This window comes from Epinephelus fuscoguttatus, linkage group LG14 (genome assembly GCF_011397635.1).
Source record: "Epinephelus fuscoguttatus linkage group LG14, E.fuscoguttatus.final_Chr_v1".
In the NCBI taxonomy this organism is placed as follows: domain Eukaryota; kingdom Metazoa; phylum Chordata; class Actinopteri; order Perciformes; family Serranidae; genus Epinephelus; species Epinephelus fuscoguttatus.
Genome location: NC_064765.1, coordinates 13,368,563 through 13,611,531, shown reverse-complemented (window position 1 = coordinate 13,611,531; position 242,969 = coordinate 13,368,563). Strand labels below are relative to the sequence as shown.

The 242,969-nt window shown below is 41.8% G+C and overlaps 11 protein-coding genes and 11 gene segments (V, D, J or C); 14 read left to right on the top strand and 8 right to left on the bottom strand.

Moving 5' to 3' along the window:
• Positions 1–161: 161 nt before the first annotated feature.
• LOC125900729 (immunoglobulin kappa variable 1-6-like) lies at positions 162–851 on the top strand. The segment is given in 2 exon segments: positions 162–228; positions 402–851. Coding segments are annotated over 2 exon segments (363 nt in total).
• Positions 852–5,441: 4,590 nt separating this feature from the next.
• On the top strand, positions 5,442–6,119 carry LOC125900724 (Ig kappa chain V-III region VH-like). The segment is given in 2 exon segments: positions 5,442–5,680; positions 5,773–6,119. Coding segments are annotated over 2 exon segments (399 nt in total).
• A 1,906-nt stretch (positions 6,120–8,025) lies between these two features.
• Positions 8,026–8,497, top strand: LOC125901242 (Ig kappa chain V region 3381-like). The segment is given in 2 exon segments: positions 8,026–8,074; positions 8,190–8,497. Coding segments are annotated over 2 exon segments (357 nt in total).
• Positions 8,498–9,170: 673 nt separating this feature from the next.
• Positions 9,171–9,836, top strand: LOC125900725 (Ig kappa chain V region K16-167-like). The segment is given in 2 exon segments: positions 9,171–9,412; positions 9,505–9,836. Coding segments are annotated over 2 exon segments (384 nt in total).
• A 10,637-nt stretch (positions 9,837–20,473) lies between these two features.
• LOC125900723 (Ig kappa chain V region 4135-like) lies at positions 20,474–21,096 on the top strand. The segment is given in 2 exon segments: positions 20,474–20,642; positions 20,735–21,096. Coding segments are annotated over 2 exon segments (399 nt in total).
• An 11,145-nt stretch (positions 21,097–32,241) lies between these two features.
• Positions 32,242–33,780, bottom strand: LOC125900730 (Ig lambda-1 chain C region-like). The segment is given in 2 exon segments: positions 32,242–32,822; positions 33,728–33,780. A coding segment is annotated over 1 exon segment (312 nt).
• Positions 33,781–39,348: 5,568 nt separating this feature from the next.
• LOC125900727 (Ig kappa chain V-III region PC 2154-like) lies at positions 39,349–39,923 on the top strand. The segment is given in 2 exon segments: positions 39,349–39,508; positions 39,601–39,923. Coding segments are annotated over 2 exon segments (375 nt in total).
• Positions 39,924–42,074: 2,151 nt separating this feature from the next.
• slc1a8b (solute carrier family 1 member 8b) lies at positions 42,075–55,276 on the top strand. The gene is made up of 11 exons (XM_049596799.1): positions 42,075–42,239; positions 43,566–43,675; positions 44,965–45,180; positions 49,727–49,769; positions 49,897–50,110; positions 51,432–51,531; positions 52,200–52,433; positions 52,584–52,778; positions 52,858–52,992; positions 53,082–53,229; positions 54,498–55,276. Exons 1-11 carry the CDS (start codon positions 42,075–42,077, stop codon positions 54,642–54,644), a joined length of 1,707 nt encoding a protein of 568 aa, XP_049452756.1. The 3' UTR covers positions 54,645–55,276.
• Positions 55,277–59,174: 3,898 nt separating this feature from the next.
• Positions 59,175–67,284, bottom strand: elavl1a (ELAV like RNA binding protein 1a). Of its 3 annotated transcripts, none has more exons than XM_049595912.1 (7): positions 67,132–67,284; positions 64,739–64,798; positions 62,675–62,867; positions 62,078–62,181; positions 61,335–61,497; positions 61,003–61,228; positions 59,175–60,837 (listed from the first exon to the last, which is right to left on the bottom strand). In XM_049595912.1, the coding sequence occupies exons 2-7, from the start codon at positions 64,772–64,774 to the stop codon at positions 60,513–60,515; spliced, it is 1,047 nt and encodes a 348-aa protein (XP_049451869.1). In that variant the 5' UTR covers positions 64,775–64,798; positions 67,132–67,284; the 3' UTR covers positions 59,175–60,512. The 3 variants fall into 3 exon arrangements, with proteins under 3 accessions (XP_049451869.1, XP_049451870.1, XP_049451871.1); XM_049595913.1 differs by having other exon boundaries at positions 61,344–61,497; XM_049595914.1 differs by having other exon boundaries at positions 61,344–61,497; positions 62,675–62,855.
• Positions 67,285–69,511: 2,227 nt separating this feature from the next.
• On the bottom strand, positions 69,512–74,339 carry tspan37 (tetraspanin 37). Its single transcript, XM_049595916.1, has 7 exons — positions 74,093–74,339; positions 72,210–72,401; positions 72,056–72,130; positions 71,845–71,943; positions 71,332–71,484; positions 71,137–71,220; positions 69,512–69,950 (listed from the first exon to the last, which is right to left on the bottom strand). Exons 1-7 carry the CDS (start codon positions 74,153–74,155, stop codon positions 69,873–69,875), a joined length of 744 nt encoding a protein of 247 aa, XP_049451873.1. The 5' UTR covers positions 74,156–74,339; the 3' UTR covers positions 69,512–69,872.
• A 1,028-nt stretch (positions 74,340–75,367) lies between these two features.
• LOC125900728 (Ig kappa chain V region 4135-like) lies at positions 75,368–75,990 on the bottom strand. The segment is given in 2 exon segments: positions 75,368–75,690; positions 75,783–75,990. Coding segments are annotated over 2 exon segments (375 nt in total).
• Positions 75,991–75,994: 4 nt separating this feature from the next.
• Positions 75,995–79,856, top strand: LOC125901240 (Ig lambda-3 chain C region-like). The segment is given in 2 exon segments: positions 75,995–75,998; positions 79,168–79,856. Coding segments are annotated over 2 exon segments (421 nt in total).
• Positions 79,857–85,598: 5,742 nt separating this feature from the next.
• On the bottom strand, positions 85,599–90,625 carry LOC125900726 (Ig kappa chain V-III region PC 2154-like). The segment is given in 2 exon segments: positions 85,599–85,921; positions 90,521–90,625. Coding segments are annotated over 2 exon segments (375 nt in total).
• On the top strand, positions 86,090–92,799 carry LOC125900731 (Ig lambda-1 chain C region-like). The segment is given in 2 exon segments: positions 86,090–86,354; positions 92,219–92,799. A coding segment is annotated over 1 exon segment (312 nt).
• A 9,541-nt stretch (positions 92,800–102,340) lies between these two features.
• LOC125900720 (serine/threonine-protein kinase PAK 2-like) lies at positions 102,341–122,113 on the bottom strand. 5 transcript variants are annotated; one of them, XM_049595907.1, is made up of 16 exons: positions 121,867–122,113; positions 120,027–120,177; positions 112,258–112,448; positions 112,054–112,160; positions 110,519–110,666; positions 110,414–110,430; positions 110,188–110,301; positions 109,949–110,072; positions 109,782–109,845; positions 109,592–109,640; positions 107,575–107,687; positions 107,340–107,457; positions 107,085–107,184; positions 106,794–106,990; positions 105,852–105,989; positions 102,341–105,391 (listed from the first exon to the last, which is right to left on the bottom strand). In XM_049595907.1, exons 3-16 carry the CDS (start codon positions 112,430–112,432, stop codon positions 105,305–105,307), a joined length of 1,551 nt encoding a protein of 516 aa, XP_049451864.1. In that variant the 5' UTR covers positions 112,433–112,448; positions 120,027–120,177; positions 121,867–122,113; the 3' UTR covers positions 102,341–105,304. The 5 variants fall into 5 exon arrangements, with proteins under 5 accessions (XP_049451864.1, XP_049451865.1, XP_049451867.1 ...); XM_049595908.1 differs by lacking the exon at positions 120,027–120,177; XM_049595910.1 differs by lacking the exons at positions 120,027–120,177; positions 121,867–122,113 and adding an exon at positions 116,738–116,881.
• A 5,170-nt stretch (positions 122,114–127,283) lies between these two features.
• hltf (helicase-like transcription factor) lies at positions 127,284–145,477 on the top strand. Of its 2 annotated transcripts, XM_049596486.1 has the most exons (26): positions 127,284–127,410; positions 127,822–128,021; positions 131,072–131,238; positions 131,533–131,675; positions 131,826–131,908; positions 131,995–132,126; positions 133,112–133,183; positions 133,376–133,567; positions 133,792–133,866; positions 135,040–135,100; positions 135,212–135,278; positions 135,434–135,501; positions 135,628–135,675; positions 135,819–135,929; positions 136,022–136,113; positions 136,404–136,547; positions 137,381–137,513; positions 137,876–138,011; positions 139,620–139,799; positions 139,962–140,077; positions 140,807–140,988; positions 141,155–141,274; positions 141,757–141,869; positions 142,859–143,039; positions 143,451–143,531; positions 144,747–145,477. In XM_049596486.1, exons 2-26 carry the CDS (start codon positions 127,827–127,829, stop codon positions 144,888–144,890), a joined length of 3,036 nt encoding a protein of 1,011 aa, XP_049452443.1. In that variant the 5' UTR covers positions 127,284–127,410; positions 127,822–127,826; the 3' UTR covers positions 144,891–145,477. The 2 variants fall into 2 exon arrangements, with proteins under 2 accessions (XP_049452443.1, XP_049452444.1); XM_049596487.1 differs by lacking the exon at positions 131,995–132,126.
• Positions 145,478–146,360: 883 nt separating this feature from the next.
• Positions 146,361–159,088, bottom strand: LOC125901015 (glycogenin-1-like). Of its 2 annotated transcripts, none has more exons than XM_049596359.1 (7): positions 158,947–159,088; positions 154,289–154,427; positions 154,018–154,192; positions 153,631–153,793; positions 152,019–152,145; positions 150,449–150,680; positions 146,361–148,329 (listed from the first exon to the last, which is right to left on the bottom strand). In XM_049596359.1, exons 1-7 carry the CDS (start codon positions 159,086–159,088, stop codon positions 148,162–148,164), a joined length of 1,146 nt encoding a protein of 381 aa, XP_049452316.1. In that variant the 3' UTR covers positions 146,361–148,161. The 2 variants fall into 2 exon arrangements, with proteins under 2 accessions (XP_049452316.1, XP_049452317.1); XM_049596360.1 differs by having other exon boundaries at positions 154,289–154,424; positions 158,947–159,078.
• Positions 159,089–164,018: 4,930 nt separating this feature from the next.
• pls1 (plastin 1 (I isoform)) lies at positions 164,019–176,148 on the top strand. Of its 2 annotated transcripts, none has more exons than XM_049597020.1 (16): positions 164,019–164,229; positions 164,624–164,714; positions 168,169–168,329; positions 168,419–168,548; positions 168,691–168,823; positions 168,906–168,987; positions 169,773–169,938; positions 171,029–171,171; positions 171,260–171,355; positions 171,648–171,858; positions 172,156–172,234; positions 174,673–174,787; positions 174,884–175,017; positions 175,130–175,253; positions 175,338–175,471; positions 175,574–176,148. In XM_049597020.1, the coding sequence occupies exons 1-16, from the start codon at positions 164,221–164,223 to the stop codon at positions 175,710–175,712; spliced, it is 1,947 nt and encodes a 648-aa protein (XP_049452977.1). In that variant the 5' UTR covers positions 164,019–164,220; the 3' UTR covers positions 175,713–176,148. The 2 variants fall into 2 exon arrangements, with proteins under 2 accessions (XP_049452977.1, XP_049452978.1); XM_049597021.1 differs by having other exon boundaries at positions 164,024–164,226; positions 175,574–176,147.
• A 1,521-nt stretch (positions 176,149–177,669) lies between these two features.
• atr (ATR serine/threonine kinase) lies at positions 177,670–200,360 on the top strand. Its single transcript, XM_049596895.1, has 48 exons — positions 177,670–177,847; positions 178,014–178,105; positions 179,722–179,874; positions 180,022–180,935; positions 181,055–181,197; positions 182,858–183,028; positions 183,201–183,364; positions 183,473–183,625; positions 183,747–183,945; positions 184,062–184,318; positions 184,488–184,684; positions 184,878–184,978; positions 185,180–185,351; positions 185,749–185,904; positions 186,005–186,199; positions 186,570–186,665; positions 186,828–186,917; positions 187,570–187,665; positions 187,849–187,979; positions 188,167–188,310; positions 188,515–188,608; positions 189,252–189,377; positions 189,530–189,736; positions 189,858–189,971; positions 190,085–190,200; positions 190,348–190,468; positions 190,812–190,949; positions 191,041–191,200; positions 191,355–191,521; positions 192,977–193,141; positions 193,320–193,411; positions 193,553–193,644; positions 193,770–193,947; positions 194,029–194,214; positions 194,408–194,567; positions 194,771–194,950; positions 195,286–195,428; positions 195,555–195,652; positions 195,834–196,063; positions 196,416–196,550; positions 196,929–197,129; positions 197,353–197,496; positions 198,421–198,571; positions 198,650–198,806; positions 199,010–199,163; positions 199,336–199,487; positions 199,689–199,794; positions 199,923–200,360. Exons 1-48 carry the CDS (start codon positions 177,795–177,797, stop codon positions 200,094–200,096), a joined length of 7,818 nt encoding a protein of 2,605 aa, XP_049452852.1. The 5' UTR covers positions 177,670–177,794; the 3' UTR covers positions 200,097–200,360.
• A 614-nt stretch (positions 200,361–200,974) lies between these two features.
• On the top strand, positions 200,975–211,018 carry LOC125901381 (endophilin-B1-like). Its single transcript, XM_049597063.1, has 10 exons — positions 200,975–201,591; positions 201,760–201,901; positions 204,046–204,174; positions 205,292–205,425; positions 206,762–206,854; positions 206,975–207,058; positions 207,165–207,188; positions 207,412–207,501; positions 207,901–208,001; positions 209,296–211,018. Exons 1-10 carry the CDS (start codon positions 201,535–201,537, stop codon positions 209,900–209,902), a joined length of 1,461 nt encoding a protein of 486 aa, XP_049453020.1. The 5' UTR covers positions 200,975–201,534; the 3' UTR covers positions 209,903–211,018.
• A 954-nt stretch (positions 211,019–211,972) lies between these two features.
• On the top strand, positions 211,973–224,552 carry LOC125900795 (pentraxin-related protein PTX3-like). Of its 3 annotated transcripts, XM_049596021.1 has the most exons (5): positions 212,511–212,523; positions 212,738–212,798; positions 213,772–213,868; positions 214,118–214,218; positions 223,875–224,552. In XM_049596021.1, the coding sequence occupies exons 3-5, from the start codon at positions 213,834–213,836 to the stop codon at positions 224,495–224,497; spliced, it is 759 nt and encodes a 252-aa protein (XP_049451978.1). In that variant the 5' UTR covers positions 212,511–212,523; positions 212,738–212,798; positions 213,772–213,833; the 3' UTR covers positions 224,498–224,552. The 3 variants fall into 3 exon arrangements, with proteins under 3 accessions (XP_049451977.1, XP_049451978.1, XP_049451979.1); XM_049596020.1 differs by lacking the exons at positions 212,511–212,523; positions 212,738–212,798 and adding an exon at positions 211,973–212,253 and having other exon boundaries at positions 213,756–213,868; XM_049596022.1 differs by lacking the exons at positions 212,511–212,523; positions 212,738–212,798; positions 213,772–213,868; positions 214,118–214,218 and adding an exon at positions 221,507–222,022.
• Positions 224,553–228,240: 3,688 nt separating this feature from the next.
• On the bottom strand, positions 228,241–234,655 carry slc35g2a (solute carrier family 35 member G2a). The gene is made up of 2 exons (XM_049595941.1): positions 234,323–234,655; positions 228,241–229,810 (listed from the first exon to the last, which is right to left on the bottom strand). Exon 2 carries the CDS (start codon positions 229,782–229,784, stop codon positions 228,423–228,425), a length of 1,362 nt encoding a protein of 453 aa, XP_049451898.1. The 5' UTR covers positions 229,785–229,810; positions 234,323–234,655; the 3' UTR covers positions 228,241–228,422.
• Positions 234,656–242,969: the final 8,314 nt, after the last annotated feature.

The window sequence follows — 242,969 nt, the reverse complement described above, 5'->3', positions numbered from 1 at the left end:
AGCTGATGTAACTGTGCTGCTGACTGATTATTGTCTCTCCTCACACAAACACACAGCTATTTGTTTGACTATGAAGGTGTTTTGAATGACTGCTGTGCGTCACTGCTCCTGCACCAGTTTAAGATGAACCACTGAGACAAGTGTGTGCAGTCTCTCTGACGGTGAGATCAATCATTATGATGATGGTACTGACTCTGCTGCTGACCATGTCGGTGTTGGGACTTCAAGGTAAGAAGTGGTGTGTCTCTTTAATGACCTGTTTACTTTTATATATTGGGGGCTTTGAAACTTTGAGTTAAATGTATAATCATTTCTATACTTACATTTGGAAATCATTGTACTTTACCTCACACTGTTATTGCTTTTGTAATGTATTGAAACTTTTCTTTTCTAATTTCCAGGATCAGGTGCCAGTCCATCTGTAACTCAATCTCCTGTGTCAAAGTCTGTCAGTGTGGGAGAGACGGTGTCTCTGAGCTGTACAGTCAGTACAGGAGTTGATGATGACCTCAGTTGGTACCTGCAGAAACCCGGACAACCTCCCAAACTGCTGTTTTACAAAATAAGCAGCCGGCAGACTGGTACTCCGAGTCGTTTCAGCAGCAGTGGATCTGAACCTGACTTCACTTTGACCATCAGTGGAGTTCAGGCTGAAGATGCAGCAGTTTATTACTGTATGAGTGTCCATCGTGGCCCAGTGTTCACACAGTGATTTATGGTGGTACAAAAACCTCCCTCAGTCAGACTGCAGAGACACTGAGCTGTTACAGCAGGAAGCGACTGCAGCTGCTGAAGAGGAAGAGACTCTGACACAGACCACTGAACACAGAGCTGACAGTAACCTCACCAAGCACACACTACATATTCACACTAGCATGTTGGCACATTTTATATTTTCACATTCCTCTTTTATCACATGTCAATAACATCCACATCTGAAAGACAGCTAGCAGGACTCATTGATTTTATTTTGTGTCATGCACACTTACATGTGCCCAGCCCTCATGGGTTTACAAGACACCATTATAAAATGACGTTGCAGTAACAATCCAAAGTACATGTTGTTTAACTCCTCAGTACAGAAACAGCATACTCTGCCTTCTATCCCAGGCCTGGCAAAGAAATTCACTAAAAGGTTCCCCTTCTGAAACAAATTCAAAATGTTTCCTCATCGTCTGACCAACAGAAATCAACATAGTTAGAGGTCATTTTACTGAAAAGCACATTCCTTATGTCTTCATATACAGGACAGTAAAACAAGACGTGAACCTCATTCCCAGCTTCACCTAAATGACACAACAAACAAATTCTGTCCTCCTCTGGGGTGGCGTTAAACCTTCCAGTCTCTAAGGCTAATGGTGACGTTCCTGAGTGCAACTGTGCACACAGGGATCTTTGCCTCTTGTTTAGACTCACGTAAGGTTCCACACTGCAGCTATTCTTTATTACAGAAATGTTGATTGATGTGTGTTGTCCTTATAAATGAAAATAAAATAATAGTTGTATTGTACATATCAATATAACACTGACAGAGGTAATTCTGCTTTTGTTGATGCTTCTAAACTTTGACATGAATAAGGTTGAATGAAGGACTCTTCTTTGTATTGGAGCATTTCAACATTGTGATGTTGCTACTTTTACTGAAATAAAGGAACTAAAAGGCTTCTGTAACTCTCCTTTTGTGGTGATTTCACTTTAATCAGTGAGAGGTCTTGTCCTTGGACACTGTTTTCTCTGTCTGTGTGTTGTGCTGGGTTGCAGGTGACCCAGGGGTGCAGCCATGCTAACAGCCCTAATTGTAGATGTGTGACACCTGCTGTGATTACCTGAGTTTCAAAGCCCCTCCTCCTCCTCCTCCTCCTCCTCCTCCTCCTCTTCCACCCAGCATCACTGAGCTTCTCTCCCAGCCAGCTGTCTACAGGAGCAGAGTCTCCTCTCATGACTTTGATTGCTTTTATTTTCCCTCAGCTTCTTCTTCCACTTCATCATGGACCTGTTCCAGTTTGAACTGACTGCTCTCACTTTAATATAATGGAGGCAAAGGGACACATTTTGCTGGTGACTGCAGACGTGCTCCTGCCGTCAGTCCAGAACCTCCTGCATCTGGTTTTGGACCTTGCCTCTCCTGACATATCATTCTATGTGTGAAAATTTAATGTCAGGATCCATGTAAGACTGTCTGACTGGACCATTATGCCAATTGTACGTGGAAACAGCGTCACCATCTGGCTGCTCACCAAGTAACCATGTTGCATTTGTGGGCCACGAGACCAGGACACAAGTGACTGTTAAAGAAGGATCACTTCATATCAAGCACAACATGTCAGGTCCTGTGCAAGATGTAGGCCGACTCCTCTGAAACAGCAGAGAGATGAGGAACAGAGAGTCAAAAGTTTCTCCATGTTCTTCATCAGTCCACAGGGAGATGTAGCTTCTACTTCCTCCACCTCATCTCTCCCTCTCTGTTTCACATGGACAGGTGTGCCCAGATGTGTTTTGCATGACTTTAATGCATCACTGCTCCTCACAGTTTTAAGTTCTCATGTCACAGAGAGTCTGAACTGTTTTCATGCACTCATACTGAAAACTGCATCAGGATGATGTTGACAATAACTCTGCTTGTCATGTTGGGTTTTCTGAGTCAGGGTGAGAGGTTCTGAAAATGTGTCTGACATTGTGGCTTTGATTAATGTCTAATTTATGATATTCTAAACTGCTGATACTCAAGGTTTATATTTCATTTCTCATTTCAGAGTCTTCTGCCAACAATTTTCTGACTCAGACTGACAAATCCAAGTCTGTTAGTCTTGGAGGGACTGTGACCATCAGCGCCACAGGGAGTTCAGATATTGGTGCTGATCTCAGTTGGTACCTTCAGAAACCTGGACAGGCTCCCAAACTTCTTATATACCTTGTATCAAATCGCTTCTCTGGAACTCCGTCTCGATTCAGTGGCAGTAGATCTGGTTCTCACTACACTTTAACCATCAGTGACTTTAAGGCTGAAGATGTTGGAGATTATTACTGTCTGGGTGCTCATGATGATGATACATTCACACAGTGATTTGTGGTCGTACAAAAACCTCCTTCAGTTTGACTGAAGTGAAAACGGCCTGCTGCAGGTGCAGAGGGTTGGTGAAGAGACTGTGATGAGGATAACTGGTCCAGTGAACACAACACAAGAGTCATCAGGCAGAACCACAATGAATGTAAATAAAACTGAAACAGACTCACAGACGCTCTTCCATATACAGTTTGAAACTGTAAACTAAACCAATAGCTATATGAAATAATCTAATATAACAACAGTCCAAAAAGATACATAATTGTCTCATCTAAAAAACTTCCTTGTGTCCTATCAGGCACAGTGTATTCTCACATGACACTGAGATGATCAAGAAGGTATTTGTCATAATGAATATATGATAAAAGAAACACAAAGACACTGACTCATTATAATCCACAGTTTTATTTAATGATGGTTTAATGTTCATGCCACATTTGTGATGAATGAATAGTTTGTGTTGGAGTGAAACTAATAACATTCAGTTGAAGTTGAAAAGTAATGAAGATAAAGAAGAATATGCAGAAGATGAGTATTAGAAAGCAACATGCAGACTAAAACACTGAGCAGAGAGCTGTGAAAGTGCAGAAAGATGTGAAGAGAGGAGATGTGTAGCTTCATGAAGATGTGTATGAAAGAAGCAGCATCATTTCCAGACAGGAAGTGTTGCTGAAGCTCTACTCTGAGCAGCGGTCAGGGTCCAGGCTTTGAGTGACAGGGCTCTGTCCATTCAGACTGGCCTCACAGCTCACTGAGCCCGCCTTCCTCCACTGGTCTGCAGAGAGGCTGAGGGTGCTGCTCCAGCTGTAGTGGCCGTCCCTCCCCAGGACCTCCAGGCTGTGTGACACCCCTGAGGAGCTGCTGCTGCTGCCCCCCACCTTCCAGCCCAGCCTCCAGGCTGCGGGGAAGCCCCCGCTGGCCACACACACCAGTGTGGCACTGTCCTGCTGCAGCTCCTCTCTGGAGGGGGGGAGGACGCTCAGGGTGGGCCGCACCACACCCACTGGAGGAGACAGAGAGGGGGGAGGAGAGGGGGGAGAAAAGACAAAGGAATGAGAGTGAAGGCTTGGTAATAAAGAAAAATCACATTCTGCTCATTTCTTACATTTGATCAAATCAAACAGAATAACTTGTGCTGCTGTTGCACTCATAAATCACTCAGTATCAGACCATCAGCCACATGATTCAAGTGAGACTAAAAAGCTTGATTGATAATGATTATTGATGACATCTTCATATGTGTTTCATAATGTGTGACAGTGAATAACTCGTCCCTGTGATGATTTTCTTCTGTTGAAAGTGACAGAGCTGAAACACTCATGTGAATACAGTTAAAACCTTTGTCATCTGTCTCTTTCACTTCCTTTTCACTACATGGAAAATGACTGAACCGTGAACACAAAGATAAACTGCATTTACTGAGAAAAACATCTTTGTGTTTAACAGAATCCACATCAGATGAAAATTCAATTTTTAGACATATATCTTCCAAATTAATGAATAAAAAAAAAATTAGTTGTGGTTATTTTTAGCGATCAAGGTCTGACTTGAACAACTGTTACTTTTAAACATTTTTTAAGAGATAACAATTCAATATTACTATGAAAAAGATAAGAAAATTGTTATTTTGTTTTTTCTTTTTAAATGTAAATAAATAAAATGCTGAGATAATTTTGGTTTCTTCAATTTCTAATCAGATTGATCAAATAATAAAAAATATCACTGACAAATAAATACTGAGTTTTTTCAGAGTATCATTCAATACTTGAAAATAGTTCTATCGGCTATATATTGAATTAAATGAAATAAAATCTCTGGTACTTACAGTCAACGACGAGTTTGGTTCCTCCACCAAAAGTGAGCCACAGTGATACAAACTCATTAAGTGGCCGTACAAAAACCTCCTGCACTGTGAACAAGCATCTATCCACTGAAAATACTCTCTGATTTTTATAATTACACAGAAACAATTCATTTTTAATGAATCTACAAAACTTTTTTTATGACATGGAATGAAAATATTGCACAAATAAAGATTATTTCTTGAGTTTTTCTTTACTTTTCTACACCTGACAGAGAAATGATTACAGTCTGTTTGTAAAAAAAAAAGTCATTTTTCTTCACAGTTTTATATCAGTTAATACATGGTCAAATACCCATGATGCATTTTAAATAATAATGATTTCAAACTAATATTAAAATGAATATAAACATATAATTTATCTGCATTAAACCCTGTGAGTAAATGAAAGGCAGACAAACAGACATATCATACCAAGCACAGTGAACACAAAGTTCTCCTTAAATCCTCAACTGCACTTGTAATATAAATCTTTTCTTCTTTTCCATTAAGATGATAGATGGTGTAAATCCAAGCAGTATTCCTCCTGATTTTGTGTCCCACGTTGCCTTGAGTCTGTTGAGAGCAGAGAAATGATTTCCATAGAGAGGAGGCTTTGCATGGTCAGCTGATCCTCCAGTGAAGTGAGAAGGTTTATAGTCCTGTGAGTTCAACACTGCAGGACTCAGATGTGTCAGTCAACACAGCAGAAAGCACAAGCACCATGACTCTCATCACCATCCTCATGTGGACGCTGGCCTGCTGCTGTTTCACAGGTTCATTGACTCAGCAACATTTCAAAGATGATGTGCTGCCTTTTCTCTCATTGATTTCTGCTGATAAATGAATGATTTGTTTTTGTCTGCAGGATGCAGCGCTCAGGTGACTGTGACTCAGCCTCCAGTGGTGACATTTGCTCCAGGATCCACTGTCACTCTCACCTGTAAGACCAGCCAAGCTGTTGGCACAGTTTATGATTCTGGATATAGTTTGCGTGAAGCTATGTACTGGTACCAACAGAAATCTGGACAGACTCCAAAGCTCCTAATATATTTTGTGAGCACACGTGAATCAGGAACACCAGCTCGGTTTAGTGGCAGTGGAAGCAGCTCTGACTTCACTTTGACCATCAGTGGAGTTCAGACTGAAGATGCAGCAGTTTATTACTGTCAGAGTGCACACTACATCAACAGTGCTTGGGTGTTCACACAGTGATTTATCGCCGTACAAAAACCTCCCTCAGTCAGACTGCAGAGACACTGAGCTGTTACAGCAGGAAGCGACTGCAGCTGCTGAAGAGGAAGAGACTCTGACACAGACCACTGAACACAGAGCTGACAGTAACCTCACCAAGCACACACTACACACTAACACTGATATATTAATGAAAAAGATTCTTATAAATGTAATCACACTACATGATGCTCTTTTAACAATTACTGTCCATTTTACACAGACAGTAGTACAATTACAATTCATAAGATACCTGCAACTTTAGCTACTTTAACTAAGCTTTATATTCACCATATGATATGAGAGTGGTATTGATTCTGATGGAAGAAAAAAGGTGTAGCACACTCTGGCTCCATATGCATTTCTCTTTGACAGGAAGTATTCCATTTTCTCATGACCTCCATCATTGGATTGAGAAGGTAACAATCACTGCAAGAGGAGGTCATTTGGATGTTTTACTTTCCAGGAGGGAACATGATTGGATCCACTGTCTAAGAACTCTGTTACCCAAATGGACTGATTATGAATTATGACTTGAAATGTTTTCTGTATGTTCCTCGACTTACTGGATATTTAGATAAAGTTGTTTCTGACGTTCAGTTAGAGCTGATGTCTAAACTTTTGCCATTTGTGTTTTAGAAATCGACTTAATACTTGTGTATTTTAACATTTTTAAATGTAGTGTAGCTAAAAAACTGTTTTGTTCAAAGGGTTTGATTTGTTGAGGGCCTCTTGATTGTTTTGTGCTCAACCTAATGGTGTCACATGATGATCTAATCACTGTCAGCTGTGTGTCCAGGGTGTGACCTATATAACCAATCAGTGTGCTTGTGTGTGAGTGTGATTGTTGGTCTTGAGAAAGCCTGAGAGCTGAAGTGTCATCTGAATGAAAGACAAATGCATATGGAGCCAGAGTGTGTGACACTTGTTTTCAAGCTGCAGGTCTTCTACCAGTGATCAGAACCTCACTACAACCTTTGGTGTGCGTTACGTTTCATCTTTATGTTGTGATGTTGATCTTTTAATTTATTTCTCATCAAGAAATTGAATGAGCCTATTTCCCAAATTGTTGTTGTTTTTTCTCCTCACTGAAACTTATCTTTTTATCAACAGCATTGTTGTTAGAATATTTATCTTAAAACAGATTTTATCAGCAACCAGATGAAACAGAAACACATTCATTTAGAGGCTGTCTCAACAACAAGTTGTCTCAACAAGTCATCAACTTCAAAAAGACACAAAATGACCACAAAGAAAGACAAAATGACCACAGAGACACAAATCAACCGCAAAGAGTCATAAAATTCCCCTAAAGACTACAACAAGGAGCATAATGGCCACAGGGAGACACAAATCAACCTCAAAGACACAACACAACCTTGACGAGACACCAAACAACCACAAAGAGACAAAAGACAGCCAAAAAGTGGCACAAAACAACTTCAAAGAGACAGAAATCAACCATAAAAAGAAAACTGCTTTAAAAAGAAAAATCCACAAAGTCTGCCAGAATGACTGAGAAGCGATAAAACTAAAAGACTTTGAGGATCTTGCTCGTTTACATGAGGGCTGGGGGACCTTACATGTCTCTATTCAGGTCCCCATTAACTTATAATCCATCCATGATGTGACACAAATGAATTTACATTCTCCTATTTTGACACAAGAGGGCAGTATTCATCTTTATGTGGCAGAAACACAGACAACTCTCACAGGTGTGTGTGTGTGTGTGTGTGTGTGTGTGTGTGTGTGTGTGTGTTCACCCACAGACATTATAATTTGAATATCTGTTGTGCTTCACTGCACATCGGCAGTTTTTAAGGTGCCAAGTCTTGAGCAAAGTAAAACATCATTTTATTATTTTCTCACACACACATACACACTCATAATGAAGATGTTGCTGGTGTTCCTGCTGATACTGACAGTCCACATTCAGGGTGAGATGCTGCTTTGACTGATTCAAAGTGCACTAACCAACTATATGTATAGCTGATACAGAGTTAGTTTTATATTGTATATTGCACACAGTGTCATTGTTTTATGTTCTTGCAGGATCGTCGGCCAGTCCAACTGTGACTCAGTCTCCTGTGTCAAAGTCTGTCAGTGTGGGAGAGACGGTGTCTCTGAGCTGTACAGCCAGTACAGGAGTGGATGATGACCGCAGTTGGTACCTGCAGAAACCTGGACAACCTCCCAAACTGCTGTTTTACAAAACAAGCAGCCGTCAGTCCGGCACTCCGAGTCGTTTCAGCAGCAGTGGATCTGAACCTGACTTCACTCTGACCATCAGTGGATTCCAGGCTGAAGATGCAGCAGATTACTACTGTATGGGAGAGTATGTGGGTCAGCGCACACAGTGATATAGAGCCGTACCTAACCAAACCTAACCTGACAGAAACTCCCTGAAGTTCCCTCCCCAGTCAAAGGGGAAGTGAAACTCACATCATCATGCCCCTGACACTCAGGTTTTGTTCCCTTTAACAGCTCCAGACGTTCAATTATGAACACAGTCTTCCTCACTTTGAAAAAAGCATGTAGCCTGTTACATTTTGTCACTGAGGAGAGATTTGCCTTTGTTGTTGCTGTGATTCAGCACAATATGTTGTGTCTACTCTGGTGTGTAAACAGGGAAGTGAATCAAATTGAATCAAATACTGTCTGTTGATATTATGTTCAGTGTGGATCCATTTGCCAACAGGGGGCACCATACACCTATTCATGAGATGTGAGACAGAACGGGGTAAAAAAAAAAAAAAGGGTTTTAGATGAGATCTGAATGACCGCAAGATGATGAACTGTCACTCCACCTCACCTTTACTTTTTCTGTTTCACATTGACAGGTGTGTAGATTTACAAACTCAGAACTTAAATATATAATTTCTCTCCATTAAACCCTGTGAGTAAATGAAAGGCAGACAAACAGACATATCATACCAAGCACAGTGAACACAAACTTATCCTCAAATCCTCAACTGCACTTGTAATATAAATCTTTTTTTCTTTTCCATTAAGATGATAGATGGTGTAAATCCAAGCAGTATTCCTCCTGATTTTGTGTCCCACGTTGCCTTGAGTCTGTTGAGAGCAGAGAAATGATTTCCATAGAGAGGAGGCTTTGCATGGTCAGCTGATCCTCCAGTGAAGTGAGAAGGTTTATAGTCCTGTGAGTTCAACACTGCAGGACTCAGATGTGTCAGTCAACACAGCAGAAAGCACAAGCACCATGACTCTCATCACCATCCTCATGTGGACGCTGGCCTGCTGCTGTTTCACAGGTTCATTCACTCAGCAACATTTCAAAGATGATGTGCTGCCTTTTCTCTCATTGATTTCTGCTGATAAATGAATGATTTGTTTTTGTCTGCAGGATGCAGCGCTCAGGTGACTGTGACTCAGCCTCCAGTGGTGACATCTGCTCCAGGATCCACTGTCACTCTCACCTGTAAGACCAGCAGAGCTGTTTATTCAGATAGCTGGGGAGGTCGGATGTCCTGGTACCAACAGAAATCTGGACAGCCTCCAAAGCTCCTAATATATTTGGTGAGCACACGTGAATCAGGAACACCAGCTCGGTTTAGTGGCAGTGGAAGCAGCTCTGACTTCACTTTGACCATCAGTGGAGTTCAGACTGAAGATGCAGCAGTTTATTACTGTCAGAGTGCACACATCATCAACAGTGCTGATGTGTTCACACAGTGATTTGTCGTCGTACAAAAACCTCCCTCAGTCAGACTGCAGAGACACTGAGCTGTTACAGCAGGAAGCGACTGCAGCTGCTGAAGAGGAAGAGACTCTGACACAGACCACTGAACACAGAGCTGACAGTAACCTCACCAAGCACACACTACATATTCACATTAATACACTGGCATATTTCATATATTTTTATACACTTTCATTCTTATCCCATTTGAAAAAGTTATGACAACTTACATTCCATGATGTTCATTTTCTACAGACAGTAGTTTTATTGAAATGTATGTAACCAAAAATCCAAACACACATAAGAAATACATCCAACATTTAACAGGCGACCTGTTTCCCTCTGCCTCCAGGCTGTGTCCTGAGCTCAGCTAACTGGCTACTGGCTTTAGCTTCATGTTTCTATACAATATGGCAGTGGTATTAAGTTTGATCAAGTATTTAAAGAATCAGTTTGGAACTGTTCTTTTGAGCTTCATCAGGTAAACACCAGTCAACAGTGAGAGTGAAAACACTGCCAGAGACTTTGATAGATTACACACAGTATTTAATGAAGGCTCGACTGAGGAGAATCACAGTTGAACATACAGAGTGTAACACAGAGTCTGCTGTCCAGAGTTTCTGAGGGTGTCCTTGTTTAAACCTTGTTCATCACCCCAACAATTTTCCCTAAAGAGTCACAACATGTTCCAAAATAAGGTTATTCTGTACCAGTGTATGAACGTGTGAAGATTCTGTTTTTAAAATTGACCTGATTTTAAACAAACAGGTCTGCTCACCTTGCTTGCTCTAAATCACCTCACCTGTCTCCCTGGTCATGCAGTTACGCATGTATAAGAAGAGACTCTACTGAGTCTGGGGCACAGGGCAATCTTTCTTCCTCCTAACTTTGGGAGCTATGGCAAGAGAGCCAGCCAATGCCCCCTTATCTGGGCAGCTGTGCACCCTCCATCAGAGTTGGGAGACCAAGAGTGAAACATAACTACAGCAGAGGTGGAGCAGCCTGACCTCGAGGCCTCCTTCAGGCCTGATACTGATCTGACTGTGACTTTAGGCCCAACTGTCTCCCACGACCTTCACTGACCAAGACTGAGGGTTTCAATACAGCACAAACACCTTCACAAACAGCAGCACAGTTATTAAGAACAGACTCACATCTTCATGCTGAGCTGGCAAGGCAAGGCAAGTTTATTTGTAGAGCACAATTCGTACACAAAGTAATTCAAAGTGCTTTACAGAACAAGAAAATGCATTAAAATCACAATACAAAATAAAAACATAAATAATCATTATAAAATGAACTTTAAAAGAGAAGAGTGCAGATAAGATCCTTTCAGTCATATGCACAGTGAAATAGAGCTGTTTTGAGCCTAGATTTGAACATTGTCAGAGTAGAGGCCTGTCTCACATCTTCAGAAAGACTGTTCCAGATTTTAGCTGCGTAAAACTGGAATCCTGATTCCCCATGTTTAGTCCTGACTCTGGGCACCAGCAGGAGGCCGGTCCCTGAGGTCCTCAGAGTCCGAGATGGTTCATATGGCACTAACATGTCAGAGATGTACTTTGGTGCTAGGCCGTGGAGAGATTTGTACACAAGCAGAGCTGCTTTAAAGTCTATTCTCTGAGCCACAGGAAGCCAGTGTAGAGACCTGAGCACAGGACTAATGTGCTTGTACTTCCTGGTTCTGGTCAGGACCCGAGCAGCAGCATTCTGGATGTACTGCAGCTGTCTTACGGCCCGTTTGGAGAGGCCAGTGAGCAGGCCGTTACAGTAGTCTAACCTACTAGAGACAAATGCATGGATAAGTCTCTCCAAGTCAGGTTTAGACACTATACCGTTGATTTTGGCAATGTTTTTTAGACGGTAAAACGCTGCTGATGTTATTGATTTGATGTGGCTGTTAAAATTCAAGTCTGAGTCCATGATTACTCCGAGATTTCTAACCTGATTTGTAGGTTTTGGAGAGAGAGACTGGAGGTGACTGCTGACACTTTCTCTTTGTTTCTGTGGACCAAATACAATGACTTCAGTCTTGTCTGAATTTAGCGGGAGAAAGTTGTTTTGCATCCACACACTGACCTGTTGGATGCAGTTGCACACATTGTCCTCCATTTTCCATCAATGTTGCTCTCTTCACCTCTCATTGAAACTCATCCTTGTATCAACACAACTGTTGTTACAATATTTATCTTCTCATTCAAACAGATTATTACCACAAAACAACAACCCACGTTGCACACCAAACAAACAAACTGCAATTTATCACTCAACATTTTAATCCTTTATTTAAGGAGGAAACACGTCTTGATGTTGATGTGAAGTTTGGTGAAAAAGATGAGGTAGTTGGGATAAACAGCTGAGTCACTCAGCAGATTCTAAATGAAATACACTATATATCTATTTATCTATCTATCTATTTATTTTGAGCCCTCTTCTTCAAGAGCACCTGCATTTTTTTCTTGAGTTTTTGGACAATAACAATCGGTCCTTGAGCACACCACTACCTCTCTTCTCAGTTTGAACTTTGTTAGACCCAGAGGGTGGGTCTTTTTAGTGGAGTAGCTCTGCTTTACACAGCGTTTTTGAAGGACTGTTTTTCACCATGCCGGACAACAATGCCTTTTCCTACTCAAGGGAGCAAGGGAACGACATAATAGTGTCTGACTCTCTCTTAAATGACACAGATACCCCCGTTTACTCACCAAGTGACCTGAACGAACAATATGACACATTGAGGAAACTGATGGGACAAGACATTAAACTACATTGGCATATAGTATCACTCTCTGACTATTGGAGAGAAGCAATCATCCCACGAGGCTTACGTTTGAGCAAGTTCCCAGCCTTTGGAAAGGAGAATGCTGTATTTAAAGAGAAGTGGGAATCCATTCTTAACAAATGCTCCATGGATTTAATGTTGCTGCTCATAGAGGAAGGCAAGAAACAGAGGGAGGAGTTGAAAATTCAACTTGAGACTTTAAAGGCCTTCCTGTCTGCTTCCAATACTGAACAACGGAAATTAAAAGCTGATCTACACAAGTTGGAAAATACAGTGAAACAAACCAAACTTCGCAAGCTCAGGAGGGATGAAGATGACTGCAGCCGAGGAGATGTGTACCGCTGGCAAAGACGAATGACAAGAGCTCATACCCATGCGCAATCCCTACACCGCAGGAGCAGATCTGTATCCTTCAACCTGACCAGCAGTGATGAAGAACCCAATTATGTCCACACTGTGTCCAACACATCAGCAACCAGCAGCAGTTTTTTGGAAGAGGAATGGCCACCAATTTCCAGACTACCTCCAAGAAACGGAAAACCCGCAGAGGAAGAAAGACCAAGAAGAGGGCGCCCTCAATGGCGGGGAGCACGCAGACAGGGTCTGAGAAGCCAGACATCAAAGACCCACCATGTGCAGTAGTTAATCTGTCCCAAGTTGAGCTGACACCTGCCCAAGTACAAGTTCTCTCCAAAGGTTTGTCCTTTTCCCCCACATACAAATCAGACCTTTTTGAGACTGAAATTGATCTTTTTCGCTTCTATAGAAGTTTACACCTAAAAACATGGTACTCTTTAGGACAAAAACACAATGTGACATACACACAGGCCACAAATGGGAGCACACCAGCCTTCAAACCTGAGTCCACATTTACGCCTTTAAGTACTAATCCCACCCTTTTGACATACATTAAGAAAGTTGCTTACGAAATACAGGAACTCTTCAATAGCCCAACAACAGCCACGAAGCATAATCTGTCCCCCCATGAACGTGATGCTTTGAAAGAACTGAGTGACAACAAGGACATCATAAGAAAACCAGCAGACAAGGGGGGCGCAGTAGTTGTCTTGGACTATAACAAATATTTGAATGAAGCCCACCGTCAACTGAAATCTCCTAATTACTATCAAGAACTCTCTTTTAACCCTTTATCTAGCATGAAATGTGACCTCACAGCCTTGTTAAACACAGCCAAAGATGCGGGCTGGATCAATGAAAGTGAGTATGGTTCTCTTATGTGTGAACACCCCAGAATGCCTGCATTTTACATGTTACCAAAGATCCACAAAGAGCCAAAAGACAATCCCCCCGGCAGACTCATCGTATCAGCCAATGGCTCTTTGACTGAACCAGCCTCTCAATATATTGATTATTTTTTGAAACCATTTGTACATGATCTTCCATCTTATGTACAAGATACAGCACATGTTTTGAATAGACTATCAGAAACTGATGAAGTCAAAGATATTTTTCTAGTAACTCTTGATGTAGAATCCTTATATACTAATATTGTACATTCAGAGGGCATACGTGCCAGTGAATATTATTTATCTCGCAGGGAGGAAACTATTCCCCCGACTGTTTTCCTTTTGGAACTCATGGAGTGGATCCTCAACAACAATGTGTTCTTATTTCAAGATAAAGTATTTAAACAATGTAAAGGCACTAGCATGGGGGCCAGCTTTGCTCCTGAATATGCATGTTTGTTTTTGGGCCTTTGGGAGGAGGAGTTTATTTATAATCCTCAGAAGAATGTTTTCTTTGACAACATCAAATTCTACTGTCGATACATTGATGATATTTACTTACATTTTTCAGGTCATGAAACTGAATTACAATCCTTTCATGAATTTTTAAACTCAACTAATGAGAACATAAGACTAAACATGGAATATTCTAAGACAAAAATTGATTTCTTGGGTCTTACTATCTATAAAGGTGGTGAAGACAGTTTACACACTACCTTATTTCGCAAACAAACCGATCATAATTCTCTTCTTCATTACCATTCATTTCATCCCCCACATCAAAAAAAGAACATCCCTTATGGACAGTTTCAAAGAGTCAGGAGGATTTGTGACTCTGACCCTGATTTTTAGAAACAGACAGAAGATCTATCTAAACGATTCAGGGAAAGGTCCTAGAGGCCACATGTCATCACTGCTGCTTTGGAAAAAGTTAGGCATGTTAACCGTAGCAATTTATTGCAAAAATCACACAAACGAACGAGAAACCCCTCTAATTTGTTTTTTGTCACTCGTTATGGCACTAAAGCTCAAGAAATCAAACGGATCATTAATTCAAACTGGTCTATATTAAAAAGTGATGTGAATTTGAGAACCATTTTCCCTGAACCACCCGTCATATCCTATAAACAAGCTCCCACTATTAAAGATACATTGGTACGCAGTTATCGACCAGCACGCAGGGAGGATATGTGGCTAAAAAAAACCTCAGGTACATTTAAATGTCTTATTAATACATGTAACCACTGTTGGAATGTTATTCAAACAAAGACATTTACGGATCTGAAAACAGGAAGAAAGTCCAATCAGACAGATTTTATTAATTGCAACACCACATTTGTTGTATATCGTCTAACATGTCCATGTAATTGTTTTTATGTAGGACGCACCAAGAGACGTCTTAAGGACAGACTGTCAGAGCACAAATATGCAATCAGAACACAGAATGAGGACTATCCCATGGCTAAACACTTTAAAGAGGTACATGCTACTAATGATTCCTTATTGAGGATAGAAGGTTTGGAATCCATTAAGGACTCCATCAGAGGTGGTAACCGCCTACAGAGACTCCTCCAAAGGGAGACTTTGTGGATTTTTAAACTAGATGCCATGACTTATCCTGGCTTAAATGAGGAGATTGACTATAGACCTTTTTTTATAAATGTTAAATGCTGCAATCTGGAATGATATTACTGTCAGAAGCTTAGAGGGCTGACAGATTATTTGTGGTTTTTTGAAATGTGTTAAATTTACTAATTGATCAGTTTGGTCGGTTTGGCTGTTTTTGTGTGGTTGCTTTATTTTGTATCTTGTTTTTTTGTCTTTTTCTCTGGGACTGATATGACCCCTTGTCCTATTTTAACCATCTGTATTTCCTCAACAGAAGTGGAGAGTCTGGTATCACTGCTCTGATTGTTAATTTGACTTGAGTTCTATCACCTGTGTCCACTCACCAATCAGGACCCTGACACTCCCAGTTGAGCCTATAAATAGGCCTGCTTTGAACATCATGTCTCCATTTGTAACCCTGATGAAGACCCAAGAGGTCGAAACTGCTCGTTTTTTTTTAAGTGTCTTTGTACAAGCCATAATAAAATAAAGGCTTTTTAATGAAGTAATTAAGCTACCTTTTTTCTTTCCCTGCTCCATGCAAGAGTGCCTGAAGTTTGTTTTTTGTCTTTGCTATATATCTATCTTCCCATTATCCTAAATGTAACACCTTGTTCTGGATAATAAGAATGACATAAATGCAATTAATGAAGAAAATCAAAGTCAATCAGTAACAGGTCATGGTGAGTTCAGTGTTGGTCCAGTTTGCCAGCAGGGGGCGATGTAGATCTGTTAATGAGGACAAAGTCATGTGAGACGATGAAGAAATAAAAAGAAGAATGTTTCAAAGAAGACACGTTGCCTTGAGTCTGTTGAGAGCAGAGAAATGATTTCCATAGAGAGGAGGCTTTGCATGGTCAGCTGATCCTCCAGTGAAGTGAGAAGGTTTATAGTCCTGTGAGTTCAACACTGCAGGACTCAGATGTGTCAGTCAACACAGCAGAAAGCACAAGCACCATGACTCTCATCACCATCCTCATGTGGACGCTGGCCTGCTGCTGTTTCACAGGTTCATTGACTCAGCAACATTTCAAAGATGATGTGCTGCCTTTTCTCTCATTGATTTCTGCTGATAAATGAATGATTTGTTTTTGTCTGCAGGATGCAGCGCTCAGGTGACTGTGACTCAGCCTCCAGTGGTGACATTTACTCCAGGATCCACTGTCACTCTCACCTGTAAGACCAGCCAAGCTGTTTACAGAGATAGTAATGGAGATTGGATGCACTGGTATCAACAGAAATCTGGACAGCCTCCAAAGCTCCTAATAAAATTTGTGAGCACACGTGAATCAGGAACACCAGCTCGGTTTAGTGGCAGTGGAAGCAGCTCTGACTTCACTTTGACCATCAGTGGAGTTCAGACTGAAGATGCAGCAGTTTATTACTGTCAGAGTGAACACAACATAAACAGTGCTTGGGTGTTCACACAGTGATTTGTCGTCGTACAAAAACCTCCCTCAGTCAGACTGCAGAGACACTGAGCTGTTACAGCAGGAAGCGACTGCAGCTGCTGAAGAGGAAGAGACTCTGACACAGACCACTGAACACAGAGCTGACAGTAACCTCACCAAGCACACACTACATATTTACAGTAATTCATTGTCACATATTATATGTTCTTGTGAACTTTTGTTTCTATTCCATGTCAAAAATGTATGAACCAGCATCATGTTATGTCCATTTTACACAGACAGTAGTACAGTTAGGTTCGGTTAGGTTCACTTTCTTGTCATTCTTATGCAGGTACATAAAATCTAAATACTGTTTCATAAGTTAAAAACACTTTAAGAGAGAATTACAATTCATAAGACACCTGCAACTTTAGCTACTTTAACTAAGCTTTATATTCACCATATGATATGAGAGTGGTATTGATTCTGATGGAAGAAAAAAGGTGTAGCACACTCTGGCTCCATATGCATTTCTCTTTGACAGGAAGTATTCCATTTTCTCATGACCTCCATCATTGGATTGAGAAGGTAACAATCCCTGCAAGAGGAGGTCATTTGGATGTTTTACTTTCCAGGAGGGAATATGATTGGATCCACTGTCTAAGAACTCTGTTACCCAAATGGACTGATTTTGAATTATGACTTGAAATGTTTTCTGTATGTTCCTCGACTTACTGGATATTTAGATAAAGTTGTTGATGACGTTCAGTTAGAGCTGATGTCTAAACTTTTGCCATTTGTGTTTTAGAAATCAACTTAATACTTGTGTATTTTAACATTTTTAAATGTAGTGTAGCTAAAAAACTGTTTTGTTCAAAGGGTTTGATTTGTTGAGGGCCTCTTGATTGTTTTGTGCTCAACCTAATGGTGTCACATGATGATCTAATCACTGTCAGCTGTGTGTCCAGGGTGTGACCTATATAACCAATCAGTGTGCTTGTGTGTGAGTGTGATTGTTGGTCTTGAGAAAGCCTGAGAGCTGAAGTGTCATCTGAATGAAAGAGAAATGCATATGGAGCCAGAGTGTGTGACACTTGTTTTCAACCTGCAGGTCTTCTACCAGTGATCAGAACCTCACTACAACCTTTGGTGTACGTTATGTTTCATCTTTATGTTGTGATGTTGATCTTTTAATTTATTTCTCATCAAGAAATTGAATGAGCCTATTTCCCAAATTGTTGTTGTTTTTTCTCCTCACTGAAACTTATCTTTTTATCAACAGCATTGTTGTTAGAATATTTATCTTAAAACAGATTTTATCAGCAACCAGATGAAACAGAAACACATTCATTTAGAGGCTGTCTCAACAACAAGTTGTCTCAACAAGTCATCAACTTCAAAAAGACACAAAATGACCACAAAGAAAGACAAAATGACCACAGAGACACAAATCAACCTCAAAGAGTCGTAAAATACCCATAAAGACTACAACAAGGAGCATAATGGCCACAGGGAGACACAAAACAGCCACAAAGAGTTGTAAAACAACCATAATGGCTACAAAAAGATGAATAATGACCACAAAGAGACACAAATCAACCTCAAAGACACAACACAACCTCGACGAGACACCAAACAACCACAAAGAGACAAAAGACAGCCAAAAAGTGACACAAGACAACTTCAAAGAGAAACAAAATGACCAGAAAGAAAGACAACAGGACCACAAAGAGACACAGATCAACTTCAAACAGTCATAAAACATCCATAATGACTATAACAAGAGAAATAATGATCACAAGGACACACAAAACAGCCACAAAATGACATATATCAACCTCAGATGTGTAAGATATCCACAATGACTACGACAAGATGAATAATGACCACAAGACGACACAAAACAACTTCAAAGAGAGACAAAATGACCACAGAGAGACAACACGAGCTCGAAGATACACAAGACTTTAGAAAAGAGAAAAGAGACGTAAAATGACAATGGAGGAATACAACAGGACCACAAAGAGACTCCAAACAGCTACAAAGAGACACAAAATGACCACAGAGACACAGATTAATCTCAGGGAGTTGTAAAACAACCATGATGACTACAAAAAGATGAATAATGACCACCAGGAGACACAAAATGACCTTGAAGAGACACAAATCAACCATAAAAAGAAAACTGCTTTAAAAAGAAAAATCCACAAAGTCTGCCAGAATGACTGAGAAGAGATAAAACTACAAGACTTTGAGGATCCTGCTCCTTTACATGAGGGCTGGGGGACCTTTTACATGTCTCTATTCAGATCCCCATTAACATATAATCCATCCATGATGTGACACAAATGAATTTACATTCTCCTATTTTGACACAAGAGGGCAGTATTCATCTGTATGTGGCAGAAACACAGACAACTCTCACGTTTTATATTGTATATTGCACACAGTGTCATTGTTTTATGTTCTTGCAGGATCGACGGCCAGTCCAACTGTGACTCAGTCTCCTGTGTCAAAGTCTGTCAGTGTGGGAGAGACGGTGTCTCTGAGCTGTACAGCCAGTACAGGAGTGGATGGTGACCTCAGTTGGTACCTGCAGAAACCTGGACAACCTCCCAAACTGCTGTTTTACAAAACAAGCAGCCGTCAGTCCGGCACTCCGAGTCGTTTCAGCAGCAGTGGATCTGAACCTGACTTCACACTGACCATCAGTGGATTCCAGGCTGAAGATGCAGCAGATTACTACTGTATGGGAGAGTATGTGGATCAGTACACACAGTGATACAGAGCCGTACAAAAACCTCCCTCAAATTAGACTGCATACAGATTGCTGTGCTGCAGCTGTGACTTATTGCAGGAGATTTGCACCACTGCTCACCTGAACATAGCACCCCAAACCTAACCTGACAGAAACTCCCTGAAGTTCCCTCCCAGTCAAAGGGGAAGTGAAACTCACATCGTCATGCCCCTGACACTCAGGTTTTGTTCCCTTTAAAAGCTCCAGACGTTCAATTATGAACACAGTCTTCCTCACTTTGAAAAAAGCATGTAGCATGTTACATTTTGTCACTGAGGAGAGATTTGCCTTTGTTGTTGCTGTGATTCAGCACAATATGTTGTGTCTACTCTGGTGTGTAAACAGGGAAGTGAATCAAATACTGTCTGTTGATATTATGTTCAGTGTGGATCCATTTGCCAACAGGGGGCACCATACACCTATTCATGAGACGTGAGACAGAACGAGGTAAAAAAAAAAAAGGCTTTTAGATGAGATCTGAATGACCGCAGGATGATGAACTGTCACTCCGCCTCACCTTTACTTTTTCTGTTTAACATTGACAGGTGTGTAGATTTACAAACTCAGAATTTAAACATATAATTTATCTCCATTAAACCCTGTGAGTAAATGAAAGGCAGACAAACAGACATATCATAGCAAGCACAGTGAACACAAAGTTCTCCTTAAATCCTCAACTGCACTTGTAATATAAATCTTTTCTTCTTTTCCATTAAGATGATAGATGGTGTAAATCCAAGCAGTATTCCTCCTGATTTTGTGTCCCACGTTGCCTTGAGTCTGTTGAGAGCAGAGAAATGATTTCCATAGAGAGGAGGCTTTGCATGGTCAGCTGATCCTCCAGTGAAGTGAGAAGGTTTATAGTCCTGTGAGTTCAACACTGCAGGACTCAGATGTGTCAGTCAACACAGCAGAAAGCACAAGCACCATGACTCTCATCACCATCCTCATGTGGACGCTGGCCTGCTGCTGTTTCACAGGTTCATTGACTCAGCAACATTTCAAAGATGATGTGCTGCCTTTTCTCTCATTGATTTCTGCTGATAAATGAATGATTTGTTTTTGTCTGCAGGATGCAGCGCTCAGGTGACTGTGACTCAGCCTCCAGTGGTGACATCTGCTCCAGGATCCACTGTCACTCTCACCTGTAAGACCAGCCGAGCTGTTGACACAGTTTATGATTCCGATAGTAATGAGCATGAAGCTATGTCCTGGTATCAACAGAAATCTGGACAGCCTCCAAAGCTCCTGATAAGTGAAGTGAGCACACGTGAATCAGGAACACCAGCTCGGTTTAGTGGCAGTGGAAGCAGCTCTGACTTCACTTTGACCATCAGTGGAGTTCAGACTGAAGATGCAGCAGTTTATTACTGTCAGAGTCTCCACATCACCAACAGTGCTTTGGTGTTCACGCAGTGATTAGTCGTCGTACAAAAACCTCCCTCAGTCAGACTGCAGAGACACTGAGCTGTTACAGCAGGAAGCGACTGCAGCTGCTGAAGAGGAAGAGACTCTGACACAGACCACTGAACACAGAGCTGACAGTAACCTCACCAAGCACACACTACATATCCGTGCTTCTACAATCAAAGTATTATTAGCAGTATTATTTTCATTAATATTAATATTTTATAATTTGGGTTGTTTTTCACTCTAAGTGCAGAATATCCTGATTTTTTTCATTTCTACTCTTCACCTGAATCCAACCATCCCAGTGCCAATGACAACTTTGCTCTCAATTCTGCTCCACAAATATTTGGTCTTGACTCTCAGACCATATTATCTACATGAGCTACTGGGTGTCCTTGTGTCTCTGCCGAAACTTATAAGTGTCAGTAGAATATTCTTATCGACTCTATCTTTAGATGGTCCTATACATTTTCAGTTTCTCGTCTGTTGTTATCCTGCTCTTAGTTTGCCTGAATGTAGTTGCTGCTGTTGTTTATTAAATAGTGATGATGTTAAGATGATGAAGGAGACTCCGCTGACACCGTCTTGCTTGTATATAGAAATGGTTTATTACAAGAAGTACAGCATCATATCAAGTGGCTAGGATGCCTGTGAGAGAGTTCGAAGCCAATATGAACTGCTCTGAAAAACAGCCCCAAAAACCCTGCTTATATAGACTTGGTGGTGTTTGTGAAATGTGAGACAAAGTCAAACAGACGACAGAGAGATATTCTGGTTGGACTTCACCAAACTTTGACCTGGGCCATAAATACCTTCTTGACCCTGACCATATATACTTTAGACCCTAGGCCCCTTACTGGTCATCTATCCCAAAGCTTCAGAATAGATCTTAATATACTACACTGCTTCTCCAGTACTTTCCAAAACACACACAATTTTAAAAAACTGTAAAAAATGATAAATAAATACAGTCTTATTTTAATCATACCACTGTATAAAGAGTTTGTACCATACAACATGATCATTTGACTATCATATTACCAGAATATCTTGTCATGTCTTTGCATTACTATCTTCAAATAACAACTCTTTGTCTTTTTGCACACAGAATAATGTAAACATGTTCATGTCAGTGCTGTTTTGAATTTGTCTTAATCTGCCCCCAGTTTGAGTCTCTACTCTGCTGTAGCCAAGAACAGCTGATATGTTTGGTCCTGCTCCTCACTGCTGCAGGATCAGTTGTTTCTTAACCTTTGACTTGTGCACCACTTCCACAAACATGTTGTATTGTCCTCCTCTAACAGATGGTGACAAACTAACTCCATGCAGTGAGGATTAAACTCTTTTCTCTGTCGCTGACTGGTTACAGTTTAACGGAACTCAAATTAAATAAAACGACACTATGACGTAAACAATCATATGAAGAAAGTGAGTCAACTTTATAAACAAACCAACATAAAATAATTGAAGAATTTTTAAAAAGTTCCTTCTTATCATGAATTACTGTTTATTCTAATGATTTAATATTGTACACTTTGAGTTCCACACAGCTGTTTATTATGATCCATACAGAATCATTTAAGAATACAGCAGCTCCACTGATATGAGGCAAACTGTGTTTTATAATGTGATCAGTCACTGATGTATTACATTCATTCTGCTGTACGGTGCACAACAAGTTCAACACTATATGAGAGAAGTATAATAAAACTTTGTAAAATGTTCCTGATAATATAATGGTGCCTGGTTGTGTAAAGAACAATAATAAAACACTACCAGAAATGTTTGTGTGAATGTGCAGTGAGACCAGATTTGACGTGCAGCTGATGTAACTGTGCTGCTGACTGATTATTGTCTCTCCTCACACAAACACACAGCTATTTGTTTGACTATGAAGGTGTTTTGAATGACTGCTGTGCGTCACTGCTCCTGCACCAGTTTAAGATGAACCACTGAGACAAGTGTGTGCAGTCTCTCTGACGGTGAGATCAATCATTATGATGATGGTACTGACTCTGTTGCTGACCATGTCAGTGTTGGGACTTCGAGGTAAGAAGTGGTGTGTCTCTTTAATGACCTGTTTACTTTTATATATTGGGGGCTTTGAAACTTTGAGTTAAATGTATAATCATTTCTATACTTATATTTGGAAATGATTGTACTTTACCTCACACTGTTATTGCTTTTGTAATGTATTCAAACTTTTCTAATTTCCAGGATCAGGTGCCAGTACAACTGTAACTCAATCTCCTGTGTCAAAGTCTGTCAGTGTGGGAGAGACGGTGTCTCTGAGCTGTACAGCCAGTACAGGAGTTGATGATGACCTCAGTTGGTACCTGCAGAAACCCGGACAACCTCCCAAACTGCTGTTTTACAAAATAAGCAGCCGGCAGACTGGTACTCCGAGTCGTTTCAGCAGCAGTGGATCTGAACACACATCCAAAGTACATGTTATTTAACTCCTCAGTACAGAAACAGCATACTCTGCCTTCTATCCCACGTCTGGCATTGAAATTCACTAAAAGGTTCCCCCTCTTAAACAAATCCAAAATGTTACCTCATCATCTAACCAAAAGAAATCAACATAGTTAGAGGTAATTTTATTGAAAAGCACATTCCTTATGTCTTCATATACAGGACAGTAAATCAAGATGTGAACCTCATTCCCAGCTTCACCTAAATGACACAACAAATAAATTCTGTCCTCCTCTGGGGTGGCGTTAAACCTTCCAGTCTCTAAGGCTAATGGTGACGTTCCTGAGTGCAACTGTGCACACAGGGATCTTTGTCTCTTGTTTAGACTCACGTAAGGTTCCACACTGCAGCTATTCTTTATGAGACAATAAGTTGGTAGTTTTGGTTTATACCATATGTCAACAGAGCATTTTTCTTTAAACACGAGAAACATCTCACTCCTAATCTCCTGAATATCACAGACTAACCTGTCCCTGAAAATAAATGACAAGCTGTTCAAATGAAATAATGACTTTAACTCGTCAGCTGAGGGATGACAGTGGGAGGTGTCTAATTAAAAATCTTTTTAGTGAGTCTCTGATCCGACATCTTCACAAGTCTATTCCAAAGCTGAAGCATTTGACATTTGTACCTGATGTTTGGAGGTTCCCATCCCATATTTTGACTTTGAAGTAAATGTATGGACGCCCAGGAAAGATCGACTCGCTCTATAATGCATTGTGTTACAACTTGTGTGTCTCCAGTCACGGGCTAGATTTTCTAAAGCCTGACAACAGAGCCAAGCTGAGGTGCAGAAGTCTAGTTTTCTCTGAGTCCATTTGAATTACAGTGTGCTCAGAGGTTATGGGATGTTTGCCCAGTGATGCCAAAAAACCTGCTGACCATAGTTTAATGATCAAACATAATGACTATTGTGTTTTATCTGTGTTTAATTTCCGTTGCTGCTCTGCATGTCTGAGTGTAATGCTAATCTGTGTGTTGCTGCTTCGTGTTGCTTACATGTCTGTTTGTTGGTGTTGTGTTATTGTGTTGTAGTGATGCTCTGCTGTTGCTTGTTGCTTTGCATGGCTTCTGTTCTGCCTTGACAGTTTCTACCTGCTGTAGTCCAGGCTGTCTTTATGTCTTTGTCCTGTGAATTTCATCCTTTTATTGGCTTTAAAACATCTTGCCATAGGACTGCAGATGAAAATTAGCTCGCTGGCTAACACTGGCACATTTACAGAAATGTTGATTGATGTGTGTTGTCCTTATACATAAAAATAGAATAAAATAATAATTGTATTGTACATATCAATATAACACTGACAGAGGTAATTCTGCTTTTGTTGATGCTTCTAAACTTTGACATGAATAAGGTTGAATGAAGGACTCTTCTTTGTATTGGAGCATTTCAACATTGTGATGTTGCTACTTTTACTGAAATAAAGGAACTAAAAGGCTTCTGTAACTCTCCTTTTGTGGTGATTTCACTTTAATCAGTGAGAGGTCTTGTCCTTGGACACTGTTTTCTCTGTCTGTGTGTTGTGCTGGGTTGCAGGTGACCCAGGGGTGCAACCCTGCTAACAGCCCTAATTGCTGATGCGTGGCACCTGCTGTGATTACCTGAGTTTCAAAGCCCCTCCTCCTCCTCCTCCTCCTCCTCCTCCTCCTCCTCCTCCTCCTCCACCCAGCATCACTGAGCTTCTCTCCCAGCCAGCTGTCTACAGGAGCAGAGTCTCCTCTCATCACTTTGATTGCTTTTATTTTCCCTCAGCTTCTTCTTCCACTTCATCATGGACCTGTTCCAGTTTGAACTGACTGCTCTCACTTTAATATAATGGAGGCAAAGGGACACATTTTGCTGGTGACTGCAGACGTGCTCCTGCCGTCAGTCCTGAACCTCCTGCATCTGGTTTTGGACCTTGCCTCTCCTGACGTATCATTCTGTGTGTGAGAATTTAGTGTCAGGATCCATGTAAGAGACTAAGCACGTTTAAATGCGCACAATAATCAGATCACTGGGAATAATCAGGTAATGGTAATAATCCGATTTGACGCGTTTACATGCACTTCAATAATCTGATAATCAGAAAAACCTGGTTTACATGATTCAGTCCTTCAGTTGGATTTCTCCCCAAGTACATGACATAAAACTTAAACTTCCTGTTACAGTAGGTACTCATATCCTTGAAAAAGCTCAAAAAGTACACGTCATATATTTGCAAAATAAAGCACTCATCATGCTGACAGTTTATATTCTTACAGTACTGTTTGTTTTTATGATTGACAAATACATGTGAGAGCATTCTAATGTGTAGTTTATCAGTATGGAGCCAATTTTACATACTTTGGGTAGATTCGTAGTAAAAGTACTGCAAAGTGCAATATGCAAGTGTATTGTATATAAACTTGTCACACAAAGTGCATAACATATAAGTAAGATAAAATAAAGTGACAATTTAAACACTGAGAATATAAAAATATGTTATTTTATGTAAAATCTTTATCTGAAAGGAAACAAAAGATTAACGTAGTGGAGTAGAAAGTACAATATTTCCTTCTAAAATGTAGTGGCGTGGGAGTATAAAATAGCAAAACCCAAAAGAAACCAGATTAAAGGGTATACATGCACTGAATAATCTGAGTACTGGGGGAAAAGCTAGGTGTGTTTATCTGATTTCTCATAATCAGATAATGGCTTTTATCTGATAAAGCCTATCGGATTATACTGTTTACATGACCACTTGAATAATCAGGTAACTCAGAAATCAGATAATGATCGGTTTATTAGTGTGCATGTAAACACGCTCAGTGTCTGACTGGACCATTTTGCCAATTGGACGTGGAAACAGCATCACCATCTGGCTGCTCACCTTGGGCCATATGACTGAGACCATTTGGGGCTGGGACATCACCAAGCACAACCAGTAGACACAAGTGAATGTTAAAGAAGCATCAGTTCATATCATGCACAACATGTCAGGTCCTGTGCAAGATGTAGGCCTACTCCTCTGAAACAGCAGAGAGATGAGGAACAGAGAGTCAAAAGTTTCTCCATGTTCTTCATCAGTCCACAGGGAGATGTAGCCTCTACTTACTTGACTGAAGTGAAAACGGCCTGCTGCAGGTGCAGAGGGTTGGTGAAGAGACTGTGATGAGGATAACTGGTCCAGTGAACACAACACAAGAGTCATCAAGCAGAACCACAATGAATGTAAATCAAAGTGAAACAGACTCACATACGCTCTTCCATATACAGTTTGAAACTTATATTCTTGTCACTTCATTCAGTCTCTTTATGAGGAAGCTGGGAAAGTTACATTAATGTTTGAATATGCCACTGATATTTGAAAAATGTTTAACAGTGGCTCTATAGCCACATAAAAACATCTAATCTCAGAGTCCAAAAGGAAATATAGATTTTCATTTAATTACACATGTCAAAGATCCACCTGATTTCATACTATACTATTATTACACTATATACTATTATAGTGTCACAAAGTAATAAAAATACAGCCATCTTCTGTTCTAACAGGTATAGTATGATATCAGTTATGATCTTGCAATGATCAAGAAGGTATTTGTCATAATGAATATATGATAAAAGAAACACAAAGACACTGACTCATTATAATCCACAGTTTTATTTAATGATGGTTTAATGTTCATGCCACATTTGTGATGAATGAATAGTTTGTGTTGGAGTGAAACTAATAACATTCAGTCAAAGTTGAAAAGTAATGAAGATAAAGGAGAATATGCAGAAGATGAGTATTAGAAAGCAACATGCAGACTAAAACACTGAGCAGAGAGCTGTGAAAGTGCAGAAAGATGTGAAGAGAGGAGATGTGTAGCTTCATGAAGATGTGTATGAAAGAAGCAGCATCATTTCCAGACAGGAAGTGTTGCTGAAGCTCTACTCTGAGCAGCGGTCAGGGTCCAGGCTTTGAGTGACAGGGCTCTGTCCATTCAGACTGGCCTCACAGCTCACTGAGCCCGCCTTCCTCCACTGGTCTGCAGAGAGGCTGAGGGTGCTGCTCCAGCTGTAGTGGCCGTCCCTCCCCAGGACCTCCAGGCTGTGTGACACCCCTGAGGAGCTGCTGCTGCCCCCCACCTTCCAGCCCAGCCTCCAGGCTGAGGGGAAGCCCCCGCTGGCCACACACACCAGTGTGGCACTGTCCTGCTGCAGCTCCTCTCTGGAGGGGGGGAGGACGCTCAGGGTGGGCCGCACCACACCCACTGGAGGAGACAGAGAGGGGGGAGGAGAGAGGGGAGAAAAGACAAAGGAATGAGAGTGAAGGCTTGGTGATAAAGAAAAATCACATCCTGCTCATTTCTTACATTTGATCAAATCAAACAGAATAACTTGTGCTGCTGTTGCACTCATAAATCACTCAGTATCAGACCATCAGCCACATGATTCAAGTGAGACTAAAAAGCTTGATTGATAATGATTATTGATGACATCTTCATATGTGTTTCATAATGTGTGACAGTGAATAACTCGTCCCTGTGATGATTTTCTTCTGTTGAAACTGACAGAGCTGAAACACTCATGTGAATACAGTTCAAACCTTTGTCATCTGTCTCTTTCACTTCCTTTTCACTACATGGAAAATGAATGAACCGTGAACACAAAGATAAACTGCATTTACTGAGAAAAACATCTTTGTGTTCAACAGAATCCACATCAGATTATAATTCATTTTTAGAAATATAATTTCCAAATTAATGAATAAAAACAAAAAGTACTTACGAATTTCTTTTGAGCGTTCAAGGTCGCATTTGAACAGCTGTCACTTTTAAACATTTTTAAATGAAGAGAAATTCAATATTACCATGAAAAAGATAAGAAAATTGGTATTTTGTGTTTTTTTCCTTTTTAAATTTAACTAAAGAAAATGTTGATATAATTTTGGTTTCTACAATTTCTCAACAGATTGATCAAATAACAAAAAAATATCATCATCATACAAAGAATGTATTTAATCAGAGTATCATTCAATACTTGAACATAGCTCTATCGGCTATATATTGAATTAAATGAAATAAAATCTCTGGTACTTACAGTCAACGACGAGTTTGGTTCCTCCACCAAAAGTGTACCACAGTGATACAAACTCATTAAGTGGCCGTACAAAAACCTCCTGCACTGTGAACAAGCATCTATCCACTGAAAATACTCTCTGATTTTTATAATTACACAGAAACAATTAAACTTTACTGAATCTACAAAGCATTTGTTATGACATGGAATGAAAATATTGTATAAATAAAGATTATTTCTTGAGTTTTTCTTTACTTTTCTACACCTGACAGAGAAATGATTACAGTCTGTTTGTAAAAAAAAAGTCATTTTTCTTCACAGTTTTATATCAGTTAATACATGGTCAAATACCCATGATGCATTTTAAATAATAATGATTTCAAACTAATATTAAAATGAATATAAACATATAATTTCTCTCCATTAAACCCTGTGAGTAAATGAAAGGCAGACAAACAGACATATCATACCAAGCACAGTGAACACAAACTTGTCCTTAAATCCTCAACTGCACTTGTAATATAAATCTTTTCTTCTTTTCCATTAAGATGATAGATGGTGTAAATCAGTATTCCTCCTGATTTTGTGTCCCACGTTGCCTTGAGTGTGTTGAGAGCAGAGAAATGATTTCCATAGAGAGGAGGCTTTGCATGGTCAGCTGATCCTCCAGTGAAGTGAGAAGGTTTATAGTCCTGTGAGTTCAACACTGCAGGACTCAGATGTGTCAGTCAACACAGCAGAAAGCACAAGCACCATGACTCTCATCACCATCCTCATGTGGACGCTGGCCTGCTGCTGTTTCACAGGTTCATTCACTCAGCAACATTTCAAAGATGATGTGCTGCCTTTTCTCTCATTGATTTCTGCTGATAAATGAATGATTTGTTTTTGTCTGCAGGATGCAGCGCTCAGGTGACTGTGACTCAGCCTCCAGTGGTGACATTTACTCCAGGATCCACTGTCACTCTCACCTGTAAGACCAGCCGAGCTGTTTACAGAGATAGTAGTGGAGATCAGATGCACTGGTATCTACAGAAATCTGGACAGACTCCAAAGCTCCTGATAAGATATGCGAGCACACGTGAATCAGGAACACCAGCTCGGTTTAGTGGCAGTGGAAGCAGCTCTGACTTCACTTTGACCATCAGTGGAGTTCAGACTGAAGATGCAGCAGTTTATTACTGTCAGAGTTACCACTACATCAACAGTGCTGATGTGTTCACACAGTGATTTGTCGTCGTACAAAAACCTCCCTCAGTCAGACTGCAGAGACACTGAGCTGTTACAGCAGGAAGCGACTGCAGCTGCTGAAGAGGAAGAGACTCTGACACAGACCACTGAACACAGAGCTGACAGTAACCTCACCAAGCACACACTACACACTAACACTGATATATTAATGAAAAAGATTCTTATAAATGTAATCACACTACATGATGCTCTTTTCACAATTACTGTCAAAAGTTGAGAGAAAGGTTGCCTGATCACGTCCAACAAAACCTGTTGTTAATGTGTGTTTTTAAACCTGATATAATCATGTGATCTTTCCTCACAGAACTCATTAACTGATGTTCAATACAAGGAGTTCCACTGTTACAACCTGCTGCACTACTGGGGTAAGTTGTGACAATAAGAATGAAAAATTAAAGATAACACAATGACAAAAACTACACATGAAAACTGACACATACAATAATAAGCAATTCCTCCTACAGTCTAACTGGCTAACACGTACCTGTCAGATGCTTCATACCTCATGTGGAGTGCAATGAGGACATTTTGACTGCTGTGATCCCCCACACAGGGCAGCTGTGTTGATCCTCTTTCTCTCAGGTTTTGTAGTTTCTTGCAGTGTCTGCTCAGTGTCACATGGCAGACAGAGGATTATTTGGGGACAGACGTTAACGTGTTTCCCTGCCTCACCTCATCTGATGCTGATTTTAGTACATGTACATCTTCTGTTACAGTTAACAAGGGTGAACACAGACTCAGAAAGAGAGTGGTGAAAATGGGGTTTTATTGCCAGGATAATGAATGTGGCTGTGGAGGGAAATCCAGGGGATGGAAGCTGATGGCAGGGAAACAACACAAGACTGGAGGTTTGGCTGGCTGGGAGAGTGGCAGAGGGTCAAACAGGCAGGCAGGCAGGAGGTGATCCTATGATGGAGGAAAACACAGGGTAAGTATCCACTAAAAAAATACACAAGCAAAAGTCTAAGTTGACTTGACAGTTCAACAGAGGTCTGAAGCATGACTGTACCACACTGGTAGACATAATGACATGGTGAGGACTGGAGAGGAGAGCCAGTGTTTTATACTGCAGGGTTGATTACTGGATGGTTCTCAGGTGAGCAGCAGGGAGCAGGTGAGTTGCATGAATGTAATCAGGAAGCCAGGAGAGTGAGGGAGTTGCCACGCCCACAGCACAGACACACAGAGAGACAGACAGGGGGAGGGGAAACAGAGGACAAGGAAAAACACAGGGAAACTAGTGACACAGCCAGGACCGTGACATCTTCACACAACTATGACATTTCACATGTCAGCTCAGGAAGGAAGTGGTCTTCCAATAAAAATGTATTATGACTCATAGGTCATCCTTCTTGGTGGAAGTGCTGCTGCTACAACCATCCCTGGTTTCCCCTTGGTGTCCTTTACCACTGGACCATCTTCAGCACCGATCAACACAAAGAACCAGAGAGAGAATAAAGATGAGTCTGAAGCTGCTGCAGACTTCATCTTCATCTTCATCAACCTGCAGAGAAACAAAGTTTACAGCAGGGGTGTCAAACTCATTTTAGTTCATGGGCCACATACAGACACATTTGAGATTAACATGCTGATCATGAAAAGAGCCAAAGGCCAAATACAAAATCAATCTCATGTCAATATGAAGTTGTTGTGAGCCTGGACAGCCAGCAGAGGGCAGCCTGCATCTATTTATGAGCACAAAGACCTTTGAGAAACTTTTCAAAGACAGAAACAGCAGAGAGATGAGGAACAGAGAGTCAAAAGTTTCTCCATGTTCTTCATCAGTCCACAGGGAGATGTAGCCTCTACTGACTTGACTGAAGTGAAAACGGCCTGCTGCAGGTGCAGAGGGTTGGTGAAGAGACTGTGATGAGGATAACTGGTCCAGTGAACACAACACAAGAGTCATCAAGCAGAACCACAATGAATGTAAATAAAAGTGAAACAGACTCACAGACGCTCTTCCATATACAGTTTGAAACTTATATTCTTGTCACTTCATTCAGTCTCTTTATGAGGAAGCTGGGAAAGTTCCATTCTGGTTGGACTCACTGATATCAAAACATATTTAACAGTGTCTCTACTGACAGCTGCACAAAACATTCATCTTATTTAGAAATATAAAATATGTTTCAACACCACATTACGTTGTGTTCACATTTACTGTTGCTTGATCACATATTTGAACCACAAATGTTTGTGAGGTTTTGTTGATGATAAAAAATGTATTCTTTTTTATATCACTATATAATTTTGAGTTCCTTACAAATACAAAGACAAAATAATGATATTTATATTTACATGATGAATCCAAAGCTTTTCATTTCCCACAGAGAGGAGTATCAGATGAAGTTATGAAAGCATTTAATTTCTTTCTGCTCTTCATGAGATTAAAGACCAAAGACTTGATGAAGTTATTTATCAGTGAAAGCTTTATTAGCAAAAACATCAGTCATCAACATGACAGTTATGAAGCACACTCACATCTAGCTGCTGAGCTCCACACATTACTCTCTAAGTTGTTGTTGTCCAACACTTTACAGCAGTGTTGTTCTCTGTCACACAAAGCTTTAGTTTCCTCTACAAACATTCAAACTCAGATTGATCAGAGCAGCAGGTGTGTTCCTCCTGCTCCCCCCACACACAGCTCCTGTCCTGGGCTTCAGCCAGTCCCTCTAGCCCTCACACTGGCTCCTGCGGAGGGACTGGATCTGGCTGTGGCCTTGATGGAGGACCTTGCAGGAGTACAGCTCTCCTAACATCCAGCGCTCCTGGCTCAGGCTCAGGGTGCTGCTGCTGCTGTAGCGTCCGCTCTTCTCCTCCTCTGAGCTGCTCAGGACCCCCTCTGTCACCTCTGTACCGTCCACCTCCCAGCTCACCACGGCTCCCTGAGGAGAGTAGCCAGTCAGCAGGCAGGCCAGCGTGGCCGAGCCCCCAGAGAGCTGCTCAGAGGAGGGGGGAAGCAGAGAGACTGAGGGCCTGACCATGGGGCCAGCTGGAGGGGAGAGCAGAGACACACAAGGAGCAGATTAACTTCCACTGTAGGACAGACAGCTCAACATGACACAGTTATGATACATGACAGAGGTTAACACTGCTGTGGATCAGCTGTGTGCACCATACTGTGATCAGACAGAGGAGAGGAGCTGAGACATGACAGGAAATGAGGCTTTGACTAATAAAACTAAATTAGAAAACTTGATGTCATTTTGGCTTCGAAAGTAATAAATCTTCATCTGTGGCACTCATCAAAAATATCTACATCATAGACAATATATTGCAACGTTAATTATGTGTACATGGAATTTAAATCTTAATAACTGTGAATGATTTTTCTTTTGTATCAGCTTTATAATGTGTGACAGTAAATAACTTTGTGGTGGAACAAAATGTAACATCTGTGTCCAGTTAAAGACTTTGTCATCTGTCTGTTTCACTTCCTTTTCACCACTTTAAACTAACGAACTGTGAACACAAACCACAGCTTAACTGTATGTACATATAAACTCAATTATATGTTTAAACATCATATTAGATTTCATTTTAACAACTGTGTGAATGTAAAATCCCAAAATAAAAAAACACATTAATTTACTGAGCAGTAAAATGTCCCTCAGACAAGTTGAGCAGCCACATTTGGTTTGACACAAGTTAAATTGAAAACCAAATAAGAAATTCAAGTTTTGTGACGTAAATTTAACCATAAAATTATCTCTAATACAACAAGAATATTTATCTTTGCAGATTTTTTTTCATAACTGTGATATCAATCAAGCTCAATGAATCACACAAAATATATAAAAAATAAAATAATCATAATAATTTCATAATTTATGGCATTTCTTAAGCAAAATTTGGTCTAATATTTATTTGTAGAAATTATAAATCTCTGGTACTTACAGTGAACGATGAGTTTGGTTCCTCCACCAAAAGTCCACCACAGTGATACAAACTCATTAAGTGGCCGTACAAAAACCTCCTGCACTGTGAACAAGCATCTATCCACTGAAAATACTCTCTGATTTTTATAATTACACAGAAACAATTAAACTTTACTGAATCTATAAAGCTTCTTTAATGACATGGAATGAAAATATTGTATAAATAAAGATTATTTCTTGAGTTTTTCTTTACTTTTCTACACCTGACAGAGAAATGATTACAGTCTGTTTGTAAAAAAAGTCATTTTTCTTCACAGTTTTATATCAGTTAATACATGGTCAAATACCCATGATGCATTTTAAATAATAATGATTTGCAACTAATATTAAAATGAATATAAACATATAATTTATCTCCATTAAACCCTGTGAGTAAATGAAAGGCAGACAAACAGACATATCATAGCAAGCACAGTGAACACAAACTTGTCCTTAAATCCTCAACTGCACTTGTAATATAAATCTTTTCTTCTTTTCCATTAAGATGATAGATGGTGTAAATCCAAGCAGTATTCCTCCTGATTTTGTGTCCCACGTTGCCTTGAGTCTGTTGAGAGCAGAGAAATGATTTCCATAGAGAGGAGGCTTTGCATGGTCAGCTGATCCTCCAGTGAAGTGAGAAGGTTTATAGTCCTGTGAGTTCAACACTGCAGGACTCAGATGTGTCAGTCAACACAGCAGAAAGCACAAGCACCATGACTCTCATCACCATCCTCATCTGGACACTGGCCTGCTGCTGTTTCACAGGTTCATTCACTCAGCAACATTTCAAAGATGATGTGCTGCCTTTTCTCTCATTGATTTCTGCTGATAAATGAATGATTTGTTTTTGTCTGCAGGATGCAGCGCTCAGGTGACTGTGACTCAGCCTCCAGTGGTGACATTTACTCCAGGATCCACTGTCACTCTCACCTGTAAGACCAGCCAAGCTGTTTACAGACACTCTAGTTATGGAGATTATATGTTCTGGTATCAACAGAAATCTGGACAGCCTCCAAAGCTCCTAATAAAATATGTGAGCACACGTGAATCAGGAACACCAGCTCGGTTTAGTGGCAGTGGAAGCAGCTCTGACTTCACTTTGACCATCAGTGGAGTTCAGACTGAAGATGCAGCAGTTTATTACTGTCAGAGTTACCACAGTGGTGGTGTGTTCACACAGTGATTTGTCGTCGTACAAAAACCTCCCTCAGTCAGACTGCAGAGACACTGAGCTGTTACAGCAGGAAGCGACTGCAGCTGCTGAAGAGGAAGAGACTCTGACACAGACCACTGAACACAGAGCTGACAGTAACCTCACCAAGCCCAAACCTTATTGTTATCTCTGTTTCTCTTTTTAAAGTATATTTTTTCCATTCTTAGGTTGGAGCAGGAACTTATTTTCTCATTTCCCAGTTCTTGGTGCTTCATTATCTTTTGTTTATATCCCATTTCAGAAAATCTAGATGTTTCTCCTCTGATCAACCTATCCCAAAGCCAGGCAAAAGTTTGCTCTCATTTCTCTCACTTCTCATTTATCAGTTTTGCTGCTGACTCTTAATCCATCATGTTTAGATGAGCTACAGAGTATTCTTGTATCTTGGCCCTTAAGCATGAACTGTGATATAATTGTGTCGGTTTCAAGAAGCTTTGATCTTTCAGGGACTGTTATCCCTTTAAATGTGCCAACTTAAACTGAAGCATGCAGATGATCCATTAAAAAGCCTTGATAAGGCAGGTTTACTGTATAATATGTCACATGCAGATGAAGGTCACATGATCAGCCCCTCTATCACCTGCAGAGTCAGTGGAACAGCCTGCACACTAAGACACTGCAGATGATGGAAAGTGATGACAAAAGGAGCCAAAGATGCTCGTCAAGCCAGCTGGCTTAACTCACCTGGGCTCATATGGACTCACCTGTTCTCTGTTCAGTCCTCTGTTGATGCTGAACATTTGGAAATCAACAAGCTGAAATAGACTCAGTGATCCTGCAGAGTCCTGACAGCTCAGCTGGAAGAGACAGAACTTTACAGTCTGAGTAAGATTTTAGGTTCAGGTCACACCTGTGTTTTCCTACTGTCAGACCTCAGAGGACAGTTTTATAAGGGTTTGTCTTCCTGTTCAAATCAAGTAACACGTTGGGCTCTTCTTTTAGGACGATGAGTAAAAGTATTTTATCTAGTGTCCGAACAGGAAGTGACTCATATCTCAGCTGAAATGTTTCAGAGCTGCAGAGGAGTTTCAACCTGTCAGCAGCTGCTCATGAAACACTGATGTTTTGGGAACGCTTGATGACATTAAAGTTATTCAAACATCTTTTGGTCAAAAAGCAGGATAATATTTTTATTTATCCAAAAGAACAACTTTTATTTTGACAATGTAAGGTCCTTTAAGGGATTTTCATCCTTAAAAACACTTTAAACTACGTGGATAATCTCACGTTGGCCGAGCTGCAGCTGCAGACACACTATGGTTAGGGTTAAGAGAAGATGTCCAGTAAAGCTGATAGTTTACAAGACTGCATCTAGACCCTTCTTGACAATCCATTCAAACACTTTAAAGGAAATATAAGAATGGCTGGAGTAAGAAAGAAAAAAATAACTTAAATGATGAAGATAACCAAGTGTAGAAAGTTTTATTGCATGTAGGGCAGTCTATATGGACCTGACACTCCCACCCTGCTGAAGTGTCTGAATTAACAGACTGACATGATTATGAAAAGAGGGCCGAAGACGAACTCACTCTCATGTCAATATGGAGTTTGTTGTGAGCCTGGACAGCCAGCAGAGGGCAGCCTGCATCTATTTATAAGCACAAAGATCGTTTGGACACTTCTCAAAGACAGAAACAGCAGAGAGATGAGGAACAGAGAGTCAAAAGTTTCTCCATGTTCTTCATCAGTCCACAGGGAGATGTAGCCTCTACTTCCTCCACCTCATCTCTCCCTCTCTGTTTCACATGGACAGGTGTGCCCAGATGTGTTTTGCATGACTTTAATGCATCACTGCTCCTCACAGTTTTAAGTTCTCATGTCACAGAGAGTCTGAACTGTTTTCATGCACTCACACTGAAAACTGCATCAGGATGATGTTGACAATAACTCTGCTTGTCATGTTGGGTTTTCTGAGTCAGGGTGAGAGGTTCTGAAAATGTGTCTGACTTTATTAGAGTATTCCAATTGTAACGCTTTTTCTGTCCTTTTTAGTTTTTATTTTTGCATTGTGATTTATGCTGCTCCATGTTGTTGGCTGTCTAACATTTCTAATGAAGGTCACATTTCATTTCTCATTTCTCAGAGTCCAAAAGGAAATATAGATTTTCATTTAATTACACATGTCAGAAATTCACATTATTTCATACTATACTATTATTACACTATATACTATTATAGTGTCACAAAGTAATAAAAATACAGCCATCTTCTGTTCTAACAGGTATAGTATGATATCAGTTATGATCTTGCAATGATCAAGAAGGTATTTGTCATAATGAATATATGATAAAAGAAACACAAAGACACTGACTCATTATAATCCACAGTTTTATTTAATGATGGTTTAATGTTCATGCCACATTTGTGATGAATGAATAGTTTGTGTTGGAGTGAAACTAATAACATTCAGTCAAAGTTGAAAAGTAATGAAGATAAAGGAGAATATGCAGAAGATGAGTATTAGAAAGCAACATGCAGACTAAAACACTGAGCAGAGAGCTGTGAAAGTGCAGAAAGATGTGAAGAGAGGAGATGTGTAGCTTCATGAAGATGTGTATGAAAGAAGCAGCATCATTTCCAGACAGGAAGTGTTGCTGAAGCTCTACTCTGAGCAGCGGTCAGGGTCCAGGCTTTGAGTGACAGGGCTCTGTCCATTCAGACTGGCCTCACAGCTCACTGAGCCCGCCTTCCTCCACTGGTCTGCAGAGAGGCTGAGGGTGCTGCTCCAGCTGTAGTGGCCGTCCCTCCCCAGGACCTCCAGGCTGTGTGACACCCCTGAGGAGCTGCTGCTGCTGCTGCCCCCCACCTTCCAGCCCAGCCTCCAGGCTGAGGGGAAGCCCCCGCTGGCCACACACACCAGTGTGGCACTGTCCTGCTGCAGCTCCTCTCTGGAGGGGGGGAGGACGCTCAGGGTGGGCCGCACCACACCCACTGGAGGAGACAGAGAGGGGGGAGGAGAGGGGGGAGAAAAGACAAAGGAATGAGGGTGAAGGCTTGGTAATAAAGAAAAATCACATCCTGCTCATTTCTTACATTTGATCAAATCAAACAGAATAACTTGTGCTGCTGTTGCACTCATAAATCACTCAGTATCAGACCATCAGCCACATGATTCAAGTGAGACTAAAAAGCTTGATTGATAATGATTATTGATGACATCTTCATATGTGTTTCACAATGTGTGACAGTGAATAACTCGTCCCTGTGATGATTTTCTTGTGTTGAAAGTGACAGAGCTGAAACACTCATGTGAATACAGTTCAAACCTTTGTCATCTGTCTCTTTCACTTCCTTTTCACTACATGGAAAATGACTGAACCGTGAACACAAAGATAAACTGCATTTACTGAGAAAAACATCTTTGTGTTTAACAGAATCCACATCAGATTATAATTCATTTTTAGAAATATATTTTCCAAATTAATGAATAAAAAAACAACTACTTACAATTTTTTTTGAGCGTTCAAGGTCGCATTTGAGCAACTGTCACTTTTAAACATTTTTAAATAGAGAGAAATTCAATATTACTATGAAAAAGATAAGAAAATTGTTATTTCATGGTTTTTCTTTTTAAATTTAACTAAAGAAAATGCTGAGATAATTTTGGTTTCTACAATTTCTCATCAGATTGATCAAATAACAAAAAAATATCATCAACATACAAACACTGAATTTGATCAGAGTATCATTCAATACTTGAAAATAGTTCTATCGGCTATATATTGAATTAAATGAAATAAAATCTCTGGTACTTACAGTCAACGACGAGTTTGGTTCCTCCACCAAAAGTGTACCACAGTGATACAAACTCATTAAGTGGCCGTACAAAAACCTCCTGCACTGTGAACAAGCATCTATCCACTGAAAATACTCTCTGATTTTTAGAATTAAACAGAGAAAATCATATTATAATGAATCTACAAAGTCTTTCGAATGACATGGAATGAAAATATTGTATAAATAAAGATTATTTCTTGAGTTTTTCTTTACTTTTCTACACCTGACAGAGAAATGATTACAGTCTGTTTGTAAAAAAAAGTCATTTTTCTTCACAGTTTTATATCAGTTAATACATGGTCAAATACCCATGATGCATTTTAAATAATAATGATTTCAAACTAATATTAAAATGAATATAAACATATAATTTCTCTCCATTAAACCCTGTGAGTAAATGAAAGGCAGACAAACAGACATATCATACCAAGCACAGTGAACACAAAGTTCTCCTTAAATCCTCAACTGCACTTGTAATATAAATCTTTTCTTCTTTTCCATTAAGATGATAGATGGTGTAAATCCAAGCAGTATTCCTCCTGATTTTGTGTCCCACGTTGCCTTGAGTGTGTTGAGAGCAGAGAAATGATTTCCATAGAGAGGAGGCTTTGCATGGTCAGCTGATCCTCCAGTGAAGTGAGAAGGTTTATAGTCCTGTGAGTTCAACACTGCAGGACTCAGATGTGTCAGTCAACACAGCAGAAAGCACAAGCACCATGACTCTCATCACCATCCTCATGTGGACGCTGGCCTGCTGCTGTTTCACAGGTTCATTCACTCAGCAACATTTCAAACATGATGTGCTGCCTTTTCTCTCATTGATTTCTGCTGATAAATGAATGATTTGTTTTTGTCTGCAGGATGCAGCGCTCAGGTGACTGTGACTCAGCCTCCAGTGGTGACATTTACTCCAGGATCCACTGTCACTCTCACCTGTAAGACCAGCCAAGCTGTTTATAATGGAGATTATATGCACTGGTATCAACAGAAATCTGGACAGCCTCCAAAGCTCCTAATAAGATATGTGAGCACACGTGAATCAGGAACACCAGCTCGGTTTAGTGGCAGTGGAAGCAGCTCTGACTTCACTTTGACCATCAGTGGAGTTCAGACTGAAGATGCAGCAGTTTATTACTGTCAGAGTTACCACTACATCAACAGTGCTGATGTGTTCACACAGTGATTTGTCGTCGTACAAAAACCTCCCTCAGTCAGACTGCAGAGACACTGAGCTGTTACAGCAGGAAGCGACAGCAGCTGCTGAAGAGGAAGAGACTCTGACACAGACCACTGAACACAGAGCTGACAATAATCTCACCAAGCACATTGTGTAACAAGTAAGATTTAGTGATGTCTCGCAGATGAGGATTACAGATTGCCATCAGCTGAAACTTCTCCTGTGAGCCGAGCTTGAACCCCCTGTTAGAATTCAGGCTTCATTGTTCAGGAGGTTTTACCATGAGCCAAATCCCTTCCTCTCTAAAGCTATCAGACCCAGTGATTTAAACTAGTAAAAATGCTGAATAAAGCAGTTTCATGTCGAAAATTAGCTTTTCTGACGCTGTTCAGCTTATCATAGAAGGGCCGCTAACTCGCCACCTGCTAAAAACACTGAATACAACCGTTTCATGATAAAACTCAGTGCCTCACCAGTGCCGCGTGTTGCAGAGGGGCTGCTGATATGGTGGCAGATGTGAAAACGCTAATGGTCCTGTCTAGAGCCAGAGTTTGGTTTGTCCTTTCTGGGCTGCCTTAGAAACATGGCAGTGCAACATGGCTCGGCACTTGCTCCCTATTACGTTATAATTGGCTCATTTTAAGGTTACAAAAACAGAGCGTTTCTTATTATCAGATGATTATACACTAAAGAAAACATTCTTATTACATTATATTCCATTTCTGCCCACGTATCCTGCTAAATCCTGGACCTTTCAACTAATTTGGGGGTTTATTGCTTTTAAAGATTTAGCAGGAAAAAAACTTGACAGATAAAACAGAGGCAAATATGTTGCATGTGTCCCTGCAGTTGCGGCTGTTGAACTTGCTGCTTACATTGTTCAAGACAAGGATTAAATGTTATTGGATTGGTTACAGGTGACGTAGGCAGACATTGTTGGACAGGAGAGAGTCAACTTTGGATCCCTTCCCAGGTCAGCATAGACGCTGTGACGACAGCAGACGCAGGTCGACTACAGAATTAACAAGACATGCAAACAACACGTGAGATTAGACACAGACACAACTTAGGCAGCTAATATCCATTGCATGCCATCATTTCTGTTACCAGCGCTCTTGGTATTGTAGCTGATATCCCACCCATTATTTTCCTATTAGCCACAGGCTACATGAATAAATAAATCAGGTTCCATGTTTTTGTGATTTAACTCTGCTGAAATAAAAATGCGCAGCAGGTTAGCGTGGCAGTGATCATTTGTCTCATTGCGGAGTGTAAACGCATCCTCCTCGTCAGCCTGCAGGATTTAAGTTTACGCCGACACCTCCAAATTCCTTTGAGGCTGCTTGTTTGGGCCAACAAGGCATTATTTGCCGATTAAAGTGCACAGTCCTGACGTTAAGACCTCTCAGTGCCCGCCCTGTTCTCTGAACGGACGACACAGCCCGACGTCACGGTGAGATCAAAGGACAAGTGTCATGGCATGTTCTGAACACAGAGGACTGATGCTGGTGTCTTACTCATGACCTCTGACCCTTGGGTAATCCTGCCCATACAGTGCAACTCCTTCACTGACTCCTAGTGAAATCAAAATCCACCATTATCATGTCCTTAGAAAGCAACAGGTGTCACAGTGATCATTTAATCAAACGCTTTTTACTTGTTTAGATTTCTCCTATTTATAAATACTATTAATATTTTTTGTTTTGTGAGTGTCATCCAGTCAAATGAATCCAAAACATGATGGACCGGAGGACGTAGGTGGCAAAAGTTGGTGTTTCAAGTCACAGAGGTCAAAGTGCAAGCACCTGTTTTATGAATGGGATAACTGGGAGGCGGGTAGTAATAACTCATAATGACCTATGAATGGAGGAGCTAATCAGGGCTGAGCCTCTTCAATAAGCCTGAGAGGAGCCTCTGATAGCATGGGATAGGGATAATCCTTTTAGGCAATGCTTTACCAGGAACCAGTCCGTCAACACTTCCTCTCTGGAGTCTGGATGAGCTCCTCAGTGTGAGACAGGACCCACATTTGATCACATCCCTCGGATCCTGTGGGATACACACTCATCTACCTCATTCACTCAGGAGATTCGGATACCTGCAGTCACTCAGGGGGGAGGGGGGTCCCACTGGGATACGAGTTGAGCCTGAATCATTATGGAATGGTTGAAGAAGATGCTGAGGAGCAGGACAATGTTGAAAGTCAGGGAGTACGTGCGGGACTACTGCAAGAGGAATGGCCTGCTGACGCTCTCGGTCTTCGCTGTAGTGACGGGATGTGTGCTTGGATTTGTCCTCAGGACACTCAACCTCTCTACACAGGTACGGGTGGATGGGAATTTAACAGGAGGCAGTGTGACTGGATCTTAAAGTCTGTCAATATATATTATCACGTGATGGAATGGGTGTGATTTTTACCACTGTGTGCAAACCAACACTCAGAATGGAATGTATTAATCCTCTATTGTTGACTTCTGTTTATGCACTGATGCTGTATTTAAAGCCAGTTATGTAATAGCGAGAGTGCAGAAGGGTAAGCGCAGAAATAAAGTGGCTATATAAATATTTTTTTCTTAACAATGGTTTACTTGTATGTGGAAGGTGTAGCCTCATTTTCAGCTGCTCCCATCAAAAAAAGCTCTACAAATCCACTGCTCAGCACTAAACAGCACACCGACAAAGTCTGCGAACATAGCAAAGCGCATGGCAGCTAAAAAGCCAAATATTTCCCCCCAGTGGTCAGTGGAGACCAAAAACAGAGCTAAAAGGAGAGTGAATATTGGCCCTCAAACACAACTCAAAATGTAATGTTGCTATGTAACTGCTGAATGTGTAAATATTTGCAAACAAGGCAGCCATATCAACTCAAAAGATGGTCAGTGTTGTTTACAGCTTGGTTACACTAGTAGCCAAAAAATCAGTAATTGCAGGTTTATATTAGTTGTGTGATGAGCTTATTTTAAAAGGTCCAGTGTGTAGTGACTAGCATCTAGCGGCGAAGTTGCAAAAGGGAAAGTTCACCCACGGGTCAATGGCCAGCACAAAAATGCAAACATATGAGTGATCCTATTTAGAGCCAGTCTTTGATTTGTCCATTGTGGGCTACTGTAGAACTACATGGCAGACTCTGTGAGAGAGGACCCGCTATGTATAAACTGCTGACTCTAAGGTAACAAAAACACAACAGATGAGTGAGTCTGGGATTAGCATACATGCTAATTTTCACTTGCGATACTTCTTTACAAACAGCAGCCTAACTGACAATTCCTGCACAGCATACATTTAAATGTCCGTCTAAAGGCTACATGAGCTCTGGGCATTGCTTTTATTGTGATGCAAGATGCTTTAAATGGACCAGGTAGCTTATGTGTGTTGGCAGAGGCTGACTCGATGATTATGGTCCAGTGTGCTCAGCAATGTAACCTTGTGCGCTGGCAGCAGCCCACAAAACATACAGTGTGGAAACCTGCTGAGCAAAGACAGAATCTGTGAAATGCAAATACCATGCTGCAACAAAGGGACACATTCACAGCTGGAGTGACTTTTCAGAGCAGTTGTGGGAAAAAACTTTAGTATGTTGTTAGACTTAAATGAGGCAAATAAAAATGCAAGCTAAAGTGATTTGGTCTTTACTGATCTAGAAATAAGGTTTGCTTCAGGTGTGGCTTTCTCACACAGGCAAAGATCTACTTCTCCTTCCCTGGAGAACTGCTGATGAGGATGTTGAAGATGTTGATTCTGCCGCTCATCACCTCCAGGTAAGGAACGTCCTCACCTGTGTTGGTGCAGACCCTGATGAAATACAGTCGCAAACAGCTTCAGTGTTTTGAAGCTGGTGTATTAAAGCTGTCACTTTTTACCCGGCCAACATTTGTATGTGGGGAACATGGGGGTAGAAAATGAGCTGAAAAATGGGCCCTATATGGGATTGTCCACGTGTTCCATATTGGCCCCAATCCAATTGCCAACATGAGTGGATTTACCCAGGCGGGCCCCACATGGGTTATACTAGGGCTACCTGAATACCAAGTTGGTATGAGCCCAAACTCTCCTCAGTAAAAAAGAGCGTTAGTGTAGTGGTAATTGATGTGGGTGCACTACCAGGTGGATTGGTTGATTACAGAGGAGAAAGTGGGTATACTCTCACTATACTGAAAACAACCGCAGTTGACCAAAGTGCTGTACAAAATAAAAGAACGACACACACATATATAGCAATATAAAATGTGCACAAATATAAAACAGGATAAAACCAGGGGGAACAAAACCACTTCATTTACAGTGGAAGGCTATTCCAGAGCTTTGGAGCAGCTACCACAAAGGCACGATCTCCTTTACCAACCAGCCTCAATCGAGGGACAGTTAAAAGACATTGTTCGTAGGATCTAAGAGGTCCTGCCAGTCCATGTGTGGCTCTAAAAAAACAAGTAACAGAAACTTAAAATAAATCCTGTATACATATTTCAGTGGCTTTTTGTTTGATAGGTGGGTGGGTATACCTGCATATGGGGGTAGGTATTTGGGGGACAATATTTCTTTAGACGTGTTACAACCTGGTTCAAAGGCCACAACAAAGATAGGAGACCAGACAAAAGGGAAAGGCATATTTATTTTAAAAGGTAACATAACAATCAGAAAAAACATGTAAGTCAGTCATCAACTGTGCATGTATGGGTGTGTGGAAATGTCTGGGGTAACCAAAAGAAAGAGCAGTTGTGCCCGTGAGGGAAGAGAGATTGAATGCGAAAGTCGGAAGGTATTTATGGGCGGAACACACTGGGCCTCGGTGTAGCTCAATCAAGCTCACAAACCTCCATTTAGCATTTGCAACATAAGATCAAACACAGAAGTACAAACATGTAGGGACGTCTAGTGGAATGGAGGGGTCTTCACAGAAGTGGGAAGTCTGGGTCATGCTGGTGGTTCACATGGCACAGTTTAACACCTCTCAAACAAGATGTTGACTTTGATTCTTGTCTGGGAAATGACATAAAACTGAGAGTTTCCCAGTTTAAACCAGAGTTAATCGTCCTGTCTTCCCGTACAGTCTTATGTCCGGCCTGTCAGCCATGGACACAAAGGCAAGCGGTCGGCTGGGAGTCCTGACCATCACCTACTACCTGTGGACGACCTTCATCGCTGTCATCGTCGGTATCGTGCTGGTGCTCATCATTCACCCGGGAACAGGCTCGGAGAAAGAAGGCCACCATTCAAGTTCAGGGCCTGTTATGACCTCCGCTGACGCCCTGCTGGACCTCATCAGGTAAACACTGACAGACACAAAAGCTATCACACTGAAGTGTCCCCCAGCAAGGGTGCTGAGTCCCTCCCAGCTCTGTACCTGACCTCTGACATGATTCAGTATAATCCCTCTGTACATGATGAACAAGAGCTTACAGCCGCACGGCTCTGTGAGGATGTACGTACTTAGGCGCAGCCGGTTTTGAGCTGAATGCTAACATCAGCATGCTATCATGCTCGCAATGTTAACAGAGAAACTGTCATGGGGATCACCAAGGTCATTAAGATTCATCATCTGAGAACTGAGAATGTCTACGCAAACTTTGGTGCCAATCCATCTTGTTGATGTAAAGATATATCACTAGATATGTGAAAACTTTAACCTGCTGGTGGCACCAAAGGTCAGGAGACCATTAAAGTCATGAAAGATTCATCCTCGGGGCACCATGAATATGCGTCCCAGTCCCCAGAAGAAAACCATATCATTGTATGCTTCTACAAACCCTGGATACATAGTTACGTTTGTATGATTCCTACAAATCATATCAACATTCCTCAAGTGACGTAGTTCTGATTAGATGCATATGAGCTGGCTTAGTCATCAGAAGTCGGAGAGGATGGTGGATGGTGTCACACGTATGCACTGCAGATCAACGTTCGAGACAAACAAACAACAGAGCAGTCTTTGGCAGCATTTGCAGCCATGACTGTGGCACTAAAAATGTGTATTCTACAGTAACTTAACAGACTGTCATACAAATCATCGTCTGAGTCAGGCAGGTTGATGTGGAACCGTGCTAAAGTTTCAGCATGAGTTAATGCGATCATGCGTTTAGGCTTGGAGCACTGCCAGATAAAGGTTGAGGTATAAGTAGGCTTGACAGGTGATTACAGGGTCTAAACTGCCGTCCCCTCTTCGTGCATGGAGGAGTGAGGGGTGGGGTGGGGGCTGGGGGGTGACGAAAACTGCCACCAGATCAGCCAATAGCAACATTCCATTGCAATGGCTGACTTTGAACTAGTCACAGTGCATAGCCTGTTTATAACACAACATGTAGAATTCAAATACTTTGCACAAAAATGTCAAGATTTGGGCCTGAAACCAACAACAACTCTACTAAATACCCATATACATTGGTTTCCTGCTGAAAAAAGTGGTTTGGGGGTTTATCCAAAACAAGATCTTTTCTAACCAAGTGGTTTTTGTGTCACATGACCAAAGGGTAAACCACAGCATTGTTGAAACTTGAAGAAACAGAGTATCAGCATATCTGCCACATAATAATGTACAAAAGTTACGTATCTGTGGTTTATAGAAATGTACAATGCAAACATTAATTAGTAGCCCAGGCTATTATTTGTTTAAATCACTAAAACTGTTGCTCAGCACAGATCTGGAAATACAATCAAAATGTTTATTTAAACCAGTATGAATATTACTTGTTTAGAATTAGGCTTTAGATAATGTATCAATTATGAATCATTAATTCGATCTAGCTCTGACAGACAGCGCATCAGAGCTAGTTACGGCACTCGAGGCACCTGACATACCGACACAGCACCACTTTATCCTGTTAAAACAACACTCATGACTTGGATTCATTTTACATGAAAACCCCTTTATTTTCTTTTGATCTGAGGACCCTTAGGGACTAAAGGAATATGAATAACTTACAGGGTAATCGAGGAATGGACACGCAATTTGAGGTAGCCAACAACCTGGTTTTATACATCTAAAGAACTTCTACAAAAACAGTTAACTGCTTGGCGTCTAATTGAGACAGGCCTTTATTTGTCAAAATGTGTAGCCACACCAGGACTAGGCATTTAATTGGGACTGAGTTTTGGTACTCTGGTGACTGGGTTAGAATATCTGTACCAGATTTTGTGGAAGTCCATCAAATAGTTGTTGAGATATTCCAGTTTGGCCCAAGTGTTGGAGCTCCAGACTGCCTTTGCTATAAACTAATAGTATTAAAGCTTGCCTCTTGTTTAAGTCTTCGCGGTTAATGCTCTTCCTCATAATCGTTTGTAAGAGCAGGTTGTGAGACTTTACAGCATTCTGTCAAAGTAATGGACAACCAAATGAGGCTTTCCCGGTAAACAGATTTTCTTCCATTTGTTGCGTGTTCGTAGGTAGAAACACAAAGATATACTTGGGGTCTCTGCTATTTTCGGACCTTAAGATCTGATGGCTGGAAAAAGTATCGCCCACCCTCAAATCCCTCCCTCCTGATAGACAGATTTTCCCATTCTGCCTTATTAGTGTTGTTTTCCATGATGAGGCTTTGCTGCGTAATACCCTTAAACGGTTGACGAAAAACCTTACAGACCAATTAAATCCATTACAGATCCAGTTCAGACATTGTGACCTCTGTGTGCTTCCTCAGAAACAGGAAGCTCCCTAATCACAAAATCTCAAGGGATCAGGGTGAGCCCTGGCAGCTGACATAATAACTATCACAGCAAAGACAACACAAAGTCAGGAATCATGACATTCTCAGAAAGTAAAACTTCGACAATGTGGTTTCGGCTAACATTTAGTTAACTCTAAAAATTGCAATAAGACAACTTAAATGGTAGCACATTTTAGTTTGTTATTACACATGCAAACACAAATCAGAATCTCAGTTTTTACCTTCATTGTCAGCATTAAATTAAGGTAAAAGAAAAAATGTGCCTACACAATAATTGCAATGTCAGTCTTACGCAGCAGGTAGGCTAAGAATAGCGAGACACTTAATTGTGATCTGTTAAGCCTGCACTTTCTAAGAAGCTCCTTGTGCAGTGTTACGCTGCGTAAGAGAGAGCCTGCAGTCTGGTGTGTGTGCCCAGGCTTACCGCGGGGCCATTCATGTCAGAGATCCACTAATACCTTCTTCTTAAACCTGATTATTTTAGTGAGCTGTGGCTGGTTTGTTGCTGCCTGCCTTCAGTGTCACTGACGTATTGTGCATTAATACAGTCCCAGTGCACGATACTGGCTGTCCCCGAGCACCTTCCACCACATGTGAGGCCTCCCTCTGGTTTTGTTGGAGTTTATTTTATTGCTGTGATTTACTTAAGTAAAAGTAGCATTGCTGCATAATAGAAATACGTTTAATGTTCAAAGGTGGGAGTAAGTTATTTTTGTGCAAATCTCAAACAAGTCTCAAGTCTTAACCTTCATGTCTCAAGCGAGTTAGTGCTACTATGGTGAGTCACAAGTCAAGTCACATGAAATTCTGATGATAGACAGTGGTCATGAAAAGCTGAGTTTTATTTTCAACGTTATCAAAGTGTGGCAGCCTGCTTAAAATTTTACCGATATCTGACATTTTGTGGCATTCAATAACACTTCATAAATGAACAACAACGGAGAATGGGGGATCTGAGATTATAATATTGCTCCATTATCTGTTGTGGTGGTCGTGCCACTGATTTTTGACCTGCAGATCTTACATACCGCTGTTCTCATACCGCGGCAGCATAATCCTTGAATCCAGATTTTACTGTTTTTGGACTGGCCTCCTTCATGACAGCTGCATTGCAGTAAAAATCATCCAATCATGTTTCAAAAACAAAACATCACAATGTCTAGAAAAATGCAAATAACTGCTAAAAATACATCAATTTCTTCAACTCATACATCTTAAGTTTAAGTCAAGTCGCTAGTCTGGGGAACCAGAAGGTCGTCCGCTCAAGTCCTTGTCCAGAACAAATATGAAGCTTGGACTGGTAGCTTGAGAGGTGCCAGTTTGCCGCCTGGGCACCACCGAGGCGCCCTTGAGCAAGGCACCGAACCCCAAACTGTTCGGGTCGCCTGTCCATGGGTAGCCTCCTCCCTCAGGGATTAATAAAGTATTACTTCTTCTTCTTTAAGTCATGAATACCAAGCCAAAGTCAAGTCAAGTCTTTCAGTTAGTCAAGTTTCAAGCCCTCAAATTTCTGACTTGAGTCCGACTCGAGTCAAGTCATGTGACTTGAGTCCCTTACCTCCGCTTAATTAAAAATCTGCCTTGAAAATGTTAGTTAATACGTAGTTGCTACCAACAAAATGTAGCTGAAGCTTAAAATAAGTGGTCCATGCAGCAAAATGCTAACTTTGTGCTTTAATGTAAAATATTATTGAATCAGAGATGTCTGATGCATTAGTATGTAGGTAGCGTTTTACTGTTGGAGCTCGTCAAGGTAGAGCTAATGTAGCTGTTTTCATTTGCAACAATGAATTGTATTTTTATAAGTCGATCTGTCTGCCATGTAAAATCTTTATTTGTAAAGTAATTACAATGGTCAAATGGATGAAGTGATGTAAAAGTTCAATTTTTAATGAAGGGGATGAGAAGTATAAAGTGACGTGAAGTGGAAATATTCAATTAAGCACAAGTAATTCAAATTTAGCTTAAGCAGAGTACGAGAATGGCTGTTTCCAAGTTCAAGAGTGAATTTTGACTCTCAAAATATAACGTACACAAAAGCCTTAAGCTCTCTTATGCACTGAATTATAGCAATAAAAATATCCAAACAGGATATATTTGAAAGCCTGCAAACACGATCTGATATATTTGTCTGTGCATTGTCTCTTACAGGAACATGATCCCGTCAAATCTAATTGAAGCAACTTTTCAGCAGGTGAGCAGACAAACAGAGGAAAAAAATCCTAATCAATTCTTCAATACTGCAAATTAATTCAATGTTCAAAACATCCATAACACATATTAACAAACCTCCGTGGCTGTGCTCATTCATCCCACTCCAGTACCGAACAGATTTGGTACCTATTGTACAGAACTCTGATGTAGCTGACTCTCAGGCCAACTACGTGTACGTCATGCCCGACTACCACAACCCTCGACTGGGCCACCCAGTCTTCCTGGAGATCACCCCTGCTCCTGACATCAAGTATAAAATCATCCCGAGCACCAGCAAGGGCATGAACGTACTGGGGATTGTCATCTTCTCGGCCACCATGGGTGAGACACTCACACAGCTCATTATATCACAGAAAACATCACATAACTCTAACCCTTATTTAAGTATAATCTTTATGATAGTACTCTCTAATAGGTCAGCATAAAGGGTGTATATGTTGTAAGCAATAACTGGTTGTCACAGGCTTTTTAGTCAATTACAAAGATGAGCTGACTTTGATGAAGCTTTTTGTAGATAATAAGCTTATCATTTTAATCATTCTTAAGTAGAAGTACAGGAGTATAATCAGCCAAATATGCTTAGAGTCCCAAAAGTTAAGGTGCTCACTCTGCAGAAAAATTGCCCCCTTGCAACTGATATATTTAATATTATTATACTGTTAAAGCTGGTCAAGCTGGTAATTTGGAACACTGCAGGAGTATTGGATAGTAATGGATTTTAATTAGTAAATATTAATAGTAGCCTAAATCAGACACAGATGGCACTGTAGCGTTGTATTGCAGGTCCTTATACAGGCTATTTTTTTACTACAAAGAATGAAAACAATATTTCAAAGGGAGTATGATAATAATAAAATAATAATAAAGAAATGTATTTTATGTAGCACCTTTCACAGAAATGAAATTCACAAAGTGCTTCACAAAATGCAATCAAACAAGCAAACAATAAAGCATGCAATCAAAGGCAATTTAGCAAATAAAACAAAGCAACAAAACGAAAGTAAAACAGAGCAAATACAGGCTGCTGAGGCCTCTAACAGAAACATACCAAGGAGCAAGCACTGGACTATTTAGGGCGAGACAAAGGCCATTTTTAAAAGATGGGTCTTCAGTTGTTTTTCAAAAATTTCTAAAGACACTGCAGACCATAAACACTTGTGTAGTCTCATTGTTCCCAACCTAGAGGTTAGGTTATCTCCAGAGGGTAGATAAATAAATCTAACATAGATATCTTAAACTGGACTAGGGACCAAATGAGACACTACTTTTTTGTAAGGGGACACAGCTAAAAAGGTTGAGAACCAGTTTGTCTCATCTTTAACGATGCATTCTGTTTATTTTATTTAAAATCTTAGCCTCTGAAGTAATAGTTACAACAGCTCTAGTGGAATAAAAAGTGAAATATTTCCTGTTGAAATGTAGTAAAGAACATCAAGATTGTGCTGGAGTTACTGATTTAGTTAGACTTACTATCATTGTTGACTGCAGACATGATAACCAACCAGAGACTTTTCACAACCTGCTAAAAGTTGTTCTTATCAGTGGCTTACATCTGATCTATAATGATTTATAAACCACTAATTAAGCACTTATAAGCCCTTTTACATGTACTACAAACTCACATGTGAATGTCTGTTCTCAGGTCTGCTGCTGGGGAAGATGGGAGAACGTGGAGCGCCACTGGTCAACGTGTGCCAGTGCATCAACGAGTGCGTCATGAAGATTATTAACGCTGCCATGTGGTAAGATTGCACTTTGTGTCTCACACATGTGCCAAAAAAAGACAGACAACACCACACACTTCACGGGGTAGAGCCGGATTACGTCTAAGAATAAATCTCACAACAACTCAGAGAGGCAAGTGTCCTCACTGCTTCTGCTCAGGAGCAAATGACTCCACTCCTGGATGACATTTGTGTGAGTGCAGCAAAGAGACGTATATACAGTTAGTGCTGAATAATTTTAAATATAAATACCTAAGAGATAAAAGCATGCACTGTATGGCCCAGAGTACGTGGACACCCATGTGGGGTTTTCAAACATCTCATTCTAAAAGCATTAATCTGCTGCTGTAACAGCCAACACACCTCTGCAGCATGACTGCAGGGATTTTCTCCCATTCAGCCCCAAGAGCATTAGCGTGCTGGCACTGGTGCTGGAGGATAAGGCCAGAAAAGGCACACAGTCGGCGATCCAATTAATCACAAAAGTGTTGGCTGGGGTTAAGGTCAGGCCAGTCAAGTTCTTCCACACCAGACTAGGAAAACCTTTATTTGTGGACCTGGCTTTGAGCACACTAGCACTGTCCTGTTAGAGCAGGAAAGAGCCTATGCCAAAATGTTGTCATACAGTTCCATAGGTTTCAAGTGTTGAAATGCAGGGTGTCATCATCATCCTCTCCTCCATGCAGGTACTTCCCCTTCGGAATTGTGTTCCTCGTGGCGGGAAAGATCCTGGATATGCATGACCCGGCTCACCTGGGAGAGAAGCTGGGCATGTACTTCATCACGGTGCTGTCTGGTTTGTTTGTGCACGGCCTCATCCTGCTGCCTCTCTTCTACTTCTTCTTCACGCGCAAAAACCCCTTCCCCTACATCAGAGGGCTGCTGCAGGCTCTCGTCATCGCACTCGCCACCTCATCAAGGTAATTATTAAAGATTTCTGGTAGATGTAGCCCAGCGTCTTGGTTCTTGCTTTTTTTAATCTTTAAAATATGTACTGTAAGGACTTCCTACCAGTTCTAGATGGTCATTTTACCCTGACTTGACCATTTCCTCCTTCTCTTCCTGTGCAGCTCCGCCACATTGCCCATCACCATGAAGTGTCTCCTGGAGAACTGCGGAGTGGACCGGCAGATCGCTCGCTTCGTGCTGCCAGTGGGAGCTACCATCAACATGGACGGGACCGCCCTGTACGAGGCAGTGGCGGCCATCTTTATCGCACAGGTCAATGAGTATGACTTGGACTTTGGTCAGCTGGTCACTATCAGGTGAGGATAAACACTGAGTTCTTTGTGTTGACAACCAGTTCATTTTACACCTCTAACATCGCGGCTCTTGTCTCATCAGTATTACGGCAACAGCGGCCAGCATCGGGGCAGCTGGAATACCTCAAGCAGGCCTGGTTACCATGGTGATTGTCCTGACCTCTGTGGGGTTGCCGCCTGCTGACATCTCGCTGATTGTGGCCATTGATTGGGTTCTGTGAGTCTCACAAAAATGATTGTACCACATAAAGCATAAGCGGGGCTGCTGCAGCATTGTGTAAATTATTTTTCTCCTCCCATTCTCAGTGATCGGTTCCGGACGATGATCAACGTTCTTGGTGATGCCTTAGCTGCCGGGATCATGGCTCATTTATGTAAGAAGGACTTTGAGAAAGCAGCCACTGAAGCCAGTGCTACCACTACTGCTGCCAATAATGGAGGCGGCCCAAACCGGGTAAGAGGACAATTTCTGTTTGCTGAGGTTGACATGCACGCGCACGATTTAGCAGTATTTGACATTAAATATTAAAAGCAACTATCAAATTAGAATTTTGGCAAAACAAGTCTTGGAGTCTGCAACTTTGAGTGCGGCTCTATGAGGCTGTATTTGGGCACAACAGGGCTTAGAGCTAAATGCTATTGTGACCATGCTAACGCGCTCACAGTGACATAGCTAACATGTTGACGTGAGCAGGTATAAACCATGTTCGCCATTTTAGTTTAGCATGTTAGCATGCTAACATTTGCAGCGGAGGGTGATGAGAATATCATCATTTTTTAGGGTATTTGGTGATAAAGCAAAGTCAAACACAAATTTAGATCTGACAATGGTGCTAGATGATGGATGTATAAAAAGAACTGGATAAAGCGTTGGAGGCGAGGCCCCATTCATTCTTATAAAAGCTGCTCAGTAGCACATGAAGTTCAAAGTTATAAAATTACCCAGATCTTCCACCTTGTTGACCATAGACCAAGCTCACTAGAAACTTCGCTGGCAAAGCAGCTAACTTCTCGTTCAGCCCTTCGCTAACTTGAAAGGGGATAAAATTATTTTGTCATCTGGATCCTCTAGACTGTCAAAATGTTATCAGACCACATAGATCAACTTCCAGTTGTAAAACAAGTCATTTCACAGGGGTTGTGGCGCTCAAAAATTGCATCCACTGATGCTTCAAGCAACATGATCTCACTACGACCTCGTCACATATCGACGTTTGGTCACGTCCAGATACGACGTGCAAGGTAACCTGGGTGCATTTGTTGTTGACATTCTGGGATGCCGTGTCAAGTTTTGCCTGTTACGTGCATTGTCTCCTTTCAAAATACACTTCTGTTTTCACAGTAAATTTAACTTTACAAACAGTCTCTTTCAAAATAAATGTACTACGTCAGTGCAACAATTTGCATATAGTGAAGTGATTTTTTTTTTTTTGCGTGGTTGGGTTTAGCAAAAAAAAAGAACAGGGTCTGGCTGTATAATCTTACAGGACACGAACACCACTCTCCCGGGTGAAAGTCGTGTTTGTTGGACTCATCCACCCAACTTGGACTTTCACCGCCTTAGCTTTCATTCTTGTCCCGCCTTGTTTCCCCCTGATGCTGAAGAGCGTCACTAAACTATAATGGCAACCGACGGCGTATCATATCAAGGTTAAAGAACATATTTTTTCTACTACTTTTACATCTTAACTAACTGTCCTGTTGGTGGCTTCTTCCCTACAGAGAGACACAGTCATCTCGTTTGGTAACCAGAGTGTGGCGTTGTCCGACGTTCCTCTGATCGCACACCGCTGTGACTATGTGTTTGAAGTGGACGGAGACAACGTGCTGGAGAAACCTATGACCTGCTACAGCCTCTGCCAAGTCTGAGAGACTTTCACAGGATGGACAGCAAAGGATGATGCCTTCTACAGCACATAGATTCACCTCTTTGGATCGAAGGGACCATCACCTGAGGCCCCAGTTGGGTTAAAATCCTGTTAGGTTTCTCTTCTAAACGAGAACAAAGTTTGAGTACACTGTGGTTTCAGGGTTTAGCGGCTTGAATGGATTTTGCCTGTGCCATGCTGAAAACAAACAAACCTTCATTACTTGATATTCTGCGTGTCTCCATTCAGTTTGGTCTGTGGGGAGATGCTCCAGAAGTTTCACATGTAACCTAAATCCCAAACAGACACTTTAAATGCATCTGCTGACACGATCATGTGTTGTGATGACATGCATTAGATGGAGATTAGCACTCATCAGTCGGCGGTGACAGTTAGACACTCACAGTAGGCCTGTCCTCAAGAAGTTTGATCAAGGTTTTGAGTTGCCTTAACACGATCTCAGTTTTGACGATAAAACTTGAATGACTTGAAAGTAAACAAAAACTGACTGACGAGCACAATTATATTGTTGAAGTGAACCTTTATGTTAGACAAGCTATTTATGAATAGATATTAAAGCAGCATTTATAGAAATATGTACACTATTCTAATTAGATGAACATTTGTGTTTTTATACCGGTCCTTTGAATTTTGTCTTGTTTTCTAATAAAAAAAATCTGCTGTACTCTGAGTCCTGTCAATGAGTGGATTATTTGAAACTGAATTCAGCAAAAAATGTTTTTAAAACTTTATGGTCCTGTTTTATGTTAGATCATTGAGGTCTGTGTATCCAAGGCTGTACTTCTGTTTTTACAATGGGGTATGTAAAAAGATTGCACAGTAGCTCAGCTAATTTCAACCATTTAGCTCTTTTACGTAAAGCTATTAAGCTGTGACAGTAAATATACTTAAGATCATCCATAATAAATACACTAATGGTTTTATTCCATATATTCAAACTTTCATTCTATATGCACTGCTCAAAAAAATTAAGGGAACACTCCAAATCACACATCAGATCATGATAAACAAGTTATTCAAGTTGAAAACATTTACTGATGTACATTGTGTAATTTGTTGAGAACAAAATGTTTCAACAACGGTCAGTGGAAACCAAAATCATCAACCCACTGAGGGCTGGATTCAAAATCATACAGAAAATCATAGTAGAAAATTGAAATCACAGGCTGATCCAACTCCCAACTCATAATGTGACTCAGTGTGTGTGGCCCCCGTGTACCTGTATGCACTCCTGACAATGTCTGGGCATGCTCCTGATGAGTCGGCTGATGGTGTCCTGGGGGATCTCCTCCCAGACCTGGATTAGGGCATCAGTGGCGGTGTCAGATGCACAAATACATAATGTCCCCTAGGTGCTCAATTGGTTTTATGCCAGGGGAACAAGAGGGCCAGTCAATGGCATCACCTTCATCGTCCAGGAACTGCCTGCACACTCTGGCCACATGAGGCCGGGCACTGTCCTACACCAGGAGGAACCCAGGGCCCACTACACCAGGAGGAACCCAGGGCCCACTGCACCAGGAGGAACCCAGGGCCCACTACACAAGGAGGAACCCAGGGCCCACTGCACCAGGAGGAACCCAGGGCCCACTACACCAGCATAAGGTCTGACAGTCGCTTTGAGGATTTCATCCAACGATATGCCTACCCAGACCATCACTGACCCACTTCCAAACCGGTCATACTGGATGATGTTACAGGCAGCATAACGTTCACCACAACATCGCCAGACTCCTTCATGCCTGTCACATGTGCTCAGTGTGAACCTGCTCTCATCTGTAAAGGGAACAAGGCGCCAGTGGCGGACCTGCCAATTCTGGTGCTCTCTGGTGAATGCCAGTTGAGCTGCTGGGCTGTGAGCACAGGTCCACCTGGAGGATGTCAGGCCCTCATGCCACCCTCATAGAGTGTGTTTCTGACAGTGTGGTCAGAAACATGCACACCAGTAGCCTGCTGGAGGTCATTGTGTAGGGCTCTGGCAGTGCTCCTCCTGTTCCTCCTCACACAAAGGAGCAGATACCGGTCCTGCTGCTGGGTTGATGCCCTTCTACAGCCCCGTCCAGCTCTTCTCCTGTAATGGCCGGTCTCCTGGTATTTCCTCTATGCTCTTGACACTGTGCTGGGAGACAAGGCGAACCTAATCACAACCACACCTATGGATGTGCCATCCTGGAGGGGCTGGACTACCTGTGCAACCTGATTGGGCTGCAGGTACCACCTCACGCTACCAGTAGTGACAAGGACACAAAGCCAGAGAAGAGTCAGACAGGAAGGATAAGGAGAGAGCAACTGTCTATGGCCTCCACATTGAGGCTTGTCTTGCTTTTGCCTCTTCATTGCACCTGTTGTCACTTTGATTGGCACCAAAGCAGGTGAAACTGATTCACAATCACTTGTGCTTCCTGAATGGACACGTTCATATCCCTGAAGTTTAATAGACTCGGTGCTTTACTGTGACCATTAAGTGTTCCCTTAATTTTTGAACAGTGTATTCAAACTTTCATTCTGTATATTCCAAGTTTCACTCCATATATTCAGGGTTCATATATACCAGACAGTTTGAAATGTCCAGCTCACAAAATGCAGGATCACCATGTGGCTGTGGTTCAGCACGTAGCATGTGTCATCCACTAACAGCAGCACTGGAGGATCAGTCCCCAGCTCCTCCTGTGTCCAGGTCGAAGTGTGAACTCCAAATTGGTCCCACGGTTCTGTAGATCTTGAGGTGGAACTATTTCAATTCTCCCCTTTCTTTCAGGCCATCTTATTGGTAACCTTTATTATGGGAAACATATTTAAGTTATTTGGGGGGAGGTTTTTTTAATATAATTTTATGTTTCTATTAGTTGAAGCCAGTAATTCCTCCTTACTGAATTATAACAGGAAGTGGAAAGTACTGAACACTGCCACTTGAGGTGCTGCAGAAAATTTACTCTATGTTGATGGTGGTGTCAAAATATGGAGACATGTCTCCCCCATCTGGTCATAAAGGTAATAACAGGGCATATATAGTAAGATCAGTTTATATTACAAGATGTGTCCCTCACTTCGTTTCTGTTTTTACTTGTTGGCAGTATAGTAGGAATGCTGACTAAGGTTACATGTATGATATAAATAAAACGTCCATACACTTGGCATCTGTCAGGAAATGACACCAAATTCACAATAAGCTTCTGACGAGACATTCATTCTTTCAATTCTGAAAAGCCACCATGTTTTTATTGAAATGATCCAATGTTAGAAGACATGTAATGGACTTCAACTTAGTGTCCTTTAAAACCAAGAAAACAAAATAATCCATTAAAAACACTCCAATAAGTAACAAGTATGACCGCATACATTGTCAAATAAATATCTGCGCCTCCTCTTGATGTAAAATACACCACTCCCACGTATAAATTAAGGCGGAATGCAGTTTATTCTGACTGCCCCTAAAACAAATTCACTTGCATTACTCATGCAATGCCAACTAGACTGCTGAAAAAACTAAGCAGTAACATAAAACGTCAGTAGAAAAAAAGCAATTGTAAAAAAAAAAAAAGATCCAAGACTACAACAACTTTTCTATTACCTGCTTTGAGCAAGTCACGAAATATTGCACAAAGTTAAGGATTGTGACACAAAAATAACATGGAGAAAAAAAAAAGCACTTTTAAGACCGAAATCTCCTTTCAGAGGGGGCACAGATTAAAAGAGGCGTTAAATTAAGCGTGAGGGGAATATTTGCTGGGAGAAAAATGGTTATAAAAGCGAATCCTACAAAGTGTGAGCAGGTACCATTCCCAGGAATCATTTGGTATTTATAACATTTGTAACCATCAACAAGTGGTTCCTCTGTTCAATTTGTGGTCAGGTTAAATCAAGGACAATAAGGGCGCCCATAGTAATGCTTCACCTTTCAAAAACCTTGGAGAAAAAGACTGTTTAACTAACTTGCCGCTATCAAAAGATGTGATAAGATGTGTTTGCCAAACGGATGATATAAGAAGTGTTCCACTGCGCAAGCAAACAAAACCTCACTAGTCAAAAGTAATCCCCATTAGACAAAGATCAGAGCAATGAGTCTAAAACCCTCAATCTTCAATATTTAACAACAAATCTAGCCTCACTTTGTGTGTGAGTCGCCATTGACATACAGCCGGGAACAAAAATGATTTACTGAGCCAGCTTTAACTTGCTATTTTTGTTACTTAAGGGGTTTAAACGTTTCTGTCCATCTTATAAAGTTGCTTGATGAAATGTCCAAAGGACAATCACTTTACTTTGAGTGTCTGTGTACAGATTCTTTTGTCTAACAAACATTGGTCTGTATATTGTGTTAATTTCAACCTGTCTCAGATGTTTAAATGCCTCCAGTGTTAACACTTTTTGTAACAGCCTGTTTTTGCCTGACCAGGGATCTTTTAGCTACACTGCAAATTTGCTCCTAGAAAAACAACAGAACAAAACCCCAAACCAAATCTTTAAACAAAAAAAGGGTAAAGAAAAAAAGAAACAAACCAAACAAAACTTTCAGCAAAAAGAAATAAAATTTAATGGTTTTATGCTCAAAGCGAAACAACCAAAACAAAAGAAAGGAAAAAAGAAATCTAAACTGAAATCATTAACAAAGGCCATTAATGTCTCTCCAAACTTGAGATAAGCACTCGTTAAAACAAGTTTGTAACTTACATTGTAACAAATGAAAACCTAAATGCCTTTTAGAAAGAAAATGAAATGTTCCAAACAAAGAAAAAGTTAAATCAAAAGAAAAGAAAAAACAAAACAGAACGGTGTACTGAGCCAAAGTGATGTTGCTCTCAGTTAGCGTCAGATATAACCTTAGTACCTCTTCAAAAAAAAAAAAAAGAAAAATCCACCCGCAAATTAAGGTATAAATTTACCTTAAACCTGCTCTGAAAACTCCTCTGTGGTAATATAATCAAGTCTCTCCCTGCCTTTGGTCCATCTTAATTCTCTACTCATTGACTGGGGTTCATATTCAACAGGACTCTCCTGAAATACAACTTATAATAATAATAATAATAATAATAATAATAATAAAAGACACTTTACACAGGGATAACAAAACATACATTTAGCTCCAGACCTCGTCATATTTAAAATTGTTAACCTGATAGCAGGGCGAGCAAAAGTCAATAGATTAACATCAAAAAGACTGATATTCAGAGTAACCTAAAACAGATTAAAAGTGCTTTGCTCTTAGATTAGACTCGAGACAGTGAGTGGTGTTGTAGGTCTGTGTGTCTGCTGAATGATAATTTAAGGCATCTATTATCTACTTATGACGAGGATCCAGAACAGAGCACTGCTTTTCCGAAATGACAACCACTGGCTACGAGCAGAATATTCCTCCTCCCCTTCTTCGGATTAAGTCAACACCAAAATGTCAACCCTTGGAGAACAATTTGCAGGGCTTTCCTTGTGCTCCGTATTTTCAGTGCGCTGCTAAGAACCATTTGCGTGCCTCCTATATCTAGTCCCCACAGTTATACATGCAACACATATGAACAGTATTTTAGATTTTTAGATTATTTTCAAAAAGTTATCGTCAGGGTATCATGGGATTTTTCCCTCTTCAGCCCCTCACTAAAAATTAAATCTACTGAGTATCCTCAAGCCCCAAGCAGGAGTATAAAGATGAAAAAGAAAAGAGCAAACAAAAAAAATCTGCCTAGACACTCTTTTAGACAAGTACAAAAGGTGCAGGAGAGTGAACATGTCATTTAACTCTGAATACACTAAAACCCAAACAGATGTGCCAGACTTGGAAAACTCATACTTCTGCCATAAAAGCCTGGCGCAGCTTGTTTCCATCTCTCCTCTACACCCGATTGTCCAGCTCTCTCTACTTGTGGCCCTTGCTGGTCTTGAAGGACACTTGCAGTATCTTGTCTCCGAGCCGGTAGCCGTTCAGGCTGGCGATGGCCATGGCCGCCTCCTCGTAGTTCGTCATGGTGACGAAGCCGAAGCCCTTGCACTTGTTGGTGTTGAAGTCTCGGATCACCTTGACGTTGGTGACTGCACCGAAGGGGCCGAACATCTGCCAGAGGATGCTCTCGTCGGCGTCCTGGCCCAGGTTGTAGATGAAGATGCACCAGCCGGAGGTGGAGTTCCCGGGGACACTGACGCTTCCCATGCCGCTCATGTGATCAACGCCCATGGGGGAGAACCTGGAAATGAAGAGGTTTAGAGTACATGTGGATTCATCAATAAAACTAAAACTAAACGAACATGAAAACAACAGCATGAAGAAGCAGGGTAAAAGAGGCTGATGAGAAGAATTCGCCAAGATCAAGTCCTACTCCGTCTATCTAAACATTCACAACTTCTCTCACCTGAACCGCTGTGCCTGGTGGTGTACGGGCCCACCGAAGCGTCGGGACTGGTTGTGGTAGAGCTGAGAGATGAGCTGTGTGTTCTTCACCTGGTTTGGGTTGGCGGCAAACTTCACTGTGATTGGCTCAGAGGCTCCGGGTGGTTTTTGGCCGTTCAGGTTTTTCACAGCCTCCTCTGCCTCGGCCCGCTTGTCAAACCTGATGAAAGCCACCCCACGGGACGCGCCTGGGTACGAGAGAGCAGGTGGTGACTGCCTACTCTGATTCATGCAGCAGAACTAGGCGCTATATATTACTGAAGACAATTTTTGAAAAGATAGGAAGTCATTCACCTGTCGTACCTGTGGCCTGGTCAACAAGTACACGAGAGTTAATGATGCGTCCGTAACGTGAGAACATGTCTTCAACGTCCTTCTGGGTCATGGCCTTTGGCAGGCCGCTGATATACAGGTTGGCATCCTTTATTGTATCAGAGCTGGGTCGTGCATATGAAACCTAGCAACAGGAAGCAACGGCTGCCTGATTAAAACTCTACTGATACACATGTACAAAACAAAGTAACAAAAAAACTATTAAAAGTACAATGAGTACTTAAATCTATGAGTTTTCCAAATAAATGCAATCATATGAGTGTTTTATAAATTACAATCGTCAACTGATTTATCTGAAAGCTTTTGTCTCGTAAAAACAACAATTTTGGACTATAAAAGAAAACTGAATAAAATAATCTTAAGTGGTTTTAGGTATTAAGTCTTCAGTCTGGACAAAAATGAAAAGCATAAAAGAACATTACAGCAACAAAAAATGAAATAAAACGGATTGAAAAGCTCCTTTTTTTAGGAATTAAATACATGAAATACATTGAATTTGACAGGATGTGTCAAATAAAATAAGTAAAATTAAAGTCAAACTCAATGGACATGTCAGATAGGGCAGTAAGTGAGCTGTAAAAGCAGTATCACTTCCTCGGGCTGACATGTACTAGCTAGTTAGCGGACAGCACAGGAGCCACAGGAGAGTTAAATGACATGACATCTTTGGTTTGAGAATTGTAGAACACCTTATTGCACGTTACCTTGATAGTTTTGGACTGTAGCCTTAGTCCATTCAGTGTACTGATAGCTCTGTCTGCATCACTAGGGTTAAGATAGTTAACAAATCCGTACCCTAAACTGTGGCCTAGAGAAAAAAAAAGGAAAACAATAAAATAAAACAAAAAAACGTTGTATAGTTCAAAAAAATCTGCAAACAAATAAGTATTTAAAAACAAAAACAAATCTTAACATTGCATGCTAGTCTAAGCAAACAAACAAAGAGACTGTCTACAGGACTGGCTTGAATAAATAAAAGCAGGTCTATGGTGGTGAAAAACTGAGCAAACTATTACCTAACTCAAACAGGAAATCAATTTCGGATGTCTTTTCAATAAAAAAATACATTACAAAAATCGCTGAGGACAGAAGACCCAGAAACAGGCCTTTAATAGATTTCCTGCCAATAAAGGTCATTTGTAAATGTACGATAGGCCAAAATATTCTTTATGTCATAAAGCTGAACCACCACTGATATTTTCCGAGGTTGTAACACAAATCCGTTTCCATTTAAAACAAAATCTGGCCTTTAAGCGTCATCTGGTCTGTCACAGGTCTTATCGTTTCAGAGAGTAGCATACCTGCGACTTTGTCTCGAATCAGCTTGGCAGACTCCACCTCCCCGATGCTGGTGAAGAGGCTCCGCAGCTCATCCTGCGTCATGCTCTGAGGCAGGTAGTTCACTATCAGGTTGGTCTTGGCGTCCTTCCCCTCGTCCCCTCCCATGTGGTCTTCATAACCGTTCGACATGTCATACACCTCCTGCAGGTCAGCCAGGTGGGCGGAAAAACACAAAGCAAGGTAAGTACGCAGGGTAGGCAGAACGATGGCTGAATCAATTAGCTGTAAAACTCATGGACAGTAGGGCTGTGACAACATGGATTCTTTATTAATACAGTGAAAATTAACATATCACAGCGATTTGGTGGTTTAGCGCCACCTCTCACGCCCTCATGCAGCTACAGTCTCGCCCCCTTTTCCTCTCCTTGCAGTTCTCGTTCTATTACAAAACAATTACAACTTAAGTTACGTAATTCCCAGTCAAAAAGGGTTGAGGGTGTCTGTGTTGTTTGATTACAGTTTTCAATAAGACTGTAAATTTCTGGCCGGTTGGTCGTTATGCTCTTGTTCAACCAAATTTTCATCCTCTGTGACACTTGGTCTTGGGGGTATTTGTCAACCCTTCTCCACTGTGAATGGGTGGCTGGCGACAGTGACGAGCACAGCGTTATACCTAAAGTTAAACATTTTTGAACTAGCATTTTTAATCAGAAAAGCAGATAATCAGGGAGGACATTAAGTGACAGACTTTATCACTATGGATTTTGATGGATTGGATTTTATCACTATGTATTTATTTTGCTAAGTCTCCAAAAAAGACACTGCTGTTCAAGGCTGGATTAAAAAGCCTCTGAAAGGAACATGATCACACTGGAGCCCTTGTTGAAGTGGTGGGATGGCTAATGCTAGCTTCTGGGCTAAAAACAGTAAGTCTCTTTCTTGCATGCAGCTTTACAGAGATACTAAAACATGCATGACATTATGCTGAAAATGACATCGTCGACCCAGGAGTTAACGTCTATGGTGTCCAGTACGTCAGGTTTATCTCATCAGTCCTGTTAAACACTAATAATGTTAAGATCTTTTTTCCCCCTCTATGGCCCAATCAACTGGTCGAGGAGTAGGTAGTATTTAAACAGACCAACATTTTCTTTGATTGAATGCTGCTCTCGTTTTCAGTGAAGTGGAAAACCAGGGGTTAAAATCTTTGAACGCCACATGAAGGCAACTGATTACATGACACAAGTATGTGACTGGATTTAAGCTGCAAACTGGTCTCAATTTCGTAGTTAAAACTAAGCCAATTTGAAATTTAGACAATGGAAGGTCATGTAGAGGACACACACACACACACACACACAGGTTTTAAGTTTGCAAAGTAGCTGAGTAACTCTTTCCCACCCAGATGACCTCAGTCACATGACAGTCTGTTAGTCTGATAACCATTTGAAAGGGTCTGAAATTAGTTTTGACAACAACGTGAAGTGCCCACAACAAGAATGGACTGACTTCAAAAAACTTTTTTTTTTAAAAGTTGCTTCCGCTATCTGTTTAGCAGAGCATGACCTGGTGGTCACATTCGCTGGTGGCTGAAACGGGATCAGGCCTGAAAAGGGAACCGGTCTAGTAGCGGTCAACCTGACAGAGGTCCATTCATGCAAGAGAAGGGCTGTGATTGTGTATTCTGGTGGGTAAGATACACTGCCTGAGAGGATGAATGAGAGGCCTGTATTAAACCAGTAAACATGGGTATAGCTAGTGGGAGCTGGCATGCACGAGTGTTTTTGATATCTCTTAATGCCATCTCATTTCAAATATGCAATCATTAGCTCCAGTTAAGTAAAAACAGATCACTGTGTACAGTCTTGACATGATTTACACACATTTAAAACAAGGTTGTGTCCAAATTTCAGTAAGAAGTAAAGCTTCAGAGCCTATACATTTCCTGCAGCCAAATTTCTTGGCATTTAAATCTATATTAAGACCCGCAGCCCTGATAATATCTGATCGTACCACTAACATTCAGTTGATAATGTGACATACCACAGTGCTGTCTGAAATGGGAGCTGAGATCTCATACTCACTTTCAAGTACTTAATGTGTCCTCGACGAACTGCCATGAAGACACTTCACTGCTCCTGAGGCTGAAGGCAAAAATCAAACAACTTGGTCAACGTGGCAGTGAGCAATCATGCTGGCTGAAGAACATAACATTAGGAGGACACACATTTTACAACCAGACGGGTAACAATCAACTGTAATTTCAAAGAAGCAAAAACATCACCAGGAATGTGTGTAAAAGCTCCACGTGGCTCTCAACTCTTCAGGGGGGAAATCAACAAAAATTCAACGATGAAGCTGGGCAGACAGCCAGATAATTATTATATGGCTTTAAAAGGCTATTGTATTTGAGCGGTACCTTTAAATTGTGTCTTACTGGAAAAAGTTTGGCGCAGATTACTACTGGTGTCTTTTAATAAAGATCAGTGTGTGTATTATTGCATGCTTATATAATTCCTTGCATGCTGATGGGCGTACAGAGCTTGAGAACTTGTCATTTACAATCTTGCTGCAATTATGAGTCATATCTGTTGGCAGCTGCTACTGATTTTTTTGTAAACACTGTGGATCATGTAACTGGGCAGCTAATGCCAGCTTTTATGATCTACACAGTAATGACTTTTGTGAATCATAGCTTTAGCCAGTTCAGCTAAACAAGGTGGGCAGTCTGATGTGATCGTTAAATTGGATAAAAACAGGACATGCACAGGAGGTGGCCAGCTATTTCCTCTCACACCTCCGGCAATGCGAAAGTGGCCTTTTCAGGGTGTCTACAGGTATCAGACAGTTAAATACAATGCTTTTTAGACCTGTTCAAGACACCTTTTGATCAAATTTGGGACAGATTTTAGGACCAATAATGTTTTACATATTTAAGCATCACAGGTAACCATTGCAGGCAAGAAGCATATGTGTAGCTGTGCACAGGGGTATATGTTCTGTAGGAATATGGTTATTAGAGTGACTTGAGTCAATCTACATTTTGCCAACAGGTAAGTGCAAGTATGAAGTAAAATACAAGTATTATAGTTCTTTAAAGATTTGTAACATCAGAATTGTGGACTTTTACATACAAAGGCTTCACTCGTTTTCAAGAAAAGCATAAAAACATGGATGAATACAATTAGACAGAACGTTTGTAGTAGTTAAGACCTCACAAGTTTAAATTTATGACTATTTAATGACATTTAAGGCTTATTGTATTGAATTTAAGGCATTTTAAGGACCTGCAGACACCCTGCTTTTTTGGCTGTTCAGAGTTTTTTAATTTAAAGGTCATATCAAATGTTGCTGATGTAACTAGTGTGATCATAAGGGATGGTAACCTCCTCATTAAACTTGTCAGGAGAAAAAAAAACAGACATTGTTGGATCTGCACAACCGTGGCCAATTTTATGAAAATTAAAATAATAAATGATTCAAGTCTCTTTGCAGCTGTTGTTAGTGACTCGAGACAATAAACCCAGTTTAATTAACGTTACTCACTTGATACTCCTACATTTTTGAGTAATGAGTATCAGTACATCTAATGGAAAACTAGTCTTGAGTGATAGTATTCTGTTTAATATCCAGTGGAAAGAGGCGTGTCAGTTTGGAGCTGTGGTATTTGTGTGGGTCAGACTTCATAGTATTTAAACTGCAAAGTATGGTGGAAACATCAGCCCGTGTGTCACAACTTGACCTACTTTCCATGGATGAGCACCTTCTCTCTAATACTTGCAACGTTGGTAGCTCATACTGAGACAGCAGATGATATTTCTACAGCACTTGGCAGTACAGCAAATGGGCGACATTGCTTCAGGTTAGCTTCACAGATTAAGCCATTCATGATGTCTACCATGACAATACTACAGGAGAAGTTATACATTGTCTTCTGCAACCACTACATACGTTTTAGTAGTGCATAGTGTTTTGTTTTTTTTTAATTACAACCAAGAGCTCAGCAATTCACGCGTTTATCTCCAACTCGAAAACGTGCAGAGGCCTCATTAGCGCTGTTAGCATTAGCATGTTAGCCAGTTGCACGCTCGCTCCCTCCCCTGATGAGAGGAGTAAACACTGTCCCAACGATGTTCCACAAAAACAGCATATTACATAATAAATGTACACTTCACCGCTTAGAGTGAACTCACTACCATTTCGTAGCTAAACAGGACGTACTACGTGGCAGTCTCTCGTCGGTTAGCTAACATAAAGCACCGAGTCCCTATTTTGGGGAGCGTCGGTTGAATGCATTTCTGTCCCCGCGCCTAAACCCCAGCGGCCTGCTAACAGGCCCCGGCGGCTAACGTTAGCCACCGCTAGCTAACCAACGGCTCCAAAGGCCGCGAGATCAGCATGGCAGTCATTACACCGAAATATCATCGCATGCAGCCGAGAAGCTTCGGGAAACATTTCTCAACATTTTAAGCATTACCAGCTTTTGGGGGTAGTTGTTGTTTCTGCTCCCTTCTCCTATTTTTGTCCTTTCTTAGCGACGTTCACTTCCCTCCAAGTCAGGCTCACGTAGCGAAGAAACCGAAGAAGGAGCTACGTGACCAAATCTACCACGCCCACTCGCGTCCAGCCACGCCTCTGCAGAAGAGACAGCGTGGTCAACATGCAGCTTTTGAGCTAAATGGTGTGCTACTGACACAAAACTAGAGTTCACACCAGTTAAACCAAAATAATGATGCTATTAGTGTTGATGCAATTACATTGTGATCTAATGTAGACAAACAAAACTGGATATCAATTAGCATAAACCATGCAGTAACAGACACATCAGATATGCTTTACATTTTCTGCAGCAAAATGCCTTTGGGCTTAGTGGTGGAAGCTTAAAGTGAAAAAAAGTTGCTGCAACACAAATAACACATTGGTCATAGAGTTTACACTGTCCAGGCTTGTGCTAATAAAGTTAGCATGTTATATTTGTTTTGAAAACATGTTTAGTATGACAGTTTGTTTTGTTGGTGAACCTTGTGAGTTGTAACAGAGCCAAATTATGTAACGTTACCTTTGTTAAATGTTGCTGTTGTCCCTGGCTTCATATGAGTAGAGGAAAAGATGGCTGGCCGCTAGGCTAATTTATACAATGTAAAATGCCATAGGCTTGTGCTAAAAACATTAGCATGTTGTATTAGTGGGGGAAAATGTGAACAGATAAAAACAAGTACTTTGTCTGTGAATGCTGGGAGTTACAGTGAAGCTGATTTGTTTACTTATGTTTTTGAATCAACTAAATTTTACAGCACTTAACAAACACCCTGTCACCTACTAGTGTTTTGGAGGTGTAACTGCAGAGTGACAAAGACAGACCACCGCACAAGTATAAATGCTCACAACGACATAGGCTACATGCGTAGGCCCTATAATGAAGTGGAGAATCACAAACTGAATTCATTACACACGGTTTTTTGTTAATGAAGATGGCGACAGCTACCACTTTTAAAGATCCAGTGTAGGATTTAGTGGCATCTAGCTGTGAGGTCACAGAACTGACTTCTCCCACATGCCCAGAGTGCAGGAAAACTATGGATGCAAAAATGCAATTGACCCTATCTAGAGCCAGTGTTTAATTTGCTCGTTTTGGGCTGCTGTAGAATAGCATGAACTCCATGGAAGAGGACCTGCTCCATATGAAGATAATATAAGTTATTATATAACGAAAACATAATGATTCTTACTTTCAGGTGATTATAAAATAATGAAAATATTGTATACCATTTCTGCCAATAGATGGCCCTAAATCCTATGCACTGGGCCTTTAAGAAGCTATGGATGATTAAAATGCTAATTAGTACTGCATTTTAGTCTTTATTGTAATTCATGAATGGGTAAAACATTTCTTAAAAATATTTCATATTTAAAAAACTTTGCACATTAAAAAATATTATAGAGTTAAAGCATTGCATAATTTAAAAATATCCCTAATTTAATTCGATATTAATTCAAATAAATATGGTAAATAAATATTATAAACAAGTATGATCTAAAATGTTTAGCTATTTACAATTGTAAATGTTACTGCAATTGATATGAAGCAGCTAAAGGTCACTTTATTTGCATTTAACATAATTTAAGTTAAAATTTGGCACTTTAATGGGTCCAAATATTTATAATGGTGTTTATTTATTCATTTTGACACTTGTTTCCATTTATCTAATGTGACGTGTATATGCAGTAGCATACATCATGTATAGTATTTAACATTTTTCTTTTTCTGTGGTGTTTCTTTGCTTTGTTGAAGGTTTTTCACCTGAATGAACTTATGGCTTTACTGAAATGATCCAAAGTAGACTGCTAAACTGAATTACTGCACCTTCAAAATAAAAGACGGAAGAAAAGTTGCTTCATCATTTGAGTGAAATCAAGTTACATCTCTGAGTCGATGACTCCTTCTTTTCAAGTCGAGACCTGCACAGAATTTTAGACAGGACTTGACAGATACTTAACATTGTTAAATTGACCCCAAACATAATAACTATGTATACTGGATGAGCATTTTAGTTGATCAGTGTGTTGAGGTACAGGTGTGATATGCAACCATACACATATGTGGTACGTTGTAATACTCACAGAGCTGGTCTAACTTTAGGTACAATGTAGTGAGTGCAGGATATGCAGAGTGGGGCATTAAATGTGGTACATACAAGTACTATGCAATGCAAGTATAACCAGAGGCACAGTGCAAGGAAATGAAGATTAGTTTAAGTTCACTGTCCCTTTGGAAATTGTGTGTGTGTGTGTGTGTGTGTGTGTGTGTGTGTGTGTGTGTGTGTGTGTGTATTCACTAAAGAGAAAGATGCGGCACATTGCTAAGAATCTTGTCCCTTTTATTTCCACTCTGCAGGAACATACAACATCATGACTCTATACTAAAAGGTGCAACAGTACCTTTAAATGCAACAGAATGTCAGAAATACCAACAACTGCATCACAAAATATTTTCCATCACCTTTATGTCACATGTTTTGTAGTGTACTGGAGTAAACCTGTATTTATAGGTAGTAGTAGAGAGATGAGAAGTCTGCAGCTCAGGAATAATTATTCTAACAACAATCCCAATAATTGATGCACATTCATATCATAGAAGTACATACTATGTAGCATTAAAGTATCAGTGTAAAGAACGGCGCTGTCCCGTCTGTCACAGTTTGTTTTTTTTTGTTTTTTTTAGTTTTTGCCCAGTATTTGATAATGCATTAAAGGCTGGTCCATCATCAGCTGTCCCACCGTCACAAACAAAACAACCTGCAGGACAACAGAACAGAAAGGAGAAAAGTACTCTGATTAACAGACAAATTAAACAATGCTGAATAATGAACTTCTAAAACTTAACACTACAAAGTACTGCAGCGTGCAATCAATTAAAATGTGTGTACGATATTGTTTTGTAATGAAAAGAACAATGTAATCTAATTATTCCGACCACCAGCAGTCCCTAAACGCTTTGTGTCTCCAGTATTTACCAGGTAAAGAGCAGAAATACTCTTTATGAGAATAATGAATTTTGAATTATTGAATGCAGCCTTAAAGGGTAACTTGGGTAAAGGGTAACAGTTTTTTTAATCTGGACCCTACTTTCCTGTGATTGTGTGTCTAAGTGACGGGGCAGTTTTGGAATTGGTCAAGTATGAGCAAGAGTGCTACAGTCAGCAACATGGAAACACGCTGCAGTGTAACTGCATGGGGCATTTGTCTACCCTCAATTTACATCTACTTTAAGTGTTTGCTTTTGACACTGACAGACTCAGATTATCATTGTAAGTGTCTGGCATCTTACACAAGAACCCCAAAGAGACAAAAAAAATCCTTTTGAATGAAGTTTAACCAGAAACAGCTCCAAATTGCCAACTCACCAGACTACATTTAATAAACCCTAATTTTATCATGTACAGAGTCAGCATATTTTCACATCTAAGTGGGTGAATTAAGAGTTAATTTCAACCAAACCTGAGTTGGTGACTGTTGGAACAGTGGAAAGATGAACCAAGATGGTTTTCGTGAGTTTTTTTTTTAGTTTCTCCTGACTTTGAATGAAGCGTATTTTATGATGATAAAATTACCGTTTATTTAAATGGAGTCTGGTGGGTTTGGTGATGGTGATTTCATGGCTGTTTCTGGTTAAACAAACAGGATCTTACTCTTTAACTGAATGGTCTATCTAAGTAGGGATCCTTCCCATAGTGTTGTCAGACACTTAAAATAACCTGAACATGTCAGTGACAAATACAAGCACTTTTAGTGGATGTAAGTTGATGTCGTGAACTTGCCCCGAATGGTTACACTGAAGCCTGTTTTGCAGCTGCAGCCCTGTCGCTCACTACCAAATTTACTCTTTGAGGAACCCCCGACCTTAAGTACCAAACGTTTTTTTTTTTTAATCAGTGTTTCATTCCTGAAAAACCGTCAGAAAATGTTATGAAGTCTTTCGCACCTCCACCAGAAAAACCACTGGCGACACCCAGATGATAAAACTCAGCACAAACTGTAAGCTCGTCTCCAGCTTCACCTGGCAGCCCTGTAAGAAAAAGACAGTGAAAAAATTAGAGACAAAAACAGAGGGGTCCAATCAGGCATTTTGGAGATTTTCTCTGTTTGTGAGTGTCGCATTCATCTGGTGCACGTCTACCTGCGCGTTAAGCTGCCATGGCTGGTCCACAGTGCCATTGCAGGAGGGGTAAGTATAGTTGCAGCAGCTGTGAGGAACCCAGAGGCCTCCAGTGCGGTTAAACCAGGAGGTTTCCAGCCAGTCTCTGTAGCCATGAACACCGCAACACTGCAGCTAACGGGAATGAAAACAAAATATTCTATCACATCCAAAACAGATCTTCAGTTCATGTGGGTCAGTGTGATAGCTCAGTTTTTGAGGGGATAATTTTGTGGAGATGAGTGTCGCAGACACCTGCCAAACAAGACAGCCTCTCAGACATACCCATCTGTAAGCCTGAATATTCCTTGTAAAGGTGCTATTGATAATATTAGCCACTAGAGATCACACCTTCACCTCGGCCATTGCATTCACGTGACGTCACCACCACCATTTTGAAATGCTACACCATTTTTTCATACCAGATACCAACATGTCTGGGGTCTTTGGATGCCTACATGACTCACTTCACACGAGTTATGACTGAGCACTTACCTCCTCTTGTGTTGCATCCACAGCTAGAGAGTTGGGGTCCTGGACGTTGCCTGTGTAGTTCTGAAACACTCCGCTGAGGGGTGCTATCTCTGAATCCAGCTAAAAAAAAACACAGTAGACACAAAAAACAAACATGCAGTTTTCCCCCAGAACAATCAGCAGTGTCACAACGGCACAACTGTCCAAGTTAAATTTATGGTAACTTTTATACCTGTGTAGAGTGAAAATAAGCCAACGCTGAAGCTGTACTCTCCAGACAAAAGACCAATATCAGCAGATAAACAAACTAGGGAAGAAAACACATCATTATGTAGAGTCCAAACACTGATGTACACAGATTCCCACGGTCACACACACAACCTTACCAGTCCTTGCCGAAAGGTGGAATCCCTGAGGCTCAGCCAGGTGCCAAGGCACCCGCTGACCAGCAGGAACGCAGCGCTGGCGAGAGTGAGGATAACTGGCAAGGTGATGTAGCTGTGAGAGAAAAATACGCTGCTCTGTCTGTAGTATATCAGCAGGTAGACTCCACTCAGGCCCACCACCAACCCCACCACCTGGGAAATAAAAGAATCTATTATGACAGAATAATTGAAGTTTTAATTTTCACTGTCACGGATACATTTCCAATGAGTAACATCATGAAAGTTTTGGTGCGCGTGCCTGTGATCTTGACCATTTGGTGTAAGGTGGTCATAAAACTCAGTCCAAGCTGTCTTAAGTCAGTCTCTCTCTCGTCTTGGCATTGACAAAATCAAACATGTTTAATATAATTGTAAGTTTTTAGTCGTAACTCATAAGCAGCCAGATTGTATTGTCTTGTCACATGATCAGATAGAGACTTGACATTAGACATTAACATACATGTTACCCAACAATCATCATTGCATACTTGTAAGCATACGATTTGTTTTAAATTGCTACTAACTATTTTACAAAAAAGAGAGAGAGAGAGAGAAAAGAAAATCATGATGGAGTTGGGTTTGCATTTTGAGGGAATACAGCCCATATCAAATGGCACCATTTTTTAATTCAATGTGAGTCCTTTTTTAAACGCAGGTGTAGCTACACGGCAACCTGGTCTCACTCCGAAGTCGTCAAAATCAGACGCTTGGGCAGTGACTTGCGGCATCAGACACTGACGAAAAAGCTGTCCTTTAACGTCAGCATGATAAGCAGCCAGTGGCCGTTATAGTTTAACGCCGCTCGTTGGCATCAGGGGAGACATCCCGTAAGATTATAAAGCCAAAACCTGTTCTTTTTTTATGAAACCTAACCACATATGTTTGTTGTTGGAGGACAAAAATATCAATTTGCAGTGTTGGACTGATGTGGTGCACTTATTTTGAAAGAGACTGTGTAAACGGTAAATTTCCTGCAAAAATGGAAGTGTATTTTGAAAGAAGACAATGCATGTAACAGGCAGAGCTTGACACGGCATCCCAGAACGTCTACAACTAACACCCAGGGTACCTTGCACGTCATATCAGGACGTGGAAAGTCCATGACCATGTTGATATGTGACGAGGTCAGTGTGAGAATGTGTCGGCGATGGCGGCAATCTGAATCATTAGCAAGGCCCCTCCACCACCCTATGGGTGCCAGGGCATCCACACTGCCTGCACTGTCTATGTTTACGCCCCTGGTGGGCATAAACTGCAGGGTTGGGGGAATTCTGTTGCTCTGGAAATGATCACACAAATTAGCATCAAAGTTTGGGCATACGTGAGATGGTTTCTGTTTGCCCTCAAGTTGTGTGTGCCCTGTTATTTGTTAATGTTATTAATTATATCTAAGAAGTCAAATAGTCCCCACAGAACATTATTTCATAACCAGAACTGAGTTGCATGACTGCCAAACGAGCCAATCAAAAAATATAAAAACAAAGATAAACACAGCCATGTAAAGTAAAAAAAAAAAAAAAATACACAGGTGACATTATGAAGTTCAGATAAGACATGTGTGTTCAATAAGTTTTAGAAACTGTGTGTGCTCTGCTTTGTTCGCACGGATTATCTGGTTCTGGTCTCCAAAACACACGCGCACCCACGCACTTTTGTGTCATGTGATATGGGACATGTGAGACTCTGCTTGTAACTGCTGTTGTTATCTTAATAAGTATGTAGATTAAATATCAAGAATTGGCATATTTGTTATTATGTTATCATACATGATGATTATTGTCAATATTTAGTGTCAGAATACAGAAACAATTCAAGATGGAGTGAAGACTGACAAAGTTACATACCCACAGAAGTTGTGACGTCAGCTGAAGTATTGTTTTCAGCGCTTTTCTTCTCTGATCGCTCATTTTGGAGCGAGCGCGCAGTCATTCATCCACGCAACCTGCAGATGCGCAAACATGAAGCTGGCGCGCTTATACCTGAACCATGGAGCCTGTATGTGAAGAAAATGCAATCTGCTTGCTGAAGCGGAGGAGGGCGGGAGGCATGTGATGTTTCATGGCACTGTGACTACAATAACTTTGCTTCCGCGATGGCCAGAGATCAAGTTCCCCAAAGAACGCGGAAATTGTGCAACACTTTATTGTACTGTGATGACAGAGGTGGAATCAGCACTCATTTGTATAGTCATATGACTCCAATAAAGAAGAGCAGGTCTACACCCTGCACAAGACCTGCGCATGCTGTGACGCTTCACTTGTGTCTGTGAAGTCGTGTTCCTGGACCAAAACAAACAGGTCCCGCTAAATCGACGAAGTGGATGGCCACATGGTGACGCTGTTTTCACGTCCAACAGACTTAGGCCCACTGGTCCAGTCAGACATCGTCTAACATGGATCCTGAAATTTAATTCTCACCACTCCAGGATGATAAGTCAGGAGAGGCAAGGTCCAAAACCAGATGCAGGAGGTTCAGGACTGACGGCAGGAGCACGTCTGCAGTCACCAGCAAAATGTGTCCCTTTGCCTCCATTATATTAAAGTGAGAGCAGTCAGTTCAAACTGGAACAGGTCCATGATGAAGTGGAAGAAGAAGCTGAGGGAAAATAAAAGCAATCAAAGTGATAAAAGGGGACTCTGCTCCTGTAGACAGCTGGCTGGGTGGAGGAGGAGGAGGAGGAGGAGGGGCTTTGAAACTTAGGTTATCACAGCAGGTGCCACGCATCAGCAATTAGGACTGTTAGTATATAAGTATGAAACAGCAGATAATGGAATGAATGAAATACATAATCATACATCATCTCTTTTAACTTCTTTAAAAAGTTCAGTATTACACTGTCCTTGGGGTTTTTAAAACAGCAAGAACTATCCGGCATCAATCTCATTTAACTGCACGTCTAAGACTGTGTCTTAAAGCCTATAGCCGGACAATATGGTGCACTACTGGTTGTTTTAGGAGTGTTAACGTGTTTTAGCTTGTGCTTGGTGAGGTTACTGTCAGCTCTGTGTTCAGTGGTCTGTGTCAGAGTCTCTTCCTCTTCAGCAGCTGCAGTCGCTTCCTGCTGTAACAGCTCAGTGTCTCTGCAGTCTGACTGAGGGAGGTTTTTGTACCACCATAAATCACTGTGTGAACACCCAAGCACTGTTGATGGAGTGTGCACTCTGACAGTAATAAACTGCTGCATCTTCAGTCTGAACTCCACTGATGGTCAAAGTGAAGTCAGAGCTGCTTCCACTGCCACTAAACCGAGCTGGTGTTCCTGATTCACGTGTGCTCACATGTTTTATTAGGAGCTTTGGAGGCTGTCCAGATTTCTGTTGATTCCAGTGCATATAGTTGTCACCGTAAACAGCTTGGCTGGTCTTACAGGTGAGAGTGACAGTGGATCCTGGAGTAAATGTCACCACTGGAGGCTGAGTCACAGTCACCTGAGCGCTGCATCCTGCAGACAAAAACAAATCATTCATTTATCAGCAGAAATCAATGAGAGAAAAGGCAGCACATCATGTTTGAAATGTTGCTGAGTGAATGAACCTGTGAAACAGCAGCAGGCCAGCGTCCACATGAGGATGGTGATGAGAGTCATGGTGCTTGTGCTTTCTGCTGTGTTGACTGACACATCTGAGTCCTGCAGTGTTGAACTCACAGGACTATAAACCTTCTCACTTCACTGGAGGATCAGCTGACCATGCAAAGCCTCCTCTCTATGGAAATCATTTCTCTGCTCTCAACAGACTCAAGGCATCATGGGTATTTGACCATGTATCAACTGCTACACTGCAACAGTTCATCATCTTGAGGATTATTCAGCCGTTGAAAGCCCATCTCAAAAAGTTTGACTTTGTGCTGTTTTTATGGTTCTTCTCTTCATCAAAACTCTTATTTCTTTATAGTCTCACATGACGTCTTCATTAACAGGTCTATAGCACCCCCTGCTGGCACATTGGATCAACACTGAACTCACTATGATCTGACACAATTTGATTGTTTGAGTTTCTTCATTCCTTTCATAGTCATGTATGTCTCTTGACCTGATTCAGGTGTTGTACGATAATGTGATGTTAACCTGTCTGACCTCAGTGTATTTCGGGCTGCTCAGTGTTTCAGCTCATCACCCCAACTGATCTTTCTCATCACGTTCCATGGCAATGTGACCAGAGGCTGAGCACTGGGACCGTTTCAGTCATTTTTACCAATTTGCCTTGAAGGGAGAGTAGACACAAGGTTTCAAATTAGTAACACATATGTGACACTCCTAGAATAAAAGCTAAAACCCAAATATATTCCAAAAATGGCTGTGTCAGTTGAGGACTTAGTCAGGGGGAGGGTTGCTGTCTGCCAGCGCAGGGGGAAATTTTAGGGGAAGACCCACTCAGGCCAGTGCAAAAAGAAAAGGTTACACACAAAGAGAGAGAGACAAGCAAGATTAAAGGGGTAATAAGCGAAATCGTTTCACCGCTAGGCTCGCTGTTGTGCACTGCCTGTAGAGCAAAACAAAGTGTGTCATGAGCCACTCCTCCCTCTACCTCTGCTCTCCAACCGGCTTAGCCGGTTAGCCGGCTGCTATGCTAACGTTCTGGGAGCCTGCTCCTCAGCTCCGGCGAGCTCTGGCGTGGGGACGTTAGCCTTAGCACTATTCGGCTGCTATGCTAACGTTCCAACTCTTCACCATGAGCCCGTGAACCCGTCAGCCTGGCGGGCTCACGGGCTCACGGCTCCCGGAGAAGAGAGGAATGTTAGCTTCAGCTCCCACAGTTAGCACTAGAGCTACTACGGCTATTGGAGTAGCTTGCAGCTATGGAGCGCTTCTACCAGCTCTTCTAGTCACTGAGCCTCGCCTCCTTTTCAGCAAATATATTACATTTATTACAGGTACCATCATCATTGAAGTAGGCAGGGGAATAGCTAAACACAGCCACTAGACTGCCCGCCGGGCTACATTTTACAAAGCTAATTGCTAATTAGCTGGTCTGCCGGGCTACATGCCTAACACAACCGAAACGCCTGACCCATTGCTGGGACCGAGCCACTAATAACTCAAGCTCCGGACATTAACCCATGCTACGATTGTAACATTAAATTTAATTGAATCGACATAGCGACATGTGCCTAACGTTACTGTAACACTAATTAAAACAGACATTTGACTTTACGTTACGTACGTTCACGTGAACGTACATGAACATGCAGCCGGACCGGCTTGTAAACAATGGGCTGGAGATCAATACAGAGAGAGGGTGTGTGAGGTCATGCTATACTCCAGATGAAATTACACCTCTAGTTTTTCATAGAGCAATTTTTGAATTCCTTCAATCTAGAAATGATAAATTTCGCTTATTGCCCCTTTAAAGGTAAAGTGCAACGTGAAAACACAACAACACTCAAACGTACAAGAGGAGTGGATGCTTAGGGAGTTAGGCCACAGCTTGGACAGGCCCCAGTCCTCCCTTCCTTGGTCAGGGTTCAGCCTAAAAGCAAAGACAAAAACACATTAAAATGGGCAGGTGGGAGATTGCACTGTTTCCTCTGCTGTTAATATGACCTTTTACAAACTATTACATAAATTAATTACATTTAAAAAAAACATAACCCAAAGGCAGAGCAGCATCAAACTTACTTGGTCGAGCAAAAGGCCTGAGATGGACCATTCATGGGGTTCAGGGGCTAATAGACAAACACTGTATTTACTGTAAAGATACTGTTGCTGCTAATAGGTCCCACTTTAGTCTTTACATGCTTATTTGTAATAATAAGTGCTTAGACTACAGTTCACATGAGCTGGTTTAGTGCCATGTGAAGTGGCAACAGCTTACTCTGAGGAGGGGCCCACAAAGTCCACTTAGGGCCCCCAAAAGTCGAGGGCCGGCCCTTGAGTTTAGTATTGCAGGAAATAGACTCATTCGACTTCATGATGAGACTCTCATATCATATGGTTAATATAAAGCTGAAGCCAGTTAGCTTAGCTTAGCATACAGACTGGAAGCAGGGGAAAAGGGTGCCTGTCCTTTGACAAGAAGATCAGCCAATCAGCTCCTCCAAAACTCACGAGCCTATTTGATTTCTGGTTTATTTGATCTGTGCAAAGAAAACAAAGTCTCCACTGGTTACCTGTGTGTTCAGAAATACAATCTGACGCTCGACTATAAAATGAGAGCGCTGTTGTTGGAAGAAACAGAGCGTTGTTCTTCTACATGAGTTACAAACCATTAAGTTAATGACTTGTTGCTCTGCTGCTCCGTTTCCCCAGACAGAGCGCCCAGAGTACGCTCTGCTGCTCCGAGAGTGTGGTGTTCTGAATAACCGAGCGCTACTTTCTAACAGCGCTCCAACTTTACAGATGGTCCAGTTTGTGCCAGAGTGCACTCCAGCACTTGGAGTGAGGATTTCCTAACGAACCCATTGTTTCCAGTATGTACTCCTGTAAAACCACAACAAGCTGATTTTCTTCTCTGTTATTTGTGATGGTTAAACAAACATATTACATTTTAACTGGTGAGCTTTAGAGGTGCTGGGAGGTGGTTTTAGTTAACGTTAGACAGAACCAGGCTAGCTGTTTATGGGGTGCCGTTTGTAAAGTGTCTCACGCTGAAAATAACATCAACATTTTGCCACATTTAGCTTCAAACAATGTTTAAAAAACTTTTCACTGGAAGTGAAAGAGACAGATGACAAAGGTTTGAACTGTATTCACATGAGTGTTTCAGCTCTGTCAGTTTCAACACAAGAAAATCATCACAGGGACGAGTTATTCACTGTCACACATTATGAAACACATATGAAGATGTCATCAATAATAATTATCAATCAAGCTTTTTAGTCTCACTTGAATCATGTGGCTGATGGTCTGATACTGAGTGATTTATGAGTGCAACAGCAGCACAAGTTATTCTGTTTGATTTGATCAAATGTAAGAAATGAGCAGGATGTGATTTTTCTTTATTACCAAGCCTTCACTCTCATTCCTTTGTCTTTTCTCCCCCCTCTCCTCCCCCCTCTCTGTCTCCTCCAGTGGGTGTGGTGCGGCCCACCCTGAGCGTCCTCCCCCCCTCCAGAGAGGAGCTGCAGCAGGACAGTGCCACACTGGTGTGTGTGGCCAGCGGGGGCTTCCCCTCAGCCTGGAGGCTGGGCTGGAAGGTGGGGGGCAGCAGCAGCAGCAGCTCCTCAGGGGTGTCACACAGCCTGAAGGTCCTGGGAGGGACGGCCACTACAGCTGGAGCAGCACCTCAGCCTCTCTGCAGACCAGTGGAGGAAGGCGGGCTCAGTGAGCTGTGAGGCCAGTCTGAATGGACAGAGCCCTGTCACTCAAAGCCTGGACCCTGACCGCTGCTCAGAGTAGAGCTTCAGCAACACTTCCTGTCTGGAAATGATGCTGCTTCTTTCATACACATCTTCATGAAGCTACACATCTCCTCTCTTCACATCTTTCTGCACTTTCACAGCTCTCTGCTCAGTGTTTTAGTCTGCATGTTGCTTTCTAATACTCATCTTCTGCATATTCTTCTTTATCTTCATTACTTTTCAGCTTCAACTGAATGTTATTAGTTTCACTCCAACACAAACTATTCATTCATCACAAATGTGGCATGAACATTAAATCGTCATTAAATAAAACTGTGGATTATAATGAGTCAGTGTCTTTGTGTTTCTTTGATGATATATTCATCATGACAAATACCTTCTTGATCATCTTAGTACATGATTGTACAGGAGATGGTTTTTATTTTAGATGAGATTATTATGTTTCTTTTGGGACTCCGCTTCGAGTAGAACACAACAAGAATGGAGATTTTTTTGGAGTCTGTGTTTATATGTAGATCTTTTACCACTTTAATAAGTGCTGTTTCTGTGCTGTGGTGGGGGCGAAAACCTGACTGATAAATATCTATGATGTGATGTGAGATAGTTTTTGAGCTGAGTGTAAACTGTTTTTTCAAGTATCTTGCTGAGGAATGGTGAATTGGAGATGGGCTGATAATTAGCAGTGACAGCAGTGGATCCAGATTATTCTGCTTCACGAGTGGTTTGATGACCGCTTTTTTTTAAGTGATGTGGGAAATATACCTGCCTGAAGAGGGCAGTTAATGATATCTAAAACCTCAGGTGCTAAGGAGTTAAAAACAGTTTTAAAAATGTAGTTGGGAGAGGATCCAAGCAGCAGGTGGAGGACCTGAGCTAACCTACAATATTGCAAAGTTCTGTCAGATCTTAACAGTCAAAGTGAGACATGACACAAGCGGAGTTTCTGGAGAAAAGAAGAACAGGTTCACTTTTGGATCTTAGGGCACTAACGTTTTGTCTGATCGTAATGATTTTGTCATTAAAGAATGATGCGAATTGCTCACATTTTTCTGTAGAAGCATATCTGATGGGATGGTGGATGGTGGATTAATAAGTCTGTTAACAGTGAAGAAAAAGTACTTTACTATTATTGATATTTTCATTTATGATTTTAGAAAGGAAAGACTGTCTAGCCTGTTTAATTGCTTTGTTATATTCATTCAATTTATCCTCATAGATTTCATTATGAACCTGAAGTTTTGTTTTTCTCCACTCTCGCTCCACCTGGCGACACTTTCTCTTTAAATGACTGACATCCACTCCATTTCTCCAGGGAGCCTTTTGTTTTTTCACATATTTAGTTTTAACAAATGCAATGTTGTCAAAGATACTCTGTATTTTTGAGTTGAACATGTCCACAGGATCCCCATTGGAGATACCATGGACTGCCACAAGTCATTCACGGTTCTCTGAAAACTTTCAATGGTATTGTTATTGATTTTGCATTTTTTGATTGTTCGAAAACCATCATGTTGTACAGAGAAAGAAGATACGTCAAAGTAAATGCAACAGTGATCAGAGAAAGCTACATCCATAACACAGGGTGCAGTGATATTAAGTCCTTTTGAGATGATAAGGTCTAAAGTATGTCCTTTATTGTGGGTTGGTCCATGGTATGTTGGGAGAGGTCAAATGCCTCCGGCAGACTCATAAAGTTAATGGCATCTGGATCTGTTTCAATGTCAATAGGAATATTAAAGTCACCCGATACAATAAGACAGTCATAATCAGTGGAGACCTTGGATAATAGCTGAGAAAATTCTTCCAGAAAGCCACATTTGGATTTTGGTGGACGACAGACTGTTATTATTAAGATTGTGGTTTTACAGTGTACAGATATAGCAAGGAATTCAATAGAGATGTATTCACCGAGGGGGATTTCCTTGCAACCATAAATATCAGAGAAGACAGCAGCAATAGTGTGACAAGAATATAAGTTTCAAACTGTATATGGAAGAGCATCTGTGAGTCTGTTTCAGTTTTATTTACATTCATTGTGGTTCTGCTTGATGACTCTTGTGTTGTGTTCACTGGACCAGTTATCCTCATCACAGTCTCTTCACCAACCCTCTGCACCTGCAGCAGGCCGTTTTCACTTCAGTCAAACTGAAGGAGGTTTTTGTACGACGACAAATCACTGTGTGAACACTCCACCATGGTCACCCAGACAGTAATAATCTCCAACATCTTCAGCCTTAAAGTCACTGATGGTTAAAGTGTAGCGAGAACCAGATCTACTGCCACTGAATCGAGACAGAGTTCCACTGAAGAGAGTTGATGTGGTGTATATAAGAAGTTTGGGAGCCTGTCCAGGTTTCTGAAGGTACCAACTGAGATCAGCACCAATATTTGAACTCCCTGTGGCGCTGATGGTCACAGTCCCTCCAAGACTAACAGACTTGGATTTGTCAGTCTGAGTCAGAAAATTGTTGGCTGAAGACTCTGAAATGAGAAATGAAATATAAACCTTGAGTATCAGCAGTTTAGAATATCATAAATTAGACATTAATCAAAGCCACAATGTCAGACACATTTTCAGAACCTCTCACCCTGACTCAGAAAACCCAACATGACAAGCAGAGTTATTGTCAACATCATCCTGATGCAGTTTTCAGTGTGAGTGCATGAAAACAGTTCAGACTGTCTGTGACATGAGAACTTAAAACTGTGAGGAGCAGTGATGCATTAAAGTCATGCAAAACACATCTGGGCACACCTGTCCATGTGAAACAGAGAGGGAGAGATGAGGTGGAGGAAGTAGAGGCTACATCTCCCTGTGGACTGATGAAGAACATGGAGAAACTTTTGACTCTCTGTTCCTCATCTCTCTGCTGTTTCTGTCTTTGAAAAGTTTCTCAAAGGTCTTTGTGCTCATAAATAGATGCAGGCTGCCCTCTGCTGGCTGTCCAGGCTCACAACATCTTTAAATTGACGAGATTGATTTTGTATTTGGCCTTTGGCTCTTTTCCCCCTGTCTGTCTCTCTGTGTGTCTGTGCTGTGGGTGTGGCAACTCCCTCACTCTCCTGGGTTCCTTTTTTTTGTGATCAATTGTTTTTATTTGTTTTGTATGATTGAGCAGTTTACAAATCCAAGTTCACATGCATTTCATTGTTTGATTTGTACAGTTATGAAAATACATGTGTTTTAGTATAACAATGTATAATCCACAAACGTGCTACACTTTTTGTTTGGTCTTGTTTACTTAATATTTTATGCATTCTGTGGGTAGTAAGCGGTGTGTGCCAGGGAACACCGTACCATAGGCCTTCATGGAGGATCTCAGCTGGAGGTACAAGAAAAATAATGAAGCAGGTAAACTGAAAGTAACCTGCAGTTCATTAAAAGAACGTAAACCATTCCCATCAAAGATATCTCCTGAGACATGAACACCTTTAGTCTCCCACATTGGAGATGGAAATGGGGCAGACCCAAGAGATAAGTGATGATGGGGCCAAAATGAAGTTTGGTGTGTTTAAGTCATATGGCAGAGTGAACTAAATCTATTAATCTATGAGGGTAGACTAAGTTTTCTTCTATAGATTTCCATGACACAACAGCATCAGGGTTAAACCAGGTTGAGAGAGGTCTTAAAACAAATGACCAGGCATAGTGTTTAAAATTGGGGACTGAGAGACAAGATGTCCATTTTCATATTTTCACTCTCCTGGGTTCCTGATTACATTCATGCAACTCACCTGCTCCCTGCTGCTCACCTGAGAACCATCCAGTAATCAACCCTGCAGTATAAAACACCGGCTCTCCTCTCCAGTCCTCACCATGTCATTATGTCTACCAGTGTGGTACAGTCATGCTTCAGACCTCTGTTGAACTGTCAATTCAATTTAGACTTTTGCTTGTGTATTTTTGTAGTAGATACTTACCCTGTGTTTTCCTCCATCATAGGATCACCTCCTGCCTGCCTGCCTGTTTGACCCTCTGCCACTCTCCCAGCCAGCCAAACCTAAAACCTTGTTTTGTTTCCCTGCCATCAGCTTCCATCCCCTGGATTTCCCTCCACAGCCACATTCATTATCCTGACAATACAGTTGTGTTCAAAATAATAGCAGTGTTTAAAAAAGTGAGTAAAGCCCAAAATCCTTATGATAGCTTTTATTTCCATACATGCAAATGCATTGGGAACACTGCACATTCTATTCCAAATCAAAACATGAATCAAATGTGTCATTACTTTAAAGAAAGTGAAGAAAAAAATCAATATTAGGCTGTTCAAAAAAATAGCAGTGTCTGTATTTTTCTTTACAAACTCACACATTTACTATATAAACTGAAAAATGCTTGAAGATTTAGCTTTCCAGTGAATCACTGAACTAATATTTAGTTGTATAGCCACTGTTTCTGAGAGCTGTTTCACAGCTGTGTTGCATGGAGTCGACCAACTTCTGGTACCTGTGAACAGGTGTTCCAGCCCAGGACGATTGGACTGCATTCCACAATTCCTCTGCATTTCTTGGTTTTGCCTCAGAAACAGCATTTTTGATGTCACCCCACAAGTTTTCTATTGTATTAAGGTGCAGGGATTGGGCTGGCCACTCCATAACGTTAATCTTGTTGGTCTGGAACCAAGATGCTGTTCGCTTACTGGTGTGTTTGGGGTCATTGTCTTGTTGAAACACCCATTTCAAGGGCATTTCTTCTTTGACATAAGGCAACATGACCTCTTCAACTATTCTGATGTATTCAAACTGATCCATGATCCCTGGCATGCAAGTAATAGGCCCGACACCATAGTATGAGAAACATCCCTATATCATGATGCTTGTGCCACCATGCTTCAGTCTTCACAGTGTACTGTGGCTTGAATTCAGTGTTTGGGGGTCGTCTGACAAACTGTCTGCGGCCCCTAGACCCAAAAAGAACAATCTTGCTTTCATCAGTCCACAAAATGTTGTGCCATTTCTCTTTAGGCCAGTCAATGTGTTCTTTGGCAAATTGTAACCTCTTCAGCACATGTCCATTGTTGCAACAATGGGACTTTGCCAGGGCTTCTTGCCGATAGCTTGGCTTCACATAGGCGTCTCCTAATTGTTACAGTACTCACAGGTAACTTTAGACCTTCTTTGATCTCCCTGGAGCTCATCATTTGTTGAGTCGTTGCCATTTTGGCTATTCTTCCATCCATTCGAATGGTAGTTTACTGTTTTCTTCCACGTCTTTCTGGTTTTGGTTGCCATTTTAAAGTGTTTGAGATCATTTTAGCTGAGCATCATTTTCAGCACTTCTTTATATGTTTTCCCCTCTCCAATCAACTTCTTAATCAGAGTACGCTGTTCTTCTGAACAATGTCTGGAACGACCCATTTCACTCAGACTTTCAGAGAGAAATTCACTATAACCAGCATGTGCAACATTTGCTGCCTTCATCCTTGAATAAGGGCCCCCTGTTTGACACCTGTTTTTTCACAGAATGAATGACCTCACTAATTGAACTCCACACTGCCATTATTTTGAACACGCTCCTTTCAATTAATGATTCACTTATACAGAATCAGCAGCGTGCATGTTGTGGCTGTTGAGTCCGTTAGTTTTCTATAACTGTACTACACCTACTAGTGAATTATTTGCCATGCAGAAATATAATTTCTACCAAAAACAGTGACTGATCTGGTTTGTCATGTTGGACTGCTATTATTTTGAACACAACTGTACTAGTTTTGTTTTTTGGTTTTTAAATCCTGATTTTCTGAACTGGGACATGAACAACCCTGTTGCAGTCTGAGGCCTGATCACTCTGAACCAAAGTCAGGGCGATAATGCTGCAAGGAAAACTAGAGAAGAAGAAGTCACTGCTCCAAACTGTAAATTGGAAAAATAATAATTTGATCTTGGAAACAAAGATCACATTGAGGCTTGTGCTTGGTGAGGTTACTGTCAGCTCTGTGTTCAGTGGTCTGTGTCAGAGTCTCTTCCTCTTCAGCAGCTGCAGTCGCTTCCTGCTGTAACAGCTCAGTGTCTCTGCAGTCTGACTGAGGGAGGTTTTTGTACGACGATAAATCACTGTGTGAACACTGGGCCACCATGAACACTCTTACAGTAATAAACTGCTGCATCTTCAGTCTGAACTCCACTGATGGTCAAAGTGAAGTCAGAGCTGCTTCCACTGCCACTAAACCGAGCTGGTGTTCCTGATACACGTGTGCTCACAAATTTTATTAGGAGCTTTGGAGGCTGTCCAGATTTCTGTTGGTACCAGTACATACAATCAGCACCACTACAAGTTCCAACAGCTTGGCTGGTCTTACAGGTGAGAGTGACAGTGGATCCTGGAGTAAATGTCACCACTGGAGGCTGAGTCACAGTCACCTGAGCGCTGCATCCTGCAGACAAAAACAAATCATTCATTTATCAGCAGAAATCAATGAGAGAAAAGGCAGCACATCATCTTTGAAATGTTGCTGAGTGAATGAACCTGTGAAACAGCAGCAGGCCAGCGTCCACATGAGGATGGTGATGAGAGTCATGGTGCTTGTGCTTTCTGCTGTGTTGACTGACACATCTGAGTCCTGCAGTGTTGAACTCACAGGACTATAAACCTTCTCACTTCACTGGAGGATCAGCTGACCATGCAAAGCCTCCTCTCTATGGAAATCATTTCTCTGCTCTCAACAGACTCAAGGCAACGTGGGACACAAAATCAGGAGGAATACTGCTTGGATTTACACCATCTATCATCTTAATGGAAAAGAAGAAAAGATTTATATTACAAGTGCAGTTGAGGATTTAAGGACAAGTTTGTGTTCACTGTGCTTGGTATGATATGTCTGTTTGTCTGCCTTTCATTTACTCACAGGGTTTAATGGAGATAAATTATATGTTTATATTCATTTTAATATTAGTTTGAAATCATTATTATTTAAAATGCATCATGGGTATTTGACCATGTATTAACTGATATAAAACTGTGAAGAAAAATGACTTTTTTTTTTACAAACAGACTGTAATCATTTCTCTGTCAGGTGTAGAAAAGTAAAGAAAAACTCAAGAAATAATCTTTATTTATACAATATTTTCATTCCATGTCATAAAAAATGCTTTGTAGATTCAGTAAAAATCAATTGTTTCTGTGTAATTCTAAAAATCAGAGAGTATTTTCAGTGGATAGATGCTTGTTCACAGTGCAGGAGGTTTTTGTACGGCCACTTAATGAGTTTGTATCACTGTGGTGGACTTTTGGTGGAGGAACCAAACTCGTCGTTGACTGTAAGTACCAGAGATTTTATTTCATTTAATTCAATATATAGCCGATAGAACTATTTTCAAGTACTTTGATTAAATTTAGTGTTTGTATGTTGATGATATTTTTTTGTTATTTGATCAATCTGATGAGAAATTGTAGAAACCAAAATTATATCAGCATTTTATTTAGTTACATTTAAAGAGAAAAAACACAAAATAACAATTTTCTTATCTGTCTATGTCATTCAGTCTTTCAAAGTAATATTGAATTTTTTTCTCTTGAAAAATGTTTAAACTTAACAATTGTTCAAGTCGGACCTTGAACACTCAAAAAATAAAATTACTGGTTGGTTTTTTAATTCATTAATTTGGAAGATATATGTCTAAAAAATGAATTATAATCTGATGTGGATTCTGTTAAACACAAAGATGTTTTTCTCAGTAAATGCAGTTTATCTTTGTGTTCACGGTTCATTCATTTTCCATGTAGTGAAAAGGAAGTGAAAGAGACAGATGACAAAGGTTTGAACTGTATTCACATGAGTGTTTCAGCTCTGTCAGTTTCAACAGAAGAAAATCATCACAGGGACGAGTTATTCACTGTCACACATTATGAAACACATATGAAGATGTCATCAATAATCATTATCAATCAAGCTTTTTAGTCTCACTTGAATCATGTGGCTGATGGTCTGATACTAAGTGATTTATGAGTGCAACAGCAGCACAAGTTATTCTGTTTGATTTGATCAAATGTAAGAAATGAGCAGGATGTGATTTTTCTTTATTACCAAGCCTTCACTCTCATTCCTTTGTCTTTTCTCCCCCCTCTCCTCCCCCCTCTCTGTCTCCTCCAGTGGGTGTGGTGCGGCCCACCCTGAGCGTCCTCCCCCCCTCCCGAGAGGAGCTGCAGCAGGACAGTGCCACACTGGTGTGTGTGGCCAGCGGGGCTTCCTCAGCCTGGAGGCTGGGCTGGAAGGTGCAGCAGCAGCAGCAGCTCCTCATGGGTGTCACACAGCCTGGAGGTCCTGGGGAGGGACGGCCACTACAGCTGGAGCAGCACCCTCAGCCTCTCTGCAGACCAGTGGAGGAAGGCGGGCTCAGTGAGCTGTGAGGCCAGTCTGAATGGACAGAGCCCTGTCACTCAAAGCCTGGACCCTGACCGCTGCTCAGAGTAGAGCTTCAGCAACACTTCCTGTCTGGAAATGATGCTGCTTCTTTCATACACATCTTCATGAAGCTACACATCTCCTCTCTTCACATCTTTCTGCACTTTCACAGCTCTCTGCTCAGTGTTTTAGTCTGCATGTTGCTTTCTAATACTCATCTTCTGCATATTCTTCTTTATCTTCATTACTTTTCAACTTCAACTGAATGTTATTAGTTTCACTCCAACACAAACTATTCATTCATCACAAATGTGGCATGAACATTAAACCATCATTAAATAAAACTGTGGATTATAATGAGTCAGTGTCTCTGTATTTCTTTTATCATATATTCATTATGACAAATACCTTCTTGATCATTGCAAGATCATAACTGATATCATACTATACCTGTTAGAACAGAAGATGGCTGTGTTTTCATTTCTTTGTGACACTATAATAGTATATAGTGTAATAATAGTATAGTATGAAATCATGTGAATTTTTGACATCTTGAGTAATGAAATGAAAAATCTATATGTCCTTTTGAACTCTGAGATTAGAGGTTTTATATGGCTGTAGAGCCACTGTTGAACATTTTTTATATATCAGTGTCATATTCAAACATTAATGTAACTTTCCCAGCTTCCTCATAAAGAGACTGAATGAAGTGACAAGAATATAAGTTTCAAACTGTATATGGAAGAGCGTCTGTGAGTCTGTTTCACTTTTATTTACATTCATTGTGGTTCTGCTTGATGACTCTTGTGTTGTGTTCACTGGACCAGTTATCCTCATCACAGTCTCTTCACCAACCCTCTGCACCTGCAGCAGGCCGTTTTCACTTCAGTCAAACTGAAGGAGGTTTTTGTACGACGACAAATCACTGTGTGAACGTGTAATCACCATGGTATCCCAGACAGTAATAATCTCCAACATCTTCAGCCTTAATGTCACTGATGGTTAAAGTGTAGTGAGAACCAGATCTACTGCCACTGAATCGAGACGGAGTTCCAGAGAAGAGAGTTGATGCTCTGTATATAAGAAGTTTGGGAGCCTGTCCAGGTTTCTGAAGGTACCAACTGAGATCAGCACCAATATCTGAACTCCCTGTGGCGCTGATGGTCACAGTCCCTCCAAGACTAACAGACTTGGATTTGTCAGTCTGAGTCAGAAAATTGTTGGCAGAAGACTCTGAAATGAGAAATGAAATATAAACCTTGAGTATCAGCAGTTTAGAATATAATAAATTAGACATTAATCAAAGCCACAATGTCAGACACATTTTCAGAACCTCTCACCCTGACTCAGAAAACCCAACATGACAAGCAGAGTTATTGTCAACATCATCCTGATGCAGTTTTCAGTGTGAGTGCATGAAAACAGTTCAGACTCTCTGTGACATGAGAACTTAAAACTGTGAGGAGCAGTGATGCATTAAAGTCATGCAAAACACATCTGGGCACACCTGTCCATGTGAAACAGAGAGGGAGAGATGAGTTCCCTGTGTGCACAGTTGCACTCAGGAACGTCACCATTAGCCTTAGAGACTGGAAGGTTTAACGCCACCCCAGAGGAGGACAGAATTTGTTTGTTGTGTCATTTAGGTGAAGCTGGGAATGAGGTTCACTTCTTGTTTTACTGTCCTGTATATGAAAACATAAGGAATGTGCTTTTCAATAAAATGACCTCTAGCTATGTTGATTTCTGTTGGTCAGACGATGAGGAAACATTTTGAATTTGTTTCAGAAGGGGAACCTTTTAGTGGCTGAATTTCTTTGCCAGGCCTGGGATAGAAGGCAGAGTATGCTGTCTCATTTGTGGTCTGAAAAACAGAGAGAGAGTTCAGTAGCACAAGACATTGTAAAGTATGCTGTTGCTGGGACTTGAAAGCCCAGAGGCAATCCAACCTGATGTGATTTAAGCTGATTAAATTGTAAGGCAAAGATGGTGTCTTGAGGGTTATAACAGGAAAATATGGTGCACTACTATTTGTTTTAGGAGTGTTAACATGTTTTAGCTTGTGCTTGGTGAGGTTACTGTCAGCTCTGTGTTCAGTGGTCTGTGTCAGAGTCTCTTCCTCTTCAGCAGCTGCAGTCGCTTCCTGCTGTAACAGCTCAGTGTCTCTGCAGTCTGACTGAGGGAGGTTTTTGTACCACCATAAATCACTGTGTGAACACATAAGCATTGTTTATGAAGTGTACACTCTGACAGTAATAAACTGCTGCATCTTCAGTCTGAACTCCACTGATGGTCAAAGTGAAGTCAGAGCTGCTTCCACTGCCACTAAACCGAGCTGGTGTTCCTGAATGACGTGTGCTAAGAGATCTTATGAGGAGCTTTGGAGGCTGTCCAGATTTATGTTGATACCAGTGCATACAGTCGGCACCACCACATCGCAGATTGACAGCTCGGCTGGTCTTACAGGTGAGAGTGACAGTGGATCCTGGAGTAAATGTCACCACTGGAGGCTGAGTCACAGTCACCTGAGCGCTGCATCCTGCAGACAAAAACAAATCATTCATTTATCAGCAGAAATCAATGAGAGAAAAGGCAGCACATCATCTTTGAAATGTTGCTGAGTGAATGAACCTGTGAAACAGCAGCAGGCCAGCGTCCACATGAGGATGGTGATGAGAGTCATGGTGCTTGTGCTTTCTGCTGTGTTGACTGGCACATCTGAGTCCTGCAGTGTTGAACTCACAGGACTATAAACCTTCTCACTTCACTGGAGGATCAGCTGACCATGCAAAGCCTCCTCTCTATGAAAATCGTTTCTCTGCTTTCAACAGACTCAAGGCAACGTGGGACACAAAATCAGGAGGAATACTGCTTGGATTTACACCATCTATCATCTTAATGGAAAAGAAGAAAAGATTTATATTACAAGTGCAGTTGAGGATTTAAGGACAAGTTTGTGTTCACTGTGCTTGCTATGATATGTCTGTTTGTCTGCCTTTCATTTACTCACAGGGTTTAATGGAGAGAAATTATATGTTTATATTCATTTTAATATTAGTTTGAAATCATTATTATTTAAAATACATCATGGGTGTTTGACCATGTATTAACTGATATAAAACTGTGAAGAAAAATGACTTTTTTTTACAAACAGACTGTAATCATTTCTCTGTCAGGTGTAGAAAAGTAAAGAAAAACTCAAGAAATAATCTTTATTTATACAATATTTTCATTCCATGTCATAAAAAATGCTTTGTAGATTCAATAAAAAATAATTGTTTCTGTGTAATTCTAAAAATCAGAGAGTATTTTCAGTGGATAGATGCTTGTTCACAGTGCAGGAGGTTTTTGTACGGCCACTTAATAAGTTTGTATCACTGTGGGTCACTTTTGGTGGAGGAACTAAACTCATCGTTCACTGTAAGTACCAGAGATTTAAAATTTCTACAAATAAATATTATACCAAATTTTGCTTAAGAAATGCCAGAAATTATGAAATTATTACCATTATTTTATTTTTTTATATATTTTGTGTGATTCATTGAGCTTGATTGATATCACAGTTTGGAAAAAAATCTGCAAAGATAAATATTCTTGTTGTATTAGAGATAATTTTATGGTTAAATTTACGTCACAAAACTTGAATTTCTTCTTATTTTATTTTCAATTTAACTTGTGTCAAACCAAATGTGGCTGCTCAACTTGTCTGAGGGACATTTTACTGCTCAGTAAATTAATGTGTTTTCTTATTTTGGGATTTTTACATTCACACAGTTGTTAAAATGAAATCTAATATGATGTTTAAACATATAATTGAGTTTATATGTACATACAGTTAAGCTGTGGTTTGTGTTCACAGTTCGTTAGTTTAAAGTGGTGAAAAGGAAGTGAAACAGACAGATGACAAAGTCTTTAACTGGACACAGATGTTACATTTTGTTCCACCACAAAGTTATTTACTGTCACACATTATAAAGCTGATACAAAAGAAAATCATACAAAGTTATTAAACATTTAAATTCCATGTACACATAATTAACGTTGCAATATATTGTCTATGATGTAGATATTTTTGATGAGTGCCACAGATGAAGATTTATTACTTTCGAAGCCAAAATGACATCAAGTTTTCTAATTTAGTTTTATCAGTCAAAGCCTCATTTCCTGTCATGTCTCAGCTCCTCTCCTCTGTCTGATCACAGTATGGTGCACACAGCTGATCCACAGCAGTGTTAACCTCTGTCATGTATCATAACTGTGTCATGTTGAGCTGTCTGTCCTACAGTGGAAGTTAATCTGCTCCTTGTGTGTCTCTGCTCTCCCCTCCAGCTGGCCCCATGGTCAGGCCCTCAGTCTCTCTGCTTCCCCCCTCCTCTGAGCAGCTCTCTGGGGGCTCGGCCACGCTGGCCTGCCTGCTGACTGGCTACTCTCCTCAGGGAGCCGTGGTGAGCTGGGAGGTGGACGGTACAGAGGTGACAGAGGGGGTCCTGAGCAGCTCAGAGGAGGAGAAGAGCGGACGCTACAGCAGCAGCAGCACCCTGAGCCTGAGCCAGGAGCGCTGGATGTTAGGAGAGCTGTACTCCTGCAGGGTCCTCCATCATGGCCACAGCCAGATCCAGTCCCTCCGCAGGAGCCAGTGTGAGGGCTAGAGGGACTGGCTGAAGCCCAGGACAGGAGCTGTGTGTGGGGGGAGCAGGAGGAACACACCTGCTGCTCTGATCAATCTGAGTTTGAATGTTTGTAGAGGAAACTAAAGCTTTGTGTGACAGAGAACAACACTGCTGTAAAGTGTTGGACAACAACAACTTAGAGAGTAATGTGTGGAGCTCAGCAGCTAGATGTGAGTGTGCTTCATAACTGTCATGTTGATGACTGATGTTTTTGCTAATAAAGTTTTCACTGATAAATAACTTCATCAAGTCTTTGGTCTTTAATCTCATGAAGAGCAGAAAGAAATTAAATGCTTTCATAACTTCATCTGATACTCCTCTCTGTGGGAAATGAAAAGCTTTGGATTCATCATGTAAATATAAATATCATTATTTTGTCTTTGTATTTGTAAGGAACTCAAAATTATATAGTGATATAAAAAAGAATACATTTTTTATCATCAACAAAACCTCAAAAACATTTGTGGTTCAAATATGTGATCAAGCAACAGTAAATGTGAACACAACGTAATGTGGTGTTGAAACATATTTTATATTTCTAAATAAGATGAATGTTTTGTGCAGCTGTCAGTAGAGACACTGTTAAATATGTTTTGATATCAGTGAGTCCAACCAGAATGGAACTTTCCCAGCTTCCTCATAAAGAGACTGAATGAAGTGACAAGAATATAAGTTTCAAACTGTATATGGAAGAGCGTCTGTGAGTCTGTTTCAGTTTGATTTAGATTCATTGTGGTTCTGCTTGATGACTCTTGTGTTGTGTTCACTGGACCAGTTATCCTCATCACAGTCTCTTCACCAACCCTCTGCACCTGCAGCAGGCCGTTTTCACTTCAGTCAAGTAAGTAGAGGCTACATCTCCCTGTGGACTGATGAAGAACATGGAGAAACTTTTGACTCTCTGTTCCTCATCTCTCTGCTGTTTCAGAGAAGTAGGCCTACATCTTGCACAGGACCTGACATGTTGTGCATGATATGAAGTGATGCTTCTTTAACATTCACTTGTGTCCTGGTCTCATGGCCCACAAATGCAACATGTTTACTAGGTGAGCAGCCAGATGGTGACGCTGTTTCCACGTCCAATCGGCATAATGGTCCAGTCAGACACTCTCTTACATGGATCCTGACATTAAATTCTCACACACAGAATGATACGTCAGGAGAGGCAAGGTCCAAAACAAGATGCAGGAGGTTCAGGACTGACGGCAGGAGCACGTCTGCAGTCACCAGCAAAATGTGTCCCTTTGCCTCCATTATATTAAAGTGAGAGCAGTCAGTTCAAACTGGAACAGGTCCATGATGAAGTGGAAGAAGAAGCTGAGGGAAAATAAAAGCAATCAAAGTCATGAGAGGAGACTCTGCTCCTGTAGACAGCTGGCTGGGAGAGAAGCACAGTGATGCTGGGTTAAAGAGGAGGAGGAGGAGGGGCTTTGAAACTCAGGTAATAACAGCAGGTGCCACGCATCAGCAATTAGGGCTGTTAGCAGGGCTGCACCCCTGGGTCACCTGCAACCCAACACAACACACAGACAGAGAAAACAGTGTCCAAGGACAAGACCTCTCACTGATTAAAGTTAAATCACCACAAAAGGAGAGTTACAGAAGCCTTTTAGTTCCTTTATTTCAGTAAAAGTAGCAACATCACAATGTTGAAATGCTCCAATACAAAGAAGAGTCCTTCATTCAGCCTTATTCATGTCAAAGTTTAGAAGCATCAACAAAAGCAGAATTACCTCTGTCAGTGTTATATTGATATGTACAATACAACTATTCAAACTTTTTTTTTGCATTATTGGGCAAAAATCCCATAACCTTTAAGCTCATTGTCATTTATGTGGACTCAGAGAAAACTAGACTTCTGCACCTCAGCTTTGCTCTGTTGTCAGGCTTTAGAAAATCTAGCCCGTGACTGGAGACTTTTGCCAATCACAGGTCATTTCAGAGAGATGGTGCTCCTATTGACTGTCCTACAAATGTGGATGTGCCTGCACGTCCCTTTAAATGGTGAAAGCCTGATTCAGTTGTGGAGAATCCTGCAGAGAGAGTTGCTATTCCAGCATTGGCAACAAGTGCCTACATTGCAAAGCAACCCAAGAAAGTCTGACAACAAAACAAAATACAACACATGTCAGCCTTCTTCAGACCAGAGCTAAAGGTTTACAGGTGCAGCTTCAAGCTCAAGTAATGTTAGCTAGAGCCTGGAATCACAGAGTGTCCTCCTCCTCACTCCCTGCTGCTACAGGACACCTCACTGGGAGGAGAGCAGGCATCAGCTCCAGAAACAAAACCCCAGTCAGCAGCCACAGCAACCCAAATCCAGCCACCACAAACCACAGCTCCAGGGGACCAGGAGTCCCGACTCCCTGCCAGATCAGCAAACTTTCTGTTGCTGTCATTACACAGGTTAAAACCAGTGCTGTCGCTGGGCACCAGCCCGCTGTGGGGTTTGCACTGGCTGAATTTGAGAAGCTGCCGACTTAAAGTCCAGAGCTGCTGCCCACTGCCTTCCCAGTAAAGCAGTCAACAGCAGTGGGGAGCATGGCGGAGACTGTGGGTAGTTAATTCTTGTCTCATTTGTGGTCTGAAAAACAAAGAGAGAGTTCAGAAGCACTTGACCTTTTAAAGTCTGCTGTTGTTGGGGATTTTAAAGCCAAGTGGCAATTAAACGCAATGTGCTTTAAGCTGATTAAATTGTAAGTCTAAGATGGTGTCTTGAGGGTTATAACAGGAAAATTGGTGCACTACTGTTTGTTTTAGGAGTGTTAACGTGTTTTAGCTTGTGCTTGGTGAGGTTACTGTCAGCTCTGTGTTCAGTGGTCTGTGTCAGAGTCTCTTCCTCTTCAGCAGCTGCAGTCGCTTCCTGCTGTAACAGCTCAGTGTCTCTGCAGTCTGACTGAGGGAGGTTTTTGTACGACGACAAATCACTGTGTGAACACCCAAGCACTGTTGATGTAGTGTAGACTCTGACAGTAATAAACTGCTGCATCTTCAGTCTGAACTCCACTGATGGTCAAAGTGAAGTCAGAGCTGCTTCCACTGCCACTAAACCGAGCTGGTGTTCCTGATTCACGTGTGCTCACCAATTGTATTAGGAGCTTTGGAGGCTGTCCAGATTTCTGTTGATACCAGGACATACGCGCATAACCTAAAAATGCATTATATACATCTTGGCTGGTCTTACAGGTGAGAGTGACAGTGGGTCCTGGATTAAATGTCACCAGTGGAGGCTGAGTCACAGTCACCTGAGCGCTGCATCCTGCAGACAAAAACAAATCATTCATTTATCAGCAGAAAACAATGAGAGAAAAGGCAGCACATCATCTTTGAAATGTTGCTGAGTGAATGAACCTGTGAAACAGCAGCAGGCCAGCCCACATGAGGATGGTGATGAGAGTCATGGTGCTTGTGCTTTCTGCTGTGTTGACTGACACATCTGAGTCCTGCAGTGTTGAACTCACAGGACTATAAACCTTCTCACTTCACTGGAGGATCAGCTGACCATGCAAAGCCTCCTCTCTATGGAAATCATTTCTCTGCTCTCAACAGACTCAAGGCAACGTGGGACACAAAATCAGGAGGAATACTGCTTGGATTTACACCATCTATCATCTTAATGGAAAAGAAGAAAAGATTTATATTACAAGTGCAGTTGAGGATTTAAGGACAAGTTTGTCTTCACTGTGCTTGGTATGATATGTCTGTTTGTCTGCCTTTCATTTACTCACAGGGTTTAATGGAGAGAAATTATATGTTTATATTCATTTTAATATTAGTTGTAAATAATTATTATTTAAAATGCATCATGGGTATTTGACCATGTATTAACTGATATAAAACTGTGAAGAAAAATGACTTTTTTTTTACAAACAGACTGTAATCATTTCTCTGTCAGGTGTAGAAAAGTAAAGAAAAACTCAAGAAATAATCTTTATTTATACAATATTTTCATTCCATGTCATTAAAGAAGCTTTATAGATTCAGTAAAGTTTAATTTTCAATCTGTAATTCTAAAAATCAGAGAGTATTTTCAGTGGATAGATGCTTGTTCACAGTGCAGGAGGTTTTTGTACGGCCACTTAATGAGTTTGTATCACTGTGGTGGACTTTTGGTGGAGGAACCAAACTCATCGTTAACTGTAAGTACCAGATTCAGTGTTTGTATGTTGATGATATTTTTTTGTTGTTGATCAATCTGATGAGAAATTGTAGAAACCAAAATTATCTCAGCATTTTCTTTAAATTTCAAAAGAAAAACCATGAAATAACAATTTTATTTTTTTCATAGTGATATTGAATTTTTTTGTCTCTAAAAAATGTTTAAAGTGACAGTTGTTCAAATCAGAACTTGAACGCTCAAAAAATAAAATTACTAGTTTTTTTTTTTTAATTCATTAATTTGGAAAATATATTAAAAAAATGAATTATAATCTGATGTGGATTCTGTTGAACAAAAGATGTTTTTCTCAGTAAATGCAGTTTATCTTTGTGTTCACGGTTCATTCATTTTCCATGCAGTGAAAAGGAAGTGAAAGAGACAGATGACAAAGGTTTGAACTGTATTCACATGAGTGTTTCAGCTCTGTCAGTTTCAACAGAAGAAAATCATCACAGGGACGAGTTATTCACTGTCACACATTATGAAACACATATGAAGATGTCATCAATAATCATTATCAATCAAGCTTTTTAGTCTCACTTGAATCATGTGGCTGATGGTCTGATACTGAGTGATTTATGAGTGCAACAGCAGCACAAGTTATTCTGTTTGATTTGATCAAATGTAAGAAATGAGCAGGATGTGATTTTTCTTTATTACCAAGCCTTCACTCTCATTCCTTTGTCTTTTCTCCCCCCTCTCCTCCCCCCTCTCTGTCTCCTCCAGTGGGTGTGGTGCGGCCCACCCTGAGCGTCCTCCCCCCCTCCAGAGAGGAGCTGCAGCAGGACAGTGCCACACTGGTGTGTGTGGCCAGCGGGGGCTTCCCCTCAGCCTGGAGGCTGGGCTGGAAGGTGGGGGGCAGCAGCAGCAGCAGCTCCTCAGGGGTGTCACACAGCCTGGAGGTCCTGGGGAGGGACGGCCACTACAGCTGGAGCAGCACCCTCAGCCTCTCTGCAGACCAGTGGAGGAAGGCGGGCTCAGTGAGCTGTGAGGCCAGTCTGAATGGACAGAGCCCTGTCACTCAAAGCCTGGACCCTGACCGCTGCTCAGAGTAGAGAAACAACAGAGTCTCTGCTCAGTCAAATTCTGCTTTTACAAACAAATCCAACCTGCTGTAATTAACATGTGATCTGCTGCCATTCTGCTTTCATGTGACTTCATGTCTTTATTTGAACATTTATACATTGTTACAGTCACATGCTGTCGTCTTTGAGGTTTTGAAACAGAAATAAATATTTCATGCACTTATGTCTGGTGGTCCTTTTTTGTTGTTTCATTTCTTAAGTGTGGATGAAGTTAAAATGAATCATTGCTGGGTTTGGTTAAATATCTGCTGCTGCTTCTTTCATGGAGGAACAAAAACTGCATTGAAACCTTTTGCTGGGGAAAAGTATAGAAATCTATTATTAAAGTAAAACATGCACTGAAATAATAGAAAAAAAGCATCAACACTTTAATTTAAAGAAATAAAGAACATTATTGTCAAGAAAATCACAGCAGCATAAGATTTGTAGTCGTAGTTATGTTTGGCTGACTGACTTCAACATCACTGTTAAGAACATGAGTCAGAAATATTCTACTGAGAAAGGTTAGACAGGTATAGTGTTATAATATTAAAGCTGTACAGCAAAGAAATGACCAAGTTATCCTGGTAATATGATAATATAATAATCATTTTGTATATTACAAACTCTTCATACATGAGGACTGTCCAAATGAGTCCTTTTTACTAATCACTTCACTGGAGGATCAGCTGACCATGCAAAGTGTCTGTATGAAAATTTTCCATAATGAGAAAGAAGAAAATGGACATTGGATGAAGAACTGTCACTAAGTTTCTCACAACTTTTTTACATTTGATCCAAATATTCCAAAACACTGACATTTATTGAGGCCTGCTGTGACTGATACCATATTCATGTGTTAAACTTTAGAATCTTATGAATATCAACTAATGATTAAAAGCTGTTTAAGTTCATTTTTGCTACATGTGTGTTCAGTGTTGTGTGATGGAGGTTTTTGTACTTCTTAACCAGCTTCAATCACTGTGTTACAAATTTAATGGAGGGACTAAAATCATTATGAATAAAAAAATGTTGCAGTGATAAATAACATGATGAAGTTTGCTGGACTTTTAATCTGTGGACAGTGTTCAGACATTAACTGGTTTGGAGACTTCCACTGAGTTTCCTTTCTGTGTTAATGGACTGAAAATCACAGAATAGACCTGTTTACCTCTGTTTCAAGTCTTTATGCTAAGCTAAGCTAAACTGTTGCTGGTTAGCTTCATATTTAATGGACAGATGTGAGAGTGGTGTCTGTCAGCAAGTAGGCACAATGTATATTTCTGAAAATGTTCAATCTATTTTGTAAAATGGAAAAATAACATGTTTATGTATATTTGGATTCTAGGTTACAGACTTAAAAATTCTGATGATATGCTTCTGTGGAAAATGAACATTATGGGATGCTGCTTGTCATAACTTCTTGACATGGAATAAAAATGAAAGTACACAGACATATATAAAATATACAAATTTATTAATGTGAATATGTAGTGTGTGCTTGGTGAGGTTACTGTCAGCTCTGTGTTCAGTGGTCTGTGTCAGAGTCTCTTCCTCTTCAGCAGCTGCAGTCGCTTCCTGCTGTAACAGCTCAGTGTCTCTGCACTCTGACTGAGGGAGGTTTTTGTACGACGACAAATCACTGTGTGAACCCTAGGCCACTATGATCACTCATACAGTAATAAACTGCTGCATCTTCAGTCTGAACTCCACTGATGGTCAAAGTGAAGTCAGAGCTGCTTCCACTGCCACTAAACCGAGCTGGTGTTCCTGAATGACGTGTGCTACGATGTCTTATTAGGAGCTTTGGTGACTGTCCAGGCTTATGTTGATACCAAAAAATGCATAAATCAACACCATTACAGATGTAAACAGGTTGGCTGGTCTTACAGGTGAGAGTGACAGTGGATCCTGGAGTAAATGTCACCACTGGAGGCTGAGTCACAGTCACCTGAACGCTGCATCCTGCAGACAAAAACAAATCATTCATTTATCAGCAGAAATCAATGAGAGAAAAGGCAGCACATCATCTTTGAAATGTTGCTGAGTGAATGAACCTGTGAAACAGCAGCAGGCCAGCGTCCACATGAGGATGGTGATGAGAGTCATGGTGCTTGTGCTTTCTGCTGTGTTGACTGACACATCTGAGTCCTGCAGTGTTGAACTCACAGGACTATAAACCTTCTCACTTCACTGGAGGATCAGCTGACCATGCAAAGCCTCCTCTCTATGGAAATCATTTCTCTGCTCTCAACAGACTCAAGGCAACGTGGGACACAAAATCAGGAGGAATACTGCTTGGATTTACACCATCTATCATCTTAATGGAAAAGAAGAAAAGATTTATATTACAAGTGCAGTTGAGGATTTAAGGACAAGTTTGTGTTCACTGTGCTTGGTATGATATGTCTGTTTGTCCGCCTTTCATTTACTCACAGGGTTTAATGCAGATAAAAAAAAATATATGTTTAAGCGTCTCATGAATAGGTGTATGGTGTCCCCTGTTGGCAAATGGATCCACACTGAACATAATATCAACAGACAGTATTTGATTCACTTCCCTGTTTACACACCAGAGTAGACACAACATATCGTGCTGAATCACAGCAACAACAAAGGCAAATCTCTCCTCAGTGACAAAATGTAACAGGCTACATGCTTTTTTCAAAGTGAGGAAGACTGTGTTCATAATTGAACGTCTGGAGCTGTTAAAGGGAACAAAACCTGAGTGTCAGGGGCATGATGATGTGAGTTTCACTTCCCCTTTGACTGGGAGGGAACTTCAGGGAGTTTCTGTCAGGTTAGGTTTGGGGTGCTATGTTCAGGTGAGCAGTGGTGCAAATCTCCTGCAATAAGTCACAGCTGCAGCACAGCAATCTGTATGCAGTCTAATTTGAGGGAGGTTTTTGTATGACTCTGTATCACTGTGTGCGCTGACCCACATATGCTCCCATACAGTAGTAATCTGCTGCATCTTCAGCCTGGACTCTACTGATGGTCAGAGTGAAGTCAGGTTCAGATCCACTGCTGCTGAAACGACTCGGAGTGCCGGACTGACGGCTGCTTGTTTTGTAAAACTGCCGATGTGCAGTGAAGCACAACAGATATTCAAATTATAATGTCTGTGGGTGAACACACACACACACACACACACACACACACACACACACACACACACACACACACACACACACACACCTGTGAGAGTTGTCTGTGTTTCTGCCACATACAGATGAATACTGCCCTCTTGTGTCAATATAGGAGAATGTAAATTCATTTGTGTCACATCATGGATGGATTATAAGGTAATGGGGACCTGAATAGAGACATGTAAAAGCCCCCGCCCCCAAGTCTTTTAAGTCATTTTCTAGGACTTTGGGGGGGGGTTCTCTTTAAAGCAATGTACTTTTCATGTCTTTGAAGGTGATTTGTGTCTCTGTGGTCATTTTGTGGTTGTTTGGTGTCTTTTTGAGGTTGTGTTGTGTCTCTTTGTGGTCATTATGCTTCTTTTGTAGTCTTTATGGATGTTTTACTTTGAGGCTGACTTGTGTCTCCGTGATCATTTAGTGTCTCTTTGTGGTCCTGTTGTCTTTCTTTGTAGTCATTTGGTGTCTCTTCAAGGTTGTGTTGTCTCTTTGTGGTCATTATTCATCTTGTTGTAGTTGTTATGGTTGTTTTACAACTCTTGAAGTTGACTTGTGTCTCCTTGTGGCCATTATGCTTCTTTTTGTGGTCTTTATGGATGTTTTACGACTCTTTGAGATTGATTTGTGTCTCTGTGGTCATTTTGTGTCCATTTGAGGTAGTTTTGTGTCTCTTTGAGCTAGTTTTGTCTCTTTGTGGTCATTTAGTGTTTCACTGAAGTTGTTTTGTGTCTTCTTGTGGTCATTATTCATCTTTTTGTAGTCTTAATGTTAGTTTTACAACTCTTGAGGTTCATTTGTGTCTCCTTGTGGCTATTATGCTTCTTTCTGTAGTTTCTATGGAGGTTTTACTACTCTGAGGTTGATTTGTGTCTCTGTGGTAATTTTGTGTCTCTTTGTGGTCCTGTTGTCTTTCTTTCTTTCTGGTCATTTTGTGTCTCTTTGAGGTTGTTTTATGTCTTTTTTGGGTTGTCATGTGTTTCTTTGTGGTCCTGTTGTCTCTCTGTGGTCATTTTGTGTCTCTTTGAAGTTGTTTTGTGTCTCCCTGTGGTCATTATTCATCCTTTTGTGGTCATTCTGGTTGTCATTATGGTTTACAACTCTTTGAAGTTGATGTGTGTCTCGTTGTGGCCATTATGCTTCTTTTTAAAGGCTCTATGGATGTTTCACGACTCTCTGAAGTGGATTTGTGTCTCTATGGATTTTCTGTCTCTTTGTGGTCATCATGTGTCTTTGCAGTCATTTTGTGACTAGTAGTTGTTTTGTGTCTCTTATTGGTAATTTTGTGTCTTTACATGCATCCCATTATAAATGTTTGATTTTCCAAGATGAACTTCACACACAAGCTCTGGCCCTGGAGCCCCCTGACCCCTTGGGCCCCTCAGCCCACTAGGCCCGCTCAGCGATCCAGACACAAGCCTATTTCGGTCCACATTTAATAATAATTTACATACTATACGGATGATATTCAACACCAGAAGCTGATGGTTTCATGATCAACAACAACACATTCATTTTAAGCTCTTCAATCATTCATATTAAACACATAACTGGAATGTGTGTTCTGGTCAAAAGCCACATAACAGTGTATTCCAGCCTGTTAATAGTATTTGTACACAGTATGTGTGTCAACCTGTTGAGTACCATACGAGTGGGATTTGCTGTATCATGCATGTGTTAAAGGCAGACGTAGTAAATGTTTCAAATGCTTTCCAGTGATTGTCTAAACCTGCTGGAAAAAGAGGTATAAACCAAACTCATTTGGTACTCCAAACAGGTTAGAAACATCATTTCCAAATACTGCTTGACTCAGGTCTGGATCTAGATTTTCTCAGGCTTATCGATACATTTAATGGTTTGGAGTCCACGATAAAACAATTCAGGGAACTAAGGATGAATTGGTACACAAAACAAGCTGAAAAAAAAAAACCCATATTTGTCTTCTATTTTGTTAGTTACAAATATAAAACAATGATATACATATGTTTTTAAGAGCTGTTAAAAAAAATCACCAATACATAATATACAAAAAATGCAAAAGTCTTCCTCCAGTTCGACACATTCAGACAGACAGATTCATACAGTATTTGCGTTGTATTCGCACCAACGCGCCGACAGTAACGTGTCTATTTTAGAAGGCACAGCTAGAGATGAACAGTACATCAGAGTGTTCAGATTGGGTTTGCATAGTTTGCAGAGGAGCCTGCACAGAGAGTTTGATAGCAGAAGTGTGTTAAGTCTGAGTCAAGGTCATGATAGTGTATTTTGGTGTCTGGCGAAGCTGCCACCGGAAGGTTGAACCCCACAACAGAAAAAAATCCGGACATTTTTATCTAAAATCAAAAAATAATTGAAAGTTCCATGCACAAAAACTTGAATCCCATTCCTTTGACTGGAATGGTTGAGATACAGAGTCAGACAAGGACACACTAATATGGCTTTTCCGCTGCACAAAGACTGCACTGTCCCATGCTGTGGGCCACAGCACAGCACAGGCATGCTTTAGTTTTCCATGCCCCTTGCAAAACTATTGGACCCTGTCAGAATACACATGTGTAATCATAGCAACAGAAACCATAGAAACCAGTTGCAAAGGTTCCAGTCTCTCCACACACCAAGAGCCTCTTTATACCTGGTCTTAACAAGCATCTTGGGTGAACTGATAACAAGTGGACAGCGCTTTAATCCGATCACTCAAACCACTTGCCGAGGTGGTCTGAGACACATTTGACCACTTATCTTTTGAAGTTTAAATGCTAATGCGTCCTGGTGTGTCCCCCACAAGGACTCGCATATGTCATCAGCGCGGGACGTGGTGGTTGTTTTGGTGACAGCGCGATAAAGCTCTCTCATTTCACAAGGAGTTGGACGAGGTGTTGCATGAATGTCTAGTGTTTTGCCGCACAGAAGGAGACATGTTGAATTTCGCTGACTGCGATATCTCCAGCTGTACCGATACAACCGCTGATGTGACTAACAAGCAGCTAGCGAGAGTGTGGATGTATTGAGTGTGCACAGGACCCTATGACCTTCTAACGAAAGTGGTGTAGGCAGGAATAAAATCTGAACGTAAGTGGTCAGCTGGAACAAGTCCCCAGGAGCCACTATGTAAAGTCATTTTTACATAGTGGCCAAATGTGGAATTACAGCTTCAAGGATGTCATGGGGCCCAAAAGCCTTTTTCCCACAGACTTGCAGTGCGAAGGAGACGTCTGTAAATCAGTGACTCATTTCACAATCAGGATTTGATCCATGTGGTCTGATACATTTCAAAAGTCTAGAAGATTAAATCATTTTTACACCCATTCAACTCATCGGATGGTTAAACCAGAAGTTAGCTGCCCAGCCACACTTGCCCACCTTTACTCTATAGTGTGTTTGTTTTATGGACCCCACACTGCGGCAACTGAGCTTTTTTGGCTTCAATCGCCACTGAGCAGCTGTCATAGGAATAAATGGGGCCTTGCCTCCAACACTGTATCCAGTTCTCTTAATATGTCCATGAGTTGGACCAGCTAGACACTGGTGTGACTGGCAGTGTGTCTAAGCTGTCTACTTGTGTTCAGATCACGAAAATGCATTTTGATACCAGGTACAAACAGGCTCCAATACTCATCTCTCATGGCGAACAAGTTTACTCATGTCATAAAACTTTTTTCTGCTACAATTTCTTAAAAGATTATTATTCCCAAATCATCCTGAGGCTAAAAGCAGTCCCTAACGGGCTAAGTTAGAGGAGACGTTTTTGTCTGAGTCTAAGAGTAATTCACTGAGAAAATCAGCACTAAAACTTGCTTGTACGAACTTATAAAAAGCATACTTTCATGTCTGACGAGGAAATTAAAAAAACAGCTTGATGACAAATGAAAACAACCCAGTAAAACCGAGGAGGATGGTTTGCACAGCCCGCCACTTCTCGCACCAATGCAGTTTGCAGGCCTGATTATCTTCGCCATCTTTTTATCAAACCAAAATGCCTCCCAGAGCTGCTCGTTAGACGATAAGATCATTTGTGTGTTTGGCCTTTAGTGTGCAAAGAGTCGTGGAACTTGGCAACCGTGATTCCGCATTCCTAGTATGCATACTGTAGTAACCAGTGTCAACATTGCCAACACACCCGTGCTCTGGCTGCAACAAGTAGAAAACACATTATGGCTGTTCGCGGCTTTAGAACAAGGCACAGAAGGTAAGATAAATCTGGCATCAATATAGAAACACTGGGAGGAGTGGCGAGGCATTTTGTGACCCTTTGAAAAAAAAAAAAAATTTAAAAAAAAAAACACTAGCAGGGTGCTGACAGCCATCATATGTAGACCAGTAGAAGATGTTGGCTGGTTTGGCTTTCACTGGCGTCAGCTCTTATAGTCTTTAGAGACTGGGATCTAGCGGTTGCTCCTCATGGCCTCCTTGGCTGCCAGGATGAGCGGGGTGAGGCTGGACAGAGGCTTGGCCAGCTTCAGGAATTGGTGCTGCAGACAGACGGACAAAGGACAGAACACATTTAATAAAATAAGTTGAGGAAACGTGTCATTTTACAAGCACAAATGCACCATTCTCTTGCTCTAGGGTCGTGAGAACGCTGGTCCAGCTGGTGGGGCATGCTCTACTCAACTGATTCCAACACGGCAGCCAGTTTACAAACTTTCTCTTTTTACAGCTAAACAGTACACTAAAATAAGTTTCTAAAACATCTGAGGTGAGAAATAGGCAACACAGTAACAGAATCTTGATTCATATTTAATCGGCGCTGCCTAGTTTGACAGTGTCTCTGTCCTTTATCTGTCTCATGCTTCTTTCAGGATATAGCGACTGTGTCAGCAAATATGACACAAAGTCTGTTTTTAAAAAGTTACCAACTGTAGTTTTAACATATTCACATATTCATATTCACGTATCGAGGCTCAGTGTGAGTGTGTAGGCTTCTTCTACCTGCAGCAGTTCTCTGCCTGATCCTCGTTTCTCCACGTCCATCTCCAGACAGCGGGACAGGAAGGATCTGAAGACGGGAGACAGCTTCTCTGGACTCTGCAGCTCAGGAGTCCCGTTGGTGGCGATTAAATACAATGCCTAAGACGAGCGCAAAAACATGGTAAGAAGAGCGGTGTGATATAACCTTTACGCATTCCAACGTTCTTCCTTTTACAGACTTTTACTAACATCTGACAGATAACAAAATATGACAAATTCCGGCTTTTTAAATGGGAATACTGTCCGGTTTCTTTGCTCCTCTATGACAATAAACTGAATATCTTTGGGTTGTGGGCAAACAAGACATTTACTGAGGTCAGACGACGTCCTCAAATGTCTTGTGATCAACATTTTTCACCATTATCTGACACTTTATAGACCAAACAACTCACAGATTAATCAAGAAAATAATCGCCAAATTTACTGACGATGAAAATAATCAGTAGTTGTAACCATTTACTAAACTGCGCACTACTTTACCACTGGAAGTGTAGAAATAGTTCCAAGATTTTGGGACATGTGTTTATTTGTTTACTTGACAAGAGTTAAATGAGAGGATTAATTTCACTCTCGTATCTGTTTGGTAAATATAAAGCTAAAGCCAATTTAGTTTAGCTCAAATCAATCTACCAGCATCTTGAAAGCTCACTAATTACTATTGTTATTTAATTTTTAGAAGCAAAAATGCCAAAATTTGCTGGTTCCAGCATCTCAGATTTAAGGAGTTTATTATTTCAAATTTAATTCAAATTATCTTCATGATTAAAAACAGGCAATTTGAAGCCGTCAGCCTGGGCTCAGAGAAATAGTGATGGGCATTTTTCTGACACGTAAAAATTATCATTTGGACTTACAAACACCAAAACAGCCAATCGTCTGTTCTTTCTCCCAGCACACACTCACCCTGAGAGGGTTCTCGTTGAGATATGGAGGTTCTCCCTCCACCATCTCTATGGCCATGATCCCCAGAGACCAGATGTCCACTTTGGGCCCGTACGCTTTCCTGGTCACCACCTCTGGAGCCATCCAGTACGGGGTCCCCACCATGGTGCTACGTTTGCTCTGCTCTGGGGTGATCTGGGCACAGAAGCCAAAGTCAGCTGCGGAGAGAGAAAGAAACACCCGTTGAGATCAGCAGCACAGTTACGATTAACAGTAAACATGCAAATAAAAAAAAAGTGCGCTCCCACTCACTGAGTTTGACTGATCCGTCCATCCCCAGCAATACGTTGTCACTCTTGATATCTCTGTGGATGACCTGGTTGGCATGAAGAAACTCTAGAGCCTGAAGGACCTGGATGCAGAGAAGGACAGTTGGCATGTGCACATGTGATGCGATACACATTCCTACAGGTGGCAGTAACGCGCAAAGGAACACAGCAGTATGGATTATGTGACACGTGTTTTTATACAATTTTTATAAGCTCAGTTGTCTGTAAAGAATCCTACCTCTCTGCAGACGGCTGCAATCTGAGCCTCGTCCATGCACGTCTCCGTCACAACATCAGTTAGGGAGCCACCAGCCAGGTACTCCATCACCACGAAAAGCTCGTCTCCTACGAGGAAACTAAAAACGCACGCACACACACACACAATCAAATCCATGAAATAGTCAACGTACAGTTTACAGTTGTAAAGAGGTATAGTATGTTTGCCTGCACTGTGTGTGTTAGGTCAGGGTTACCTATCTACGAAGTTGACAATGTTGGGGTTCTTCATCTCCTTCATGACCAGGATCTCGTTGATGATCAGCTCCTTCTTCGGCTGCTTCTGCAAGTTGATCTGTTTGATGGCCACCTGCAGAACACAACATCCTGTTAATGTGGTACCGAGGTCCTACTAATTCACTTGCCTTTAGCATACTTTTAAATTCCCAAAATTTGGACTGTCAAATTCAGAAGATGTAAAGTTGCGGAGAGAAAACACAAGCTGTGGTTACGTGGCCAATGTTCCTTCAATCTGATTGAGATCATCTGATTATAAATTAAAACTGCTTACAGTGATGCTAAATAAAGTGATCTGAAAAGACGTGTTTACATGTCACTAAGCATTTGATCAGAATATAACATAAGGAGATTTTATTTCCCCCTGACCTTATTGAGAAATTTAATTCATTCAATACATAAAGTATTGAAGAAGAAGATGATGTGTGTCTGCCTGTTAATACAATTTAGTAGTAAGTAACAGAGGTATATTTCCTGAAGCTACAAATTAGAGATGTCCCCTAAACACCTCACATGCAAACTACTGCTAGACACTACCATTTACTGATGTTCCCTAAACGTCTCGTAGTAACGGACGATTGTTATGTCCAGTGACTCCAAATTGCAGCCTGTAGCAACACCGTTACATAAGATTACTGTTTTGAAATCAAAGAATACATTTATACATCACAACACTCAGATAAGAACATGAGCACTAGCAGAGCACTAAATATTTTATGAATTCATGAATGATTCTCTGACACTATCAGCAGAGGGAGACTCGCAGATACAGCTGTTGTGGCCTTTCATGTCAGTGTCACCTGATGTTACCCCCACATGGGATAAACATGAGCATAAAGTATATATTTAATCCAACCAGAGAGCTCAGATTAAGAGTTAACATGATTATTAGGTGCTATTTTTTTCCTACTAAAAGGATTTTTCAAAGCTTACACCACCCCTCTCAACAGGACTGAAAATTCCTTCTGATTGTGCCGGATCAGACCAGTCTCTTCCAACTGAGGTGGTTACATGAGGCTTTTTTTCTCTCATTGGGCTATCTTACTATATAATGTCGGAAACTCTGTTTGTGTGTGCGTCTGTTCCATGTTTTTCTCCTCACTGACTTGGTCAATCCATGTGAAATTTGGCACAGTGGTAGAGAGTCATGGGAGGATACAAATGAAGCAATATTGCATCAATTGGCCAAAGGGGGCCTATAGCAACCGATGAAATTGCAAACTTTGAATGGGCATATCTCATGCCCTGTATGTTGTAGAGACATGGAACTTTGCACAGAGATGCCTCTCCTCATGAGGAACAAATTTGCCTCAAGAACCCATAACTTCCAGTTGTATAGATTTTCCGCCATTTTGAATTTTTTGCAAAACACTTAAAATTGATCTCTTCCTAGGAAGTTTGACCGATCTGCATGAAACTCGGTGAACATAATCTAGGGACCAATATTTAAAGTTCCCTCTTGGCACACACCATGTGAGACTGTACGTGGGCAACTGTGCACTCAATGGGTATGGACTAGTTATTATATTATTGGCGGCATGGTGGTGCAGTGGTTAGCACTGTCACCTCACATCTTATCACCAGATTCTTGCCAATACACAGCCCTAATAGATTAATTAGGTTTTTAGAATGCATTTTGAATAGAGGTCTTTTTGCTCGGATCAATAACTCTCCTCTGATATGTTTCCCATGTAAAATATCTGTATTTAAAAAAAGCAACTTCTCCAGACTGCAGTAGTTCCTCTAAGTGACTATCATGCTATAGGTTGACCTTTAAATGCCAAGAGCACAGTAATATAACGAGATCAGCACTTCAACCTACAGCGATTCTTCCACTTACTTCTGTTGCTAAAATGTGCTCCTACAACACAACCCGCGCTGATTTTTTTCCACAGTTCAGCCCAGCCTCATCATTAAGCTGAGGGAAAACTAACATGACTTTTGTAGTGGAAAAGATACAGGATGATGTAACCTTACCTCTTGTCCTGTGGCAACATCTATGGCTGTGTAAACTGTGCCAGATGCCCTGAAAGAGACAAACAGTGAGAGATTAAATAACCTTTCACAACTTCCTCCTTTTGGTCAATGTGGAGGAGCAACCCGATAAACAGCCTGCATCAAATTCCTGCCGATTTCAATGTTTATATTATCTGGCATCCTGACTCACCCCTGGCCAATCTTTTCATAGCGAGTGTATTTCTTCTTAGGATCTCCAATGCTGACAATTGTTCCTAAAAGTCATGAAAAATAGTTAAGTCAGCTCTACTGGAGCCAAAAATAGATGCAGCTCTGCCTGTGATGTGTCATTTCCAGTTTTGCATCTGTGTAACATACTGAGTTTCTCCATGATCTCCTCGTCGGTCATCTTGCCGCCCTTCTTCTTCTGCCTGTCAGCTGCTTTAGAGGCACTGTCTACCTCTGGAGCTGGGATCGGGTCTATCACCGACCTAGTGTACACCTGACAAAACACAGGAACATTTTCAGTAATACTGACCTCACGTGGTATTTTCCTTTTGCCTTTGGATATTCAGCTTGCTCGTGGTAACAGTCACAATCTTTTTGTCCTGACTCACTGATTTTGTGTGCTCTGGCCGCGGTGCCACGACTGGAGGAGGTGTGTCGTCATCGTCATCATCATCTCCATCCTTGCCCCCCGATGGGGAGGTCGCTGTACCCTGCTTGCCTGGCTGCAACGGCAAACATATGCATTTTAAACAGTCAGAAACGTGACGCTGAACGCTGAATGTATTCAATGCAATTTCATGAATGAGATTGGAAGTGATGAAAGGAACCTCTCACCGACTGCGAGTCTTTATCTGAAAGACACAAAGCGTAAGAACAAATCAGTCCGCGCAGTTACAACACTGGGCTTTTATTCATCTGCTGCGCAAAAAGAAAACTCACCCGAGGCGGAAAAACTGAGGTATTTCTGTTTCCCACTGGTGGAGTCGTAGAACTTGAGAATGTCGAGGACGGCCTGAGGATTCTGTTTCTGTTCCGACTTACTGATGTTGGAGGTTTGAAGGAGACGGGCCCACTGCTCAGGCATACCCTGGACAAACAAACACACATAGTGAAAAACAGACACAGTAATCTACCTATTGAACAAAGAGAACAAAATAGAGCAGTCGGGGAGCTCCTGTAGCCTTGTGTCCACTTTTGACAGTGATGTACAGCAACTTCCTGTTTACATATTTGATCATACTAATTGGACAGAGCTCAGGATGTTTCCTAGTAACTATTTACACATTACTGAGGCCTGTACTAGATGAGATATTATGACAATTCAATAGTCTGACCCTTTGGGAAATACACATTGGCTATGGTTACATGATAGCTTCTCATTCGGAATGAAATAAATCTGAATGAAATCATTCGGAATTAAAGTCTTTCCAGGTAGTTTACATGGGAAATATTCATTCCGAATGAGGGTCTACATGGGAGATCAGTTCAATCGCCTTTATTCAGGTCTGCGCAAGGTTTGGGACAGGGAAGGTTTCTGATTGGATAGGGGGCGGGGCGGATGTTACGTGTTTACGTTTACCGGAAGAAAACACTGTAGTCCTCGCTCCAGATAACAAGATGCTTGACGATGCCGTTCTTAGTGCCTTTTTCGGGCGTGTTTTGCTTATATTCTTGAAGCAGCAGTACGACAACAACCTTGTTCTGCTAATGCTTTGTCTGTTGAGGAGGAGAAGGGAGGTAGAAGGTCAGAGAAGGGAGATAGAAGACCGTGCTGTGGCGAATGGAAACCGGTGAGTGCAACAAGTCCGACTGCTCTATCTCAGTCTGTTGCTATGCAGCCCGTTGCTATGCGCGCTATATACATCATCGCGCCAGAAGGGCAAGGAAACGAGCATGCGCAGAAAGACCGGAATGAACTTAAAGAGGAATGAATGTATACATGCACACAGAATTCTTTCATTCGGAATGACAAACAGAATAAACCACCCCCTTTAATCGGATTTAATTTTCAATCGGAATGACCGTTTACATGACCACTTTTAATCGGAATGGCCTTTCATTCCAATTAAAAGTGGAATTAAACCGTGCATTTAAACATACTGACTGAGAGTTAGATGAGTAGATTGATATGATTCTCATACAGTAGCTGGATTTTAGTGAGACTTGCTTCCGGTGTTTATGCTAAGCTAAGCTAACCAGTCAAGCTACACAGACCAGCCTCTTCTACAAAGCAAGTTCAACATACCCTGGATATCTTTTGGTTAGCTGGCTTCACTACCGCTAACACTGTCTGTCTAGATAACCGGTGTCATGAAGCCGTGGTACCACAGCAGCGGCTGTAGGCTTGATTCCAACCCTTTGCCTTGCTGCATGACATCCTCCCTATTTCTCCCCCTTTCACTCTAATAGCTGGTCTGTACAAATGTCACAAATATATACAGGCACATTGCACAGGCTTGTGGTCAGATACTTACAGTGAACTCTCCAGTGACAGCATCAAAACCCACATGGATAGTGTGTTCAAAGTCCGACGGGGAGGAGATCTCAGGCCTGTCCTTGTCCCGGTCCTTCTTCCTGCCTCCTGCAGGTAATGGTCAAGGGTCAACGTCGCTGGTCATCCACTGTTATGTGTGGTTTCTTTTACTATAAGATATGCGTATAGCCTTCACTTCTCTTACCTTTCTCAGAGGCAAACATGGAGATGATCTTGTTTCTGGACTTCCTCTCCTCCGGCACAGAGGGCAGCGGCCGAGAGCTGTGATTGGCCGACTGGGGGTCCTTGGCTCCTCCTTGGCTGCTCATCCTGACAGGGGGGGCGGGGGGCTTGTCCTCACACACTCCGCTGTCACACATCTACACACACGTACACCTGCACAGATGGAACAAGACGCACGGTTGACAATGCATACCAGAACAACAGTAAGTCGGTCGCACACTCAATCACTGGCTCACCTCTTCCTGTTTTGGTTTTTTTTTTTTTTTTTAGATTTCACAATGCTTGTCAAACCTACACGTTAGCCAAAAACACTACTGAGAAATACAGGTTAGCCTACATTGCACAGACAGAGAAAGAAACAACTCAACAACAACTGAAGAAAAACTCACACAGACCTAGCTAATCCATCCATGCCACAGTTTGTGGGTCAGCACCGAGTGTTGGAGCGAAGGGAACAGAGAGTGTGAACAGGAAGCAACTCTGAATGGGCAAAGTGACGTGTTGAGTCTCGCTCACGGTTACACATGAATGAGGAAGGAAAAGAGGCAGAGAGAGAGAGAGAAAGAAAGGCAGAGAGAGAGAAAGAGAGGCAGAGAGAGAGTCTACGAGTGAGTGTGAGACTGAGAATGATATGACGACTGGAATTAAAGGGAGAGGAGTGAAGAACAGCTTAATAAGACAGAAAAAGCTGGGTAGAGTGAAACATCAGAAACGTAGATAGGTACTGCGCTTAAAAAGGGACAGTTCATCCAAAAATTAAAAAATACGTATTCCCTTTTACCTGTAGTGCTACTTATCAGTTTAGATTGTTGTGATCGTGGATATATAACTCATGACACTCGGCTTGTGGTGCTCAACTCAACAGCAACGTCTCTTTCTAGATATCATGACCTGGTTACTCAAGATAATCCACAGACCTTGTTGTGAGCAGTTTCATGTAGGAACTATTTTCTTTCTGCCGAACTACACCTGCAAACCAAATCACCGCGCAGAAGGAAAGATGCATCTACTGCGAGCTCACCTAGCACCAACTGAGCTAGCAAACGTTACAGCTCAGCCAAGGAGGATGCCATTAATGTGAACATCTCATGTTGTGACAAGCATCTCGTCCATGTACACTTGTACACATGCACACTTCCCTCTTCGCAGTGATGCAATTGGCGGGTGTAGTTCTGCAGAGAGAAAACAGTTCCAACATGAAACTGATCACAACAAGGTCTGTGGATTATCTTGAGCGACCAGAGCACCACAAGTCGAGTGCCATCTAATTCCATTATGTTTGAGGGTGCTTTCACACCTGCCCTGTTTGGTTCGGTTCAAACGAACTCAAGTTCATTTGCCCCCTAAGTGCTGCTCATTTGGGCAGGTGTGAACACAGCATTCGCATTCGGGTGCGCACCAAAACAACCGTGCTGAGACCTTCTTGAAGAGGTGGTCTCAGTCTTGGTTACAAACGAACTCTGGTGTGGTTCGTTTGTGGTGAGAACGTGTTCTGACCTGGATCCGAACCAAGTGCAGTCACATGACACATTGTTTGGGTTAAACACGAGCATGTTACAGTCCTGGAGGATTATTAATGTGCACCTCCTCCTGTACTGCCTTAATATGCACATTCAGCACATCCAATGCATCAAAACATTGTTTTCTAGTTGGAGCCGCGCCTCGTTTTCAAACTGTATGGTTTGACTAAAATGAACAATGACAGCAATATAGTCCACGATGACCAGCGCTAAAATCAACCTGCGTAGTTGTCCCTCCATTGTGACATTAGAAAGTGTCACATTTATCTTGCAAGTGTACTCTTCTTCAACGCTTTGTTTACTTCCTGGATTTTTCCCACATGGAAATTCTGACCAATCAAGAGCAGCTATCTCATGCAAGGCATTTGATCTGGTCCGCTTGTAAATGCTGCCGTGAGAACACGAACCAACTCTAGGCAATTATACAATTTTGTAACAAAATTAGTCCCTGATTCGGACCAAAGCAAGATGACTCTAGGTCTGAAGGCACCCTGAGAGAAGGCTGCCATGTCACAGGAAGATATCTCCAACACTCTGCAGCCCACACCAAACCAATCTAGACTGATAAACAGCACTACAGGTAAGAGGGAAAATATGTTTTTGATTTTGGGGTGAACTGTCCCTTTAAGGGCAATTTTAAAGTACATGCACTTGCCACCTCAGCCACTTCACTACATATGAGAAGCTTATAAAACACAATGGGCCTCATTCACAAACAGTGCGTACGCACAAATCTGTGCTTAAACTGTGCGTACGATCGTTTGACGCACAAATCCGGGATTCATCAATATTTTCTTACCCGAATTTGTTCTTACTCTGCGAACAAATTTAGAACTGCCTTAGACCATGCGTACGCACAAATGAGGAAGGCCGAACTGACTTAGAAAATGCAAACATACCTTTTAAGTACATGCAGAGTCTATAAAACCACATTCATGAAAAAGAGATTTAATTAACATTTTTTAAAATAATTAATTTACTAATATATTGGCCAAATGGATTAAATTACCATGAAATTGACACACGTTCACCCTCATCATTGTGACAATTAAAACATTAACAATAACATGAACAGAAAAACTATCACTCCATCGGCGTGCAGATGATCTGTAATGCCAACTGCCATATCCTTAAGGCTGTGGCCCGCTGGCCAGGAGGCACCCACAACTCATTTATTTTGCAAAACAGTACAGTGGGAATGCGTTTGGAGGCAGGGGCTGTGAGAAGTGGATGGCTTGTTGATGAGCATCTTTTGTTCTAGTCTTTTATTTCAATTGTTTTAAGTGAGTATTTTCAGTAAGTCTCTATTCCGTTAATGTTAAAATGTTATATTGTTTGGGTGACTGGGCATATGGCCTTAAAACATGGCTGATGACACCATACGCAAACCCTGAAACCCCTCAAGAGGTGCGCTATCATAACATACATGCCCACACACACGCCGAGAGCGCACTTTTGGCATGCTTAAGGGCCGTTGGATGTGTCCGGATCATATACAGCCGGTGGCAAACTACTTTATATCCCTGAGAAGGTGTGCAAGAACATCCTGGCATGCTGTGTCCTCCACAATCTTACAATGACCCATGGCATTCCTGTAAGACCCGGCGCCATCGCTTCTAACAAACTGTGAAATTTACTACTTCTCTCTTCACGTAACCGCTTCCTTCATTCACGAATCAACTCTAGGCAAGCGGTTTCCTTATATGGAGAAATGGGGGCGTGGTAGTATGCTGATTGCAGATCGCAGACACACGCCCTATCAATTTAGAATGGTTCTGATTGACTAACATATGCACGGTGGTGAGAACAAAATTGGCCGGTACGCACGTGTCATGAATCCAACGGTGATTTTGCACAAGTACTTATTTTTTGCGGAGAGTAAGAACATTTCTGCGCAGATATTAGTGAATGAGGCCCAATGACTTGTTGCATATTAAACCAGTGGATTCCAATGCTTGTGGCTTGTTTTTGCGCATTAAATTGGATTTTGAATTTATAATGACGTATTCTAACATTGTTGTATTTGTTCTTATTGTTTTCAGTCATTCTCCCTCCACTGGTAGACACTCTGAGCGTTGTCTATTACCCTAATATGGTGAGATTGTAGACACACATGCGCACACACACACAGACACACACACACCAAAGCACCTCTGCCAGTCTTGCAGAGCAAGCAGTTTGGTCGACTCGGAGCTGAAGCCTGCATTCTTGGTGACATCACAGACGGGAAACAGGAAGCAAACAAAGGTTTCCTCACTTCCTGTGTCTGACCACCAATGACACACCACATATTAAACCCGGGTAACAGACATGGCTCAGGTACAGTAGGTATGCCTATGACCTCTTCTTCACTTAGAAATCCTCCCGTCTGAAACGACTCTGCTGGCCTGACTCACCTCTGTTACAAAACACAGGCTGTTCCACCTGCGAAGATATCATGACACAGACTTCTTTCCTTGACACATTAACCAACACACACGACAATGGGCCTTTGAGGTTATCACAAGAAGCCATTTTACACAAGCTGATTAGCCCTGTGTAATAACCGAGCCCTCAGGCTGCAAGCAGACGCCACATCAGCACTAGCTTGACTCGAGGCTGAATTGCTCCCCTCCCTGCATAATTTCAGAAACATTCAATGTACTGTGAGTCTGACGCTTCATGATGGAAGCTATCACTGCTACTCACTCTACTGTGCAATCATTTTGAACCACAGGATGGCTACATGTAGTGACTTTTCACAACTTAAATCACATAAGCTGATCAAACTTCCAAAATTCCAACGTGGCATATCATTATAAAAACACAACCCAATGAGCTAGTCCACGTACAGAACATGAAACACTCCCCTAAGGCCTCTTTGCGTCCCCAAACGCCTTTTCAATGCATTTGCCTCTTTCATATAAGCCGCTAAGTCCTCACCTGTTTGTTGCCTCTTCTGCGTCTAACAGAAGACCAGGTAAACAATAAAAACTCTTGTATTCCCAGTGAGTGTATGCTCCTCTTTCTCCTGTGCTCATTTATCTACTTAGCTCCTACTGTTTCCTCCTTACCCCTATGTCTCTCCTCTAAAGGCAGGTCTTAGCAGGCTGTCTCATTCCTCAGTGATCTTGGATGGGACAAGTGTATTCTTGCCCCAACAGGATAAAATTAGACCCAGTCCAGCCTTAATGTGCATTTTCGAAGTCAGTGTGTATGTGTGTGTGTGTGTGTGTGTGTGTGTGTGTGTGTTTGTGTTGGACTGAACATTGGGTGCTGGCTGGCCAGGCTGTAACAAGTTGTCTCTCAGAAGGAATTCCATAGCTGCAGGGCTGCAGGGGTTGGGCGTATGCCCCTGTTCATCTCTCACACACACAGACACACACAGACACACACAGACACACAGACACACACACACACACACACACACACACACACACAAGGCTCCTCCTCATTCCCTGCCCTAAAACACACACTCCCCACACCAACAGGGGTTCCATTGAGAGCACTGGAACATCTTTTATGTAGCTTCGAGCTAAGCTTGCTGAGTGTAGTAGAGAAAAAAAAAACTTTGAGGGGAGCAGGCAGGTGCACATTGGCACTGCGGGCTACATGCTCGTGTGTTTGTATAACCACACACACACTTGCACTACTGCCACGACTGATTTCACAATTCATTAGCTAGTCTGTCAGGGAAATGCACTTTCTAGCAAGGGCTGGATGAGAGTGTTGAAAATGACGTGAAAACACTCTGATGTTTGTGTGGTAAATACGCAGCTGCAGTTAGCAGGTGGTAAGCTTGGCATTACCTGAAAACACTGCGATAAAAGTGTTTTTTAAAAAAAAGACAATTCTGCATTTAAGGAGGGGTATGTGCCACACTGATCCCCCTGTTTCCGGTCTTTATGCTAATCCAAGATAACCAGCTGCTGGCTCCAGCTACATATTTACCATATAAATTGAATAAAAACTTTGATTTTAACATATGTGAAATGCTCACAACTCAGACATATTAACCACTTGACTAAATCATAAATGGAACACAAGCCAAAAACATTGTTTCGTCAATTAATCAATGAGTCAGTTAGTCCAGTGGTTCTCAAATAGTATGCCGTGGAATTTTGTGATAACCACACATTATTATTCAATATTCAACTGGGCCTATACAGGCTAGGCATTCAACTAGGTTATGAATGAATGTTTGATTGACTGTATCAGAATGTTGTGCGCACCCATGTCCTAATAAAGAGGCAAACTCTAGCTGGAAAATGTGATTAAATTTAATCTAATTTAAAAAACCTTCAGTTTGTGTGTGAGATTTATAAGTGTGTGACACATGGATGGGACATGGGACAGTGGATCGTTTTTTTGTAGGGAGCAAATCACAACGAAGCACCAGTGAAGACGACCTACCACTGGAAGACAAGAGAAGCTACCTGTCTTATTTTTATTGTCTTATGTCGTGATAAGAGTTACAACACACATTATAGGAGATATTGTGCACAGATATAAATACAGTTGTGCCTTGAGATTTTGGCTTCCCTTTAATTTAAATGATTTCTTAAAGGTCCCATATTGTAAAAAGTCAGATTTCCATGTTTTCTTTCTTATAAAGCAAGAATAGGAGCTGTGTAAACACTGTGAACGCACCAAAATGCTTAATCCACAGAGCAATGTGTTCAGAAACTGTGCCTTTAAACGAGCCGTCACAAGTGTACTATATAGACCGTTTAAAACTTGACAACATTAGCACTCTAAATGGGTTCCTTTGTATTTTGTTTTGGAATGTATCAGCTGACAGGAAGTAAACATGGACCGAAGCCGTTACCTAGCAATGCAGTTCCAGTTAAACGGTCTGTAAAGATGGAAGCTGCAGCTACAGTGGCGTTACATTCCCTCAGCTGCAACGACAGAGCAGAGATGCGGAGAGTGCAGATGCGGAAGACACGTAAACACTGACCAATCTGGGCAGATTGGACTTTTTTGGGAAGGGTGCTTGAAGAGACAGCGTTTCAGACAGAAGGCAGGTATATTCAGACAGTATGAGAAAAACGAAGTCTTTGAACATTAAAGTATGTAAACATGTTCTAGCAGAAACACAAAATGCGAGTAAGAACTGTGAGCAAAATATGGGCCCTTCAAGCAAAAAAAGCTGAAACATTTGCTGGTGTTATGCTTCTTAAATGTAAGAATTTGATGCTTCTCTTCCTCATACATGAAACTAAGCTGGATAGCGTTGGATTTTTGGACTGTTGGTCAGATAAAAAACACATTTTATTGACAAAAGGATCAAGAAAAGATGAATCAATAATGAAAATAATAGTTAGTCGCAGCCCTTTTTGTCCAACAGAGGCTCAATTTGCAGTACTGTAGCCAGTTTTTCTTCAAAAAATGAGCCATATGATTCATTGATTGTCAAAATTGTTGTTATTTTTATGTCAACTGAATAGCAAGCGTTTCAGCTCTGTTGAAATGGATACATTCCATTTCCAATTGCAGGCTGCACTTTCCCTTCACATTCCTGACTCTGTGCTTTTTTCTAATTTATTCCCCCAAACTCTGCATGCGTGGTTACCACATGAGCTATTTCACATCCAGATGGCGTCCAACTGCATCTCTCATCTGTTCTCAATTCACAGAAGCTCTCTTTTCATTATCGCCACCCCTCTCCCTTTATTTCTATTCCTCATTCTCCCCTCTGTCACTGCATCAGAACACTTTCTATTCCCTGTGGCTGGCCGCCGACAGGGGAAGCCCACTTCCTCATCCTGGAACTCCCCGGGCCCCAGAGGGTCACAGGAGCGGGCCGGCCAACCAGAGCGCGGCAAACTCAGCCGCCGAGCTGTTTACAGGAAGTGGACAGCAAGCCTTTTGTATTTGGCTTCTATAAAAGGAAATTCTGCAGAGGACTTCCTGGAAGGAGTGATGAAGCCGACACACACAAGCACACATACACACACTCTACCCCCTTTCATTCACTGACACAGAAACACACAGATACACACAGACAGACACACATTTGTACTACATATGTTCGTTCACACACACACACACACACACACACACACACACACACACACACTACAGTCACTTCACTGATTATGGGTCTGGCAGTGAGTGAAGCATAAACACACTGCCCAGCAGCTGCACACCCACACTTGAACACCTTATCCTGTTATTCAAACAGCTGCCTCACCCCTGTGTCAACATTTGGACCAATCGAATCACCAACCTGGCGTCCTGAAGTCCTGGGTCGCTGTCAGATCTTGACTCTACACTTTGGACCAGGTACAAAACCAGCCTCAGGACTCACAGTCAAAGTCTGTTAGCTTCAAGATCTGGTGCATGAACGGCTGGTTCAGTGTAGCTGCAGGTTTACCGGTCTGGACAGAGGAATCACTGTCACTGATTTATACAGTCATGTGAAGCATTTGCAGGCAAGGCCTGAGACAGGATTTAAGAAACCCAGAAGACAACTCACGGTGTCCCATTCTAGTGTCTGTTATCTTCCTATATGAAAGTCTGAATGCTGTTAAAAGCCTTCTTCACACTACCAGGAAAACAAATGTGTTGTCCACCATCTGCAGGTATATAACATTTAGCAAATAGCAGGTGGTAACAGCTAAACTAGGGTACAATTTTCAGACAATAATACATTTTCGAGTACCTCTAAATGCTTCTACTCCAAACCAGTTTACTACTTTTACTGTAGAAGTGGTCATTCATTCTGTTGAATTTTTATACACGAAATGGTGTCTTTATTGCATCAATTTATGGCGTAAACGTATTTTATTTTGTCACAATAAAAGTCCTCTGCTACTTTTTTATTAGTAGCATTAATGATAATAATAAACTTTATTTGTATGGCACCTTTCACACAAGAAATGTGTCACAAAGTGCTTTACAATGAGGGCAGTATAAGCGCTGAGAGCTTCACGTGAAAATAGACAGAATGGACATAAAACAGAACTAGAGTTGCAGCAGCCAGCATGAAGCGTAAAAAGAAAGTGTCAGACCTGTATCAGCAAAATCAGAGCTAGTCTAATATGAGCAGATACGTTTTTAGCTGTCTTTAAAAATATTCAGCGAGCTATCTTCCCTGACATCTATAGGTAGTTTGTTCCACAGCTTTGGTGCGTAATTATCAAAGGTTGCATCCCCAGCTTTCCTCCGGCTGTTACTGGGAACCTCCAATAAACAGCAGCGGATGATCGCAGTGTTCTTGGAGGCAAATAGTTAACAAGGGAGTTAGCAATGTAGCTCAATCCCAGCCCATTTAGGGCTTTGTATACAAGGAGGAGGATCTTAAAATCTATTCTAAATGCAACAGGAAGTCAGTGCAGAGCAGGTAAGACTGGCCTGATGTGCTCTCTCCTCCTGGTTGTGGTTAAAAGCAGAGCTGCTGAGTTTTGAATCATCTGAAGTCTCTCAGTGGTGCTTTTTGGGAGGCCAGTAAAAAGCATGTTACAGTAGTTCAATCGGCTTGAAATAAAGGCACGAATCAATTTCTCTGCATCATTTTCAGTTAGAAATGGTCGTACCTTAGCTGTGTTTCTGAGGTGGAAAAATGTTTTCGTCACCTTGTTAATGTGAGACTTGAAGCTTAGATCTGAATCTAGGATCACACCAGGACTTGTCACCCAGGGTGTTAAATTCCCCAGATTATTAAGCAGCATTTCTCTTTTGGTTTTATGTCTTTTTCTTAATGGGGGAGCAATTGCACATGTACTAATGTATCAAACCAGGCCAGACTCTATTGGCTGTTACTGAAGATATTCAGTATTAATATCACGGTTATTACAATACTATAGTGTCCCTGTACAGTAGACTGCCATTACTTTAAATTTAAAAAAGAAAATAAGCCACAAGTCCCACTTACACTCATCTCTGCATCCTTATCCTTTAAAGAGCCTAGAAAAGTGTCTCCTCAACGGTTATAGAGGAAGAAGCCACTCAGTCTGACCACGTCTTATGCCAAAATAAAGTGAACTGTCACCAACTATTAGCAAAACAAGCAATTTATAAGTCAAACTAATTGACTGGCTGTGTTGAATGAGCAAATGTGAACTCACCGGTTGTTGTCAACGGCAATAACTCAACCACACTCCGGCCAAACTCCCGAAACTCCTCCCCGTCTCTGCTGACTTTCACTCCGTTTAAAGCCCAGATTTGACGCCGAGATTTCACAAACTTCCCCGAGGGTGTGGAAAACGATGTCGCCTGCAATCACACACACTTTAGGCTCGTCTGTCTCCCCCGAGGACTCTGAGCCTAGCTCTTTGCTTGGCCCGGGGAGGAACCTGGCGAGGAGGAAGCGGAACGTCGTAGCGAGGAGGAATCGGAACCGGAACCTCACGGCTTCCGTAGCGCTCAAAGCTGTGGCACCGTCGGACCGTTAAAGCAGACGGACACAACACCGGAAACAAGCTGACTCTAATTTCAGAAAAAAATCTACAGTGCACATAGATTTTTTAAAACTTAATAATACTTAACTTAATTACAACAATAATTCAATCATTAAATAGTCTTAAATTTAAAGTTGTGAGGTTACAAACATTTTATCTTATTTCATTTATCCATTTTTTAATTGCTTTTTGTGAAAATGAGTGAAGCCTTTCTACTGTATGTAAAAGTCCACATTTATACTGTTACAAATCTTTAAAATAAATAAATTATTATTAACGGTAATTATGATAATAAACTTTATTTACATAGCACCTTTCAAAACACAGTTACAAAAAGATTAACACACACCAGCAGTTAAAATCACCAAAAGGCAGTTTCAAACAAATAGGTTTTCAAAGTAATTTAATAGATGAGACTTAGTTCGCAGCCCTGATCTCCTCAGGCAGGTCATTCCAAAGTCAAGGAGCTCTGACTGCAACCTAGACCTCAAAACAACGAGAAAAAATGCATCTGAGGATCTCAGGGTGCGAGAAGGAACATGGGGCAATAAAAGATCTGTTATATAACTTGGTGCAAGGCCTCTCAGGGCTTTGTAAGTAATCAGTAAAACTGATTTTAAAAGCAACAAGTAACCAGTGTAGGAAAGCCACGATCGGTGTGATGTGGTCATGTTTTCTAGCACGAGTCAAGATTCTGGCAGCAGAGATTTGGATGAGCTAAAGGCAGGAGAGGGATCACAGTCTCCCTGAGCCCAAGGTATCAGACTGCTTGTTTTATCTAACAGACAAAAACCCAATTGTGTTGTACTGTAGCAAAAGAAGAGACAGCATGTGATAGACTGAAAAACATTTACTTGTCCTGATAGGAAACCTTGGGTCTTGGCATTCAGGTGGATGACACTTGATGCGCTCCACCCACCCAAGCACTGTTGCGGACCAAGAACACCTTCCTCATGGCACTTCCTGATGGCAGTGGGCCCCCAGCAGGACAATGGGCTATGCCACACTGTAAAAACTGTTGGCCCGAGGAATGTGACAAGGAGCTTAAGGCGTTGACCTGGCCTTCAAATTCCCCAGATCCCAATCTGTTGGAGCATCCTTGGGACTTGCTGGTATCCCACTTCGCAGCCTACAAGACTCAAAGGGTCTGCCACCAATGCTCCGGTGCCAGACACCACAGGACACCCCCAGAGGCCCTGCGTCCATGCACTCCAGGGTACATCTAGAGTACTGGCATGTCCCACGAATGCTTGATTGGATTGGGATCTGGGAAATTAGGAAGCCATGTTGATGCCTTGTCACATTCCTCAGGCCATATTTGAGCAGTGTTTGCAGTGTAGCATGGTGCATTCTTCTGCTGGGGGGCCACTGCCATTTGGGAATGCTGTTGCGTGGTCTGAAACAGTGTTTAGGTTGGTGGAGCGTGTCAGAACCCAAGCACCCAAGGTTTCCCAGCAGAACATTGCATTGTAGCAAGATGATCAATGTTATTCACTTACACTGTCTGTGGTTGTAATGTTCTGGCTGATTGGTCTATACAGAACAGCACAGGCAATGTCACAGCACCACCTATTGGTAACTCCAGTACTACAACACAATACATGACAGTGCCTTTCTTATGATTTAAAAAAAAACAGATACATTTATAACTCAGTTAGTCACCAGTAATATCATGGGACACGAACGCTACTCTGTTTCTACTCTTCCTCACACAGTCTCCGCCATTATTCTCTGTACAAAATGGGAGCTTCAATAGGTCTACCAAGACGTAGAGTTTTTCCACTGTTATCGGTGCACTCACAATCATTTCTCACTAGTGATTTAGGTGTGATAGCTGGTGGTGGTGACCTTGCAGGTAAGTGTCTTTCTTTACTGTCACGTTGTGCTGGTTGTGCTCCTACAGGCTGCTCTCTGTTCTCCACCAATTGCGGTGAATTAGTTTTGCAGTCTCAGTTTGTTCTGGGTGCATCCATGTCATTTTCAGTCTGTGTGATGTATGACCTCGGCTGTTCGTGTTTCTGCAGCAAGTTGCAGTTGCTTCTGCTGTCTGATTCTCACCCTTTCTCCCTCCCTCACTTCAGGTAGTTTCCTTGTTCCGCCATTGTTTATCAATCTGCTCCATACATGTTGACACATTCTTGGCTTTAACAGACTCTTTGACACAGGTATTTTTGTTTTCAGCCTCTGGTGTGTTTCTGTGGCTTCTGCACTTGCCAGTTGTCATCTATTATCTAAAACAAGTTAATCAGGTACTCCATGCCTTGCAAAAATCAATGTTGGAGCTGTTATGATGTACATGCTTGTAAAACTACTTACTTTTGAAATCTCTGGATACTTAAGCAGTGCACACACAGAAGATATTCTGCATTACTGAAATGAAATACATCCATTCACACTTTTGACCACCCTCTCTCAGGGACTGGATGAGATATCGAAGGCTCCCATGAATTGTTTTTGTGTTTGTTGCACACAGATCATTTCTGCATTACTTCCTCGATTTGATTTGTCATTCCCTGCCTAAACAGGATATCTCAGGCTCATGCTTCACTCCTGACAATCCCCAAATATGCCTCTCTCATCGTCATAGGCACTGCCAGGTCTGAGTTTTTGAACACCAATTCTTCAGTGTGTCAAATGCTCTTTAAAAGTCCATTACTTCTGTATGTAGACTTTGAGGTAGTTTTGCATCTCTTTGTAATTGTTACGCATCTTATTTTGGGTTTGCGTCTCTTTTTTTTTTTGTCATTTTGTGTCTCTTTGAGTTAATTTTGTGGGTCTTTTTGTTGTTGTTGTGTGTTTCTTCCTGGTTGGTACATGTCAGTTTGACATTTGACATTTTGTAGGTTAAGGCCAGAGGGATGCTCTGACACTTTGCACCCCTGGGCCTGCACCTGGTAGGCCCGTCCAGCTTCCACGCCACTTGAGCTGGCATCCACTGACAGTGTGACAGGCTTGTCAACATATTAACACTGTTGTATCACTAACGAGATCGTTCAGTTGTGTGAAGCTCCTGCTGTGCTTCTCCTTACAGTCACTTCCTGGAAGGTGCAGACACTTCTGAGAGATTTTAGATGATGGTACTGCGCCATCAATCCCTTCTCAGCACATGCTGATTTCACTCAGTCTGATTTTGCATTTGTCTCTGTTTAGTTTCAAGTTTATGCCTCTCAGTTGATCTAGCAACTTCCTCAACCTGTTGTCATGTCACTCTCTGTCTTCGCCCCATTCAAGAATGTCATCCACCACATTAACAGCTCCTTCCAGTCCTTCCAGATGCTGGGAGAGGCAAATCTAAAACACTTCTGATGCTGATGAAACCCGAAACCAAAGTATTTTATACCTGTACCTGCCTAACAGTGAGCAAAAGTACAAAGTCTGGAGGTCTCGTCATCCGACTGGATTTTCCAGTAGCCTTGGTTTGCATCCACAACTGAGACTGTTCCAAGTCCTGCGGATCAAAACATATCCTGATCTTTATTGGTTTTACTATAGTCATCATGCTGCTGACCTACTCTGTGGGTTTTTTTATGCCGCCTGGGCTCGCCATCTGTTTTAGTTCCGTCTTTATGTCTTTTTTAAGAGCCACAGGGACCTCTGTGGGTGGATGTATCACTGGTGGAACTTTCAGGTTTACTTGAATATGGTGACCTCCATGAACACAGCCCAGTCCAGTGAAGAAATCCTCATATTTTCTCAAAATATCTGTCTCGATTTGTCATCCACTCCATACATCCTGTTAACCATCCCTAGTTAAGCACTAGGGAGTACTGCTCTTACACATTGCTTAATACTTTGAAGTCCAGATCATACTCTCAGTCCTTGTATTAGCATTTAACGGTTGTCTGCCCTATAGTGGCTTCTCTTTTTAGCCAAAGAAACCTCTAACTTAAAGCAGTTCTATTTTATTCAGTTTTGGGTGTGATGTTACAGTCAGCACCACTCCTGTGAGTGTCTGGTTATTTATTTTCAGTGTTTCTTTCCAGACATCTTTGTCTGTTGGCGCATCCACTTTGTCCAGCTTGGAAACATGACTCATTTCTGTTGCTTTCAGTACAATAGTTCCTTTGAACATGTCATCATAACTTGCTGTGTCACGTTCTATTCCTTGTACTTTCCGTCAGCCCTCTGTCTGTCCTCGGCTCATGCACATTTTTGCACAGTGGTTGGATCCACATCGTCCACAGCCTGCTTGTGGTTTCTCTTTCTTCGATTGTGCTTGTGGTCTCTCCTTTTTCCATTCGTTTTTTTGCTTGTCCTACCAAAAGAACAGACAGCATGTGGTAGACCAAGCAACGTTTACTTGTGCAACTGCAGTACATACTGAACAGCATAGGCAATGTTACAGCACAACCTAGTGTTAACTCCAGTACTTCAACACAACACATGACACTAAGTAAACCTTGGATTAACTGATCAATAAATAGACTAATTATTGCTCAAAAAATAGATTGAAGCTCTGTGAAATTCAAAACACCAAGAAATGATAAATAAAATATATCTTATGCCGCTACGCACAGATCATACATCCCTACTGAAGATTCTGAATAATAAAATTGTAATAATTTGGCCTTTTAAGCCACCAAAAGCTGATGAAAGATCTCAGCTGAAAGCATATGATTAATGAAATGTACTAATAGGCTACATAAAAATGCATTTTAGCAGCAAATATTTATAATGAGTATAGACCTTTAGACCAGCCTACCAAAAAGGGGGTATTCCCCAACACCAAACTTAAAGGACACATCATAGAAGTGTCTGATTTAATATTAGTTAAACCAGTTTCAGCATCTTAGCCAACGCAGCTGCTCAAAGACTGTAGGCCACATGGAGCACATCATTACAGGCCGATGCAGCTATTTAGAAGATGTGCAATTACAGCAACTATGTCATGTTTATATTTTAAGCTCCTTGTAGCATCACAAATTTGAGTTTTAGCACTCTTATTTTGGATCTGGGAGACAGTTAGCCGGGTTACTAATACTTTGGTACTGTTTTAGATCATAGGAATAGGAATAACCATAACGCATGATTTATCATTTTATTTTGAAGGGTATTACCGGAAGTTCTACACTAGCGGACTTGACGCTAATCCGGAAGTAGCACAAACATCGTCGAGAAGCGGGAAACATCAACAGCAGCTACGCAGTCGAAATGCCACGCAACTACCCACTCTGAGTTCTTGTTGTCAGTCGTCCGAGAGGAAGAAAAATAGTATGAAAGTGTTAATTACAGATAAAACACACACTCGTGACTCAAACCAGCAGTTAACGTTAGCTGCAGTTAGGTTTAAGCTAACGTTATCGTAGCTAGTTTTCTTCAACTAGCTAACAATTAGCTAGCAACAGCAATTACTGATAAATAACATTAGCTGATACGCCTGTGTGGAGACATGGGTTAGCTGGTTGGTTAACTGGCGTTGCTAGTAAACAAAGAAAGGAATATATTTATGTCAGTTAGTTTCCCTTTATAAACCTATCTGCAGCTCACTCTGAACCCAAAGGATAGTTTTTTATGGGTCGTGTTGTCAGTTGAATCTCCCATCACTATCGCTTCTCTGTAAAAGCTTACTTATTTTTGTGTGTTTGTTGGTTGTGTTTCTGTGTATCTGTGTGTGTGCGCCAGGTGTCATGTTTTCCCGCAGGTGGAGGTTCGGCTGGGACAGGTTCAGTGAGGTGGACCTGTTCACAGACCGCCATGAGGCCGATGCAGAGACCCTTTCCCAGGCCATCAGAGCTGCAGCGTCTGAGGAGCCGGACGCAGACAGCGTGCTGTTTGGACACATGAAAGGCACTGTGGTCGGCCTCAGATATTATACAGGGGTGGTGAGGATCAGTCACATTTATTCCTCTGGAGCACAGATTCACAAAGGAGACAAAACAGAGTTGCAACATACAACCATACTATATAGTGTGTCAGAAAAAAGTATGTCCCAACACATAGTCTGTTAAGGGCAGTATGACAATGATAATGGCAGTAAAATACCAGGATGTTCTACTACATCCACTCTGATTTTGCAGTATGCAAGACAGCATGCTTTTCTGGCTGTTCTGACCCACAATCCTCTGTGCAGCATGACAGCTTGACAGCTGATTGACAGCTGTCAGAAGTTGCAATGAGGAACGGCAGCACATTCAAGTAACTGATGACCAGTTGAACAGTAGTAATAGGAATATTAGTTGATTAAAGGTAGGGTCTGGAGGATTTTCCAGTTGCTGTTTGTAAACACACATTCAAATTTGGCCCCTCCTATCAGGCTCAACTCTCCTGGGTGTACGGAGCCCGGAGGTACGGAAGAAGGCTTCACAGAAGAGGTTCAGGCAAGGCGCGTGCTGGTGCACGCTCGGACACGCTCGGGCACGGCACCTACGCTCTCTCATTGGCTGGGGAACTCTCCGCCCAGAAGCGGTCCCAGCTCACAAAAACATCAAAATACAGTTAAAGGGCAGGAGCTCTGCAAACAGAGTCACCACCACACATGAGTAGAAGCCCATAGGTGATGATTAAGCAGGATTTCATTTGTATATGTCTATATTTTGTTTTGTTTGAAAATCCTCCAAATCCTACCTTTAAGTGAACATGATCATTATAAATATTACAAACAATATGACATAAAAAAGTAACAGTGACAGAAATGCAGATGTTATTTAGCTGCTGCAAATATAATATGTTAAAATCTACGATCTATGCACTTATAACTTTAAAGTTAAACTACATACATTGCACAGACACTCTAATTTCCAAGATAATGGATATAAAAGCAAGAGTGTTAAAGTTCAGGGCGTAATGTTATGAGAAAGTAGTATGTCCCAATTGTGCGCATACTGCATGCAATAGCACGTACTTTTTAAGAGAGCTGCAGTACCTACTAAAAGTAAAAAGGAAAAGTTTGCGACTCAGAACGCACCCATAGTACACATATAGACGAGGAAACTTTAGTTTGTAACTTTTAGTTTAGGATTTTCAATCAGCCAGCAATTAACAACTCAGCCACAAATGTCTTTACAAGTAGGAAAACAAAAAGCAAGTCCCAGGACTTTAACATTACTCATCAAATAGCATACACATACACAGCAATAGATACTGTTACTCAGACCATTACAGTTCACTATGCTTGAGGTACTTTAGCACAGGGCCCCAAATTCTGTAAAATATTTGAGTCTTATTAGAGAACCTTAACCTTTCTAAGTACAATACATTGATTAGCTCTCTTATCCACACATCATATGTCCTTGCCACACCCATACAAAATGCAATGGCCTGAGTTTCGTACATGTTTGCCAAAGGAAACACACACTCATGACACCTAGGACAGCGACAAGTAGGTTAGTTTCTCAGTTCCTCTCAAAGGCATTAGAGAAACATTCAAATGCACTCTTCCAGCAATCTGTCTTTGGAGCAATATAGCTGATGCACTGTTTTGATTTGCATCAGATTGTGTCTAGAGTAAACTGAACATTTATGCACACTGTTAAGACTCTTCTAAATCTAATTGTCTATCTCTTTACTCAGCTTACTCCCCTAATTCTGCTTAAAGGGCCAGTGTGTAATATTTGGCATGGTTTATTGTCAAATCTGAATCTGAATCTGAATATTCTACCCATTAATATGTTTATATAAGTGTATAATCGCTATAAAATAAGATTCGTTTGGTTTTCGTAGCCTTATAATTATGCTTTTATATATATGTGTATATATATATATATATATATATATCTCAAGGGCCTTGCTTTAGAGAGGTCGCCATCTTGCGCCGCCATGTATGTAAGGCAGCCCGGGCGGACAATCCAGCCAGCCAGAGAACGTGTTTCGCATGTATAAATAAACCAACAAAGACAGCGGGAGGAAGGAAGAAGGAGGAGGAAACAGCCGAGAGTGTTAGTAGTTTGTCGATGGAGAGTAGTGAAAAGTTTTTTTAGTTATAAAGTTTGCGAATGGACCACACTTACCACGCAACAGGAGAGAATGAACCCGAACCGTCATCTGCGAGGAAAAGAAGACGCAACTTCACTCCTTGTGATGCACTCTCTGCGGCGCTTTTCCTCCTGATGATATATCTCCCCAATGATGGTAGCACCGAATCCCATTCTGTGCAGCAAAATGGGAGCGGAGGATTCAGCCTCTCTTCTCACCCGCTCAGTGTACTCCGGCTCTCATCTGTGTACTCCAGCTCAAACAGGTATGGCTCTGGGTCTGTGTCCACAACAAGAAACTCTTCAAAATCGTGTTCAAACTCGTCCATTGCAGCTACTATAGTCCGGAGATATTGCTAGGCTAAATAAACAGCTGAGCCCTGTTTACAGGCTACGCTGTTAGTCAGTGTGCGGGCTGGAGATTGGTGGAGCAGAGAGGGGAGGGGGTACCCGCTAGGTACTGTAAACGAGTATGTCTGTATGAAGTGCGTGTGTTATGCCAGAAGAGTCAGAGTTTGGGACAGAGTCTTTTAACCGGAGTGTTACCGGAGTTTTTGGAGTGCTCAAATAAATGGGCCTTTTTCCTGAACGCTACTCTGGTCTCCTGCTTGAGAGGGATTCATTACAATATCGTAACATGGTTTAGATTTCTAAATAAACATTTACCTCGTCGCTAGATAGACCTACTGCTGAAAAACTCGTGTCTGCGCAAGGCTTTTTGTCCCTACGAGGCCACCGTCATTTACCCGACGGGAGGGGTGAGCGAGTGAGCCCTGCAATCTAGAATTTGACCACTGATGTCACTGTTTTCAACCCGTTTTACACACTGGCCCTTTAAGTGTATTTGTGTTGACATCAGACTACCTTTGTATTATGTGATAAACATAGGGAACTGCCCCCTGACTATGAGGAATAAAGTACATTGAGCAAGTTCAGTCGTTTGTGTTTTACTCTCTTTACAGGTGAATCGTGGGGAAATGGTTGGTTTAGTGCGACAGCCCCAGAACCCATACGACCGCAATGCAGTGATGGTCGCCAACATTTATGGCAACCAAGTGGGTCACATCAAGCGGGAGCTGGCAGCAGCTATGGCCCATGTCATGGACAACAATTTGGCCAAAGTAGAGGGGTGAGTAGAATGCTAATAGCATGTCATTGTGTTTCCTGGCTGACAGCTGGCATCTTAAGGATTGTTATTTTAGAAATCCTGCACTAACACCTACCTAATCTTGAATATAGGCATAAATGGCTGCTTTTGACAGCTTCTCTCCCAAAATATCTGCGTTTGAGTAGATTATTCATATCATATTTTCATTATTCATTGGTCTGCAGAGAAACTATGAGCTCAGTTCCACCGTGACTACACTGGGATAAAAACAGTGTGTGATTTTGTGTTTATATTGTTGTCTAATTGCTTTGTTAGGGTGGTACACTCTGGGACGAATAACGCCTTCAGCATGCCAGTCATGCTTTCCTTCTGGGGGAAGGAAGAGAACAAGAAGACAGTGATAGAACGCATGGCACGACACGGTTATAAACTGGCCCCAGGTGCAGTCAGTGTGACAGGTACAAACACTTCACCTATCCGATCTAAACTCACCTCCTGATGGGAAAACCTGTCACATTTAACAATGTAGTCAGCATTGTTGCATTAAAAGTGTCCGTTTTCAGTCAATGACTTTAACTTCACTGTTTATTTTGTGCATGTGATTTTAGGTACATCCCAGAATTCTTATAGTCAAGGAGTTTTTGCAGTACCACCTCAAAAAGGAGTGACCACCCTACTAACTGCAGAGCAGGTAATCTGCTTTTACTTATATAGTCAATGTGATATTTAACAGTACAGCATTTTTATTTTTTTTTATTTAAACCTTTATTTAACCAGGAAAACTGCTTGAGATCAGATGATCTCTTTTACGAGCATGGCCTTACCAAAATGGCAGCATTGAAGAAAAGAAAACACACACAAAGCAGGAAAGCACAGAAAGGAAAGAGAAAAAAAGAAAACACCCACAAGGTGGGTACTAAGATCGAGGGGGGGTTATAGGGACGCTGAGGAAGGAAGGTTTTAAAATCATTAATTGAAATGAAGCTCTGAAGCTTCAGAGTTTTTTGAAGTCCGTTCCAGGCTGAGGGAGTAGAGTACATGAATGCCCTCTTCCCAAACTCAGTGCGAGCTCTGGGAACTGAGGCAGATAGACAGTCCTGGGATCGCAAGCTGTAGGATTGTGTGTGAAAGTGAGGTATGTACAGTGGTATGAAGGTAGTAGTCCAATGATTGCTTTATAGATGAAGATGTACCAGTGGAGAAGCCTACCTTAGCATACAGAGTACAGTGATGGGTGTGTGATTTACAGCAAGTAATAAATCTCAGTACAACATGATAAGTAGCATCCAGCATGAGCAGTGAAGTGGAACAGGCATTCATATACAATACATCACCATAGTCTAGCAGTGGCAGAAACGTTGCAGCAACAAGCTTCTTTTTAGAGATAAAAGAAAAACACGATTTATTTCGAAAATAGAAGCCCAGCCTTACCTTTAGTTTCTTGACCAAATTTTCAATGTGTGGTTTAAAAGACAAGCTATCGTCTAAAATGAAGCCCAGGTATGACATTTACACAGCAGTCTTCTAACAATGTTGTTACACTGAAACAGCAAGAAGTGTCTAGGAAGCTCACATGTTTTGGATATTTCATGTAAAGCAGGTAATCGGGTATCAGTGGCTATATTCGTAAGCACCCCGTTGCATCTTATCTAGCTAGCGGCTTCTCTCTGAATTAGCAGCAGAGTATGCCAGCTGCTGTGAGTACCAACCGTAAATATTTAAGGCAACATTTAGCCAGCGCAAAATTGATGAAACATCGGCCACTGCTATACGTTGCAGATGCAGATGGCAGTCAGTAAGGTGAATATTGGCCGATGCAGATATTGAGCCCATAAATCTGTGCATGTGTACATGTCATGATGATACAGTTGCAGTTGTATATCCCTTCTTTCAGCTGAAGAATGCGTTTGACAACCTCTTTGATGACCTGATGGAGAGTAAGGAAGGAGAGAAACAAGAAGCAGAGGTATTTTATCTGTTTATCTGTTTGTGGTCAGCGTTTTGTTTTATTTTGTAGTTCTTAGTTGTGTCTTTCTTCCTTTATGTTTTTGGAGAAACTGCTTCTCACCTCTGTGCTGTCGTTTTTTTGCACCCTGAAATAGCTGCTGTTATAGTAGTTGTTGCGTGAATGTGAACATGCAGCTCTTTTCCTCTGCAGTCTGTGGGCACTCCTCTCCTGCTTCACCAGAGGCAGGCGCTGTCCTGGATGTGCGCTCGAGAAAACAAATCTACGCTGCCACCTTTTTGGGAGAAGAGAGGTGAGCTCTACTACAACACTGTCACGTGTTTCTCTGCCAAAGAGATACCAGAGAGAGTTCGTGGGGGAATACTGGCAGATGACATGGGGCTGGTGAGTGACACGCCCTGTTATGTGATGTGATGTGATATAAGTGCAGTTGAAAATTATGTTTATGGGTGAATTACAGTTTTGTTTATACATTAACATTTATTACATTAATGTTGAAAATGAGGCATTTAATGTTAACTTCAAAATTCAGGGAATATAGAACTTCACCTGTCAAATCATCCAAACAGACGTGAATCAACAATAAACCCCTCGTTTGTGTTTTCCAGGGAAAAACTCTGACGACCATAGCGCTGATTCTCACCAACTTTCACAATGGGAAGCCTTTGCCTGTGGAGAAATGTGTAAGTGAATGTTTTCTGCCACTGAGTACTTATGTTATGGTGCCAAATTTTGGTAACTGAGAGAGCACCTGGGTGAGAATGCCAGCTTTAGACAAGAGGTAGAAGTGCTTTAGTCAGGACACAGACGAACGAGCAAGCCGGCTGCTCTGTCGGCTTCCCAGCAAGCCAAAACTATGGCTACAGTGCCTATCTGCTATGATCATTTTGCTGTCTGGTCTATTTTCTTTTCTATAAATTATTTTAATAATCGCCTAGTATCACTGCTGGAAAAGCACACACATGCACACGCACACACACACACACACACACACACAGAAACAGACAGACAGAGACAGAAGACTAGCTCTATGTGTAATTAGAAAAGAGTAGAAGAGCAGAAATGCGTTTTTGTCAACTGCGGCACCCCTGCAGCTTGTTCAAAAATATTATTTTTGCTGTAACAGAGAAAGTAACGTATTGTAAAAAGGTACCGTTGGGTGCTGGTACTCAATCCCAGGTGCTGGAACTCATACTGGTTTGAATATGAATCGTACCCAACCCTAAATCGGAGTTAGCCTGGAAATCCAGACCCAAATCTAGAAAGATTTAGGGTCTGGCTATGAGTAATGCAAATGGCCCAACTCGAGGGGTGGCACCAAGCATGCATTTGTAAATATCACTGCACGCAATTGGATAACACTACGACCGATCAGAACAATTCACGGGGTGACATATACGCTGAGCTACCAGCGGAGCTAACTGGTAGATTAGACTCTTGCCGTATCCGGTCGGCAAAACAGCAGAAACGTCCTTCTTGCAAAGGAAAGGCTCAAGTGCCGTCTTCTGTTCCTCTTTTAGAGAAAAAGCCAAGTCTAACTTGTTCATTGTAGCGGCCAAAGCCGTTTCAAACAACTGGTGTTCATCTGTAGCCATCTTGCAATGTTTACTGACTGATTCCGGACTTCGGCGTCGCAGCGCTGTTGTCATCTGTTTAGCTCGCCTCTGGCCCGCCTATATCAGATACACCGATGTGATTGGTGCAGCTCGGCTCCAACGGCATGGGTAATGACCATCATTACTGATTGCCAGAGTGACTCGCTGAGCAAATTCAAATTGTGCTCTCGCGACAACTCTGGATTTCCAGGGTAAATCTGAGTGACTTGTGTCATTAAATCTTCCTTTACATGTATGCAGGAGGAGCAGTCTTCACCTATCAAAGCCAAAACGAAACCAAAGATGGCCTCCAAACTGGAAGGTACTCTCAACTTTCAATAAGTTACGTTCAGTTATCTCGTTGTGAGTGTGTGTGCAACCAAGAAAAATGAAAAAGAACACTAAGAGGAGAGATGATGTTTCTTTGTTTCAGGAAGCAGCAGTACAGGCGACAGAGCAGGAGTGAGTGATGCAGCAGCTGGCTCTCAGTGCTCAGACCTGTAAGTGTGATATGATTTTATTTGGCATGGTCAGATAGATCATATTTTTTATTATCTCTTACATAATTTAAGCGTGTGTAAAGGTAATGCAGTGTACTGCATCTGGACATTATTTCCACACGTTAGTCATACCGGGTGTGCTTTGTGTGGGTCAGTCCTCAGATGGAGGTGATCTGTGCTGATTCGGCAGACGTAGTGGAGATAGTGGACAAGCCAGATAAAAGTAAGAATTGATTGTCATCTTCATATATATTTCCTTTTATGTTGGTTCACACCGTTTGCTTGTTTTTGTCACCTTTCTTGGATGATATGGCTTACATAAATTTGTATCTGACTTCTCAACTTACAGGTTCGAGCAAAGGAAAGACGAAAGCTACCAAGCGCAAGCCCAGTAAAGGTACAAGCCCAGTAAACTCTCTTTATTTGTGCGCTACAATATGAGCGTGTTAAAGGATACATGCTTTTGTTATTTGGCTTGCAAAACATCATAATCATTATTCCCCTTTAACTTGATTTTTAATCTGCGTGTTTGCTGTGCAGAGGCCCCAGTATTGCTGGATGATCTGGACTTTGCTGCAGCACTGGGTGGTGGAGCATCAGATACCGGCTTCAAGAAGAAGAAAACTGCCAAAAAGGCCACTCCCACACCGAGTGAGTTTCACATACTGTATTATTTTGGAGGCGATAAAAAGAAAAGTTGCACTGATATTGGAGATATTTGTGTACCTTTTTTGTACGTGCAGGTGCGGAATCATCCATTCCTGCAAGTGCAGATGACTTGTCAGCGAGAACAACTCTCATCATCTGCCCGCTCTCTGTAATCAGCAACTGGCTGGTAGGAATACAGCCTTACACAATAACACACACACACACAACAAGACGCTTTCTGTCATTAAACTTCATTTACATAGTCATGCTGATTAGCTTAGTGATATGTAGCTGACACCACAGTGCCCCGAAGAACTGCAAATGAAAGACCAACATATGATCAGTACTGTCAAAAAGGCTATTTTTATATGCTGTAGGGAAGCGTGCTATGTTGACAGAGATGCCACAGCCAATGCTACCTTTTCATTCCTAAGGCACGTGTCATGTTTTCTCACTTTGTCCTTTGTGTGTGTACAGGATCAGTTTGAGCAGCATGTGCGTTCTGACGTGAAGTTAAATGTGTATCTGTATTACGGCCCGGAGCGCAACAGGAGCAAGACCTTTCTGTCCTCCCAGGATGTGGTGATCACAACCTACAACATCCTCTCTGCTGACTTTGGGGTGAGTGGAGACAGGTCACGTGTATATTTGTAGCTCACAATGAAAGCCCTAGACGTATACCCTGCATAACTGTCTGTCCGTCCATCCGTCCGTCCATCCATCCATCCATCCATCCATTTTCATCCGGTTATCTGGGGCTGGGTCAAAGCACCCCAGACGTCCCTCTCCCCAGCAACGCTTTCCAGCTCCTCCTGGGGGACTCCAAGGCGTTCCCAGGCCAGATGAGACATATAATCCCTCCAGCGTGTTCTGGGTCTGCCCCGGGGCCTCCTACCAGTGGGACGTGCCTGGAACACCTCTGACAGGAGGCACCCAGGAGGCATCCTGATCAGATGCCAGAATCACCTCAACTGGCCCGTTTCAACGTGAAGGAGCAGCAGCTCTACTCTGAGCTCTTTCCGGAAGTCCGAGTTCCTCCCCCTTTCACTTAGGCTGAGCCCAGCCACCCCACAGAGGAAACTTATTTCAGCCGCTTGTATCGGCGATCTCATTCTTTCGGTCACTACCCAGAGCTCATGACCATAGGTGAGGGTTGGGACATAGATGGACCAGTAACTCAAAAGCTTTGGCTTCTGGCTCAGCTCCCTCTTCACCTCAACAGTGCGGCGCAGCGCCCACATCACTGCAGATTCTACATTAAACTGCCGATCCATCTCATGCCATTGATATGGTGGTGCAGAGTGTGCATTTCATTTTATTTACTGAGAAGCAAAATCCTCTTAATGGCAGTAAATAAATGTTTCCTGAACCTGGATTGTATGTTTAATTTGTCGGTATTCCTTTTAATAAATAAGTAGCTTCTCTTTTAATACCAAATGTTTGTCTCCTTTTAGAATAAAAGTCCCCTCCATGGGATCAATTGGCTGAGGGTCGTGCTGGACGAAGGGCACATTGTAAGAAACCCTAATGCACAGATGAGTAAGGCCGTGCTCGAACTAAAAGCTCAGCGGCGCTGGATTTTGTCAGGTATACCTGCACTTGAACACACACGCACACACACAGATAATCCGACATATGAAAACACAAACGTGCTTGGGCTGGGCAGTAATTTGTTATTGTTTGTTGTGTCTCCATATAGTCATGTTTCACAATTGATGTCTAAATAAAACAGATTTTTTTTTGTACTTTTTAAAAATTTGTTAATATGTCGTTGTTTTTTTTATAAAATACAAAAACATTTTAACTTAATGAAAATATTGTAATGTGTCAATATATTGAGATAATATCACCATAGCGTCCACTGTGAGTTGTGAAGTACACACAGCTACAGTCCCATTATTAGGACAGTTGTCAAAAATTTGTGTGTGCTTCTTTTTTCATACCTCCAGGTACTCCTATCCAGAACGGTGTGAAGGACCTGTGGATGCTGCTGGCCTTCCTGCGCCTGAAGCCCTTCGATGTGAGAGACTGGTGGAATCGAGTGATCCAGAGACCCGTCACTCAGGGAGTCAGGGCTGGCCTGCAGTGAGTGCTCACAGATGGCATTATATTACACTGCTGTAAAGTAGTAATAACTCCAGAGGGCGCTCTTCCAGAGGCTTCCCCCTTTTTTCCTTTTAAAGGTCTTGGGAGTTTTCCCTTTATCCAAATCAAGGGTCTAAAGTCTGAGGCTAGGGGTGCACCTATTTTGAAATTCTGAATTAAGTAATTAAGCCCTTCATTACACAACCTTTGAATGAGCTTAAATTCAGTTATACAAATTAATGAAACAACCTTCAATATAATCTTTCACATGAAGAACAGCTTTATAAAAAATGCTTCAAAGGCCGTTTTACAATTTATATCACAATTTCCTCTGTAACCTCTGTAGATGTTTATACAAACAAATGTCTCCTTCAGACAGCTAAGTTTCTTGTTTAAAACTGCATTTTACAAGCACATGAGAATGTTGTAATTTGCCTTCACCTAATTTTTACTGAATAGAGCTTGAACCATCATAATGTACAGCAATGTACCCTCCGCTGCGAGGGTCATAAGGACAGAGGGATGTCGTATGCTGTAAAGCCCTGTGAGGCAAATTGTGATTTGTGATATTGGGCTGTATAAATAAAATTGATTGAAATTGAACTCAACGCAACCACCACAAGCAGGTAGTTGCGGTGACCAGCTGCTAACAGCTAACGTTAATTAGCTTTCCTGCTGATTTCAACACAGATTAGTTGTTCATAATGCAGCATTATCAGGGAAACAATAGGGTGCATCCTCTGACACGACAATAGTTAGTTTACTACGTCCCTTCGTCCTGGGGGCATCCCAGGGAAGATCTCTGTTTATCCAAAACATTTTTTCTATTGTCCCTCGGGATGACAGGACGCCAGCTGCTACTCGCCATCTCATTACACAACAGTGAGGCCACAGAGCCCATTTGCCAAACAGTATTCTGTTGTACCTTCTCATTAATTTATGTTTGTGGCCGTTAGTCTTAAGCCTGCTTTTTAGCCTGTGGAAAATTGATGTGACACAACAGGGAAACATCGGCCACTGCCGCTGTGGATGTTTTTTGTCTATAGGCCACTGGCAGTCAACAAGGCAAATAACGTGTGATACCAATGTTGACCTGATGAATTGGTGCGCCCCTAACTGAGAGTGTAAAATGCCATAGAGATACCAAAGCCCAGTTAGGCAAATTTATACAGTGTGTAATTAAATTAAATTAATTAAATTGGACTTGACTTGTTCTCTGAAAAAGTAAACCAGTTTCTGGAGATAGTGATTAATTATTTGCCTTTTGTTGTTCTTGGCAGTTAATTAACAAACAGAATTGGTTTATAATCCTCAGGGACAGTGCTGACTGCATACACTTGACTTCTTTCGGGCATTTTTTTTTCAATTTAGATGGTAGAAAATCTAATAGGACACAGTAAAAGGAATTAATATTATCAGTCATCGAAGTTGTGACACTTAAATGTCAACCTACAGTTGATTATGTCGGACCAGTTTGCTATTTTAAAGTAACTAAATGTGCTTGCAAGCTATGTTGAGTCCCCAGTGTTGCATCCTGAGTGAGAACTGGATGAAAGTACTTTTAGGATACTCCTGATAATGAGATAACTCAGGCGATACTGTGCACAGGAACCTTCAGACCCTGGTGAAGTGCATCACCCTGCGGCGGACCAAGAACAGTGAGCTGAATGGCCGCCCTCTGGTGTCTCTGCCTGAGAAGACAGTGTGTGTGGAACAGGTCGAGCTGAGCCAGTCAGAGAGAGACGAGTATGAGCTGGCACGAAATGAGGGAAGAAAAACCATCCGCAGGTACGCTTCAGTGTGTGTGAATAATAAATCAACAACATGAGACCATTTTTACAGAACATACAGCTTTTGATTGATGTTTTATTCGATGTTAACCGGACGTTCAGCTTCATACTGTTGCATGTTGCTGTATTTTGTTAAGCTGTCTTATCTGTGCTTGTGTAGATACGTAGCTGAAGGGTCAGTCTTAAGGAATTATGCTGATGTGCTGGCCATCCTGATGAGGCTTCGACAACACTGCTGCCACCCTGACCTGCTGGCAAAAACATCCTCAGACCTGGGTAAGACCTATCATGTGTTATGAGACTGTGTAATAACTGACTAATGTTAAGTGTTAATGTCCACATGTCTGCTGTGAAAAAGGTCTTTTGTATTGCCATAATGTACTGAGAGCATTTTCTCTTCAGCCCTCACAGTCCTGAGAGAAGGTGCTAGAAACATTCCTCAGAGACTTTAGTCCATATTGACATGACAGCATCACACAGTTGCTGCAGATTTGTCGGCTGCACATCCATGATGCGAGTCTTCCGTTCCACCACATCAAAGGTGCTCAGTGTAGACGACAGTGAACTCATTGTCATGTTCAAGAAACCAGTTTGAGATGATTTGAGCTTTGTGACATGGTGCGTTATCCTGCTGGAAGTAGCCATCAGAAGATGGGTACACTGTGGTCATGAAGGGATGGACACGGTCAGCAACAATGCTCAGGTAGGCTGTGGTGTTTAAACCATGCTCAGTTGGTACTAAGGGGCCCAAAGTGTGCCAAGAAAATATCCCCCACACCATTACACCACCACCACCAGCCTGAACTGCTGATACAAGGCGGGATGGATCCAAAGGGATCCATGGATCCATGCTTTCATGTTGTTTATGACCCTACCATCTGAATGTCGCAGCAGAAATCCAGACTCATCAGACCAGGCAACGTTTTCTGATCTTCTTGCTTAAGGAAGATTTTTTGTCTCTGTGTTCATTTTCACATCTAAGTGTATCAAATATTTTGTGTGTAGGTGCTGCAGCGACACCTGCAGAGCTGCGGGAGCGTCTAATAGAGAAGCTGCGGTTGGTGTTGGCCAGCGGCTCTGACGAGGAGTGCTCTGTGTGTCTGGATTCAGTGCGTCTGCCCGTCATTACACACTGTGCGCACGTTTACTGCCGGCCCTGCATCGCCCAGGTTATCAGCTCTCAGCAGGTACGTGTGCCCCTCTCAGCAGACAGCAGTGGTTTGTAATTGAATTGTCACTTGACAGCTAACTAAAAAGGAATGTTTTTACGACTGTGTAATCAATTATTCAGCTGCTAATCAATACTAGTCTGTCTTTTCTCTGTGCTCTCTTTGTGTGTGTATCCCATCATAGGAAACAGCACGCTGTCCTCTCTGTCGAAGTGAGATCAAGACCAGCGAGCTCGTGGAGTTTCCACAGGAGGAAGTGGAGGAGGAGACCAGTGCAAACTCTAAGTGGAGGACAAGCTCCAAGGTATGCTGCACATACTGAAGCTGTTGAATTAACAGGGGGATAAAAATTATAAAAACACTGTAAAGACCACTAAAAAATGCAGAACACTATATTTCAAACCTTAAATGGAAATTTGCCAGGTTGGACTGTTGCCAGTGTTCTGCTGTTGTGCAAAATCTTTCATTTTAAGTTGCCTACAAATCATTTTATTCTGTTACATTCAAACCTTCAACATTCTTAGCATTATATGACAAAATATTTGCCATATTTACACAGTGTTACATGTAATTAATGCAGGAAATGATTGACTTTATTTTATTAATTTGGATTTGTTTGTGGTCTATATTGTGCCATCTTTAAAATCACACTTCACAATGGAAGATGACATGTTCAAGTCTCTCAAAAGGTCTTCTTTAGCAGCGTGACAGTGATGGAAAATGGGCTTGTATGCCGCCATGTGAGAACAGTGTTGTTCCTCCTTTTGATGTGTTTTGTTTCTGCAGGTGCAGGCGCTGATGGGAAACCTGCTCAGGCTGAGACATGAAGACAGCAGCATTAAATGTTTGGTCGTCTCGCAGTTCACACGCTTCCTCACCATACTGGAGACTCCGCTCAGGTAAAACACAGATTCAAAGTTGATGTGCAGGATTTTTAAAGGTATGAGGCCCTGATCACACAGAAAGCATTTTAGCAGTTGGAGGCGGCTTTTTGTACTTGTTTTTAATGAGAATGAAGCTTTTTGCTCGTTGTTTTTTGCGTTGCTTCTCGCCTCATGTTTCTGCACTCTAGATTTGGAAAAGAGTGGAAAAATGGCCCATGTCATCTCTTTTTTTGTCATCTTGTTGTCTGCTGCGGTGGTCACGACAACAAGTTTACAGTTGGTAAACAATGGAGGCGAAACTGGTGGTAGCAGTTGCTGGATACCGAGAGCTATACGGCCTGACGATAGACAGCAGGTTGAGTCATCCTAATATATGCCTGGAAACGGCCATCATCGAGGGGAAGCTCCCGGACCAACTGGTGGTACTCCCCATGATCCACCCTCTTTTTTAGGGTCTCATGTATCCACACAGATCTCTGTTTCCCTGTGCCCAACAAACTGTTTACTGACAGCCTCTCACCCTCAACCAGAGCTACAGCAAGTACCCCCTGCCTGAACATTTGAGGAACTAGATACTAATTACTGGGTGAAAAAAACAGTAGATTGATTCCATGGGAAAGTTAGTGTATGGAGGTGATGGGATGGCAGTGCGGTGTGCCTCGCATTTTGCAACCTGCAAAATGTTTTCTGTGTGATCGGGGCCTAAGTGGATATTAAAGCTGTAAAGAGCTCTCATTACTGCTTAAATTTTTACAACAGCTTTGGTGGATGTTTAGTTTATTGGGTTTCCCATTTATCGCATTTCATAATGACTTTGTGTCTGAAAGTGGAACACATAAACAGATGCATTTGTGGCTGTGTTTGTTCATGTGGGGCTCCCCAATAACTTCTGTTCACCTTTTTCCTTTTGTTCTAAGTCTAGATATTTACACCTGTCACCCAAGTCTGAAGATGTCTTTCATGTTATTTTATGACTTTTCTCTGTCCTCTTTTCTCTTCACTAGAGAGCATGGTTTCAGTTTTCTGCGTTTAGATGGCACCATGAGCCAGAAGAAGAGGACCCAGGTCATCCAGGAGTTTCAGAGCTCTGCAGCCGACAGCCCCTCCATCATGCTTCTGTCACTCAAAGCCGGAGGGGTGGGGCTTAACTTGACGGCCGCCTCTAGAGTTTTTCTCATGGACCCTGTAAGTATTGTGTTTGTCATGAAACATTCACAAATTTAACCACAGTGTAACAGATTGTGCAGGCTTAAGGGATTTTGCAGAAAGTTGCATACAATAGTTTGTTAGCTGATTAGCTGTATTGCTACATACAGTACATTGTTACTTTTCATACTTTCCTGTTAACAAAAAATTAAAATGGAAAAGAGGGGGGGACAGAGAAGCAAAGCAGAAGCATTTTTTCATACAGCAAACGCCATATATGGCTTTTGAGTAACTATTATGTTGGCCTTCATCTGCTAGCTAAAGTGGTCACAAGAAAGCCTGCAGATGAAATCAAAAATGGAAAAATAGAGTGAGATGTTAAATGATAAAATGTTTTCAGGAAAAATAATCTGAGCTGCATGTGAACTTGGAATTAACTGTGTGTTTCAGGCCTGGAATCCTGCTACTGAGGACCAGTGTATTGACCGCTGCCACCGTTTGGGACAGACAAGGAAGGTCTTTGTCACCAAGGTCAGAAAACTATTACAAACCATATTTGTGCTGTTGTGTCAGGGTCTGCAGTTTCATGTCTGCGGCAAGGTATTATATCTTTCCTAGCAGATCCATTTTACACTGAAGAAAACTGTTTTTACCGTATGTTGTAGTGATGCGCTGGTCAGGGTTTTTGTAAGACCTGCACCAGCCCAGCCTGCAAATTTATCCTTTAATCAACCACTAAAACCTGACCTGCAAACCGTTAACTTTACTCATTACAGCTGCACAGTTGTCAGGACTGAGTAGTGAGATAAGGACAGTTATAATGCCACAGCTGTTGAAATGTCCTAACCAGCTGTGAGCGACGCTGCACGCTGTTTTGAGCTGAACCTTTTGTCAGAAAGCTCCTCAATTGACAGCTGATTTGAAAGGCTTACATGAGGAATATACAATACCTCCTCACTTTACTACAACAACCTGAGAAAGATGGCAGCTGGCAGGAGGGAGATCACCAGGGAGCAGAAAGTTTCTGGTAAGGTAAATTACCATTTTAACAACCTACCAGCTGTTGACTGTATTGTGTGTCACTAACAGTTTTCTGTTTAAAAAGTGGAAACGTAGGAAGATAGCAAGTATTCACCCATCTTAAGTGGTGATGTCTCTAGTCTGATCTCGAGCACGTAGCTGATAGGTACATGCTTTGTTTACATGACATGACAGAAGTGCAGATTTAGTGTGGACAGAGAGTGTGCTCACTTGCTGTTAGGACACGTTACGCCTTTGTGTTCTCAGAGGGAAATATTTTTACCCAACATTATGATCTTCCTGGTCAAATCTGTGTAACAAACACCCTGAATGCAGCAGCGCTGACGGTAAAGCTGCTTGCTGTGTGTATTGTAGAGAGGCTGAAGAAGAGGGAGGAAGCGTAGGTGGAAGGTGGACTATTGCAGAGTGTTTCTGTAAGTTATTAATTTACTCAAAACACTGCTTTATCACTTTATGACCCGCCCGTCTTAAACACGCAATATTTTCTACTAAGGTTACCCGAAACCCGTGGGTTGTGGGTCGACTCGCGCATCACTAGTATGTTGTCACCAAGACAAATGTCCAAGCACCTGCTGTATGAAGTGATTCCTTTATGTGTATATTCTTAGGCGACAAGCTATTTGGATTGCCTAACACATGAGAAAATCACTGGCTGTAATATTTTGCTTGTATCTGTAATTTTATTTTGTGTGTCTGTCGCTGCAGTTCATTGTCAAAAACTCGGTGGAGGAGAACATGGTGAAGATCCAGAGGCAGAAGCAGGACCTGGTGGAGAAGGCTTTTGGCTCGTCAAACGCTAAAAGGGAAACCTCTCGTATTGATGACATCAAAGCTCTGATGGAGCTGTAGATGTCTGACAATGGGCCTGAATGGAGGTGTTAACATGGGAACAACACAATGAAACTGGGTGAGACAGTTGAAGTTAAACACAGTTCACATCTGAAGGGCTGCAGATTTTTTGCACATGGTCATATTTCAAAAGAGTTGTGCTTTTATAGCTTATTATTAATGTTCTGAAATTGTTTTATTTCTGCCTCTGTTTAACGGTTTTAGCTTTGATACCAATTCAGTTACAGGATGCACCACATGGCAAGATTTCATTTTTGTTCATTTCTGATACGGAGGAGCTGTTTGTGTCGGTCAGAGCTGTACTAATGCTTCAATGTGCCTGATTCAGTCCAAAGTTAAAACCCTGCGATGAAGACCGAGTAGAAATACTCGCCTCTGTAGTAGCAGATTCACTTGTCAATGAGCAAAATTTAACATTTGTGAAGATTCAGATGTGTTATATGTTGTTTTTTTGCCATATCTGGATTCAATAAATGCAGACTACTGGTATTGTACATTTGTTGCTACTGTATTTAACCAGACACAGCAGTGTTCACAACTAATGTGTTTTGTTTCAGCCAAAAATATAAAATTAAAGGGAAACATCTGTCTACGACACAAGTGTGCATCTGATTAGATCAATTTGTCAATTCTGATAATTAGTGTTTAAAGAGTTTTAAAGGCATTGAATTCATAGGTCGTAATTGGTGTCAAAGTGTCTTAAATCAGTCTTTCAAAAACATTTATTTTTTTTTTTTAACAACTTACCAAATTCCTCTTGCAATGACATCACGCAGATGGAAACAACACTCTTTGAGTATTTTGTATTTATCATGGGTTAGACAAAGCAAGAACTTGTGTCCACCATTTTTCACTGTTTTGTGACATGTCATAAACTGAACAATTAATTGTTGACATATATCTAATCCACTAGTTCCCAACCTGGGGATCCTGACCTCCACTAGGGGTCACCAAAGCTTCATGGGAGGTAGCAAGGCCTTGATTTTAAGGGGTGTTAAAAAGAATGTATGTATGTATGTATGTATGTATGTATGTATGTATACTCACCGGCCACTTTATTAGGTACACCTTGCTAGTGCCGAGTTGAGTCTCCTTTTCTTTTTTTGGTTTCAAAACTGCGTTACTTCTTGATGTCATAGATTCAGCAAGGTGCTGGAAACATTCCTCTGAGATTTGGGTCCATATTGACATGATAGCGTCACGCGATTGCTGCGGATTTGTCAACTGCACATCCATGATGTGAATCTCCCGTTCCACCACATCCCAAGAGAGAGGGAGAGTAGATCAGCAGTTTCTGAAACACTCAGAAACCAACAACCATGCTACATTCAAAGTCACTTAAATCACCTTTCTTCCCCATTCTGAGGCCCGGTTTGTTTTTATATGTGTTATATATGTTGTTTAAATATATATAATCTCACAGGATAAGAGCACAATGATAGACAAAGTGTAAAGAAATTGAGACTCGTGACAGAGGATAAACCAGTTCTTTATTAGCGCTTTAACAGGGATGTACAGTTAACAGCTGGGGAAAAGGACAGAGCTGCGTTATTTGAAGTCAATACAATTATGTTCCACTTCCACTCATGCATATTCAGGAATTAGCAGGTGGACAAGATTAGAAAATTCGCATGGACTTTTCTTGAGACTCGCCAGCTTCTTGTCGGAGTGTTTAACGGAGTGAGGAGTTGTTAGGAGCTATAGATTATAGTTTAAGGGCACACAGCTGGAGTTAAGTTAAGGAGGTATTAGTAAGAGGAAAGGACGGACTCAACAAAGTTCAATTTGTTGTGCTACTAGCAGCAGTAACAGTAAGTGTGGTTTTGTAAACAGTGAACGGCAATAAGGCAGCTGGTAACACAGACAGGAAGTGATGAAACGGGTCATGGCACAAATTTATACTGATGTGGGTCTGGGAGGGACACAACATGCAGGGCACGCATACAGATGACAGATGTCTGGGGAGCGCACTATTTAATCCCACACAAACACAAACAAAACTGAGTATCAGCACTTCAGGATGTGGTTGGACGGACCTCATCACTGACCCACGTTTTAAACTGTGTGCCATGCAAATACAACACGATGGACCTTTATCCTAATACAACACCGGACATTACAAAGCTGAAGTCACAGGGAGCTGGTGAGTGTCAGAGGCACAGATAGGAACGTTTAGTTTACCCATGTACTCTGGAGAGGTGAACACTGTGTGATTTAAGCGAGATTGTCATAACTGGCTGCAAAGGAGAGCAGGGACTGCAAGACGGAAATGAGCCAGTTGCTGCATATCTGCTTCGACGCGGTTTAGATGGAGAGATTTATTGCAGGAGAGGAGTTGTGGTAAAAATCCAGGAACAACTTTTTAAACTTACTGATTCCCCTTCAGCTCTATGCTCATTTTTATTTTCAGTTTCTGTTGTTGCTGAAAGTTTCCACAGGTTAGGAAGACTCAGGACTGTGAATCCATCTCCATCAGATGCACAAGAACACTTGAAAGAACAGTCTGACATTTTGGGAAGTACGCTACTTCCTGAGAATTAGGTGAGAAGATTGTACCACTCGGTGGGCCTCATTCAGCAATACATGCATAGAAATGTTATCACTGTGCGCACGCAAAATTGTCGTCAGATTCATGACACATGCACCAGCCAATTTTGTTCTAACGCCTTGCACAAAGACTAGTAACAGTAAACAGCATCCAAACATAACATAATCCGCCTACCAACACCACTAAAGCTTACTACTATCTTGTTTGTTTAACCCATACAACAAAAAATGTATAAAAGAAAGAAAATTTGTAGTTTTATGGACGGTTACGCCAAAGTGTTTCTAGGCGGTTGCAGGCAGTAGACTTTTTCTCTTAAGGTTTTAGGGAGTGATGTAGGCTGTGCTGAGGTCACACATGGGGCTAGCAGTTTCCTATATCTGCTAATCTAAGTTAGCAAGCTTCATATTTACCAAACAGATGTGTGGTGTCAATCTTCTCATCTAACTCCTGGTAAGAAACATATTTTCCAACATGTCAAACTTTTCCTTTGAGGGAAAAAATTTATGATAAGAGTGCGTGGGAAGTGTGTTAAAGTTCTACTCCCTGTCATTCACACACACACTGACAGGAAGCAGAGAGTGAGGCTTAACATTGCACAGAGGCATTTCATCCAGTCGCCTGCTAATCAAGCCCCTGTGATAGGCTGAGCAGTGCTTAAAATCCCCGCCCACACAGAGCTTCAACTGGTGCACTCTCTGTCCGTCACGCTCCCTTGCCTGCCTGCTACTTCAAAAATGAGTCAAGCTTTCGCTTGATGTTGGCGAAGGAGTCGTCACCCATGTAGTCGATCTGGCCCGCTTCCCAGCGCTGCTTCCTCTCCTCTGATGAAACCTTCTGAGGCGGAGGAACGAAGGGCGGTGGGTGCTGTCTCACATCCTGGTGAAGCTTACTCTGTGTGACAGACAGAGTGAATGGATCATTAAATGGGTCTGGAGCAATACTTTATAAGGACTGGTTTCCCTGCTTTCAGCCATGCTCGGCTGAGGGATCCTTTCTTCCCACAATCAGCACACACACAGGCATTTCACCAGAGGAGTCAAAGTACAAATGAGACATTTTGCAACACACTTGCAGCAGATAAGAGCTCAGTTACTCAGATGATGAAAGTTGTCTCTCCTGACATGAAGAAGGAAAGGAGCGTCCTCCTGCAGTAGATGCACACTCAATAAGTAAATACCTGTCATAGAAACACAGTGACTGTAGTGAGTAGGAAGCACGTCAACAGTTGTTTATCTGCTGGGAAGAAGATGTCTCCTGACTTCACTGAAGACCCAGTTCTCAGTGTCTGAACACTGGAGGTTTCAAGTTTCCACATCATACTTATGTAAGCTGCATATTAGACCACTGTGCTGTCACAAAATCGCACTGTCTGCACATCATTCTGCACAGTGAAGCTCCGACATCACAGTTAAGGAGCAAAAAGCAAAACTAAGGAGGGATTTTAAAGCTAGACTGAATTCTGAAAGACGAATTTATTAACCTTCTTCTTACAAATGAAAAACTGCATTAAGAAGCAATAAAACATGTTTTATGTCATTTACTTTAATACGCTCAGGGTTTTTGCTGCTGCAGCCTGGTCTGCTATGACAGGTAGCATCCATTTACTGTAACTACTTATCCTCTTAAAGGTCGCCAATTCCAGCTGACAGGCGAGAGGTGGGGCACACGGTGGACAGGTCCCCAGACTATCACAGGGCTGACATAGAAACAGACAACCATTCACATTCACACCTATGGGCAATTTGGAGTCAAATTGCCCATAGGTGTGAAGTGCTGAACAGTTGTTGGAGCCCCGGCACCCTCCACGATTCATTGACAACAGGAAGCTATTCATGCAGTCATGACGCTACTGAGAGGACCGGAAATACCGGCAGCAACAAACACCACTTTTGGCAACAGAATGGTGCAGAGGAATGTGGAACAAATTGACTTTTTCTTGTTAGTGTCGCAACTAAAACCGGTCAGCATTTTGGAGCTTATGGGGAAGTCAGAAAAAAGCTTCACTATGTGGCAATTACACCTTCACACATTTTATATACCTGCCAGACAAAGGGGCGTTTACCTGGTGTGTAACAGGTTTCAAAAAAGTCAGATGTCAGGACATGATAAATATGTGACAGAGTGAACACGTAACCACACACATTAACAGCCTTCTTTGTTGCATGTCTTTGGACTGGAGAGCCAGTAGAAAACCCACACTACCACAGGGAGAGCACTCACTACCAGTCAGGTTGCTTAAACGTGACACCTCCCTTGGCCGCTGTTACAAAAGTGGCATAGTGTCCCGTTAAACTGTTTTAAAAAGTCCTTCATCTCCAGCCTAAATTAAAAAAAAAAAAAAAAAAAACCTTCAGTCTGAGCCAGCTCAAGACGGGCCTGTATAAACTTGTCGGTGTGACACAAAATGGCACAGCTTCAGGCCATTGGGCAAAGCTTCAGGTTTTGGCAGCTTTCCTTTTTTGACTAACGCAGAGCTATTACACTGCTACCCTGTTGCAACAGGCAGCCTGGTAACTTCCTGCTACCCTGTGAAGTGCTGAACAGTTGTTGGAGCCCCGGCACCCTCCACGATTCATTGACAACAGGAAGCTATTCATGCAGTCATGACGCTACTGAGAGGACCGGAAATACCGGCAGCAACAAACACCACTTTTGGCAACAGAATGGTGCAGAGGAATGTGGAACAAATTGACTTTTTCTTGTTAGTGTCGCAACTAAAACCGGTCAGCATTTTGGAGCTTATGGGGAAGTCAGAAAAAAGCTTCACTATGTGGCAATTACACCTTCACACATTTTATATACCTGCCAGACAAAGGGGCGTTTACCTGGTGTGTAACAGGTTTCAAAAAAGTCAGATGTCAGGACATGATAAATATGTGACAGAGTGAACACGTAACCACACACATTAACAGCCTTCTTTGTTTATTTTCCAGTATGTGCCTTCCCACCACACCCAGGATGGGAAACTCTTATTTCACACGCACTCATCCATCACAAAGCCCTGACGTACCTCCTCGTTCACATCCACGAAGCCGCTGCTGAATGGTGTGTCCCCGTAGGCCTGCTGCAGCAAAGGCAGCACAGATTTGGCGTACACCTGCCACCACATGAGCAGGTAGTCTGGGTGTAGGTGGCACTGGTCGGGGGAGTGGCCTTTGACCTCGCCCCTCTGAGCGTCGTAGGAGTAGTTCCATGGCTTCACCTTGCCCAGGAAGTGCACCACCTTGGCGTCGTGACCGTATCTGTGAAAAGACAACAGCGGGAAAAGTGAACGTTAGGCAGCAGTAAAGAGTGTGAGATGCTAACCCAGAAGTTAGCATCACCATGGTTCCCTCAACAAAAACATTTATGATACTTCCACATTTCTTCAGCGAGATAATCTTCACAAATGACCACTTTTAGGATTTTTGATGTGTGAAAGCAGAAGTAGGAAGCTAATGTTTGATGTGTAACTAAGGCTACAAACAAACTACACCAAGGCTGCCGTCACCCCCACAATGAGGCTGTAATGCTGCGTTTGATGACTTAACCACTCGACGTATGTTCGCACCGTCCATTTAAAACCACCAAAAGTGCTTGATCTTGCCACTAATAGGCTTCACAATTATGGAAATGATCCCTGCAGAGAAGGACCTTTTTGTTAAAGAGAAAGCTCATCTTGTTTAACCAGAAACAGCCCCGAAATCGCCATTGCCAAACCCACCAAACTCCATTTAAATAAACAGTCATTTTAGCGTGTATAGAGCCAGCGTATTTTCACATCAAACTGGGTGAATGATGGATTTATTTCAACCACACCAAATTTGGAGATTGTTGGAACAGTGGAAAGATGAACCGAGATGGCTTTTCTCAGTGTCATTTTCTTTCTGCTGACTTTGAATGAAGTATATTTTACGATGATTAAATTACTGTTTATTTAAATGGAGTCTGGTGACGTTGGTGTTGATTTGGGGGCTGTTTCTGCTCAAACCATAATTATCTTTCTCTTTAACAAAAAGGTCTGTCTCTGTTGGGATTCTTTCCATAAATGTCATCAGACACTTATATAACAATCTGAGCCTCTCAACAGCAAAAACAAGCACTTTCGGTGGAAGAAAATTGATGGTGCAAACATGTCCCAAGTGTTTACACAGAGGCCTCTTTTTCTGTGCTGCTGGCTGCAGTCCTGTTGTTCAGTATTGGACCAAAAACTGTTGTTCCCATTACTCACATAAACAGAAAAACATAGGAAAATAGGGGCGAGAACTTAGCCTTTCACCAAACTCTTCGACATGAAGACATACGCAGACAAAAACTTATACAAGACAGAAAGTAAGCTACAGTAGCTCCTCTGTTTCGAGGCAGCATGTACATTGTCGTTGCTCTGAGTTTCAGCAGCCTCTTGTAATTCAACACCTGCCGACATACAAACGAGTACACAACCTTTGAACTGACCTTGGATAAGCTTTATGCCTCCTAACACACAAGCACCTTGAAGTTTAACAAGGTTAGTCATACAATCAGGGCAATAGGTCAGCTATACATGAACATATGAAGAAACCCTGGATGCAGTAAATTCGTGTATGTGTGTGTGTACTGACTGTTTGAAAGCTGGCAGGTAAGAGTAGATGGCGATACTGCTGAGGTTGTAGATGAAGGGAAGGTGTTTGGAAATATCTGCCGTCGCCCAGGTGTTAAAGTAGCTGTTGAGAACCCCCTGATCTCCACCTGCAGACATGCACACACACAAATACGCTCAGAGTGATAGTTATAGGCATAATTTCAGGTGAGAGCTGGCTTGGAGCTTTGGTTTGGCATGTTAGAACAAATAGTAATAGTCATGTCAGAGTGATTCTGCGTTTTTGCTGTGAGTAACATTTCAGTAACATTTACCTAATGTGACCTCTCTTCATTCATACACTGTAGTAGTACATATCTGAATGGTTAACACCACACACACTGTACACTTCCACAGAGTGTGTCTTGTCTGACATGTATAAATAGAAACTGAAAAGGAATGTTAACAGCGTGTAAGAGGAGGCTGCACACATTGAACGACAACATATGGTGAAGCAATTTCGCACAGACGGCATACGTATGTGACACGGTGTTAAGTGCATACAAACAGCTGGGGTGAGGGCGGCGGAGTGAGGACGAGGTTAGATCAGGTCAGAGTTAAGATTAGGACATACAGTAGATACTTGGAGTGTGTGTGTCGAGAAAAAGAGGGGTTTGCAGGAACCTCTGCAGATTAATTGGATTTATTTAGCTGCTAACGTTTCTCATCAAAAATGGCTGAGGTCACACCTACAGTCGACTGATTCTTGGTTCATGTTCACACAGTCCAGTAACAACCAAGGATTATAAACTAAAAGGGAATGTCGTCATACACTCTGAAACTTGATATTACTTACATATCAATTACTCATGTTACTATTTAAAATACTTACGCATAAACAGTCTCGTGCATGGAAAAGTAGAGCGTCTGGTCAAGTGTGTGACAGATACAGCCTTCTTCCCTGTTCCAAAATCAAACCCTGAAAAGTGTAGGGTTAGCTAGCTAGCTACTGACGATACAGCCTACTGAATGTACACACATGCTGCTTTTGCTTTTTAATGATTATAACAGTGAAACAAAGACCGACCCTGCTGTACAGGAACCAGTGAAGGGAAGCAGGGAAACTTTGCTGATATTCAACCAGCTCTGTGTCATCGCAGTGTGTGCAGATGAACGTTGGTTGACTCTCCTGGAGATCCCTGCCCGTCCAGTGGTGGAGGTCCAGGTGCTGGCAGCGGCACGGAGGTGAAGCCAAACACTGTTCATCTGCACACACTGCGATGCCACACAGCTGGTTGAATATCAGCAAAGTGTCCCTTTATATTCATTGTCTTGTGTGGGGATCAGCAGTGATGTGGTGGTTCACTTTTACACTGTGATCTGTAGCCTATAGTTCAGCTTTAGCTTCTAACTGTCTTTGTCTTTTTAACCTGTTGTTGCTGCTGAGTCAGTTTGACATCCTGGATATATCCTTCAAACACACACTGTAGACCCCTCTGTCTGCTTCTCTCTGGAATCACTGGTTCATTTTTCCAAAAATATGATTATATTTCCTCAGGGAGTGCATTTCCTCGTGTCTCTTCAGATTACGCTCTCACTTCTCATCAGCCACTAAAGGACAGAAAAAGAAATGGATAAATACACTCGCATCTCACCGTCAAAGCTGCCGTTTTCACTGCAGAATGTGAGCAGCTTCTCGTGCGTCTCATTGGACGGTCTGAAGACAAAAACCCCGGAGTTGAAACAGTCTGGCCAACCAGGATCTGGTGCTGCAGATAGTTCCTCTCTCTCAAATAGTTCATCTACATTTGACAGCACCTGAATACATTAAAAAAAATGTAACTTACAGATATTCTACATTTAAAGTTTTACTGAGCAATAATTCCGCAACAGTCATTTGCAGAAAAATACAGAAGAAGAATGTGAATGAAAAATAGAGTGTTTCATGTTGTGATCACAGAACAATAAGTTGTGAGAGCAAAAAAAAAAACCGACTTTCTCTTTCTTGTATGTTTTCTGCTGCTGTCATTTTTCTGTCTTACCAATGTGTCTGCGTCCAAGAACACACACTTGCTGTATTGTGTCAGAGTCCAGCAGTGCAGTTTGGTGAATGTTACCCCCAGGTCCGGACGCTTCATCAGGGCAAGATGCGCTGCATCACCGGAGTCCATAACGTCCACAACACACACTTCATCAAAAATGGAGCTTAGTACGTCTCTACGACACAGACAGTGTAATTTGTGTCAGTGTGTGTGTGTGTGTTGGATATTGACATTTGTCAAATTTTACCCCAACATCAGTGATGTGCATTACCTGCACTGATCTGCAACATGAGGTCCTATGAGTGCAACCAGTTTCCTGGTTGTGTTGTGGTTTCGTAGCGACTGGCCAAGCACCATCGCTCCCTTGGCATAGCTGTCATTTGTGGCCAGCGTCACAAAAGCTTCGTCTGCTTGGAGAAAAACACACACATACACACACTTATCAGCCATATGATTCTCCTTTGTCAGTCCTACTTCTATTTATCTGCCTGCATAAGTCTTTTATTAGTTTACAAAATGGTGTATTATACATCAAATTTATCAGAATAACCAGGGCTGTTTGAAAATGATGAATTCATAGGTGTGAATAGCAGTTAAGAGGGACTATTTCTGTGTGTAAAATTTAATTTTGTCAGGAAAATTTCTACAAGACGATGCATTTTGTAGTTGACAGTTCATTGCAGAACAATAACCCAAGTTGTAATTGAAATGTGTGACATTTTTGGAACCGACACAGGGTTAGAAATGAACTCTGATGTCCACCTGCTACTGTGACCGGTGGATACCAAACTCTACCAGCCACTCAACAGATTACCATTGTTTTTTTGTTTGTTTTTTTTTTGGCTGGTGAGTGAAGCAAATCTAGCATCCATTTGCATATTTTGCCAGCATTTGGCTGGTGGCTGGAGCTAATATCCAACCCTGAACTGGCAGCAACCTGAGCTCACACATCAGCCTCTTCACTAACAAATAGCATAAGCAACAAGTATTGTAAAAGTGTCACAACCAATAAATTACACAGTGAACTCTTTACACCTCCTCCTTCATTAAGGACAGCCAAACAGCCAAACTTTATGTTGCTAAGATAAGACAAACAAATCAACAACAGTTAAGTAAATGTACAATTTTCTCTGTTTTTATTACCTCAGAAAATATGATCCATGCTACTCACGTGCGGCTGCTGTGGCTTGTTTTGAGCATTTGTATTTACACTTGCTATTAAAGTGAGTAAACTTCCTCTGACAGAGATGATAAAACATTTGTGTACTTTCCAACACAAATGCTGCTCAAACCATCACATCCACTGTCCCATCCAGTCGACACTGTATAACAAACTGCACCAGCACAAGTATATCTAGTTCCTCTGCAGGCCTCTTGTGTGAAGTTCAGTGTCTGATGAGTTGTTAGCATATCCATGGGGGCCATGCATACATTACCGACAGCAGGAGGCACACTGTGTTTATGCTTGAATGAAAGTAGGCCCAGAGCCAGCAGATAGTGTTCATTCAGCTGAACGTGTGTGTTGTCGAGTGGGGGGGTGGGTGGGGGGGCCTTCTGGGAATCCTGATCTGATCGGAGGGGCAGTGCTGTACGGTTGCTAGGGTCTGTTTCAAGGAACTATAAGCTGACTATCATGAGAGTGTAAGGCCCGTCTCGCCTACAAGGCTGTACAGGAAGCATGTGTTGTGCTCCCACAGTGTTATCTCTGGCTGCATAAAGCCATGTGACCTGCACACCTCCGGGTGTGACATCATTTCAGAATCATGAGGACACAAAATTATGAGAAACACGTTCTGATAAATGACTTTTAAATGTTAGCAATGATGTTATCTGGTGTGAGTGCACCAGATTTAAAACACAATGGAGTGAATTCATGAACAAGCTGGGAAAATATGCATTTATATATATATATATATTGTAATGGCAAACTTATATTTGTATGCAAAGTGAATGCATAGAGATCGTTTCCTATATGTAATTATATGTTAACATGATGCTTGCAAAACTGCAGTTCTCTCTCAGCCTATGTGCATATGGTGACTGTTATTAATCCTATATTACAGTATAGAGTATTCTTGAAATTATTTTTAACCTTTGGACCACATTAATGGGAATACACTTTAAAAAGTGCGACCCTACAGGCCTTTTCTAGTATTAGGAAAAGAAAAAAACTTCAAGGCCACGCATTGCACGTCCGCACTGAGAAACAACTAGTCAAGTTAATCAAACACCTGACATTAACCCAGGAAGTTAATAGGGTTTTCTTTAAAAAATAAAAGCACACATGAGCTACGGAACCAAGTTTGATCAGGGAACAGTTCAAAAGCACTTTTATTACCAATTTATTTTACTTTCTCGATTTATTGTTTGGTCTAGAAAAATGTGGGAAAATGCCATTGCATTTTTCTAAAGCCAAAATTTGTAAAGTTGCTTATTTTTCAGAAACCTGAAAAACTTTACTGATCCCGGAAAGAAACTGTGATTCGTTACAGTCACTCTGATCGAGAATTATAAGCCATAAAAATGTAAAGTATTACTTAAAATATCTGCATTTTACTTAAATGTATAAAACTAGTATGTAAAATTTTCATAAATCTAAAAATATTTGCAGTTTGTGACGATGTATAAAACATGTATGTACTGTTATAGATTTACAAATATGTTGTGCAACAATATTCAACTATAAAAAATTAGTCTCCCACACCTCTCTACATACATACATTTATGTATGTATTTATGTGTGTGTGTGTGTGTGTGTGTGTGTATATATATATAAAATAAAGATAGAAAACAAAAATTAGACACAATAAGAATCCGTTATAAAATATTCATGCAAGAGTAGAATAAGTAAGAATGAATTAGGTTAAATAAATGAATAAATTATGTCCAACGAACACTGTAATTTGATTAAGAACAAATATATTTAGAAATATGCAACATGTGGATGCAGTATAAACTGAAATAAAAATCTTGAAACTAGCATTTACTTCACTGCTCCTCTACAATAACAGGCCTCGAGATGATGTAATAATGCAGGTGTCACCTTAAAGGATTGGTCAATTTGGGGTGTATGCTTATTTGCGTTCTTGACAAGACAAAGAGGAGAACATGAATTCCTCTCTCATGTCTGTGCTGTAAATGTGAAGCCATAGGCAGCAGCTGGTTTTCAGTTTTCGTGCTAAGCTAAGCTATCAGGCTACAATTACATGTACATGGAGAAATCATCAACGTTGGTCATGCCATGGACGTAATTTCCGCTTGCCTACTTTGTGACACCTTGATGTGCAATATCACAGTCTGCACTTCCACTTTGACTTCACTCTGCTTTGGCTGTGTAGTAATCACACCTCAACATCAGAGCAGCTACACTAACGTCAGCCACTATTATCGTATTAGATACACTGGATCCTGTCTCCGTGTTGGTTTTCAATTAAAAAGAAATTAAATATTTGCTTATGGTAATATACAAAAAGTGCACTGACAAATAGAGATGCAACACTCAATCCATCAATCTATTGATTTTCAACTATAACATGACTTGTCAACTAATTTGATGATCGATTTATCGGTTTAAGTATTTATTTATTTATTTTTTTAAAGAAAACAATGATTACAGCTTCTTAAATGTGAATATTTTCTGGATTCTTCACTCCTCAAAGACAGTAAACTGAATAGTTTTGGGTTTTGGACAAACAAGACATCATCTGAGGTTTTGGGAAACACCGATCAACATATTTTATAGACAAAAAAACTCACTGAAACCTAAGAAATAGATATATTGTAACCTGTATTTGTCTTGACTTGTAATTTTCAAGAAATTAAATATTTGTTTAAGTGACAGCACTGACAAGTAGAGCCACAACAATCAATCTATTAATCTATTAGTTGTCGACTATAACATAAATTGCAGACTAATTTGATTATTGATTGACCGTCTTTACTCCTCTATGACAGTAAACTGAATAGTTTTGGGTTGTGGACAAAACAAGACATCATCTTGGGTTTTGGGAAACACTGATCAATATATTACATACATTTTATAGACCAAATAACTTATCAATTAACGGAAGAATAGATATATTGGAACCTGGTATTCGTGTTGGCTTGTAATTTAAAATAAAATTAAAGATTTGCTGGTTTCTTTACTCCTCTATGACAATTAACTGAACAGTTAGGGGTTTTGGACAAAACAAGACATCATCTTGGGTTTTGGAAAACAACGATAAACGTTTTTAACCTTTTTCTGACGTTTTATAAACCAAATAACGAATCAATTAACTGATAAAATAATCAACAAATTTATTTTTTATCTTTAAAATGAATGATGTTTTAAATTTAAATTCAATTTTTTTTATTTAAATGTAGATTTTGATACGTCATTACAGTTTGTTTTTTGTTTTTCTTTTTTACTCTAAAATGTTGTAAAGTATTGACATAATCAAAGCTGCTAAGAGTGGAGACCAAATGACAAAAATCAATTCAAAATATGAATTTTTTTAAGTAATATACTGTATTTTCTCTGTCTACATAATTCTCCTTTTACATAAGCATTCTTACTCAACACCAGTTGCACTCAAAGCGCTTTAACTTTGAAAACTGTAACCGGAAGTGCTATATTTTAACATGTCAGCTTTACTTTGGTCCAAACCGCTGCAGCAACTCATCAAATCCAACACATCACAATCCTTTAAATGGCCGCAGCATATAAAATAAATGCTAGCGATTAAATATTATTGCCTCACTAACGTCCGTAGATGAAAATCAGTGAATATTACAGCAGGTGTTTTTTGCTGCGTTCATTAATAAATTCGCGATATTATAGGAGATGAGGGCAGTTCGCGCAGCTCTGGTCCGGTCTGGAGTGGCCATGTTCCGGTGTCAGTGCGGCGGTGGCTGCGGGTGTCCGCAGAGCACCCCGGTGTGTCTTACCCGTCATGATGTGATGAGGAGAGTCAAGCAGGGGCCCGGGGGTCGCGATGGGGCGGACGGAGGGTTTGCACTGCGAAGGGCAGAGTCTCAGCAGCTGGGAGCAGTCCAACACAGGAATTAAGCCCCACATTTTCCGGGTCATGTGACCAGTGACAGCTGACACGCCCCCCTCTGCGTGCAGAAATGATGCTGAGGTGTAATGCAACAATTATGAAATACTCTATTACAAGTGAAAGTGATGCATTTACACTGTGAAACTACTAACATCAAATAATATTTAAAGCACCAGAGGGAAAATACTTATGAAGCAGAACAACACTGGATTAAAATTACTGATGCATCAATGTTTATTCAATTAAATTCAATTTTATTAAAAAAGCCCAATATCTTTACATTCTCAAGGATCTTTGAAAGAAAGGAAAGATTAAATATGGGTCTATAGTTGGCTAACACCTTAGTAGAGGTTTAATTACAGCTACCTTAAAGGACTGTGGTACATAACCTGTTAAGACAGACATATTAATCATGTCTAATACAGACGTGTTAACTAAAGGTAAGACTTGTTTAAGTAGCCAAGTTGGGATGGGGTCTACGAGACAATGTTTATGCATCACTTATGTTGGTAAATGTAGGGTGAATTTTAATTTCTTTATGTACTGATGGTTAATGCATTATAATTTATTTGTTGATCATAATCTAAATCTGCGAAGTAACTAGTGGGCCCAAGCATTGGTGTAGATTTCAGGGGGATTCCTCAGTATTCCTCCTCAATATTTAGCACGTGTGCATTTGTCATCCACAATAAAAACATGAAAGTAGCAGAAGACTTTTATTTTGATGAAATTAAAGGCATTTTCGCCTTATATTGATGCATAATATTCACAAGAGTGCTGTAAATTAAGTGTCTGTCACTCAAAACTTCTGCCCCAAAACCCCCATTTCACGTGTCCTACCCAATATTGAATGAAACGACATCCTTGGGCTCAACTATATCTGTAATGTAGTGGAGTAAAATGGTTGTGAATGCTGCATAAAATTGAAGCTTTTGGTTTAGTAGAATTTTGAGTGCAGGACTTTTACTTGTAAGCACAAGTAAAGGATCTTAAGACTTCTTCTACCACTGGATACAACAAAGTTAATGTGTCCCTGTTCTGACCCAACCTATCAAGCACAGGTGCAGATTTCAGGGGGTATGCCGGGGACACGCCCCCCTCAGTTTTTAGAACATGTGCATTTGTCTCCACCAATAAAAACAAAGTGAAAGATGACTTTTATTTTGACAAAGTAATCTGCAGAAAAGGCACAAATTGGTGCATAAAAACTCAGCAGAAGGCAGGACATTAAGTGTCAGATGTCCAAAATCTCCTGGAGGAAGCACCAAACCTCCTGTTACATATGTGTCCCCCAAGATACTGAAACATAACCTACACCCTGTGAATTATAGCTGTAATGTAATGGAGTAAAATGGTCAGTATTTCCCTCTGAAATATGGTGAGTTATAGCAACATGTGGTATAAAATTGAAGCTTATGTACTTTTGATTAGGTAGAATTCTGAGTGCAGGATTTTTACTTGTAACTGAGTATTATTATTTTTACAAGTAAAGGATCTGAAGACTCCTTCTACTACTGGATACAAGGATGTGAGTGTTTCCCTTTTCTGACCCAGCATATTAGGCACATGTGTAGATTTAGGGTTGGGGGATGCCGGGGACACGTCTCCTTAAATATTTAGAACATGTGCAGTTGTCTCCACCGATAAAAACATAAGTGAAAGAGGACTTTTATTTTGATGAAATGAAAACATTTCCACCGTAACTGATGCAGAGTAGGTGAAAATTGGTGCATAAAAATGTACCAGAATGTAGGAAATTCAGTGTTTGATGGCTAAAATCTTCTAGCAGGGGGACTCCCAAAACCCACCGTTTCATATGACCTTCACTACACCACTTTTTGAGAACAGTGAAGGCTTCTTTACTTCATCACCTTGAGTCAACACTGCCTCTCAGTGGTCATGACTTCTCACTACAACTGAGCGAAGCATCAACGGCTCAACCGACCAACATGCAGGTGGGTGTGGGGATGGTCACACCCAGCTATTATTACATCAAATAAACATAGATGAAAGACTAAGTGTGTAATGCAATAATGCTTTGTCTCTCTACTTAAAGGGCAGGTCCAGTGTATTTCATGTCAGCCTGAATATAAAACTCACATGCCCTTACGTACACTGACAGAGTTATGAGTCATGGTCATGCTCACTTGATTTTTGCTGAACCTTAAAATGCTTTTCAAGTCCTGCGTGAAGAACTCTTAAACTGAAGTTGCATCAGGAAGAGTGCAATCTTTTTACAGCCAGAGGGAGGAATTGCAATGTGTTGTATCCCACTGAGCAAGCAACATCCACAGATGTTGCTTGCTCAGTCTATGTGTGTGCTGTATGTCTATGTGGTTTTTGCTCTATCCACCTTCCTGCGCATGTGCTCTGAGTTCTCAGTGAATAATGCAGGAGGCTTATGAGAAAGTCTTTACACTTCTACACCAACAACTGATCCTGGCTCAGGGTCCACAGCCCAAAACTGTGGCCCGTACGTCAGCGTCTGGAGGTGGAGCGCTTGCCTGAGACCGGCCATCAGGAGGAGAGAGTAACCGGAGAGCACCTCGGAGTCACAGAGTGAAACTGGGCTGATCAGGTGTCTGAGGAAGAGAGACCTGAAGGGGAGATAGAAAGATGGAGTCCTTTATCTGTGTGGGGCAACATTTAGATTCTGTGTAACTTTGCAGTGAACTGTTAGAAGAATGTCTTTAGTGTGTTTGTCTGAGCCAAGAGGGAAAGATTTTGCACAGTCTTGTGTCTTGGTGTTGGCTGATTATGAGACTGTGTGTGTGTTTTGGGTGGTGGTGAGGTGAGAGGAGGAGCTGCCAGGTAAAAACAGAGAGAAGGAGGTGAGGCCAAGACAAGAAAGGAGTAAGGAGAGAGCGGAAAGTGTTGATAGAAAAGGCTGCTTTTCTACTTTGGACTGGCCCTCTCCGGACTTTGAGCTCTTCAGCCTGCACGGGACTGAATGTAAGCTCCTTACTTCTATTGTTTCCTTACATTACAGTTAAACTATTCCCAACACAGGTGAACTTGGCTGCACAATGTAAACTCTTATACTGTAGCTGCAGAAACATGTTGCATGGAGGCTTCCTAACCTGAACATACAGGTCAAATGTCACTGAGTGTCACAAGAAAAAAGAAATAATCTGCTGCAGCTTTAAAGCATTGAAGTTTGTTGGAACAAAGAGTGACTGTTGCAGTAAAGGGGCAGTGGTGCTTTTAAGTGGGGCAGTTTAATCTAAGTGATGCAGTTGGCTCTGTGCCTCAGGTTACAGTGCATTGTGTGGTAGTGAAGCAGGCTGTGCAGGCAAACACAGGCCTCATGTTTTAAACATGTTCGACAGAAATGCAAACTGTGTGCACGGGCTGTTAAAAAAACGTGACAAAAAATCATTACACTAGAATCAACCCTTCATTCTAAATGGTAATACTTTTTCTACAAAATTCAGGAAGTGGCATGATTGTTTTTTTTTTTCATTCTTATTTATGTATACATTTCTATCCGTCAGATGGATTGGTTTGAAAGGATCATGGTGAAGAGAGAGCTGAACCTGAAGGCGAAGCTTTCGATTTACTGGTCCATCTACGTCCCAACCCTCACCTATGCTCATGAGCTCTGGGTGTTGACTGAAAGAATGAGTTCGGGGAAACAAGCTGCCGAAATTAGTTTCCTCTGTGGGGTTGCTGGGCTAAGCCTTAGAGATAGGGTAAGGAGCTCGGACATCCGGAGGGAGCTCGGAGTAGAGCCGCTGCTCCTACGTGTCGAAAGGGGTCAGTTGAGGTGGTTCAGGCATCTGATCAGGATGCCTCCTGGGCGCCTACTGTTAGAGGTGTTCCAGGCACGTCCCACTGGTAGGAGGCATTTGCGTAGACCTAGAACTCGCCGGAGGGATTACATATCTCATCTGGCCTGGGAACACCTCGGGGTCCCCCAGGAGGAGCTGGGAAGTGTTGCTAGGGGGAGGGACGTGTGGGGTGCTTTGCTTGGCCTTCTGCCCCTGCGACCTGGCCCTGGATAAGCGGATGAAAATGGATGGATCGGAAGATCATGCAACAAGAGGTTATGTGCACAGTAGTGTGCACTTGGGCCAGTCGTATCTACCTTACGCCACTAGTTGGCATTGTACATTTCTGCAAACCATGGCTAGGTTACATTTGTACATTCTTTATGTATGTTATCAAAGTTTCTCAAGTGACCTAGCTCTGATTACATGTATTTGAGCTGACATTGTCATCGGGAAGTGTAGGGATTGGTGGATGGCGGGACACCCAGGTGAGATGGCTGCCCAGCTGCAGACCCTAGACCAACACCAGTTGTTTTTAGTGACCCGTCGCTGCGTTTCCAGCTGCAATTGTGCCACCAAACATGGATAATTTGAGCCAAAACATGATCTATTCCTCACCATGACCAAGTGGTTTTTGTGCCTAAACATAACCACACGATAACCACTACATTGCTGAAACATAAAGAATTGTAAAGTTTCAAGATATCTGTTTGCAGAAGCGTATCATGCCAACATTTCTAGTGATGGGTTGTAGCCCGATAAGGTTAGGACTATGGCAATGATCAGGGCTTAAGATAAGGTCAGACTTCATAAAAGAGCAAATTTGTTCGCAGTTTAAGAGTCTACCTGTTAGGTTTAGCTCAGGGCAAAAATGGCCCAACTAGCACCTGCTGAATTTGTCACACACCTTTTTTAATTGCCCTCATCAGTGCTTTTATTTTATGTATTCAGTTTCTTGTGTTTTATTTGTATCTTCTGTTCCAACCTGTTGTCCCCACAATGTGTGTTTTAGTGTTTAACTTGTGATGCTTTCTCTTTTATAGGACGTAGTGTAAGTCACATATGCACTTTAACTGCAAATCAATTGCCTGGAAGACACAGACAGACCTCTTTAAGCAGACAGTAACATGATGACACAGCTGAGGTGTTAAATGTTAACTGTCAGCCTACGCCTGTCCCAGGGTCCAGGCAGGCCAAAGGTCCACTCTGTGCCTCTCCTGAGTGACTCCTCCTTGGAGAGATAACCAGCTCTCCAGCCTCTCCGGGATCCAGCTTCCGCTCTGCCCCGGTCTGAAGCCTCGCAGATCTCCGGAAGACTCGACTCCTGTGGCCAGTCCAGAGGGATCTGCAGCGAGGGGCTTGTAACTTGACAGGACTGGCAGGAAACTCTTATGAAGGTAGTTGTGTCTTTTTTGGTGTCACTCTGTCTTTCCGTTGTTGTGTCCTGAAGCAAACAACCAAAGGGATACTTAATTGTAAAATGTCACCTCAGGGGTTTTAGAGGAACTAAGGTGTGTGGATGTGTCTGTATGTGTGTGAATAGTGTAAAGAAATATCAGTGAGCAGTCACAAAGCTACCTCGACCAATTCCAGCATAAACTGGACACTTCCTCAGCTTTTGTTTGTCATGTGTCTGTGGTTGAATGACTTCTCTGAATAGATGTGTTTAAAGCATTAAAATGAAGCACACTCCCTTGTTAAGTCAACATAATTATCAGTCCTGCAAGAGCTTTGTGTCCACTGTGATTTAGAACTGTGCATGTGTGTGTGTGTGTGTGTGTGTGTGTGATTCAGGTACACAAAGCAGAAGCCAACATGGAGAATCACGTCACACAGATTTCCAGAGAGGACCTGGAAGATCTCAGGGAGGCCTTTAATAAGATTGGTGAGTTTCACACCCACACACACACACACTCTCACACCCAACATGACCCACCTAGTGTATTGATAGGACTCCTGGCTTAAGTAACATGTTTACAACTGACCATAAAGCATGACTCTTATGCAAGATATTTTCATTGCTTGGGTTGTTGAGTGTGTGTTCTTATTGTGTGTGAGATTTCAGATGCAATTACGAGACAGCACCAGGTTTTATCAGTTAGATATCATAAGTGTGTAATCACCGAAAGATGCTGATAATAGTGAGCAATATCTTGTTTCAGAACTCATCTCTTTCAAATAGCCTATTCAGTTTGACTCTTGTCAGTCTGGCTACACATATCCGCTAATTAAACTAAATCTTATTCACTGTAAACTTGTTTTGCTGATTATTTTTTGTTTTATTATTATTGTTATTTATTTATATAAATTTTTTTATTGTTCATTTTATTTTATTTTATGTCTTTTGCTATTTATTTTTATGTTTTTATTCCTTATTCCCTTTATTCCGTTATTAATCTGTTGTTATTTTCTCTCTCTGAACCTGTAAGGTGACCTTGAGTGTCTTGAAAGGCACATATATATATATATATATATATATATACATACAGTACAGGCCAAAAGTTTGGACACACCTTCTCATTCAGTGCGTTTTCTTTATTTCCATGACTATTTACATTGTAGATTCTCACTGAAGGCATCAAAACTATGAATGAACACATGTGGAGTTATGTACTTAACAAAAAAAGGTGAAATAACTGAAAACATGTTTTATATTCTAGTTTCTTCAAAATAGCCACCCTTTGCTCTGATTACTGCTTTGCACACTCTTGGCATTCTCTCCATGAGCTTCAAGAGGTAGTCACCTGAAATGGTTTTCCAACAGTCTTGAAGGAGTTCCCAGAGGTGTTTAGCACTTGTTGGCCCCTTTGCCTTCACTCTGCGGTCCAGCTCACCCCAAACCATCTCGATTGGGTTCAGGTCCGGTGACTGTGGAGGCCAGGTCATCTGCCGCAGCACTCCATCACTCTCCTTCTTGGTCAAATAGCCCTTACACAGCCTGGAGGTGTGTTTGGGGTCATTGTCCTGTTGAAAAATAAATGATCGCCCAACTAAACGCAAACCGGATGGGATGGCATGTCGCTGCAGGATGCTGTGGTAGCCATGCTGGTTCAGTGTGCCTTCAATTTTGAATAAATCCCCAACAGTGTCACCAGCAAACACCCCACACCATCACACCTCCTCCTCCATGCTTCACAGTGGGAACCAGGCATGTGGAATCCATCCGTTCACCTTTTCTGCGTCTCACAAAGACGCGGTTGGAACCAAAGATCTCAAATTTGGACTCATCAGAACAAAGCACAGATTTCCACTGGTCTAATGTCCATTCCTTGTGTTTCTTGGCCCAAACAAATCTCTTCTGCTTGTTGCCTCTCCTTAGCAGTGGTTTCCTAGCAGCTATTTGACCATGAAGGCCTGATTCGCGCAGTCTCCTCTTAACAGTTGTTCTAGAGATGGGTCTGCTGCTAGAACTCTGTGTGGCATTCATCTGGTCTCTGATCTGAGCTGCTGTTAACTTGCGATTTCTGAGGCTGGTGACTCAGATGAACTTATCCTCAGAAGCAGAGGTGACTCTTGGTCTTCCTTTCCTGGGTCGGTCCTCATGTGTGCCAGTTTCGTTGTAGCGCTTGATGGTTTTTGCGACTCCACTTGGGGACACATTTAAAGTTTTTGCAATTTTCGGACTGACTGACCTTCATTTCTTAAAGTAATGATGGCCACTCGTTTTTCTTTAGTTAGCTGATTGGTTCTTGCCATAATATGAATTTTAACAGTTGTCCAATAGGGCTGTCGGCTGTGTATTAACCTGACTTCTGCACAGCACAACTGATGGTCCCAACCCCATTGATAAAGCAAGAAATTCCACTAATTAACCCTGATAAGGCACACCTGTGAAGTGGAAACCATTTCAGGTGACTACCTCTTGAAGCTCATGGAGAGAATGCCAAGAGTGTGCAAAGCAGTAATCAGAGCAAAGGGTGGCTATTTTGAAGAAACTAGAATATAAAACATGTTTTCAGTTATTTCACCTTTTTTTGTTAAGTACATAACTCCACATGTGTTCATTCATAGTTTTGATGCCTTCAGTGAGAATCTAAAATGTAAACAGTCATGGAAATAAAGAAAACGCATTGGATGAGAAGGTGTGTCCAAACTTTTGGCCTGTACTGTATATGTAAGGAATGTCATTATATTAGTAGATCATGGTGCATGATCTACTAATACAAGCCAAAAAAGATAAGCAAATAAAGTGGGTGAGACAGAGATTTTGTCCAGTTTAAAATGATGCATAACTCTTTATTTTACTGGTTCCACTTTATGTAATTTCCTACAAAAGAGCTGACATGTGACTGCAAATAAATAGAAAGGTTTTTGAAAAGTACTATGTACTTCGGTTCTAATTATATGTAAAAGTAAGACAGTGTTTGATTGGCATACTTCTAGCTGGACAAGGTCTAATGAATTGCAAGCATAACCAAGGACCTTCCACGGGGTCCAAAGATAAATCCGACCTAGTCAGTGACTCTGTGAGGCTGTAATGTTCATGGCAAAGAACACCAAACCCTTAGCAAGATAAAAGCCAAATTCAAAAACACACATTCTTCCTCTTACCTGTTCTATTAATCAGTCTCAATTGTTGTGGTGTGAGTTGCAGAGTGTTGGAGATATCAGCCGTAGAGATGTCTGCCTTCTCTCCAGTATAATGGATCTAGATGGCACTCAGCTTGTGGTGCTCGAAGCACCAAAAAACGTACATTTGAAAAACTCAGCAGCAATGTCTCTTTCCAGAAATCATGACCCGGTTACTCAAGATAATCCACAGACCTTGTTGAGAGCAGTTTCATGTAGGAACTATTTTCTTTGTACCGAACTTTTCCCGCCAACCGTATCACTGTGCAGAAGGAAGTGTTTAACCCTTTCTCTCTGCAATAATAATTCTCCTTTTTCCTTTTCTGAACGCAAATCACTCTTTGGTTGCTCACTTGCATGTCATATTCACACTTAGCAGTAACATATGATGACAAAAGCTTGGTCAGTGCCCTGCAGGTCAGCTGATAACATAATACAATTCAACATATTAAGAGAACAAACTTTACAATAATAAATCAATAATTAAATAATATTTACTCAGGTTTATTAATTATTTATGAAGCAATACCTGCTTATAAACTCAACACAACTAATTTAACTTTAGTGTCTTTATTCTCCCTAAAATCAACACCAAACTACAGAACCTATAATTAAGTTAGATTGTTAGGAAATTACAGTCTTTTGTTTGTCCTTGCTGTTATTATCTTATCTTTAAATATTGAGCTCATCAGTTTCAGATTAATATTTGTAAAGCAAATTGACTCACTGTATCTGTGTGTGCGTTCCTCTGTTTGCCTATTTGTGTTCAGATATCGATAACAGCGGCTTCGTGAGCGACTTCGAGCTGCAGGAGCTGTTCAGGGAGGCCAGTTTCTCCCTGCCGGGGTACAAGGTGCGAGAGATCATGGAGACCTTCATTGCCGGAGACACCAACAAGGACGAGAAGATCAGCTTCGAGGAATTTGTCTCTGTGAGTTCTGATGCAGATAGATTGTGAGGAAATATGTGAACTTGCTCATCAAAGCCACACATGGAGTAACACAGCATATCCATGTTCAGATCTATCAGGAGCTGAAGAGCAAGGAGTTCAGTGAGACGTTTAGGAAAACCATCTCAAGGAGGGACGGGATCCGGTCCTTTGGTGGAACGTCGGGGAATTCCAGCGAGGGAACGCAGCACTCCTACTCTGGTGTGAGAGAGTATATGTTGTGTGTGTTGGTGTGTGTGTGTGTCATGCCGCTTGTGTCAGTTTTTTTTATTAGGGTAGGATTACAAGTGTGACTCTCAGTATCCTAATGTGTGTGTGTGTGTGTGTGTGTGTGTGTGTTTAGATGAGGAGAAGGTGGCGTTTGTCAACTGGATCAACAAAGCCTTGGCCAAAGATCCAGACTGCCAGCATCTGCTGCCCATGAACCCCAACGATGAAAGCCTCTTTGCCTCTGTCCGTGATGGCATCCTGTTATGGTAACACACACACACACACACACACATCAGAAATGACATGCAGCAATTGTCTTACTCACTCACGGTCCTTGTTCTCTTTCAGCAAAATGATCAACCTGTCTCAGCCTAACACGATCGATGAAAGAGTCATCAACACTAAGAAACTTACCACCTTCACAATGACAGTGAGTAGAAGCTAAGAAATGTGTCACATATTGTAACACTTACTGGCATACATATTATTGCGGCCCCCAAATAAGTTCAAAAATAGCCGCCCACAGACGCCATAACCGGAGATACGATGAACTCACTGTCTCTGGTTTAGTTTGCTCACTGTTTGATGATCCAGGATGCTTCGGTTGGTTTTAGAGTTGACTGATTTGCAGGATGTAATGAGAGTTGCAAGATGACACAATGAACTGGTTGTCTTGACTGTCGCATTCAAAACAAAATGAAAACAAAGTTCCCCAAGCAAACATTCCCCAAATAAATAAGCCTTTCCAAAAACAGTTGAAAATCAATGGGGTGTTAACGACTTCATCATTCCATATAAACCAATATTAACCAAAAAATACGGTGGTCTAGGACTGTAACCCTGTGGCATATTCCACACTCCAAATTTAAGACAACAGATTGGATGTCCAATAATGTGCAAACAGCTTGTAATATATTAACTTTTTCCTGCATACTTTTTCTGTTTTACATCTAATTTTATTCTGTAATGGCTTCCTCTGTGGAGAAGTATCAAAAAATGAGCATGGTCTCACATATCTGCCCTTTTATTTCTGACTTGATGATATCTATCCATCTGTTAAAGTGCTCCATTCAATTTCCAATAAGTAATTTATTATTTGGAGGATTCAGGTCTTTGTTTTTGCTGAGCTGTTACAACAACGGAAATTGCAACAGTGCTCTCATGTGGCTATAAAATCTCTGACTTTGAGCAAAAATCGACATAATTCATTTGTAGGAGAATCTGGTCCTGGCTCTGAACTCAGCCTCTGCGATCGGCTGCATGGTGGTGAGCATTGACGCCCATGATCTGATGGCTGGGAAGCCTCATCTGGTCCTGGGACTGTTCTGGCAGATTATCAAGGTTGGCCTCTTTGCTGATATAGAAGTCAGCAGGAACGAAGGTCAGCGCACATGTACACTCACACATTAACTTCACAGTTACTGTCTGCTATTAAACTCACTGGAATGCAGTTAATGTTCTAAATATTAATGTTATGTTATAATTATTCTTTTAAAGGAGAGGTGTGAAGTTAAAGGAGCTTTATGCAACATTCAGAGTGTTAGTATAGCAGCAAACCGCTATTTTCCATGTAAAGATATGGTGGAGAAATGACATCCTGAGTAGAGAATGACATCACGCTATCTCTGTGACTGTTGTATTCCGAGCCTCTCTGTTCTTTGATTTGGTAGCTGGTCCGACCTACTGGCTAATTGCTGCCACTCTGCACTGCACTCATATAGCAGTTGCCATTGACCCACAGTGGCAGAACGGTGCCGTCACAGAAGTATAACACCCGACTCAAGTTGCTATAGGTGCAGCTGGAGCAGCTATGTGACCCGCCCACAAGCTACATAATGCACTTGCCATACCTACAGGTCAGTCCACATTCAGCCCCCCTCACTGCTGGGCCTGGAAGTGGAAGCCCCGAGTAAAATGCTAGGTTAGCATTTAGCTAGCTAGGAAGTGTTAGCTTAAAAGAAAGGCGGTTAAGTTCAGGGTAAAGGTAAGAGTAAGGGTTACATCTTGTTTTTTTATAAGATGAATCACGTCTTTGTGTATAATGAGTTTAAAAGTGGATTATATCTACATTTTGCCTCATATTTAGTCACTACTAGTCACGTTGATGCAGGCTTCAGCTAACTGTTGTGTTTTTGGGTTTGTCTTGTATTAGTAGGAAGTGTGGTTTGTAGGGGTGTGTCGTGAACGTGACCAACAGAATGTGTCTGCAGCTATACATGTCTCCGAGGGTTAACAACGCTAGATATGTCAGCACTGTTGCCGTTGTTAACACTGTTCGCGCTGTTAGCACCGTTAGCCTGCTTAGCCACCTCCATGTTGAGAGCTGTGCGCAGACAACCTCTGAATCATAGATATACTCTGAATGTCACATACAGCTCCTTTAATCTCTTTATGCTTTCGCCCCAAAAAGATTAAACTCCTACTTTTGCTTTTAGTAGAGACTTTTAACCTAATGACTTGTGTGTCTCCAGATCTGATCGGCCTTCTGTCAGACAAGGAGCACCTGGACCACCTGATGTCTCTCTCCCCTGAGGACCTGCTGCTCCGCTGGGTCAACCATCATCTACGCAACGCAGGAACAAGCACCATCGGAAACTTCAGTGAAGACATTAAGGTCTTCTTCAGAACACATACACACAGTCGCACACACATAATACCACAAACACATGAGTGTAACCCCGTCTCGTTCTGCACCACTGCAGGACTCTCGAGCCTACTTCCACCTGTTGGACCAGATTGCTCTGCAAGGAGAGCGCGACTACAAAATGAATATTAAGATCGATATGAGCGGCCTCCAAGTGAGTTGGTTTGTTTTTCTTTTCAAATCACAGTGAGAAACTTATACGTGGAAAATGTCAGATTTAATGGTGACACCAGATACTGATAAATGTGATTGTGTGAGTATTTATTTTTAGGGTTTCTTGGCGTAAGATGTGATTTTATTATTTTGTTTCAACTTAAAAATGTTATTCTGGGTTTTATCATTCTGCAGATACATTCAGGTGGCTTTCCTGTTGCACTGCGGTATGATTACATGTATGTAGCATCTGTACCAGCATGTACACATGTCTGATTATGTGTTATGTGAAGGAGCGTAATTTGGACCGGAGGGCTGAGCTGATGCTGCAGCAGGCGGCCCGCATGGACTGCAGGCAGTTTGTCTCTCCTCATGACGTCACATCCGGGAACAGCAAACTCAACTTGGCCTTCGTAGCCAACCTGTACAACATGCACCCTGGTGTGCAGAAGGGTCAGATCAACGGCAGCAGCGTCAACAGCATCGACCTAGCACACATAGAACGTGAGTCCAGTATGATCAGGCTGCGTCAAATCACGGTCTTGAGGCTGCTCATTATCGACCCAGAGTGTATGCAATGTACAGGGAACTGATGTAAAGCTAAACACAGAGCTCGTAAACCCAATGAAAAGTCCACCAACATAAATGTTTCAGGGTGTGACAAGTTATGGTAGCCATAAATCCATATACTGCATGTACTGTAAGCTACAGCTGAATGTAAACCAGCCCTGTCAGGTGACAGTAACTGTGTGAGAACAACTGATAGACGTGCATGTTTATCATGTCTTCATGTCTTTCCAGCTGAGACCAACGAGGAGAAGACGTTTCGAAACTGGATGAACTCTCTGGGCGTCTCTCCACATGTCAACCACCTGTACTGGTATGCCATCAGTTACACATCAGTGCGGTTAATCTTATCAAGAAAGAGGGGATGGACACTTCGTAAGAGACAATGTACAATGAGCAGGTCATCATTGTGAAATAAACCTCAACACTGTGATGACTCCTTGAATCGAGGGGATTATTTCACAATAATGACCTGCTGGATCTGTATTATCCTGCTTCTTACAAGGCTACTAACGAAAGAATTCAATAACTTGAGACAGAATGTTGATTTAAAAAGGATTTTTTTTATTTGAAGTGGTCCTCCAAAGATTATGATCAGAACTGCGTCCATAGCAACGGTCTGTTATTCATAGCAGCGGTTTGCTATTTAGAAATAACAGACTGTAGTTAAACATTTCTAGTTACCTACTTATACCCGAGGCCTGCTCAGTTTAATGAGGGTAGTAGGTCATTTGTCACCTGGACAATTTGCCCAGGTGAGTGTCACCTTACTTGCGAATGATTCAGATTGCCACTTTAGAACTACACCTGTGTTTATAAAGAAACTTGAATTAAATTAAAAATAGTAATAATTTTCTTTTTATTTCTTTTCTTTTTTCTTTAATAATAGTAATAATAATAAACTTTATTTACATAGCACCTTTCAAAACACAGTTACAAAGTGCTGTACAATAAAACTAAACACAATTAAAAACACAAGAAGAATAAAACATGCGTGTAGGTCATTCTAGGGCCTCGGTGCCCTGGTGACAAAAGCTCTGTCCCCTTTCGTCTTCAGTCTGGACGACCTCTGCTCGAGGATCTCAAACAATGCAAAGGTTTATAGGGGACTAACAGGTCTGAAATGTAATCTGGAGCCATGGAGAGCCTTGAAAGTAATTAATAAGATTTTAAAGTCAATCCTAAAACAAATAGGCTAAAACTGGTGTGGTGTGGTCGTGCTTCTTGGTGCAAGGTTTTTTGATTGGGTAAAATAGACAGTGGCATGCAGCCTATAGCAAAATGAAATGCTTATTCTATATGAACTATAAAAACTCTGAATAAACTCCATGTATTAAAACAGTATTCAACTAAATTAATAATTTCTTAACTTCTTTTACATCCTTGTCATATACAAGTATGCAGTGATGATTGTTGGTAACATGTATGTTGATGTTGCCTAAAGTCTCTATGTAATCATGTGACAAGACGACATGATACAGGAGCTAGTTTAGGTGCAAAATCTGACTGATAAGCTGAGCACATCTACAAGTCCAACGAGGAGTCATGCTGTTTAAAGATAAAAGCCACAGTAAGAAAGGAAAGGAGAGAAACGAGCAGGAGGAGAAAGTAGCAAAGCTCCCTAAATTAGATTCCTCTGGCATTTTTATAAACAGTTGTCAGTTGTGTGTGTGTGCGTCTTATACTGTAACTAGTAACCACTGTGCACTAGGGCCCGTCAGAAAGAACATACAAGCAACAAACACCAGTAATAAAACATAAAAATAAATCAACAAAGAACATACAATCAGTAGCAGAACATAGCTCAGCAATGGGTTAAAACTGATATACAATGGGGTGCTCAGTAGCTCAGTGGGTAGAGTGGGCACCCCGTGTACAAAGGCAGTGTCCTTTCCACAGTAGCCATAGGCTAGATTCCAGCTCACAACCCTTTGCTGCATGTCATCCGCCTCTCTTCTCCCCTCACACTTCAGACTGTCCTGTCATTAACAGCTAAAAGCCCCAAAATAATCTAAAAAAAAAAAAAAGAGAGATACAATAAGATACAGTTCTTGCCTTTAAAGTGAGTTAGCTAGTTATAATAAGTGTCATGAACAGGACTATTTAAAAGATAAAGAGGTCACGAGTCCATGTCAATCTGCTGGGGACATACTGGATCCCACATTGATTTATTTCTTTATTGGGCCAGAGGTAATCAAATGTAAACATAGTGGGTCTACAGCAGACTGGACTTGGCTCGTAACATATCAACAAAGTGTTAAACGCCTCAACTAGAAACCCATTTTTTTGTGCACAAGCCTGAAAATGTCAGACTCTAAATCGGGCAACTCTTTGACATTTACGATCAACAAACAGAATCTGTCAGTGAATTAGAATTAGCGATATTGAACCAAACTTAGGCAAAGCAAGGCAGCTTTATTTGTACGGCACATTTCATACACGAGGGCAATTCAAAGTGCTTTACAAGGCAGAGGCAGAGATATATTTTGGCGCTGAGCCACAGAGTGATTTATACACAAGCACCAAGGTTTTAAAATCAGTTCTCTGAGTGACAGGGAGCCAGTGTAAGGATTTTAGAAGTGGAGTAATGTGGTCATATTTCCTAGTTTTTGTCAGGACCCTCACCGCAGCATCCTGAATAAGCTCAAGTTGCCAAACAGCTTCTTTTGAAAGTCCTGTTACAACACAAGTAACTGTTGCTGCTGTGATGCATATGTTCCTCACTTGCTCTCTGTTTTTTGTCCTCTGCAGGGACCTGTGTGATGGTTTGGTGATCATGCAGCTTTATGAGAAGGTTAATGTGCCGGTGAACTGGAAGAAAGTCAACCAACCGCCTTATCCTGTCCTCGGGACCAATATGAAAAAGGTGTCCACATTAACAACAAATAAAGCTGGTGATCACAAAAAACACTTGATGGCAAACGTAAAGGAAAGTAACCGTGTTTTTCTTCACATATCTTAGCTGGAAAACTGTAACTACGCCGTGGAGCTGGGCAGGGATGTGGCTCACTTCTCTCTGGTTGGCATCGGAGGAGAGAACTTGAATCAGGGGAGTCGGATACACACCCTGGCGCTGGTCTGGCAGCTGATGAGGAGGTACGTGCATCGTCCAAAGCTGTGGGGCGTGTCACTTGGCAAACAGATCCTCCATTTGTATCAGTTTTAGTAGTTTGAATATGAGTTATCTATCCTGCTTATTATGCTTCAGGTACACAGTGTTGGTTTTGTCAGACCTGGGTGATGGAGAGAAGGTTGGAGATCAGATCATCCTCGGCTGGGTCAACACCACCTTGAGCCAGAAACGCAAGGACACACAGATCAGCAGCTTCAAGGTATGTGTGTGTGTGTGTGTGAGTGCGTGGTGTATTGCAATAAACACAAGGCTGCATTTGACCCTGTTTTGACGTTTTCTGCAGGACAAACTGATCAGCACCAGCCTGCCTGTGATCGACCTGATTGATGCCATCGCTCCCGGAAACGTCAAGTGGGACATGGTGAAGAGAGGAGAGAAAGGATGGATGAAGGAGGCAGACAAGCACAACAACGCCATGTAAAAGACAAAATCTTGACAGTTGTTTCCTTCTCCTGCATCTTTGTATTTGTCGTCAGATCGTCGTCTCCTAACTTCTCTCTCTTCCTGCTCCTCTCCCAGGTATGCGATCTCATTGGCTCGTAAGATCGGAGCACGTGTGTACGCGCTGCCTGACGATTTGGTGGAGGTGAATCCCAAGATGGTGCTGACGCTGTTCGCCTCCCTCATGGGCCACAGTATGAAAAAGGCCAACCGCTGAAACAGACATGAACAAACCACCTGGAAACCAACCACCAATATACATTTCATTTCTATGCGTTCTCCATCAATCTTTTTCTCATCATTGTAATTTCTTTCTTTGACCTTTAACCTTGCTGTGATCACCAACAAAGTCTGTTATTCTATCTCGGTTTTCATGCAAACAAGACGACGAACGCAAAGACGAAAATCATTTCCCATCAGCAAAACCGCTGCATTTGTTATCTGTGATTTTGTCGAACAAGCTCCTAATTGTTCTTTGTTATATTATATTTAATAGCGCATTACATCTGTTTACTTCTTTTTCTATATGAACAGAAAAGGAGGAATCATACATACACATATGTCTGTAAATGTTGTGCATTGAATATTGCTATTTAATTATTAAAGAGAATCTATTAAACGTACTGAGCAGCAGCGTATGTGTGTGTTGTGTCTGGTTAAATGAAGAAGAGAAACATGTTGATTTAGAGATACTGGGCTACTTCTTAGGACAACAGAAAGGAGATTTGAGTTGATCCATTGTGTTTCAAAAAGCTGTAATAAAAAGGGGGAATTACGTTATAAATGCACAAAGTCATTTTCTCCTCCTGGGGCGACAGAATCAGCTTCTGCAACCTACTCTAAAGTGATTTTGAAATACACAACCTAAGGTAAACTACCATAAAAGCAAACTTTCACATTAAAACACCTAACCTATGTGCACATGTAGGTATACACAAAGGAACCAGGCTTTGTTGTTGAACATACAGGGAATCATTGTATGTGATATTGGGCTATACAGAAAACAATTGCTTTGACTTAACACAGAAAGAATACAATTAGTAATGGGAAGTAACTAAGTGCATTTATGTGAGTACTGTAGATACTGTAAAACTTCAATTAAAAACCTAGTCACAATTAAACACCCAGTTCCTTTTACTAGCGACACAGACAAAAAAATGCCTGTCTCAATTTGACACCTGGTCTGGTTACCAAGTTCTTTAGATGTATAAAACCGGGTTATTGGCTACCTGAAATTACGTGTCCATTCCTCGATTACCCTGTAAGTTATTCATATTCCTTTAGTCCCTAAGGGTCTTCAGATCAAAAGAATCAAAAGGTTTTTTCATAAAAATTAATCCAATTCATGAGTATTGTTTTAACAGGATAAAGTGGTGTTGTGTCGGTATGCTGGGTGCCATAATCCTCGAGTGCTGTAACTAACTCTCTCTCTGATGTGCTGTCTGTTGGAGCTAGATCAAATGAATGATCATAATTCATATATTTTCAAGTCATTTTCACATTGGTTTAAATAAACAACTTGACTGTATCTTCCGTCTTTGCTAAGCAAAAGTTTTCCGTGAAAGGAATTAAAGGCCTGTCCCATATAGACGCCTGTTCCAAATATTGGCTCGTTGATTTCAGCCATAGCCCAGGCTATTATTGAAGTTTTACATTACTTTTCTTTTTAGTAATTCAATTTTCTGCTACTATGAATTCAGTGCATTTCAGAAGGGAATATTGTACCTTTTTACTCCATTTATATACATTCATTCCAGTGCTTTAGTTAGTCACTAGTTACTTTGCTTCAGATGATTATTACAAGACATAACGGTTAATCTGCTTGACAGTATATAGCCGACACTAGTACTACTGCAACATAAAACACATGACTGCATCAGTAATTATAATCCATTATTGGAATATTATTCTGAAATGAGTTGCCTACTTTTACTTTTAGTACTTTAAATATGTTTGAATATACTTTTAAAAATAGAGTGAGGTGTTTTTACTTGTAATAAAGTATTGATACTGTATGGTATTGCTACGTTTACTCACTGCACTACAAGCTGTATATAATTCTACGGTAACATATACGTCGCCAGGGGGAGCAATTTGCAGTTTGAGCTTATCAGTAAGCGGTTTGACCCTCGGTGGCTGCCGTACCAAAACAAAAACGTCACTTTGGAGCGAAACTTTTCGAAACACTTGACAGGATGGATAGGGCATGTAGAGGCGTGCTGGTTAAAATTACCCGACAAAGTTAATGTTATAATTTAAACAAGTTGTTCACATAGCGACACACCGAGCGGCTGTGAAGATGGAGGGACTGGAGATGTCCGCCATGATACCGGCTCTTCAGGAGCTCGCGAGGTGAGTAACCGGCTAACGTTAGCTAAGCTAAGCTGTTAGCAGTATGTCACACTCTGAAACTGATTTATATCGAACTGAGCCGTCTTTTTTAAAGTACTGGCCGCTTGTTTAAGTAAATGATAACCTCCACAGTGCCATGTTTACATAAATATTCTTTAAATTGCAGTGCCAGCGCTGCCGAGTACGACCAGGCGGTGCAGAAGCCCCGACAGATCCTCTGTCAGTTCATCGACAGGATTCTGACGGATGTGGATGTCGGTAAGTTTAAAAGAATATCAAGCACGTACAGGAGGTTGACACAATAACAGAAACGCTACACATCTTCTTGAATCTGTAAATTTGCTTGTCTATTCAACTAATAATGCTTGTGCTGTTGTAGTAAGTAAGTAAAAGTTAAAGCCAAATGTTGAGACTGCTCCTCTTCCCCAATGCAGTTTTTTAAAACAACCTAATAATGTCTTCCCACAAACTTGCATTACATTTGTGACTGATGCAGTTGTGGTCAAGTCTTTGTATTACAAACTACTCCTGTTGTGTCAGGGCTTTCCCTCCAGAGTTAGACCAAAAATCAGTTGTATAATGTTTAAAGCTAAATGCCAGAAGTGTAATATTTGTGCTTTTTATTTAACTTTTAAATGATTTTGTCTTAAATATTTTATATTTTAATTCCTAAGATGTGTGCTGTATGGCTTGTTGTTGCTTTTTTTTTGGCCTGGGCTCTTCCTTAAGCTCAATTTAGCCCCCCATGATATAGATAGATAGATAGATAGATAGACAGATAGACATTAGGGCTGCAACGATTAGTCAGCTAATCGATGACTAATTGACTATAAAAATAATCGGTGACTATTTTGGTAGTCAACTAATCGGTTTGAGTCATTTTTCATAGAAAAGTACTATAAAAGTATCCCAAAATACTGTTGAGTTTTTGGCAGCTTTACACACTCTCCCATGACGGTGAATATATATATGTTATATATATATATATATATATATATATATATATATATATATATATATATATATGCTTATATATGTTCTTACTGGTTTTTCAGACCCTAATTCTACGTTCACACGGGAGCAGCTCAAGCTCAGCGTGTAATGGATGTGAGGCATCGGCACTTATATGTTTGGCCTTCCTGTCAAATAGATCGCTGAGCTGTTTCTGTGACTTGCCAATCACCTTCCCTCTAATGTTGACAGTCTTGGAGAGCTTGTTTTTGCTCTTTGCATTCATGTTGCTGTACCATGCTGTAATGTTAAATGATAAAATGCTTTCAACATTTATTTGGTAATGAAAGATTAGAAATTGAACAATCTGACTCATAATATTCAAGCCCAGTTTGGGGTTGTACCAGAAACTATCTGGCCACTAGTGGCATATGTTTCAATACTCATCGATTTCTAAATATTTTAAACAGTTTAGTACTTGTTATTTGCAGTATTAGTACACCAGTACCAGCTGCACTTTCTGCCATTCTCTGCTACTAACCAAGACAAGAAAAGTCATCCTTGTCATGTAATAGCTTTGTTATGCTTTTCTTTTATGAGAATTTAAAACTGTGTGCCCTCAATGTTCATTTTTTTCCTATGGAATCGAAAATGGTATCAAATATTGATTTTTAAAGTCACTGTATCAAAGTTATCATCATGACAACACTGCTGGCCACCATGTACTTTGTTTTAGATCTCCGAAATCCCTTGAGTACCATTTTAAAACAGGTTCTGTGAGTTTAAACAATCAATATCTGCATATTCTGTGATGAAAGCTCTGTGCAGTTTAAGAGTTTAGTGGAGTGGCGTCCAACCTTTTTGCCTTGTGATCGCTTAAAGTGAAGCCAATCAAATCAAATCTGTTGTCTATGTTCCTTCAGTTGCTCTTGGGCTGAATAAGAAGTCCAGTTCAGAGCCGGCCTGTGTGATGCTGCTGGACTTTGTGCAGCATATAATCAAGTCCTCGTCTCTGATGTTCGCCAACCCTGCCTGCCTGCCTGCCGAGTACCCGGACACCACGCAGAGCTGCACTGGTACGAGATGCTCTTAAAAAAGCTGCAATATAAGGTTTTGGGAAATTAAAAAGTCTGTGAAAATGTTCTCTTCCAATCTGTAATAATAATTTTGTGCTTTTCTTTTCCCCTCCATCTCTGATGTCTCATTTTCCTCTCTTGTTTCAGACTTTAGTAAGTGGGTGGCGGTGCGTTTGCTTCGCGTGGCAGCAGCTCCAGACTGCGACGTCATCCACAGGCGGGTCTCTGCCGTGTTGTGCTCTTTACTTCAAACTCTGAGAGCCAGAGCGCCGTTCATCTTCAGCCGCCTCACTCAGGAGCTCATTCTCATGGCCCAGGACCTCAGTGACATTCTGTATGCTCATGTCACCACATTGGCAGGACAGGGACACACTTTGGACGTTCACGCACAGAACCGATGGCCTGTAACACTCGAGTGCTTCAGTGTCTCCCCCGTTCATGCTTCTTCATACCTCACCCCCTCTCCTCTCGTTCTCTCCTCGCCTGCTGCTCTGGAGTCACTAACTGCAGTGACAATCGGCGTCATAACTGACTCTCTGCGGGGAGTTCTCTCCCCTCGTGATGTCAGCATGGCCTGGGAGACTGCTTGTTCCTTCCTGGCCAATGGTAACACAAGGTTGAGGACGCTTTCCATGGTGATGCTGAGGCAGCTGGTGGAGCTGAGAGGGTTTCCTGAGATGCAGGGCCACGACTTCTTCACAGCCTACCTTCACGTGCTGGAAACACACCCCTGCTCGCACACAGCGAATGCAAACCTAGCTGAGAAACATCCGTATGAAGGAGAGCTGCTGCACCTGACTCGCTGTGTGTTTCAGTCGTCTGGTGTCTCTCACTCACACTTTGAGCCCATCTATCTCTCGCAGATGTTTGAGTGTGTTTGTACGCTTGGTGGGGCAAATGTCAAGCTGGGGGGAGAGGTTTCCGAATCCCTCTGCTTGCTGTTCAGCTTCTTGCTATCTGTCGCCATAGTATATGAGGGTGCTGCAATGTTAAGAAGGCAGCGAGTCACAGAGGTCTGCAGGACGCTGGCACGCACCGTTGGAACAGAAAATCAAGCTGAGGTACAACTCTGTTGTGCTTGTTTCTTTCTTTTTAAAATCTCTATCTCGCTGCTGTAACATTTGTCACACCTTTTCTCTCCCACTCTCTCGACAATATCTGTGGTGCTCATGTTTTGCAGTGTGCAGAGGGGTTTCTCCGAGCCGCACTGAAAGCGGAGACTGCTACGGTGATGAAGAAGTCAGGAGATGGAGAGACTGCTGCCAAAAAATTATGCAAATCTGTCACTAAGGCAGTCAGCAAAACGATAAAAACATCAGCAGCGTGAGTTCATAAACATTCACAACCGTGCTCTCTTATAGAAGTAGTTTTTTGTCGTATTTGATAGACAGGAGAGAAGTGACAAGAAATTATGAAGGGGGGGTTGTTGAGCTCCTATGCTGCCAGAACGCTGACATATATACACCTAAGACAGGTCAATTTTCCAAATCTCAGCTGTTAAACTTGCTGTAATAAAGATGTACACAAACTAGATTTTGCCAAATCAAATTTCAAGGACAGTTTTTCCATTTGTCACTAGTTTCAAACATGTAGTGCAGTGATACTCAACCTACAGCCCACGGGCCAGATTTGGCTCACAATAGGGTGCCCGGTGGACACCGACCATTTTCTAATTCACAATGAAAATAAATTGATTCAATCTAGGAATTTTTTTTAACGTAAGCAAGGTGCCAGGGTGCATAAAAAGCATCCAAATAGAGCTTGTTTATCAAAAAAAGGCACCAGAGGAGGATCCATCAGACCCTGTCCCCAAATCCAAAAACACCACTACATACACCTGACCTGTGCAGGGCGGCTGCAACTGGATTTGCCTCTTGTCAAAGATGAGTGAAGACAGCAAACACTGAAAGCTTTAAAACAAGCAATTCATTTCTTATATATACTGATAAATACACTGGTCACTAAAAATGAAGGGAACACTTTATAGTCACTGTGTAACATCGAGTCTATTAGACTTGAGGGATGTCAATCTGTACATTTAGGAAGCACAAGTGATTGTGAGTCAGTTTCACCTGCTTTGATGCAAATGAAACTGACAACAGGTGCACTGAGGAAGAGGAGGAGCACTGCCAGAGCCCTACAAAATGACCTCCAGCAGGCTACTGGTGTGCATGTTTCTGACCAGACTGTCAGAAACAGACTCCATGAGGGTGGCATGAGGGCCGACGTCCTCTAGTGGGACCTTTGATCTCAGCCCAGCACCATGCAGCTTGATTGGCATTTACCAGAGAACGCCAGAGTCCGCAGGTCCGCCACCCACACCTCGTTCTTGATTTCAATTTTTTACTTGGATTTTCAGCGTGATTTTGAATCCAGCCCTAAGTGGGTTGATGATTTTGGTTTCTATTGACCAGAGTTACGTCATTTTGTTCTCAACAAATTATATAATGTACATCAGTAAGGATTTTCAACTTGAATATCCGTGATTTTAATTGTTCCCTAATTTTTTTTGCCAGTATATTATTATTGTTTGTTTATTCACTGGCCCCTGGCCTCCCGTCATTTTGCTAAAGCGGTCCCCCGGTGAAGCAAGCTGAGTATCTCTGATGTATTGAGAGTGAAAACTCAGGGCAACACAACATGAGAAATAGTGCCCTATACGTCATCTAATATTGTGGTTAGAAGAAGGGTTTTGAAACTGAGCATTAGGCACATTTCCTCCTCTAGCTTGGGTGTCAAAAAAGCTCATTTAAAAGTTTTTGTTTCTCTCGCTGATTTTCAGTGATCTGTCTATTTTCCAATTTCTGACGAGATGGAAGTGTTTTCTGTACAACTGGACCACTTCTATAATAGTTTTCTGTAATATTGTGCAAATGAAACTTTAGTGGTTGGTAGGAGTTGCTGGTAAAGCTGTGTCATAATTCCTATAAAACCGTCCTAACACTTAAAATGAATGATTATGCATTTGTTTTTGTGTCTGAAGTGAGGTGGACATGCGTGTTGGCAGTGAGGTTTGGGCTGTGATGAACCGTCGGATGGAGGAGCTTCTGACCTTTCTGAACTCTGATGGACCTGAAACCACAAAGACTCTCTCTGCTCTGGAGGGTGTGGCCCTCATTCTCCACCTGGCGGCCTGCTGCACCTCTCCAACCAGGTGATACACAGATACACAAACATTTACACCTGCTCTCACTCCAACTCTTTCTTTACCTTTTCTGTTTTCATGTCTGACACACGGAAATTATTTATTTTTTTTTAAAAATGCTTTGACCGTGATCTGACCACTGACCTATCATTCCTTTCTTTTTCTGTCTCGTTGTTGACAGTCTGTCCTCTCTCCTCTGGGTGCCCACTGAGACTCTGGGCAGGGCCCTGAAGAGCTGCCAGTCAGTGTTAGAAGGAGGTCCTCAGCCTGACTTAAACCAGAGCTACTTTCAGTCTGCTGTCCAGACGACTGTTAGAGTCCTCGACTCAATCCTCTATTTGACAAGTAAGGATTTATACACTCACAGAAACACACGTTGTACTTTCTGTTCCTGTGGCTTTTATTTGTTTGCTGTGTGTTTTCATCACCCTGTGTGTCTGTGTGTGTTCACAGTGAGCAGCCACAGTGAGGACGGGCTCCAGCGGCGAGTGTGTGCGCTGCTGTCTCTTCCCTGGGTGTGTGACAACAAGTCCATCTCAGCCTATAAGAGCTCAGGATTTCCCTCCTGGCTGCCTGCCTTCGCTCAGAGACTCAGCCTCTGTTACTGTGAGTGTTTCTCTGGTATTGCTGCTCAGACACACTCAAACCAAAATGACATTTGAGATGAACCAGGCTGTTTGCATTTTAAAAACTTTGGATTGACAGCAAACTGTGTGTGTCTTTCAAGCCCCTGAGATCCAGGCAGACTGTGTGTCGCTGCTGGCTCTCCTGCGTCGTGGTGTGTGTGAGACGTGGCGCGTGTGCGTGTTTTCCAAGACGTTGCAGAGTCCGGATGAGGTGGCGAGAGCAGCAGCAGTAAGAGCTTTCCCTCTTCTTCTTCACCACCTTGGAAAGTCACACCACAACCTCATCAGCACCGCTCTCCTGTACGTACCTGCATATGTATAATCACTGTGAGCACAACATCCTTTTATGATTTTATTGTGATTGTTTTAAAAGTTTTTTTTCCCTTTATATTCATGTTACATTTGACGGTTTGCAGTCCCAGGCTAGAGGACAGTTCGGAGCAGGTGAAGAAGGAGCTCGCCAGGGTCATCGGTCAGCTGAGCTGTATCCAGTCAGAGCTCTCACAGCTCAGTGACACCCACACAGAGTCCACTCATCCTTCTGAGAGACTCTGCCACCAACTCAGCCTCGCAGCAGAGCATGCTGGGAACAGTCCTCCATCCCTCAGGGCCTCTGTTGTCAGACCCTTCCTGCCGCTGCTCAAACAGCAAGCTCCAAGTAGTGTTAAACAAGGTATTTTGGATTTGTTGTGTGATGTTGTTTTCCTTAATGAGTGTTTACAACATGCAGAAAGCCTTAATAATGCTACATGTATTATATATACAGTAACTTGTTGTGATCCTCTTATGGATTTAATCAAATGCAGTATTATTTCATCAACTTATTAATGTCACTTTCGTAGCTTTCCTAGAGGCTCTGCCTCACCTCTGTCAGCATGTGAATCTGGTTGGTGGAGACAGCGACTCCCAGGTGGTTCTCTGCGCTCTGGTTGGTCTTATGGAGGACTCCGATCCAGTGGTCAGAATACGCTTCAGCCAATCAGTGCGTTTCCTGCTAACAGAGACCACCAGGAACTCTGAGCAGGGCTCTATAAGTGAGGTGAGCGATTCCAGTGGAGTTAAAGACTTAAATGTCTGAACATCTAATGGCCTTCATTGTCATTATTGATTTATTTTTGTAAGCCAAAACCCACTTCGTGGTGCTGACCTTTTTGGGTTTGACTTGTTTAAATGCTTGCTTGTCTTTAAGAGAATAACAGTGAGGTTGATGTTGTGTGTGTTTCTTCTCCAAGCTCCTGGTCGCCCGTCTTAAAGAGGCATTCAGCAACGCTAAACTCAACAGAGACGACGACCTGCGCAACGCTCTCATCCTCACCACTGGAGAGATTGGCAGGTAAAGGTGACCTTTGTCTGTACATGAGAGCACAGGATGGCAAAAAAATTCTTCATGTTTCTTTGTCTCATTGTCACAGTTTTTATTTAATTTTGTTGTCACTGAAATTTTAGTTAATGGAGAGATTTAAACCTATAAAAAATTTTGTATTTCAAAAAAATAGTTTTGGTTAAATGTGTTGATCTCTTCGTCTCCCATCAGAGCGTCTCAGGGTAGTTTGGTGTCGTTCTCTCTGCTGCGGCTGCTCCACTGTCTGCTGTCCAAGTCGTCCCCGGTGTCTGTAGCTGCTTACACTCAGATCAGAGCGCTGGCCGCTGCCAAAGGTCTGAAACTTCAGACGCTCTTCAGTCAGTACAAGAACCCCATTTGCCAGGTATGAACTCTTTAATGCTGTTTCAATAAATTTGGGCTTTAAGCCGATGTTGACTGAGAAATTTTGAGATTCTTGGTCCATAACTCTGTGAATAATTACTAGACAAATGTGCGGCAGGGCTGTCTGTAATACTTCTGTTTTTAATAAGTGTTAATGTTCAATTAGGCCTATGCTAATCGAGGTTTAGATGACTAAGACTTTTAATTTGTGGCCCGGCTGTGGCCTGACACGGTCTCCTCATGATTGTGTATTTCTAGGTGGAAAATAATTTGAAAAATAAATCCTTTCTGACACTAAATTGCATTGAGATGAATTTGAACCTCTAAAAATCTGAGCTGTGTGCAGAGATGTTAAGATGAACTGGCTTTAATTAGTTCTTTCCTCTGTGCGTTTTTAGTTCCTGGTGGAGTCGCTTCATTCACGTCACGCATCAGCCCTGCGGAGCACACCGGACCAAGGCAGCGAATCAGCCAATCAGAGAGAGCTGGCCCTGGACATCCTGGCTCAGATCGCACACGCTTTCGATTTCCCCGACCTCCACCGCTTTCTCACTGTATGTCATATTGTAATTAAGTGCATACAGTGCACATACAGTAAGACTGTTTTATGTACGTAATGCATGTTTTTGAGAATATACATTTTTCTGCTTACAGAGGACCCTCCAGGTGCTCCTGCCCTACCTGGCTGCCAAAGCGAGCTCCACTGGCTCCGCCCTCATCCGTACCCTGGCCAATGAGCTGAAGGCAAACAGGAGAGAGATACTGATCAACAACTTCAAGTACATCTTCAGCCATCTGGTCTGTTCCTGCACTAAAGAGGAGCTAGAGAGGGCATTCCACTACCTACAGGTATTAGCCGCTACTGGTTGCTAATTGGCTGAACTGTTTCGACGTGTACTCAGAAACTACTCCCGATTTTACCAGTGCTGTATATCATCATGTGTTTATTTTCTCAGCAGTGTCTGTAATTTCCAGATAACTTCAATAAGTTTCAACGCAAACTTCCAATAAATACAGCCAAATAAATCTTAATCTGAGCAGTCGAAAACTGTTACCTGCGCTTACTCGCGTGAACTTTAACACCACGGCCTGCCTCAGCCAGTGACATAAGCCACCTAGTGGTGTGGCGGGATACTGCATTTAACACAAATCAAACATATGGCTCCTACAGTACAGACTATCAGACTGATTTATATTTGTTTTTCAAATGTTCCCTCAGAGTGAGACAGAGATTGAACTGGGCTCTTTGCTGAGGCAAGACTTCCAGGGTCTTCACAACGAGCTTCTGCTGCGCCTGGGAGAACACTACCAACAGGTCAACACACACTCACACACACACACACACACACACACACACACACACATAAGATCCCCTACAAATTAAGTCTTCTTCAGTATATATTCTTGAGCGCAAACATGTCAGTAATGAATTCGCTTATATGGTTTAAAGCTAATTTTTGTTCACATTTCTGTGTAGGTATTTAATGGTCTGGCGATCCTGGCTTCCTTTGCGTCTAATGATGACCCGTACCAGGGTCCCCGAGACATCACCACCCCTGAACGCATGGTATGTGTCAGAGTTAAACGTGCTATTACTGATTTATTTTGTGTAAAATCATAAACATAAACCACCGTACACTGAACTGAATTACTGTGATTTTATTAAGAGCGAATAACGTGTTTCGCCCGTGGCTTCCTCAGGTTCGCTCAATCACATGAGATGCTGTTCAGCGAGTCTGAAGAAGCCACGGGCGAAACGCCTTATTTGCTCTTAAAGGGATAGTGCACCCAAAACTGAAAATTCAGCCATTATCTACTCACCCATATGCCGAGGGAGGCTCAGGTGAAGTTTTAGAGTCCTCACAACACTTCCGGAGATCCCAGGGGAGAGGGATGTGATGGCCTGCTATCTGTATATCATCTCACTAATTATACTGTGAGAAGAAATCAATAAGTTGACACAAAATAATTATTTAGAAATAATTGTAATAATTTAAATATTATTTTATTGCTTCCTCTAAGTATCTATGATCAGCAATGGTCTGTTATTTATAGCATCGGTCTGCTATTCAGAAATAAAAGACTGTAGAATGCTGTGGACTAATCAGAATCGAGTATTCAACAAAGCTCTATAATAACGATCATTAATCACCTCTTGGAAATCAACTGTTTAATATGTGTTTTTCCTCTTTGGTCTTGCCTCAATCATTGTGCACCAGGCGGATTATCTGCAGCCAAAGCTGCTGGGAATTCTTGCCTTCTTCAACATGCAGCTGCTCAGCTCCAGCGCAGGAGAGAAGGACCGCAAGAAGCTGGTGTGTGTTTCACTAATAACAACTAATGTGATATTTGACAATGTTTCATTTCTGTAATTGAATTCACAGAGCTACTGTTGGAGGTTGTTCACAGCAATACTGTGTCTGATTTAATAAATGCTGTTGTTCGTTATTGTAGCTCGTATGTCGTTAAAAGAAGGCGTCTGCTGTTTTTCTGTGCAGGCACTGACAAGTGTGATGGCTCTAATGCGACTGATGGGCTCCAAACACATCAGCTCTGTCAGAGTGAAGATGATGACGACACTCCGCACGGGCCTCAGATACAGAGATGACTTCCCTCTGCTCTGCTGCCAGTCAGTACACACACTCACACTTGAAGGTCACAAGGAAACAGCGGTGTATTGCTTCTTTTATTGTCAAGACTGACAGTTCAGCTCTTTTTGTCTTCTTATTCATGCCACAATCCTGTGTGATTAGCTCATTGCTCCTCGATCTCTGCTTCTGAATGTGTGTATTAATTTCTTCCTCCTGTGTGGACAGGACGTGGGAGTGTTTTGTGCGGAGCATGGAGCCGGCACACTTGGGCCCTCTACTGAGTCATGTTATTGTTGCACTCCTGCCTCTGATCCCACTGCAGCCCAAAGAAACGGCTGCTATCATCCGCTTCCTGATACTGGACAACAGGTAACACACACACTCAAATTGAATCAACTGAAGACCCATCTTTTCAAAATGGCCTTTGTCCTACCCTAAACTGTCCAGTGCTTGTTCCTTGGTGTTTGTTTTCGGGTCCTTATTAGCCTGTATTTGCTCTATGTTTTACTTTGTTTTTGTTGCTTTATTTTAATTGTTATATTATTTTATTTTATTTCATATTATTTCCCACAGGGAAGAAGTCAATGACTACCTCCATGAGATTTACTTCCTGCCAGACCACCCTGAGCTCAAAGACATCCACACTGTTCTGCAGAACTATAAAAAGGTCAGTATGGACAAGAGGATGATGATGATGAACTAAATAAAGGAAGCAGAGTGTGATGAGGGTTGTTGGTCGACATCAGTGCTGTTATTACCTGCTCCTTTATTGCAGAAACTTCAAATATTTCTATATTTCTATTTCTAAAAATGTCTGTTTTATTTAGAAGATACATTTAAGTGAAAGGAATATTTCTGAGCATTTGAAGACTTTGAAGCCGGTTCAAAGGTTCATTCCTACCCAGCTCGTCAATCTTCATCCTCCTAAATTTCTCTCTTGCAGAGGTCAGTTTTCGATAAGTTTAAAAAGCGCCAAATAATGGAGTGACTTTTTCCACCTGGCGAAAGCTGTTTCTATATAAGAAGTTATAAAAGATGCTTAAAAGAATGTTTAATTGCTGTTTTGTAACTGCTCTTCTCCGTGTATTTCTGTCTGTAATTTTTGTGTTCTCTATGACATTGTGAAGTTTTTAAACTTAAGGTGGAGGCGTCAAATATGCCCACTCGGGTTTCTGCCTCCTCCTGCACTACTATTTGTTATTTTTGACAGTTTGTATATTTAAAATGTGCAAAATTAAAATCAGAACAACAGAAACATGAGGATAACAATGTGCAATAAATGATAATGTGCTATGTCTGATTCCATCCAGCTGACAGCCAGCAGCAGTGACCTGGCCGCAGCGCTGCAGCTCTCCATGAGAGCCGTTCAACATGAAAACGTTGACGTCAGGATTCATGCACTGACGAGCCTCAGGGACATGATGCACAGTAAGCAGGTATCGAACACACACACTGATTAAATACGTCTGAAAGGACCAGACTCAAAGCTTTCAGTTTCTGTTTTTAAATGCTGATTATTAACTGACATATCTTAAACTTACCGTTATGCCCCACACCATAAATATGTTTTTTGTGTTTTGGGCTGCAGGGGTGGCTGCTGCGCCAGGTTTGTGCGAGTGAGGCGGTGGAGCCGGTCATCTCCAGCCTGGTGTCAGTGCTGCTGAAGGGCTGTCAGGACTCATCCCCAGAGGCCAGGCTCCTCTGTGGGGAGTGTCTGGGGGAGCTGGGAGCCGTGGATCCTGGACGTCTGGACCTGTCACACACGCACACCCATGGGGATCGCAACACCTTCGTGGTAAGCGAGACAAGACTTTAACTGTGTGTGTGTGTGTGTGTGTGTGTGTGTGTGTGTACAAAAAAGAGTCCCCGAAAAATGGAACATCCCTGTAAGAAACCATATACTTCTCTGTGAGCAGAGTGGAGTTGATGATCCGAACTTCGCCTACGAGCTGCTGACTGAACTGACCAGAACATTTCTGGCTTACGCTGATAATGTGAGAGCACAGGACTCTTCTGCTTATGCAGTTCAGGTACTCGCACATCCGCAAGCACTCACTTTGCACTTTAGATGTATGTCTTTCCATCTCTCTTTTGGCTCATGTCTCACCTGTTATGTGTGTTGGTGCTGTCATGCACGCTGTAGGAGCTGCTGTCCATCTTCGAGTGCCGTGAGGGTCGAACCGACTCACCGGGGCGCCGTCTGTGGAGGAGATTCCCGGAGCAGATTCAAGAAATATTGGAACCACACCTCAACAGCAGGTATTCAAGTTTACATACATGTAGACTTACAGCACATCTACACTTGTACTGGTCTCACATATAATTAAGACGATCAGATCCTTTGAGTGGAAGTTATTTTTCTTCTTTGTCCTCTCTTTTTTACCATATTTCCCTCCATGTCTTCAGGTATAAGAGCAGTCAGAAGGAGGTGAACTGGTCCCAACTGAAGAAGCCGGTGTACTTAAGTGAGAGAGGCAGCAAATTCTCTGATTGGTCAGCCACCTGGGCCGGATATCTCATCAGCAAGGTGAGCTTGTTCATCTTTGACTGTCTTGTGCAGAGACAAACAGATACACAGCTGCTAGATCATGTAACCAGCTCTTTCCGTTTGTCAGATACGTGTGATTTAATAACCGGACATTTTGAATATCAAAATGGAGTCCTAAATATCTACCGTGAGAAAGTGTTTTCTCGACAAACTGTCACATGACAACAGATAAGATAGACAAAAGCATGCAGAGGTTTCAAACACGCATTTGTTGTCAGTTTCAAAACTTTTGCAAAAAAGTGAAAAGCACATCTTTTGTCTCTGTGACAGCATAAACTTGTCTTCCAAGTCAGTTTTTGGGAACTGGTTTTCTGTGTTTTAGGTGAGACATGAGCTGGCCAGCAGAGTGTTCACCTGCTGTAGTTTCATCATCAAACACGACTACAAGGTCACGATCTACCTGCTGCCTCATATTCTGCTGTACATGCTGCTGGGCTGCACACCTGCAGAGCAACAAGAGGTGAGGACGCGCCCGTGTCGGTGTCTGTGTTACAGAAGACGATAATTCTAAGGCTTGTTTTATCACGCAATAATGACACACCTCCTTTCAGGTAACCGAGGAGATGCTGGCCGTGTTGACAGCAGGGGATGGACGAGGTCAGGAGACGGCCTCCAGCCTATCACAGCTCAGCACTCAGACCGTGTTCAGTATGATTTCTCACCTCACACAGTGGAGCCGCCACATCCTCTACGACAAACCCAAACACAACGGTTAGTGACACTTTCCACCAGTGCACAAATCTCTAGTCTCCAGGTTTTCACTACGGTGCTGAAACATATCAGAGTAAAACATTAATTTATTAAGGTTCGATCAGTGTCCTGTAGTTTGAATCTTGAAATAAAGAGTTAAATCATGTTATTGCAGAGAGCGGGGAGTATCAGCGTGTGGTGGCCTTCCTGAGGGGGATTCCACAGGACATTCTGGCCAAGGCCTCTCTACGATCCAAAGCGTACACTCGTGCCCTCATGCACTTTGAAGCACACATCTTAGAAAACAAAGAGAACATCCAGGACCATCTCACCTTCCTGCAGGTCAGACAACAACCATTTAAATGTATTCTTTGCTAAAGTATGTGCCCATTTCCCCCTCTTTTAGATCAAAACAAGTGGCTTGGGGACATCTTGGTATGGCACTGGTTGCTTAGAAGCTTGTTACCATTAGGTGTTTATGTCTTATAGATGTTTTTAGAGCTGTCTGACAATTGAAACTACAAGAAAAGTTAAAATAAGTGACAATTTGGTTTACAAATCATAAACTGTGATTTGGACAGGAACCGTGTTCCCTCATGTTACCTCTCTCTACTTCTGGTGTTTGAGTACATAGATAGACTTACTCGTTAAGTATTAAAGTGCAGGTCTAACAATTTCTGGCACCTTGTTTAAGAGTGTTTTTACAACCTGGCTCAAATGGCCATAACGAAAGGAAGATAAGCCGTGTCAATGTTTCAGCAGAAATTACGGGAAACCAAATTGAAGGGTTAACGTAAAGCTCAAGTAGGCAGTTTAATATGGGGGTCATTGAGCAAAAATCTGAAAGGCCTGACGGAATAAACGGGAAAATGGGAGACTTGAGCAAAGACAGGCCATTTTCAGCGAGATCAGCTGTCAAACATGTCAGTCACTGCTCATGAACTGCAGTCCAACTGTAAGAATTGGCAGTGCTGATCTAATATGAATCAAGATTGTGTGACTACATCCCCTTTTTCTCCTTTCAAATGGTCTCAGAAACATGTTTAGGTAGACTGTTATATACTGCTATAAAATGAGAAAGTTTGTGGCCCAGAGCCATGTTAAAACAATCTAGCAAAAACAAAACACCACCCACCAGTTGGCGCAAACTGCATTTAACAGCTAAACAGTACACTAAAATATGCTTCTGAAAGCATTTAAGGCGAGAAATAGGCAATGCAGTAACATAATCTTGATTCAGTTTATATTTGCTGTAGCTTTAAATAATTAAAGTATAGGGCGTGTGGGTATAGTGTGTGATGTGCATGAATGGAAGATGTAGGGGCGAGGGTTGTAAGGTGCAAAACAAATCATAAGGATGGACAACATAACTAAACAGGAGAGGAACAAAACAGCATCAGCAGGCGAGTGGGTTGTCAGCCAGAGAGAGGAAGCTGTCAGCTGCACGCACACTTAAATAACCTCAGGTGTTCCTAGCTGCCCTAACGATCCCTTTCCTGCAGAGAGAGAGCAGACAGGTGAATCACCCAGCACAGGAGATGACACCAGAGGGGCCATCACAGTGTCGAGGTAGACACTGGGTGATGACTACACCAATAGCTCTTAATAATTTGTCAGTAACTCTGACAAAAGCGTGGCCGAGGGTTAAAGAATACTGCTGAAATAAAAATACCTATATTACAAAGTATATAAAACAATCAGACTGATGTTCAAAGAAACAAAATATGTTCCACAGATATGTATTACATGACCCCAAACAAGCCCTCTGAACTGTTTTGTTGTGATTGGCTGTTGCAGACGTTGTACGCTGCCATGCATGAACCTGATGGAGTGAGAGGGGTCAACGCCCTGAGGAGGGAGGAGCCGTCGCTACGGGAACAGATACTGGAGCATGAGAGCATTGGCCTGCTGCGAGACGCAACGGCCTGCTATGACCGGGCCATACAGCTGGAGTCAGACCAGGTACACACACACAGAGAAGAGAATAGTAGTGGGTTAAAAATACTGCAGAGAAGCAGCCACAGTATATTATTGCTTATGTTAAGATGACAGATAATGATGTGGTGTCAGCTGTTTGTTACATTGTATTTTCTGCAGTTTCCTCCATATTTCACCATTTTCATTTTCACTTTGTGTGCAGATCGGTCACTATCATGGAGTCATGACCTCTATGCTCGGCCTGGGACAGTTATCAACAGTCATCACTCAGGTTAATGGAGTACTGGCCAACAAGTGAGACACACACACACTATGGTCCATTTTCCTTACTGTGTTTACACGCCCAAAATATCCAGCTTATTTGCCTCTTCACAGTTTCTTAACATGTATGTCAGTTAAGGTCCACTGGATTTAGCTATATATCTACACATTTAGGCATCAGTGGAAGTCGGAGCTGAACACCTACAGAGTGGAGGCAGCCTGGAAGCTCGGACAATGGGACCTGTTGGAAGATTATTTGAGTTCAGGTAATAAAACACACAGATGGTCCTTGAAAGCTGCACTTGAACCACTGTACTTTATGGTAGTAAAAGATATAAACTTAAAACATAAACTTTAATGACTTAGTTTTGCAATACCATTGTGTCTCCAGACCGCCAGTCCAACACCTGGGGCGTGCGGCTCGGCCAGTTGCTGCTGTCAGCCAAGAAGCAGGATGCCGAGACTTTCTACGAGAGGCTGAAGCTGGTGAGGAAGGAGCAGGTCGTCCCTCTGTCTGCAGCCAGCTACGAGTGTGGAACCTACCAGAGAGGATATGAGTACATCGTCAGGTCTGTGTGTGTCGGTGTATCCTGAGGATCAATTTTGGTAGTATTAACTTGTGAATCTAAAAGTTGTGTGTGTCATGTCAGGCTCCACATGCTCAGTGAGTTGGAGCACAGTTTTACTGAGCTGCAGAATCAGAAGGAGTGCTCCACCCCCACCCTCAGCCAGCTGCCTCCTCATTGGTCGGATCGCCTGGAGATGACCCAGAACTCTTTCAGGGCTAAGGAGCCAATCCTGGCCCTCCGTCGGGCTCTGCTCAACCTGGCACCACAGTAAGGATGTAGACACATCTGCAGGCAAATGTCACATGTCCTAAACGTGTCAATATTCACCTTCAGGCATTTCCTCCCTTATCTCTGCACCTTAAACCTCTCAGTATTTATTTCTTGGTTATTAGTTTTTTGATTAGCTCCTGACTTTAGAAAGCTCTCGCATCACTAATCAGGCCTTGTGTTTGCTCTGCAGGCCCATGAGCAAGGAGCTGGTCGGAGAGTGCTGGCTGCAAAGTGCCCGGGTGGCCAGAAAGGCAGGACACCACCAGACCGCCTTCAATGCCCTGCTGAACGCAGAGAACACACACCTGGCTGAGCTGGTCACTGAGAAAGCCAAGTGGCTTTGGTCCAAGGTATAACGACACTTTTACTACGATTTGCACATCCTGTCTAAAGCACACTATCAGCATTTCCTGTGTGAGCCTGACCCTGTTTCGCACCTGCTTTACTAGTAAAATGCATTTCAGTGTTTGCTGATGCATGTAGGAAATTATCACATCGTAAATCAAGCTCTGCCGTATGTGAAGCAAACCCCTCTATGTTGGTGTGTCGTCAGGGCGATGTGCACGAGGCCCTGATCGTCCTGCAGAAGGGCGTGGCCCAGTGTTTCCCTGATGATCAGCCACTGACAGACCCCCGCAGCCTGCAGACCAAAGGCAAGGCCATGCTGCTGGTGGGACGCTTCATGGAGGAGACGGCCAACTTTGAGTCCAACGCCATCATGAAGACCTACAAGGTAACATCCATGATGTGTTTGAAGGGAGTGAACCAGTCAGAGGCTTTGAATAAGCACCATTGGGAGTTTGCAAATAATAATAACACATGAACAAACTGGACATCATTAATGTGAAGATGTCATGTTCAGCTGAGTGTCAAGATGCACTTGACAACTTTTTGGACACTGCAGAGCCAGCAATGCAAATATTACAAGTCACTCTTAATGATTTTTAAATAGAAATCAGTGATATTGAGATTCTGAGGTAAATAAATCAGATTTGTGATTGTTTTATATGTTTTAATGTAAAACTTTTAGTTGCAGCTGTACTTCAAAGCTTGTTTTGTGTTTCTTAGGATGTGACCAACCTTCTGCCTGAATGGGAGGATGGAAACTTCTATCTGGCCAAATACTACGACAAAGTGATGCCAATGGTGACTGACAACAAGCTGGAGAAACAGGGGAACCTCATCCGATACATTGTCATGTACTTTGGAAAGTAAGGACAGTATCCAGCCCTTGAGTCTGTGATCAAAGCTGAGAAAATGCTGTTATGACTTTACTCCTCCATAGACTCATTAGTTTCTTTATCAGCCATTTAAATTGTGGGGTTGTTTCCTCCCAGAGCCTTGCAGTTTGGGAACCAGTACATCTACCAGGCCATGCCTCGCATGCTCTCTCTCTGGCTGGATTTTGGAGCTAAAGTGTGCGAGTGTGAGAAAGGTGGGTGACCAGTAGTGATTGTACACGTAAAATAAAAATACATGCAGGGCAATCATACACTTCCAGTGTCTTGCTAGCAGCTCCACCACTTTATGCAGATTTACTTTTTATAAGCTGTTAACAGTGGACAAAGAAATATCTAAACACATTTAAATATAATTTACACCTCCCTCCACCACAGCTGGGCGAGCAGACAGACAGATGCGACAGGAGCTGGGGAAAATCAACATAGCTGTGAGTGAGAACTGTGCCAACTTGGCACCATACCAGTTCCTGACCGCCTTCTCCCAGCTCATCTCCAGGGTGTGCCACTCCAGCGACGAGGTCTTTAACGTTCTCATGACCATCGTGGCCAAAGTCTTCCTGGCATACCCCCAACAGGCCATGTGGCTGATGGCTGCTGTCTCCAAGGTAGGTGTGTTCGTCTGGCTCCTAGATAACAATCAGGGCCTTGTGTAGTGAATCTCTGCAGTTTAATTATTCCTGGTCAAGAACTCCCAAACCCTGTGTGTTTGAACACCTGCATATTTTCACTGTATGTGAACTCTTGTGTTCATTTCCTTTTCTTAAACATATTTTTTGTCATTTAATGCATCAGTTCCTTTGCAAACATTACAGATCCCTTCTACTGTATTCGGTGTGATTGATTGACCAGATGTTTCAGCGCCTGCATTAACTCACAGGGCCGCTAAATTGTTTTTCTAAAAAAAAAAAAAAAAAATTACCTCACTCTTGATTTGTGTGTTTCATCTTCTTTTTTCAGTCTTCCTACCCCATGCGTATGAACCGCTGTAATCAGATCCTCAAGAAAGCAATTAGCCTCAAACAGTCTCTGGAGAAATTCATCGGAGACGCCAACAGGCTGACTGACAAGCTGCTGGAGCTCTGCAACAAGCCGGTACACACACACACACACACACACACACACACACACACACAACCACACAACCACAAACGTGTTTTATGTATTACATGAAACTATAGTAAAAATACATTATTCAAACTGTGGTGATTTTACCCTGATGAAGGCTATCCACTACTATAGTTTCCTCAGGATCACAAATGTATGACAGTTGTCAATATAGAAGGTTATATATAAGTTTGAGTTTGTTATTAAAGTAATAAAGCATGTGTTAATACTACTATATCTGTGCAGTACATTTTATTGGTAGACATTTTATTGATCCCCTTCAGGACCAGGAAATGCTTGCAAATTCCAGTAAAACATCATATAAAGGGAGCTGTGGATACATATCTGTGTGAATGTGTCTTTCAGGTGGATGGCAACAGCACCACCCTCAGTATGGGCGTTCACTTCAAGCAACTAAAACGTCTGGTGGAGGAGCCGACCTTCAGCCAGATCCTGATCCCGCTGCAGTCAGTTCTCATCCCTACGCTGCCCTCTACTGGCGGGGCAAACACAGAGCACGATGCCTTCCCCGGACACTGGGCGTACCTGGATGGCTTTGAAGACTCTGTAAGAGAAAGGGAAAGAGGGTTTTGATTGTTGTCGTAAATATTTTAGTAGGGAGGGGCCTCCGGACTAAAAGTGTTTCACGAAACACAGTTACAAATATCTTTGTCAGGCAAAGAGTGGTGATGAAGCAACATTATCTCCTAAAATCAGATTTTATGATCACAGAAATAATCTTGAGGAGGTGTAAGCCTCGCAACCCTAACATGTGTGTGTTTGTGTGTAGGTGGAAATCTTGGCCTCCTTACAGAAGCCTAAGAAGATAAGTCTGAAGGGTTCAGACGGGCGGAGCTACACCATGATGTGTAAACCTAAAGATGACCTGAGGAAGGACTGCAGACTTATGGAGTTCAACTGCCTCATCAACAAGGTGTGTGATACTGGACTCAAAATGAAACGACATGTACTATGAGTCACTGGTTTATTGGGTTTACTTGTACAAATATTAGAGTTACATTAGAGTTATACTGGTGTACTCGGAGGTAACAGTCTGTCCTTTATGTACATGAATAGAGGTGGAAAAATTTTGTTTTTCGCACAATTCATCCAGCCAGCTATCAACTATCCAACTATCAGTTGAAGTGTACACTATATTGGGAATATTTTCACAGCTGTACCTTGCCATCAGGAAGCCCTTTAACTGGTGGCTTTGAAGAGAGCATATATAAGGGCTTGAGTTCCCCGCCGTGTGAGGACTGTCTGACTGCAAGGGAAAGTGGTCAACATATTCTATATATAGGGTACACTTAAACTGATCATATATTTTTAATTGGACTTCTTGCCGGTGGCTAAAATAAGTTTTGCAGCTTCTTCCCAGAGGCTGTGAGGCTTATGAACTCCCAGGCTTTAAAGTCTGTCCTCTGCACTTTGTACAGCTATGACTGCATGATGCATTGTTATGTACTTATTAACATATTTATTATAGGCTTTAGGTTATTTAATTATTTATTATAGAACTATCTTAAAATGTTATTTATTCTGTATGCTGCTGGACCTTGGTAACAAATGTATTCCCTCATGTTTTTAACATGTTTGAGTGACAATAAACTGAGCCTTGAGCAGTACATTACTTAACTTCCGTAGCTGTACTCTTGCCTGCTTCTCCAAACTGGGGACACACACACTGCCATCTATTGTATGTAATACATTGACGATAGCTAAGTCCTTCATATAACCCTCTTAAATCCAAACTGTCCCTTTAAGTCTACAGTATGTGTAAAACGTGTTACCTCATTGTAAAGTCAGCAGTATTTATAGTATGTGCACATGCTTTTTTGTGTGTGTTTGTGTGTAGTGCCTACGTAAAGATGCAGAGTCGAGGCGGAGGGAGCTACATATCCGTACCTATGCTGTGATTCCTCTCAATGAGGAGTGTGGCATCATCGAATGGGTCAACAACACCGCCGGACTTCGACACATTCTCACCAAGCTGTATAAAGAGAGAGGTATACTGCCACTTAAAGCTAAACAAACTGTCAGTGTAATTACTGTTACTAAACAATTTAATTCTATGTGTGTTACAGGTGTCTACTTGTCAGGTAAAGAGCTCAGGAAGCTTATTCTACCCAAGACAGCCCCCTTTGAGGAGAAGCTACGAATCCACAAGGAGGTGCTTTGTGCTCGACACCCCCCTGTATTCCACGAATGGTTCCTCCGGACCTTCCCTGACCCTACATCATGGTACGACCCTACAATTACATCCATCTAATATTGTTCCCACAGCTGAAAGGAGCATTTTTAGTTCTGGATTTTTAAAACGTTGCAGTTTTTGGATGGTTATACATTTGAAAAGGGTCCAGTTTGGGTTTAAAGTTATATTTAGGATCAAGTTAAATTAAGGAATAAGATTTTGAAAAGTAATGCCACTTATTATGTGTTTACAGGTACAGCAGTCGCTCTGCATACTGCCGCTCCACTGCTGTGATGTCCATGGTGGGCTACGTCTTGGGTCTGGGAGATCGCCACGGAGAAAACATCCTCTTTGACTCTTTCACTGGGGAATGTGTTCACGTCGACTTCAACTGCCTCTTCAACAAGGTTTGTCTGAAATTGTCTTAAGGTATTGATTAATTAGGAGTCATTCATGATATAAATCTTTTAATAGAAATCTTTAAAAAATCCTAAAAATAGTTTTATATATTGCTTTTCTGTTCCACTTACTGTGTTGTCCTTGAATTTCTGTAATGCTCCTTCTTTCCCTCCCCACTAGGGGGAGACGTTTGACGTGCCTGAGGTGGTTCCCTTCCGTCTGACCCAAAACATGGTCCACGCCATGGGGCCCATGGGCATCGAGGGTCTCTTCAGACAGGCCTGTGAGGTCACCCTGAGACTTATGAGAGACCAGAGAGAACCACTAATGAGGTATACACACACATAAATACTTAATGATTTTAGAATAGTCCTGTAAAACCTTGTTCCATGATCTGAACATACACATACAATGGGGCACATAAAACAACAAGTGTGCTTGTTGGGTTTTTTTACTTGTTGTTCTCTATCACAATAGAGACTGTGACTCTTTTAAAAAACTTTTAAAATTCTATTTTTAATTTTCACTCTAAGTGTACTGAAGACCTTCCTTCATGACCCGCTGGTGGAGTGGAGCAAACAAGCCAAGGGACTTTCCAAAGCTCAGGCCAACGAGACAGGAGAGATAGTTAATGAAAAGGTGTGTCTTTGCTTTTGCCTATGAAAGTGTAACCTTGTATTTAGAGCTGCATGTAACCTATAAATGTCAGATTTTTGGTATTTGTATAACTGAAATGTCTTGATTTTTCCCCCTCTGTTCTCTGCCAGGCAAAAACCCATGTGTGTGACATTGACCAGCGTCTGCAGGGAGTGATAAAGAGCAGAAACAAAGTGCTGGGTCTGCCTCTGTCTATAGAGGGACACGTCCACTACCTCATACAGGAAGCCACAGATGACAAAATGCTCTGTCAGATGTATCTGGGCTGGGGCCCATACCTGTAAAACACACACCTAAGTATATAAAATAAGATGAGAGCATTTCGAGGTAAATTCAGGTGAATTTGAGATGCTTACCAGTGATAAAATGCCTCTACAAGACAACCTGAAGTGCCCTCTGAGGTGGCTCCAAGCAAGTATAAAGGAATTTGCACATCAAGTTTGTAATACTGACACAAAAATACCTACTCCTGACTGTTTGTTGAAGAGCATCATTTTCGTTCGAGTATTTCCATGATTGTTTAGTTTCCTGTTTTCTGGAAACAAATATTTGTTGCATCTTTGAACATTCTCTTGTAATAAAGGGTGTGTTTTGCAGATTTGTGTGTGCTAATCTCTTAACTCCTTTGAGTCTCCCTCAGTCAGATTGTCTTAATCCCCTCAGTGTGTGTTTCTCTCTTCTTACACATACCCAAGGGTCCAATCAGCTTGCCATTTTCACGGGAGCACCAGTTAGAGCCAAGCTCATTAAAGCCTTAAGAGGCTGAAGAAGACCGGGTGAGGATAGTAGTATGAAGAAAGGGATGTGGAGTTTCTTTAGGTGAGCAAGATTATAGCTGTCAAGTCATGAGTTCAGACACTCAGAGGGTCACTGTATTCTTTATTATTACTTTTCTCGTTTTTGTCAACGCCTGGCTGCTGTTTCAGATGTCTTTTGGATAGAAGAGGAGCTTTCCAAAGCAGCACCGGAAGTGGACCATTTTTGAGATGTTAACGAGATATCTTTTTACATGGCAAGATCATCTTTGAATACATGTACTGAAGCTTTTCTATGGGAAAACAAGTTTCAGTTTGCAGCTGTTGTTTTTATGTTATGTTGCGTCACTGAGAGGGGGTGCAGAGATTATGTTTTTATTGTGAAAATCGCAACCGGAAGTCTTGCGCTCTCTTCTTTTTTTCGATGAAGATATCGACGTGTTTTTATGTCATTATTTTTTTTTAACATGTTTTAGACAGCTAACAAAATTTAAACAGTATTTAAGCAGCCATTTTGCTGTCAAAAATACTGGTATTTGATATTGTTTAGACGCTACGCGGTTCGGTGTGGCAACAAATTAAAAGCCCGACAATAAAACGACGTAACTGCACACAAACAACCGTTAACTTACCCGAAGACCTCCCGTTAGTGTACTGAAATCCAGCCATTACTGCCAAACCGAGGCTGTAAACGAGCAGCAAACTTGAAAGACGCACCCGACATGACTGGAGGATAACTGACAACGCACAGCAGGTGCTCGCACTTCCGTCGCCTTGATGTAACCGGCTGGTCACCGTTAACGGACCGTAATCTGGCTAACAGAGAGTGGTGGCTGGCGGTTGGGGCCATGGCGAGGTCAGCTAGCCGTTGGTCACTTAGCTTCTTATAGCTAACGGTAGCCTGCCGGACCGTTAGTGTTCTGCTGGACCACCGCGGAGGACAGCGCGCGACCTTGGGGACGTTGTCATGGATCTGACGCGGCTGGCTGTGGATGCTGGTCAGTTCATCAACCGGGCTGTTCAGGTAAGAACTCGGAAGTGAACGTCAAAATTAGCTAACATTAACATGTAAATAACGGGTTTATTGATTAGTAAACACCACTGAGACGCTAGTATCACCTAATGACAGCGGCTACTTCAATAAATCTTTATTTTTAAGTGTCTTAAATGGCTTTCTGTGATTCCGCTCCAGTACACGGAGGAGAGTCTAGGCCAGGCGGTTAAGACTGAGTTGGACCCCGGACTGGAGGAGCTCTTGGCCCGGGCAGACGCCACCAAGACATGGACAGACAATATAATCTCCCAGACGGAGGTTTTACTGCAGCCCAATACCGGTGAGAGACTGTAAAGTGTCTAAACGTTTGTATCATGTATAGAAAATGTCTTAAGGTCCCTAAAGTCTTTGTATGTCCTTCAAGTCACTCATTTTTGAAGTGATAAATTGAGACATAACCACAAATGTTATGTCTGTATTCTCTTTTTACCCAGATATATTAGCAAAAAACAATTGCAAACCCCATGGAAACAAGTTGTGTTCATGTACAGCATGCAATTAAAGTGTTTCAGTGGGCATTTTGACATGTCACAGGAGGAGCAACACATGTGTCAATAATAAAATAAATGATGGCTGAATTCCATTTAGCTGCTTTGATTTCAGGATCCTTGTGTCCTGCTTACTTGCTCACTGTCACTCCCACTAGAGCACTTGAATAAAAACCAGAGGCATCTAGTGTTACTAATACCACCTGTGCTTTTCCGGTTATCACAAGCCAAAATGTCTGCTGTGAGAAAGGCCTTTATATATCATCTTATTAAAAACAAAATATCATTGACAAGACATGAAAACAACAACTTTCAAAAGAACTGATAAATACACTTTCGTGTATAAAAGCTGAGGAAATAAAAGACAGACTAAATAAACTTAAAGGCGCTGTATGTAAGAATGTGGCCAAAATGGTTACTGCACTCAAATTCAGAATACTGCCGCGAGTCATGTCCACCTCCCCCTCCCCTACAGATTCAAGGTTGCTAGACAGCAGCACGCTGGAGACTGATTTGTTAGCCCACAGGCGGCTGCCGTGGCAGGGCCGCATCGCCGCGTCCTTGATCTTCGGTTTTCCAGCGGACCGTTCGAGCAAGTCCGGCTTCTCTGCTGCTAACACTGCTGCCAGGATACAGCTCATGAGGAGCCGGCTGCTAATGCTATGTACCGGGACACTGCTAATGCTGCTTGCCGTGCTGCTGTAGCTCAGTCGTAACTGTAACTGATGCTGAGACTCTACTGACTGCGTGACTGGTAGATGGCGGTGGGTGGCGCAACAGGCCAAAACACAAATTCAAAACATAAACATGATTTGCGGACTGTAACATTTTTTTTTAAATGCGAATATTCTGGCTGTACTATTGTTGTCAGTGAGATCAGTATGTTATATGAACATTATTCCTTAGTCTCTGTGACATATTAGGAGGATTTTATGACTATTTGCTTTATATTTCTTACATATAGCTCCTTTAAACCAGGAACCAGGAAAGGCTGTCCGATAAAAGTATGTTTTAAGAAGGAACTTAAAGGAGATCACTGACTCGGCCGACCTGATTTCCTCGGGCAGATTCTCCCAGAGCCTCGGGGCCCTGACAGCTCTGTCCCCTTTAGTTTTCAGCTGAGCCTCTAGAACAGACAAAAGACCTCTGCCCGAGGACCTCAAAATACGTCCTGGCGTGTAGCACTAAGAGGGCGGAGATATAGCTGGGAGTAATCTTAAAATCTACTCTAAAACATACTGGGAGCCAGTATAAAGGGGCTGAAACTGAAGTGGTTCTGGTTAAAAGCCTGGCAGCTGAATTCTGTACAGTCTGGAGTCGATCAATAGACTTTTGACTCAGATAATTAACTGACCAAACATTTTGTCCTGATAAACACACCGTCTCTATGTTTGCGCCAACCCACAGACATCTCCAACAAATGAGCATGAGTCATTACGATCTACGTGAAACCACTGAATGATGACGACGGCTCTTTACCTCGGGGAGACATTATTTGAGCTCTGTTTGCCCTCCTGCAAAATCCACATCTACTTTGTGCTCTTCTGTTTGCTGTGACTGTAATTGTCCTGTTCAGATGAATAGAGATGGTTATTCTCTTGGCTGTTTGAATCCAATTACATCGGCTAATGGAATTATGAGTGGACGTGGTCTGTAATCTATCAAGTAAGGGGACCATTCAGCTGCCAGAAATAATATGTTTATTTAACATCAAAGATGTGTTTGCAGATCATCTTTCCAATGAGGGCTTTTAGTTTCTCTGAAGAATCATTTTTGTTGACCTTAGGTGTTCCTCATGCCTACTGTTTTGTCTCACATTGTATTAAATCAGTTTTAATGCTCGTCCTAGTAGAATACAGTATCAAGTACGTGCAGTATTCTGACTGCTGTTATTGACAGCCTTTTAAAAATTAAACTGTGTATCATGATGGAACAGGAGCACGATTAGAGGACCGGCTGTATGAGCATCTGGATTGGAACGTCCCCCCTCGACCTCGTGCACATGAAGTACTGGGAGATGAAATGATCCAAGCAGGGCTGGAAATGGGGTCCAACACACCCTATGGTGAGTATTCATTAAACTTTTTCAACCTGAACCCTATTTTCCCATGTGTTTGTGTCTAAGTGACTAATTAGACCAACAGTTTTTTAAACTGGTCCAGTATTGAGTGAGAGGGCTGCTGCCTCGAACAGGCTGCAGTGTAATCCCTCGGGGCAATGGCACACTGTCAATGTATGTCCACCAGAAGAGCTTGTTTTTACCACTGACAGGCTCAGATTGTTATTATAAATGTCTGACAATATTATAGACAGAAAAATAAAACATTTTTATTAGGACTGTCAAGTGATTAAAAAAAAATACTCCAATTAATTACATCCTCAGTGATTAATTAATCTAAATTAATCGCACACATCAATTTTTGCTGTGAAGGTATTGAAATTTCAATTTGAATGGTTTTTGGCAGATGTGTTGTGGTAAAGCTGCTGGATTTTGGACACAATTGTCCCCCTGTCTTCAGCCACCAAAACTGGTCTGCAGTCTTTTGCAGTCCATTTTGCAAGGAAGTTAGTCAGTTGATTACAGGTGGACTTATTCATTTTATGTCTGAACGCCTGGTCGAGTGTGGCTTGACAAGACTGGCTGCTACTGCTAGCATCAGAGGCTGTGCTAGCTCGGACCTCTGGATTCACTGCTAAATGCTTTGGTTGAGGTGATATTTCAGGCTTTAAGTACTCCGATGGTACAAAAATTCCTTACTGCAGAAACTGCAGAGGACGGTGCTCCTATCAACAGTTCCATCTGTTTTGTTTTGTTTTTAATATGTAAATGCTCCATTCACAGGGTCAAGCATTGTTGTCTGGCCTGCCTCCTTCACGTGTCAAAGCCACTCTGGCCTTGAGTGAGGAATCGGGTCAAGGGCAACCATGGAACACAATTCATCAGTGTTAATTTTTTATCGTGTTATTTTTTTCTGTGATTAATTAGATGCAATTTACACGTTACCTTTCGCGTGATCCAGTTTGTTTGTTATTGCGTCTAAGCCAGTCTCACTCAAGGAGAAGTCTAAAGACAAAAACAAGTTTCCCTTTTAATGAGGATAATGTTGGTCTGGATAATATGGCTGACATTGCATCAGTATATTGTGCTGCAGATATAAACAGAATTTTTGTTTTGTGCTCAGGAACTGCACTGCTCAGGTGTGGAGAGACTCAGAAGCAGCTTGGCGAGGCAGAGAGGAAGTTTGTCCAAAGCACTAACATCCACTTTCTCACCCCTCTGAAGAGTTTCACTGAGGGGGAATACAGGACCATGCAGGTAACACACTCATAAACAAATACAGAATTCACACCCATCACCATTACCCAGTGCATCACTGGGTAAAATCCCGTAAAACTTTGAGCATACTGTAATTCAAGTGGTTTGAGGGAAACTAGACTTCTGCACCTCCTCTTGGCGCTGTTTTCATAGCTTCTGTTTTCTGGCCCACGATGGGAGTCTTTGGCCAATCACAGATCATTTCAGAGAGAAGGACTTCCAACTGGCTCTTCTATAAAGGCAGATATGCTTGCATGTTCCTTCAGATTGTGAAAGTATGATACAACAGTAGAAAATCCTACAGAGAAAGTTGCTATTCCAGCTTTGGCAGCAACTGCCTAGACAGCACAGCAACCCAAATACTGAAGACAGACTTGTCAAAAAGAGAGTCGGACAATAAACAAATTAAAATATGTTTCAGTATTGGCAAAGCATTTCAGAGATGCAATGAAAATGTTAATAATAGTTTAGCCCTCAGTTAAGCAGAGCTAAAGGCTCACAGCTGTAGCTTAAAGCTCACGTTTATGTGGTTAACGCTAGCTAGAGCCTCAAGCCACAGTCAGCTCTGTAGGCAGACCCCTTGTCAGCAGCCACAGCAACCTGAATCCAGCCAGCACAAACCCCAGCTCCACGTGACCAAACAACCCTGACTACCTGCTGGATCAGCAAACTTTCTGTTGCTGCTGTTGCACAGGTTAGACCCTGCGCTGCCGCTGGCACCAGTCCTCTGTGACACCTGGCGCAAAGGGGTTTTGCGCTGGCCAAATTGGAGTTGCTGCAGCCTCAAACTGAAGGTCTGTCTGTGTAGCTGCTGTCTGCTACCCTCCCAGTAAAGCAGTCGACAGCAGCAGTTAGCAAGGCTAAGGGACCATGAGGTGGCTAGCTAGCTAATTTGTGTCTCATTTGTGGTTTGAGCAGGGCAAGGAGAGGCTGAGCAAATGCAGTGTGCACAACTGTACAATTAAATAAGATTAAATAAATCAGTGTTTAGGAAACACTGGGTTACTGTATAAAGGGTGTGTATGTGTCTGTGGTCGTCTGGTGGGAGGAGTTTAGGACAGGAATAGGTTGTATTTTCAGATTCTGCATTTTTTTTTTCCCCTTCCCGGATTTCTGCTTACCCCAGCTTTAATTGTGTTTTGATTGTCACAGTAATTGCTTCACTAATCTCTTTCTTTTGTTCTTTTGTCCATGCTGAGTTTCTAATTGTTTGTATATTTAACATGGGTTTTAAAACGTCTGTGGGGGGGTGTGTGTGTGTGTGTGTGTGTGTGTGTGGGTGGATGGGATGGGTGTGTGTGTGTGTGTGTGTGTGTGTGTATGTGCGTGTTCATAGGATGAGCGCAAGATGTTGGTGAACAAGCGTTTGGACTTGGACATAGCTAAGAACAGAGTGAGGAAAGCCCACGAGGCAGAGCGAGAGGGCAGAGTGAGTTAGAATGTCTTGACCTTCACTTATCACACCATGATCAATCCAGAAACTCACCGAAATCCCCATTTCTATCATACAGTACATTCTCATTCCACCTTAATCTCTTGTCTCTCTCAGAATCTGAATGCAAACCCGCTGGAAGACGACTACCTGTCTCATGTATCTTACATGTTCAGCTTCCTGCGCGTTAAGTGGTTAAAGGTCAGTCATGTTAAAGGGGCACGAACACTGTCACAGGCAAAACTGAATTTGATGTTTGGCCATTGAGTAAATCACTTGTCTTCCTCTGTCTCTCTCATCCAATCAGATTTGGGCGCAGGAAATCTCCCAGGTGAGTTCATGTTTATCTTTGCATACATGCAGAATGTGATGCTTGGGAAACTAATTTAACACCGTCAGCAGTTATAGAATTGAGTATGGTCCTATCAGCTGCAGTGATGATTTTCTTTCTATTGTTCAGCTCATTTAGATTTAGGCTCATCTGGGATTTGTTTTTCGCTAAAAAAGCTGGACTAATTAAAAAGACCCTAAAAGATTATGTTGTGTGTGTGTAGGCAGAGATGGAGCAGAGGATCTGTCAGAGTCTGTTCGATCGACAGTCAGAAATTACGAGAAGAGTCATGGAAGGAATCAGCAACACTCATGTATGTGCACACTAACACACAAAAAAAAGATAGAAAATAAGATTCTGCCATATTTTTCAAACTTGGTATTTATGTGTATTTTTGTATCGGTAGGTTTTCTGTCTTTGCAACAGTTAACTTGGACTACATAGTTATATACCTTCATGTACCCATGCCCAGCAAAACTCTTGTTTTCTGTTTAAAAAGAATAGTAACACTACATTTTTCCAGTTAGTTTGTCATTCAGTATCTCCACAAATGGAGAGAATTCAATCTGCAAAATGACATTTTATTCATAAAGGATGCAAATTATGCCAATTTGTTTTTATTTGTTTAAGTTTAGAGTTTTTACTTTTTCTTAAATGCAGACTCTTCATGTTGTTCCATCTGTCTTGTGTTGTTGCTTGTGTTTTTTCCCAGATGAACCACATGCGGAGCTTGACTGACTTTGTGGAAGCTCAGGCCTGTTACTTCGACCAGTGCAATCAACATGCTCAGGAGCTTCAGAAGCAGCTGGCCAGGTCTGTATGTCTGCTATACAACACTTAAATATTGAATCTTTATATAACTAAAATAATATATGGAAATCTTTTGTTGCTTCCTTTTGTTAGTGGGAAAAAACATCTAAATTGAGAATTAAGTTTTCTCAGGGGTTTTTTTCAATTTGCATCTATCCAAATGTTCTTCTGTTGAAATGATACTATTTCTTTAAGTCACTCCCCACTCAAAAATGTGTATTTTATATATTTATGTCCCCTAAAATGTCTGACCTTGATTATATTGACCTGTAACTGTGCAAAGTTGGTCACCAGAGAGGTTTTAACATTCCCCCCTTCAGTAGGGGGCAATGACAGTGCACTTCCCCAAACTGAAATTAAAGCATACATTGAGCAAGCTAGATTTTATATTTTACAAATGTAAACCGCAGTTGCTGTCTAATATGGGAAACACATTTTGACGGGGAACAGACTTCATAATAACACTGGCAAAGTAACCTGAAACCTCCAGCGCAGAGCAGACTTACTGACACTGTCAGTTAGCCTATAAGCTAACAACCAACATAAACAAATAAAAGATGCTAGCTACACTTACCATTCTGATCTGCTTGTCCCCGTTTTTAATGCACAACAGACTGCTTGTCTAAGTAGGGGTCTGGCTGAGGCTCAAACATGTATGGCTGAGTCTTTCTGATTTTTCCTCTAACACTGGCCCTCTTGATGCGCGCTGGTCTTTCACTAGCCAACCCTAGCATTAGCAGCGCTTGTGAAATTGACAGCAAAACCTACCACATGCAGAAATGGGTCTTGCGGAGGCCAGATTGAGAATTTCTCATTAAGGAGCAAATCTGCTTCCAGCCCATTCTCAGATTTTTTTAATCTATTATGTGTAAAACTGTGTTAAATTAAACACTAGTATTGGTGTAAGTATTTTTACGTGTCTGGAGGTGAAGTTTAATCTCCAAAAAATGCAGTGTCACAAAATTAAAACAGGATTTACATTTGGAGATACAGGGTTTTCACAGGACACTGACAAAATGCACTTTCAGTTTTCATCAAGGTCACATTCCCTTAATTTGTTTTGCTCATGAAAGAAAGAAAATAGTTTAAAATCCTAAATTCACAAACCAAATACCACAAAATGTACGTAGTACAACATGGGATCCAATTTATTATGTCTTCAAAGCTATAACCCATTTTGCCAACCATCTCTGGACATCTGGTCTCGCAGAGAACACGAGACTATTGAGAATACTTTGTAGAGCAAATTATTTCTTTCACATTAATGACTTGGTTATGATTTTATTTCTCCATGCAGCATTCCAGCAGTCCTCTGCTCTAATAACTGGCAGTCAGCAATTAGTAATGAAGTCAATCAGCCGTCCACAAGCAACCATGTAGCCAACGAGCCTGTCGGGTTGAATCAGGTCTCTCCAATTCCAATTATTGTCCACCAAATTCCAGACTTCGACCAGGACTCATGGACTGCAGCTGAAAAAACAACCTCTGTAACCCCACGGCCAAATCACAACAATAACAACAACACCTTCTTGTCTGATGGCCAAACAACCAACCAAGCATTAGATCATGTCACTGCATCAAATTCAGAGAGTCACCCAACAGATCAGACCAGAACGACAACTGCGCAAACCAACGGAGCAACAACTGCAATAGCCAACGGTGCAGGTGGTCTGACAACAGCTTCCCAACCTTCTGAGCTCAGTGGAACTTCAAATGAGTCTCAGACAGCAAACGCAGCAGCCACTGAGACCGTAACAACTGATGACACTGCTATGGAGACTTTGACAACCAATGGTGTGGCTGCTGAGCCCCAAACAGCCAATGAAACCGCAAGCGAGCTGCCTGCCATTAACGGAGGAGATGCCCAGGAGTCATCAGCAGCCAGTGAGGACATGGTTCAGTAGCTGGGACTGATTTTGATGGACGTTCAGCTGATTTAGACCAGTGGTAATTAGCTGTGTAGACTTGAGAATTAGACTGCTTAATAAAGGACAGATACATAATCAGACTTTAATTAATCCCATAGGGAAGATAATGTGAAGTGGTTGTAAAAGTGCTTATTTTTCTAAACGTGACATAGTGCCACAACAATTTTAGCCTTTAACTATAATCGCATATTATATATGTTGTATAAAAATGATGACTGTTGAGTATCAGTCCACTCTTGTGGGCAGTGGATGTAATGTCTTCTGACTGTTATATTTACAGTGTGTGACTCTGAAACGTTGTTTTTCATCTGTGAAACTAAATCTTTATTTTTACATTTAGCTCAGTGAGAACGAAGCTTTGTGCCAAGTGTATGTGTGGATATTTGTTGGTGTAAAAACATCAAGTCATGTGTGAGTGTTTCATGTCTGTCAGTGACCCCTGTGCACACTGTCACGTGTTCCCCCAAACCTGTGAGACCTTTAAAGAGAGCTGTGTATGTATGTGATTTAGCCACCTTTTGACACAAGTTACTGCAAGTTGAGGTCATTTTCCACATGAAACATGTTACTGACATGTGTTTGGGTACAGCGAGGTGCCAAAACACCAAGCTGAACAGGACCCTTTATGCTGTAGCTTGGTATAAAATATGTTTCCTCATACACACTATGGGTGTTTCCCCCCCTACACACAGTCAAATCACATATTCACTTTTACCCTTTTACCCCATTAAAGCCCCCACTAGGTGAACTGGGTAGAAGTTTCCATGTCCAGATGTTGTTCATTTTCTTTGTGAGGGCAGTCCTGCTCTACTGTAGTGTGGGTCCACTCTTGGGACCCTGGATGGAAACACACACATTAATGTAGCACTAACTGTACTGATGTAATCACTCACCAGCTCTGTTCTACGCTTTTGTCCCAATACGTAAAGATGTGTGTGTGTGTGTGTGTGTGTGTGTATGGATCGCTGCAGTATTCACAGTTCTATTTGCTGCCAGGTTTAAACTGTGCTTTCATGCAGTCATGTTGTTCACTAAGCTGATGTCAGTGTGAGGTTCAATTCATGTGAAGATGTGGAAATAAATATGCAAACAGTGATGTCATGTCAAAACAAGTGTGGATCTTTGTTCTCCAGTCGAGGTGTTGCTGTTGTTTCCTGCTGCAGTTTCTCATACCAGTAACACACACACAAACAAACACACACACACACACACACACACACACACAGTCATTTCCAGGTTGAGGTCTTGATCAGGCTTCCCAGGCCAAGGCTAGTTATGTTTTGAGTGATACTTGAGTCACAAATTTGATGACTTAAGACTTGACTTGTCAAAATCAAAAAATAATTGTAACTCAGCGTGTGCTTAAACTCCAATGACTCATGACTTCACTCGAACTTTAACTTTTTGACCTGAAATACCATAAGCCTAAAGATTAAAAAGTATGTTATTCATAAAGTGTGCCACGAATCAATTAATATCCTCAATTAATTAACGTTAATGTTATTTAACGCAATTCCCCAGAACCAATCCAACAGCATCCAATCAAGTTGCAGGACAGAACCATGAAGAGCTAACGTTACATTACTGACCGCCAGTTGGTAAAAATAACACCAAAGATAATTTTGTTACTGTACAAAATCTACAAAGTTATCAAAAAAAATTAACCACAGTATACAAAATGGCGTGTCAAACATTACACACAGAGATGGAACTACCTTTAACATTTGACACTGGGCGAAAGAACGGTAAGTCAAGGCTAATATTAGGCTAACAGAGCTAGCAAGCTAATGCTTAGGTAACGTTAGCTTAACACTTTTTAACACTCAACTGTTTCAGCAATTTAATTTAATAAATAGCCTCCTAATTTCAAAATAGATTTATAATTTTTGTAAATTTAAACTATATTAACCCAGTTGTTAAAATGGCATTATATTTGGTGAAGAGAGCATTATGACTTGTTAGGACTCGAAACTTGGGACCTGCTTTGACTTAGGACTTGAGCGCCAACTTAAAGGTTCACTGCGTGGGATTTAGGGGGATATATTGGCAAAAATGAAATATAATGAGTATGTTTTCTTGACCATAACGCCTCGTTCCCACTTATGTATGTGACTGGTGTCAGTAGATTTGTACATATATGGACGATGCCTGTAAGAATACAGATGATAGAAACCCAATAACTACCTGTAGCCATGGGGAGAGGCTAATTCTGTCCATTTTTTGCCAGCCAGTAACGTTAGTCTGGAATATGTGCTTGGAACATTACTGGGACAAAAACAGGACCAATATTGCACATTAGCAAATAAATGAATATGTTGGCCTGCCAGGTATGCGGCATGTTTTGTTAAATATTTAATTAAAAAGATGTATGGACGGCTGAACGAGTGATAATGACAATCTGACTGTATATAATATAGAACCATATTTTAGCAGAATGACATTATTCAGATTCACAATTTGCGAAAACTAGATTAACAAGTTATTTTCAATCAGTCAAACTCACTTGACGAACTGAAGAAAGTAATCTGTTAGCCAGTTAGCAGCCTGTTAGCTAAGCTAGCGTATGAACATCACAGAAGGCCGAGGAATGCGCCGTGGTAGGTCGTGTTCTCTTGTTAGCCTGGGATAACTGCTCATTTAGTCAGAATACAGATGCCAATACTTTGTATTTTACTTTGTAATGTACTCATAAGAACTTATAGCTAACTGTTCTGAGCTGTGTTGTTCTACAATTATGATTTAGAGACTAAAACTCTCACTTCGGGTTTTAAGATAGCTTAATTGCTAACTCGTATTCCGTGTGTTATCCAGACTGTTATCCCAAGACCAATGCTAATCCCTCTTCATTCCACTGTCAGTACTGTAATTGCAGGTAATATTTTATGCATCTTTGTGTTTGGTTTCATTGCATTTTAATGCATTGCATTGTTTATTGGCGCAAGCTGCCCTTGTTATCATTGCTAAGCAGCCGCGCTCGTTTGGCGCTCATTGTTGAGTGAAGCTGTACGCTAATTAGCCACATGATATGTCTGTGTGTGAGCTGTGTTGTGTTCACATCACGCTAAATGGCAGTGTTCTTCTACAGTACTTTCTTGATTAATAATGGATTACTGGGGTCTTTGCTAGTGTCATGTAAATACTTATGGAGGAATATTGTGCAATGCAAATGTGAGTGTGCAGCCTGAAGTGTTCTAATGAACTAATAATATACACTATATGATCACACCAGATTATAATAAATTCTGTAATTCATTTTATAACACCAGATTCATGCAATGTTGTTCACTGAACAACAGAGAAGGCTGAGGTATGCACTGTGACTGTTATCCCAAGACAGAAGTATAAATTCCTCTAATATTCTCCGCTTGTCGCTAGGCTAATTTATACAATGTAAAATGCCACAGGATTGTGCTAATGACGTTAGCATGTTACATTTGCTTGGAAAACGTGTTTAGTATAAGACAGTTGTTTTGTAAGTGAGCCTTGATAGTTGTAATGGAGCAAAATCATGTACTGATACCTTACTGTTAAAAGTTGCTCTTGTCCCTGGTTTTATATGAAAGGAGAAAGAGATCGCTAGCTGCTAGGCTAATTTATACAATGTAAAATGCCATAGGCTTGTGCTAATGACATTAGCGTGTTGTATTTGTGGGGCGAATGTGTCCAGATAAGACAAGTGTTTGTCTGTGAATGCTGCGAGTTATAATGAAGCCAATTTGTGTTCTTGTGTCACGTGAAGTTGTGACCCGTCACACTGGCACACTGGCACACTGTCATATGGTCTCTGTGAAATTCACCGCAAAAGTTCAATTTATTTAATGTAATTGAGGCAAATTCCGGACCAGAATATTACAGAGAGGAGAGGAGTTTCCCTGGCACATCGGATATCAGATTCCCATAGGAAGGAATGAACTTCCAGATGCCTCGCCTCCATACACATATGTAAGTGGAAACAAGGCGTAAAATAAGAATCATGTTGTTATTAATATAGAATGAGCAATTTCTACGTAGGGAGCAGATTGTCTTGTTGCACTGCCATGTTTCTACAGGAGCCCAGAGTGGACAAACCAAACACTGGCTCTAGATAGGGTCATTCGCGTCAGCCACCATTGTTTGCAGCCCCCTGTGATGACAGCATTGGAAAAACAATGCTTTTGTTGTTTTTTTAACGTGAAACTGCTTTATTTACAGATTTAAATCACCACATCCATTTCGTTTGAAGAAGAAGAAACTTCTGCAGATAATTCTAGGTCTACATGTCTGGATCTTCATAGGTCATCAGAGGAAAAAAGGTGAGCACACATTAGCAGGTGCTGGGTGAGCAGCCCATCTCTGACATGCCAAACAGCATCGCAGAAACACTGATCCGTAACTTGAAACTACTTTATTCAGTGTTTTTACTGGTTTTAATTACCTGGTCCACTTGTTTTTGAGAGGAGGAGACCTCTGCGGATAATTCAGCTTCTGGTAAAAATCTCCTGAACAATGAACACTGACGGAATTCTAACCAGAAGTTTCAGTGGCAGCTTGCGATCTGAAATCCTCACTGCTAGATGCCACTAAATCCCACTAACTCTTACACACTGTTTCTTTAAAACTTACTCGTTACTTGCAAGACAATGACTTGATTCTACCTCTGTTAAAAAACATTTTTGACAGTGGAAAGCCTGCGGTTAAGATTGGTTTACTTCACTGATTACTGATTACAATTGATTGTTTTAACAGGATAATGAGGTCTGCTCACACACAATGAAACACTACTCCATGAACACAAAGACGAAAGCATGTGTGTGTCTCATTTATTTCGCCCCCGCTTCTTCACCTCTTTCCTGCCTGCGGCTGCACAAACAGATCAGATTGATGAAGCGCAGGTTATGTGTTATTGATCTGAGGACAGTCAGTAGGCCTGTGGTTCAATAACACCATAAACCTATCATACCACTAAATCAGTTCTGCATTTCAGAGGGGCCTCACAGGTGGCGCAGCTGATACTTAAAAAGAGATTAAACAGTGGTTCGTTCCTGTAACTTTCCTCTGACTCAGCCAAACAAGAATAGATTCTCCTCGACATGTCCCTCGCTGCTCATGCCTGCGTTTCCTCCACACTGATACAGCAAGTCCCTGCTATGTTTCCAAATTATTTTTATCGTTTCCAGTGTGTGTCCTGTCCGTCAGCAGAGACGGCAGCTCTTGCTCTCTATGGTGTTCTTGTGATTTTGTGCTCATGTGTGATACAGGAAGGAAAGGGGAAGCTGTAATTGTGTTTTGCAGGTCTGGTTGACATCAGTGAGTTATGAAGGCAGATAAAGGGAATTGGGATGTTGGTGATTATATTTGGCTCAGGTCTTTCCTCTACTGTACCTGTGGGGCACAGACTCAGACAGATTTCTATCCATAGGTACAGTATATTATTTTTTTTATTTATTAACCTCTATGTAATCAGTTACATCCCATTGAGGTGATAAACCTGTTTTGCAAGGGAGACCTGGTCAAGATGGCAGCACAAAACAATTCAAAACAATACGTTAGACGACACAAATACAATACTTTACACTACACTGGTTTTGAATTCTGCCAGACATATCAGGTTAATCAATTAGACTGCATTTTGCAGACTATTCCAAGTGGCTGGAGCAGAAAATATAGATGTTTACATTAGGGACAGACAGCACATAATCTTTACTACTGATCTGTAATAATGATGGCTAAATTAAATTTACAGAGATGTAATGGCAGTTTGCCCAGAATAGCCTTATAATTGAAAATATACTCTAAGTACTATCAATTTATGGACAGAGATGGACAGCTAACTGTGGAATAGAAAGCACTGTGATGTGTGAATGGTTTTTATTTGGTTGCAAATCTCAATGTGTTACTATGTCTGATACTCAGTTTCTGTACCCCTATGTTCACCTCTGGGGGTACCCCACCTATAAAGGGGTGTGTCCTGCTTTACCTCTCCCCTTTTGCCTTTGTGCTCTATGGACCAACTTGCTACTACAAAAGCAACATTGCTCTCGTAGTAATTTCCGTGTTTTAGCGGTGTTAAACTGTTTATAAGTCCATTTTATGCTAACATAATCCTGTCACTTAATTTGTATAGGGGCTCGAGTTTATATGGTTGTATTTGATGGAGGGTTTTGTTTTCACCTCTCATTGTCAGGTATGTTTTCTGTGTTTTATCGTACTTAATTGAATGTAACATGGCCACCCCTTTTGCTGTTGTGCTCCATGGGAGAGGGGATCAAGTTTATATGGTTGTATTTGATGGAGGATTTTGTTTTCGCCTCTCTTCATATCAACACAACGCAGACAACACTAGAGTCCACAGGTTACATATAGGCATCCTCCTAGCATTAGACAACAACATTAATGAGGATTAATTTACACTCAGCACAAGTTTAAGTTGAGTGACTGCAAAATATTAAAGGCAGACGGTATTTTGTGAAGTGCCTATCTGCAAGAAAAACAAATAAGCATTCATTTCATGTGTGTTAACGCGTAGATTACTTATTTTATGATAAAAAATAAAAGTGGGCCAAGCACAGAGTCTTGAGGTACTCCATTTAGTTTAGTAAGCCAGTTTGAACATTGACTTCGACTCAATTAATCCTACCTAAGGGCATTTTCATTTTAGGTACGATTGATTTGTACTGTACCAGAGTATGATTGCCCTCTCTTTTCTAGGGCTGCCCCCTAATAGACCAAATATTAATTGACCAGAAAGGCCATTATTCGGCAAGATTTCATTGGTGGCTTAGTCACAGAAAAAAAAAGTGAAACTCTATTAGGAGCTGCACCTTGTCAAAATAATTCAAAACCTATATGACTGGACCATGTAGGAATTTAATTTAAAAGAACAGACACAGGAAGAGGCCACGCTCAGCAGTCAGACAGTACCTGCGGTTATTCCACAGACTAATTAATAACATGTCGGGCAGGAAATCCAAAGTGTGGGGTCTTTTTGAGAAGGTGAAGAACGAATCCAAGGTGATATGTAAACTCATCTTCATTGGTCGACTACAAACATGACGTATCATCTGAAACATGGAAGTAGCTACATGCCCATTAGTCCACAGCGTCATTAACAGGCGGCTCGCTCAGTGTGTGACGTGCACTTGTAGATAAATTATAGGCCTATATTAATGAAGGTTCATTAGTATGGTTTTGTATTTCTCTGTAATGTAGCACAGTGTTAACAATGTTACTGATACTATTCTTTCTCACACCTTCAACTCAAACCATTGTGTTGCCTCACCCAAAATATATCATTTGATTATTAAATAACATCATAAACATGTGGGCAACTACTCCATAAATGGCCCTAAATGATGACTACTGGTTGGCTAAATTCTTAGTTGGGGTTAGCCCTACCTCTTTTTCCACTCTCCCGCCACTCAGCTTTCACATTAGTAACGTTGTTTCATGCCTGACTACACGTCATCGTCTACGTGACATTTCTACAGTGTAAAAAAAGAGGCGTCGCAGATGGACATGGCTGCCCTAGGGACTGTCATCAAGTGAAACTGGCAGAGCAGCTACGCAAAGCTCTGTTCCTGGCAGGAGGAGAAGCACTGCCGTTGCCGAGCTCTCCATCTCCTGCCTGAGCTCTGATTGCAGGTCAAAGGCGGTGGCGAAGCCAGATCTGGGTCTGTCCTTGGCAGGCTGCAGTGCCATCTGATGCATACGCGTCAGTATTGAATTGAGACTGTTTCATAACTCACTGAAAACTCCTGGTAGTTGCATGTAATAGCAGTCCACTTCTGCGTTTTGGTACAGCTGGTGTTCACACCAGATGTGTACCATTCTGGAGTGCATGGGAATCATACTTGAGAGCACCTTTTCAAGTGGACTCAGGCACAGATCAGTGAACCATGCCAGGGTTTAGTACACACACAGTCTTGACCCTAATAAAACGAACTGGACTTCGGGGTCAAGTGTATTTGGATCCCGGCCCATGTTCCTGATGTGAAAGTCCTTTAAGAGGTAGTTATTAATCCAGTAGGGCATGATCTTAGCTCAGATATTATTTTTAATCATAACTGTGTCCCTCACAGTGAAGCATTAAACTATAACATCACCATCAAATAAAACACTCCTTTTAACATCATTGCACAAGATTATAAGTCTGTATTCTTACAATGGCTCTATTGTTTCACATTACGGTTTATTTCAATAATATCTCCATGGTTTCCTCCCTCTTCTTCCTACACATTGGGGATAAAAAAGGGATACACCCTGTTCTCATAAAACTGGCCTCTGCTGGCTGACTGTGCTGTTTAGTGCGACTATGCGGTTTGTTCATTTGTAAAGTCCTGTTGCTGTTTTATATCTGCTGTTTTTAGCCAGTGTAAGTTCTGCCGACAACACCCACTGTCCCAGTTTCTCTTGCATCTCTGGTTTCGTCAGGACAAACCAGACGACAGGATCTGTTCTCCTCTAATTCTCTCTGGTCTGAATATGATTAGTGCTAATGCACGAGGAGAGCTCCCCTCAGATCCAACACTCTGTCTTCCCCACTTCCGTCTTCCTCTCTCTACTATTTTTTCGCCAATCCTTCATCAATCATTCACTCCTCCTCCTCCTCACTGCCAGCTGGGAGTGTTTTGTGTGACAGCTAAACTGTAGGTGTGGTGTGCAGGTGGGGGCGGTAAAGAGCGTCTGGTGGCTGCTGATAAATGTAGCTCCTCTTTTATGGAGGCATAGGATGACCTAAATAGCCAGATGACCTACAGGGAGAAAAAAAAGAGGTGGAAATACCTCAGATGGGTACCAATGAGAACAAGATGAGAACACCAAGTCTTTCTGACATGCACTGAATTTTATATCACACCTGCAAGTTTTAACATGAATTTATTCCTTTCCTGACAGGATCCTAATAACTTATATTTTATGGAAGACGGCCAGGGAAATACATGCACTCATGCCCACAGTGAGGTATTTTTGCTGCCACAAGGAAAGGAAAAAATATACAAATTTCCTCTGTACCTTTCCTCACCAACTATCCTCCCTAACTCTCTTTCTGTGCGTCTCTTCCTCTTCAGGTTCTCTCTTTTCCTGAGATAAACCTGCCAGCTTCCACCCCAACTAGTCCCTGTGCTACTATTAAAGCTAAACAAAGAAAATCAAGCAAAGTTGCTGGCAGACATGCTGACATCTGCAGTGGGAGCTCAGACAAGAGGTCTGCAGAGAGTAGACAGGTCAAGGCTTTTCCTCTGACCTTGACATGTCCTACTTCTGCTGCTTAACCCCAATACCTGTTGATGAGAGCCCTCTATCTATAACAGCAAGGTAATACGGCCTTGCTAAGAGTTCTGTTTCTTTGTCATCAAATTTTTAATTGACAAGGTAACCAGGCAACAAAATACAATTACAGCCAGGAAGCAACGTTTACAATGCTACTTAGCTACAAAATTTAATTTAATGTGTTAAAACATGCTCATTGTGGGCTTTAAATATAAACCAGACTCTGCAATGTTGCAATTTATTTTGGTTAAGGGATTTGGTGTTGATGTGCAGAGAAGGGAGTGACTCTGAGTCATCAGTAAAAAGGTTCAAAAGGCAGACAGACCATAAGAGAGTGTGGATTAAAATGTCCTGTGAAAACAATGTAAACAATGGCTGGGGATGAAATTTAGCAGAGAAGATCTCAACAGTGGCTTCTTATAATGACTCAAAATGACCTGTTTGGAGGGACTGTTAGATATTGGTCAAAAATAACTATAATGATAAATTAAAGAAGAGAAGAGCAATTTATATTGTACATATTGAACCTGTTTATATCTGGTAGTAACTTAGAATTTGGGTGATGCAAGTCATGCTTGGTGATCTGATCACTCAAACTACTTACAGAGGTGGTCTGGGACGCTATCAATGCAGGATCTGATGGTTGTTTTGTTGACAGTGCACCAAAACATTGAGTGTTGCATAACTGCCCATTATTTTGCCCTAGAGAAGGAGATGTGATAAATTGACCTTTCGCTAAGCCCCGCCCCTTTGCAATAGTCCAACAAGCTGTCAGAGTAAGCATGGAGCCCACACTGTAACTAACTGCACTCCCCGAAAGAAATATTATCATATTTTTGGAAACATGAAATAGTGATTCCAGAGAGAAGCAGACAGAGGGGTCTACAGTGTGTGTTTGAAGGATATATCCAGGATGTCAAACTGACTCAGCAGCAACAACAGGTTATAAAGACAAAGATAGTTAGAAGCTAAAGCCGAACTATAGGCTACAGATCACAGTGTAAAAGTGAACCACCACATCACTGCTGATCGCCACACAAGACAATGAATATAAAGGGAAACTTTGCTGATGTTGAACCAGCTGTGTGTCATCACAGTGTGTGCAGATGAGCGGTGTTTGTCTTCGTCCCCGTGCTGCTGCCAAAACGTTCATCTGCGCACACTGTGATGACACACAGCTGGTTGAATATCAGCAAAGTTTCCCTGCTTCCCTTCACTGGTTCCTGTACAGCAGGGTCGGTCTTTGTTTCACTGTTATAATCATTAAAAAGCAAAAGCAGCATGTGTATACATTCAGTAGGCTATATCTTCAGTAGCTAGCTAGCTAACCCTACACTTTTCAGGGTCTGATATGGGTTTTGGAACAGGGAAGAAACATTTATCTTTTTCCAACCTCTCCAGGTAACGAGTATCATTAATACACGACGTGCCCCGGGCACAACATTTAGCTCCAAATCCACAAAACCAGCCTGAAAATGAAGGAAATCTGAAACAACTGCATTAGTCAATGGAGCACTACTGTGTTGTTGTCGGACCCTGGTCTGAGCCGGCCTAATGCTACGATATGATTGGCCAGTCTGCGTGTGGGGGCGGGACTTAGCAACGGGTCAGTTCTGCTGACAGCTATATCCCCAACTATACCGACATAAGCAGTGATCTGGCTAGCAAGCAGGTGGCAAGAGTGTGGACATAAGAACTGTGCACAGGGCCCTTTTACCTTCTGGCGTAAGTGACGTAGACTTTAACGCAGTCTGAACACAGGTGGTCAGCTGGAGACACATCATAGATAGAGGTATGAACAGATATGTGTCTCGACTGTCCACTTATGTTCAGATCAACGAAACACATATTAATACCAGGTATAAACAGGCTCATTGTGTGTTTATATAGTTTTATATGTATAACTGTACATTGTATTTTCTACCTTCAGTGCTACTACTGAAGTGTTCAGTGTCTTTTTTAACACAAATATTTAGTCTGTTCTGATATACTGTAATTTCTCTGTTGTATTTATACCATCTCTCTTTGTTATATGGAGACTTGTGATATAGAGACAAAAATATTTTAAAGTTTGAGGGAAGCTGGAATTCAATTTTCATTGATTTATGCTTCAGCAGCCACGTGTCAATTATGGGATGATGCTAAATGATAAAACCCTTCAGAAGTGAAGAGGAGCCATTAAACCAGTGAACCAGCCCAGTTATGTCAGTTATAGCAATATCCAAAGTTTTCTACCTTCATGTAACATTAGCCACCATAAACTACTGGTCAGAGCAGACCATGTAAGGCTGTTCAGTTGCAAGAGATTTCCACTCTCACATGTTTCATAGTTTTTCTTCAAAGAAAGTTCAAGCGACTGAAGCATACATACATTTAAAGTGTTTTCTTCTCCCTCCTTTCTTCTCTTTTCACCCCAGTGTTCCCCGAGCCCCTGTAACTCTCCCTCTCTTTCCTCATAATGCCCCCATTTCCCACACAGTTTGACTTTTGACACATTACCTCCACTGGAGCATTACTCACCCAACCTCCACAGCACCCCCCATCTCTGTCCCACCCTCCTTAACTTCCCTCCTTCTTCCCTTGTGCAGAGTTTATAAGTCAGTACCCACAACTGTTGGCTCAGTGTGAAGAGCTGTACATATAGAGAAGGAGACACAGCTGGAAAACAGGGTGACAAACACATCTGATATAGATACTCTCTTTAGAGCTTCATCATGCGTGCGTTTAGGGTCTGGCGTGTGCTGTGGTTGCTTGGCTTCATGAGTGCATCCTTGTGTATGAATGAGGTTGAGGATGAAGGGAACTACGCAGATAACTATGACAATGAGATCTCTCAGGACCAGCAGGAGGGTGAGTTTTGTTTACTGGTCCTTTTGTCTCTTCTGTTCCCAGCCTGTTTGAACAGATGGCTAGTTGTGAAGAATTTGTCCTCAGCTGCCTAATTTCATAAAGTCAATAAAAATTAATCTTTTGCCTTGATTAAGATTCATCAGCACACTTTGTAGTGGAAGATACGTAAAGGTGTTCCACAAGGATCTATTTTAGGCCCATTTTCATTCACTATGCACAGAAAAGGAAATCTCTTACAGTCAGCATTTTAATGTACATTTTTATGCTGATACTATCTTATTAAATATCTAAAAACCTCTACCCTAAAAAGCTATACCTGCTCTCTTTGATCACATAAAAATAGAGTAAATATAATGTCACGGGTCATTTTTATCACAGCTGTAATGCATGTTTACACAGAGCTTTAGGGAAAACAGGCGTTAACTACTTGCAATCATAGGCGTAGATGTTTGGGGTATTGGGGGACACGTCCCTGTCAATATTTTGAACACAAAAGTAGCAGAGGACTTTTATTTTGATGAAACTGAAATCATTTCCACCTTAAACTGATGCAGAAAAGGCACAAACAGGTTCTTAAAAATTCACCAGAGTGCAAAATCAAGTGTTTGACATCTAAAATTTCCTGGAGGAGGACCCCTAACACCCGGTTTTATGCATACATTTTATTGTCTATATTTACACTGAATATTTGGTCGATAATAGCTGATAATACGGCCCTGGATTTATAGCAAGTTTGTTGTATGATACAGGTACCAATAATATACTATATATGGATACTTAGTGGTTCCTACTAGTGTTTAAACGTAGGTACTGTGGAAGAAATCAGTGCTATGTGGTATTTTGAGTCTTTTTTTTATAGCTATATTGTGACCAGATATAAAAGCTGCTCAGGGTTTATAACAACAACTATTTCACCTTTAGTTTCTTAAATTTTCTGTTGGAGAAACCTTGCCTAATAACTGCAATGTATGGAGCCCCTAGAGTCCCAAAAGGTGATACTTTAAGTTATTATTTGTGCTTACAAGATAACCTTTATCCTGTGCTCACAAGTCTCTATACAAAATAACAAGTTGTGCACACAGGATGATTATCTTGGTGTACAAGTTAAATAACTTGCTCCCACAAGTTAATTAACGTGTGCACAAAAAAAACCCATCACTTTTTAGGACTTTAGGGTAGTAGTAGCTCCATAGTAATGAGCAAAGGGCAAACCCATTTGTTTTTATTTGTACTTCATCTACAAGGAAAAGCACCTACATGTAGTCAATCAAAAAACACAAGCTGGTAGGTTAAATCATCTCTGCTTCGGGCTAGCATTTAATCTTTGAAGTCCCTTATTAGTAAATTGCTGTACTCCGTAAATTACCAACAAGCCCCCTCATTATTCCAAGACTTGTACCCCTTTTCTTCAAGCTTCTTACCCCAACGCTACTTTGCTGTACCCCTGTTGTCAATCTTGTTAATGCAACCCATTTTTTGAATATTAACATTTCCATCTTAGGTTTGAGAGATTTCTCCAAAGCCCCGTTCATTACCTTACTGTACCCCTCAGGTTTGGTTGCGTACTATAACATTGAGGTATGTTTTCTCTAGGATGTATAGTTGTTACTCCCTTGTTCCCCATAGTCTTATATTATTTCACTGTGCCTACATTTAACTCCCTGTGTCAGCTAGTAAGTATTTTATTACTACTTTATTCATACAAAGAGGTGTAACGCACTGGATTTTAATGTTTTAACAAGTCAGTAAAATAGATGTTAATATTTTGGCTATGTTTATGTTAATGTTAATACATTTTCAACTCACTATGAGACTTTGTAATTGATGCATCCCTGTGGTTGTTGTCTTCAAGGTGGAACTGAGACCACACCATGCCAGGCTGCAGAGTTCACTCGCTGGGACAAGCTTTTCATCGCTCTGGAGGACTCCCACATGAGACAAAACATGCTGCTGGAGTCTCTGGAGCAGTGCTGTGGAGGAATGGTCTCTCTCAGGACCCAGGTGGACAAGCTGGCAAAGGGGACATGCCAACAGTGTTTACCTAGCCTAGAGTCAGCATGCAGGGCTCAAGCAGAGCAGGCAAGTGTCAGGCTGCAAAAAGGCTTAGCGGAGCTCCGGGAGGAGGAAGCAGAGAGGGCAACGAGGTTAAGCGCACACTTGCACCAGCTCCTGCGCAGTAGCAGTGAGGGGAATATCCGGCTGAGGCGGCTGGAGGAAGGTGGAGGCCAGAGAGCGGTGCCCACGATGGGCAGCCAAGCAACAGCGAGACCTGGAGGTATAGGGGCAGGATTTGGCCTGGGGATGAAACCAGTTACATCTGGCCTGAAGGAGCAGGAGGTGACTTCACCAGTGGACTTGGCCACAATGAAAGAGGCCCTGGTTGCCATAGCAACAGAGCTGCAGAAGGTTCACCTGCAGCTGAGCAGAGTGATAGAGGAGGCAGGGACACTGAGGAAGGGCAGAGGGGACACATGATTGCCCATGGGGGAAAAATAATAGATTGACTGGGGACACTCCAGTGATAATGATTTTGCACATACTCAGTTTTAATGTTGTTTCTAATGGGCCTTTTTCAAAATACGTTAGCTTGTCTTTGTGTGTTGACAATGAATTTAAATGTACCATAAACGCTGTGGGTTTACTATAATAAATAAAAACTAATTAAACAACCTAATCAGCCTCTTGGAAAGGTTTCCTCCCTCCTCCTACTCAGCAATCAACTCATATTTAGACTCGAATACTTATGTTCATGCACATGCCCACACTTTCATTGGTCTGAGTCAGTACTGTGTTTTATCCTCTGCTACACGTGCCAGAGTTTACACCACTGCCTCAATGTTTGTGTAGTTGTGGTGGCGTCTGCAGATACCGACAACTGCAAGGAAGTGTGTCAGAGGTTTTGGATTGTGTTCAACCCCGGGCAGGTCTCTCCCTCTCATTAGCTGCTTTAAGAGCGTCTGAACGCAAAGAGGCCACGACTTACGATGTTCAGAGTGTTTATGATTTATGAAACCCTGCCAGAGCTATACCACGACCGCCCATCCCTCCTGCACACAGCCGCGCACACAAACATACACACACACGTTCATTGTTGTAAACCACACTGCGGTTGGTGTTGACTGATACTTTCCATGTATTTTATAGTTTCTGTGTGATTGTCTTTTGTCCCAGATTAGTATTTATACATTTGTTTTGTGGAGTTTTGTTTGAGCTGGAGAGGATATTGTGCAAATGGGAAAGCAGCAAAAGGGAGAAAGAAAAATATTGTACTTAATGTAAAATCTGCAGCGTAACCTTCAACTATATTTGTCAAATAATGTAATGGAGTAGAAGTATGCCGTATCATTGAATAAAAGTATTTTAGTTAAGTAAAAGAACCTTAAAGGGGCAGTTCACCCCAACTTAAGAAATATCTATACATTTTTCCTGTAGTGCTATTTATCAGTCTAGACTACTTTGATGTGGGTTGCCAAGAGTTGGAGATATCAGCCTTAGAGATGTCTGCCTTCTCTTGAATATAATGGAACTAGATGGCACTCAGCTTGTGGTGCTCAAAGTGCCAAAAAAATCATGACCCAGTTACTCAAGATAATCCACAGACCTTGTTGTGAGCAGTTTCTTGTAGGAACTATTTTCTCTCTACTGAACTACACCCACCAGCTGTATCACTGTGCAGAAGGAAGAATGCATATACTCATGGATGAGGGGCTCATGCTTGTGACGGTGTGAGATGGAAACATTTGTGCATCCTCCTTGGCTGAGCTGTAATGTTAGCTAGCTCAGTGGTGCTAGGTGAGCTAGCAGTAGATGCACGCTTTCCTCTGTGCTGTGATATGGTTGGTGGCTGTAGTTCATGACCTGTCAAGCTACCTAAATTCATGTTTATTTCTCATCCCTGTGTTTCCTGTTTTATTTTGGTAACCATTGTCTCGTCTCAATTCAGATCCCACATACTGTCAAGTGTCTCTCCTTTGTGATTACATGCCCTGCCCTAATGTGTTTAACCTGGGTCTCAATGTGTTTCACCTGCATCTCATTGTCTTCCTTGTCTTAGTTTCAGTCCCTGTCCACCCCTTGTTTGTTCCCTTATCGTCTTCACCTTTGAGTAAGACGTTTCCCTAGTGTTCCTTGTGTTTTTGACCGTTTTTGCCTCTTGACCACCTTTTTTGCTTGTTGAATTGGATACTTTTGCCTGTGTGACTGACTACCTGTGTACCTACCTGAGCCTGATTTAAGACCCTGCACTGTCCTCCAGTTTCTGCTTGACAAACTGCTCACAACAAGGTCTGTGGATTATTTTCAGTAACTGGGACATACTTTCTGGAAAAAAGACATTGCTGTTGAGTTTTTTAAATGTTTGTTTTTTTTGGGGGGGGAGGGGGGGGCTCTTTGAGCACCACAAGCTGGGTACCATCTAAATAGGCAGTTCTCATGCACTGTTTCGACAATGTCCTGTGAAAGTAATGCACTGAAATTTGTACATATCCCACATAATGAGCCAGTAATTCGAGTATTACCCATGTATTTTGGAAGGCTGCGATAAGGTAACCAATGCACTAACAAGAGTAATGAAGGAAGCGGTCCTGAGCGGTCCAATTAGGAGGCAGGTTGAGGTGGTGGACGGGTCACAAACACAGGACTTTCGCCCAGGAGAGCTGTGCTGGGAACAGAGTGAACTTTGAGTCATTTTAAGGTACATCCTCAACATGTTTCTTTTCCTAACCCCAACCACAGTAACTTTAATAGTAGATTCACTTGCCCATGTTGCTCACCCATTCCTGCTCCTGTGATCAAATCACCCCTGTCCTCCAGAACCTCCACTGGCTCCCTGTCCCACAGCACTTCCAATTCAAAGTCTTTCTCCTCACTCATAAAGCCTTCCATAACCAGCCTCCCTCCTACCTCACTAACTTGCTCTGCAGCTTCCGCTCCTCTGATGCCAACCTCCTGACTCCACCACTTAGGACCAAGCACCTCATATGGGGTGACAGAGCTTTCTCCATAGTCGCCCCCTCCCTCTGGAACCCTCCCCAAACACATTCAAGACTGCATCAACCTCTCCCGGTATCTTTTTAAAACTTTGCAACTCACACCAAGACAATCTAGACTGATGAATAGCACTACAGGTTATAGGAAAAATACATGTTTTTGATTCAGTGGTGAACTGTCCCTTTAAGATTGTGCTTGTCTAAATGTACCTAGTTAAATTCCACCAGTGAGCAAATAATAGCAGCAAAGAACATTTGAACCGTATGTGAGTTTAATTAGGCCAGCCCACTGACATCAGTATTTTCACCAATGAAAGGCTGAATGTATACTTGCGCCCGTGTCTGTGTATGTGCGTGTGTGCACCTTTCCTTGTAAATCTGCAGCTGGGCGGAGAACTGCAAGCGAGATCTAAAGGTTTTTCTCCCCTATTTCTTAAATGCCACAGCTAACAAGATGCAGTAACAAGGATAATAGCTCTATCTCCTGTCCAGGCTTCCTACTTCACATGTCTCACCATGGTTTCCAGCATGCACACAAACACATTCACGCTGGTCTGCTCAGTGCTGGGGCGCTTGTTTTCATTAAAAGTCTCCATCTGTGCAGTGTGTGTGGATTTTAGTGAATGGAAGCTTATTCATGTCATCTCACATTCGTTGGTTGTTAACACAGAGAGAAAGAGACAAAGAGGGAAAAAAGGAAAGCAGGAGGGTAATGAGGAGGAAAATAGAGGAGGAGAGACTCTGAAAATAAGAGTGACAGCGCTTATGTGTCTGACAGGTAGTTATTAGACATAATGACTGCTCCCCACATTTTGAGCAGTGGTTTTATCAGCCAGCTGGCCAAACACAGCACAATACCCAGCCACCATCAGCCTCGTTTTCAGCCCTGGCTTCCTTTCTCTTTCATCTCCGTTTCGTCATCTGCCATCACTCTTCCTTTCACCCCTGCTTCTTATCTGTATGCCAATCCCATCATCTTCTCTCTCTCTAACCCCATTTATCTTCCTCTGATTGTGCGTCTTGTTCCTCTCCCTTGCCTCCCATCTGCCGTTCCCTCTCTTCTTCGCCAGCAGCCAAATAGATGGCCTCAATCCTTGGCTAACCCTCAGCTGGCTGGTAAAAGTGACTGACATTACAGCCATGTAAAATGTTGCCAATGTACACACACACACACACACACACTCTTAAGGAGGTGAGATACTGATAACAAGCGGCTGCAGGAATGCATTGTGTTCATCAGGGAGATTTTAATGTCACGTCACATGGTCACTATAACAGACAACACAATATTGGCACTTTCTCAAAAGCAAAGAGGACGATACAAAATAGATAAAGCTCAGATAAACATCTAGCAGTCTCTTATGTACACTGGAACCAATCTTGTGAAGGAGGGAGTGAGGGGGAAGAGGTGTCTATTTGATGGGTGAGTCCAGAATCTCCTCATACTCCTCCCTTTGGCGCCGCGCTCCCCCACGAGCAGGTAGAAGCTTCATCGCCACCAGCCACCCAACACTCAGTATGACCATCACGTTCCCAACGACCTCCGGCGCAGTGGGCAGAGCCAACGGCAGCACAGCCAGATGCAGCAGTATGGCAATAGGTATCTCCAGGCTCTGAGAGGCGGAGACCAGAGCCGGGTGGAGTCGGGTGAGGGCGTGCGTCATCCCCAGAAAGGCTGCCACCGAGCATGCAACCAGGCCCAAGACCAGGCCCCAGGCTGTGGCGCTCATAGGCCAGGACCAGCCCTCCTGGAGCAGAGCCAAGGAGGCTGGGGCGAGCAGGCAGCCCGTCCAGCTTACCGTGAACAAAGCTGTGCCCACTCCCACCCTCTCCTTCAGGGAGCGATACCCAACCAGCGCCAGAGCCATCCACAACCCTGCAAGAGCAGAAAGCGACCAGCCGAACGCACCCCTCCAGAACACAGCCGGGTCAGTTGGTGAATCAGTATTGCTCTCGTCTGCTGTGGGAAGTAACACAAGCCCCAAACCGCACAGCCCTGCTGCTATGGTGATCCCGTCAGCCAATCCCAGCCTCTCCTCCAGGAGTAGGAAGGCCAGGGTCGCTGACAGTGCCGTGGTTGCTAGGCGCCAGGTCGCTGTTGCATTTCCAGGAGAGACAAAGGTTAAAGAGGAGTAGGCGCAGCAGAGGGAGAGAGAGTATGCGATGCCGTAACAGAGCAGACGTAGACGGTAGCCCTCTGGTCCGAAAGGGTTCTCTCCCTTGTGCAGTGGTACGGCCACAGAGAGGAGCTGGGTGATGGAGCGAACCAAGAGCAGAAACAGGGGGCCCAGGCTGAAGCGTTCAGAGGCCAGGCGGGTCAGAACAATCAAACAGCCATGAGCCAACGCCGCACCAAGCAGCCCCACCCAGGTGAGCCGGGAAGCAGACACAGATGCCTCCCCGAAACTGGCCAGCTGCTCCCCAACCCCTTTCCCAGACACCTTTACTGCTTTGGCTCCCCCCTCGCTCCCCTCTCCTCCCGCAGCAGCAGCCTGAGGTCTGTTAGTCGTGTCCTTGTCTTTGGAGCCGAACAGAGTCAGAGGCCACTTCCTGTTCTCCATCAGCTGTTTCTTGTCTGACGTCTCCTCCAGGAAGGAGCCAAAGTCCTCGAAAGATGGAGCGTCATCATAGCCCTCGTCCCCTGGCTGGGGGAAGTGCGTGTGTACTCCAGGTTGAGGGGAGTAGGGGGTGTGCGTTGCGTACTTGGCTGTGACAGTGTGAGGGTGGATCTTTACTCTCTTTTTAGAGCCACTCAGGAGGTGAGTGGACTCCATTTTAAAAGTTCAGTGACAACAGACACCTGCGAGGGAAGAGAAAGGACACTTTTAGATACAAGATATACTTTACACTCACACTGCAAATCCTCTGTCTCTGCTTCCTCTCTTGCGTCATCACTCTCTGCGATGCTGCTTGATATCTCATATATCTTTAATATCCAGGATAATAATAGCAGTGACTCACGTCTTCCCATATGCCCCGCGTATTTGGCAGAGAATGTACGTAAGCTCTGCCCCTCTGAGCAAGCACCAGTGTAATTGTTTTTTCTTCATAAGAGTTCACATTGAGTTCATATTAGCAGAATCATACAGAACCATTACGGCAGATTAACAGCTCAATTATTGCGGCTTTTTTCAGATAACATGACCTTCAGGAGGTGTTAGAGATCGTCGGCAATGACGGTTACGTAAGCAAGAGCTCCTTGCCTCATTTGTCTTTAATCTCTCTCTGTCTCTCGCAATTTTTTCTCTCTCTGTCTCTTTCCTCTCCTCTCCCTCACTTCATACATTCAAGCCGGGGAAACAGGAAACATGAAAGTATTGTTCACATTCTCAGTCTGTCAAAATATTACGTATGTCAGCTTTTGCATAAAAAACAGGTATATGAATCACACATGCACCCGCCTTATTTAAATCCTCTTCTCAGCCATCTCCCTCCCCTCCCTCTTTCATTTCTCCATCTCTTTAACTTTCCCCTTCAAGGTCCTGCTCCGCGGATGACTAACTTATGACTGATGGCTCTCTGCAGCAGAACAATATGGCCACGCAGGTGCTGTACGGCACGCGCCCACTGCTGCATTTCAGGTTGTAAAACGCTCAGCAGTCCACTGGTTTTTCTGGGAGCAGGGAATAATTTCCCACGACATAATGGTTATTAATGCAAAGGCGTGTGGAGCATAGCGCTATGTTATTTCCCCAGAGTATTACTCAACAGTAATTTGGCTACCTGAACACAGCAGGTGAACCACATCTTCAGTTGACTCATTGCTATACCGAGACACTCAATCTACAGTAAGAGGCAGTTCACACATTAATCACAAAATATGTAATTTTGTAACACAGCTAAGAGTCTAGAGTCATGCTAGCAACTCTGTGAGGATGGACTTAGGCACAGCTGTACATGCTGATGCTAAGCAGGTATCATGTGTACCATGTTCACTATCTGAGGGTGGCATGGTGCTGCAGTGGTTAGCATTGTTGCCTCACAGTAATAACGTTCCTAGTTCGAACCCTGGGGTGGAGGAGCACCTCTGTAAGGAGTCTACATGTTTTCTGTGGGTACTCCGGCTTCCTCCCGCAGTCCAAAGACTTGCAGGTGAATTGGTGACTCTAAATTGGCCGTAGGTGTGAATGTGAGTGTGAACAGTTGTCTGTCTCTTTGTGTCAGCCTTGTGGTAGTCTGATGACCTGTTCAGAGTGTACCCCATCTCTCGCCCAATGTCAGCTGGGATGGGCTCCAGCCCCCCACAACCCTCAACGGGATATGCAGTTACAGAAAAGGAATACTTAAATGAACTATCTTACTTTAACATGTTATCATGTTGACATTAGATCGTTAGCACTAAACGCAAAGTACAGCTGAGGCTGACGGGAATGCCATTAGTTCTGCAGGTATTTAGTTACAAAAGAAGTCTGAACTAATTGAAATTTTGAACAGATGAGGCACGAGACAAAAATTTAAAGGCCTAGTGTGTAGGACTAAGGGGGTATATTGGCAGGAATTGGACTTTCATCAAGGGGTGGATCTGACTCATAGACTGTGACAATGCCTCTGACAGCCTGTCAGAGTGTACTTTATGATACAATGAAATTAGCAGCGCTACTCTACCATGGTGCATACAAGAAATATAAATACAATAAGTACTACATAAAAGAGCAATAATTAAATAAAATGCAGGTGATGATGTGCAAGAGATGGCAGTGAGTGGACTGAATTTGTTTAACTATGTTTGTTTAGTGAAATTGTTGCATTTGGGAAGAAGCTATTTGTGAATCTCGTGGCTCTGGATTTGATGGACCTGTAACCCCCACCAGAGGGTAACAGTTTAAACAGGTGGTGGCCGGGATGTGTATCGTCCTTAATGATGTTATTGGCTCTTGAGAAAATAAACCCTAAACAGGGGAGTTATGTAAAAGTGCACCCCTTGTACTGCTGTCTTTAATGTTGAAATTAGCCATGAGACCAAAACAGTTTTTTGTACCAGGCTGTGAACATGTATATTTTTGCTGTAAAGTTGGGAATATTAACATGGGGGTCCATGGGGATGATTCACTTTTGGAGCTAGCCTCTAGTGGCCATTCACAGAACTGCAGTTGTGGCCACCATAGTTATCCTAATGTTGTAACCTCACTGTTAGATGCCACTAGACTAAATCCTACACAGAAGACCTTTAAGAGATCACAAAAGTGATTACACTTCATCCTAAGGGGGACATAAATGTGTGCACCAAATGTCACAGCAATCCATCTAATACTTGTTGAGACACTTTATTCAAAACTGCAAAGGTTAACCTCATGATGGCTCTCTTGGAAAAATCTGTGGATAATCAAAGTCATTAAGACACATCATTCAGCAACAATGAAATGTCTGTACCGAATTTTGCGCCAATGAATCTGATAGCTGTCGAGAGATTGCAGTGATGACTGAAACTAACGTTCCTATAGAGCCAAATCGCTGGCGAAAAATCTCAAGAGTACTTGAAAGTACTTGAAAGAATACATGGCACATACTAGTCGTGGGCCCCATGGATGAAATCTACATAACACCATTTCAGTTTCATTATATTTTCCTGATCTGACTGCAGCAGGCAAAGTAAATAAAACTGGCTTGTTGCTGTTTCTCACATCCTTGGTGGTGCAGTCCTTTTGATTTGGTAAGAGCAGGGGGAGGCTGTGAATTTGTGGCCAGCTATGTGGCCCTTACTCCCTGGAGATGTGGAGTATTCCCGCGAATGAGCCTGAATTGCCCTTTTACAAATTACAACAGCTAGAAGGGTCATGCTGTGAGTGCTGTTCCTGGCAAAGAGCTCGCGAAGTGTTCAATTTAAAATACAATATGACTACTTTTCTTAACAAAATATGGGCTTTAAGGGAAATTGTACTCAATTAATTCCTTCTCACATCACCTTGGTGTGAAAATTTGCCCTGCGCTGAAATGATTAAGCACATAAATGTGCTCTGAAGGAAACACGTGTCATGATTTCACTACTTCACAGCTCGCTGAATGGAGTAAAAAAAACATCCACGGGCATGAGTTTGCACCTATGACATGTGAGAAGATCTAGTTATTTACAAACCCCGGAGGTTACATGACACCTGATCTGCTGTCTCTGTGAAAGAGCATAAAGAGATCAGGATGTTCCAGTCTCGACTCCTCTCGGTTGGTAGTATTTCTCCTGATCTTGATGATGCAGACTGCCTCTGCAGTGCTGCTGCTGCTGCTGCTGCTGCTGCTCTCAAAAGCTTGTTTCACACCTTACACAACCCTAAAGTGAACTGCTAGTAGCAAACACCAAACCTGCACAGCGTGAGGATAGCAGCAGGTATTGCTCGGGTATCAAGAAAATGCTCCTGTGATGATATACGGCAGAAAAAAACAACTCTACACTGCCTTCATGGACATGCATCCTCTACTATATCCTATTTGTGAAGCTATACCGTCTTTAATACGGACTAATAATAGGCCAATCAATTTATAAATGATGCTCCTGGTGTTAATAATTGAACGGTATGGAAGCATTAAGCAGCTGTCATGGCTCATTTATCCAAATACGACTTATTAAAGCTCATATACTGCATAATTTATCAATTTGGAGGTAAATATACAGAATATATATATGTGTGTGTGTGTGTGTGTGTGTGTGTGTGAGTGTTTAGGGTTATTGCTTGTTATCATGTAAATCCATGTGTTCAGTGAATGTCTGTATGTGAAGGGAGATGTTATTTTCAAGGTTATCAAGGTTCCTCGGTGATGCGCCCCTGTGACGCCAGAGGGCTGACACACACACACACACACACACACACACACACACACACACACACACACACACACACACACACACACGCGTACACACATGGAGGAAACAGAAGGGTTGTGCCGCATGTGCTGTAGATCCAATTAAACACTCGGTTAACACCACAGAGCATCACATCTCTTGCTGCTGCGCCGTGCGCCTCCCGCACCTGCAGAGACGGCAGTTCGATCCCCGCACCTGCCACAATGTGATGTTCATTTACCGCCACACAGCATGTGCGTGTGTGTGCATGTATGATGTTGTAGCACACAATGACAGCCCGACCCGTGACCCATGACGAAGTCTTGAATGGAGATAAGCGCGCGCTCGCCTTCACTCTGCATGCGCCCGCAGATTGGCACAGTCAATCAATGAACCCCGGCTGAGTCCTCAGACGGTTTCCTAATTAGTAACCTGCTGTAAAAATTTCGTGCTATTGCATAATGCGGTCTGATCAATAATAAACCAGCGGGTGGTTTATTCTCAGCCAAAGACAAGCACACCTCCTCCGCCTCCACTCACCTGCTTTCCCGCAAACCAGCGGATCCCGCCGGGTTGAACTTCACTCTCAGTCAGCCTCAGTCATTTACCGAGCATCTCCACAGCTCCGTCACCTCTTGTTGGCCATTTGGTTTTCCTCCTTCTTTACTACTCTCCTCCTCCTCCTGTTCCTCTGTCTCCTGCGGCAGTCAGTAGTCTCCTCAAGGGCACCGCGACGCGCCTCCACCCGGCTCGACCCTGCGGTCAGCTCACTTCACTATGCGGGAGGGAAATGTGTGTTTTATGACGACCTGCTGCCCGTCCATCACGCTCTGAGCACTGATACAGATGCTCCTCCTCAGCAAACCCACAGAGAGGGAGAGAGGGAGGAAGAGGAGGAGGAGGGGGGGGGGGACTAATCATGACGTCTGAGCATGCGTGACAGCCACTGAACACCAGCACTCTGTCCCCAGACCATATTATTGTATGTTATCTGTCACCACCACTGTGTGCGCGCGTGTGTCTGTGTGCGTGTGTGAGACAGAGAGTTCTAGCTAAAAGGGACCATATACACTCCTGAAAAGAATCCACCTGTTCAACTTTAAAAAATAAAGGTCACAATTTGCATGCATATTTTTACATAGCTCCAAATCTGGCATCATTGAGTCAATCATATGAGTCTTTTATAATCTGACAACCGCTATTAGTTTAGTACAACACATATGTTAAGGTTTAATTAAGCTGAACCAACTTAATATTTATCCAAAAGTCGTGATGATATTTAGCGGTCAAATTCTTTTATTTAAGATATTCTAACTTATTTATTTTTAATTCCATCCTACTCAAAAATGTCAATTTTTTTGACCAACTTCTCAAAATAAGTTGTCAACTGAGTAAAACACGTTATTGAAACAAACTTAATCTTCTGATGCTGACAAACCTATTTATTTTAAGTGTTGTCTACTAATCCCATGAATTATTTTTTAGGGGAATAAAGGGGACTGTTTATGACCTGAAAAATAAATGCCCCTTACTTGTGTTTGTTTCATTACAACATAACACTTTTCTTATGGTGTGTGTTGTAAGAATAGAAATAGATTTTATTCTCTCTCTCTTATTCTTATTTTTCTTCCTTTTTTTAATTTAATTTTTGGATGTTGCTCTTAGACCATTCATGTCCATAGTCTAGCTCGGGGACCAATTGTAGCCCTCAGTCTGATTCTTAACGGCCCTCTTTCAAAATATACTTTATAATTAACAAAATATTGATTAGTCAAGCAGGATCATTTCGCTTTTTTGTTTCATTCACCTCACAATGGCAGAACAATCACACACTTTGCAGACCAAGAAAGTACTACACAGACAAGAGTAATGTGTTTTCACAGACAGACCATAAACAAGAAAATGAACAATTAGGCAAGCAGCTTTATTTCGATAGCACATTGAATACACCAGGGCAATTCATAGTGCTTTACAGAGCAATAGAATATAAAACATAACAAATGATACAGATTTATGGTAAATGAGAAAAGAGAAAAAAAATATAAAAGATAAAACAAATTACGAAATGATTTACAATAAAAAATAAAAGGTGCAAACATAAAAAGATTATCCAATAATTACAAACACAGATATTTTCTGCGAGGTAGCAGACATGGCCGCAGCGAAGAAGCGTAAAGTCGAGAACGAGGGTCGCCACTTTCAGGAGCAGTGGAAAGTTGAATACTTTTTCATCCAAAAATGACACAGTGGCATTTGTGTCATTTTATGTGTATTCTTTTTTTATTACCCCATATAATGCAAGAAGTAGCTGGACCCTAAGTATTTGCACCTTATCTAATCTAGCCCCCATTCAGAATAGTTTGGACACCTCAGACCCTCATTGCCCCTTAAAGTCCCAGTTTTAATATGTATGGTTCGTGATCATTTGAATAATCTCAAATTAATTTGGGAATATGCACCATTAAGTTACAATATAAAGGCCTTTAAACCCAGTTGTCCATTCATACTTAATCATGACACACCCTTGCCAAACACTTTTCAATACCTACATTATTTAAAGGAATACTTTACCCATCCTGGTTCGATCCCGGGTGCCGGAGCCCTTCTGTGCGGAGTTTGCATGTTCCCCCCATGTCAGCGTGGGTTTTCTCTAGGTACTCCAGCTTCTTCCCACAGTCCAAAGACATGCAGGTCAATTGATGACACTAAATTGTCCGTAGGTGTGAATGTGAGTGTGAATGGTTGTCTGAATGGATGGATGGATACTTAACCCACAAAATAACCTTTTGTATGTCAGTTGTTGATGCAGTGTTACTTTTTCTCACATCCCTCCATGTAAAACAGTGAACATTTTCATTCACTGATTGATTGGGGGCCGTGATTTACACCAGCAAATCTATATCAAAACATCTGTTTACAGACTGTCACACAATTCGTGCAGTATAATCCAAGTCTCATTCATCCAGTCATATGCTCAGTGATTCGTCTTCTCACTGTGCCTTGGGAGGATGGTGTGTAGGAGGCCTATGAGCGCAAGAGCCTTAAGTACACTGAGCGACGTGGCTGGAAAGCAAAGGTTTGCCCAGTGGAAGTGGGCTGCAGAGGCTTCGTAGACAACTCAACTACCAGGCTACTTAAAGAAATGGGAATTCACGGCCAAGCCCAACGTCAGGGCATCAAAGCCGTCTATGGCACAGCTGAACAGATAAGCCGGTGGATTAAGAGGAGAGACACCACTTGGGTGCTGAAATGCCACGAACAACAGCAGGGTTCAAGGGAGTAAAAGCATGTTAATTAAAAGTTTACCCTTGTTGTTGTCGGATTGTAGCTTGTGCTTCTACCTACTTCGTATCCTGTTGTTTGTATTGCCTTTTTGGATACTGACCTGTGCCTTCTTACCTGGTTTGAACCTTTGTCTGATGCCTCTGTACCTCTGCCTGGTAACCTTGATTTTTGGTTTTGACCCCTGGCATGGATTGTACTTTGCCCTGTCTGAAAACTTCAGCAAAGCCTCAGTTTTTGTCTCACTCCTGCCTCTTCCCTGTAAATCTGCGTGTGGGTCCTCTCTGGTTTATGACATAATCATATCTGCTTCTCAGAACATTTATTATTTTCCCCAAAGGTACATCAATTTATCTCTGCAAACAATTTTGACAAGGAGAGAGGGCAGTCTCATTTCCATGTTAGAGTTGTACACTTTCTTGCCAATAACAGTGCTGCTCCTGAGATTTAAACCAGTGGGGTTGCCAAGTAAACATACTTCAGGCTCTAATGCAAAGTTAACGCCTGTACTACAGGACGTGGTAGTAAACGAGTAGTTCCAAGAGTGCTGTAATTTCACGCAGAGACATATTATGGAACAACTTGACTGACTTGGACTGAGCCCTGACTTCAACTCCATCCAACACTTGTGAAATGGACTAGGATAACGACTGCGAGCTCGGCGTCATCGCCCAATGCCATTTGCCAACCTCACTGATTCTTCTGTGGCTGAATGGGAAAAAATCTCTGCAGTTTCTAAGATCTCGTGGAAAGCCTTCATGGAAAAAGTGAGGCTGTTACAGCAACATGTGAGTGGGAATGATAAAGACAGCCGTGGTGAGATTGGTGAGCAGAGATTCGGGGTGCTTTCTTTCCTGCCCTGTTTGGTTCGGCTAAATCAAACTCAAGATAATTTGCCCCTCAAGTGTGGTTCATCTGGGCAGGTATGAAAACAGCAATAGCACTCCGGTGCACACCAAAACAACTGGACCGAGACCTTTGTCAAAAGATGAACTCTGGTATGATCTGTTTGTGGTGTGAAAGCAAACGAACTAGCCACTGGATTTTATGACAGAAGATACATGATTTTAACATGATTTCAAAAGTTGAACAACTAATAAAGCCATCTGCTGATTGTGAAATCTATCCACAATCTTATAAATGATCTTTATATGACCTATAAGCTATTTATGCTAACGCAAATGTGTAACCATGGTAACATATATGATCATAAGTGAGAGTATTTTCCCTCATTAGTTGCCATGACTGTATCTGGCTCGGTGTACTTGCATAGACTGTATATAATAATGGATGTGGCTACTGTGACATCACCCATTGGTTTGTGGACCGTCATTTTGAAGTGTGGATTTTGGCACTTTGGCCATCGCTATCTTGGTTTTTTGTAGCCAGACATGACCATATTTGGACAAGAGGGGGTGAATCTGGCAATCAAGCAGCCCCACCCTTAAATATACATAACTTTGGGCCTTGATAAAATGTTAGTGAGTTATAAAAAAAAAAAATCAGCCCCTGTACAGTTGAGTGTCATAAATGTTGAAATGAGCTTTAGAGACTAAAACATGTTACCAGCTCACCCTTTTCCCCTTTAAGAGTGGTGGCCTTGTGGGTAACCTATGAGTGTTTGGTGGGAAGCAGAGCATGTGAGCGAAGCGGAGCGGGTGAAAATTTCCGCTCCTCGCTCGCAGACCTGTCACTTTGCGCCGCTCGTCCGCTCCGCTTGGTTCTGCGCATTCTTTGCTCCGCACCACTCCATCATATATTTTATCCCGTTCCACTCGCTCACCACTCCGCTCAAAAAAACTGCGTCGTACTACCCTAATCTGTAGTCTTCTATTCACAAATAAAACATGAGCTTGGTAGATTCTCTGGGGAAGCCCTCTCCCCGCAGTTAGGGACCGTTCTACACAGTACCGCTGTCGGCAGGGTGGAAATAAGTCAAAGTGTAGAGGAGACGGACCAGGTTAAGCGGCCGACCTCCGGGGAAGCTCTCTCGCCTCTCCCCGCAGTTAGGGACGGTTCTCCAAGGTACCGCTGCTTCTCTTCTCAGTTTCTTTTCTGAAGTACACAGTAAACTCCATAGTTTTGAAAGAAAATAGTGTGGGTGTGCGCAGGTGCAAAGATGCATTCTGGGTGGGGCATGAGCGACCAGAGCGAAATTGGAGTGAGAGATAAGGCTCCCTCCACCTTTTAAAAAAAATAGCTGCTCCTCGCTCAACACAAAATCCTTCCGCTCCCTGCTCCCGCTCCGCTCACATGCTCTAGTGGGAAGCAGCTCTATCTCGGGGTGTCGTGGTGAAGGCAGCGAGTGATAATAGCCAACAGGAAACAGTGTGTAGATAAGCTCAGGGCTACTGTTTAACCTTATGAGAAGGCCATGTTTGTTGTTTTTTGTGGTGAAGACTCCACTAAAACCATTGTTGGTGAATGGCACCTGAACGCCTCGCTATCCTTCCTTCAGCAGAGTGGGCCGGTCCGCTAGAGGCTAGTTACCAGCTAATAACGAGCCAAGCTAAATTAATGCTAATAATTCAGTGTGTTACCAACTATGGCTTGGAGTTGGTAAGCTGTCACTGGGAGAGGTAACAAACTGTTCTCTGGACCAGGTTGTAAACCTGTTTAACATGGGGGTCTATGGGGATTCACTTTAGAGCCAGCCTCTAGTGGTCATTCAATGAACTGCTGTTTTTGGCACTTTTGCATTGGCTTCACCTTTCAGCCTTGGAGGTTGCCACTTGGTAATTTTTCAGCTTAAGTCCATTAAGAAGTGTGTGAGAGTGATCCCACAGTAATAAGCCCTGAATCATTTCAGTACAAGACGCCTCCTTCTCATCCTGTTTCTACATTAGTCATTTTTCACAACCTCAGATCGATTTGCAGTCTAACAATAGCCTAATTATAATGCTTAATCAATTATTTCTCCATGAGCTCTGTCTGACACAAAACAACATAAATATAAACATCAAAAGCATTTTAGTGCAGCTAAATGTCTGTCAGTCACTGCAGTTTACTTTCCGCCACGTGGGTCCTGATGATGCAAGAGGATAATCGCCAAAACTGTCCGATCAACAAGTTACCTGTCAGTTGATATGTTAACTCCTCTTGGTTTGTTTGTAAAACATCAATATGAACAGGAACTGGACCAGAAGTGAAATGCAACAATGTACAATTTTTCTCCCTGTCGTTCGGACCAAATAAACCGAACTACAGGTGTGAACGCCCCCTAAATAAAGAGGAGGCAGATATTGAAGGAGCTCAGTACAGTTTCTCCTCCACTGTTAGACACACAAACACTGCACAGTTTCACACACCCATCTTTTTGCAACCTGACAGCAATTGCTTTGACCTTTTGTTGCCTTAACACTTGTGTGCTCTCCTCCATTTCGAGCTGTATTAACCTTTGCCGAAGGCAGCTGGGTTCACGGTTGTTAGGTTGGACTGTTTAATAAGAAGCAGTGGTCCCAGTAGAGACTTACTTCTCCCACAAGCATATGAAGAGAGTCTCGTCGTGTTGACTAATTGCCCCAGATATTTGGATTATGGAAATAATAGCTGCAGCCAGTAAATATCAGCAACAACTCGTCTCTGTGTTACATGTTTTTCTTTTTCTGTATCTGTGTCCAAACGAGAGAGTGGGCAGGTTTCCTTGCCAACCAATTACACTTGGCGATTTCACTAATTACTCTATGATGAGGGTATATCAAAGCAGATAGCACTGTCAACAGTAGCATTTTATACTTGCAAACAATTATGGACAACATGTGCTGTAGACTGTTATCCGATATTGACTATTGCTGTAATTAGGCAACTGTAGCAGCAAGCAGACACTCGCCTAATTACACATTAGGCAGACACGGAGCAGTATTAGCATGCACTTGGATTCATGTCTCTGGCCACCCAGCGAACGAAAGTCCAGTAATAATTCCCCTTTTAGTTCTGGTTTGGTCTTTACTAATTGCTTGGGGGAATTTTCTGTCTTTTAAGCTGCGAAATTCTCCAATGTGTCCACTTGCTATTTACTTAGTTTGTATGTATGCTGTTTGGTGCTGAGTATTGTACAGTGGCTTGTTTTTTTTTTTAAGAACTTTTGCCCTAAAACCAGCTTGAAGGGTCGTAGAGCTGTTGTCCCATGTACAAAGGCCTTGTCCTTGCAGCAGTGATTGTGGGTTCAATTCCAGCCTGTCGCTCTTTGCTGCATGTCATCCCCTCTCTCTGCCTTTCACACTTTAGACTGTCCTGTCTAATAAAGGCAGAAGTGAAGTGACACTGACAAGACTAGTGTGACTAATCAGCAACCTCAAGGGTTTAAAAAATAAGCAAATGCAGAGATGCCAAAAACTGCAGTTCCTTGAATCGCCACTTGAGGCTGGCTCCAAGAGCGAGTCAATCCCATAGACCCCCATGTTCAAACGCCCAACTTTACAGCTGAAAAAAATATGTTTATAGCCTGGTACACAAAAAGGTTTTGATCTTTACAGCAAATTTTCCCATACATGACAACTGTAAGGAGGGGGAATTTTGATATAACTAGCGTGTTTAAGTTTCATTGAGGCTTAAAGATACACATAATTAAGGATGTAGCCACTTTGAGTAACAGGTAATTGACGTCCTTTGACAAGTCACTACCACGGCGACAACATTGGTTAGATAATGCAACCATAGCGTAACCCTAGATCAGAGTCATAGCTATTGCTATCAGTGTGTTTTCAGTTTATGAAAATTAATTGTAACATATAAACGTCTTGTTTAGCATTTGGTTGCATTTTAAGACCTCTAAGGAGTCAGGTATGGTCTTAAAACCCAGCTTCGCGACAAGACGAAACCAATTTAGAACGTTGCAGAGAAAAGTTGTAGTGATGTGAACTGGCCAGTCTGACCTTGACTCAAGCAGCTGATGGTGTCACCTGCAACACAGCTGGTAAAATCACTGGTAGTGGGTTTTAGAACATAAAGCTCGTCACCTGTTTCAACAGCTAGTTGGTGTGTAGTGAAGTTCGCTGGTCAAGTCCAAATAACTGCAGACGGCACGTTCGCTTGCTGTGGCAGGTGCTCCATTCCCGCCAAGCCCTCTGTTTCTGTTCCAATGTGTGCCGGTGCCAGACAATGGGTCACTGCTGCTGCTCGCTGTATGTGCATATGCCCCTGTTTCATTACAGCTACAAATGCAACTGTAGCCAGTACTTCACTGTAGATATCCTTATTCATATTTTAGGAAGCTACAAATTGTATTCAGCCACAAAATAAGTCTGAAAAGCTGGAATCAGAACACAAGTGCAGAGAGTTGTTGCATAGAGATGAAACACCGTCTCATCTAGCTGCATTGGTGTGAACCGGCAGGTTTTTAGAAAGTTGCAGATTGCTGCATTGCAAATAGTTGCCTGCTTCAACTCATCTCATTGCAAATCTTTGGTCTGAATTGGGCTTTAAATGCCAGACTTGAGATTTCAAAACAGCAGTCCACAAACCAATGGATGACATCACCTTGGCTACATCCATTATTTGTTTACAGTCTATGGGTGAGATTGAACCAAAATAGTAGTAACCAAAAGTTGCAGGCCATAAAACCAAAACAATGACCTGATGTAACAGATGCGAAAATGCTCCATAAAGCTGAGGAGAGCTGCAGAGTCAGATAATAATTCTCTGTGGGTATGTGACCCCCTCCACATTACACAGTCATTTGATGATTGATGATTGATTGATTGATTGATTGATTGATTGATTGACCATTATTGATGTAAAAATGTTGATAAGTGCATCTTTCAGTTGTTGAAGTAGTGAGAAATCCAAGTCTATTTGCACTGCACCTTTAAAACTTGGATTTTCCCTGCAGAGGATGAGGTTTACTGCAAAAATCAAACCAAATCTTTAATGTGAATTAAATGAAGCGACCCATTTAAAGCCCATT

What these genes read in the sequence shown, in the direction of transcription:
- slc1a8b (XM_049596799.1), top strand. Translation starts at nt 42,075, where the DNA reads ATGGAATGGTTGAAGAAGATGCTGAGGAGCAGGACAATGTTGAAAGTC. An exon ending in GTGGCCATTGATTGGGTTCT is followed by an intron (nt 52,993 to 53,081) that starts GTGAGTCTCACA and finishes TCCCATTCTCAG; the next exon opens with TGATCGGTTCCGGACGATGA. An exon ending in ATGGAGGCGGCCCAAACCGG is followed by an intron (nt 53,230 to 54,497) that starts GTAAGAGGACAA and finishes TCTTCCCTACAG; the next exon opens with AGAGACACAGTCATCTCGTT.
- elavl1a (XM_049595912.1), bottom strand. Translation starts at nt 64,774, where the DNA reads ATGGCAGTTCGTCGAGGACACATTAAGTACTTGAAA. An exon ending in GACACATTAAGTACTTGAAA is followed by an intron (nt 62,868 to 64,738) that starts GTGAGTATGAGA and finishes TCCGCCCACCTG; the next exon opens with GCTGACCTGCAGGAGGTGTA. An exon ending in GATTCGAGACAAAGTCGCAG is followed by an intron (nt 62,182 to 62,674) that starts GTATGCTACTCT and finishes TTTTTTCTCTAG; the next exon opens with GCCACAGTTTAGGGTACGGA.
- tspan37 (XM_049595916.1), bottom strand. Translation starts at nt 74,155, where the DNA reads ATGAGCGATCAGAGAAGAAAAGCGCTGAAAACAATACTTCAGCTGACG. An exon ending in CCACCTTTCGGCAAGGACTG is followed by an intron (nt 72,131 to 72,209) that starts GTAAGGTTGTGT and finishes TTTCTTCCCTAG; the next exon opens with TTTGTTTATCTGCTGATATT. An exon ending in CTTATTTTCACTCTACACAG is followed by an intron (nt 71,944 to 72,055) that starts GTATAAAAGTTA and finishes GTTTTTTTTTAG; the next exon opens with CTGGATTCAGAGATAGCACC.
- LOC125900720 (XM_049595907.1), bottom strand. Translation starts at nt 112,432, where the DNA reads ATGTGTGACAGCGGAGTGTGTGAGGACAAGCCCCCCGCCCCCCCTGTC. An exon ending in GGCCAGAGCACACAAAATCA is followed by an intron (nt 110,073 to 110,187) that starts GTGAGTCAGGAC and finishes GTGTTTTGTCAG; the next exon opens with GTGTACACTAGGTCGGTGAT. An exon ending in GGACGGATCAGTCAAACTCA is followed by an intron (nt 106,991 to 107,084) that starts GTGAGTGGGAGC and finishes CTCTCTCCGCAG; the next exon opens with CTGACTTTGGCTTCTGTGCC.
- hltf (XM_049596486.1), top strand. Translation starts at nt 127,827, where the DNA reads ATGTTTTCCCGCAGGTGGAGGTTCGGCTGGGACAGGTTCAGTGAGGTG. An exon ending in GAGAGAAACAAGAAGCAGAG is followed by an intron (nt 133,184 to 133,375) that starts GTATTTTATCTG and finishes TTTCCTCTGCAG; the next exon opens with TCTGTGGGCACTCCTCTCCT. An exon ending in TGGCAGATGACATGGGGCTG is followed by an intron (nt 133,568 to 133,791) that starts GTGAGTGACACG and finishes TGTGTTTTCCAG; the next exon opens with GGAAAAACTCTGACGACCAT.
- LOC125901015 (XM_049596359.1), bottom strand. Translation starts at nt 159,088, where the DNA reads ATGACCCGGAAAATGTGGGGCTTAATTCCTGTGTTGGACTGCTCCCAG. An exon ending in CATGTTGCAGATCAGTGCAG is followed by an intron (nt 154,193 to 154,288) that starts GTAATGCACATC and finishes TCTGTGTCGTAG; the next exon opens with AGACGTACTAAGCTCCATTT. An exon ending in TGAAAACGGCAGCTTTGACG is followed by an intron (nt 152,146 to 153,630) that starts GTGAGATGCGAG and finishes GCATGTCTGCAG; the next exon opens with GTGGAGATCAGGGGGTTCTC.
- pls1 (XM_049597020.1), top strand. An exon ending in GCTTCGAGGAATTTGTCTCT is followed by an intron (nt 168,330 to 168,418) that starts GTGAGTTCTGAT and finishes ATCCATGTTCAG; the next exon opens with ATCTATCAGGAGCTGAAGAG. An exon ending in AACGCAGCACTCCTACTCTG is followed by an intron (nt 168,549 to 168,690) that starts GTGTGAGAGAGT and finishes GTGTGTGTTTAG; the next exon opens with ATGAGGAGAAGGTGGCGTTT.
- atr (XM_049596895.1), top strand. Translation starts at nt 177,795, where the DNA reads ATGGAGGGACTGGAGATGTCCGCCATGATACCGGCTCTTCAGGAGCTC. An exon ending in ATTGTCATGTACTTTGGAAA is followed by an intron (nt 195,429 to 195,554) that starts GTAAGGACAGTA and finishes GTTTCCTCCCAG; the next exon opens with AGCCTTGCAGTTTGGGAACC. An exon ending in TGGAGCTCTGCAACAAGCCG is followed by an intron (nt 196,551 to 196,928) that starts GTACACACACAC and finishes TGTGTCTTTCAG; the next exon opens with GTGGATGGCAACAGCACCAC.
- LOC125901381 (XM_049597063.1), top strand. Translation starts at nt 201,535, where the DNA reads ATGGATCTGACGCGGCTGGCTGTGGATGCTGGTCAGTTCATCAACCGG. An exon ending in GGGCGCAGGAAATCTCCCAG is followed by an intron (nt 207,189 to 207,411) that starts GTGAGTTCATGT and finishes GTGTGTGTGTAG; the next exon opens with GCAGAGATGGAGCAGAGGAT. An exon ending in AAGGAATCAGCAACACTCAT is followed by an intron (nt 207,502 to 207,900) that starts GTATGTGCACAC and finishes GTTTTTTCCCAG; the next exon opens with ATGAACCACATGCGGAGCTT.
- LOC125900795 (XM_049596020.1), top strand. Translation starts at nt 213,834, where the DNA reads ATGAACTTCCAGATGCCTCGCCTCCATACACATAT. An exon ending in CCTCGCCTCCATACACATAT is followed by an intron (nt 213,869 to 214,117) that starts GTAAGTGGAAAC and finishes CTTTATTTACAG; the next exon opens with ATTTAAATCACCACATCCAT. An exon ending in AGGTCATCAGAGGAAAAAAG is followed by an intron (nt 214,219 to 223,874) that starts GTGAGCACACAT and finishes GTTGTCTTCAAG; the next exon opens with GTGGAACTGAGACCACACCA.
- slc35g2a (XM_049595941.1), bottom strand. Translation starts at nt 229,784, where the DNA reads ATGGAGTCCACTCACCTCCTGAGTGGCTCTAAAAAGAGAGTAAAGATC.